This window comes from Micropterus salmoides, unplaced genomic scaffold, assembly GCF_014851395.1.
Source record: "Micropterus salmoides isolate LMB-PRFRI ecotype aquatic unplaced genomic scaffold, ASM1485139v1 Ms_hic_scaffold_7, whole genome shotgun sequence".
Taxonomy (NCBI): domain Eukaryota; kingdom Metazoa; phylum Chordata; class Actinopteri; order Centrarchiformes; family Centrarchidae; genus Micropterus; species Micropterus salmoides.
In genome coordinates this window covers 13092415-13331240 of record NW_024044459.1, presented here as the reverse complement: position 1 = coordinate 13331240, position 238826 = coordinate 13092415, and the positions used below count along the sequence as shown (strand labels likewise).

The 238826-nt window shown below is 40.1% G+C and overlaps 5 protein-coding genes and 1 long non-coding RNA gene across 6 annotated transcripts; 3 read left to right on the top strand and 3 right to left on the bottom strand.

Annotated features, from left to right (window-relative positions):
• Positions 1–49220: 49220 nt before the first annotated feature.
• On the bottom strand, positions 49221–50536 carry LOC119891096. Its single transcript, XR_005442395.1, has 2 exons — positions 50372–50536; positions 49221–49394 (listed from the first exon to the last, which is right to left on the bottom strand). It is a non-coding gene; the product is annotated as an uncharacterized LOC119891096 (long non-coding RNA).
• Positions 50537–72094: 21558 nt separating this feature from the next.
• On the top strand, positions 72095–140261 carry srrm4 (serine/arginine repetitive matrix 4). The gene is made up of 13 exons (XM_038703652.1): positions 72095–72913; positions 118555–118689; positions 126293–126376; positions 126520–126600; positions 126683–126709; positions 126993–127043; positions 129788–129871; positions 130753–130918; positions 133880–134202; positions 134410–134598; positions 135451–135552; positions 135669–135824; positions 136658–140261. The coding sequence occupies exons 1-13, from the start codon at positions 72711–72713 to the stop codon at positions 136920–136922; spliced, it is 1866 nt and encodes a 621-aa protein (XP_038559580.1). The 5' UTR covers positions 72095–72710; the 3' UTR covers positions 136923–140261.
• A 373-nt stretch (positions 140262–140634) lies between these two features.
• On the top strand, positions 140635–153786 carry hspb8 (heat shock protein b8). Its single transcript, XM_038703654.1, has 3 exons — positions 140635–141433; positions 144662–144725; positions 152360–153786. Exons 1-3 carry the CDS (start codon positions 141007–141009, stop codon positions 152532–152534), a joined length of 666 nt encoding a protein of 221 aa, XP_038559582.1. The 5' UTR covers positions 140635–141006; the 3' UTR covers positions 152535–153786.
• Positions 153787–154477: 691 nt separating this feature from the next.
• On the bottom strand, positions 154478–157052 carry si:dkey-1k23.3 (heat shock protein beta-1). The gene is made up of 3 exons (XM_038703655.1): positions 156662–157052; positions 156214–156277; positions 154478–155986 (listed from the first exon to the last, which is right to left on the bottom strand). The coding sequence occupies exons 1-3, from the start codon at positions 157026–157028 to the stop codon at positions 155833–155835; spliced, it is 585 nt and encodes a 194-aa protein (XP_038559583.1). The 5' UTR covers positions 157029–157052; the 3' UTR covers positions 154478–155832.
• Positions 157053–162144: 5092 nt separating this feature from the next.
• LOC119892438 (coiled-coil domain-containing protein 60-like) lies at positions 162145–196550 on the top strand. The gene is made up of 12 exons (XM_038704676.1): positions 162145–162499; positions 166394–166470; positions 176431–176601; positions 178266–178388; positions 183093–183197; positions 184819–184906; positions 187448–187649; positions 190153–190231; positions 192337–192477; positions 193158–193304; positions 193423–193612; positions 195337–196550. Exons 1-12 carry the CDS (start codon positions 162284–162286, stop codon positions 195448–195450), a joined length of 1653 nt encoding a protein of 550 aa, XP_038560604.1. The 5' UTR covers positions 162145–162283; the 3' UTR covers positions 195451–196550.
• Positions 196551–210629: 14079 nt separating this feature from the next.
• Positions 210630–212720, bottom strand: xbp1 (X-box binding protein 1). Its single transcript, XM_038703562.1, has 5 exons — positions 212353–212720; positions 211738–211834; positions 211269–211385; positions 211007–211173; positions 210630–210876 (listed from the first exon to the last, which is right to left on the bottom strand). The coding sequence occupies exons 1-5, from the start codon at positions 212586–212588 to the stop codon at positions 210699–210701; spliced, it is 795 nt and encodes a 264-aa protein (XP_038559490.1). The 5' UTR covers positions 212589–212720; the 3' UTR covers positions 210630–210698.
• Between the last annotated feature and the right edge of the window lie 26106 nt (positions 212721–238826).

Below are 238826 nucleotides of genomic sequence, written 5' to 3'. Positions count from 1 at the left end.
ATTTTTGTTTTATTTGACTGTGACATATTGTCTAATATTTTCTTTTTCAAGGATAAGAAAAAATGTCAGCCAAAGACAATAGCTTACTGGGCAAGAAGGACCCTTCCAATGTGATTTAAAGCCTGTGGGCATAACCTTCTGCCCTACTGAGTATGAGAGTGAAAAGCTAACCAAGCATGAAGAGGCTGTCTTGTCCACTCACATACTGACACATTGCTGATTCATAAACAGCCCTGTTTTTTCTTTTTATCTTCAAGTTGGAATGCTTGACACGCCAACAAGCCGTTGAAAGATAGAAAAAGCTTTTCACCACAAGGAGTAGAAGAAAGAAGAGAAATAAAGCAAAGTGTGAAAGTCAAATTTCTTTTGCTGCTGGTCATCTCCATTTCTTCTTCCCGGAGTGATCCAAAGGCAGAGATTCTCTTTTATGGTGTGGCTTTTTGTTCATTTCAGAGGAAAACACATTTATACAGAGAGAAACAGCAAATTGGATTCTGGAGGAGGTAAAGTTGAGGCACTGTGTCTGTCTATTTCTGATAGTGACATAAGAAACTATGCAAAATTAGAAATGTACAAGCAGTGGTAAAAAACCTAAAGTCCCAAAAGAGCAGCTTACTGACCAGATTGTGTGTTGACAATTTCTGACTTTTTAGCCATGCTAGCAGTCAGTGGGTTGGTCTACCATTTTGGTCCAGACTGAAATATGTCAACAACTACTGGATGGATAGCCATGACTTTTTGTACAGACATTTATGGTCCCCAGAAGATGAATCCTACTGACAATGGTGATCTAACACCATCACGTTAAAGATGGTGAACATGGTTAAAATTCTACCTGCTACTGTAATTAGTATGTTAGCATTGTCATTGTGAGCATGTTACCACGTTGGCGTTAGCTTAAATCTCCACTGTGCAGCCTGACTGAGCCATTGGCATGGCTGTAGACTCTTTCTGTCACTTTATCTTGACACTCCATTTGAGAGTATGTTCACGATCCACTTGGGTTTTTCAGGGGTCAAAACATTCTCATTTACATATCATTTTCCTTCCACTCACAAGATTTTTACACTTTCAAAGGATTACTCCAGCAGTGCTCCGATGTCACAGGAAAGGCCAGCGGATAAGACTGAACTGACTGCTGGCTTCTGACCGGAGATTAAAGTGAATGACATACCATGACAGTTTAAACAACAAGCCTTTCCCAACTGGCGTCAACATTGAAAATTACTTTTAGCTCTCTCTGTGAAGAAAGAAAAAATGAACAGAAGAGATTTCCTCTCAAATTCTTTGATTTGGACAATTCAGAAACTTCCTGTATGACATGCAATCACCATGGCCTAAACTTTTAAGACGCCAGTTATTGACGTGAAAAAATGGATCCAGAAATCTGTCAGTAATCTGCTCTAAATGTTTTTCTTAATCCTATCCAGCCAAATATGATTGAAGTTGCCAGTCACGAATGTCTCTTCATTGGCGGGACCAATTTTCGCTTTAAGAACTTAAAAAGATAAGCCTAAGTTTAGAGCATTAAGCTGGATTTTCTAAGTTGGACTTTGCATGGTGCTTTCCATATCGCTTCTGCAGCATTTGTACTGTCTACAATCACATAAATATAATCACCTCAAAATCATGTGTTGATGTGTTTGAAATCCTAGCATTACATCTTATTTCTGCAGCTCACATCTTTGGGAGTGTTTCCTCACGTCTAATTGCCGTATTGACAGATTTAAATAGAAACAGGAACAAGTGAATGGAAACATTTTTCGAGGAGAGAAGCGCCTTTCATTGCTCTGCGCTCCTTGTTTTTGGCTCTTCACATCATCACATCCTCTGGGGTTGAACCTTGAATTGACAAATTATTTGCTGTTGAATGTAAAGCTATAACATTGCGTCAGTGCAACAGATGCCAGACAGTCTGGGGGAATATTTGAATTGACGCAAGTGGAAACATGATCAAAGACAATCCATAACAACTGTCATGTCACATCTGTATTATTCATTGTTTCCTGATTTTTCTGGGTAAGCAGCATGTTAAGTGTTTATAAGGGGAAAAATCCCTAAAGCGCTATGCAAATCAGATTCAGAAGATACAAAACGGTATTAAACATGCACAAGTTACATTTCAAGCCAGTCTGTTTTAATTTAAATTAGCAGGAAGGCAAAGTGTCAGTTATTTTGTTTCATGACTTCAGGAGCCTCTAACAGCATGCTTTTCACCCTCTGCATAAAAAGATAGCAGCAAATAAAAGTTAAACAAATCCTTTTTGGGTAGTTTCTCCTCTCTGGCATGTTGAGCGTGTCAGTCGATCTATGTGATATATGTGAAATTGATTTTTGTGTGTGTGTGTGTGTGCATGACCTCAAGTGCCTACAGCTTTTGTCACACATCCCTCACTGTTAAGTGCCAATCAGCATTGAAAATTTAATTTTGTTCCATGTCCCCTCCTGTATGAGAGCAGTGGATCATTCTAATCAGGTTCTCTCACCACTCTAGCTTTTGCACAGTAATTAAATTCCCCCTTACTTCAAAAGATGACCCATCGGCCTGCTTCTGCTGTCAATCATCCAAACTGTTTTAGCCAGGGGATTTACAGTAGAATGGGATGGATGTGAGAAATATGAGGCATTTCAGGAAGAAGTCCAACTATTCATCAAGGTGGCCTCTTCAGCAGGTGATATTTGTCTTGGAATATAGGAAAGCTCTCTCTGGAAAAGCAAGTTTAGGCAATGATCATGAATTTGAAGAATATATTCCCCATCAAAATATCAGGAATATTTTCTTTCCAACTGTTAACATATGCAAACTGTAAAATGCAGTGATATAATGTGAGCACTGGAAATTCAGTGCGGTGTTGAGGTGATTAAAAAATGTTAATAATAATACACAACCATATACAGTATGTGGGCAATTGCAAAGTTGGTTACAAAATTTATAGTGAATTAGAGTTTAAGGTTTTCTAGTGATTATAAATTTACTACTTCCTGTGTCGGTGATTGATATTTTTGTCATTTTACTATTCTTGTTTTTGTAATCATTGATTTGTTCATATATTTGATTATCATTTTTACACCTGCAAATAACTTTTTTTTCACAACCAGGATTTGTAGCTTTATACCGTTTTTAAACAAAAAACTGCTGATAACAAATCATAAAATGGTGTTCATACTGATATCTGATGTTATTTTTTCATAGACAATTAATATTAATTATTTCAATACCTCTTGAAAAGACACTCATGTTCTTGGAGGAAAAAAAACTAAATGCCGATCAGTCAGAATTAGTTGACTGTGTTTTTACAAATGTCTCTGGGAGCGTATAACAATTTTAACAGTGCTGACTTGAAGTTGTGGCTGTGTTGCGGATGTAAAATATTTACTGTGGTTTAATGCATGGAGGGATTTATCTTGGATGTTTAGTTGAAGTTTACTTTAGTACTTCTTCCACCATACATGTTTTCTGTCTTTAAGCCCTGCTTCCATTGCTGTGTGCTACGTTATTTTCCACTAAAGTGTAGGTGTACTTTTATGGGAAGATATGTGTCTCCAGTGACACACAGTCTCCTTTGATTTATGTTCATATGAAGCTAATTTGCACTTAAATATGTTTTGCAGTAAAATTATCACACTATCTCGTTCTAAAGCAGGAATTACAGTTACATTACACCTATTTGAAAAAGATTATCGAGGTGATTGCTGGGTGGTTGGACTTAGAAAACAGGTTTACATCCTTTCTCATGCTCTGAGTCAGTGTGTCCTATTTAAAATATTTAACTCTGACCATAACCTTTCAGATTGTCAAACTTTTTTGTTGTGTAGGTATGAGGATTTGTTGTCTTCAAGCTAGCCATACTAGTCTTCAGCTATTTAGAGAACCTGATGACCTTTCTAAATTGTGAATGCGAATGACTGAAATTAAGTAAATGAGGTCATTTACACAATTATTCCCAGAGCGATGCCGATTTGCACACCTTATTGACATCTGATGCTTGATCTCCTCTCAGACAAAATGATGCTGCCAAGACCAGTCAGACAAATGTGTGAGCAACTCACCATCTCCAACATATTATTCTGGCAACCATGAAATGTTTGGTCAGACATCAATCTTTCTTTTTCCTTAACGCAGAAATAGAGGTCACGGCTTCTGACGTAATATGCAGCCTGTCTACGCTTCCAAGATGGAAGTCTAGCCCGATTTCAAGGTAGACTGCCTGGCTAAATTTAGGAGCTGTAATTCATTCATCACCCAGTTAGTGAATGCACCAGAGATGCCCATTCTTCTTCCTAGGTGTTAAATCTGTCCTTCAGGGTTTCTGCTCATGACTTTGAAACAGTCTGCTGAACAAGGGTTCCTCAACAAATCTGTCCGCCACCGTGTGCCTGTATTGTATCCCACAACAGTCTGTCATCACATTTGATCTGTCCTGATAAAAAGCCTGCAATAAGCAGGAAAAATAGACACTGTCTGCCTGTTAATGTTCTTTTATTACTCAGTATTAAAGTTGTTTTCCCTTTTATTTTGCAGGATTTTGCTACCAGCCAGCATTTTCCACAGTGTGTGCATGTATTATGATGCCAATTTGTAGACCAAACACTGCATTCAAAGTCAATGCTGGGTATTGATCTGAGACAGGGTGGGGGAGTGGGCTTATTGCAGTTGTAAATCAACAATGGGATTGAGAAAAAGCAAGGCTAAAGCTCCTCACAATGACCCTTCACTCAGTAAATCCCTGTCATGCAGGAAACATGTATGAGAGGCTCACAAATAAAAGCAGAGGAGACCATGCGTGCAGGAATCATTACAGGTCGACTATCTGTTATAAATTCTTTTTCTCCATCAGTCACTTTGTCCATTCATCAACGTCAACAGTTGATGATGAATGTAACTCTCAACTGGCCCACATTTTCAATTCAACGCCACTCTTCCAAGGGCTATTAAAGCTCAACATAAGCACACTCTCATCTGGTAGTGTGTCCAAGACATTTGGTCTCAACAATATAACCAATTCATTTTTCCTGCAGACTGTGTGGAGTTCACAGACTGTACAGTTTCACATTCAAGGCCAGGTTTTCAATGGCAAATTCACAAATGACAATGATTAAAGACCAATGTTGCAGTTTTGTCATGTGGGTGACTGCAGTCAGTTTGGGGAGCATTATATAAGACTGTGTCACTTAGTCATGGAGGTTGCGTGTGCTCAAAATTCTTTTGTGGGAAAAGGAGGAGGAAAAGACACAGTTTGTGTTGCTTTAGTTGACAGAGGCGTGCACACACAGACCTCTTCAAAATCACTAAGCACGGTTTATGCATATTTCGAATTTTGCCTCATTGACTTTGCTCTAAAATTTCATATTTAACACAAGTGGAAATGTCCTTGCAAAAGCAACTTTTAATGCAATTAAGACAGAGCCTGTTAGGTTAGTTATTGAGTCTCATCAAGTTTCCTCTGCAACTGAATGTAATTCAGGTTTTGCCAAAACCCTAATAAGCCCACAGAAGTTTTTTTTTTTTTGTTGCTTAAAACTGTTTGTAGGATTTCCTCTTAGTTTATTAAAATATCCTAAGCCATCACACAGCAGCATGAGTGATGTAAGCATCTCTAAAGTGAGAGAGTTGGCACAACGGGGTCATTATATTCGTTATTTCTAATAATTAATTATGCGTGACACAATAACAGTATGGGTTAGCACATTCCATTACTTTTCTAGACTCCAGACAGGTAAGCTGTCACACACAGATTCCAAGTAGGCTACAGTCTGATAATTTCTTCAGGTATGTGTAGACACACGAGGAATTTGACTTTACATTACTCTCAGTGCACATACACAAAACAAGCATAAACAAACAGCACAACAACAAACAGACACAAACTACAGTGCACAAAAAATTAAACATGTACTCACAACCATAAACAAAAACAACAATGAGTCATATATGAATCATTTGGGGTATTACTGTGTCGAGGACTGTTCCGGCGGCGCAGCAAAAGTTATTAAGGGGGGCGGCGCTTATCAACTGTCAGTTCAGTCTTGCCTACCATATTCAAGGGAAAGTAGCTAAACCTGCTCAAAAAGCCACGAGAGACACTAGGAAAGCCTTTTAAATGTCGCTCACTCAAATCTAGTGAGAAAGTTGCAGTTGGCAACACTGGGTGAGTTGTGGCACATGAAATGTTCCCATGCCTGTGCATTCTCCAAAGTATTAATGCTGCTGAATAGTATTCTTCTAAATGTATTATATCCCATTGATTCATATGGGCGATGCATTTTGTAATCCTCATTCTTCATCTTATAAGGCTCTGACTTTAGCATGGTGGAAGTTTCACTCTGTCTGTTCTCAAGTGCAGTTCCATCCATTTCTCCCTTTGAGCATTACTCTGTTGTTACTGCCTATTTCCAAAGAGCAGAATTTAAAGGATATATAAATACATACAGGAGTTGATTTTCCATTTATAAGTGCAGGGATTCCTGATTAAGATTTATGACGAGATATACAATCACAAGCTCTTAATTGCACCGAAAATGAAAGCAATATGGTTGGGTTGTGTTAGTGTAGCAGCTATCAATTATTGGGTTTTCCCCGAATAGCATTAATTGATGTGAAATTAGCATCCACGCCTTCAGCTCCGAGCCCATTATCCAGCGATTACGTTGTAGAAATAAAAAATGAGAGTCAATTCATTTGAGCGATTTCACACTCCAAAAAGCACACCCAGATTTAGCGGGGGAAATTATCAAGTATGCTGCTGAGAAATGATAAACTTCTCAAGCATCCTGTTAATTAGACGGTTTGAGAAGTTAGTCAGTGGGTGAAGCTCATGAAAACATTATGTGTGAGCTTTCGAGAAAGCAAGAAATGGGATAGTGAGGCTTAGGTTACTCCTTGTTGTGCATTTTTCATATGGCTTAATCACTACACCACTTAAATGAATTGAGTCAAATCAACAGTACAAAGCAAAAAAAACAAACACAAACAAGACACTCCTGTTGCATAAGAGTCAACCACCTCTTGGCAAGGAGAACACTGGTGGCACTTATTTCCCCCCTCCACTGGGCAGGATTGGGCTAACAAGAGGGTCAGTGGCAGTGATAGAGGAGACGGGCAGCAGTGGCCCCTGAGGGACGCATTACTCAGTGCTTTAATCGTCGCAATGATAATCATCTGTGGCAGGAACTGCAGGGAGGCAGTTAGGGCCTATTTGCAGCTCAGTCAAAAGCTCACATGCACAAATTAATAATCTTCTGTATTGTCTGAAATAGATGACATGGAGGAGGAGGTGAAGGGACATGGAGATCATAACCACCCTCTCCTCCTTGATGGTGACCACGTTGATGGGTGGGATGACTTGGATGGATTCATTAGACTTCACTAAAGTATAAATCAGTGTTTGACAGATGGGCCTGACTTTAAAAGGAGACTTTCTTCATCAACATTTCTCCCACTTTGAATTAATAGCAAATATATTTTTGTTGCATTTCTTAACAAAATCAAGAAACAAACAAAAGCACACTAAAATGTTAGTATGTCTTTAATCAAATCAAAATCAAGTCTGGTTTGCTTTACCCACAAGTACAATTAAAATATATATTGTTTGTTGAATATAAATTTATATAATTTAACCATTGCTGTTCTCAGGCTTTCATTAAATTTCAAACTCTTGACTTTATGAGGCAATAATCCATCAATAGGAATTTACTGGTGTCCACTTTTGGGAAATAGTCTCCTTGCTCTTTCCAAGCTATCAATTACTCTAATAGAGCTGTTCATAAAATTTACCACTGTTACTAATCACTACCACGCTGCTTATTAAAGCTACACAAAGCAACTTTGCAGAATGGGAGTTCTAAATGCGACACACACACCAGCGATCCACACAGCTTTCTCTTTTTTAACTTAAAACGTTTCAACATTACTCAGAATGCAAAGACAGATAAGCGGTATGAAAACCTTCCAGCTGTGTTTTCCTCTGCCGTTGTTACTGCGGCAGTCTGTGTGACGGCGGGAGCAGAGGGCTCTGTGAGCAGGCGGCCGGTTTGGTGATATGAAAAAAGGAAGCAGGTGCAACATTTCTACAATGGAAAACCAAACCAAGGCGAGTCAAGCCAAAGGGCCTCCGCTCAGACTAGTTTGGTTTGAGCGCGTGCCTGACCCCGCGAGCCGCTTGGCAAGCTTTATGACACGTTTTCATTGTGACGTCACAAGTAAAGGAAGTGAAGGGCTGGACTACAAACGAGCTGTTTTCAAACGGTTCAAAGCAGAGCTTTCTGTGGGAGATGGGAACTCCCTTTGGGCTGGACTTTGGGCTTTTTCACTTTGCAAACCTGTTACATGCACAAAAAAGAGATATAACTCAATAAAGGAGAGGGGAAAAGCCAAAAAGCATAATGCCACCTCTTTAACATTTGCTAATTGGCACTGTTGAGACTGATGGGAATGTCATAAAATTTGCAGGTATTTGGTCAGAATTGGACACATTGCATTTTTCAATGTATGATGGCGCTACATGAAATGTCAGGGGGTCACCAAAGTGATTAAAATTCAACCAGAAGGGGCCATGAATGTGTATACCAAATTTTATTGCAATCCATTCAATAGTTATTTTACTCAAATCCACATACGAGCCTCATGTTGGTGCTAGAGCAAAAGTCAGGGGAACATCAAAGTCACTAGGATTCATCTGGGATCCATGAATATCAAATTTCATGGATATCCATCAAGATATTTCACTAAAAGACAAAAAATTCAACCTTCGTTTAAGTTGAATTGATGAAAAGTTAGGTTATCACAATGGTTGTGGAGCAAAGTGGTGGAACGAACCATCCCTAGAGTCACGCAGCTAGCATAGCAAGGCTAAAAATTTCCACAAAGTAAACCGCAGCTTTTACCACAACACAATGCATTTGTGTCTTTGTTTCTTTGTTTCTTTGTTTCTTTCGTGATCAACTTATCTAGTTGGGATCCCACATATTTGGCAGGAGATATATATCTATACAAATTTGATTTGTTCTTTTAGATGAACACATACACACTGCTATTTATGTTTGGACAAAGCATATTTCCCACCATTATCAATATCCAAATCCTAAAAATACATGTGAGTAAGCTGTGCAAATGGTCTGAATAGGTTCTAGGCAGTTCTGTACTGCAGCCTTCGCCTGATATCAAATGATAAAACAAAACCTAAAATTGTTGCCTAGTTGAGCCTGTTTTCAGCAGGATAAAGCAGAGAAATTCAACTTTACTTAAACCTTTAACTGCATGAATGAATTACCAAATGCACCATTTTACAAATCTATTACAACAGAAATTACATGGTGACATGAAGAAGTGCTGAATGTTTTCTCCCATGGTCTAAATATTGCCTGTCTGATGCTTTTCCTGTGACATCTTAGCACCTAGCCATTAACTCTTACAGAAACTACTTTTTTATAAATGTTTTTATCCATTACATCTTCAGACGCTGTGGAATGCTGAAGGCTGAGCTCTTTGGCTTTGCATTTTCCTCATACCAGGATGTCTTCACACCAAACAATATTACACACACTTAAATGCCTGCCTTGGCTAGTCACACATTTAAGTGTATGTGCTTTATAAGATGTCTGAAAGCCTCTCAAGCAATTCACTGAGTAAGCAAGTGATGGTTTCTAAATTAAAGTGTATATAGATGCCATCAGCCATTCTGGACCACTGGTTAAGACATAGCATTCAGCTTTGGTTGCTGTCCAGGATCGTTATTGGTGTAAAGATTTGAGGTTTATTACAGTCTGTCAGCAGTGGAGTTTTTAAGTATTGCTTTGGCTCCGTAAACCAGGACATTGGATTTGAAATGAAAATATTACTGCAGGTTGAAGTTCTGACTCTATATTGGGTGAGCAGGACTTGTGGCCCTTTCGATACATAATCCCACAGTTTTAGGACACTGCAGCAGGAAAACAACCCCAGAAAAGGCAATCAAAGAGTTTCAGGGCCAAATAGCAAAATCTCTGTGGCCGGTCAAGTCAGTCACCTGACCTTAGTCCAACTGTAAAGGCAGTGGCAAGACTTTGGTCTCCTCATCCATCCTTGCTGACCACCACACCTTAATATCCTGCTTTGCTACGCACTGTATGGAACACACTACTTCCTGCATTAGTACAGAACGTGTCACGGGTTCGGGTTTGTGGGGTGTGTTTTGTGTTTGTTTTCTGTGGTCATTCCCTGCCCTTGTGTTTGCTCTTCTCTGTAGTGTGTGTGTTACTTTGGTCTTTTGCTTATTCGTCAGGTTACCTTGCTTTGAATTTGTCAGTGTTTCTGGTCTTGTTTTACTGTTTCTGTGTTGTTTGCTTTTGTTGGATTTTGTTAGCAAGTCACTTATGTCGTCTGTGTTATGGTTCATTTTGTGACATTGTTCCTTGTGTGTTTCAGTCAGCTTTACTTCCTGTTGTAGTTTGTAGTTATCTGCCCTAGTGTCTCCTGTCATGTTACTTCCTGTGCTTGTCCTTGATTGTCTGAGTAGTGTGTAATTAGTTTCCCGGTTTCTTGTGGACACATTTGGATTTATGAACATTCTTGTTGCACCTTGCACAAGAATTGACCTTTGGTTGGAATACCTTCAACTTACCTGCTTCATCTCCATGTCTGTATTTGGGTCCAAAACCTCTGTTGCCATCGTTCTGTTACGTTCAGCCAGGTCGCTGTTACAGCTGAACATAACAGAACGGCAATGAGCATATATCATGATGTGCAGAATTGTTGATAATTTGGCTAAGACTGCTACATCTTCAGTGTTGATTAACATGCATTGTCACTGTACATAAGAAATGAGTCTTCAACTTAAGGACATGCTAAGTTTTAAGCAAGTAATTTATTTACTCTTTGAGTAGCTTCAAGCTTTAGAATATATTTACCTCATGTGTTTTTGAAATTGAAACTGTTATGCACAAGCTGGCACCACTGATCCAGCCCCTGTGTTATTTGGGTTAGGGTTAGGTCATTTGCTTTGAGTTTAAAATTTCTTAATACCCAATGTGGTGCCGCTGGATGCCTTTTGAGTCTTGACAGCTGGCGACAGCGCATAAACTGAGGTTCACTTTACAATGACTGCAGTCCTGTTGCTTGTCCAGGGTTTGAGTTTCTATATGTGTGCGGAGGGTGAAGGAAAAATCCCCAAAACAAGCTGAAAGGGATTCTTGTGAATGTTTATTGTTTAATATTTTATTTTTCGCTTTATTGTTGTTTGTCAAACTTCACATGTGTTGTTTCTTGTGGTTCAGCGGACTATGAATGTTTATCAGTGCATATCTCAACTGAAATGAGACTACTAGATTCAATGAAGTTACCATTTGCATCCATTAGGTATTTACTGAAGTTACGAAGGTTTAGTAACATGTGCAATTACAGTTTACTACTGCTCTTGGGTGACCATGTATAAGAAGGGCTACAGTTCCTATACTGTTCCCCGAATATGAATGTAAACGCCGTCAAATCCCACACTTTTACTGCTAACTTCATTGTTCCTTCGAAGAAAACTGGCCATTAAACATACAACAGAAGACGTATGTAACTAACTAAAATATATCCAAATAAATATAAAAGAAAAAACAGCATTTCTCATAAACAAACAGAAGTTGTCATAGTTTTATTTCAGATCCACTACAGAGTGAAAACTTATAAACTGTCATTAAGCAGAATTTCATAAATATATCAGATACATAACAAATCTCTGGGTAAATATAAAAACCCAACCTGTCAGTTTATCAACTACCAATATACCATGAAGGCAAGAAATATCTCACACTTGCTTTGTTTTCCAATGCAAACACTTTATTGCATTTCTCAGCAGAAAGATCATTTTAACTAACACGTTCCATCTAATATCCTGAAATCGGAAAATGTTGACTGGATGCAATGACAAATATAACATGTCAAATGCACAGGGAACAGTTATAGTCTTGTGCCTCACCCAGACTAAATCTCATAATATTAAATCTGTCAGGCATAATTGGTTTCATACCAGATAAAAACATAAAACTGCAGGGAAGACACTGTTCCCAGCTCACCACCATCTGTGCTCTGCGATGGGACACTGCAGCAAGACTTAATGAATTATTAGGTGATTACACTGAATGTGTTTACAGTCGTAGCTCCATCTACCACCTTTAACTCTTGGTGTCTTCCCTCTTTCGGCTCCTATTCTGCACCTTAATTCACCTGTCACACCAGTTGCCTGCACATACAGATTATAAAAATGAACGGTCATACAGTAACTGAAGCGTTTTCTTCAGGATCTATCAACCATCTTTCCAAGTTACAGTTAAAACCTGGCAGAAGCCCCAAAGCACACTTCACACTCTGTTGGCTTTTAGAGACTAGCGCCCCTGCACCCTGCATGTGTGCTGATGATCCGAGCGTGAAGCCATGTTTCACCTCGGCCAATGAGATTGGAGGGAGGTATTGTTTTGAGGCATATTTGGCTGATTGCAGCAACATGTTTTTTTAAATGTTGCACACAGATTGTGTACTGATATCCTTTGGTCCAACTATAAGTTGACATTATGGGGTGATGTTAGTAGGGGAATTCTGCCTTGAGGTGATCATTATAACACACACACATCATTAGCCAAAAAATAAAAATCTATCCGTGACACCCACAAAATATGTTTTAATGTACAGTATAAAAATATGAGCTTCAAGAAATATGAATGCTGACATTTTGCCCACGAGACAGCGCTAGAAATCCAGGACTTTCAAATCAGTGCATAAACGGTGTTACACTCATGCTGTTTTATTGGAAAATCTAAATTGAACAAAATCATACAACAGGTTTGTAAAGAAAACTGACCTGAAATGTACACAGAGCATTTCTTTTGTAAAGCTTCATCTTTCAATTACTTTCATTGTTAGGTGGCAAATCCAAATGGCTTGTTTTTGTTTGATCAACAGTCCAAAATCCAAATATATTTAATTTACAATTGTTTAAAACTGATAAAACCACTAATAGGCATGCGACCTCTGACATACTATAGCAATTGTCGTTTTGGATAAAAGCGTCAGTTAAATAAGTAAATGTTTCATCTGTTTTTCTACTAGCTGACTACTTAGATCCAGTCACATTCATACAAGTGTGGGCACTCCACTCCTGCTCGTGCGATTCATGCTCTGGTATTGTGTTAGGGGGATTAGTTCTGCAGAGCTTTTGCTTAAGTGTATGTGACTAAACTAGCTAAATTTATAAAGTCAGAACAGTTTATCTCACTTTAGATTATCAGAGTCAGGAAGCAAGGCAAATTACTTCTTGTTTTCCCAATGCCCTTTTCCTTCATGTCACATTCCTGCTTCTCAACAATGATCACAGACAACATGTTTTTCTGTTGGAGTGGACTGAGTTGGAGGATTGTATCTTACACAAAAGCTTGCTAAGTCACAAACTACAGCATTCACAGAACAGTTGTTTAGGAGCTGGACATGTGTTTTCACTGTCGCGGAGAGAAATAACATGCTGCCTGAGGCTTCTTGATTTGTTTTAAGACTTGGTGGCTGAACACTAAATCAAAAAGCCAACGGTGACCATGTGCTGGTTCTATTTTCTGGAGGTGATAAAAGTGAAGAGATATTTTTGTAATTTTTTCACTTCTTCACCAGTTTGGCTTGTGTTGTGTTGCGATGATGCTGGCATCATGATAGAGCAGATGCCTCTGATTAGCTGCCATTACTCCTATGTGGTGTCACACAAACATTTTCCTGCTTCCTCCCCTGGGCGATCGCATGTCCAACGTTATCTTCTGCCAGTGATGATAATGTGCATGACGGTGTGCGCAGTGGAGTGATAAACAGGGAGATTAAAGACAAAATGGGACAAGCAGATTGAAGATGCATGACAGAGGAAGAAAGAAATATAGAAACAAAGAAGTCTGTGTGAGGAGAAAGTTAAGAGGTATCCATCCACAGCTCTCACGCTTCCTCTCTGTCCACTGGGACATAAATGCAGGTTGGATGGCAACGTCAGGCCAGTCGGGCAGACAGGATCCTTGCAAGACCAGTCCAGAAGATTAAAGCAGGACAGCTGGCTTTGATGCTGGCTCTGCTCCGTGGTGATTGGAGTGGAGCGGGGTGGAGAGCTGGATTGTTGTTCTGCCCGGTACTCAAGCTTCTTTTCCCTGGCTGCAGAAACAGCAGCTCTTCCAGGACTTGGACACAGAAGCAGCACTCATCTTACACTCATGTTCGTAGAAAGAGCCTGGTACCAGAGACAGGTGAAACAGAAGCAACTCTCAGATGGAGTCCCTCGGAAATAAAACAGAGACAGAGTCATTTTAAAGAGGTGGTATTTTTCTAATTTTCATGTTCAAAATCTTATTTAGCGGTTGTACCAGAACAGGTTTACATGGTTTAATTTTCAAAAAATACCATATTTTTTGTCATACTGCACATTGCCGCAAGCTCCTCTTTTCACCCTGTGTTGAACGCTTCATCTTAGCTATGGAGTGATACATCTTGTCTCTAAATGATCTTTGTTGGGAGTTGCACATGCGCAGTTCCTAGTTAAGAACTACTAGCCAATCAGAAGCAGAGACCGGCGGGCCAATGAGAAACTGGTAAACACGGCTTCGGTTTAGCTGTACATGTTGCCCACCAGCTTGGCAACATAGACTGGAGCAAGAGTTTCAGAGTGGTGAGTTATTTATCTGTAACAAAAGTATCTTTCATCTATAAAGTTTTAACTGAGCTCTGTCTCTACATCACAGTAACAACTTTATGTCCATTAAGTGTAGGGCTGCAGCTAACAATGATTTTAGTATTTGAAGCTTCAATAGATTATTTCAACAATTCATCGATGCGTCGTTTAAGAAGTACTTTTGCTTGGCGGTGGCGGCGCTTGAAATAATCCCATGCTTTGGACACTTTCTTCTTTGTCCCTCGCTATTTTCTCTCTTTTCCCCCACTTTGCAAACAGCTCCATTATAATCACGTCGTGTTGACAGCTTAAGCGCGATGTGCGACAGTAATAAATGTCCCTGCGAAACACTATGCTATATAGTTGTAAAATGTATAAGAATTTGTGTGGTGTATAACAGATGTTTTTCCAACAGGTATTTTTGACGGAGTAGCCGCTTGGCGAGCATTATATGAGGCGCATTTAGCTTTCATCACTGTGTCGTCACAGAAAGGAAAACGGCTGGACTACAAACAAGCCGTTTTCAGGCAGTTCAGAGCAGTGTTTTCTGTGGGAGATGGGAACTCCCTTTGGGCTGGACTTTGGGCTTTTTGACTTTGCAAACCTATTACATGCACAAAAAAGGTATATCACTCAATAAAGGAGAAGGAAAAAGCCAAAAAGCATAATACCACCTCTTTAAATAACAACACTCAAACGTAACATGTTGATGTTCAATTGTGTGATGAGTTGATGTGATGTCCTGTATCAACACTGAAGCCAGGGAAAGCAATTCATATTTTTGTAAAGCACTTTTTAAACGCAGAGGCAATAAAAAATTATTTACTTTCTTTCCTAAAACAACAGTTAAAAGCAATATGTAGTGTACCTGCAGGGCAGAGAAAATGCTGTACATCTGCATTAAGTGTTAGAAGTGTTTGAGACAAGTTAGAAAGGCATGACATTTTATTTTCTATATGATTACACTTTAATAACAATTTTCTGAGATGTCTCTGAGCATTGTATTTGAGTTTGAAAATTAGGAGAGAAAACGATCAAACTTTACTACAATATGCAAATAGGGGAGAGGTGAGGAATATTTCTCTGTGTTCGTTTACCGCAGTACATCACTTTGTTTACTCTGTTATTAAGTGCATCACGAGCCTCTCTAGATGACTGTATGTTTCTATGCATGTGCCAAAGATAAATACTACTTCTAAAATATCAGTGCCTGATAAATTCATACGCTGTCCCTGTAGGACTGCATGAGTCACCACAAGTTATCTACACTAGACACATTAATGAATGATGCTTTGAGGAGAAAATCACACTGAAATGTGTCATGATCTAGTCAAGCATTGGTGACAAAATCCGCTAACTTTCCCTGGTATCTGTATCTTAGTGAAGTCAGCAAAGGAAGATATAATGGTTACGAGATGGATTTCATGGTGTAGTATATGCTCAGTATTTTCCAGAGCTGACTGAATCACTATGGCATCATTGTAGTGCACTATCGCAGAATGAATCACTCTTTTGTTGTTAGCAGTGTTTATTTGTGTGCTCTGTCTCACCACTGTTGATGATCTTGAGGGGCAGTTACGTCTGAGAAAATTAAAGCCATCAACGCATATGTCATGCAGTGTGGCTGATTGCAGAATTCCCACATCAGGGAGCAAAGTCCATTATCATTAGTTATCCACAGATATGTGCCGCTGAGAGTCAAGCATGGTAGAGCAAGGGGACGACAAGAAGGAAGGAGACAGAGAGAGCAAAAGAGAGAAAGTAGGAGATAAGCTAAGACACAAAAGAATGAGAAAGGAGGGCTCAGTAGAGCCGGAGAGATGGAAAAAAAATGCACAGACACATACAAGGGGAAAGGGAGGGGCGAAGGGATGGAGAGGGGAGAAAGTGGGAACAAGAGAGAGCTACTGATTGTCGCCTCTGCACTTGCCATACTGAAAGAAAAAGCACCAGACAAAATCAAATGTCATCATTTGGGAAAAGACTGGCGGGTTCCCTGACTCATCTCGCGCAAGGGCCACTCTGGCTGTCATCTGCCATTACCTCCAGCATTCATCAGTATTCATCACCACTGCCCAGAGTGAAATTCATCTGAAACAAACACATGCAAAAGAAATTATTGTGGAATGTGCAAGCATCAATCACTTGTACACAGAGAAAATGGTGCCTTTTCAGATATTTAAGTGACAAACAAAGATGCTGGCGAGGTTTTCTGAGTGAGCTAAATTACAGTGAAAAGGAAGGAATAAAATTAAGAAATAAATAAAAAAGCTGAGTTTTCTGATGGTCAGTTACATATGATTTAGACTCGGATGTATCCTGATGTTCCTTTATTCAAACAAGAACAACCTTTGCAACAGTTTCAGCAGTGACAAGACTTCCACGACATACTGTATTATTTCTGTATCAGAAATCTCAGTGTATTATCACACTTATATGACGGCCCCTACCTCAGGGAAAAAAAGCAGGTGTGTTTAAATCACCAACCAATTGTGAAAGTTTTATCAGTTCAGTTCAACTCGGTTATTTCCATTTTTCCAGAATTAGGTGGTGACATTACATGAAGCAAAGTACTGTTGCTGAAGGTACCTGCAGTTCAATATTCCTTTTGATCATGACAAGACTCAGGCCCCGTCTACAGGATCACGGGTGACTTTTTCTACGCGGTTTGAGCGTTCGTCTACATGGAGATTTTAAGAAACGCCAGCTGCAGTGCTGTCGTGTAGACAGTCCGGTTTTTGCCTTGCGACGTTAGATTGTGCGTTGTTTTCTGCTGTGTTTGATGTTACATTGTGCGCCACTGCCTGCTTTGTTTACGGTTTTATTAGTCTCTGTTTGGCCAACGTGGCTTTACGGTTAGGGTCACATCGCCGTCTGGTGGTTTGGCATGCTCTTGGCAGCTCTTGATAGCGTGTTTTTGCGTTTTCAAGTAGACATAGATTTATTTTATTTTTTTAAACGAAGGAGGAAAAACTCCGGTTCTAAAAATACTCGTGTACGTGTGGACTAGGCCTCAGTAGAGTGCAGATCTCCACCAGGTGTGCCTGGGGGCATGTGGGGGGTGAACAGGTACCGCAGGGCAGGCTGTGTGTCCAGTGTGTATGCCTGAGAGCAGTGGAATGAAGGAGTGCAATGTTTAATTTTTTATTGGTAACACACCACTCAACTGTTCCCTGCTCCCTTACATTAAACGTGGCAGAGAAAAGAACAAAAACAGGGATTTGCTCGTCTCGTATTATGCCTAAATTTTGTGCATTATAACATATTGAGTATGGAATGAATCTGCAGAGGCTCCTGTTCAAGTTAAGACCAAACGTGTCTATGGATGTCAGTTTTTGAGCCACAACAAAATGTGGCCTGCAACAGACTAGGCAAGTCTTGTTTTTAACCTACCCAACTGCTAGAAATGCCTTTTTGCTATGTTGCAGCGCAAAGGGTAAAATGGCGAATATTACTGAAAAAATAAGAGTCTGAGGTTTATAGCTAGAGTGGGCAATTAACTTTGAAAGCATTTGTTGAAATTCGCTTTACATCATATGTAACAACAATCAATAAATGAAATGCTCTGACACAAAAAATTAGAAGAAATGCAATATCCGTCGCAGGATTTTAATAAGCATGGCCAATCATTTAATTCGCCTGTCTGCCTGCCTACCTGCCTACCTGAGTGCTCTCTTGCTAGTATTTCCAAAGTTACCTACTCTGGCTTTAGGATAGGCTCAGTCAGTAAAGTAGGTTTTACAAAAACGTTGACCACGTCCATGACCATTGCCCTAGAGCATACATTCATATATGTGTACGAAAAGTAATTTGCTGATGGGGGTGGTGAGATTAGCTGTAGACAGATAAACACGCGCACACATGACCAAACGCATGGTGTAGATAATGAAACAACACGCTTTTGAAGGTCATGAGCCTGATGCACTGGTTTTGTTAAATTTTTGTCAGTCAAAAACCACAATGACAGATCTCAAATGGATCTTTGACGTTTAGTTATTTAAAACTTTAATTACCTACAAAATTGAAAGCTGTAGGACCCAGGAAATTGAAGGGACTTGGATATGATAAGCAAAATTCAGTACTGGATTTGATAAAATGCTATTAAACCCCAACATCAATGACCTCTTTGCTTTTTCTAAATATTTATCATCAAATCTACAGTCCTATCCACTTATCTCCACATGAAAATCTCTTTTCCACTGTCAATTTTAAGGACCTCATGTTACTGAAAAGAAAATGGTTTCTCATTGTCAGAATTAATGCAAACGTCTCCTTCTATCTTTGTAGGAATTAAATAGTTTTCATACTGATAACTGACCTGGCCTCCTGATATTTAAGTGAGTTTTTGTTTCCGCTTGCACAGCTTATCTATGGGGAAGTTGAGGGTATAAGACGAATCAAACATCCCCCCGTCTGCTTCACTTGATTTCAGTTTGGTATCCATTGCAAACAGGAACTGGGCTCTGATAATGGCGTGTGCACTTTACTGATCTCTTTAACAGAGGTACTGTAGGTACTGCGCTCGTCATGAGCACTAACTCAGTCTCAATGACAGAGGAAGATTCAAGTTTTGACACACTCTGCACTATTTTAGGAAAACTCACCCCTCAGTGACCTTCACTTGACTTTGTCATGGCTCCTGCATCTGACACCTGAGTTTGAAACTGAGTGAGTGTGTTTTGATTTTTTTCTTCCCTTTGGGTGAGTGAGGCATGCTTGGTGTGTTTTTGTTTGGTCTGTTTTTTCTCTCCTCCCTTCACTCAGAGTCCTGGGCCTGCCTGGCTTCCTGGGTGGCGCCTGCTAGAAATCACACACCTGTTCCTGATCAGCCATCCCTAACACTTCTTAAGGAGTGACATCCATTCCCTGCTGGATTTTTAAGTTGGGTGCCATAGGTTAAGCCTTAACATCTAGCTCAGCGCCTATTTTTGTCAAGTAACCAGGGTTCGGGAGTAATGGATTACATGTAACGGCGTTACGTAATCAGGATACAAAAATAAAAGTAAGTTCTGTTACAGTACAGTAAATAAAGACATAATCGGATTACAGGTACATTTTGTAAAAACAGGGATTGCTCACAGGGATTACTTTAAGCAGAAAGTTTCCATGAAACAGAAAACTAAGTGCTATTTGCTTTTTGCTATTTACGTGTATGTTTCCTGTAAAAACACAAAGCTACGGAGGGATTTGTTTCAGATACTGATTGGTGTGTAGCCAGTTGTTGAATGTGGTTACGGCCACACCCCGTCATGCAGACTCGGCAGCCGGACCCAGGACCGCACACAGCCTCCAAGACCGACGGAGGCCAGTCTCACCACTGGAAATGAGGTTCAAAGGGGGTTTTCTTGCCGGTTTGTCTCTTATCACCTCGGGGCTGAGTCAACTAATGAGGCTGTGTTCGGTCCTGTTCATTTGGAGCCTGCTGAGCGCAGTTTCGTTGCTCACTCGCCCGGTGCTGCTCCCTGCAATCATTCCTCGCCAGGTCCCCCTGCCCCTGGCCTGAAAACCTCCAGTGCTTGAGTAAAGGTGTAAACCTAAACACACAATCCGGTGTTCCGAGCTCCCAGTACGGACAGAGTAAGCTAGTTTGACCTGTAGCTGCAGGCTAATTTGACAATGGCAGCTAGTTAGCAGCACTTAGCTGACTTGCTATAGCAACAAGTAAAGCTGTGCCCATCAGGAGAGTCAGCAAATCACAGGGTTGAGGTAGAGCCGGGAAACATCTGGAAAAATATTTTCCATCAATTATCAGTTTTTTAATTATTCAGTAAAATCAGTGAATAAAGTTGTGCTTTTGTTCAGTAATCAGTGATGCCCGTCCCAGAAACACTATTCATAAAAATTAAGAAAGCTTTTCATTGGACACTAAATTAATCCAGGATGATCATCAACATTTTAAAATCATTTTCCAGGAAATGGTGCACACTAAATTGTCATTAAGAATACCTACAAAACAATATATTGTTATTAATATACACACACACAGGTACATGCAACAACACATGGAGAGATGTCAGAGTGACGGGGCTGCCACTCAGGGGGCCTGGGAGGTGAACTGTCACCTCTCCAGCTACCGCTCCACAACTCTGGTCTGAGCTGGACTCGAATCGGCGGTTCCCAGCCTAATCCTTACGGACTGAGCTACTGCCGCCCCAAAATGGAGGGGGGAAGGGATATTTGTTGTCTGGATTTAACCCATCCTATTTAGGAGCAGTGGGCTGCCATCGTACGGTGCCCGGGGAGCAGTTTGGGGTTTAGGGCCTTGCTCAGGGGGCACCTTCGGCATAGGTCGTGCTCGACTCAATCAGACAACCTGATACTCCCTAGTCTTTATTTGCGTATTTGGTATTGAAGTAATCCAAAAGTAACTAAAAGTAATCAGGTTACATTCATTTTATTTTGTGGTACTTGGATTACATTACTGATTAAATTTTTAACAAGTAATTAGTAATTGTACCGGATTACACTTATAAAGTAACCCTCCCAACCCTGCAAGTAACCTGTTCGCCTTAGTTAATACCCGTCTCCAGATTGCCCGTTCAATCTGCTCAGCCTGCCTGGGGTTCCAACCCCCCAGAGCCGCTAGAAGATCCGACCCTTCCTGCCACTCTCCAGCCACCAGCCCCAGCCCTCACTCCCCTACTTGGAAGGAAACTCCCTGTGACCTCACCCTGCCTTAGTGTACCCACTCCGCCTTCATCAACAAACTGTTTAAACTACTGCTTTGTCTCCTGGTCTGCATCTGGGTTCTAGCATAATTCCTGACAGACTTCCTTTTGTGTGCTCCGGTCGTTGTTTACAGTCCAATTAGCAATCTCGGAACCCATCGGCCATCGTATGACAATGATTTGAATGCGGATATATTATATATTATTATATTATTAAAATGTTAACAAGTTCCTCTGTAGGGTTCCAAGATTTATAAAAAGCAAAATCAGCAGATGATAACTGATGGATTCCGAGATTGCAGATTCTGCATTCTTATGTAGATATCTGTTTTTAAAACAACATGCCCTTTATGTTAGGTAGAGGGAGGCTTTGCATTTTTTACTGGGCAGTTATAGATTTTGCCGGCTGAAATGAGAATTGTCACTGGCAGATTTTATCAGCTCGCATGAGTTAGAAAAAGCTGTCTCCAACAGACTTGAGAATGAGAACTCTGGAAAAGAGGCCTTGATAGCTACATACTTAATATCATGCCAAAAGAGTAAGGCTAAAGCAATATGCATGACATGTAAATATAGAAACCATTGTTCTTGTATTGAAAAAGGATTAAGGAAAAGTAAGCATAACTGGCTGCTTAGCTAACTATATTTGGATTTTTAATCAGTGAGGCCAGACTGTTTTTTTTTTTTTTTTTTTACATGTATTTAACTTTTGCTCCTGTGTTTTTGGTTTTGGAAAAACAGCAAAAACCAAGGTACCAACCTTTTCTACAGATTTAGGCTGCAGACGGTTGTTTTCTGATTTCCTGCAATGCATTGAACATCTAAATTATTTTGTAATCCACGGTGTTGAGCATCAACTATCTCCTTACTTTTGTGAGATCCACAATACAGCTGGAAGTGAAGGCTGTTCAATTCAATTTTCATTTCAGTTTTGTTTATATAATACCAATTCACAACAACAGTTATCTCATAGCGCTGTTGGCAGGTACAAGGAGTTATAGTCTTAATAAGGCCTCCTTGACATCAGGGTGCTTGGAAATATTGCTGGTCAACTTTCAGTTGATCTTTCAGTGACCTGTGTTTACAACAAGGGTGTCACAAAAAGGTCATTTCATACAGCCTGAGGACAAGCAGGAGCAGCAGGCTGACTTTCTGGCATGTAACATCCATTGAGGATATGCAGCACAAAGCTTGGTTTCATTTCATCATTGTGCAGTATTTTACAACTCTTTAAGATAACTCGTTACAGGACATGTGGAATATGTGCTTATAATATAATGTTATTATCCTAATTTGCAAGGGGAAAAAAAAATCCCATACGTTAGCAGTCTCCAAAAATATAGACATTTTAATGGACTGCATTTAATGAAACGTTTCTCACGGAACAAGATCATTGTTCCACATTCATGAAACAAATTTAATCTCAAAACTAAAATGTGTTTTTATGTAAAAAAAAACAAAAAATATCTAAAAATATATTGATTATGTACCTATACCATGTTTCTGTGACACAGGACATTACTGGAATATTAATGATACATTATCTATATTATATTTCATTTCTTAAGAATGTCTCAACCTTTTATGGAAAAGTAATTGTGATTTCACATGTCAAGACGCTCACCATTTGTTTTGCCCACCAGTGTCCATATAATGAATTTCCCCACCCACCTTAGCAACCTCAGACCAATCAAATCAGTTGAAACACATCAAGCACTGTTGTGGCAACAATTTGCAGTTATTAACAGTAAATGGTTATTCAAATTTAAAGAGCTATGACATGCCATATCTGTTCATGTTATTGGAGATGAGATCCTCAGTTGACTAGAAGTGTGGCATGTTTTTTGAAATGTAGACCTGTCTGTCCAGTGAGGGCGCATAAGTGATTGTGAATCACTTGTTTTGGTGCAAATGAAAGTGACAGCAGGTGCACTGGAGAGGCAACAATTTTGCATGCGGTGACCACAGACAATTGCTCTCTCCTTATCCTTCCTGACTGGTTGTTCTCTAGTTTTGTGTTTTACTAGTGTCCTTGTCACTACTAGCATGAGGCCGTACCTGCAGCCCATTCAGGTTGCACAGGTAGTCCAGCTCCTCCAGGATGGCACACCCATACCTGCTGTTGCAAAAGGTCTCAAGTCTCAAGTGCATGGAGGGGACACCAAGAGACGGGCCGGTCATAAGAGGGCATCAACCGAGCAGCAGGATTGATATTTACTCCTTTGTGCACTGCCAGAGCCCTACATCATCTAGTCTGATCTGTGCTCGCAGCCCAGCACTGTGCAGCTCGGCTGGCATTTGCCAGAGATCACCAGAATTGGCAGGTTTGCCATAAGCGTTCCGTTCTCTTCACAGATGAGAACCGGTTCACATTGAATACGTGACGTTCACGGCGTCTCCAGACTCTTTGTGAAAGAGTCTGGAGACGCCGTGATGAACGTTTTGCTGCCTGCAACATTTCTTTGATGCTCTGATCCAGATCTGGGAGGAGTTCTCCCTGGGAGGAGTTCTCCCAGGACACCAGCCACAGGCTCATCAGGAGCATGTCCAGACATTGTCAGGAGTGCATACAAGCACATGGGGGCCATACACACAACTGAGTCACATTGTGAGTTGCGGCAGATTGAATCGGCCTGTGATCTCCATTTTTTAACTTTGATTTTCGGTGTGATTTTGTATCCAGACCTCAGTTGGTTGGTGATTTTCCATCGACTGTTATGTCATTTTATTCTCAACGAATTACACTATGTGCAGTAAAGACTATTTTGTTCATCGAGATCTGATGTGTAATTAAACGTTTCCTTAATTTTTTTTTGAGCAGTGTGTGTCAGAGTAGTAATCAATGTCACAGGGTCACATGCTTGCTGCTGGACTCACTTGTGAAACTATGCCTCACAGTCTACACCCCCAGATCTGAGCAAGAACGTTTATCATAACCAGCAGAGATGTTGGTTGACATCAAAAACGATATGACCTGTAACACAGAGTGTCTGTATACTCTGCTGTATATACTGGTTGTGTTTTACATTTTTATCCTCTATGTCTCTCTCTCCCACCACAGATGAGAACTGTCAGAGTGCTTGAGGGTGAACCAGATCAAGACGTCTGTGCCAGAGGTGACAGAGCTGACTGACGCATGTCAAGTTCTTCTACACTGAAATATGAATGCCCACATTGATGTTGACTGTACATTTAGTACATTTATGCACTAACAGGCTACACAAAAATAAAAACACATGATGCTGCCGATTTTGTGTCAAACATACTGTAGTGGTTTTTCCACATCGAAACATCCTTTTTGCTCTGTTTCACCACACCTAGCATGAATACCCATAACATCTTATGAGCAGCTCAAAGCAAAGGATGGTAATGTAATTTTAAATTGGATGTATCACTAAGTCCTAAATCCTGATCTATGTAGTTTTCATGAAAAATCACTATAACATAAGCTTGATTAACATCATTTAGACTTTTTCTTCTGTATCAAAAGTAATCCATTTGATTGTGTGTAAATGTGTGTAATTCAATCGGCATGGTGGAGATTTGCTCCAATGTTACAACTTCAGATGAAAATAATCAGGGCTCAGGTGTAGCTTATGCAAATTATACTTCCTGTTTGTGTCACTCAAAGCATGAGGGAACTGTAGGGCGAACTTCATGAACTCATCATCATTACGTTCAAGAATGACTGGAAAATGGTTACTGGTGTCTAGGCTTATGGTTACTCTCTAACATAAAATGTGCAAGTGAAAGAAAATAATGATGACAGAAGGAAACATTTCAAAGGCTGGTTGGCAGTGGGTTGTTCCCAAGTTGGCATCAGCAGCTAGCTCAAGCAAAGGCCGCAAAGACAGCCAGGCTAAACTGTGTTTGTTAAAGACATTTAAGTTTTGTTGCTGGTGGTCGGTAAGCAAAGTAAGCAAACAGGTCTAGGTTCTCTCTGTCCAACCAGCTCAACAAAGTTGACACCCAATGCTGCTACACATGAGAACTTAATACACCAAGGTTAATTAATAAGTTACTCCCAGTACCAGCCAGCCAAAAAGAAAGATATAAAGTAATAATATGAGTCTTATACTCAGCTTTTTGTCTACCTGCTTGTGTTTTCTTCAGTTGCAGTGCGTTAAGCTCTCTCAGCCATGGTCCAGTTTTGCACATCAAATGATATGTATAGATCATGAGTGTTTCTGGGTGGAATTATTTTGTAATGGCCTCTCTTGTGACTGTTTCTGTTGCACCTTTGTGCAACTGTGGGTGATAATGAAATGAAGTGATGGGTTGAGTTGAGAACTGGGACAAAACCTTGGACCACAAAATCTTCCGAGCAACATATTTCAACCCCTCAGCCTCTCATACGCATAAAACCATGGAAGATGAGTTTGTATTTGTGTTTTTATATTGTGTGGATGTGTGTGTGGAATCATCTAGTGCACTCGCTCCTGGGGCCAGGGATGGTTAGGGTGGTGGGGCTCTGGACAGCCATTGATAAGGATGCCCAGTGACGGGAACCACATGCCACTTGTAGATAAAATAAAAGGACAAAGGAAAAAGGGAAAAAGAGAAGGATAAAAAACACTGATTTTGTAACCAGGGCGACTCCGTCTCAGCAAAATCAAGGTTACAGTGCGCGTGAGCAGACACATTTCCAGACACTGTAACAGGATTAGTTTCACAACAGAGTCTGATGCAGCTCTGTGTGTGTTGCAGTGTGTGACTGACTTACACAAACACAAACTTGATGCAGTGGTAGGCAGCTTTCTTCCCCTGACTTTACAAAAGACTTTATTGGGTTATTTAAGGATTTTTTTATTTGACTCTAAAGTGTGCTTTTACAAGTCATTTTCATAAAGTGTGGTGGTGGATTTTAGAGGAAAAAATACATTTGAATTAATGCTACATTACCATTCCCTGCAACGCGTCGATTTGACTGTTAGCACCTCTGGCTCTGCTGGGAACAATCCTGACCGGTGGCAAAGAGATAAATACATCTACAGCGTCTAAGCAGATTAGAACATTCTGTGAATTAATCATAACATACCTGGAAGAAAACTAGACTCATAAATGGCATTTAGGTAATTTCAAGTTCTTAAGAAAGTCTGCAATTTTTACACTGGCACTTTATTAGTGTGTGTGTGTAGGCAGGTGTTTGTGGTTGCTCATGTACAGTGACAGAATTATTAAGACAACCCTACTGATGACATTTTGACAGATTTCACTTCTAGAAAGCATTGTGTTAGGATGGATTTAGAGGAAAAGATGAATGTTTTGACATTCATGACATTTTTGAAAATAGACTTATTTTTTTAATACCAAGTTAGATGAGGAAATCAATAGCATTCCCATGATTAACATGTCTGTTAAGTTTTGAAGCTAGGGCCAGGAAATCAGCAAAGCTGAGCATAAGTGAAAGCAGCAGGAAACAGCCAGCCTGTAGCTTGTTGTCACTGCTCTCGACCACTGTTCACAAGGAAATAGTTGAAGCACGTAACCCTCTAAAACCACAACTTGCCGTTAATATATGTGTGTTTTTAGACGGATTAAACAAACTAGATACATGTTAATTAGTTTGTTTTAGAGGTATTGGTAGATGTACAGTATATATATGGACTTTTCCCTAAGGCTAACTGCCTCCCAGAGATGCTCACAAGTCTTTGAGCTAGAGTCCAAGTCAAGTCTCAAGTCACTGAGCTAGAGTCCAAGTCAAGTCTCAAGTCAATGAGCCAGAGTCCAAGTCAAGTCACTGAGCTAGAGTCCAAGTCAAGTCTCTAGTCACTGAGCAAGAGTCCAAGTCAAGTCTCAAGTCAATGAGCCAGAGTCCAAGTCAAGTCACTGAGCTAGAGTCCAAGTCAAGTCTCTAGTCACTGAGCTAGAGTCCAAGTCAAGTCTCTAGTCACTGAGCAAGAGTCCAAGTCAAGTCTCAAGTCACTGAGCCAGAGTCCAAGTCAAGTCTCAAGTCAATGAGCCAGAGTCCAAGTCAAGTCACTGAGCAAGAGTCCAAGTCAAGTCTCTAGTCACTGAGCTAGAGTCCAAGTCAAGTTTCTAGTCACTGAGCTTGAGTCCTAGTCAAGTCTCTAGTCACTGAGCAAGAGTCCAAGTCAAGTGTCTAGTCACTGAGCTAGAGTCCAAGTCAAGTCTCTAGTCACTGAGCAAGAGTCCAAGTCAAGTCTCAAGTCACTGAGCAAGAGTCCAAGTCAAGTCTCTAGTCACTGAGCAAGAGTCCAAGTCAAGTCACTGAGCAAGAGTCCAAGTCAAGTCACTGAGCTAGAGTCCAAGTCAAGTTTCTAGTCACTGAGCTTGAGTCCTAGTCAAGTCTCTAGTCACTGAGCTAGAGTCCAAGTCAAGTTTCTAGTCACTGAGCTTGAGTCCTAGTCAAGTCTCTAGTCACTGAGCTTGAGTCCCTAGTCAAGTCTCTAGTCACTGAGCAAGAGTCCAAGTCAAGTGTCTAGTCACTGAGCTAGAGTCCAAGTCAAGTCTCTAGTCACTGAGCTAGAGTCCAAGTCAAGTCTCTAGTCACTGAGCTAGAGTCCAAGTCAAGTCTCTAGTCACTGAGCAAGAGTCCAAGTCAAGTCACTGAGCTAGAGTCCAAGTCAAGTTTCTAGTCACTGAGCAAGAGTCCAAGTCAAGTCTCAAGTCACTGAGCAAGATTCCTTGTCAAGTCTCTAGTCATTGAGCAAGAGTCCAAGTCAAGTCACTGAGCTAGAGTCCAAGTCAAGTTTCTAGTCACTGAGCTTGAGTCCTAGTCAAGTCTCTAGTCACTGAGCAAGAGTCCAAGTCAAGTCTCTAGTCACTGAGCTAGAGTCCAAGTCAAGTCTCTAGTCACTGAGCAAGAGTCCAAGTCAAGTCTCAAGTCACTGAGCTAGAGTCCAAGTCAAGTCTCTAGTCACTGAGCTAGAGTCCAAGTCAAGTCTCTAGTCACTGAGCTTGAGTCCTAGTCAAGTCTCTAGTCACTGAGCTAGAGTCCAAGTCAAGTCTCTAGTCACTCGTGGTGCTTAGCTATAAGGAATTCTGTAACCGTAACCTGTTTTTCACTTACAGAGCACAACCACGTGATGGCAGCCAGCGGGACATAAATTATTACGTTAATCGACTACCACAAGTATGGCAAGTAAACAAACGCTGATTCATCTTTTCATAACGTACGACAGTCGGAGTTAACCTCCGGTAGGTCGTAGCTAAAGCAAGAAGCAAGCTAGCATTAGATGGCCAATGTTGAGCTTAACATGTTCACTAACCTCATGTTACTAACCTATTTTGCGTTCAGCGCTTCTTTGTTTGGGCCTTGTTGAATGAAGTTTTAAAGCCCAAGTGAATGATGAATGCACAGCAGCTGCCAGTGTTTGTTGTCCTCTCTCACGTGTGGCCGCACGCAGCTGATCGTAGTTGAGTTATGTAGGCAGGTTATAGGTAACGGAGTGAGGGGAACAACAGCAAGTGCATCAGATATTTCCTAAAAATAAACATTGTTCACAAGTCCCACACCTCGAGTCCGAATCGAGTCTGAAGTCTTTTGCGGACGAGTCTCAAGTCACTGTGCATGCAACTTAATGTCTAGCACACCAGCCTATCAAATACTGGTTGATAGAGGTAGGATTCAGGCAATGAACACACTCCAAAACACAGCACTTAATTCCTATATTAAATATTATCACTTTAAGTTGCTTCAGGGTCAGATTGAAAACTTTCCACACAGTTGGTCATCATCATGTGTGTGAATCTGCGTATTCCAGCACTTCATTGAAGTACGCTTATATTGAGGATAACATTCAAATCCAGGATGTCATTTAATGACTGCACCCAAAATGCAAATTTGCAGGTGCTGTGCTTATTATAAATGTGCATTTATGTACATGGGATACTCTGTTTACCAGCTGTCTATTTTCTTTTCACAGCTGGATTGCACTTTTGGAACATCTCTGTTCCTATTTAGCAGCATCACCTCCTTAACACAGTTATGTGTCTCTGTAATGTTGACAATGTGCTGGAGCAATACTGACTGATGGCAATGTCCCGCTCGACTTTTCACCTGTCGATGGCAGAATTTTGGACTTTTGATTAACAGTCTAATGTGAAGTATTTTGCGTTTTAAATACCACTGAAGATAGAAAGAGGGAGATTTAGGATTCAGAAAACTGGATTTTAAACCTCCTTTGAATTCAGCGAGGAGATACCAGAGGATGGCGTGGCGCCTCTATGATATTAAGTCTCTGAAACATATTTTGAAGTTAATAAGTTGTGATAGAGATCAAATGAAAAACCGCAAAGGTGTACAGGGAACCAGGGCAGGCATTGATTTTCTTTTTCTCCCCAGGTATTTCCAAGCAGCCAGCAGAGCTGACTGAGATTTGACTCCAGTGATACGGAGGTCCTGTATCTATGAGGTGGTAGGAAGCACAGTGCACCTTATCTTCTCCTGAAGAACTCCAAATAACTCGCTCCCACACAGGGATGCTTCTTCTGCTTGGAAAAAAAATGACCTGAATGATCTTTTTTCCCTGTTTGCAATATCTTACTAAGCACAACTAAATAATTCCTCTTAGTTCAATGTTTAGGCCCCCCTAAAGTAAAGTGGTACATAGAGCATGCACCACTTTTCTTGAGAGGGTCACAAAAAGTTACATGACCATAACTTAACCTTAAAAGGTCCAGTGTGTACCATTTCTGAGGATCTATCGACAGAAATGCAATATAAGATCCATAACTATGTTTTCAGTGGTGTATGAAGACCTGACATAATAAACCGTTATTATTACCGTTTTTATTACCTTAGAATGAGCTATTTATATCTACATAACTGCGGGAACCCCCTTCCATGGACGTCGCCACATTGCATTGTCATGTTTCTACAGTAGCTGAAAACAGACAAACAGCGCTACAGAGCACGTTTCGTCACTATGTTGTTCTTGTTCTACTTCTGGTAGAATTCAGGCAGTGTAGACACTCATCACTATGTTGAACTCGTATATTAGAAGAAGAAGAAGTAGTAATGGCATACTGCAGGAGTCTGCAAATAATATTCTGCAGTGAATGAAAAAGAAAAAGTAACTGCTGCTTAGATAATGAGTAATTCATGAGTTGTTACTAGTTATGTGCTGCTCAGTAATTGGTTCAGAGTCTATAGGAACTAGTCATGAAGAGAGTGATCAGATATCTGATGATTCATTGATACAGTATCAGTAGTAGTCTGTTCTCTAGTAACTCTCCACAATCATCTATACATTCCTTGATTCTGAGATACTCAGGAACTACTTATTAACAATTAATTCATTATCAAGATTAATTCCTCACTTGTTCCAGAGTAAGTACACACAATTTTGTGTACCATATTGTAAAGTGTAACCCAATATTTTTATTAATCAGAATAGAAACAGTTAACAGTATAAGTACGACCCAACCTGGTCTGACTGATTTTTCCATCCTAATTTAAATAGAACAAATTTTTCTATCCTTATGCTCGAACCTGGTGTTCGTTATAGACAATCCATGACTAGCACAGAAGTCTAACAACAAACACCCACTCGGGGTTCAGATCAGGGGGGCCGTTCTTCCCAATCACGCCTTTCCAGGTATCTCCATCATTGCCCACATGCACGTTGAAGTCTCCCAGCAGAACTATGGAGTCCCCTACTGGAGCCCCATTCAGAACTCCATTCAGGGTCTCCAAGAAGGCCGAATACTGTAAACTGCTATTTGGTGCATATGCACAAACAACAGTCAGAGTTTTCCCCCCCAGTACCCGAAGGCGTAGGGAGGCGACCCTCTCGTTCACCAGAGTAAACTCCAACGTAGCGGTGCTCAGCCAGGGACTTGTGAGTATCCCCACACCCGCCTTGCGCCTCACACCTTGAGCAACTCCAGAGAAGAATAGTGTCCATCCCCTATCAAGGAGTACGGCTCCAGAACCGAGACTGTGCGTGCAGGTCATCCCCACCAGATCTAATTGGTAGCGCTCCATCTCCCGCACAAGTTCTGGCTCCTTCCCCCACAGAGAGGTGACGTTCCACGTCCCCTGAGCCAGCCTCTGCCGCCCGGGTCTGGTCCGTCGAGGTCCCTGACCTTCACTGCCACCCATGTGGCAGCGCACCCGACCCCTGCGGATCTTCCGATGGATGGTTGGTCCAAAGGATGGAGAGGGGGGGTGCCACGATGCTTCATCGGGCTGTGCCCGGCCGGACTCCGTGGCAAACCCGGCCACCAGGCGCTCGCCAACAAGCCCTCCCTCTGGGCCTGGCTCCAGACGGGGGCAGGGTCTCTCCTCCTCTTCCTCGATTTGTCATCAAGGGTCTTTGTGAACCATTCTCAGTCTGGCCCCTCACCTGGAACCACTTTGCCTTGGGAGACCCTACCAGGAGCACTAAGCTCCCGACAACACAGCCTCCAGGTTCACCGGGGCATGCAAACCTCTCCACCACGATAAGGTGATGGTTCCCGGAGAGGTACATGTGCTTTGTAGATCTGGAGAAGGCGTATGAACGGGTCCCCCGGGAGATACTGTGGGAGGTGCTGCAGGAGTATGGGGTGAGGGGGGCCCTTCTCAGGGCTATCCAATCCCTATACATCCAAAGCGAGAGCTGTGTCCGAGTACTCGGCAGTAAGTCGGACTCTTTCCAGGTGAGGTTTGGCCTTCGCCAGGGCTGCGCTTTGTCACCTATCCTGTTTGTGATATTCATGGACAGGATATCGAGGCGTAGTCGTGGCGAGGAGGGGCTGCGGTTCGGGGTGCTGACGTTTTACTGATACTAGGGTATATAGCTTAGTCACTGGACTCAGTCGCTGTAACTTATGTGACCCACCTAATATACAATATTGCAACATAACGGAGCAGGACAACAACACAGTGGAAGACCCATTCACTACAGTAATGTTACTTACTGCGATCTAACTGTTATAAAGTGTAGCAACAATCTCATTTATAATATTCAGTCTAGCTCACCAACAGTTTCGTTATAATCCAATACATCTAGCTCTGCTCACATTGCTGAGTCTCCTGTAAAAGACAAATAGTAATTTTAGCTACTGATAAACAGGCAGGCGAGCTCACATTTGATCACAATCTATCACATTGGCTAAATGCAGTAAATGTAATATTATCATGTAACGATCATGAATTACTTCAACCTCAAGCTGTTGCAGTGGGACTTTACCTGAATTTCCAGCACGTTGTGTGAAGCGGTCTCCGGTAAGTCTGTCTATGTGTGTCGGATTCTGCTTGCTCATGACTTTGAGCACACGCATGTGCACAAACCTGGTTGCAATCAAAAACTACATATTGCCCCTTTAAGTTAAGTCTCAAAAACATCTAGGTTAGGTGTAGGGAAAGATTATGGTGTTGGTTAAAACTATAGTTAAGGTTAAGGAACTTTCGTCATTGTAATCACATGGTCACAAAAATAGCTATGTGATTATAGTTGGGGAACAATTATTGTCATCCAAACATCCATCTGTGATTGTTGGTAGGAAATGGGAAGCAAACATATGTCATGGTTAAGCACTTGCTCATTTGTGTTGTTTTGACAGAAAATGACAAACAACATATTTCAGTTCTTTAGTTTTGAGAACTTGTTGCTGAGAAGTGCATTGCAGAGACACCAGAGGACCAAACTAAAACCATTGACCATTTGACACAGTGTTATAAGAAGACAGTTGATCCAATTCAGATACACTTGTGAAAGAATGTAAATACATGTTAATTATGGCAGCAGGTTTTATCTCTACATACCCTGCTAATTTATAAGCTTTATTGGTCAAATAGTAAAACAAGAAAAAATGAACTGAGATGCACAACAACGTCTATACTTATTTGGACTGATACAGATGAAAGCTGTTCGCCATCTGGCTCTTCTTATGAAAAAATATACTGTCTTCGTGCTTTCACTGATTATGGTCCCACAAATCCTACTGATGACAGCTGATCCATACTCCTGTATGAGTGACTGTGTCACTGGAGGTGGGAGGGGGCCGGATCGATCAATTTCTGCCCGTGATTGATTTTAATGTTGGCTCCCCCTGTCAACTTTGCCCTTCACTACAACAAACCCTGTGAGTGTGAAGGGATCCAGCTCCTCATTATCCAGCAGAGTGATTCATTGTTATAGTCTCTGTCATGTGTGGTGTACTGACCGAAATCCTGGGAACAATTTAGAAAAGATAATGTCATGACATAATTCCACTTTGAACTGTAGCAGAACATCAACAACATCTTCAGCTCCAGAGAAAGAGAGAAAGAAGAGAAAACTATTGCTGCAACTTTTAGTACCGAGAAATTATTGTTTTGTGACACCAGGGAAGGTTTTTTTGTAGTTTGTTTGTTTTTGCAGTGGCCTCAACACGTGGCTGACATTAGTTGTTTTGAGAAAAATGTCCCGACAGTTGGTGGATGGATTGTCAAAAAATTTGGTACAGATGTTCATGTTCCTGTCAGGGTGTTCCTCAATCTCCTTAGTGATCCCTTAAAGCTAGGGTAGGCAACGCTGGCCGTGCTTACTACAGTCCTGTGACAGCCACATGTAAAGAGAATTTCAACAAATGCTTCTGAAAGGAATTGCCTACCACAGCTTTAACTTTTTCCAGTACCTTTGTTTATGGCCAATGGCCACCATGAGGTCAAAACTCTAGTCCAACACTTTAGTTGTATGACCATATACCTGCAAAACTTTCCACGAGTGCCAATTATTAGCATGCAACATGGTTAACATTATACCTGCTAAACATCAGCATGTTAGCATTTTTATTGTGAGCATGTTAGCATGCTGATATTAGCATTTAGCTCAAAGCACTGCTGCAGATTTTTGTCTTGTTTTAGGACAGCTAATATTCCTCTAAAAGGTAAACTCCACACTGAACAACTGGTGTACACTAAATGTCACACAGTGATGATGCTGTATATCACACTGCAAGAGCTATTTGTCATGAAGCTTTGTTCCCTCTGCCCTGTGATTTCCTACATTTCCTAGAATGGCTTTCAACAAGTATAGTGTACCATAACTTATTCATCTGTGAATTGTACTTTAAGTGAATGTGAAGAAAACAATACTAACATTTTAAGCGACAATACAGCAAGAGCAAGCGAGAGAGAGTTCTTCACCTTGAGAAAAATTGTACCCAATGCGAAAACAGCTAAACGGACAAAGAAATGAAGGCATAAATTACTGAGTTGTTTCCACTGTATATGAGATTGGTTTTAAATGTATATGAACCTACCAAATACCATATACTGTAAATCATTCCCTTTCACTACTGTACATATTGTATAATACCCACAATAATCACATTTGCACTACTGTACATACTGTATAGTTATTCATACCGTACTACCATAGTCATAACCTGTTCATAGCCTGTACTTACCTGTATCAATAAACATTCATGTGGACATATATTTATATCATTCATACCTTACACTTTGGATAATAATGTATCATATTCTCTTTACTGCTTAAGCACTTCTGGTTAGACGCTATCTGCATTTCATTGCTTTGTACCAGTGACATGAGCAACGACAATAAAGCTGAATGTAATCTAATCTAATCAAATGGTTAAGCAAAAACAGTGACAGAGACAGGACCTATTTCTGTTACAGCCAAACTTTGCGGTTTCAACCTATAAAACAGGTGTTGTTTAAATTAAAAACTTTATATAATGGAAGACATCATGCTTTATTTTCTTCTCTGCTTTTTCAGTCCCAGTATTACTACAATGTGAACAACCCAAAGAGTCTTGAGTCCATCTGAAAGTTCATACCCTTAAGAAATAGGATGGTTCTCACTGGTGCTGACTTTCCACCCCAGTGCCACTGAACAAAGCATACACACTGGTGAATGTTTGTTTTTCATTAGAAAGAGGCTGATTGTTGTTTGGACATTTGGCACATGATTATTTTTAAATTGTGTTGTGGAGCAATGAGGTTTTTTGACTTTAACATTCCTACTTGGCAATCTTAAAGTAAAATAAGTGTTAGATAGAAATAGAGGAGTATAGCTCTCTGGTTGATGTTAAAGTCTCATAACCTGATTCCAGAGTCTTCGGCAGTTTTGTAAGATTGAATTTATAACTAATTGGCCTGCGCTTCCATAGTTAAAGCTATTAGCTTAAAAAGTTAGCAGAGAGCTGAGCAAATTTATGAGGGTTAAAACTTGCTCAAGTAGTTGAAATTCTCCATCCTGCCATTTTAATTAAGGCAGAGATACATCTTATCACTGCTGTAGTTAATAGGAAAGAACATACTGTAGTTTTTACACTGCAGAATGAAAATAATGTGGTGTGTGTGTGTGTGATATGTTCTTGTGTGATTGAATTAAAAAATAGACAACTCATCCTTCCAGTCCACTTATCTTCTACTTTCCCCTCGAACCCACTGGCTGTTTGTGCCGAATGTTTCTGCAGTATCAGATGCAGAAGGTGAATATATTATATCAAAATGTTAAACATCCATTTTGAAAAATTGTGTATCTATAGAATAATTTTTTCCACTTTTATATGCAGTACACACGTTGCATTAGTATTGAAGTCGTAAAAAGTTGTAGCTGCAACTATTTCTTAATCCTGTTATCTCAAAATCACAAAGTAATTACCTCAAGAATACAAAAGAGTTATATAATAGTGTTATACTATCCCATTATCTCAACAAACCGAATGAGGTTATCTTAGATTTACATGATAATTAACCTGTTTTCATGAGAAAAAAACATGTACTCGAAATTTTACCCCGATAGTAAGTTTTGAACTCTCATGTTTACCCACCTGTCCAGTCTGTGATCACTTTCTCCCAAAGAGATGAGAGAAGTACATGATCTAACATGGGTGAGTCCGACTTTCTCTGAGAGAGAGAGCACCTCCTCTGTGTTGTTCAGAAGACGGTATTTCTCTTTCAAGTGTCTCTCTTGACAACTGTAAACTCACAACACTATAATTTTACTAAAGGTAGAAAAATAGGGGTTTTTTTGCACACACACACACACACACAGAAAAGAAAAAAACATTGCTGCAGAATTATATGCACAGTCTACCTATATAACCAACATACTGTATGCTTCTCTGGTTCTCATCATCACCACTGCTCAGTGGCATTATACCATTAAATGAAGGCTCAGTAAGGTTTCTTGATAACTAATAATTTCCTCTTCAGTGACACACATAACCCTTCAGGAAGGAAGATGAATCTTCCAACACAGATTTCAACAGGAAAGTAGCCCTACCCTCCCCCTCCTCCCAAAGTCACAGTTACAGGTGCATGCAGTAAATACTGCAGCTAATATACACGGGATATCTTACAGCTCCTCATATCAGCCAATCTTCTCATTTCGGAGAAATACTTTAGGACTGCCAAGAAATAATAGGGCTGGCCTCTGTGTTAATTGCATTTTGAGATCAGAATTATACAGCAGTTGGAGTCTGAATTAAGTTATTTCCAAGCAGCTACTGTGCGGATTCCTTGTGAATATTAAAAGGTATTTGTATAATGTGGGACAGAAATCTGATGCATACTGCTGGCAAAGGTAGCAGTGGGGGAGGTGGACTGTTGATATTGTGGATGCAAATATTTGCCTAATCTCTCTCTGACTTTAAAAAGGGGTGATGTTTGTGTTCATTTTTCAGTTGGCTGAAATGGTTCCTTAGAGGGGGTATTTTAGAAATATTTGATCACTCATCACCTACTTAATTCTCACTGGATAAAAGATAGATGATGCTAATTTCTGCCATGGCTATTATTGCCCATGCTAACTTTATTTATATATTAATTTTAAAAAAACGTAGTCTGGATGCAACACAACAAAGGCTTCTTCGCAGACACTGTATGTTTAGAAAACTAAAAGTAATAGCTTTCACAAACTGTTTAAGGGCTGAATCATCCCTGTGTTTTATCACTCAGCAACAGTCACAAAACAGATATTTGTTTATGTGAAAATGTAAAAAGAAAAGCCATGAAATGCAAATATGAAAGAAAACAACTGTGGAGTGGTGTTGAATTTAAAGCAGTCGGTAATGGCAGGTCACCAAGAGGGTATTATGGACTACAAAGGCTTTGGAGCGGGTGGGCACACAGGATGTTAAAATTAAGGAGAATTTGAACCAACAACAGCTCAGTTAATAAAATGTTCAATAATCACGCCCCAGACTCTCTGCTTCTTTTTAACACACTACAGAGAAGAGAACAAACTGGAAAATGCCTATTTTCCATTATCTGGGATTTGCACAGGGACAACAATGAACTGAGCCAACGCTACAGGCGCCAAGCCAAGGAATTGTCACGGTGACAGTTCAAGGTAAAACTAAACGAGAGGATTTCCAAAACATTTCTCAGAAGTTATGTGTAATGAGAGCAGCTTGGCAAGATGCAATACATTAAACGCTGATTTACACTATTGAATGTACCCAAGCTAAGTAATGCTCCAAACAGCATCAGTTTTAAAGCTATTGTGAGTTCTGCATGTATCTGTGATCCGGTATCTTTTGTCAGTTATAACCCACACGGGTGTTTTTAATTACTCTGGCTGATTAGACCTCTGCTCAGGTTGAAGTTGGGCAGGACTAGAGTATGATGTCATGTCATGTCAGACTTATTGTAATTACCAGTTTCTGACTTGTTAATACTGTTCACATCATTCATCATCCAAGACTTGGGGCTTATCAGTACAAAAATGTACTGTGCTACACTGCCTATTCACAGTATTTCTGACCCTGGCCTGACCAACTCTGCAGCCGGAAAACTGTCAGATGACCAAGGTGTAAACATGAGAACTTCTTATCTCATCTCTGCCAGTATTATGCTGCATTCAGGTCATGTGGGGTAACATATTTTGCACCAAGTTTAATTATTATTAATTACGTAGTTATGACTTGAATGTTGATGTGAATGGTATTTACTAGTAAGAAAGTGGTAATTATGGGAACTCCCACACACGCATTAGGTATAGCTATGTCCCAAATCCATACTATTGTAATTCTAGGGTGATGTTGAATATGGTGTGTGTTTATAGTGGGAAAAAAAGACAAAAGTACATCAAAAAAGTCCACTCCAAAAATTAATTCCATTTTTTAAAAATGTATTTATTATGTATGGTGGTGAGAAAGCTTCAGTAACAGGTATTAAATCTTTGGAAGAACATGCTTCCTTTTTGTTAAACTTAATTGGCAGTGTCATTCAAAATTTATGTATGTATGTATTAATAAGACTGACAAAAATATAACAAGCAAAGAAACAAGATGTTATATACAGGCTCACAACGTGGTCTGAGAAGAGGTCAAGAAAAATGAAAACACCTGTGTGGTTGGACAACAGGGGCTTTAAAATATACAGTTTTGTTGTTTCAAACATTTTGTAAGTGTTTGTGCCTTATTTGTTGAATAGTGGATTCCTGATCCATCATTGAATCATTGTGACTCAGGACTAAGCTGAGTTGTTGCACGTTTGTTTTATTTTGAAAACCATAAAAGTTAGCCACAGTAGTTTGTTTTATTTTTAACTGAATTTTTGGATTAAACTGTTAAATACATATCACTACACAGCTGTGTTTGTTTACATTTTGAGTAGATGGATTTCAGTTTTCCCCTCTAGCTTTAACATGATACTATGTGACAATTAAGCATGAGTTATGAGAATGTAAAATGTTTTTTTAGGATTACAAAGTCAAACATGTAATTAATTGAATTGAAGTGTGATTATATACATATTGATATTCCAAATATAAAACTAAACTCTGGCCAGTTCTTTCAGAGATAGTCTAATTTTCTACCGTTTGACATTCAAACTGTGTCCGTTAGTGGACTGTTATTTTGATCCTTGTGACTCCATATGCTAATACCAAACCCAAAAATAAACAAGATACAGTTCAAATTCCAGATTACAGACTTCATATGAAAGCCATTATATTCAGATTTTTCTTTTCAGGATATGAGCTTAACACAACTGGCTGTTTAAAACTAATTAATATCAAATACAAATCAAATATCAGTGCACATGTGAATGCACTCTGTGTCAGTATGTCCACTTTATAAATGTCAGACTGGCTGGGGGCACCAGCTGACTTGTGTTTGCTCTAAATTACTTCTTTAAAGATCAGATTCCTTGTTAGTGTCATCTTGAATGGATTTTGGAATAGATGGATGCTTGAATCATGATGGGCAGTGGCTGTTTAATTAAAGAGAACATAATCAAAACAGCAACAAAAAGAAGTCATTTATTGCACTATTACTGTGATGCTATTAATACAGATTTTGAGCCTAAACACGCAAATCTAACAATAGTTTCATGTGGTTGGATTTCTATGCTGCCATCAGTTTGTTTGTTAGAAGGACATCTAAAAAAAGAAAAGTGCCATGGAGTAATGAAGTGATTCTGTTTGTTGTGTATCTTGATCCAGTATTTTATCTTTAAATATGAGTACAGTTAACAGTTAACATTGTTTATATTTTAGGCCTTGTGTATATATTAGACTACATTTTATATTTTGCACTTTTTACATGTGCGCTAGCATTTGTATTGTAACTGCTGCATAACAGTTTCCCTCGGGATATATAATGTTCTATCTTATCTTATTTCCTGCATTCAGGATTTGTTTTTAATTTTGGAAAACCAAAAATTAGCTTTCCAATATCCAAAATATACACTGTTCAAAACAGTTAAGGGAACACTTAATCATCACAGTACAACAGTCCAGCTCCTCTAGGATGGCATATCCATGTGTGCCGTCACAAGAAGGTTTGCTGTGTCTCACAGCACAGTCTCACAAGCATAAAGGAGATACCAGGAGATGGGCCGTTACACAAGGAGAGCTGGACAGGGCCGTAAAAGGGCATCAACCCAGCAGCAGGACTGGTATCTTCTGCTTTGTGAGAGTAGGAACAGAAGGAACACTGCCAGAGCCCTACAGAATAACCACGAGCTGGCTACTGGTGTGCAAGTTTCTGACCAAACTGTCATGAAAGCCCAACGACCTCTAGTGGGATCTGTGCTAACAGCGCAGCACCATCCATATATACGCCCACACATGTGCACCCCTTTCCTTAAAGGTCCAGTGTGTAATATTTCTGAGGATCTATAGACAGAAATGCAATATAAGATCTATAACTGCGTTTTCAGTGGTGTGGAAAGACCTTACATAATAAACCATCATGTTTTTATTACCTAAGAATGAGTAATTTCAATCAACATAACCGCGGGTCCCCCCTTTCAAGGATATCGCAATGTGTGCCGCCATGTTTCTACAGTAGTCTAAAATGGACAAACAGTGCTACATAGCGCGTTTCGTCACTACGTTCTTGTCAGTGTTTGTATAAACTTTATCTAATGTGTGGTTTATAATGGACTGTGGTGCAGAAACAGTGACAGTGTTCCACTCTCTTGGCACACTTACATTTTCCATGTTGTCGCAATAAAATATGGTTTTACTGAATAATCAAGTAAATATACTTTCTTAATAAATATACCTCAAGAAACCTAATTTCTTGACTGGCCACTTTCTGCTGTCTCAGATGAGACACCTTATGTGCTGTGTCAGCCACCGTAGCTGTCCTACGCTCTTTGAAAGGTTAGGGGGCAGTGGTAGACTGGACAGATGGTTGCAATACACAACCCTCACCACTAGATGCCACTAAATCTTACACACTGAATCTTAGGGTTACAATTTTGAAATTAAAAACGCACTTTAAAAATATTTATTGAAAACTTCTCTCTTTTCATATTTTTATTTACAGCTTTAAAATCTTTAAATGTTAATATTTATATCATAATTCCAGATTTCCAGAGCTGGGCTATAGAGCTAGACCACTACGACACCTGGTCCAAACTGACCACTTGTCACTGCTTTTAATCCCTGTATATACCATACTTATTAAAACTGCTTACCATAACGAAGACTGTTAAGACTCGGCCTGATGAAGCATCTCAGCAGCTCCAGGATTGCTTCGACAATACCAACTGGGAATTATTTGAACATGGAGACCTGGAGGTTTTCACCAACACTGTACTGTGCTACATCAAGAACTGTACAGATATTGTTACAGTGGAGATACACATTCAGGTCTATCCCAATCAGAACCCCTGGATGACCACAGTGGTCCAGCATCTGCTAAAGGAAAAAAAGTTTTTACGCTTGCTTGAGGTGGTTTTTACCTTTGTCGAAAAACAGTTAATGCGCTAAATGGGAGATGGAAACACTTTTTCTGAATAAGTTCTGACGTAGCGAACTTTTAACTCACGACTGATCTGCTGTTTCTGCTGTCAGTGTCTTGCCCGGTTGTGCAGAGTTCTGCATGCCTGCCGAGAAAAGAGGTGGATGCAAATCTCAGCAGGTAACCTTCATCATCTGTTCTGCCGAATAATCCATTCACCTCTTAAACCCCTTTGCTCTGCACACTGATCAAACAGGGTTATCACCGCATATTTTTGCTGAATCTCAATGACTGCTAGGCTACTTTTACTGAGTGTAATAAAATCTTAACGACTCTAAACGTTAATAGAGTAGGCTATATACTTAGAATCATTTATCCCCATTGATGAACCCCACAAAGGATATTATAGCGTTTAAAAGCATTATTTAGAGATGCATGCAATTTTCGGGAGGCATGCAAAGCTTTCATAACACCAGATATTCTCATTACGTGCCGAGACATGGCTGGTTGCAACTTGCCTGCTTGAAACACATTTCTGAGAACCTCTCTCCATTTTTCTAAGATCAATGGCTCTCGGGTTCATGCGACTAGTTTTGTTTCTGGTTTGGAACCCATACATCTTGCTTATTACAGCCATGTATAACTTCAACTACTGACGTAATGACGCTTGCCGTAGCCTAGTTTATTCGCTCTAAACCAGCTGATGGAAAGGCACATATTTCGCAATTTCTTTTCTTTCTTTTTTTTTGTTGCGACATTTCAAAAGTATGCTTAAAATTCGCACGACAATTGGATGAAAACATGACATAACGACTGACAGTAGTAGCTAATAGAATTTGCTGGCCCAGCCTGGACTCCCAGTCTGGCACTCATATTGACTTTTTCAGACAACGGAATTCAGAGGCTGACCTGCCCCATCAACATCCCCGATCAAGCACTTGGCAGGTGGGCCATGTTCTGAGCATGTTCTAGGCTCCAACCATGTACCTTGTAAATGCAGACTGAAAACAAAACATTTATACAGATACAATATCAGCTGAAATGATCATATTAGTCTTAATTTTTTCCATCATACCTACAATGATACAACACGTGATAGGGACTGCATCAGTTTACACACCCTTCTTAGACTACTGTGAAGGAGGCATAAAATAATGTTAAACAACTGTTACTGTTCCCTGCCTCACATCATCACAGGGTGACACAATTACCAATAATTATTGGTTATGTATGAGCACACACACATTCATCCTGCTTTTGTTGTTAAGCTGCAGTAATGATCTCCAATAACATTGAATAATATTTATTTTATAGCCTTTTCTTTTGTATGCCAAGTAGAAAGGTGCAAGTCATGTATTGATGCACACAATGATACCTTTTAATGTAAACTTTTAATTGTATTTACTTTGTACTATAAGCTTAGTATTTTCTTTACAATACAGTTTAATTCTACGTTCCATTTACCTCAGAAGTCGGAGCTAAGAATGACATCATGTTCAATTTGGCTACGTCCCAATACAACAACAGATTTAAGTTGGAAAGATGGACGCCTCTTGCCATTGCTAACAATACCAGCTGATAACAATGCATTATGCTGTATTTTGCACATACAAACACCGTAGCAACATGTCAGCTGATATGGACAGTACTGTTTGTACGACTGATTTACTGAGACACAAATAAGACAGAAGTGTGATAAACAGTACTACAGCTTCACTACTGGTGGTGCTCAGAGCAGCCATCTTGGATTTTTAGGTCGGGGTTAGTGAGGCTCTCCCGACTTTCCAGGTCCAACCTAAGGGGGCGTTCCCACTGAAATGTCAAACGATATTTCTTTTTTTATCAATTTTATCCAAAAATGTATATATGACACCAGCAGTGTCCCACTTTATACTTATTCTCACAATTTTCACACCAGTCATACCACTACTAAATTGATTGCTTAGCTTCAGTGATATTTTACCTTTTACCTCTAAAAGAAATGCCGGCCCCATTCTGGCCCATTGGTGGCGATTTAAATCATCCAGAACTTCCACTGCCACACTCTCCCCTTTTAAAAAGGTAGATTTAAAAAGTGTGTGGCTCTTTTTGTTGCTCTTTTGTTGAGGCTGACAGCTGTGGTCAGCTTGTATTTATGGCTTCAATGGATCTCAGTGCTGAACTAGTTTTATGGTAAACATCAAAACTTCTCAGGACCACAGCAACATAATCCTCTTCTGAACTGGGGCATTATTATTTCATGAAACTTGTAATTAATACATATTTGTGGATAAATAATCAAAAGGTGTATGGCGACTGCAGATATGCTGCCTGCACCGTATGGTAATAATGATCATCGTTTGATGGTGGTTTGACTTTTTCACCTCATCCAGGCGGCTGTTTCATGACACTTCAAAGCCAACAGTAGCCACATTTTGTTTTTTACCCTGAAGGGATAGTTTGGCAGCTGTAGAGCAGTCGTCTACTAACTAAAAGGTTGCTGGTTCAATTCCCGGCTCCTAAGTCTGCCTGTTGTGAATGTGTGTGAATGATTAGTTCCTTTTTGATGAGCAGTTTCCACCTTGTGTCAGTGGTCGAATGTGACATCTATTATAAAGTGCTTTCAGAGATCGAAAGATGCTAAGGCCATATAAGTATTGTATGAATTCATTTCTCACAATTGTGTTTATTGTATGCAGGCTATTCAAAACACACTGCAGCACTAAAATCAGCTGGAGGGGATGCACTTGAGTGTAGTAGTTGTTATTTGTTAAATTGTTTTATCTATTTTCTAAAATAGATCTCCAGGGCTGCAGACCTGATTGGCAGGGTAATCAGCAAAATGCATATAAGCCAGAGCAGCAGTCAAGTCTTGGTTGCAGTCTTAGTTCTATCTCAAGGATTGATATGTTGTGTTTGGTTTCTTGTCTAAAGGTTAAGGCCTTTTTAATAATAGAAATCAAAAAGTCAACTACAGCAAAAGTCTATTACAGCAATGTGATCGTAGTGTTCCAGTACAGTCCTTCTCTTTAGCACCCCCTGTGGACATTTGTTTCTCAAAACTCTGGCAAAATGTACCTGAGGGTACGTGTGGCGCTGCAAAAATGTAGTAAGATGTATGTATATCCCATGAGACCAGGTTGATTAAATGATAATAAGGAAAAACAAGATGGACAAACATCCCAAAGAAGAATTAAACACTCAATAGAAAAGAGACAACCAAGGGAACAACAAATAAATCACAGTGATTGGGTTGGTAGATGTAGATGTAGTATCCAATATGTCGAAAGGTACTAGTGTTGGTTAAGAGTAAGGGTAAAAGTTCTTCTCTGTGGACAAGAAGTCACAAAGCTAAACTTAAAAGTGAAATCCAAAAGTTTAAAGAGCGGGAGATGTACATCGCAACTGGTTTAACATGCAGCTCTGTTGAAAATAAAAAGGTTAATAATCACTAAATAATCAATTAACAAGTTGAAAGGTTTCTCCAAAGAATAGTATGTAAGGAAAATTGCTGAATTTCCTTCATGATAACTATCAGAATGCTTTAAAGTGAATGTCTCATTAAACACTTGTTTGGGACCTACTCATCGTGTACAAGCTGCTTTGTAATTATTTCTTATGATATAACATTTTTTTTATAAATAATTATGGTCATATAAACAGTTTCCACTTTTTACTTAGTTATTAGCCATTTGAATCAGTCTTCCGTGTCTTTCATGCAAGCTCAGTAATATCCTTAGGTGTGTGCCAGAAAGTAAGGAGGACTGACTTATTAATTTCTGCCTGCTGTGTGAAGACAAATGGAGCCAGCATACAAAGTCATAAGCAAGATGTTTGATGAATAGCAAAGCATGAGTTCCTGTAAGAGTAAACATTTTTCATTTTCAAATTGAGTCAATTTGTGTACTTATGGCCTCAAAGACAAGACCACAGCATCCAGGCAAATTTTTATAATCAGGATCTTAACACAAGATGTGAAAAGAAAACCGTATACATGCCTTTCAAGGGAAAAATCTTTCGTCTTACAAATGTTTGCCTTTCGTCTCTGTGTGAAGCAGGAACAATTACTGGAAACATTTCAAAGCTATTTTGTGCACCACAGTTGGTGGTTCGCTTCAGGGAGGCATTATATACCTGTACCACATGAAATACAGAGACCATTAAGCTCTCCATCAAAGTAGCTGCACATTCTTTCACATCATTGGCTCAGGTATGTGGCCAAATGGAGGGAGAAAAAAACCCCACACAACCAGCACATCACCAGCCAGCTGCGTTCACAGCAGCAGTCAGTGTTTCTGGTATTGTTTGAAATCTGCAACATTGCCATGTTTCCATACAGAAGCACAGATCTGCTCTGACTCCAACATGAAATATTAGCCTGTTTATTAGAAATTGTAATTGAAAATAGGCTAATGTAGCAGCTGACCCAAAGACACAATGTGTAGGCCTACTCAATCTAGCGGAAGACAGTTCCCTACTTAATTGGATCATTTTTAAAAACATTTTAAGAAGCTTTTAAAGAAGTGTTTTCAGTCTAGAGTAGGGATGGTGATTTTAAGCAAAAATACCATATACTAAAAATCCAATAGTCACAGGGAGCTGTTCAACTATTCTTGAAAGACCCTCTCCCCAACTATGCACGCACACAAAGAGAGAGAGACATACAGCGAAAGTGCTTCACTCTCAAATGACTGAATAGTTGTTGAAGTTGGTAATATGCTAGCTTTAACTGTGTAACCTTTTCCAGATGTCCAAACCGTAGTTGGGAGTGCACTGGTTCCTTACACTCATTCAGCATGGCTCGTAGCTGGTACCTCCACACAGAGAGTAGTATAGTACATAGTTGGCAACCAGTGGTCTGATCAGTTCACACTGTAAACAGTAACTTTATTTCCTCTGCAGCAGCGAACACAATACATAACCTTAACACTGTTAGGCTGCCACCTGAGCATCTAGCTCATCTCACAACTGAACTGAACGTACCACACACACGGTTTACCAGGAACCAAAAACAAAGGAAAATATATATAAGTCAAAACGATAGTCACATAAACTATTACATTTTTATGATTTAATGACCGATTTAGTGACCAGAGTCGAACACTTTCTTTGCAGTATTTAATTTTCATATGCACTTCATTTGGTTGTTGCTAACAATAGAAACAACAAAATGGAGTGTTCATCCATGGATGATACAGCTTTGTTGGTTTTAAATGGGTTTGTTAATATTTACATTTAGGCTAACTTCCCTTTTTGGAAAAGGGGCATTTCACTGATTTTACACATGTAGATGGCTTTTCTCATTACAAGTTAATGGTACAGTATTATGGTTACTTTTGCTTGGGCTTGAGGGCTTAAATTATTTCATAGAAAGCCTGCATTACAAACTGGTAAATACCCACTTCTCTGAAGCCTCACATTCCCAGACATGGAAAAGATGCTATTGAGTTTCATCATTGGAAATTTAGCAACCAGTGAATTTTGTATTATAATTACAGTATATCACTGGAGTACACCTCTAACAAAGGGATCATCAATAGGCCATAATCATTTAAAACTGTGAATAAATGCAGATCAGATATTTTTAAAAACACAAGAGGAATTGAATAAATGAACATACTAAATACTAAAACTCAATAGTTTAATCAGTCAAGGATGATCAGGATTAAGAGTTAAACAAAACAGACTTAACCTGGATTCAGATTGTCACCTTTGTGAGACAGAAAGACCAACTTAAACAAAAGCTATACCAGTGAGAACAATGATGCAGCATGAATACTAGGTTCTTATTTTGTTGGAGTTAAATAAATAAAACACTTGTCAGTGTTGGAGTTGATTATTGCTCAGTTTGTTTTCCAAAACACTCTTTACACTTACTGGTAATCATTATGCCAGTGGGATCCTGGAGCAAGTGTAGTCCAAGCCTAATTAGCCAGGTCTTGAATCTCGCTGCTGTCGCCAGGTCTGGCAGGGGTCTAGTGGCAGTGTGGAGTTTCTGGTTGTCAGCCAGACAAACCACAGCTAAGTCAGAAGACACAGGTAATAGCATTAAAATGGAGTCATTCATTCGCACAAAGAAAGCAGATAGATCTGTCTTAGGATGTAAGGACAAAATGCATGAAATCTGTGTTTGCTCATCCTTTAAAGTAATCAATTTACTGCACTGTAGCACAAAATGGCTATATCCATGAAGGATTAACAGTGTTGTCGACAAACACCAAAGATCAACACAAAGCAGTATTACTAGTGTATTGCAAGTTTGTCCAGTATTTGCGTTATAGAGCTTTCTGTTGTATATTTGCTGTGATAAGCCAATTCATTTGTGTCTAATGAAAATGGGCTCAATTGTTGGGACCAATTATAACCCACTGAAAATCAAGGAGGGCGAAGCAGTTAAGAAGATGCCACAGACATCACACTATTGTTGTAGTTTGTACAAGTCGCAATAAATAGGATAGTTAGAGTTATAGATCACTTAATTCCTTTTCAATCACTTAATTCCCTTTCAATCACAGTAAATAACCATAGATTTTCTCCTTAGGATTGCAGAGTAGTAACTAGCACAATTTGAAACCGCAAACATAGCTTTCGTTGCATGTGCTTTTGCTTCACCCTCAGCCCATTCTCTGTCTAACACGTACTGAGTGCCTGTGACAGGAATATTTATATGCACACTGTTATTATCTATGAGAAGAATAGGCACCCTGCTGGCCCTCTGTGTCTGTATTTAGACCTCAAGTCGTGCAATTATCCATGTAGATTAGAATGAGCCAAGCCGGCAGGAGACCAGTCTTTTTTAAAATGCTTCTAAGGCACTGAGGGAGGTAGAAGTTATTTCTACAGATTGGAATAATTCAAAAGGTGTTGGTAGATAAATCTCTCCTCTTGGTTTACCAGTACTGGCTGATCAGTGTCATGGGCCTGATGGGCGAGGGTGCAAGGGTGAAGGCTCATATTTCATATGTAAATGAATGAAACCCATTACCGTGACTACATGTGAAATATCTTATTCATTTGGTAGCCTGAGAATTTGACTGAATTTACTTTTTGTTTCAATTTAAACATTCTGCCTAATATTGCAGTGTTTGAGTCCAGTCTGTCCAGGAGGGGGTCAAATGGGTCCAAAAGTGCCTTTCTATGGGGTCACTGCTCCATCCAAGGGGGACACTGAAGGGGACTGTGAAAGATGCACACCTGGTGTATGATATTATAATATACAATATATTTGATTACTCTAAAGAAAAAAGATAATTTTTAGAAAATAACAAACTGATAAAAATCAAAAATAGGGAAATAAAGTATACACCTTTGTTTCACCAGGGTTTAACTGTGCTACTGTTACACATTTAAGTCAACTTAAAATTACCTTATAATTCATCTGTATATAGAAACCAGACCTGAGTCCAAAATGAACTTGTTGGCTCATCTGCTAATGGCAGGTAACCTGATAAAATTTACCAGCCAAAAATATTTTTCCCTTAAACCTACATTCTGTGGAACGGCCAGCAGGGGGCGACTCTTCTGGTTGCAAAAAAAGTCCGGTTCCATTAGAAATAATGGTAAAACGACCCTACTTCTCAGGTGATTCATTACCTAACTAAACACTTTCCTAATGAGTTTATGGTCTCATTCACTAGCCATTGTGCCTACTTCAAGTTAAGTCTATCTTACCTAACCAGCTTTAAACGATTTTTTTCTCATTGGTAGTGCGGTGTAAATCAAATACTCAAACCTCAGTACAGTACTGGCCAAAATACTGCATGACATGTACAGTGTTTAGTTGATCTACAGCCTGACCGATAAATCACCATGCCAATTTTATCAGCCGATATGAGTTTATTGCACATAAATTTCTATCAGTATTTTTAACATCTGATAAATGGCAATTAAAAAAGGGAGAGCCAAATCCTTCACGTTTATGTTCATCGTGTTATGTCGTTGCATTGCTTGTTCACCAGAGGGCACTCTCCGACTCCACTGTTAGCAACACCTGTTGTTGGGACCACAAACAAACACAGCTGAACTTTTGTTCAAAGTACTATTTATAACAACAACAAAAAAGTTTATTTTTAAACTGCATTATGTCATGTTATCTTGATGACGTCTCATAACATGTTAGGCATAATCTTTATTAATGTTGGGTCTTTCTGCAAAGAAAATAATATCGCCGATATATTGAAATATTTTAAAATCCTCAAATATCAGAATCGGTATCGGTCCTAAAACTCTTCTGTCAGTCGGACTCTAATCCAAAACATCATGATGAAGGCATAATAAGATCACACTATTCTTACGGACAGAACAATAACAAACACAACATGTATTGAATTGAAAAAAAAAAAAAAAAAAGCATTTAAAAAAAAAATCCCATTTCCTTGAGATACCTTATTTGTACAAAAATTTAATTTTAAGTTCTTTATTGAATCTAATGACAAGTATTTTTACATGGTACTTTACACAGTGTAGCTATTTCTCCTTCATGCTGCCTTTCCTCATCTTCAAACCCATGTGTGCTCCTTAAAAATTGAACTTAGTGACGGTTGTATGCATGTATCACTTGTTAGAGATAACAAGTGTGAGTACTGTGTATAAAAGGAGAGTCTTTCATGAAAATATGCTTTGACAAGCCTTTCCTACTGTTACGTTCCTCCAGATGGAAAGTCCAGAGGGAGGAGGAGCAATAATGTGTATAATAAAACCAGGGCATAAGAGGACAGGGAACCAGGGTCACGTGCAAACCAAAAAATTTATTACAATATTGACAAAAGTGTAAACCAACACAAAACTACTCTCTCAAAAGAAGAAAGCAAGGTGAGGCGATAATCAACACAGGTTTAAAAACTAAAAAGGGGCTATGTTCAACACTGACTGAACAAGTATGCAACTAAAGTCCTCCCTCCACTGAGGAAGCTAACCCAGACACATAGTTCGGGACTCATTGAGCTCAGTGTCACACCCCAAGCTCACCAGCTAACGGTCTGCCATCCGGTCCACTATCCGTTGGGCTAGCTGGATGACGGCTACCTTCTCACTGGTTTGCAGCTCCTGGTCTGTTCTGCAGTGTGGTCTCAACAGCAAGAAAGAAGAGAGACTGCTGTGAAAAATCCAAGCCTTCTTAAAATCCAAGCCTTGAGTAATCAGGTACACCTGCTGCCACTCTCTTATGCAACAGAGGCAGAGGGGAAGGGCCACTACCTGAGAAAGTAGAGAGAGAGAGAGAAGAAACACACCCCAAAACAAACATACAACCCTAATGTCATAACACCCCCTACCTTAAGAGCAAAACCACAGGGTTTTGACTACACCAGGAACTACGGTCATTAAAACATATAACTGCCTTAAACATAGTTATATATAGTTTCGGGGTTTCGGCCACCAAAGTTGCTGCCTTTAAAGTCGTTCCAAGCCTGGCACGCTCCAGAAGCTAGACTAGGTAGAGAATTAATAGGCAGGATCTAGGGAAGTTGTGGTGTTGCATAGAGCTGGATGGTGAGTGACGTTTGTGTGTAGGTGTTGCTTGGCAGTTACGGCACCACGATTGCCCAAGAACATGGTGTGGAGTGTGTGTTACAATTGCATTTAGTTTAGCTTAGTGGCTAGAGTGAATACATTCTTGACCATAATGTGTTTTTACAGCACTGCAAGCTCAGCTACTCTGACAGTTAAAGCATATCATGTGCCACAGTCTGCCGTCTGTGAGGAATATGAGGAAATATGTTGTGTTTTTATTACTTTGCTTTAGAGAAATTGGCTTCTGTGTAATCCTGAATTACAGGAGACCTATATATGTGTATTTGTTGCAGCACCTTGGTATACATGATATTTAAGATTTTATTTTGTTGCTTTAATTTAAGCCTCATGAAATCAGTCAACACCAAGGCTATCCATCAGTGAAGAAAAATGCAACTCAAAACACTCCTTCATGCCCTCAGAGAACAGAGAGGCAATTTAAAGCTAATTATAATGAACAGCATGCAACAATGCCATTAGAGTGTTTTTTTTCTTTTTCAGAGAGCTAAATCATATCATTAATCCCATAGCAATGTCAATGTGAGGCTCAGCAGGTTCCCAGTGGCGTCTCTGAACCAATCACTACACAGTAGTTCAATGCAAGTGAATAGTACAACCAGAAAATATTAAATACATTGGGTCTCATGCAAACAGGGTTGATTCACACTATTGTTGGATATGTAAAATGTTCTTATGAAATCAACTCATTTGAAATTGCCGATAAACAAAATATTGATGAATGTTTTTAAAATCCATTTGCCTGTGTAAGCTATTGTCTTTATTAAAAGACCACAGTGAAGAAGCAAATAAAAATGGCTACATACTCTGTCTTAATATTGCTTTCATTTATCACAGCCCTGAAAGAGCGGCATGGGATATGGAGGGATCCATGTGGTATATAAACATTTACCGATGCTATTATGCCCTGGAAGAGCAGCCTGCACTCTTTCCTTCTTCCACTTTCCACGTTGCTTCTCCAAACGCACTTATACAACCTCACAATATTTCATTCAAGTACTTATGAGGTGCAGAAAACTCTTCTTCATCATTGCATATGTTTGTCTCCCCCAGCTGGTAAATGCCTCGAGTGAATGGAGCCTAATGATATCAGATGGGCTGATTCCATTACATGGTCATTTTTGAAGGCAGCAGTTTGTGTCAGTGTTGTATTGAATTGTTTTATAGCTGGGGTGTTTCTGTTATTTTGTCCATCTTGTGTTGACGTTATATGTGGAAAATAACAAAAGGACAGCTTGAAGGAATTCAAAAGTTTCTTACAGTAATTAAGTAAAGTGCCAAAGTATGCTGAGGCTAATGGCCAAATTAACACACACAATCACGCATTGTCCTGAGTTTTGATGGGAGCTAAACTCCCAACCATATTGTGAAAACTGAATTTCAGTACTGAGTTTTGCTGTAAAATATTAACTAGAAAGTACTCACACATATTATTTTAATAAAAAAAAGTATTTAGTATTTATCTGCTTCTGGATTGTGTTACCTCCTTGGAAGAGGTAATGACCTAAAAATGAAATTACATTGTGCGAATATGTGGGTGGCTATTAACATAATGTGTTGGAACTGATACAAGTATATACAAAATGACACAGAAGGGTGCTTGTGTGTGTGCAGAAAATGACATACCCATTTCCATTTTATAAAAGTGTGATTTTCATTTGCGAAGTGATAAGGAAATCTGAGGCCTATAAAAAAAAGATGGGCACTTTGCTGCTCCCTGAACTGATTTTATTAAATGAATACAACCAAACTTTGTGTAAGCAAAATCTGGAGAATATAAAATAGGTCTATAAATATGACTTTTTATCTATATGGTCAAGTTCCAAACAAATATTTCTACTTGAAGTGTACATTTTTAAAAACAGGATTGACAGACCCAAAATAGAGCAGTTTGTAAAACGTCTTAAAATCTAGCCTCACACTTTGAATAGATTTTAAGTAGATGTTTAATTTTCATGGTGTTTTTTTGTCATCAGGGATGTAAACACTGGGAGTAATATGTAACAAAGAGATACTGATGTATTGCTAATATGATGTACAGTCACAGGAAAAAGTATGTGAACCCTTTGGAATTACCTGGATTTCTGCTTTAATTAATGTGATCTGATCTTCATCAAAGTCACAACAACACAGTCTGTTTAAACTAGTACCACACAAACAGTTATACGTTTTCATGTTTTTATTGAACCCACTGTGCATTGTGCAGGGTGGGGAAAGTTTGGGAGTATAAGTTTCCTGTAATTGCAGATCAGACCAGTGCAACGGTCAGGGGGAATTTTTACAAAACTGCTTCAGTTCAGCAATATTCTTGGGATGTCTGATGCAAATCGCTCTCTTGAGGTCATGCCACAGCATCTCAATCGGGTTGAGATCGGGACGCTGACTGGACCACTCCTGAATTTGTACGTTCTTCTGCTGAAGTCATTCTGTTGTTGATTTACGTCTGTGGTTTAGGTCATTGTCCTCTTGCATCACCCATCTTCTATTGAGCTTCATTTGATGGACAGATGGCCTTACATTCTCCTGTAAAATTTCTTGATTAACTTTGGAATAAATTTTTCCGTCGATGATTGCAAACCTTCCAGGCCCTGAGGCATCAAAGCAGCCCCCAAACCTTTTGATGTTGGTGATCCCAACTGTGACAGGTGGGATGAGGTTTTGATGTTGGTGTGCTGTGCCCCCCCACACATTGGGTTGTGTGTTCCTTCCACACAACTCAACTTTGGTTTCATCTGCCCGCAGAATATTTTGCCAATAGTGCTGAGGAACATCCAGGTGCTCTTTTGCAAACTTCAGACGTGCAACAATGGGTTTTTTTGGACAGCTGTGGCTTCCTCCATGGTGTGCTCCCACGAACTCCATTCTTGTTCATTGTTTGACATAACGTAGAGTCATCAACAGAGATGTTCCAGAGATTTCTGTAAGTCTTCATCTGACACTCTTGGACTTCTTAACCATACTGAGCATTCTGCGCTGGGAGGCTTGCCCATTGTTTTGACTCAGATGAAGATCAGATCACATTTTATGACCAATTTATGCCAAAATCCAGGTAATTCTAAAGGGTTCACATACTTACAAGTTATTTATTGAATTTAATCTGTATTTAACCGGGTATAAACCAGTTGGGATAAAATCTTTTTCAATGTTGACATTGCTGAGACTGCAGCATGTTACAGAATAAGAGCTAATATCCATGCATCAACAATAGGCGTTCAATAAACGCAAAGTATATTATGCATTGTGAAAAGAACATTTTGTAATAAAAACAGTTAGCTTTTGTTTAAAACTGGTTAAAGAGGTGAGGGAGGCTAGATTGAATCTAGACTTCAAGTCATTCCATGACCAAGGGGTGTAATAAAATATATAAGTATATTATATATATATTATATAGTATATTATATAAGTGTATAATAAAACTGCACAAAGTTGGGTTAAAGCACAGCTTCACAATCTAGGCCTACCTTAAGTGTTTGTGACGAAACCATCTGAAGTATAGAATTAATAGAACTCTGCAATATGCGTAAGAAAACGGATTATCCGATTTGGCCATTTAATGGAAGTATAATTGTGGCAGCATAATGTTTGCTTTCTTCATCTCACAGTGTTTGTCATAAATCGCCACCAACCCCTCAGCTCCCGGTGTGTAGGTCGGTATGCATAAATAGCATCCAGATGTCTCCACAACACCCTCATCTGTAATAGTAAACTGGAACATGTTGTCATTAGAATTGTAAAGCATGGCTACGGTATTCATGCATTCATTCATGTATGCGTTCAGAAAACAATTTGCATCTTAAGTATGACTGTCATTACTTACTCACACTACCTCCTTCTGGCATTTTAAGGCCAATAAGTTGAAGGAAAGCTGCCACCACTCACAAAAATGCATCTAAATTTACTACATTTTCATATTGTTGTGAGGTTTTCAATCACAAATCTTGTTATCTCATCAGTGAACATAGCCTGTTATAAAAGAATGAAGCACTGTAGCAAGTCATTTATTTAAGTGTTATTCACTAAAAATCCTTAAGGTCTAACAAAGCTGTATTGGTATTATATGGTGGTGGTGTAGAGGTGTCCCTGCCTTAAAGACAAAAGTATTTAAAATTACATTTGACAGACTGAAGAGCCAGCTCCTTGATGCCATCATAAAAAGCATGAGGAGCTGTTTCAAGGACCTGGACAAGACTCTTTAGCCGGCTGTGACGTTGGTAGACCTGAGGGAGGAGGCAGACCTGGCCAGTTACCGAGCAGACCATCTCTGTGTCACCACAGACCAGCCTACTGGATAGGGTAGGTCAAGACAAAGCACCACGGGTGGCCAGGTGCAAAAGTAGTGATCAAAGTGCTGCCCTAGATCCATCAAAGCAAGGTATGGCCTTTTTAACAGACACTGAAAGGCTGCAAAGATTCCACAGCCAGGCATTTTCACCCTGATGCAGATGTATCATCAAAAGTGATAACTTTCACTTCGCAAAAAAATACACTTAGCTTTTATTAATTTCCTTCCAAGTATTCACTACACATATTATATAAGTCTGGACAGACATGTACAGTATGTAAACTTTACTGGTTGGTGGAGGCAACAGCAGTAATTCTAGTGTTATCTAGAGTATACGCTTGTGGAGAATTCGTCAAACCATAGCCTTCAATGCTAGGTAAAATCCACATTGATACACAAAGAAATAAATATGACCTCTTAAGTGATGCTCGAAGTGAGATAAAATAATTTTTCCACAATCAACATTCCTAAAATCCAATATTATTAAGCAGAAAACCAACTTAACTCTGCTGGAAAATACTAGTGCTCCCAAATCAGATTTGCCCCAAGATATGCTGTAGTGATGAACACACCGTTCTTTTTTTGAAGCAGTCCAGACATTAGTGAAACATCCATTTGAGCGGAGAGGAACAAAAAACCCCATTGCCCATGACACATTTCATTGAGAAACCACACATAAAAGTGATTTGCCTTCAAATGATTTTTTTTCAGATTTTTCTTACGGGGCCATCTTCTGTGAGTGTCCTCTCCCATAGAGTTCTTCTAGGCATAAGAGCTCCATTACAGTGATTTAGTCTGCACAGAACGAGCATGCACTTGAACGAGAGCACGCACAAACACACAGTTATACGCACTCATGCCTCAGGCCAAGGGACCCATCAATTAGAGTGGGTTCAGTCAAGTCATCATCATTTTCCTCTTTCCTTTTTTCTCCCTCAGTGCACAGTAGTGGCACAATATGGACTCTCAGCCCCTCTGAGCGCTTTAAATCTGGAGCACTTGTGTAAGAGTCTACTTTATAAGCACATAAGCAAAAATAAATCCCAGATTCTGTCGGCGTATTGGGAGTGGATCTTGTTTTATATCAAAGAGGGAAGGTGTGAAGTCAGAGGGGTATTTTGGGGAGCAAAGATTGGCAGAATGAAGCTGAGGCCATCAGATTGTGTTTGTCTGCTGGTTTCTGTTTTGCTTTGTAGCTCTGCTGTTCGCTGTCCTGGAGACGAAAGCTGTTGTGCTCGTCAGGGAGCTACATTTACCTTGTGCTGTCAGATGTCATCTCAGGAAGATGTTGGGCACAACACACACACACACTCTCACCCTCCCACAGCTGTTTTTGATTTCAAGTCCTATTCACAGTTTACAAGCTTATGCACCACTGTGATGTGTATGTAGAGATTATTACTGGGTGATCTTTTTTAAATGTAATGCAGTGTCCCTACTGCGTTGTTTTAATAAGTGGATTTGGCTTTAAAGCTGCACTAGGCATTTCTGGCTCTGTCAGTCGATTGGTCCACAACATTAGGCCAAATATTCCACACATTTGTTTGACCTCAAGGATACATAGGATAATAAAAGGAAACATAACTTCTGTTTGTTTACAAGAAACTCAACTGGGCACCTTTTAAGATGGTCCATAAGGTAGCCTAAACATTTATACCTGCTAAACATCCGCATGTGAGCATTGTCATTGTGAGCATGCATGCTGATGTAAGTATTTAGCTCAAAGCACCACTAATCAGCCTCACGGAGCTGCTGGTGTGGCTGTAGCCTCCTATTCTTCTTTAAATATAAAAATACATTTGACTTATCATCCTAAATAATAAAGTAGAGTGCACATTTAACATCTAGGGTAAGGTATTTTCACTAGTAGGAAAGACACAGTAAACAAAATGGTTAGAACAGCTTACCATGAAGACTGAAGGCAGAGGGAAACAGCTGGCCTGGCTCTGTTGAAAGTTAAAAAAAACAAACAGTACCATCACCTCTGAAGCTCACTAATTAACATCTTGTGTCTCGCCTGTTTAACTCGTACACAAACAGAGTTGTGGTTTTAAGGGGAGGATTTACTGGAAATAACTCTTCGGAGTGACATGAGATTGATATTCTCAATCAAAGCAAAGCGAATTTCGCAAAATGTTAAACTATTCCTTTAACTTTTAAACTTGCTAGTGCAGAAGTGAAAACTGCTTGTATTCATCTGCATGACTGTATTCCCATTCATGTGGTCTTTATGCAGCAATGATGATTGACAAGACTACTACATCAGGTTAGAACATACTAAAGAAAGTCAAATTAAATGGCTTTTATAGAGCTCCAAGCCAATACTTTCTCTGTCCTGCACTGAGAGATGCCCTGAAGAACCAGTTTTTAAGTGAATCCACTTACTCATCCAGCCCTGGGGTCAGAGCAGCGGCCATATTGATTTTGTGCTGTTTATAAAGACAGTAGCAGACAGGGCAGGCTCTGCATGCCAACAGGAGTGACTTGAAAAAGGCATAGCCTGGAGGTATTCTGTTTTCCCTGTCTATGCCTGCCTCTCTATTTACCTTGGATGCGTTTGACTCCCTGTGTTCTCACTACTATGTGACTCTTCCATGTGTCTGTGTCTCTCTCTCTCTTTATCTCCTGTTCACATACTCTATTCTACATGCATGAGTAATTCTAAATGAGATAAACAAGAATTATGACGATCTGACAAACACAGCTGTTATGAAACAGGTCCATATGAGAGACAGTGTTTGTCGTGGGAAATTCTCTGACGTCCAGCTATGGATTTCTCTGACAAGTTGATAAGTAATGCAATTAAATGAACTGCATGCTGCAGAACAGGGATTATTTATTCATGTCTAAAGCTTATTAAATTTTTTGTTACAAACGCTTCCTCTGAGTCCTTTTATGGCATGTGTGTTTCATTTTATCTCATTTATGTGAATTCCTGAGGGTTATAGGCAGCGTATGAATTATATAGACACTGATTTGAAAGAAGGCTAGGTTAGCACAAAAACAAATAAATAAAACAATTTAATCTATCTACTCTGGGTGTGTCTCTCCCAACCAGATGATTTGATACATATCTAGATACATAGTGCACAATCTGATACAAAAACAATACAGATATATTTGTAATTAGACAATACACTGCGATTAAAAGCTGATTCAGTACAATTTGATTCAGTCGTAATTAAGATTAGATTTTTACTTAAAGGGCCTGTAATTCATAATTTTTATTATACTTTTATTATGCCGCAAATGACACTGTAAAAACAATTTGACAGTGTTAAAGGGGTCACTCATAGTGATGAACCTACAGCGAATTAACATCTGAATCTGCAGCTCTTCAACTTACAACGATTTCTAGCAAATTTAAGCTCATTGTTTAGTCATCTGGCCCACAATTTTACTGTTCTGGTTCATTCTCACTGCTCTCATTTCATCATTTTCAGCCACAGCAAGTAGTTGTTTTCAGTGAAAATGCACTAAAAACCAAATACATCCTAATTTTTTTGTAACTGCTGGATGTATAAAAAAGCAGCCGTATCAACTTAAAGTGAATTGTCAATGTTGTGTTCACAGCTGACCACAAGTGGCCAAAAAAACTGTTATTGCAGTTTTTATATGAGAAAAAAAGTTTCAGAAATTTCCCTGAAAATTCGGCATTCTGCAACATACAATAATAGTGATACGTGTGATACTCTGGAGAACTGTGCGGAGTAATCATGGTTTTAAATAGATCTATAGTGCATTAAATTTTAATGTGTGTTGCAAAATGACGTGATGTGTGATGGTAAATAAACTAGCATGTGGCTTCAACAGGGAAAAGTTTGTGTTGCCATCAGCATGTTTTATCATATCATAGACGTTATGAAAACTGGTAATGCACTTCCCTGTAAATGTCAGGTAGCAGTGGACACCACATTTCTAGGCATGTTAAACACACACAGTAACACAAACCAGAACGTGGAGAGAGAGAGATCTTGGAAAAATCATTTTTAACTGTTGTATCAGTTATTTTCAGTATTATTGATAATACTTGTATCTGTTAATAATTACACCCCTTCTATCTAATGTTCAGGATCCAAATTGAACTTCTTGGCTCATCTGCAAATGGCAGGTAAACTGAAGGAATAAAAAATATGTTTTGAATATTCAACATAATGACCACATGCTTTTAGTATGAAAACTCATCTTTAGTATCACCTAAAGGGATCATTATAAATACTTAACATCGGATTTACAACTTGGAGAGGCCTTGCTGGTTATCATGTTAATGTAACAGACTATAGTTGGCTGATATTAACACTTGGTGGCAGCTGATGTGAAATACAGCCTACCTCAGAGTCACGATTAGAGAGATGATTCACTGACGTCATGATAGGTACAGTGGACAGTGAGGGTCACATTAGTCTCAGCGGGTACAAAACACAACGATGTAAACCTGGCCCTACACTGCGATTCAAAACTATTTACTGATGAATTGTTTCGCCAAACACAAAATCTATCCGCATGTGGCGCTTCGTGGGTGTTAATTTTGGACCCTGCTAGTAATCCTACTTGTTGCATTTGAACAAAAAAAACCTGTTACTTGATCGTGCATCTCATTAACTAAAGCAGCAAAAATAAAGCAGCAAAATTAAATGACAAAAAACATTAGTAGTATTTAGGTATCTTTAAAAGCATGCTAAAGCTATAGAGAATGTACTTCAACCATTCATGCAGACTTGGTTTTTGTCAACAAAAAAACAAAAACAACTTCTTTTATATTCAAAGTTCCACTTTCCTCCAAAACACAATGGAAATACTGACAGTGAGTGTGACAGAGCCTCGGCCTGTGTCACAGCAGGTCCTCTCGGGGCAGTGGAAAGTCTCGCTCTGCAAATGAACATCAGACATGTGGCAACACCTACCACCTTCTCTTAATTTCCAACTGTATTTGTAGATAAAGGACTCAGCCTGAGGTGCTGGAGGGCACCGCTGCATGTCAAAGAGAGCACCAATTGTATCAGCTGAATCTGAGTCAAGTGGGCTAGTTTTCAGAGCAATTGTCTGGCAATGCTGAGTAGCTTGTAAAGTTAAAGAAACCACAAAAATATTCCCCAGTCATACTTTATTATGCAACAAAGTATAACTCCATGTAATCAACAAGAACAATAATATAAGACTGCAGCAGTTTTGGGACAGTCAGTAAACTTGGTGAATTGGGGATTTAACTACTGAAAGTCATAACAGGTCGATTAAAAAGAAGCTGTTCGAACTTCCAAAATTAGATTTTTAAGACTCAGAGGGACAAAAATTTTTCTCCCTTTGTGCCAGAGGTCTGTAAATTCTGGATGAGCCTCGCAACATGACCGCTGTCCTCTCGGATGACAGCTCACGAGGTGACCCTTAGCTTGTCTTTAGGGGCTCTGTGTAATATTCCACGGCCCGTCGCGACAATCACCACGGATGAGCGTTATTCTGTATCATGGAGAAGCAGATCTGCTACACAGAGTCGTCCCCCAAACCCTGCGGTTTATTTACCCTGATGGAGACTCATGATTTAATTTGGCAAGATGGGAGTTGTCCTCTTACCCTTGCCCTGTGCAGCTGGGTTTCTCCTTCACACGGCTCTCCCTGACCGCCTCTTCACCTGTCTAGCTTGCTTAAACTATTCTGAGTCATAAAATAAAAATATTTTACTCTGCACAGTCTGTCAAGTATTGGTAGGAGCCAGGGACAGACTTGCAGATGTTTGTTACCCTTGTTTTGTTCTCTGTTCTTTTACCGTGACATTTGTCTAAAAGTTAAGTCTGGCTCTTTATGATCTTTTATGCTTATGGATGCATTTCTTAGTGTAAGTAATGTTAGGGAAATTATCACTTTATTAACAGCTTGACGTGAAGGCGAATGAAAATGCTGTAACTATAAATGTTGCAATTGTTTCAAATTAAAGGTTACTAGAAATGCCAGACAGAGGAAACTCATTAGAAGGTTTGAATTTCAGCCGTCTTATCTTGGGATGTGTCATCAGTAAAGTGAAAAATGCAGTCATGCAGTCATGTTTTCAATTTCAGAAGGCAGCAAAATTATTTCAGCAATAACCCGTGCACCTGTGTGCATCTAAAAGAATAAGGGCAAAGTAATAATTAATGTGGCAAGCACAAGACAAAATTTAGCTTTTTTTGCAGCATGCTGTGGAAAAAACATCTGGTCAGGTTTATTAGGACTGACTGCACTGTATACGCAATCATAATTGTATAACTTGGCTGAACACACTTTTTAGCAAGAGTTGAGAGTGTCGCTGTCTGGAGCTGGTGTGCTGGCTCTGGGACCGCAATGTTTACATTCTGGTATATGTGGCTGTTGCAGGACAGCAATAAGTACAGGTAATCATTTCATTTATTCAGAGCATCAGCATACAGCATCAGTTTCAAACCACCAACAGTAGCGGAAAACCTGTCAATGCCAAAACATTCTCATGGTTCCACTACTCTGCCTAGTGCAGCACATTTAAACAACAACAAATCTTCTGAAACTTTAATGTTAAAATGACTCAGCATACTTATAAATACGTGCTATAAGACTTTTAACTGGGGCAATGATCCAGGAAAAACCTGTGTTTGTCATTGATGTAAATAGGTTGACACAGGTTATCTAGCCTAGTTCCATGACCCTGTTCACAACCAGTGGTGCTACCATGTTCGGGCCCTCTGAAAATCAGCGTACCCTTCTGGACCTTCCTGTGCCACAACTGCTTTGTCTTGATCTGAAACTCATTACCTTGAGTACCAAGACAATAACCCAGGCTGTTATAGTAGCCCACATCTATCCCTGTAGCCACAAATTCTGTTCTACTAAAATGCAAACTATAAAAACATATTGTTGGAGGCTATTGTCATTTATAATTGATCCTCCAATTTACAGACTGAAAATAAGACTAAAATGAACAGTACATAAAAATGAAGAGATACAGCCTTTTATTAAATTATTCAGCACTACTCATTCATATCTTGCAGCACTGTATCAGTTTTCATTCAATTTCAGCAAAAATGTATCTGCCATTTTATTTTACTCAAGTACTTAAAGAAAAAGTAGTAATACCACACTGTAAAAATACTCTGTTACAAGTAAATTAATTGCTTTATTTAGGTATCATCAGAAAAAGTATTCAAAGCAGAAAAATGCTATTATCACTCATGCATTAATGTAAATGAAATTACATGAAAAATTCTTAAAGGTTCTGTCAATCGACTAACTGATTAATTGACCAATCGTTTCAGATGTGCTTGTATAAACTGCTGGCAAATTGAATTTATAACAAAAAATATTTTAGAAACTCTTCATATTAATTGTTTGTAGTAAAAAGTAAAAGAAAGATTTCAAAAATAAATTTATAAAAATACCCATATGACCATTCCCAAAATAATTCAGATGCGTGTTTGCTGGTCTTTGACCCCTGGCCCTATGGTTACAGTCTTCTTAAGTTTAGGCAACTAAAAGTACTTGATTAAGGTTAGGAAACATTGTGGTAATGGTAAAAAGAAACCATTGCTGACTGTTGATAGGACGTCAACCTCAGTCACTTTGTACAGCCACCCATTCACTTTGTTGTTCTCCCTAAGAGGTTTTGTGGCGCAATAAAAACGACACACTAACTTTACTTCTGAGAAAGGTCAATCATTATATTTGTTACATATGGCTCATGATTGCCTCATCAAGAACGCTTTATTAAATTTCATACACCTATGAGTGAGATGAAATTAAATTAAACTCTCAGGTTCATATTTTAGGTGTGGAGGCTTCAACTAAATATGTTTAAATGATTTCTGAATTATTGCTGCTGTAAACATGCTTGGTCAGGACCAAAACATCTTCTGACCACACCTGGAAGATGTTACCTTCACATACATGGTGTGTGAAGGCCAGTCCAAAGGCATGTGCTTGCTGTCATTGCCACTATGGAAATATTTATTTTAAAAGATCATGTAAATTTAATGGTCAATCTGTTTACCTGGACACCAAGCTTTGCTTAACAGACAATAAGATGTATTGATTACTGATAGTATTACTGATAGTGTTTGCAGATGTCAGTCATAGGAGGAGGGTGTAGGGTACTATAAGAGAAACAATGAGCTATCCTAAAGTGTTTTATTAAACTTTTTTGCAAAAAGCTGCTCTGATGTACACGTTGTAAATTGCCTTATTGCACAAGTACATGGTGCTTGTGGTAATTTTCAATTAAAGCGTTCAAAAACTATAACTACTTTGTTCAATACAAGTAAATCAGAATAATTGTGTCATCATAAACAAAGAGCAACCTTTCAACTTTTAACTCTCTGTGTAATTTCCGCCTATTTGTTATTTGCTCTTTGGTTAAAGTCCAGATTAAATTGAGCATTTTCCACATTTTTATTACTCTTAACATGCAATAAGATCCAAGTTTCTATGGTGACAACTAGCACTACCAGGTATAGAGTTAGGTTGGGTGTGAGGGATTGTCTTCATTTGATCTTTTCATGCTCCTAGAGGGAAGAAGACCAGTTATGATCTATGGCATGATGGGTAATCACACTGCCAGATTTACTGCTTTGCTGGTTTTATCGAATGTTTCTAAAGCTGAGACACTTTTCTACATGTATCCACCTCTGTGACAGGACTGATAAGGGGGTAAAACTGGAAGGGGAATCAATTTGATGTGCTGATAGATTCAGCAAAGCAACCTGTTCCACTACATTTCCATGAATTATTGTTAAGCTAAATCAAGTCATTGTGACAGTTTGGATGCTACAGTACACTCTTCAGTTTAACAAACATGCCACAACAGTATTAGCTCCCCGAGCTGCTGCAATCATTGTGCAGCTATGTCAGCATTTGTAACTCTCCTATTTTTTAATTTTACTTTTATCAGACATCCTCCTCATACCTTGTCCCCCCAGGTGCCATGTCACACAACAGAGTCCGACCAGGTCTATTTACTTTCCAAAACTGCAGTAGCCTGAAAATGAAATATCTTATCAGGTTTGAGCAGTCTGAGCCAAAGCACCTAGAATTTGGGGTTTACATGTTAATGAGGGGATTCTGAGTAAATGTTAAGTCAATCGAAGAGCTTGCGTCTTTGTTGGCAGCCGTCTTACAACCCAGTAATGGTGCATGCCTGGCTTTATTCTATAATGTGTTGGTTCTACTTCAATAAGTAATTTGTTGTTTATAATTAAAAGAGGAGCCTCAAAATTTTTAGTCCTGTCAAACATTTTAGTAACGGTCGGTGTCACCAGGAGGTGAGGGACCACCATTATGATTCATTATCTGAGTGTATAGGTCCATTGTCATTGATATAAGCCAGGGGTTCACCAGTTGTTTAAGGACTAACTACCAGCCATCAGTCACCAGGGCAACATGTCCAGGTGTGATCAAGCCCCATATAGCCAGCACTAGTCAAATATGATTGAGTTGCATTTCCAACAATGCTGTGAACATTAAAGGACAAGCAGTGGTGGAAAGTAACTACAGTAAGTACATTTACTCAAGTATTCTAATTAAATACAAATTTGAGGTACTTCCGTCAATTTACTTGAGTTATTCCATTTTCTTCTCCTTTATTCGTCTACACCACTATAATTTAGAAGCAAATATTGTATTTTTTGATCCTTTACATTAATTTGTTCCTTTACAGATTCAGATTAATAATACAGAGATTAATCAAAAAATTAATTATGATGTATTATTAGTGGTTAAGACTGTATTGGTCCCTGGGTGTAAATTCACAAGATAACCAACAGTATGCTGTATAACGTCCCACCTTTACCAGCTGCAACATTACAGTGATGATCACATTAGTGCATCAACAATCATAATACATTAATATAATTACATTATTCTAAAATGGACCCATAAATGGTACTTTTAATATATTTAGATGCTAGTACATTTGTACTTTCTACGTACGTACATTTCTTCAGAACTTTTACTGTATTGCTACTTTTACTTACTACAAAAGAGTATCTCCTTCCACCACTAAGCACAAGGTGTCTTATTTTGTGTGAAGTCGAACAACTATGGGACGCTGGCTGACGCTGAGATAAATGTGTCACAGATGAATCATTGATTTGAAACATTTTATAAACAACAGTAGACAAGAAATTGATTACAGCTGTAAAAACATGTTTTGAAAGACTACAGGAAGGAAAAAAAGGAAGAGCTGTTCCATTGTTAGGATCACTTGTGAGCAGTGGAGTATTGTGTTTACCTACCAATACACAGTCACTCTGAGTATACACTGACACGTACATGTTGTAGAAGTACATAGCTTATTTTTCTTGCTCAATACTTTGTGACATTGTAAACACTATACATCTGTGAGTGTCATATCACACAATTTTGCCATTCCCATATTAATGCACATTAGATGACCAGTGACCAAGAAGCAGAGGGAATATGTGAAAACGTATTGACGCGGGGCACGACATGCTTTGCACTAACAGATCTAAAGCTGACAGTAATCGCAGTTGTTGGAGCAGATGAATTCCTCTCTATGGATTTCTTTAAGTTGCAAATCTATTCAACAAAAAGGGGAAAAGGCAAATTGTTCAAGAATGTAATGTTCCTTTTTCTTTACCAACAAGAGTTCAAGTCAGTATTTTTCTTTTTGTGCTAGTTCTGCTACTGATATATAATTTGAAAGTTATTTTTGTTGTGGTGAAACTCACAAAAAGAACTGTGAAACTAAGCTTCACCCCTCCTTCAAAACCCTGAGCAGTATTTTCTTTTCATATCATTGTTCATTTCTTTTTCATTTCTACTTTCAGCATGCACACCTCCACATAACTTCAAGAGAAATCAACTGCTGGTAATATCTGAGTATAAACTGTCACCACAGCATTCAGGACTGCCAAGCTTACTTAATGAAAACTTTGGAAAAGATATGACAGTAATAATGTCTCTTGGCTCTACATTTTTTCTGAAGTGTTACTTTATGTTTACTTAGTTTAGGGTGTAGTTGTAAACTTCAGCTAACAAGCACTGAAAAACTAAAACAATTAAAAGTAAGAGAAATGTAATGTTTATTAGACTATTTCTGGTTTCTCAACATACGTGATTCATGTTGTCGTCAAAGAATGATTAACTGAATGTTTCTGTACCTCTTTGACTTATTTTCACTGGTTTGATCGCAGCGGCTGTGCACACCTGTCCAAGTGGGAGTGCTGCCTTAGGAAGTCCAACACAAACACATCTTAATTCAAGCTGTACTTTGCATCACTTTTTGTCTCATTATTCTCCGAGGAGAGACGGTATGGCAGATGTCAAAATGGGGAATATTAGATGAAGTTGATGTATATTGCACTCATTTGAAAATGCCCTTGCTTGCACAAAATAGACAAATGATGTCATAAAAATACCATCAGAGAAAAACACAAGTGCCTGGAGGAGCAAAGCAGCCTCCAGATCCGGAGGGGAGGAAGAGAAAGATTTATTAAATTAAAAATGAAGAACAGTAAAGAAATTGTGTATTCGGTGTATATTCAGTCAGTTTTGACAAGTACTAATTTTTGTGATGATCAAATTCCAACGACTGTATGAGCTTACCCAAACCATTATAGGACTGTTCAGTTGCCTTGTTAATAAGCTTAAAATTGTTGATGATGTGTAGAGAAATCAGAAATGAGTTCAGCTCTTCATGTTACATTGATGTGCTGCCTTTACCATAGAAACATTAATTGTACCAATTATGATGAATAATGTTGATTCTCTTCTGCATGTGATGCCATTTAACACTTCAAAACCAATTACTGTCAGTAGGTGCAATTCTCTCCATGAAAACACCAAGGCTAAAACATGAAATGATTGTCTCGCCACAGTTTAATGACTTTCCACAACAGCTCTGTGTCCTTCAGCTCAACTTTCCATATAAAACCACTGCTAGCAAAAGCACTTCATAAAACACTCAGCAGTAGGAAGTCCACCCCATTGCCCTCGGCACAGCCCTCCAACATAACCTCGACTTCATCTCGTGGCAGAAATGGCTGTTTGATATTCTCCGCCATAAATGAAACAGATTATGTGTTTTGCTGGACCGGCTTGTCTCTGGCCTCTGGTTTGATTCAAGAGTGCCTCTGCTCCATCTTTATGCAAAGCACTCTGATGAAGCAGCCACTTATCATTAGGTGGCTGCTATTGTTATACATCAAGGTTTCATGTTATCAGCTGATATATGCATTATTAATCCAGACGAGGTACCCGCGTCTTTATGCATACCTATTAGCAGCGAGGGTTATTAATTCCTGCCCACGCCTACAACGTCTCATCAGGGGAAAGAGAAGTGTACAGTGTGGGAAAACTTTTGTTTATGACAGCTTGTTCACACCCACAGCTAGGGAATATTGTGGTACGACGATCCTGGTTCATCCTGTATACAATATATTAATATATAGTGCATTGGTTCTAAAATATAGAAATGTCCAAGCCAAAGTCACCCAGAGAAGATGTATTTACCATAAGCATGTGTGAAGAAAGACAAATTAATGGACCCTAATAGTAGTAAGGGTTACCTTACCTTTAGGCAACTTTTAAGATGAAAGCTATATTTATATGTTGGTGTCACGCCTTATGACTCTGATGTCGTAAATGTATACACAGATTTCACCCGTTGTTTGTCGTTCACTTTGACAAATGTGTCCTACATTATCAGCTTGCTCATGCCTGATGCATTCATTATTAAAATTTCTGTGAGCCAACGTGATTAATCAACAAATCATTTCATTTAATAATAGCAATAATGGGTTTGTCTCCTGTTGTACTGTCTTGAATACAGAGGGGTTGCAGAGGAGATGCCTTTATACTGCTGTACATTACAAAATATGTCAAAAGATCACTGTGCCTTTCTCCACCCTGGTTGATGTTGTTGTTATGACCAGCAATCTCCACCAGCATCAGAAATAGAATCTGGTAAAACTACAAACCTTAACTGACCGACCAAAGTACGTGTGGTCTCCTCCTTGTTAATCTGTAGTCCTGATGCATGCTTATATTTTTGCGCTTGTGCACATCAGCCGAAGATATATGCTATGCTGGAACCTCTTATGTAAAAGTTTAAATCCACATTTAATGCCACGTCTTTTAAGCAGCAAGTGGTCTCAATTTATTTTAATATTCCATAAAAATGTACTAGCATCACAATGAAAATTAATTAATTAAAATAAACTTTTTTAACTTCTTTTTTTACTCTAGATTTTGAAACCAGTTAGTTTCCACACAAAATTTCAACTCATGTTTACGTTTATTGTGTCAGTGACCTCTAGTGGCCGTACAACGCAAACATATAAAACAAAACAGTATAAATTTGTTGCAAAACAAAAATTTAAATTGAATAATAACAACTAAAATATTAAATGCTCCTAAGCTTCATATCACCAGAGTTCAAGTTATCTTAAAGGTTCAGTGTGTAAGATTTAGTGGCATCTAGCAGTGAATTGCAGCCAACTGCCCCCTACCGTTTCAAAGAGCACAGGACAGTTACAGTGGCTGACACAGCACAAAAGGTGTTGTCAAGAGCAGCCAGTCAATGTAAGCCAAGAGTGTGAAACATTGTCACTGTTTCTGCACCACAGTCCATTATAAACCACATAAAAGATGAAGTTTATACAAACATTGAAAAGGGAAACGCATTAATTCTCTCTGTGATTATGTATCCTCACCAAAACTGAATAATAAAATAAATAAATAAACACTTGATGAAATAGATATCAGTCATGACAGCAACAGTTACTCACCTAATCACTTACACTTTGTGGTTTTGCCTACAAAATAAAAGCACGAGAAGCTTGTTTACTGTAATGTTGTATTTGGAGTTGAACTGAGCTTTTACTTTAAAAAGTTCTGAACATTAAAAGAGTGTCTAGCATGCTTGACACACCTCCTACACCTACAAATGTTTTGTCAATGTTTTCAGTTATCTAAAATGTTATTTTCACATCTAGTTTTAATTTAGACTTACTAAAAAAATGTTATTTTAGTTTAGAAAAATATAATCACCTTACTAACTGTACATGGGCCTACTTTTCTTTTGAATGTTTTACCTATTACATCAACTTCCAAGAAAGGAACAGACCACGTGACGCCCGGTCTTGGTTTATAACGAAAAACAAATTGAATGAAGTAAAGCAGAACCCTCTTCATTCTTCAAAATTGGATAACGATAAAATAAATTGACAAAAACCATAAAATAAATTGACAAAAACCAAAAACCAAATGTTTTTGATTGTTTTTTTTTAAATGGTTATTTAGTTTTGAAACAAATAACAGATTTACCGTTTTTTCGTTTTTGAATTACAAACGAATTATGGATTATCCAATGATACCCAGACCCTAAACGTAAGTCAGTGATTGTATGCATGTTGACCGGTGAACCCAACAGCTGGGCACATCGGCCGTGATGCTGCGGTCTTCACGTGTTTATGTCATGTGACGTAGGTCACATGATTTACGTAACGTAGGTCTAGTCGGGAAACAGAGTTGGAAATTATCGTTTTGGGAGGCATGGACAAACGCCATTGGTAGGGGCACTATTGTAGGATACGAGTCATATTTGGAGGTTGGTTAAAACGACCTATGTTGTCATTTAGGTTAGAGGACTTGTTGGGCCTGAAAGTCCTTGAATGCACCATCCAGTTTTAAGATAGTTTTAAGAAATATCCTGCTCACAACTTCTGCACACACAAGTGCCGCATGATCATAAAATAATAAAGATGGTTAATCGTTCATTGTGGTGGAGGTTAAATTTCATAGTATCCTGAAATTAATGGAAGGCAGTAGCTTTCTGGAACATTGGAAATCATTTACAAATGATTTGACAGTAATGCAAAGCGATTGAGTCTGAGCTAAGGGGTTAAAACAGGGAAACCAAAGATCTGCATAGTCTTGCAAGCAATTATCTTTCAAAGACAGCATAAAATCCAGACATAATTGTGAAATGTTTAGAACAGCAAATGTTGTGTAAAAAGTGACATGATCTGAATAGGAGGATCTTTTTTGTTTCAGTCAGTGATTTAGAGGTAAAACAGAAATCTAAAGTATTTATATTTTGAAAAGCCAGCATAAATTGCTTGGAAATATTTGAGTGTGCTCTATATTATGCCTCTACTTCTGCAGAAAGCATGTTACAGTAACAAAAGTGAACTCGTTCTACGTTAAGTCTATCAATTTATGAGCAAGGTTTGCCGTCTCATGTGACAGCGTGCAAGCAATTCCAAAAGTCTATAAATACTATTTATCCTTTTAAGCATTACACAGGATGTCTGTTGTAGCATAAACAGGGTGGCATCCCTGTAGTAAATAATCCCTCCCCAGATTCCCATGCAGAGTCACTACGCGTTACAGCAGAAGCAAGCAGCAGATGATATGCAGCATTAGAGCCAGAGCGTAGAATGGGAGAGGGAAAAGAGAGTGGGTGTGTTGGGGTGGAGACTGTTGAGCTGTTGCTCCGTGTTATGTGTCATGTAGAAGCAGACTGTAGAGGAGAGGAAAGGAGGAGGTATCCGACGGCAGGGAAAAGCTGAAACCCCCCGGGGGAGGTTTGTGTCAGCCACATGCTCCGGCTGGTCCTCACTGAGCCAGGCCTTTTGTTATGCTGATTTACTCAGCCTTTTGTCCAAGACACTGCATGTGTGTGTGAGGGGAGAGAACAAGAAAAAGAGAAAGACTAGCAGAGTTTACAACATATTGCAGACTACATGTAGAGTAGACATGTCAATAATCAACTATATTTGGGGAATAGACAATCGCAGCACCTTACAGTAGTGCCATCCTACACACTTACACAATCAATACATTAATATAAAAATGCTCAATTATTGATGAGGCTGGGTGAGAAAGTTAATGAAACTACGTGGTCATATTTGTTCATTTTTGTACTTTTGTTTTGTTGCATTATACAATATATTGCTCCTACAGTGATCATTCAATATTTGATAACTGAGCAGCTGCTAAGAGAACACGTCTTCACATACAGCTATATGGTGACGAAGACATCATTGGTCCTAGCAGAACATTGGCCTCGTTCACCATCAACAATAGTCATGGTGGTGGTAAGTTCAATATAACAGACGTAAAAAGGCAATACATTGCACAGCAGCATAACACATTACAGAAAGGTTCACTGGGAGATCTGGAAAAAGCTGGCGGTATCTGGTAGGTTTTCCTTCTGTCACTCACAAAATGAGGATGAGGAGTTTCTGAGTGTTTCTTTTGTCTACATTATTTTGTCTACAGATATACTCGGCGCACGGGTAAAGAAGATTGACAAACACCTAGAAAGCCTTGAAATCTCATTCAGGCAAACGTTTTTTGTAGGGCTGAAACAAATTATTTTCGTTATTGATTAATCGTTTGACCTTTAAAAGTCAGAAAATAGTCAAGAAAACACATCACGGCTTCCAAGAGTCGAACGTAGCATTTACAAATGTCTTGTTTTGTCCAGAACAGCCCAAAACTCCAAAGATAATCCATTTACATTTTATTTTTTTTAAAGAGAAAAGCAGGAAATCCTCACATTGAAGAAGTTTGTGCTTAAAAAGATTAGCAATTCCCATTAGCAATTGATTAGCAATATAGTTGCTGTAGCTCTAGTAAGGGAGGGAAGAAGAGGAACAAAATGAAAGAAAGACATAAGGAGGAAGACAAAAGGGAAAGAAAGAGAGAAACTGAAGCTGGCACACGTCAGGATGACAAGAGAACCTAATCAAGGGTATAGTAGAGCAAGTCAAGTGTAACACACAGACAGAGGGAGAGAGAGAGGGAGGATGACAGAAGGTGTCCCTCTCCCCAGCGTCCTGCCCCCAACTTTGACGTCACAGGCTGAGAGACACAAAACAAGCCACTCTCAGCTGAGCTCCGCACTCGATTTCCACTCACACACTCTCCAGCTCACATTCACGCCTGCCCCCAGACACGGCGCATCACTTGCCTTGACACCTGGTCAGCCCTGAGCCAGCGCGCATAGGTGTACAATCAAATCCACACTAAAACATTGCACTCCAGCAACAAGAAAACCACTTGATCTATCACTCCTCGGGACTGAAACATGCTCCGGCTCTTGTGAGTGATGCCTAATTCTGTGTGAAGCTGCCGACGGGAGCACACAGGGAAGGAAGGAGCGCTCCGACTCCCAACCCCGACCCAGACCCCATCCCAAAAAGCAGCAGATGTGACAGAGGAGGAGAGGCGGAGAGAGAAACACAATCTCCCCCACCCCTCCTTCCCTCATCTGAGAGAACAATACCCAGCCTCCAGTTGGAGAGGGTCAGCTTTTGTCCCTCTCCCCACGCTCCCCCTCAAGAGTGAGAAGCAGGCAGACGCGCTGACACATTGACCTGCTGCTGCGAGAGGAGAAGACGGTGCAATACAGTTGCTGCGCTTTACATGGTTTGATTCAGTACTTGGACAGCTCCTGAGCAACAACCAGTGCGAGTGCGATTTTCCATGAGCGTGTAGACTCTGTTGGTTTGGTTTGGAGACGAAGAACCACAGATGCAGCCCCCATGTTCGATCCAGCTCGGTCCCAGTGGCCCCTCTCCATCCCTGGGATCGCAGGGCAGCACTGCGGGCTTCTACCAGCTGGAAGAGAAGCAGCTCTTTGAGAAGTTTTGGAAAGGGACTTTCAAGGCTGTGGCCACCCCGAGACCGGAGAGCGTTATCGTGGCCAGCATCACCGCCCGCAGGAGGGTGATCAAGTGAGTTCTCTATTTTCTAATCAAAGAACAAACACATCTTGTGTCTTTTTCACTCTAATTTGAAATGTCTTTGCTATCCAGCTGCTTCACTGAGAGTAGTAAAAGATTACCCATTTTGGCACATGCTTGTTTACACAAAACATCAGCAGGTGTTTGTGGAGTGATAGCGAAGAAGGACGCTGATTTTTTGAGTGACTTGTGTAACTTCAGTCGGTTTCCTTTTGTGTGCAAAGACACTAGCATACAAGACATTCAATTCCCAAAGGTTCTAGCATCTCTTGTAAGATATTTCTTTGACATTCAGATTTGGTGTTTCTTCATGTCACACAAAGAACAAGTTAATCACCTAAAGTCAGTTTAGACCCAAAGAATAAATAACAGGTTAAAAGACTAGATGTCTAGTTGAAGAGGAAAATGTGATTGAAAAGTAATTATTTTAAATGTCCAGGTGGCATATAACCAGCATTTCAGTGATTATATTTTATCATGTTTTTAGAACCAGCTACTGTCGTTGAAACAACATCCTCAATATTAACCCATCCTAAAAACTTTAGCCCAGTTTTTGACCTACAAATCAGTGAACCAGGGCCCTTTAAGAGGTTAAAAACTCAAAATATGCCTTTGGTGTTGATTTATCACCAACACTTAAATGATCTCTCTTCGTTTTTGTATGCAGTCGGACACATGCGGCATACAGCCAAACGCAGCTGGCATGAACAGTGTGACGTTCAGTTAATTGTCGCCTTTAAAGGTCATGTGGCAGCATTGTCATGCCTCTAATGTCAGACTTGTCCCCTCTTTCCCCGGTGACATGGCTTTGTGTTGAAGGAGCAACATGTCACGTTTGTTCCCCCCTGTTTCATCCCTCAGACCAAAGGTTAGCTGTAGCCCTTACAGACTCAGAGGGAAGGATGAATATCTGTTGCCCTTTCTTCTCCTTATCCCTTCTTTTAATCCCATCTTGGCTCCTGTGTGCACGGCCAACTGTCATCTGCTGGCTCTGGCAACTTTATCCATTTGATCATGCACTGCTCTGCCTGCTCTGCCTATTTGTCAAATACTATACTATAGTGGCATTCACACTGCTTTGCCTATGAAAAAGGCTTACAGTATATGTAACAGAACACCTAGTAAATGTTCAAACAGATTTACACAACCATACATACAGAAATACACACTTGCGCATGCGTACTTACATATCAAATGATGCTTTTAGTGCCTTGAATGGTTTTGACACCCACAATCAACTTTCTCTTATGTGAAATTAGCTATGTTAATGAGGATTAGAATGGCCCATTTCATCCTACATCAGCACAGGCAGTGGAGAGACACACTGAACCAGATAATGTGTCTTTAATGGGTTCTATTACAGCAGGACCATAATGCTGCACATGGCCTGGTTATGAAGGATTTTATTAGCTTGTGGGATATGACAAAAAAAAAAAAAAAACACTTCAAACCACCTCAATTTTCCTGTCAGTCAACCATAGCCTGGTACAGTTGAGAGATTCAAATCTATTTGGAGAAAGTGACAAAAAATAGTAAAATAATAACATAAAGTAAAAATATTAGAAACAAACTAAATAATCCCACAAAAAATTAAATGTATTGTGGCTGGCTGCCATGAACTGAGCAGCCTTTTTCAAATAGCCGGAGACTCTGGAGTGGGGCCCAGCTGTCTCTTCAGCTTCAGCTTATTTTGGAAGGAACCTCTCAAGTGTCTTTGCCCCCTCCACGGGCTCCGACCGGGTGGCAGTGACGAGCATGGCAGGGGCAGGCGAGAGGCAACATCCCCAGAGAGCAGACATAATGTAGTTAATTTGCCCGGGTCTGTTTGGGAAAGATGACAGCAGCGTCTTCGTCACCCACTGTTCATCTATCGTCCCGCCTCCTTGTGTATTTGCAGGAGGGTAAAATGCAGAGGGACTTGTGGGGGATACAGATTGTAAATAATGAGTAAAACACAACCAACAATAACAACACCCAGAGAATATGGATGCAGGAGGCGGCTCAGTCGTCCTCTCTCCCTCATTGCTAGACTGTTGATTTTGCCCGAGCTGAGGGTGACTGGGGAATGCTTAGACCATCAGAATGCATTGCCTTAGGCTTCCTCCTCTGCCTCTTTCTCTCCAAGAGGAAACATCATTATTCACTATGGATAACCGAGGGGTGATGAACAACTGCAGTGAAAGTGAGGGGGCATTATGTACAACAAGCAGAGAGGGAAAGAAGAGAGGAGACAGAGAGGGAGCCACGGGGAGATGTTTCATGTTCAATCAGCACGGGTCTCTTTTCTGTTATCACCCTCCTCGCTTTTCCTTTCTGTTCTCCTCCTTCTCTCTCTTTTAACTCCCGAAACGAAAGTGCTGGAGGGGCTCGAGAGCCACAGAGGAGTAATTAGAGTTTGTTGTTCTCCTTCTGTCCTCCCGTCTCTGCCCTTCCTCTCTCCTCCTCTTCAGGCCAGTCACACAGTAGAGGGGAGGAGTTCACTTGCTCTGTGCTTCGGGGTGGGGCTTCACTCGAAACCATTATGACCCTGCAAGCTGTTTTGTTTATGGGGGGTTCCTCATTAAATATTCAGCCTGGCTAACTTTGGGTCGTGTAGTATGTGTGTGTGCGTGAGTGAGTGTATTGTGTGCATTCATGTGCATCTGTACTGAAAATGTTTTCCAGCAATCGCAAGGGTTTGAAGTGAGGTTGTGTGTGTGTGTGTTTTTGCACGCGGGCGTGTGTGTGTGTGTGTGGCTGCCATGTTAGTGGGGTCTTGTCCAACTCTGTGGCAGATGGCAGGCTCGAGAGAATGCAGTGCAAGGGAGGGGGGAAAGTGTGTGTATGTGTGTGATGTAGGGGGTTTTAGGCCTCTTACCTCAGCAGATGCTGGTTTAACGAGGAAGAGAGGAAAAGGGGTTTGGAGGGGCTTGTACACTGACAGCACCAGTGGGAATATGTAGCAGGGTGGACAAAATAAAGGGAACTTTTCAGAATAGAATGCAGAGAAATCTAACTACGACCTGAAAAATTACGACAAAGTTGAATCGGATCATTGTAAGAATACTTATTGCAGAAGTGTTGTACCGAATTAATGCTATCAAATATAATAATAAATAGATCAAAACAGGAAACAGTCATAGTTTTTAAAAAGGCAACTCAATAAAAGTAAGAGTTTTAAGATGTGACATGAGAGACGCTACAGAGATGTCCTGAGAAACCCAGGCAGGGAGTTCCCAAGCTCAAAGGCACAGACTATAAGTTGTCTCACACTGGACTAAAGAGAATTACAGTCGTCCAAGACCGAAATAAAGGCCTGGATTGCTTTCTCAAGTTCTGCAGCTGTTTGAAATGATTTAATTTTAGATATTGTCCTTAGCTGAAGGAAGCATAATTTTGCAACTTGGTTGTTAAATGATAGGTTTGAACCCCCTAGACTGCGAGCAGACTCGTTGTACCTTTGATGATAAACAACCAAGTTTGGATTGTAGAGGAGCTCACAGAGAAGTCTGACTTCGATTGATTTATCAGCATGCACATGAAAATCAATATAGCGTTTTCTCAGATATGTGACCCAGTGGCAACATGTAAATGGATAGTAAAAGTGGATCTAAAATTGAGGGGATACAAGGGGTGCAGGTGTGGATGACACCCCTATCACAAAGGTAGCGAACCCAATCAAGAGCTGTGTCCTTGATACCAACCCATTTTTACAAATGGTCGGTTCAAATTGATTGGTCAACAGTGTCAAACACACAAGTCAAATCAAGCGGGTTTAAAACAACACAGTAAGCAGAGTCAGCAGAGAGCAGCGAGCACTTTAATTAGAGGGATTTTAGTGCTTTGAAATGAACAAAAGCCAGATTGCAATTGTTCAAATATGCTTTTGTTCACAAAAAAAATTGATTACAAATGTTTTTTTCTAAACTCTGTGATGAAAAGTGAAGCTTTGGCATAAAAATGTTTTTAAAGGGTTGACTTTTTCAGCAAATTAGATGGGAAAGTGGCACTGGAAAGATAAGAGTTAATAATGGAAAGAATATTAGGTTCAATGGTGTGAATGAAACACATTTTAAAAACCAGGTGGGCTAGAAATCTAGAGTGCAAGAAGAGGATTTCATGGCAGCGAAAATGAGTGAACAAAGGAACCAGCTTAGGACAGGCGAGATATTTCACATGATGGGGGAGACATTTGTAGCTTTGTCTCCTCTGTTTTATTATTAAGTGACTGAAGTGATTGAAGAACTCTTCACATTTTGCTGTGGTGACTTTAGGGAACTGGGTAAGAGGAGGGCTGATGACTGAATCAGTGGTCTGAAGTAAAACCCTGGGACTGTGGCTTTGAGAGGCAATCGGGTGGGAAAAATATGTATTCCTTGCTTGTTTAGCACTATCTTGAAATATTTTCATATGACTTCCACGGGTAAATAAAGAGTCCTTAGGGTTTTTCTTCTCCAAATTGTTTCTGCCATTCTATCTGTTATAATAAATCTGGGAATACAACAACATTATTATAACAAAGTCTTACAGGGAAAGAAAAGACACAAGGTCAGAAGATCAGACATGGCGTTAACATGCCAGATTATCTTAACCACTTTGAGTGGGGGAAGTAGTTTGAGGTAAAACTCAACGTAAGTGTACATGAAATTACAGTATTGGAGTAAAAGGGAGTTATTTTGGACTTTAAGTAAAGTCAGTGTTAAGTGACCAACAGTTGGAGCTCTACTATGGCTTGGATCTGCATGAAACTCTCCCGGTTGAAACATTATGAACAATTGCGTTAGAAAAATCTGGTCTCTTTGATAAAAAGTCAAAGAACTTTTTCAGATAAGAATAAGATATTAACTACAATTCCCAAGGTGCATTACAGTAACAGATATCCAATTATCAAGCTCAAAAATCTGAAATGTTCACAGCTAGCAGCAGATGAAAGCTATATATTGTGCTGCTGTGGAAAATGACAATACAATCTGCAGCTGAAGTGAATTCACTTTTGGATTCTGGGTCAGTTTTGCATTACATTTGGCAGCCGTGTTTTGTTCTCATCTGCGACAGCAAAGCTTTTGAATTTGCTACCACTAAGGCTCATGGGTATTGTAGTGTTTACCATTTTGCAACAGGAAAGCTCTGTAAGTACACAACATTAGTAAGTATAACGAGTCATAGTTTTACTTGGAAGTCTTTCTACTATAAACTATGAATGGACAGTTTGGGTAATAATAATTTTACTGTTAACCCCCTTCCAAATAACACTAATGTGGGGGTATGTTTACAACCTGCATGATTGTCTGACCGCTTGCGTTCCTTGCCCCATCAGAAATCATTTCAGCAATTAGGGCTGCAACTTCAATGACAATTAATGTATCGATTAATTTCTCGATTAATTGTTTAGTTTGGTTTATCAGGTGTCAGAAGATGGTGAAAAATGTCGATCAGTCTTTCCCACAGTCCAAGTTTTGTCCACAACCCAAATAAATTCAGTTAACTGTCAAAGAGGAGAAAAGAATCCCAAAAAAATATTCACATTTAAGAAGATGGAAAAAGAGAATTAAGACTTCTTTTCTTAAAAAATTACTAACCACTTAATTGATTATGAAAATAGTTGTCAATTCATTCAATAGTTGACAACAATCTGTTAATCATTGGCAGCACGATCAGCAATTAAGCCAATTGTTTCGAGTTGTAATAAACAAGAAATATCCTTTTTGATGGAAACGATTCACTTGAATTTATAAAGTTGCCACGTCTGTGCCAAAGCACGCTGGAAATCGTCAAAACGAACAGAGAAATTCAGGCATTAAAATGTCCTGAGCCTAAATGAATACAGGATATAGAGTCTCAAAAACATCAAGGAGTAGCAGTAGGAGCTGCCCCAGGGATGAAGCATCTCTCTCTCTTTGACAGACATGATTTAGTGGTGCACGAGGGGTTTGGCTGCCATTAAATATCTCTCTCTCTCTCTCTCTCTCTGTGCTTCTGCTCTCTTCATTGCCGAGTATCTTTACCCGACTTGTCTCCCTCTCCTCACATCAGTGTCTCTCTCCTTCCCTCTCGCAGTATCTTTTCCGTGTGCGTTAACTCGCCCTCACTGTGTCTGTGTCATATTACTCAGCACACAGGATGCAGCTGCTGAGGCATGCTGACAAGAGAGTAGGGGATGATGCCGACTCCCCAGGCAGGAATTGGACTCATCACTGAAATGGATTCACATTTGATATTGATTCCCACATAGATGATCCGTTTGAATCAAACCAGCGCTAGTAACTTAACACTTGCGTCCTTCCAGTGTGTTATACAGCAGGATGCACTGTGTTTGTCACAGGAACAGGAGCTGATACAGAGGTGCTAATTGCTGGAATGGATTTTTATTTAGCATTGATCTTTGCACAGCTAAACCATTTGAATCTAACCAGTGTCACATGATTAACACCCAAGAACACTATCATAGCATGTACTGTAGTTATGCATTAGGAGGCATTTAAGGAAACCAAGATAACAATAAAGATCATAATATTTTAATTTATTTATATGGCACTAAAAACCAGAATTTACACAGTGAAAAAGTGCAAAGTCATAAATGAATACGTGAGAAAGGTTAGCCATAAAAACTCATACATTCAAATATAAACAATACAAACCAATATAGAGATATTTAAAGGAAAGTAATATGCTCTCGTTTCTTGTTTTTTGTTAGTCTAGTTGCTGCATTATGTGCAATATGTCCTCCTCTGCCAATATGCAATTCAAAATTAAGCTTTGAATCAAACAACACGCCCAGGTTTTTGACAGACGTTTCTTTTTGTTGTTGGGAAAAGAACAGGGTGATGCAGAAGCAAAGACTGCTAATTTGTTATTTGGGTGAAAACCTCTTAATAAAACATGAGTCTTTCAGTAACAAAGACAGAGTTGTTTATAGCTTGAAGATCAAGCATTTTTGAGATTGTCCAATGGGGTTTGAAAGTGTTTCATGAGTTTTAAGATGTGTGGAACGTCCCCAGTTTCCCCCAAACAAACACTGAATGACTCAGCAAAAATAATAAGAATTTAAAAGGATTTCAAATGTGTCGGTGTGAAACCAACTCTGAGAGGAATAATTCAAGAAAAAAACATTCTAATTAAATCCTATTTTCAGTCATACAGTTCAGAAAGTAGCATAAATGATTTAGGTCTGCTGCAACTAGAACTTTTGTTGGAAAAGAGCCTCAGTGGCTGTTGAGGGATCACTGCAGGATAGCTGCGGCCTGTTGATATATAAACTATGTAGGTTTTACAGTCAGTGAACTAATTCAGTAATATCCAAAATTTCTATCATTAAATAACATTAGCCACCTTAAGCTACCGGTCATAAAAGACCAAGTAAGCCTGTAGCAGGAAAACTACTGAGTGTATTGTATTGAGGGTTTTTATTACTTAAGAATTAAGTTTTCTTTTGTAATCTGTGTAATTTTTTTTCTTTCAAAACTTAACGTAGCTGCAGTTCTTTGATAAAGATGAAATGAGTCACAAGAGCTGCCCCGGCCTACAAATCATACTGACCAGGTGCAAGGGAACTTGCTTGTTTGGTACAGGCCCTAGCAAATATCACATCTTTATCATATCATCATTATATCGCACTTGCAATACTACTACTTTGAGCTGGTCTTTAGTGGAAATTAAGTGGCACTGTCATGTATTCCAAAGTAAAGGCAACCTGTGGTGGTCAGAGAAACCAGGTTGCTTCTACCATTCCACTGTCACCATCCATATTTGTCTTTACATGTAGCTATTATACTTGAGTTAAATCCAGTACTGCTGCAGTGTAGACTAGAGTCTGTTTGTCTTAATGTAGAACAAATGTGTATTATTAGAGGAGGATTCACTGAAAGGGTTTGTTCACTTTATCAACAGGCCCAAAACACTGACAGCCATAACGGCAGCACATAAAAGGTAAAATAAGAAAGACATTCACTGGCCTATAGCACAAAAATGACTGTAATATATCAGGGTGTGTGGGTAAATGTGTTATAGATAAATGCCAATGACTCAACAAGTACTTCAAAAGGTGATATTTCTGGCTTTTAAAGCTCACTTTGACATTTCCAAAATTTCACTTTCGTCTCTGCCTCACAAAGGCTCACCTTAGCGCACAAATTAGTTTAGCTTTAATAACACTCCAATTGATTCTGGGAAACAATATGCTGCACTTGAGTACTAACTTGTGATAGATGTTTGACATAGTCCAAGCATGATGAGTAGCAATGGCTCGAACCAACCAATCCATCCAACCTTTTTTTGTTGTCACATACATACTTCATGATTGAGTGTGTGCTTCTTTGGGGGTTATGAAATGAGAGGATGGATTTGCTCTGAATCCTTTGATGCATTATTATTACTGTATCCAGTGGTTTAGTATATCAAAACCCCTAAAGGCGTCAACATGCTAGCAATGAAGGGTAACATGCCTGAACAGAATCAACACATGGACTCCGACAAACCTATGTGCAACTGTTGCGGATTCGTATCGTTCATAGTTTTATTTTCCATGGCAAGCAGGCAACATGAAGACAATGTAAGCTAGAATAAAACATAAATAAAAATGACAAACTCAGAATACCAACAATGGCTGCTGTGAACAAGCGGCGAAGACAGCTTGTGTAAATGTGAGACTTTAGAAGCAATTTGAATCCATCATGAAGACATAGACAACCTTTAATTTGTCATTTTGAAGAATGGATTTTTAAATGTTAGCACTGAAACAAAAGCAGACTAAAAAGTAATTCAGAGTCATTTTCAGAGCACATTTTAGTATGCTGTATACTGTCAACCTGGACCCTATTTTCCTGTTTTTTTGTGTCTATGTGACTGAAGTGGGACAACATTTTTGAAATTGGTCCAGTACTGAGCGAGGGCACTGCAATCGGATGCAGCTAAACAGGGCTACAATGCAATCCTTTCTGACAATTGCACCCCGTCAAAGTACGTCCACTGAAGTGCTTGTTTTTGCCACTGACAGGCTCAGATAGTAATTACAAGTGTGTTGCAGAGACATACCTTTTAAAGAGTAAGATCCTTTTTGTTTAACCAAACAAAGCCACCAGACTCCCTTGATAAAAACAGTAATTTTGCCTTGCAGAACGCGGGAATTGCTGGTCTACCCCTGCCTCAGTCTGTTGGTTTGTAATGTGTTATTGCGTCTTTGGTGTTTTAAAGGGTTAAAAACACCAAAGTCACAAAATAACACAAACTAATTGATCGAGGCAGCAGTAGACCAGAAAGGTAAAATTGCTATTTTTGTAAAGGGTGTCTGGTGGCTTTGACAGGAGCGTTATAGAGACTTTTTCTGGTTAAACAAAATCTTACTCTTTAAAAAAAGTCAACATGTATAGTGATCCTTTCCACAATTATGTCAGACACTTGTAATTACAATCTGAGCCTGTCAGCAGCAAAACAAGTACTTTAGTGCAGCGGTCCTTTTCATGTTAAGGACACCTAAACAGACACAACTTAGACCCATGGACCCCCATTTGATAAGATTTTGCCTAAGGGTCCCAAATTTGATTGGATTTTTTATATTATATATATTTATAAGTGGATGACCGTCATAAATTCTGTCATTGTGTTACTTATGGATGGATTATGTCTAAAATGAACGATTTTTTTTGCTGGGGACTCCCTGGAACCAGGACCTCTGGGGGTCCACTTTTTTAGTGGACATACTTTGACACGGAACAATTGCCTCCAAGGATTACATTGTTCACTCAATACTGGACCAATTTAAAATAATTTTTTTCTAATTAGTCACAGAGATACACAAACACTTTGTTTATATAGTACTTTTCAAAACAATGTTAGATGTTGTAGATAAGATACACTGTAAAAGCAGGAAGAAAGAAAGGAAAAATAGGGTTCATTTTAAAAAAGTTACCCTTTGACCTTCATCACAATATCATAACCATAATAATAACAAACCTTGAGGAAGTGTGGACCTCACCTCTTATGTCTCTTCTTTTGGGGATATTTAGTTCTTACAGGAATAAATGCAACAGAATGTGCTTGCATGTGCAGATGCCTACCTATGCACACATGAAGGCAAACACACAGTCCATATGGAGAATGACGCACATTGCGCCATAGGGGGGTTCAACATAATAACTCCTTCAGAGCTGGAAAGCAGCAGCAGCATTTTTGAAGATGAAAGCAGAGAGCTGGGAGTTAACCCTTTCCTTCAAACATCAGCTCAGTGCTGCTGTGAAATTTCCCCTCGGGCATCACAGTTCTCAGCCTGTGGTCCACCTCTACGCCTCACGCTGCCTTCCTCCTGCAGCTGCTGGCTATTGTGAAGTCTCATATCCTGCATAGCAAATTTACATGTGTAACCTTTTTATGAAGTCCAGAAATAATTTTCTAGTTTGGGGGGAAAAACAATGCTTACACATTGAAAGGTCAAGTGTAATGACAATCTGATGGGGGCAGGCCGTTGTCTGACCATTTTGGTGATCTAGGCCATACATCAACTGGCATCAACCACACACCCCTGACCTTTTTATAGCCAAATGCCTGAATGATATGTTAATTTAATTCACGTTTACTCACACATTGTTTTACATTATACTGGTTCAAATCCATAATACAACATTTACCTGGAACAAAAGTATCCTGGTTATTTGTATCCCTGTATGATACATTATCAAGGTATCTGACCATCTGCATAGCCATATCTTTGACTCCTCTACATCCTACATATTCTTTCACTTCTGTACTAAGGTGCAGGTGTGACCGGCGTTACACCGGAGTGCATGCTTATTTCATTCATATATGTTAGACATTGCATAGCTCTGCATTAAAAATATAAAATAAAATGTAAAGAAATAGCCTGAGTTATTTCATTTTAATGATTTCCTACAGTATAATATTTTCTAATTGAGGTATTTTATACAGTTTAATTTGTATACTAAAATTGTCATCTGAGGATAATCTCAGATTAAAAAAAAGGCCAACAAATTTCTGTCTGTGATCATTTTCAACATTTCACTAAGCATCATATTTTCTTAGCTTATCATGTGCTCTGCCACTTTGACACCAAATGTAAAGCATAAATGCTGTGGAGTATAAGGTAGAATAATTCCCTCTAGTTCATACCACTGCTGTAATCGCAGGTTGCGTTTATTCACATGATTGCATTGTGTGTGAACCCTCGGCGGTGCTCCAGCAATAAAACCCACGTGTGGAAAGCGACGCGGGGATTAAATTGCGTTTGGTCTGAATGCCCAGTAAGACACCATAGAACAAGTAGGAAAGGGAAACACTACTCAGTGCTTCTAAATTTTACTAAGTAGTTTAGTCAGTCTCTTTTCCAAATCCAAGCATTGACAGTCACAACAAAATATAATTTATTAAAGCTTTGTGGAAAGATGTAGATGTTCAATCTGCATTGGTAAAACATAAGGAAAGAATGTAATCTGTCATTCTGTAAAGAGAAATTTTCTGCTCCAATAGCAGAGAAGGGTAAACTGATTTAGTTTGAGCCATAGTTTTTACGCCTGAATTGGTTTAATTCCATAATTATAACATGGGGAAAAGCATTAGACCTGTTTGAAAGTTACTGTCTTGTTCACTGGAATTTGAACTGATACAAATCTAGACTGAACTAGAGCACTATGGATCTGCTCTGCACCTGGTTGCACTTCAGTTATGGTAAAATTGAATGCCATGACTCTTTAAATGTCAGTGCATTAACATGCGCGTTGCTTGTTCACAAGATGTGTGTGTGCTTGTCATGTTGTCAGTTTTCTCAGTGCAGACTCTGCAGGAATAAATAGAACTGATGGAGACATAAAGGTGAGGAATCATTACCAATGCCTAAAGTATCTCTAAAATGTAAAGACAGAGACACAGAAATGTAAAGATTACTCCTGTAAAAGGTTAAATATTTCCTTAGCAGTTTGGTTGACACAGACTCTGAGGGTCTTTGTTTTTTTGTTCTTTATAGAAAATGTCAAGAAACACTAGCTTTAGTCTTTCAAACCTTATTAGGGGTTTCTTAGCTCAAAGAGCTTTGGCCCTGTACATAGACAAGCCATGTTCTGGCTACTCTGCTTTATTTGGGGGATGTGAGTAACACATAAAGACAGATGTTGTCTCAAATACTTCAATGGACTTTCAGTTTTCTTGTGGCTGCTGCTCAGCTTAACCTTGGTGAAAGGCTTTAAAAGGAGATATTGTGTACTTTTCTGACATTGAAGAACCAGTACACAACAAGGTTAACGCTGACTCAACTGAATAGAAATAAAAAGACAAAGAACACAAACTGTGGTTTCTTACATTTTGTCTCGTAAAGAAATGTGTATCTGCTTGTGTGAAAAAAACACATAGTGTGGATTGTTAGGAGTGTGTCCAGTAACAAGCAGCTTTATGTAATCGGCTTCTGTATTGTGTGAAAGAAACAGGGCGAAACAGAGAGGGAAAGGAAAATGAGAATAGAAAAGGAGAAATAGTTATTATTTTCAATGCGAGGTGGGATGGAAATCAATATCACAGCAGTGCAAAGCACGACTGTAATAACTGTCTGAAAGACAAGAGAGAAGGAAAAAATGAGGAAAGGAAAGAGGAAAAAAGGAAGGAAATAAAGATATGAGGGGAGACTCTGTGAGTGACATTTTGAAATTGTCCATTTCAGGACACTGGGGCAGCCGAGGTTATTACATTTTACTGAATATCATATTCTGGCCTATGAATAGAAATCCTTTCTTGAGTTTTGGCCAAAGGGAATTGAATTATATGTAGGCACATAATGTACAGCATTGAATAAACTCATAATAGACAATGAGAGAGAAGGTGAAACACTCCTTTGTCCTCTATTGGCTCTACTTGAAATGGACGGTAGTAAATCTTACAGACAGTCAGAGATGACCTATTCCTTTGAGCGATTCATTACCAATGAGTGTGGTGGCTGAGAACGAGGGGCCACTCGCTCATTACGACCTATTAGATCTTCACAAACCAGGCATGTCGCTGGACATGAAAAAGATATGAGCCAACTTTCAACTTTAACTACTAATCATCTGGCCCACACTGAATGGAAACAAAAACAGACTCAAATTGTAAGCAAGCCAAAGATGATAGATTTTACTTCCTTTAAAGGCCCAATATATAATTCCTATTCACATAGATACTATCACTGAATAGTTTGACTTAAAAGATCTGCCTGTTTCTCACTTGTATAACTGATGTAAATAAATCTTGACATTTAGTAACTAGCTGTAATTCAAATTATGAAAGTATGGGACAAGATGACCCGGAACTATTTATTATGATATTAAGGATATTTCAGTACTTCCCATCAGTATATAACAATAATGATGTATTTAGTTCATTTTGACCTGAAATTGCCCGAAATCCATTTTTTTACTTGCCTCTATACAAATTGTTTTATTTATTAGTGGTCATCAAATAACAAGACTAAAGTTAATTGTCCTGTTTAACTTTTATAAATAATAAAGTAAATGAATCAGAACAAGGACACTGTGCTGTGAGGGCTAAATCATGAACTTTATCTTTACCTGCTGCCATTTTCTTTTGAGTGGGGACGGATATCGTTAGGATCTTATCGATACTTCGACTCTTATTGATAAACAACGAATACATTCAGATTTTGAATTGAATATTTTAAATATAACTAAATGTTGTTTCCAAAGCAGCAACAGTAAAGTTTACGACAGCAAAGTCACTATCTAAACTCAATAATCTCTCACTGGGAGCAAATCTAAAATGTCAATAAAAAAATCATATTCCTGACATCAAAATACTGAGTGACGCCTGTGTTCTACATTCTTTCTTCAGTCAGTGTCAGTCCTTTCTCATGTCGTTCCCCTCCTCCTCCTCCTCCTCCTCCTCCTCCTCCTCCTCCTCCTCCCTATGCTGCTGATGTGATCCACTGCCTGCTTTATCAAATTTTAAGATACGTGGCAAACTAATTTAAACAGTCAGACCACAGAGAGATAGCTTCTGTTTTAAATTTTTGTAACAATTAGCTATTAGCAGAGCTAGCATGTTGTGTTTGTGAGTATGAGAGACCGTGGACAGAGCAGACTAAAATACAACTTTCTACATGCTTATGTATTTATACTGGTTGAAGAATTGATAAAGTACTGATAAAGTTTTCACTTGCAAAGGTTTCATTGCACTTAGTTAGAGTATCAAGCATAGTGGTCTACAATTCAGGTAGCAGGCTGCATAATAAAAATAAATTGTTTAATTCTTTTTTTACCGTCAACGTAGATTACTCATTGTTTGCAAATAATTTAAAAAATGACTTAATAATAAACTGCCATTTCAGAGTTGGATCTCTCGTTCTCATATTAATATAACAAGGGTTGCAGGTCAGCGACACCGGACCTTATGTTGTTAGTCAGCTGTTAGCCAAAAAGCTAAAGGAAGAATGGAGAATGATAGAGAGAGGCGTTCTTTCCACACCTGTAAGTCCTGCCATTAGGCCTAGCTGTGTCACACTCAGAGATGCAAAGAACATTGTCTTCCGTTGAAGACAGAGCAGCATTAAGCAACATTTTATGTTTTCTAAAAGCACTGAATAATTCTCTTATAAACGCATGTATAAAAAAGTAACGTTACGTTAGTTCTAAAGTCGAGACACTTGCTTGATTTTTAAAAAATCTCAGATACAGGCGTTAAAAAGTTATTTTTTCGTAAAAATCATACTCATTGATGCTGTTATGAATATGCGATTAGCTAAAATGTCGGGAGGGACCTGCTTTGTTTTTTATTAGTTTTATATAGCCCATATCCATCTCTATATGATACAGCATCCTCTGGTCGGAGAGGCTGCAGAGTTTTCAGTTCGGCTGGTTGTTGACTCCTCAGGTTATTTTTTAGTGGATTAATTTCTAAAATGCACTGCTGAACAGGTTTTCCGTCACTTTTAAGGATGGGGTGGGGTCGTTGAAACTAATTTTAACGTATCACATTACGTGACTATTTACTTTTAATACCCAGTAATGAGTAAGGTGATATTGTTACTTTTTAAATGAGTAATAAGTAAAAATGACAATTTCTGAGTAACTTGCCTAACATTGTTCCCCCTGGTTGCGCGCGTATCTCTGTGATGATGTTGCACAGAAACACGTCTGTATATAAGCTTTAGGGCAGGACTATCTTGTGAAATATGGTCACGTCCGGTGCCGGTTGTACCAAAGTTGAACTTGACAGGATTAACACCCGTCCCTGCGAGAGAGAAACCTGTTTTGTCATCTTTTATCGTGTTTGTCCCTTTAACATACAGTATGCACTGAAACTGTTTTTTTAACACCTTTTTACATAATTACACATATACACTCATGTGTGATGAAAGTTTGTGACAACCCCAACATAAATGATATAATGTGACAGATTTTGAATATATTGCGGCTGAAAAACTCTTAATCATAATAAGATCAGTGGTGCTTTGGGGGATAGACATAGTTATTGCCACATCCAACTGGAATGTGCCACGAGGAAGCACAATCATTCATAATGACAGTAGACTGAAATCCTTCTCAGTCTAAAATCGCACTGAGGCATATGCCTCATTAAATATGCATACACAGCCCACAGTTGGCATATTGAAAAATCTGAAAAATCCTACATAATAGACCGAAGCCTTTTTCCACTGGCAGCAAATCTAACTCCACAGTCAAAAAACTCCCAGGAGCATCTTATTTATTATAAATCCATGTGCGCGCGCGCACGCACGCACGCACGCACGCACGCACACATTCAGACAATGAGCTTCAGCTTCAGTTTTGTCTTACAGTGACTGTCAGCCTTGTTGATCTATTTTTTGTCTTTTTTGCCAAGTATGCTACTTTTTTGTAACTGGACTCCTGAAGCGGTCATAGTGTTCATTATTAAAATGCAAACTTATCAAAGTCAACTCCTCATCACTTAAATTAAATCATTTCAAGGCTGACTGGCTCCCACGTCTCAGCCTCCTCCTCCATTTTTCATTTTCGCTGCTTGCCCATCCTCATTTCAGGAAGACAGTCTGCTATTCATGTGAAATTGCCATTTGCATAACTGATGCAGGGCTAAGGGTGCAAACTGTGGTGGTGTTGATGTCACAAATGCAATTGGAGATGGGAGCGGAGGAATTAATTGGCCCGCTGCATTACTTCCTCTCCTCCGCCTCGCTCTCACCTCTGCCGTTGCTTCTTGACACCAAATGTCATGCAATGACAAGTGATTCCAAAAACTATGACACCTTTAAGGTTCATATTAGGTGAAAGACTGGTCTGCTTCGCATTTGGTACTCTGTTAGAAACTTTCTGGAGAAATTGTGTCAGAGAACTGTTGTTTGTTGAGAGTTTGAAATATTTGTTTTTAGCTGCCTTGGCTTTTTAATCAATGATAGGAAATACTTCAAACAGCCACAAAATGTCTACATTAAGAATTTATGCCACTAAACCTCTAAGTTAAGTAGTCCTAACACTTAAGCCTTATTATTCCTGTTTTCCAAAATTCAGCCATAAATAATGAATCCATTTTGCCTTGTGCTTTACCGTTCATAAAAATGTACCCACCAGCTGGAATTCATTTTTGCGGCATGCTTTTTTAAAGCAATAATATAATTTTTACTGCATTTTAACAGTAATATGACTATACTATATCTGAGGGTTGACAGGTTTGTTGATCAATACCAGTGTCTCCCAATTTTTGACATATCATATAACAACTAGTCATTAGTGCAGTTATAGCCGCTCTAGGGAAGATTTTAATGCAGCAAGGACACAGTGTCACAGACAGTAAAGCACCCTTAACAGTTTAGCACCTTCACAGAAACAAGATATAATACAAGGATCCAACACATTCTCATCTCAATGCATCTGTCGGTTCAGAAAATCTGTTATACATTGGCTCATTTTCCCACATTGGAGCTGGGAGTTCAGCTAAATGTAGGAGCCTTGAAGTTATCACGTTGCCTATTGTTCTTTGGATACACAGAGACAAAGAAGTTCGGAGAGGCATTAGGGCTGATTAGTGCTAACATGTTGCTAATGTGTCAGCTAGGGCTATACGATGTGCAAAAGAAAATAATATTACAACTATTTTGACAGACAGTGGGAATGGTAATTTTGCATTTCATTTTCACTGAAAAAAGATATGAAAATGATGATGTTATTTTTGCTGTAGATATTTGCATTTCTTAATGTCAAAATATCGAGAATAAAGTTGAAATGAAGAGAATAAAGTCAACTCCTTTTTTCCATCAAATCACGTTAGAGTGACTGTCCGCCATGCCAGCTGCCATGTAAGCTACATAGGCCTATGGGTGGGTGACATCCTTGGAATGTAAAGGTGAGTTTCTCTAGAGGAGCAACTGTATTCTTAACTGAAACAAAAGCTGCGTCTGTGATCTCGAAATTGTACTCGAACTTTATTCTCACCATATTGATTTTATTTTCGACATTTCAACTTTATTCTCGAAATGCTAAATAAATGAAAAATCTTCATGCTCATCCCTTAATGTGGCCCTAATACTCCGTCGTACCACAATGCATTTTACCATTATCAAAATATTGCAGTTCCTGTGATTTAGATATTGCACATGGACATGCCATGATTTCAATAATATTTAGATTAATTGTTCAGCCATCATGTTAGCCATTAGCTTCCCAGCTACAGTAGTTCCCCAACTTGGCCCGTGACCCAACGTCACAAAACCTTTAGCACTGGATGTCTCGTGAGGATGTGTCTGCTTCAATTCTATTCCTTTGTTTTATAGTATTTCTCAATAGTAGAGTTGGGCTTTAGCAGAGAATGTGACAAAGTAACACGGTTTATTGATGTTTAAGTTTAAATTTTAAACTTTAAATTTTAACTTTTACCTTTGCCAGAGGCATACACCCTAATGCCACATCAGATGTACATAGATCAGGAATGCCAAGCAACAAGCTGCTACTGAGCAGTGGAAGACGCTGCCATGTCAAGGTCAACATCAGGGTCAAAGAGTGACAGTGTAGCAGGTAGAGAGCTGTGCAGAGGGTACAGACTGTCGTTACAAAGGCTTATCTTCCCAGTGTGCTACTTCCAAGTGTGAGTGTTATTCCCAATGACATTCGGGTAGCCGGCCCATCCCACTGAGAACTGATTAGGACAAATGGAGCTGACAGGTTTGTCGCTATTCCCGGAGTGAGAGAGAAGTAGAGTAGAAATCGCCTGTTCTGTCAGGCCAAATCACATTGAGAGGAGATGGGAGATATGATCCTTTTAGCAAACTTGGATCACCTTAGAATTCCTTAGCCCTCGCCACCTTAGAAACAGCCCGACATGACAACACAGCAACAGCAAAACATAATTGTTTATCTTTGTCATCAATAAGTGGATGATCTCTCAAATTATAGTGAGTTCAGCAAAGCATAGGTCTACGGTGCAGTTTTATATTTGCAGACTACAGAAAATCATTAAAGAAAGTTATCATTTTCACGTGGCATCAGCATACAGCCCAAACACCACAAGATTGGTGTTTCTGTTGCTTTGGTTTCTGGAAATGGCTCATTTCTTTCCTTAATTAAGTTTAGCAACAGCCTGTCATTAGGCAAATGTTAAATGAGGTCAGTGTAAGCGATTCAGTAGCTGTCGGTGTAGAAATGACTTTGCAGATGCTGTTAAGCAACAGCATTGCTGATTCAGTGACCAGTTTGTCTTGCCAGAGATTGTTCGAGTAGTTTGGGGGTTTGCTGATGAACTAGCTGAGGTACCGGGGGTAGCCGGGCTGTGGTCGAATCGCTGACTTTCATCTTCGCCGTTTTAAGTCCTAAATCTGCCTATTTTGTTGTTCCGAGTCTCAGCGGGCGCCATCTTGATTATTGCGCAATACCTGGGAGCTGCTTGCCTCCTGTCGTCTTTTCTGCAGAGAGGAAACGTGTCGCTTTGGAACACACCATCTTTTTCGCCATTTTGTGGCCGCAGGGTGCCAAATAAAAGGTCTGCTCAAACCGGATTGATTGATGCCCCCCCCCCCCCCCCCCATCACTGTGGGATGTTCCTTTCTCAATCTACAGGCCTGTAAAGCATGGGTGTGCTTTGGGTGACAGGAATGTTGACGAAGATTCACAGTTTTTATCGATATTTCAATGTTTTATTATTTGGAACTTTGTTGTATGGACAGAAAAGGTGTTTTAAAGATATCTCCCAATAAAAGTCAACATTTTAATAGTAAATATTGCCAAAATATGGACATTGGCCTGGTATATTTTGAAAATATTGTATGATTTTAGTTTATTTTCATCAAATTTACAGTTACAATTGCATTCTATGTTTATTAGAAGATATTCAGTTGCATTATAAGCTACCTTATGATGGTTTTGATGGTTTATTGCTTTAAACCAGACGAGGATGAAAAAATATCATATTTTTTCTTTATTGGATCTCCATGTAGTCTGTAATGGTAAAATAAATATATGAATGTACAATGGATTTATATTCCTTAGCATCTGACCTTTCAAAGGAGACCAGAATTGTGCATCTAGGCCAAATGGTTGAGGAGTTATTCCTGATTCATTTTGGGTTTGTTATTTTAGGTGTTTTTCCTGGAAAAAGGTGCCTGTCCCTTAAAGAAAGACATGTTTATTAATTAATTGTCGGTTAGTTTTGATATGAGTACTTATTTTTAGGTAGTAAAAGTTAGTGTTAAGATAAATTGGACCTATGTTGACCATTAGTTTTGAGCCAAGCGAGTTTTAAGTTTGGCAATGTTGGTTGATCGGTCCACCATTTTGGTCCAGACTTTCTCAACAACTATTAAGTGAATTGCTTTGAAATTTTTTCCGAAAATTTTAGTTTCCAGACATGAATACTAATGACTTTGGTGATCTCCTTTTTTCTCTAGCGCCACCATGAGGTTCACATTTGTTACTCTCCTTGGTGATCCATTATCTTTTCCTCTAGGATATCATCAGGTCACAATTCATGTTGCCATGCTAGCATTAGCATTTAGCTCAAAGCACTGCACCTAAATACAGCCTCACAGAGCATGTAGACCGTTAGACCTGTTAAGACCTTATGTTAAGTCTGTTGTAACAAACCTGGAAATAAAAAATGGATTGTGATTTTAAAATGGAGAAGCAGATCAATTCGGTTGTGAAAGCAAGCTTCTTTCAACTTAGGTGTCTTACTAAACTTAAGTCCTTTTTATACATGCATTTATCACAACACGCCTTGATATCGTAATGCTCTGTGTGTAGGTGTTAGCCAGGCCTCCCTCTCTCAACTACAACTGGTTCAAAATGCTGCCGCTCGTCTCCTTACTGGAACTCGTAAGCGAGATCACATCACCCATGTCCTTGCCTCTCTTCACTGGCTCCCAGTTAATTTTGGGATTGATTTTAAGATTATATTGTTTGTTTTTAAAGCCCTTCATGGACTAGCTCCAGTCTATATCACTGATCTGTTATAGCCACATGCTCCTTCAAGGTCATTAAGGTCTGCGAACCAGTCTCTTCTCGTTGTCCCTAAAACACAACTCAAGAGCAGGGGGATCGAGCTTTCTAAGTCGCAGCCCAGAGACTGTGGAATGAATTGCCTCTTCATGTCAGACTGGTCCCAAGCCTTCCGGTTTTTAAATCGGGACTTAAAACACATTTCTATTCCTTGGCTTTTAATCTGGCATGAGAACTGTATGTTGTATTTGTCTGGTGTTGTATTTTGTCTATTTACACTGTCACTGTACAGCACTTTGGTCAACCTGGTTCTTTTAAATGTGCTTTAGAAATAAAGTTTGATTGATTGAAGACATAAATCATACTTTGTCATGTAATTCTATATACTATGTGTTACTGTTCTTGGATTTTAACATGTGGAGACCACGTTGGAAATCAGTGCCCTCAATTTACTGTAATATGTTGTTTTGTAAATTCATAAATAATCAATGAATCAATCAAGTTTGTGCCATCAGCAGGGCAAGTCCTCCACAATCCCAGTTTAATTAACTTTTCAGCCTTCAAAGTCAGCCTTATTCCTCATCATGGAGAGGTGATCTGTTATGTATTCAGTGCAAGTAATTAATTAGCTATAGGCAGCCTTCATGAAATGAATCACAAACCCATTCACTCAATGACAGATTTGCTCTGACAAGCAGAGTTCAAGTACAAGTCACCGGATGTGTTGCAGTGCTGCGAATATTTACAAATCAATATATATGAGAACTTGTTAGAGAGTGATGATTGTAGTGTTGTGAGTCATATACATATGGTAAATGGTTAATGGACTGTACTTGCATAGCGCCTTTTTAGTCTTCCGACCACTCAAAGCGCTTCACGCTGCATGTCACATTCACCAATTCACACACACTGATGGCAGTGGTTGCCATGCAAGGTGCCAACTGCACATCAGAAAGTAACTAATCATTCACACACATTCATAGACTGATGGCATGGCCCTGCAGCTATTGCTTCATATTTTTATTCAGATGAAAACCCTCACTTAAAAATTTTAATTTGTGTTTGACCATACCTTGACAGTAAAACATTTAAAACTAAGACATCTACCAGCCTCAGAACGACTGCTTCATCAAGATATGGACACTGCATGTGCCGTTCAATTTGTCCACTGATTAAATTTATCTGGCCGGGATCGGGGTGATCTGGGGATATTCTGCGTAATTATAAGAAATATAATTAATGTCTCTGGCACATGAGCTCATTTCAGTCGCTTCCTATCAATTTTTGACAGAAGCGAGGATGACTTTTTTTCAGTTTTGCATCGATGAAAGCATTGGTTATCGTACTCACCCTGATTCATTTGGAAAACATGAAAGCCTCTCCGATAGCCACATAATTAAATGGTTATTTTGGGGCATTCAATTTAAACTTGGGCTCAGCAGTGCCCTTGTAGGAGAAATAGAATTGCTTTGTCTCAGCACTCTCTTTGACTCTGAAGGCAGTTTAAGGAAATCTAGTTGCAATAAAACACCAGATCTGACTACAACAGGGGGCTCAGAATTAATGATTTGCCTTTGATCCGACCAGGGCGATGCACAAGTGCCTTTTGTCCTCCTCCAAATGAGTTCCTAGTTCTGTGGAAGACTGCTAAATTATTAAAGCTGTGCTAGAAGTTTGACTTTTATATTTTTCCTTTCTTGTATTGCACTGAGGGGAACCTTTTGGCAAAGAATCCAAAGGTTTAAAATAGAAAGAATCTGACCCATGTTTGCAATAATCATGATGCCTCATAAACTGCAGTTGCAAAACATCCGCCTAATCTAATCAACTTCCACATTAACCTACATTGTCTAAATGTGGATATTCTTTCAGAACTTCGTAGAATACAGCACAGTACATTATGTTGTGTGATGGACATCGCGCTGCCAGCTACAATTTGACTGCAGGACGCCCTCATCCTGTTTGATATATTCAGCCGAGGTAGTGGGTGCGGGTTGGCCTATCAAGTGATGATTTGCGTAAACAAATAGATCTTGACTGGTGGCGTAATCCTTCTCGTGATGGCCAAAGGGAAAACTTAATGCACTGAGATATCAACGTCAAAGTCAAAGAGCAGAATAGAGTCTATTTTTAAGCCACTTATCTGAGTCCTTGATTTTCTGCACATGCCTTGCCTTGTGTTTCAACCTGATGAAAAATGCTTTTGAAATGCAGGTTGTGCCTGTGAGTGTGTTTGTGTGTTGATTAGGAAAAACTCATTCTGCTTAATTACGATCCAGATGACGTGTTTTCTGATGTAGTAATAAGTCTGAATACTTTGGATGTAGAGACAGTGGAGAGGAAGCATTGGCTTGTTGACTGTCCTCTCCTCCTCTTCAAGAAAACCTCTCAGCGCTTTCAAGTGATTGACATATTTACTCCTTCTCCAGCAAAGTCCTCCACCATCCATCTCTCCATCTGTCGCTGCCCTTAACGACACCTCATCCTGTTGAGAATGGGCCGAGAGAGGCAGGAGATTAGGGGCTAATATGGTATTGGAAAGGAGGAATAATCTCACAGACACCCTATCTTTTCTCATAAACTCAGAGGCGAGAGGACAGTCCTCCAGCCTGACTGACAGCCGCCAAGGTTAGGGTATGTCAGACTGGAGGAGTCAAGTCTAAAAGCCAGTTAGCAACGTACCGTCTTAGCTCTCAGGTCATCACTGAGGATGACCGCCTGTGCTATCAGCTCTAATCCTGGCCTAAAGCCCCATTCCCCACAGGACTAGTATTGCTCGGGGACGTGAAATGGTTTTGCTAAAGCTTCAAAGATTTATGGTGATTTTCACTCTTTGCAAATCTACCTTGTCTATAATTTTTCAAAGTTAAAGTTTGAGGGCAAATTTTTGACTGTGTTTAGAAGAAAGGCAGAATCTATTTCAAATCAAATAAATAAATCAATAAACATTTTTTTAACCACATGAATGAACATTTTTCCCAAGTCAAAAATTGTTCATACTATACATCTGCAGAACAATACCTGACAACGTCAGGACATTTATTTTCCTACCATATCGGTTCATAGCAGCTAAAGAGCATATGAGTATGACATAGACAGGGACGCTATTGATGTGGTAGCAATATGGTGGGATGATAGGAAACCTTGATAGAGCAGCGCATTCCTCTCTCCGAAATAATTAAATCCAAAGTCACACTAAAATCAAAAATGACAATAAAAATAAACATTTGTGTGTTACAGAGGTCTAAATAAGTCACTTTCCACACCCAAATAGTGGATTATTTGTAAAATTCACATTCAAGGGAAAACTGTGTTCCCTCATTATCAACTGTCCTTCTAGCCTGTGCGCCTCCAAAAAGTAAAGCTAAACCAAAAACTCAGTAAATACTGTCACTAAAAAAAAACAACCTTGGTTCATAATACCATTCTGTGTAGGGTAGAAATCTCATTCTTGACCAGTTGCATTGCAGTATGTTAAGTTTTACTAAATCACTAAGTCACAACTTATATATTTAGATTTTTGTAGCCAGGGATGCAGAGGTTTACAGGGTTATTCATTAATTGCATGAAGTTCCCAACATACCGTACTGTAGTGACCCCTTGCGAATAAGGCTTAAGTCACTTTCCATCAGGCCTCTTCTGTTTTTCATAATCTGCTTCCGCTCAAAACACTGCAGGATCAGACTCACCTTCTTTTAAACTCTGTCTCTTCCAGTTCCCCTGAGCACTGAGAGTGGACTCCCCACTCCTGAGTCATTTTTACTTCGCCCGTCCCTCGCTATTATTTCCTCTGGAAAATGGGCTTATAGGATTTCTGTGACAAAAGGGAGAGATTTAAGTTTACATCTATACACACTTCTCAGGCACCGCTGCTCTTCTGTTCGCTCAGAGAATGGCTACGTTTGCCAGCAAAATGACAAAAAAAACAACATGCCGTCAAGACACTGACGATGTTTAAAGCAGCTGACAGGCTTTGCACCAGATGCCTCATACATGCCTTAAGGCATTATTGTTGAACATTTCTTATTTCCCAATACATCCTGTGCAGTGAATAATGATAAGAAATATGCAATTTATAATGTTACGCCTGTTTACCTATGTTATGAAGCAGTGATGCTTTTCATAGAACTCTAAAAATAGATCAAAATTCAACATGCTTGGTATGCCCACAAATCACATTGATGAAATCTCTTTTCCCCTTGAGAATTATTGCATTACAAATATAATAATAATAATAATAATAATAATAATAATAATAGGCAGTATATATAGTAGTACAAGTATAATAATAACTTCTGACTACTGTTGAAATAAATCACTTTCATGATGTGACAACGCCGTGGTTAAGGTTTGGTTAGGTTTATGCACAAAAACAACGTGTTTATCTAGGAAAAGATCAGAGTTTGGATTAAAATAAGTATTTACTTCAGATTAGGGATATATTGTGGTGTAGTTGCAGTCACTACCTTGTTAAGAGGACCTTTGTCATCTTGGTTCCAATAATAACGACTTGGTAAGGGTTTGGAAACAGTTGTGGTCATGGTTGAATGAAACCAACAGACCTTAAATGTTTTGTTTTACCGTTCATCCACCCAACCTCCTACCTCTACGGACTTTGTTGCTCTGTAATATCACAACCTTACACCTTCCTTTTTTCCCGACAGACAAGAGTTATAATTCCTCCTTGTCACTTAAACGTAAACATATGACATTTTGGGGATTGGGGGTTTTCTGAAATGACTGACAATGCTAGGAGGCAGACTTTGTTACTTTTGGACAGAGCCAGGTGAACTTTTTCCCTCCGTGTCCAGTTTTAATGCTAAACTAAGGTCACTCGCTGCTGGCTGTAGCTTAATATTTAACCGACAGAATGTACAGAGTGTCCCTGATCTTCTCGTCTAAAGCAAGCAAGTAAGTGAATTTCCTGAAAGGTAGGACTGTTGCTTTAAATCTCCTGCCAATGGAGAGGGGGAGATGATGCACTGGAGAAGACACATGCCTTTGGTGTGACACATCCACCAATGTGCCCCCTTCCCCCAGTTGCTCCAGAGGCACGTGACCTATGGCGTATATAGCAATTGTAAGTTGCTTTGGATGATTATTTCTCACCTATACTTGGCAAGCTGTGTAACTTTGAGGTTTCCAGTAGTGTTTGATTGCAGAAGGGGGGGACCATGCCTGTGGGTGGTGATGGGGCAATGGATAAGACTATGCCTTTGATATGAGAGACTCAGGTTCAATCCCCCACTGTGACCCATCCACCATTGTGTCCCTGAGCAAGACATTTTCATCACATTTTTTATATATCCTTTTTATTTAACTTACGTTTTTAACTTAAGTTTTACGTGGGTTAAGGATTTTAGTCATCCGACATGGATTTTAAGATAGATGACCGTAAAAACGCGATCAACGCTACTGACCGCAACAAAGCTCCGGTGACTATGCTAGCCGAGATAACTCTGCCCCATGAGGACTGCACACTCCTTAAGAAAGCGAACAAAAAGATTGCTGACCTTATGGAAGACATCCGACGACTTTCAGAGGAACTCAAAGAGAAAGATTCCCTGCTGACTGGCTTTATGGATGTGGCTTCAGTACAAGCCAAACAGATTGTTTCCCTTAGCGCAACCGCTAGCATCCAGGACACAGTGTTTTGGGACCCCTCTAGCCTTCCCAGGCTTTCCTCCTGCTCGACTCCAAAGCATCAGTCAACCTGGGCTGAAGTGGTGGTCCGTGGCTTTAAGAGAGGCTCGGATGGGGCTGCCTCTCCTCCACACACACATCGGCCTCTCCAACCGCTATGCAGCCTTGTCTAACGACACTCCGGTCCATCCACTGGATGCACCTGTGGCTTCGAGTCTCCCTGATACGGATCTCTTTCGGCGGACAGTGCCTGCCGACACTGTTGCATCTCCTCCACCGGCTACATCTCCTGCACTGGGCCGCCGGTCTGCCGCAGGGCCTGATCGGCGGCCGTCATCCCGGTCAAAAACCTCCACTTCCCGACGTAGGATTCTGAGGGAGGCTGTGCTCAGACAGAGAGCCCTTCTCTCAGGTCTGTTACTGCTACTCCAACACAACACTCGGCAGCTCACACACTCCATCCTCAGTCCGCACGCAGTGTTGAAGCAGATTCTGCTCAGTCCTGCTCTGGATCCCCACAACCGGCATCTCCTCGTCCCCTTTTCTCCCCAACCACACTAATAATTGGTGACTCCATAACCAGAAACATCCGTTTCTTTAACGCTACCACTCACTGCTTCCTCGGTGCCACCACGGCTGACATTTTTTAAAAAACTCCAGGACCTAATGCCGTCGCTCCCGTCCTCCATCACAAGAGTGACAGTCCATGTGGGAACAAATGACACAACTCTTCAGTAGTCTGAGCTGACAAAATCAGATTTTAACCGTCTTCTTAACTTTTTAAAGCAGTGTGGAAAGTCCGTTTTTATCTCAGTTCCCATTCACACTGTAGACTCCTTGGCCTCCATGACTGGCTCCAGTCCGCCTGCAGGGCTCATCGTGTGTGTTATGTGGATAATTTTAATATTTTCTGGCAAAGAATGTCTCTTTTTAAGACAGACGGACTTCACCCAAACAAACGGGGCTCAGAAATGTTAGCTGCTCACATACAGCATGTGGTGCGGTCCACACATGACTTACGTGAATGACTAATCATTCATGCAGCACACCTGGACACACCACCACTCACAGAACAGATCTCTGCCTCACTGCCACAAATAACTGTCTCCACCTGCTGGCATGTAAAGCCGTCTGCTCCCAGCACTGTTCCAAAGACTTCTATTCCTGTCATCATCACGCATAGACCAGTAAACCGAAATGTGCACATCCCACACAGAAATATTAGTAATCTCTTAAGGATTAGGACAACTGCACCTACTCCAGAACCTAGAACAAACTCATTTAAAATGGCTCTCTTCATTGTGAGATCACTCTGAAGTAAGACTTTTATCTTAAATTATTTTATCTTGTCTGCAAATCTAGATTTTATGTTTTAAACTGAATCCTGGTTGCAAATGAATGACTATAGCCAGCTAGCTTAACTGTGTCCGCCTCAATTTTGTCAATATTGTTGTGTTTGTTTTAGTCAACCGAGGGTCAGTGGTCGTGGTGGTGGGCTAGTGAGCGTGTATAGGAAAAATTTAAAAATGTCATCAAGTACGCTGTGATGAATTTAACTCCTTTGAAGTTCTCACTCTTAAACTTGGAGGGCTGCAACCTATCATATTTGTTATAATTTATCGCCCCCCAAGACCGCCTGGACGATTTTTATCAGAACTTCCTGAATTTTTATCTACTCTGGTTTTAAATTATGACAGAATTGTTCTTTGTGGCGATTTTAATATTCATGTTGATGACCCCACCAATGTTAATGCAACTAACTTTTTAAATATGGCCACTTCTTTTAACTTCAAACAACATGTCAAAGGGCAAACACATAACCATGGTCATACACTGGACTTGGTTTTTACCCTGGGTGTCAGCATTTCCTCTGTGGAATTAGTGGACATGACCATATCTGACCACAGATGTATTGTTTTTAGCTGCGATTCTCCTTTTCTCACGCCGCCTCACCAAGCTCCGTGTGTTCTCGCGGTCTTTAATGAACAAAGTGTTTCAAAGTTTTGCACATTCTTTCAGAGCCAAAGCTAACACCTGTCTGATCCCAACATCAACAATCTGGTCGATCACTTCAATCATATCTGCTTGTCGTCACTAAATATTACTGCTCCTCTAAAGGTTAGGCCTACGTCTAAAGCTAGTAAGCAACCCTGGATAAATGACAGCATTCGCAGCCTAAAAAGGGAATGCAGGAAAGCAGAGCGCAGATGGAAAAAATCCAGTCTCCAAGTCCATTACCTCAGTCTGAAGGATTTATTAATTAACTACAATAACATGGTTAAGGATGCGAGAATACACTATTTTTCTGAACTCATTACTACACATAAACACAATCCCAGGTTTCTGTTTAAGACTGTGGATCAGCTGGTAAACCCAACCCCTCCTTGTGCCTCAGCTGGAAGTAATCATGACTGTGAATTGTTTTTATCTTATTTTACCAATAAGGTGGTCAATCAGAGCCTCTATTACCCCCGCGGCCTCTTACTCAGAGGTCCCTCACCAGCAACAAGAGAGTTTTAACCAGTTTTATCCCATCGACTTGTCTGAGCTTTTAAAAACAGTATCACAAATGAGAGTGTCATCCAGCCCACTTGATGTAATACCTACAACATTTTTACTGAAAGTAATAGATTCTGTTGGGCCCCATTTGATCTGTGTTTTCAACAGCTCCCTATCTACTGGTTGTGTCCCTGATTATTTTAAAACAGCTTGCGTGAACCCACTTTTAAAGAAACCTGGTTTAGATCCCTCCCTCCCACAAAATTTTAGACCAATTTCAAAACTTCCTTTTATTGCAAAGATTCTAGAAAGAATTGTGTCCAAACAATTGCTCACTGTGCTGGAAAATAACAAAATATTTGAAAAGTTTCAGTCTGGTTTTAGGAAGTACCAGACTGAGACTGCCCTGCTTAAAGTCACCAATGACCTTTTAATGTCTGCTGATGAAGGCATGTGCTCAGTCCTGGTACTCCTGGACCTTAGCGCTGCTTTTGACACCATTGTTCACAACATCATGTTAGACAGACTGAGGCACTGGGTGGGGATCTCTGGTACTGCCCTAGAATGGTTTTCATCCTACCTGTCAAATAGGAAGTTTTGCATGTCTGTAAACAACTATGTCTCTTCGTTCTGTCCAGTTAAATATGGTGTGCCCAGGGGTCAGTCTTAGGACCCATTTTTTTCCTTGTATCTGCTTCCCCTTGGACATATTATCCATAAACATGTTATTTCTTTTCATATTTATGCTGATGACACACAAATATATTTGCCCGTCAGATCCACAGACCCTGGAATGCTGAGTTCACTTAACAACTGCCTTTGTGAAGTTAAAAAATGGATGTCAAATAATTTCCTCCAGCTGAACTCAGACAAAACAGAAATCCTGGTCATCGGGTCCCAGCAGATGGCAGTATATTGCCATCTGCTGGTTCCCTAGTAAATCACATTAAGCCTGTGCAAAGAACCTTGGTGTTTGGTTTGATAGTAATTTAAATTTCGAGCAGCACACCACAAAGCTTGTTCAATCATGTTTTTATCAACTTAGAAATATAGCTAAAATTCGATCTATGTTAACTTTTAAGGACACCGAGACCATTTTACACGCCTTCATCTCATCACGCCTGGATTATTGCAACAGCCTTTTACCTGTTTAACCCAAAAATCTATTGATCGACTCCAGACTGTCCAGAACTCAGCTGCCAGGCTTTTAACCAGAACAAAGAAATATGACCCATTACTCCTATTTTAGCTTCATTACACTGGCTCCCAGTATGTTTTAGAATTGACTTTAAAATTCTATTGATCACTTTTAAAGCTCTTCATGGCCTCTCGCCTTGTTATATTTCTGACCTTTTAGTCCCATATACACCAGCACGTACCTTGAGATCCTCGGGCAGAGGTGTGTGTCTGTTCCAGAGTCTCGACTGAAAACTAAAGGGGACAGAGCGTTTGCTGTCAGGGCCCCGAGGCTCTGGAACAGCCTGCCCGAGGAAATCAGGTCGGCTGAGTCAGTGAACTCTTCTTCTTCTTCCTCTTAAGTCCCTTCTTAAAACATACTTTTATAGGAGAGCCTTTCCCGATCTTATTTGACTTTATTTTATCCCTTTTATTTTATTGTATTTTACTAATTTTATATTTATCTGTATTTTAGTCTTTTCAATGTTTTCATGCTTTTATCTTGTATTGTTTTTTGTATTATTGTCTCTTGGGTATTATTGTCTTTACACTTGTTAAAGCACTTTGTAACTTGTTTTTGAAAAGTGCTCTACAAATAAGGATTATTATTATTATTATTATTTAACCCCTAGTTGCTCCAGAGGCGTGCGACCTCTGACATGTACAGCAATTGTAAGTCAAATTGTAAAAGCGTCAGCTAAATGAATAAATGTAATGTAATGTAAAACAAAGCAAAAATGTCCACTAACATCCAAAATGTTAATATACTTTCATCAAAAAGACCTCTGAACACAACCAAGTGTGTCTAGAAAAAGCTGTTGAATAGTGTTCAACAACAATAGATGTTTAATTTGTGAAAATACTGATTTCTGTATTTTTAAATTATAAAACCTTCCCAGTGGGTGAAATTAGTTGTATCACATGTAATAGGCAGACAGATTCATTCAGTTCATTTGGGTCTATACAAAGTACAAGTAATAAGTGACAATTCATGACCATATGTGCAAGCCACTTTACAGTTTATACCACTCATTACATTCACGTTAATACAGTACAGTTTGTGCAGCCTGACTACGCTGCATGGTGAATCTTTTAAACACCACATTTGACTTTGAGGAGGATTATCCTTTAATAAGGTTTAAGCCAAATATAAGTAGACTCTTTAATTAAGCCAATCATTTGGAGCCATGTGGCTGTGATGCTTTTCAATAAAATGTCATGACAGTTTTCCGTTCATCACATCAGCCTCCAACCTGGAATAAAAAGAAAATAAAGGCAGTCTTCTGGTGCAGTTAAGTGTACAATCACATGACTGGACAAAAATTACATCAAACATATTTAATCTTTTTATTTTCAGTGTAAAAAAAGCGCAGAAGAAAGAAATCAATTATATCATATCAATAATAGCTGTAAAGTAAATGATCTTAATTTGGTTGACAGCGTGTAAAATAAATTAAATATTGATAATAACAATAATAATAATGACAATAAAATGTATTACAGTATGTAAACTTAAGAGGAATACATTCTTAAAATCAATCAATCAATCAATCAATCATTAAAACAGACCAAATAAGCATTTGTGACTCATTATTTACTCTCATTGTTTCCTCTCGAGTAACAGAGGTTCATAGCTAAATAAATCCCCTTGGGACCTTGACGGCTTTTTCCTTTCCACACATTAAAGATAATGGAATAATTCACTTGCCCTTGAGCCCTCACCATGCATCCATACAGAACTTCTTATTGGGTTGCCAGCAAATTGAATGAACCTCCTTTCCATAAAAAGGTAATGGACTCCCTCAGATAGCCCTTCTAAATAACACGGACGGTAAGGAAGGTGAGATGAACCAATTTATTATCTGACATTGAAGAAGGTGCGTACAGAGGGGAAGGTCACGCTCTCATTGATCACCGGTTCCCCTGTAGGGAAATGATAATTATGTGTACCAACATGGACCGAGGTCACCTCCAGCCATCACCAGGAAGGGTTAGAAACCCTTCAGGGCAGTTTTTATGGTGATGTGAAAGTGTTTGTTTCTGTGAACGACTGTGAAGCGATGGTTTTCAAGACTGTGTTTTAGCTACTATCAGATAGGATTAAGAAAAACCCCAAATATTCAAAATACAGCTTGAAAAATTTACTTAAATGATTAATCAATTATCAACTTAGTAATCATTTCGGCTCCAATATATTTCAAGCAAGGCTTTCCATTTACTTCCCTAACCTACAGAAATTCAATATAATAAAATATAACTTTTATCATAGCCCATCTTGCAGACAGGTAGTTAAATAACTAAACCTAGTACAGGTAATGACAAAATAAAACTTCAACTTTTTAGAGAGTGCTTAAAAGGATTACCTGCACACTCTTGCGTACATATACATGTACGCGCTGTCATGCAGTTTGGGCAGCATGATAATACATGGTAATGAGAGTAGTGGACATGGTGGGGTGACAACAGACGACATTTTAAAATTTTCTGAAGACACACAGTACAAGTGGACATATATTACAGAGATAGAGACAATGTGATGGACAAAGAATGCAGTTAAGTGAACCGAGAAGAAAAACAGGGAGGAAAAGAAGAAAGAGAGATTACACTGACAATATGACACCCGTGGCCCATGCAACAGCCCACAGGGTGTAGCAACAGACGTGGGAGGAGGTTCCGACTTTGATGCACCATAGACAGCAGGTGGTACGGGACTGTGGAGCTCTACTCAGAAAACCAAGACTCTGCTCCTTGGACGAGACTCAAATAGACAGAGACAGAAGGTTAAAGCAGCACGGAAAGGAAGACGAAACTAGCCTGGAGGTCTGATATAAGCATATGAAGAGAGTGGGGAGTTAGTTGGCTGGAGATTGCATATGACAGCATCCACCGAGGTACATTTATAGCATCTGAATGGTGGTAGATTTGTTGGATCTGTGCGCATCCATCTGCCACACCTGGTAGCTGGCAAAGCCGGAAAGGTGATGAGAACATGAGGAAGGATCATGGGGATAGGTTACCTGTTCATGTCGCCACGCCAAAACCAGCATGATAAGACAGACTGTGTAGTGTGAAAACTGTAATGAGCACAGGTTAGGGGGGAAAGGACAGGTGTCAGGTAAATCAAGTTTGTGTGGAAACAAACAAAATAGAGTTGATGATGCTATTAATTTCTTTCTTTAATTTCTCAGTTATGCTGCTGTATATTATATAAGAAAAAAAAATCCTGATCAAGTTTCTTTCCATTTCTCTACTGTACTGTAGGCATGCAGCTCAATTTTAGGTCAAATTTAGAGTAATTTGAATTCCATGAATCCGTTCATCAACTTCACTGTTAGCCATCTTCTGGCCGAGCCGTCATTTGTTATAAACATCCCTATTTGTAATTTATACAGGATAGTGCAGACTGACACGAGAGAGGAGAGTGAAAAAAGGTTGCTATCCAGGAATCCAGATATATGATTTCAATCCGCCCGTCCTCCCTGCCAAATTGCACACTGCTCCTGTGAGGACACATCAATTGACAGGCAGGAGGGGAAAAAAGAGAATAAAACCTTGTGATTCTAAATTCTGGTCCACTTTCTATTCTACTGACATTGATTATCTAATGAGGGAACAGATACTGTCAAACATGGTCATAAGCGGGCCTTTGTGAATAATTCACACGGCTGTTTTGCATAGGAAAGGGCGTCATGGCTGAGGATGAAGTTTAAGAAAAAGAAAGAGAGATTGAGAGTCGGAAGTAATGGAACATGTTGGTCTATTCTGAACACGTTCATTAATTACCAGCGTATATCAAGATCTTGTCAGGAGTTCCCTCACATGGAGGTGTCGATTGGCCCATTGAGTTTCATTCTGCCTGTCATGGCCTGCTGCAAACCTGATATGTTTACTGACACAAATTAGTGTGGAACTCTTGCAGCTCATTAAGACGGTGGGTTGTGAAGGGAAATAGCAATGTGTAGGGTCCCAAACTGTTTGCCCATCATGGGCTGTGCATCCAGACTGTTATGTGGAGAAACCCTTAAGTTAATGCTGAGATTTATTCCCATAGAGCATCTACGAGGAAGTGCGATGGTGGATAATTGGAGGCAGAAGTGGGAAAAGGCAGCCTTAATGCACAGAGTTGGGGCTGCTGGTCTGTCAACGCAGATTCTAAATGAGCTTCAGTGTCATGGAAAATGTTATTTACAGTTTTCTTTGCGGTGGCTGGCAAATATTACCTGTTTAATTGGCTGATTAAGCATCAGCCAGATGGCATTTTTATTTTCTGTCTGTTCTCTCAATTAATTGGGAGAGGTGTGCTGCAAATGTTGCAAATGTTTGTTTAGTTTCTCACAAAAATACTGTTTCTTCACACAGGCCTGAAACTCACAGTAAAAGTGGAGCAACTGAAATGTGCAATCTTGAAGCCGTTTGTCAGCTGCTGTTCGAGTGAGCAAATTAGACTTCATTGGGAGAAATAAGTCCCCTTTCTGAGCAAAGACTTGCAGAACCATTTTCCCTCATCCAACTTTTCTTTCTTTTTTTTGAAAGACTCTTTGTCTTCTTCTTCGGCCAAACTCTGCTGGAACACCGTCTGCCAATCATCCACATTCTTTTTCCTCAGCAGCTTCCTCCTGGCTCGTTGTTCATCTATGTCATAGTTGTGCTAATTAAACACAGGGTGCACAATGATTATTGCTTGCTGCACTCCACATATATTAGCATCTGTAGAAGACTCTCCAGTAATCTCCTTCACACAGGAAGAGGTGCAGTGAGGAAGTACGCCTCACAAGCAGCTAATTAAACCCAACTATGCCTGCTTCCCTCCCTCCGTCTTTGCACAAAGAACCGTCTAATCACTTCTAACTCAATTTGGAAGCAAGTAATTGATGCACATATAAGGTTTATGGTGCGTGAAAAAGGAGAAACACTACCAGTTTAGATGTTAACAATCTGGGCTACGAGGACCACGAGTTATTCTTCTTCTAAATGCATCTGAAATAGCATCATTGATTTTGACCGCAAAGGGCATAACAGCTGATGATGATGATGATGATGTCAGCATGATGATGATGGCAGCACCACAGTGCTGGCATTCATATGAGGATTTGGGCTAATCAAGAATCAGGCGAGCTTTGATGTTGCTGTTTGCTGGGGGTGGTGGGGGTCTTTATGCCCATGTGAAAATCCCTTTTCCTGCTATTGGAACTGAACTACTGCTGATCACTCTGCTGGTTTTGGCTCCATGTTCCACACTGGAATAAATTATGCCTAACATTTTGCTTCTCAGGCCAAAGCGGCTTGTAACAGGAATGAAATGTAAAGCTGCAGCTACAGGGAATTGTGCCTCTAATTCACAGGGAAGTGCTGCTGCCCGAACTCTGACATGAGCTCACTCTGGCAAACTATTACCCTGCAGACAGCACTGACACATACATGTGACCATACGTGACATGTCACCATCCAGTAAGACATTTTCTACTCAAATCACACACTCTGTGCAGCAGCAGTAGCGTGTCGTATGAAGACGTTATTCAAATGTTGACATTCCTTCCTACAAGTTCTGCCCTCCTCTCACCCTGTAGTGGCTCCTATAATGAACCACAGTGCTAACAGCTCTTGTGAATCTGAGCGCTAGCACTGTGATTCATTTGATTTTAGCTCTACAGAGAGAAGGCAAATCGAAAGAGCTGCCAGTGGAATCCAACAGGTTTACCTAAGTCAAATGAAGCCTTTAGGCTATGATTCACTGGCTAAAGAAATTAATTTATTTTCCAAAAGGTTTTCCTCCAGTTGATGTTACAGTTCTCATTTGCATAACTCTGGAGAGGAACATATTCCTATGATGTTCTTTCTTTAGTACTACAGCTTTGGGGTCTGATTTTACAGATTCTCTTATATTGTTGTGGTAACATTTCTCTTACTACTATATGTCAATTATTATTTTTATTAAACCTGCATTTGTTTCTTTTATTTTTATTTTTTTCCTTCAAATTATGGATGGATTATTTTTTAGCTGCTTAGCTGAAAATCTTATTATAAAAATAAAATACAGCTAGAGCAGGCAGTATGGAGGTTTTAGCCTTTGTTTTCCTCAAAAAGAAATTACTAACTTTAGAAGCATCTGACAAAACAACTTCTTTGTACTGTTTTTTAATGTATTTCTCAGGAGTTACTTTTAAGAAAGAGATGAAGGCTACTCTCTAAGACTAAGTAGGCTACAAATCTAGCTTCAACATTCAGTTTGTGCATCTTGTGTATTATCATTACATTCGAATCACAGAGCTAAGCATCTAATTTGCCAAAAAAAGAAATACCCGGCGATCTCTGAAATACAGAAATACAGATGCTTAGCTCTGTGACTCGAATGTAATGGTAGTACACGAGAGGCACTGGGCTAACCTGGCCGTAAATGTACACCTTCACAGAATTGTGAATATACTGTCTCTTTATTTCTACTTTTCCTTTTTTATATTCCATTAGATTTTAACACAGAACACTTATTTTAAACCAGTAAGTCTCGCCAGTGCCCCGATGAGCAGCCATGTTAGGACTGACTGCTGAGGTCAGAGGTCAGGGTTTTCTTCCTGCTTCGATCCCTCTCCAACCTAACCGGCCAGAGAGATTCACTCAGACTCTGCTAACCAGTTCTATCTCACAAAAACAGTGAAGAGAGCAGAGGCAGTAAGCCCCTTTACACATTATAAAAGCAAAATATTCATCTGGACACTCTTGTAACTACACCATCAGTTCAGTTTCATGTAATAGTTGCTCTTAGGAAATTCATGTGAAGTCCTCTTTGTGTGGTTAGTGGTCGCGGATATGATTAGTGGTCATGGGGTTGCTCATGCGCGTTTGATCACAGCCTCACATTTACCCAGTTTTCCTGCTGGTTTGAAGCCGGCAGTAGTCATGATTGTCGCAAGCTTTAATGACCGCTTTAGGCATATAAATTCACATAGGTCCAGAACAGCCTCTCTCACACTGGCATTATAATTGTGCATACACAATATCTATTAAGATTTCTGACATATTCAGAGCCTTCTAGTCACCTCGAGTAACCTGTGCTTGAAGTTACAGTTCCTAGGTAAACACTTCCCTAGCCGGAGGTGGAGGTCTGAGCCAATCGACTCATTTGTTCTCTTTGAAAGTGATTGCTGCCGAGTGGAGGCTGTTTTAATTTGATTGATGTGTGTTTCACCAAGCGGTGGATTTGGTTGTAATTACTCTTTGTGCTCATCCTGATAAGGAAATTAATCAAGCCATTACATTGCTCCCATTTTATCATCAGGACACAATAATTGAATAAACCAACCTCACTGGTCTTCAAAGTCACTCTGGCTTGCAGCGTACCTGATGGAAGGGTAAAGGTCTCGCTATTGCTGATTGGCTGATAGTGAGGTGAGGTTGTTCAGTTTAGACAATGTAGTCATTCCGATTGAAGCAATCAGGACCAGTTGTTCTCCAAATTTAATCACAACGCCACATTATCAACCGTACATAGGATATACAATCAAGTAATCCACCTTGTTTTCAACAATAACATATACAAAATATATCTGAGGGGTCATGAGATGATTAAGAACAAGAAAAAATAATCTTTTCTACAAAATTTCTCTACACATAAGTTTGTATTTTTCCCTCTAATATTTTTTTCGTAAAATATTGAGTCATTTTACCTCTTTTGGCCTCGAGCAGTTTTAAAGGAGACCTTCTGAGACGTTTAGAGGTGAAATCTCTCTTTGGCAGAGCTGCTAACAACGTAAAGACAACTAACATGTGACAAGAGGCTCCCGACCCCTTTTTTTGTGAGGAGTGGGAAGCCAAAAATGTTGGTCACTGGTTATATCTTAGATAGTATTTTCTAAGCTTATCTGTTTTTCTGTAAAATCTTAATGAATTAGAAATAAATGCAGTGAAGTAAAAAATACAATATTTCCTCTCATACCATTGTTTGTTGATACAATTTGTGAAGTTCTTCATTAATAATTGTTGGGAGAATGAATTTATGGATACATCTTGAAACCTTGAAATTAAAACTGTCTCCCATCATTGCCTTGTTACAGCCTACTGTAATGTCAAAACTTAATGCTGAAGTTGGATTTTAGATTTGGAGCAAACTCGTGAAGACGGGAAATTGCCTGGAGCCATTGATACCTCCGAACTGGGGCTGAGCAGCCATTAAATCTTTGATGTTCACTTCTATCATTCTGCCTACCCATCATGCATTGTAAGGAAAAAGAGGCGGCCAATTTGGGGCTGATCTTAGCCGCCCAGAAGGATTTGCATCCATCCTTGCAATTTATTCTGGAAGGAGCAATATCACCAGAAATCTATTAACCAACTGCGTATGTTTGAGAGAAAAATCCCCTCTGCTGGGGAGGGAATACATGAGGTGGTTTTCTTAAGCGTAAAGAAAAAAACATCTATTTTACATGAAAAGACTTGTTCCAAGGGACATGGCAACCCCCAGAACGTTTTTCACAAGAGCAGCAATGCAAACTGGATTATTTTCACACAACACAAGTGTTCAGTAGACAGATATCTTGACTTGAAGTTCATTTAGATTTAAATACCTCCTACCTTTCTGAATGTCTTATTTTATGACACCTTTAGTGATCAAGTGGTTAGATCTTTTGCTTGATGTGCCTGATTGATTGGGACTGCTTGTTTGTGTTTGTGTGGGTCTTCAGCTGCATGATTGACTCAAAATCTCTAAACAGTTCATTACTAACACTTCTCCCAAAAGGATCCACTTTGCATTGAAAAGTTTGAACAGGTTTAGAGTTAGCCTTGTGAGGAATGTGTTTGATTCACTTCGTGTGGGTTTAATTGCACACTTGTGTCCTTTGGGTGATGATAAAGTTGTTTTTGACTCGAGTCTCAAACTTGGATAAACACTTGCAGTGTAAATTAAAGCCAAGTGCCTTGGGACCACCCTGTTTGGGTTTTAATTGCGGTATTAGATCATCTTGATTTCCCTGGTAATTATCTCAACTATCATCACTCCTATAATAACGATAATCAATTGTTCCTGGTGACTCTGACAGGGATAATGAAAAGTTTATTAGCTTCCCTGAACCTCACAAGTGGCTGGGGAACTCTTAAATCATCTGTGTATCTGGGGAGAAAAAAATAAAAAGGATCCCAGTTCTTTATTCTGAGAGGATGAAGGTCATGCAAGTCCTTCCTCAGTCTCCATTAGCAGTTCTGATAGCCTTGACGTGTTTACAAGCTTGTAACTTAGAATAGAGCTCCTTGAGTGCTAATTTGGACAATTTGGCAACCCCCCACTTTGAATAATCAGGATGTTTGGCTTGTTAGATTAAGGGCCACTCCACTGTACAGAGTAATGACACTCTGAGGAAATCTTTTTTCTGATATACTTTATGCTGATGTAAAGTTTCTCTGAGGAGTTCTGCAGTTAATATGTTTGGCTTGAAATTCTCCGTTCTCTTGTTAAGACTCCTCAAAGTGACGTATCATCTATCGACCGACAGATGTTGTTTTGCTGATTTTGCTTTAGGGTTAGCTGTATTGATCCTTCTATGTATATCGTCTAACTCGTTTGCCACAGTTTGTTTTTCACTTGCTCTGTTAGGCGTGAGTCTTCTCGGCACTCAGCAGGGCAGAGCACCTGTGAGGATGGCATGGCAACTGAAGTGGCAGAGTGTCAACCAAAATGGATTTTTGCAGGCTATATCAGGGTTTTCAAACGAAATCACTGAAAATAACACGCATCTTTCATTAATATTCACTGTCTTTGTATTTGAAAAGATTAATACCAATTAGAATAAGTGGAATTTTGTTCTTAACACAATGGAGAAGCTTCTAAAACGCCCTAAGGATCATGATTAGCCACAAAATCTATCCACTGAAACCAGTACCAATGAACAAAATCTGCCAACCAGCATTTCTATAGCTCACTAATTAACAGGTTATAGCTTGTTTGAGAATGTACAGAAAGTGTAAAAGCAACACTATGGATAATCCAGTGTACACTCGTGGTGCACACGTGTAATTAAACAAAATTAACTGAAGTAAATGAACCCTTGAAGTAAAGCTTTTGAAGGTACACCGATTTATACTAAGAGAGGAAAACACAACTTTCAGGAATAGACAAAATAGAAAATGTACAAACGCCCCTGGATTGTCTCTTAACTCTATCCTGTAGGATCTCATTCTTTTCACAGCGGGGTATCCCATAGACACAAGGATTAGAAAGAAAAGGTTGCATTCAAGTGCTGTGTGTTTTGTTGTGTCCCCACAGATCCTCTCTACTCATCCAGCTCAGCACACACTCCAATGCCCCAGAAGGCCTGCTGAAGCAAACTGTCAGTTTTCTTTACACGCTCTGAGTAAACATTTTGAAAGAGCAGAGTGCACAAGAAAACGTATCTGTTTCAAAATGTAATTGAGGCAGCTGAAAATCTGTGTTAATCACCAGCGTTATTTTGACATATTTTGTGCAATGTAAACACCAGAGCTGTGTAGCTCTGTTTTCCTGGTTAGTTTAATGGCTGCCTGCAAGCTTCTTGCACACCTGTGCGATGTCAGCTGATGTGAGTATGAGCCCTCCAACGGCGAGCCGGTGTTGTGTAAAGCAGCTGGGAGATTACAGTTGCAGCTCCTGGCGAGTATTTTAGCAGTTTATCTCAATTTTACAACGGAAATGAGGTGTGGACAATGAAACTGTACACAATCTATGATGATCCTCCGGTGGCTCTGGCAGTCGATGATGTTTTATAATTATCTCAGCACACAGCTGGAAGTCCAAAAGACAAACAGATAGTTAGAAAGAAAATGGAATGAAAAAGTTAGATATGTTTCCCTTTTCTTTTATGTTCTTTTTTTTTTTTGGACCAAATAGACCCGTTAATAATGTGACACATTTGCAAACCAGCCGTGTCTCCTAAGAATGATGTTTGCATACATCTCCCTTAAGCTAGCAACTAGCGTTTTTTTTCGTTCCTGATTATTCTGGCAATTACTTTCTCGACTCATGTCAGAAAACAGTGATGATGTCCAAGGTAACATTTTCAAATTGCATGTTTCGTCGGACCAACAGACAAACATAAAAAATATTCAGTTTACTCTTACATGTGAGAGAGAAGAGCGTCAAATCATCACAACTGAGATGATGAGACTAAAGCATGTTTGTCATTTTTTCTTGATAGATGACTTGAACAATTAATTGATTGTCAAAATAGCTTCATGTCATCTCCTCCCTCTCTCCCCTGACTTTCCTGTCTGTCTCTATCACTATCAAATAAAGCTGAAATGCCAATTAATAATGTAGGGGAAAACAGCAAGTTCATTTTGTCGATATACTAAATAGTTTGATCGACTAATTGTTGCAACTCAACTAATTTGTAGTCACATAATGCATTACATGTTTTTATCTGCAAACCAATGCAAAATGTTCAGTGAACTAATCTAAAAAATGCTTATTATTATTGTTGTTGTTGTTGTTGTTATTATTATTATATTGTTGTATTTCATGTGTTTTAATAAAGTATTCCCTTGTGGAATCTAAAGTATTAATAACAATGCAATGGTGTGGCTCACTGATGTGTTTTTGGCACAGAGGAATAAAATATATGATATAAAATACAAAGCCCATACTTGTCAGTAGAATCAATTTATTTTTAGTTTGGGTATTTTCATGGGTATTTGTTGACAATTAGAAAAATATTGAATTTCACCAGATTTATCCTTTAAATAGCCTAAAACCAAGTGTCGAAATCACATGTTTTTTTCCCCTAACCACCAACATTGACTTCCTCCCTATGATGTACATTATAGGATGGTCAAATGTTCTGATTTTAAAAAACATCACCAAAACTATCTATTATTGTCTGTCAATCAGTGTTTCCCAAAGGCCAAGATGATGTCCTTAATCCACAATCCAAAGTTATTCAATTTACTTTCATGGAGGAGTAAAGAAACCAGGAAATATAATTTGAGAAGTTGAAAGTGATTAATTTTAAATTTGCCAACCATTGCAGCTTTAGTTGGCAAATGAGTAGTATAGAAACATATTTTGTAGGAGATAGTGTTGTCACACACTACCACACCCTGCACTGTTCTCATCTCTCCATCCAAATTTGGAAACACACAGAGGTGAAAATCATATCATCACCCTCTTTTCAAAAAGCACTGTCGCGCTGTTTGCAGAGTGTTTTTGTGTACCATCTATCAGTATTTGTCACCCATCCACGTGACAGTGAACAGTAGCGGTGTATGACAGAGTTGAGTGAAGTGAGACACTCCCTCTGTGACCGAAAGAGCTAGTCACAGCGTGGCTTCCAGTGAATTACTCATCACCAAGGGAGCTGTGCTAAAGCATACATGCACAGTGTGATACATACAATGAGAGAAAGAGGTCAAAAAGTCAAGAAGTGGGATGCTAACTGTATGTGCGGTGTACACAGATAATGGTGTCAATGAGCGGCATTCCCATCATGCCATATTTCAGCAGGGATTGCCAAGGAGCTGATCCTTGCCCAGCCTATGACTCTATTTTACCTGTTTTATGGTAAACAAATCCAGTCAGGATTTTGGAGGATTAGTGTCCACGTAATTCTTTGTCATGAAGTACTCTCACTTAATCTGCTCAGTATTTGCATTCATTTAAAGTTTGGTTTTTTTTGTTGCCAGTTTGGGGCTTTGAATGTTCCCTTTAAATACTTTCACCCGCTGCCTGGTTATGAATTAAGACTGCAAAAGGATTGCCTATGCTTGAGAGAGAGTGTATTGATGTGTGTGTGTGTGTGTGTGTGTGTGTGTGCGTGTGTGTGTGTGTGTGTGCGTGTGTGTGTGTGTGCGTGTGTGTGTGCGCGTGCGTGCGTGCGTGCGTGTGTGCGTGCGTGTGTGTGTTTTAGCGAAGGAGCCAAGGGTCTGACAGATACAAACATCCAGGTGCCATAAATTGCAGGGCCGGATCAAGAAAACGTGCATTTGTGATGGCGAAATCGATTTCATTTAGAACTCATCAACCGCAGCTCTTAGAGTGACAGCAAATAACAAAGCAGCAGAGAGAGGGGGCCAGTAAAAGGAGCTTTGGGCCCCTTTCCACTCTGGCCTTATTCAAGGACACTGAGTGGAGCGTTCAACAGTGCAAATGTTTCAGCCTTGTGTTCTCCTTTGTCAAATAAATTGTTCAGATCTCGCAGGATGCAAAAGAAACAATGAAATTGACATAAATCTAAATGCTGAAAGCAAACAGTTGTGTAGCGGCAGAATGCAGAGCTTATTGTTAGTATACGCAGATAGAAGGTGTGCCAAAAGCACTATATGGACTTATTAGTGTTTGCTGGGATCAGTCTAAAAAAGTATTTTCCTTTTGAGATGGTCACAGTTAATCATAGACTCAGAGACATGGCAGACATGTTGGGAGCCAACCAATCAACCACGTCTTTTAAGATGTTCACAGGTGATCAGAAAAGAGGTGTCACTGTTCCACCTCACAGCACCAACAACATGATTTCTTCTTCACTTTTATTACCATGTTTACATTTGTGCAAGGAATAGTGTGCTGTACTCCTATGATTTAATGCCAGGTAGAGAAAGGCAAGAAAAGATAGATATTGTTGGGAATTCGTGCAGGAGGTGAACAGGCTTATGGCAAGTAGAGGCAGGCAAGAGTCCCAAGCAATAGAGTAATAGAGTCCCGGGCAATAAACCAAGTCCAAAAGAGCCAACAAGTAGGTAGCAGGGAAGCACAGGGAAACACTGGGAAGGGCTCGTCGAGTAGATGAACTTCCAACAAACTAGGAGAGCACATCGACTCAAATACACAAGTGAAGGGATGAAAACAAGACATTATTGTCATATTTAGGAAGTATAGAAACACAAGACACATTATTCCTCGTGCAGACTACACCACTTTCAGCGTCGGCCGATGGCCGTGCTGTTCACACTACACAACTTGCCGTCTTGTGACCGGAGTCTTGAAGTCGTTGTGGCGTTCACACTACGTGAATGATCGGTGACAGGGGGTCATACACTACACGAGCTGACAGCGGCTGTGTCACCCGACGCTCGTCTCCAAACCATGTTTTGTCAAGAAAACACACGTGAAATGTGAAACGAGAAGTGACGTGAGCTACACATGAAACAGCTGTTGTTTGTTATTATAAAGATCGCAATTATAAAGACAAAGAATCTGGGTGAAAGAATGGATTAGCATACGCAGGTAGCAGGGATTGTCTGAGCTACAGAGAGAGCTGGAGGTGAGCAAAAAGTGTTTTGCAGAGAAAAAGTAGCTGCCTGCTCTCATTGGCTGGATGTGGATGTCGAGTCGGCCGACTCCTCCAGATATTTGGCATACTCGATATCTGGCAGACGTCGGCGATGTGTCAGAAATGTGTCGGGAAGCTATTTTGACACGTCCTTGTGTAGTTCACACATAACGACTGCCGACTGCCAATCGACCGCTGATTTACCCCAAGTCACAGCCTGAAGGTTGCCGAGATTGCCTAGGCGAAAGGAAGGATGCTTTCAAAACAAAACAGAAAATAACACTGCCCAAAAGCAAAACCTTGACAGTTGTCACATATGACTGGATCATATACAGAATGGAATATGTGACTAGTAAATGATAACCCTGTAGAGTACATTTATATTGTGATGTAAGGTTTCACCAACGATGACAAAGTAAGATTCATGATCTATCAAGATGGCGTTTCAGTTTCAGAATTCATCTTAAACATTTGACCACTGTAAGAGTAATTGGGATTGAATGCTCAGTTTGTCACCTCAGACATTATAAATTACAAACAATGATCCAGAAAACAATATCATCTGACTTATATTTGTATCTCCAACAACACCAGGAGAACATTAGCTAAATCGCCAGGATATGTGTAGGTTCCTTTCCCATCAGCACCTCCTTGATCAGACTAATCATCCTTCCGGTGGCTGTCATTATCTCCCCTATCACCTTTCAAACACTCAGGTCATGTTGGAGCACACAGTTTGCCGTTTTACATGATTAGTTCCCTGCCAGGGGCACTCCCTCAGAGGAAAACGAAGGTGAGGAAGATAGAAAGCGAAGGCTCCTGCCTGCTCATGGGAAGAGGAGGAGGAGGAGGAGGCACCGTTGACGGCGTAATCTCTGGCTCTGATTATCTTCTCATTACAATCAGACGGGAGCCACTCGAAGAAGAGGAGAATGTGTAATTATGCTGAAATCTCCCATGACTAAAACAGAGGATAATAAGCAGGGCTAGAACTGTGGGCTCACATCTAATCATTCAGTTTATTTAGTCATCCGTTCAGCGTTTCCTACGAATGAAGCTTTTTGGCAGGTTCAGGTGGAAGTGGTTGAATTAGTAAGAACCTGACTTACAGCAGCATTATTTGGAAGCCAGAAATGCCTTCTGCACAAAATTTTGCCTCAATTTTGAAACTACAGAAAATATTTTTAAACAACAAGGCTGAGTATGTGACTTCTAGTTTTTATTGTTTTTGCTTGTATGCAAAACATGTTGACAACTAAAAATGTAGACTCCCCGGTTTATCAGAGATAGTAAAAAGAATTCAAGGAGAACTTCAACTATTCTCATGACCATGCTTCTCCCGTGGCTGCATCTGCCCAGTGCGAGATAGAAAACACCATTTCCCAAAATGTCAGGGCAACTGAAGCATGTAAATAACTACATTTCAATTGACACCTCGATTTGAATGGTAAATGGCTGACCTCCAATTTTCCCAGAGAATGGCTGGCAGGGAGAAATGGAGGGGAATGAAACACATATCCAGCAGACCAGAGGGAATAAGGCTAACCAAGCATGCTAAATCCTCCTCACTATTGTATGATGGAAGATTTAACTGTGTGGACAAGTAGAAAAATCACTTTGAAAAGTTCTCCTGAGAAGGCACAAGAGCAAAACCTAAATCCTTTTCTTCTTCTTCTTTTTTATTGTTTTGCTTCCCTCACAGCTCAGAGACAACAGCCTGCCAGCCGCCCAAGACTGATGAGAGGAAAGCGGCAGAGACCAGGGTGGACACCTCAGACAGAAATGGCTGCATCAAAGGAAAAGGACGCAAACGCCACAGTCATCGCAGGGCCAGAAGGTGAGCTGGTCTTTATGCTTTCACAAATGCCAAGCAGGAGCTCTTGAAAACCACCAGGAAGGTTTTGTGATCTCAAAGAAAGAGCGCTTGTAAAGAGATGAGACAGAAGATAAATCAATGTCCTTTAAAGTTGCAGTATTTTTTGTTTTATGGGGGTTCTTTTGTAGATTTAACTGCTGGTGATAAAGCATTTTTACAGTACACAAAAACTCCTTCAGGGCTTGACTCTCACTGAGAAAACAGCTAATCTCTATGTTCTGGTGCAGGGAATGTAAACAGTCTTATCAGGTCAGACCCAGTGGAGAAATACAAACATGTTGTCAGGAATTCCACACTGTGTCATTCAGATCCTCTTTTCTCTTTTCACCAGCACCTTGAACCAAAAGTCTCCTTCACACAACGAGAATAATTTTTCTGCCTTCATATTCTGAGGTGGGAAAAATCAATTTTTTTTAAGAAACCTCTTAATTACACACCTTCAAAACCTTTGCAGTTACGCAGCTGGGAAGCAGCCAATGATATGTAAAAAGACGACTGAAGCCGCATTTGGGGTGTTAGAGAGGATCAGCGAGCACAGAGAGCACGCATGCACACAGACTTCTGATAATCATTTTCCTGGTTTGTGCGTGTAAGAAAAGACATCTGATAGAAAAGGCGTGTTGAAAAAGATTTATGGTGATTTCAAGACCAACCATAATCCTATCTCGCCTCCTATCCTGCCCCCTTGTAGTACACTGTGGGAAACCCTGCCTTTCCTCCATTGCGGCCCTTTTGTGTGGATTAGACTGTGGTTTTCGTGTACTAATCTTGTACAGTGCACCTTTAACACAAACACAAACTGCCAGCATCCACATTGGTGTGAATATGTAGTGAGAAGATGTTGAAAAGTAAAATCCAGGAAGTCCAGTTTGAGGAAAACATTTGTTTTTTCATTTCACGAAATCTGATGATCTTCAAGAAAGAAAAATATATATATATTGTTATGTCCCAAGGTCTAGGGGTGTCCTGGAGGTAACAAATGTGTGGCCTCCCACTCTTCCCATTCCCAAACAAGGCCAGTACACAACAAATACAATTTAGCAGTTTTTATTATACCTCGGAGATGAGCAGTGCCCAAAACAACAACCAAAACACTAAGAAAAAACCTAAATCTTTCCTAAACCCAAAACCAAAAGGTAAAGAAAAGACAAAGCTCTAAAACTAGGCTTCTAAGTCCAAAAACAGGAGAAAACGGTGCAAACAAAAGAAAGGGCTTCTCACTCCTACTCACTGCTAGTAGCTGACACAATATAGCTACAACAAAAGGAAATTGCTTCCTAGAAACAAAAATGGCAAAGCCAACAAAACCAGGTTGTCATAAGACAATCAGAAGGACTACGTTACTACTTACAATCTAAGTTGAATATAGTCACAACCGTTCACTATGTACAATAAACACAGACATAGCACACAGTCCTCAGGCAGGTTGGGAATGGCAGAGAGAGGGGCAGAGTTCCTGTCCGTAGGGCTTAAGATGGCTGCTGTCATCCAGATGCCCAATCAGGAGGCTCCAATCAGCTCAACCAGACCAATCCAGTGTGTCCACCTGTTCTCCAGTACCTGCATACACTCACACACTCTAATGGAGGATAACAGCTGACAGTGCCAGGAGAGATAAACAACAAAATATGACCCCAGGGTCATAACAATATTAAGACACACACACACAAAGGGCCATTCATAAAAATGGGTTTTAAGCTGTGATTTAAAAGCAGATACAGTGTTAGCAGATCTGATGCTAAGTGGAAGGCCTTTCCAGAGCCAAGAAGCCGATACAGCAAAACCTTGATCACACTTTACCTGGACTTGGGAATAGATTAAAGTCTGAAATTGATGGACCTGAGGTGCCTATAAATACTTCTGCGCCAGACCATGCAAAGCCTTGTATGTGATTAATAGCACCTAAAAATGAATTCTAAAAGAGAGTGGCTTTAGTGTACACCCTGACAAATTCTCCGACTTTCTAGATACTAATCTTTTCTAATAATCACTGATCACAAAGAGCATGTCTCTAAAATACAGGTTTACTTGTGTCTATCAGATTGTAACCACGTATCTGAGGATAAGAAGAGTAATAATCACCACAAGAAAACACAAGGTTTCTCAACGTTGACCACAATGTCAGCTGTTAGGAGGAGAGACTGTGAAGACGGCGCAGCAGCTACATCCAGTCGTGATTGAGCTTCTGCAGCTACACAGATGAATCACAGCCACCAAGCTTCACTGGCTATGAGCAAATAAATAATGGATTAAAAGAGACCAAGAATAGAAGAAATGCATGCAAAAGATTGTGTTTGTGTTTATTCATTTCCGCTTAGTAAAAAGTGTCTAATGGTAGATTAATTTCCCAATTCTTTGTCTCAATTACAAAGCACTGCAAGTTGCTGGCTGAGAAAAGTCTCCTCTTCTTCTTCAAATTCTTATCTTTTTAATTGGCTGGCAGCAGCCCAATTTAGCAGAGCCACCGATGTTAATCATAACATGAAACCACAAGCCACTGACACTAGCTTCCTTCTGGACACAGTATGTTTGCTACAGTGAGCGAGTGAACCTGGTTCACTCAACAAAGAGCCACAGAAATAAACCATTTCTGTTCAATTCTGTTGATTCAGTGAACACATTTAATTACATGAAATCCCTGCTTGGACCCAACAAGAAACACAAGACATCCAGCTAATCACGAGTGTAGTAAACACAATACAGTGCCTGACACAAAGCGAGTGATGCATTTTTCATATTGCATCATATCTAGGATGCCGGTACATATATACGTTTATGGTATTCATGCATTATTGTGGCAATGAAAAACACAAAATAAGCTGCATTCAGCATTGAGCATATTCTCATCAGATGTCCTCAAAAACCTTTTTCATACACCATTGTTTCACACAATCACCAATCCCAATGTAGCTGGCAAGTGACTGCTCTCTCATTCCTCCCTTCATTCTCTCCACCTCATGAAAAGAAACTGTTTCTGGTGGCAAGAAAAAAATGCAAATGCTTGCCTTGTGCTCTCTTTTTACAAAGCCACAATGGTAGAGGTGTTAATGAGTGACAAAGCGTTCTCATTACCGGGGAGAGGGTACTTGGACTTGGTCTGTCTAATCAGCCCTAATGCATTTCAGTTCCTAATGCTTCCAAACTGCCGACTACACCAAGCAGGGCCATTTATTATGGCAAGACAGTCCTCTGCATCCAGTGAAACAGGCATATAGTCTCCAAAGCTCTGTGTTCGCATATATCAAGGAGGAGTGCAGTTTGTCACTGTCTGGATCAGTTTTGATCACGCTCACCTGGAAGCATGACCTGCGGTTTGTGTAACATACACTTTCTTGAATTTTGACAGAAATGGCGAATGAAAACCCCCCAGCAAGCATGAAAATACTTAACAATGTGCCTGACACAGCTACTATTTGTAGACATTTGAATGTATTCTGCCCAGAGCTAAGCTAAGCCTTTCTGTGCTATGGAAATATTATCTGGATATTGATAATGCTATTCTGAAATTGAGTCCATCTTTAATGCTTATTTTTATTCTCAGTAAAACCAAAAATACAAAACCTGTTATCCGTTGTAGTATATTCCAGTTTTATATATTTTTTGCTAACTATTTAATCTCAAAGGGGACTGCTGATTTACCCATTTAGTGTCTCCATCTCGAATTTTGCCCAGCAATTCACAAGTCTCTTTGTCAATGGCTATTCCCCCTGCTGGAGAAACAACTGAGCCAGTGAGAGCCTTTGTGCATTGGGAAGATCATCTAACTGTACCAGAGCCATAGTGAAAATATGGAGACAACTGTGGATAAAATCACATCAGCTATTAACCTGGAGCAAATCGATTGGGTCTGTAACTAACAGTTATTTATATAATCCATATTGGTTAATCTGTCTATTATTTTTACATTTTATATTAATCATATTTTATGATTAATCTTTTAGTCTGTAAGACAAAATAGTGAAAATCACCTGTCAGAAGTTCCCAGAGCCCATCATGATGTTTTCCTAATGCTTGATTTGTCCAACTAACAGCCCAAAACACATTAAATTTATAGTGATATAAAAGACAGAAAAGCAGCTGGTTATTAGAGTGGAGAAACTGGAGCTCGTGAATGCTTGGTGTTTTTTCTTAAATGATGAATCAATTGACAAAATAGTTGCAGATTAATTTTTTGTCATTCAAGTAATCAATTAATCAGCTCAAGACTGAATGACAAAACTTCACCTAAGTTGCAGTGTGTCTGCATGTACCCATGTATTCTTCTCTCTGTAAGTGAGAACAAGGGCATGTCGTGCAAATTTAGATCCAATCTGATTTAACCTACACAAGACACCCTTTTCAGTTTTCCCAATAAAGCTTATTTTCAACTGATTTATCAAAGCCAAGATGAGGCTGCTTGAGTGAGTCATAGGCATCTTCTTGCACATCTCTCCTTTACCCTGCATCACCCTACATGCTCACTCACTCCCTCCTCTTTGCTCCTTATGAATTTCAGTCAATATGTACTTGAAAGGCTCATTCAATGAGCCTGTGGCGCTTCAAAGGCCGTCATCTCCCCTTCCACATCAGTCATTTTCAGAGAGACCTCTGAACAGCTCAAGCTGGTCAACAGATGGAATCTGACAAGTTTGTTTTCTTTATAATGATAAATTCACACTTTAAGAGATGAATGGATGGAAGATAAGAACATCCCAGGCTAGCACGAGTATGTGTACCTGTGCACATGGAAATGTGTGCAGGCTTGACGATTCTCTCTGACCAATCAGTAGTCTGCAATGCTTTCCAGTCAGCGTTTGGTATTGCCTCAGTTCGCTTGGAACCTTGACAGAGGATATACCAAAAAACCTATCAAGTACCAAATTTGCTCAATGGAAAACCAAAAAAGGCGAGTAGAGTCAAGGTGAGCTGAGCTGGTACCAATGTTGTGGAAAAGGGACTATGGATCACAGTGATGAAAATATACACTTAGCATCAACCTGTGAAAACAATTACATAATGTCTTCAGCAGTCCTAGCAGACCTTTGTCAAGTCTGAGCAAACTTCTCAAGTGACATTACTTTAGTAATATTAGGTTGGGCTACAAATCTTTAACAGAAATCCTGCATTACAAACCAGAGGCGAACGGTTTGAAAGAAGTGGATATTTCCCAGGCAGGTAGGGTCTAAAAAAGAGATGATTGATGACAAATTCCATCAGGGGATGTGTACGACCCAGTGTTTTCTATACTTTATATTAGGGCCAAAAAGCCAGGAAAAGTTGGCCTCGACTGTCACGATTTTGATCCTTTTTAAAACATACTTCAAACTTCAGAAAGTCTCATAGACAGGTGCGCAGGCTTATTAATTCTGACTGATACAGAACCACAGAGTCCCGAACGCTGTCGATCAGCGATCCACTTTATTAACATTTTAGAGTACAAGTACACTGTGGTTGATTTTTTTGGTTCTTTATTATTAAAGACTCTTCTCTCCTATACTTTTCTTAACATACCTAGTTAGTCTAAGAAGATTAACAAGATGGTTCAGTATCAATAGCAAAAATTATATCAAACACGTATGAAGGCAATTAGCTGTTCACAGGCATGGTTGCTGAACTGAAGGTTTATTTTATTAGGTGAAAGTCTAAAGTTTGAGGCTTTCTGTATAGTGTGTTTATATTTAAAAAAAAAAAAAAACTGAAGGAAGGGGAAAATGATAAAGGGCAATCCAACATGCCTTGGTCAACATCCTGTAGTCAGCCAGAACACCGGTTCAAAGACGAAATACGAAGCAATCCCTGACATAACTGAACTGTACTGAACAGTTCCAAGCTGCATTCAAATTATAAATCAACAATTGAATGCTGAGCAGCTTTTCTGCAGAGGAAGATTAGGCTACAGTAATATTATTAGTATTAGGCCTATATTACTTGTAGAATTAGATTCCAGCGTTGGCTGCATAGGATTGTTTCGGTTTTATTTCTCTGATTCACTGCTTTTTCTTGCTAATGAGAGTTAGTGAGTTGCTAAGCAACTGACATATCCTAGTCATTATGCCTTTACTTAAAAAAAAAGACTAACCCATTTAATCCAATGAATCACTTTATTCAAAGTGAGGATTTTGTTCAAGGATTCTTTGTTTTGTTTTTCTTTAGGGTGATGGCGTCATAAAATATGACAACAAACGTTCGAAGCATCATTCAAAAACCTCAATAGAAGAAAAAAAAGACATTTATTACAGCCCTAGAAGTCAGCTGTGGGCACTGGTAGTGGATGGGATGTAGATCCATCTCCTTCTCTGAGTCATCAGTCTTGACTTCAGTGAAACTCACTGGCATGCGATCCGTTTTTTTGCTTTGTACCAGTCTGGATAGGATTTCATCATCCTGTTGTGATGGGATCATCTCATACGGGACATTTGGCTCACAGTTAATCTTGCTTATGTGTGTCAGGATCAATCAAGATGCGTTTATGTGCAGTTATGTGATGCCAATGATGAGTCATGTGGATTACTTTACCCCACCCATTCTGTTAGGGTTATTTGTCTGCAAAGATTTTAGAAAAAAAGACTTTCATGGAGGGAGTTTCACACTTGGCGTGAAACGCTCAGAGAAAACTGTAAGCAACACTTCTGTGATATCAGATAAGCAAAAGTAGGTGAAGAACGTATTCTTGTTAAATTCTTACACAGTGGAATCTTTTGTATTAATGTTTCTGCTTATGCACTTTCCTTCAGATAAGAGGCATCCTTGTAAAGCAGTAGCTCATGGTGTCCAATTTATTAAACCCAACAAACTTGTTAGATAAATCCTTTGTTGCAAATCTTATCTTTTATCGTTCAACTGGTAAAACGGCCTCAAAATCTCAAGACCTGAAAGTATAGTTATGTTGCTTTTTTAGGAAAATGTATTGAGTAAAGGGGCAGTTCACCCAAAAACACACTATGTCTTCAGTAGTCATTTTCCATTTAATTATAGTAATTTGTTGGTGTTTTGAGCCAATGAAACTCAACCCTATTGCCAGACAAGCATGTCAATATTGGATGATTTTGCAAAAGTGACTTTTATTTTGGTCTAATGCCAAAGTTCCTACTTTCTACAATATCTGCGTATGGTGACTACAACATGGTTAAGATCAGGGAAAGATTGTGCTTAAAGTTAATAAAAAGAGAACAGTTTTGATTGGATATGAACTCTGCTTTGTGAAAGTCAGACAGTCTACATACTGTAATTTGTAGGGATACTGGGTTGTTTGAATTCTGTTATTGGAGTGGAAGCAGAAATATCAGAGACTGATAGTCCAAAACTGGGCAAATTAAACTGGAACTAAACAAGAACTATTTGCATGGCTGGATATAGAGGTAAGGGAGAAAATTACTTTATGTAGTTTGGGTGAACTAACCCTTAACACGCAGACTCTGTATATAAATCAAATTCCAGTCCAGATATTGGGATTCAAAAGCTGTCATGGCCCAAATATGTGCTCCTCACTCTGCTGAATTCTTGCAGCTGAGATTTCACATTTCATTTCCCATCACCAGAATGAATAAAGAAGTAAGTGTCCTTTCTGCTCTGTCTCTGCTTGCAGCCCCTCCTTTGACGAGGAACTCTCCCCTCGGCCCAAGGGGAAGAAGAAGAAGAGAAAGTCTGAACGGAAGAGGAAAAGGAAAAGGTCAGTTCCCAAAATGAGATGACTGTGGAGTGAGGTCTGTTGTTGGATACCTTTTGTTGTGTTTCCTGACATAAATAAACTGAGAGGTGTACAGGAGAATGCTTGGTACTCTCCAGAGTTCATGCTTATTTGTTCCTCTTTAGGTCTCCTTCCTACAGCCTGTCGCCACCGAGGAAGAAGAAAAAGAAGAAGAAGAAGAGCTCCAAGAAAAGCAAGCGGCATAGGTAGTTCTTGCTTACTATGACAATGTAAAATGGCATGACATGTATTTTTAGGTGACTGAAATCATCCTTTTCCTTTTTCCAGGTATTCCTCCAAAAAGTCCAAACACAGGTATGTATATGATTATTGCAAGATTTTGTGCATTGTTTTTGCATGTCTCGTGTTTAACAAAAAACAGTTAAAATTATTTTAAGAGTGAACAGTTTTCACCTGGATACATTTTCTGTCATAAATGTGTAGGTAATTTTAACATCTGCTTTCCTTAAGATTGCTGGATTTCCGACTTAAAAGCCTATGTGCCCTATATGTATCAGTTAAAAAGCAGGCTGTCTGTGCAGGCTTTTGCAGTCTTAATACTCCTTGCTCATGATTGTATTCTCTTTGATCCCACCAGCTCTTCAAGTTTAAAACATAAGAGGAAGGATGAGCGCAAGCACAAGAAAAGGTCAGTCTGTGATTGTTGCATCAGAATCATGTACTCTCTGAATCCAACCCAACATTTTTGACCCCCCTCCAACCTCCTCTGCCTCCCCCATGGTAAGCCCATCCACCCTTTTCAGAACACTCATTGCTGAGGAAGAGAGAGAGAGGATCTTCCAAAATGCTCTCATGTAAGGGCACGACGGGTGAATACAGAGGCGCTTTTATTTTTCTGCTAAAAGCGTGAAAAAGCCCTTGTAAAGAGGAAAACAGATTGAAAGCTTGAGCCACAAAGAGAGAAAAAATGGGGTGAAAAAGGGAAAGAGAAACCAATTTCATGCTGTGATCTTGCAACATTTTATAATTCGACTTTGGATGAGCGGACCGCTGTTTGTAAGCACAGAGCCAAGTTCAGTTCCTGCTTACTTCAACAGAAATCACTACAACTCTCTCCTTTTTTGTTCTTTTCATGTCTTTACTGTTACTTATACTCAAGCCTTCTCTGACGTGTGCTCCAATTTTTCAAGTACAGTTAACATACACTGCAGCAGAAACTTCTATATCTCTTCCCAGAAGGCAGCAGGGTGAACAGGCTGTAGCTGGGTGGTTCTGTCCTTTAGTATCCTTTGGGCTCTGCGTAGGCACCTCACCGATATCACTGAGGCTCGGGAGGTACCAGTGATCTTCTGAGCAGTTTTAATCACCCGCTGCAGAGCCCTCTGGTCCTGGGCTGTGCACATCCCATGCCAGTTTGTGATGTTTCAGGATGCTTTCTATTGCACCTCTGTAAAAACTGACAAGAACTTGGCACAGGAATTTGGCCTTCTTAAGCTTCCTCAAGAAATATTGTATCTGAGCTTTCTTCCTCAGCGTGGAGATGTGAGACGACCATGTCAGGTTCTCTGTGATGCTGATTCCCAGGAACCTGAAACTGTTCACCTGCTCCACCTCAGCACCACTGCGGTTGACAGGAGAGTGTGTCTTAATCTCCTTCTTCCGGAAATCAACAATCAGCTCCTTAGTTTTGCTGACGTTGAGCAGTAGGTTGTTCTCTGAGTACCACTCTGCAAGATTAGCAATTTCCTCCCGATATAAAGTCTCATTGTTGTTTGAAATCCGACTGTTGATGGTGGTGTCGTCCGCAAACTTCACAGCATAGTTCGGGGATACAGTCGTGGGTGTAAAGCGTGAACAGGAGGGGGTTGAGCACACAGCCCTGGGGGGCTCCGGTGTTGAGCACTAGAGTGCAGGAGGTGAGTCCGCCAATCCGAACTGACTGGGGTCTGTTTCTGAGGAATTCCAATATCCAGTTGCCAAGTGTTTTATTTAAACCCAGAGTGCTGAGTTTGCTGATCAGTTTCATGGTGGAGATTGTGTTGAATGCTGAGCTGAAATCCACAAACAGCATTCTATTGTAGGTGTCGTTTTTATCAAGGTCCTCTTTTTTTTCTCATCCTCTGTGGATCCGTTGGTTCTGAAAGCAAACTGGTGAGGGTCCAGGCTGGCTGTTCTTTATGTACAGTATGTATGAAGAACCTGTTTCTCAAAGCACTTCATCAGAATGGGGGTTGGAGACACAGGGCGGTAGTCGTTCAGACTAGACACAGAAACGATGGTGGCTGTCTTAAAGCAGGTTGGAACCCTCTCCTGAGACAGTGATTTGTTGAAAATGTCAGTAATAGCATTAACTAGCTGATTGGCACAGGTTTTTAGTATACGGCCAGGGATGTAACTACGATGCTGGCTTCTTATCTTCTGATGGGCCAAGACCGTAAAGCACGTTTACCAGGATTTTGTTGCCACTGAGCACTACAGACAGACTGAGAAGCGGTTAACAGGCTGCAGGCAAATGACCATATATGGAAAGCCGGCTCAGTATGACATCATGCAGAGCAGGGAGTAGAAAAAACTGTTGAAAGGGGAGTGTTCAAAACAGGGGGACATCTGAGGTTATGGCTAACAAGGATTTCTTAAAAATATGTTAAACTATTTATTTGAAGCTTTGGCCTCCAACATTGTAACACTATAGATAAAACAGATAATACGGAAAAGCATAATAGGTCCCCTTCAATCTAGCCATAGTTTCTGAAGCAATAGATCCACTGTCAGGATTTCTTGTTGAGGGGGGGGTTCTTCTGTTTTGTTTTGCCTTAACCAGCAAGTAGCAACTGACATTTCCATCCCACCACATAATGTTCAGTTCAGAGAAAAACAACGGAGATTATTATAATTATTAGCCAAGCTCTCCAGTGTAAACAGCAGTTCAGCTTTGGCTCACCGTACAACTGAGGTTTTATTACAGACATTTTGGGTACACTCCCTTCACAGATAAAGTGGTTTAGATAATCTGGCTAAACTGGTGGCTTGTTTACAACCCGTCTGATCACTGTTGAACTTTGTAGTAGTGATGACGTTATTTTTCCTAATTTCAGAATATCATTTGGTGAATATAGGATAGTAAAAAAATGTCAAAAAAAATTTATAGCAATGACCAAAAAGATGAAGCCAGATCCTCCTTTATCACTAAACAGAAAGGGTAAAATCTACACAGTCACAGACCATTATCTACAGATGTGATGTTACAGAACCGATATAAGCAGCAAATCGTCACATTTGAAAAGCTGGAATTTGTGCTCGGTAAATGACAAATGATTAAGTGATTATAAAAATGGTCGTCACGTAATTTTATTCTGTTGATTAATCACAGTACTCTTAGCTCCTTATCCACTTGGGTCTTCTCTTCTCTGCTCTCCTCATCACCTCTTTCAGTTCCCGGACTCACTCAAGGCGGAGACGACGCTATCGGAGGTCAGAGTCGCACAGTTCTTCCTGCCAGGCTTCCACAGAGGACAGGTAGGAACTCATCCTTCACCCTCCTCGACCCCACTACTCCCCCAGTTTATCTTATCAGCCTGAGGTGTCTGCTGAGTTCCTGGTCACACAACAGCGATGACTGATAAGGCAGAGGTGACTTCCTGATCTCAGGCACAACCAGCCCTTATCACAACTTCACAGGAAATGGTCCCATATTCACTCAACAGATAGATGCACTCAGTTATAATGACATATTGCAAAATCTTGGATATCTGATAATATGAAGGTTGTCTTTTACAGGTTTTATGGAACAGGGTTGGTAGCATGATGATCTCTAACAGCTAGAGGAATAAGTGGATGCTTCCACTGGTGATAATTAATCCTTGAATAGTCATTTATCGCCAGCGAATGCGAAATATTGCATTCAGAGTCAAAATGGCATCCTAAAGAACAACTTAATTAGGGAACTTTGACACATGTGAATAAGTAAAATTCAATTGAGTTTGAACTCAAATTGAGGTTAAACTAAAATAATTAGACATACTATTTTTAAATCTGTCTGGAGCTCTTTATTACTAACTAATTTCTATGAGTTTTTTTGATGATATTAAGAAGAGGAAATCACAATAAAAATCAAGAAATATGGAGCTTTAAGCTACATTTTCCCAACGTTTTTATACAGCTGAACCTTAGTCTCTCATCAACTAATCTTCCCAGGTGGAATTATGACCAAGAAATTTCTTTACAGTTTTTCTATGATTACACAACAGATTACACTTTATTTTTCAAGATGGCCAAAACAACGGAAGGTGTAAAAAAAAACAAAAAAAGGTGCTGTCCCATTCTCCATAGTTTAGAATTTTCTGTAACTGAGAAGATGCATTTGTGTCATGAAAACTAAATCCAGCATTTTCCCACAGACACCATCTGCAGAAATCTGTGGTGCATCAGGCATTAGGAGACTTGGCAGCTGTGGTAGAGGAAACCAATGGAGTGCTTGACCACACGGACATGAAGTGGAGACCTGCAACCAAATCAGTGTGTAAAACGGCTCCAAAATATCGCTCCATCCTCTCAACCACCACCGTAAGTACAATTTAGGACTTTGACGGTGGTGCCACTGGTTCAGTCTGATTTCTCAGTTATGGCCATGTAAAGCAGCTCACTATTAAGATTTGAATTCCACACCCAGATGTTTCTTGCCTTTTATATTTAACCAAAATACAATATTTTTCTGACAATTGAGCCATCCTGTAAGTACTGAATTTTATGAAATTAAAAACTGTACATGGCCTTACTCTGAGCTTTTTTTACAAATTCTTTATTTTGGAGTAATTCTGTCAGTTCCTGTTTTTCTGTTTTTAAAACTAACGCTATCAAGAACTTTGTACTCCCCATAATAATAATGATGCCACTGGAAAAATGACACGTTCTCCAAAGTGTAGTGTCAAATTCAACACCAACAACAACCATTTAATTTTCAAGAGCTATTTCTCACAACACGTTTGTATTCCTTTATTGAAGGTATCACTCAAAACATTTTGTTCCGAGAGGATGTTAATGAATATTCAGTGTCAATGTTTTGAATTAATTATTTCAACAAACTCTGTACATCTCAAGGAAAAACACTTGGTTACAACTTTATGTGCTCACCTTAAAAATATTTTTAAAGTTTACTATATATGCAGCTGACTCCTACAGGATGTTAAAAAGCCTATATCTCCAGAGTTTCCTATTTTTATCTTTAGTGTACTCATAGTACACTGGTGTGAAACTTTTGACCGGAAGTGAAGCATTTTTTTGTTTAGAATGAACAGTAGTGACAGTGTTGTTACCACTCTGCTTTTATTTTGTTAAACAATGATCTGCAAGCAGCAGGCAGAAACTACTTGTTATTGCTTAAGGTCATCAAAGTGTGTCAGACTGTGCTGAGTTAGTACACATTGCTTTATGGTTAGGGATGGTTTGAGACTGGATATAAACCGCTAGTGTCTGCTATATAAATGTCACACTGCTTCCTGTACTGGCACCCAATCATGATCATTAGAGCTGAAGCAGGAGACTAACATAATGAATGATCACTTATAATGATTGTGGACTTGGGAATTATTAGCGATTTCTTGCCACTCTGTTTCATGTAATACTTCCAGCATACAGTTTCCCTATTTCTGTTTGCAGACCAGACTTTAAGTTGAAATGAAACTGTGATTGACAACTTCTTGACGGCAGACTTTGAATTTTAAAAGGTTGATTTTTTTTTTTCATTATTTAAAAGTGATGTTTTCCAAAGAGCCTCATAAATACAGCTATGGTATGTCCTTAAACTTATTGTCTCATGCTTATTGGAGCATGAAATATATTTAATTTCTCTCCAGCAATCATTAAAGTATGCTAATTGCACAGACGAATGTTTTTAATTACACACCACAGGGTTTTAATTGAAATCCAATAAATGAATCCATATATTGAATCACACCAGGCATTCAATCCCAAAGTCTTTCAGCAGGACTTCACAGTTGGTTACTGAGGGGTAGCCCTACTGTATCAGAATTATTCAAATTATTTCAAATTCTTGCTTTTTATTCTCCCCAATCAAAGCCCATAAATAAATGCGAATGAAATGCAGGATGATCTTAATGCTTAACATTTCTTTCCCAAAAAAAGCAATCCATAAAAGGAAAGGTAGGTATGACTGGATAATGAAAAACTCAAAAATATTAATAATCGACACGAATGTGGTTGATTATAAAATATGTCAACCCAATCTATAAATGTAATTGGTGAATTTCCTTTGTGTTGAACGCAAATAAAAAGTTGTGGCAACAAAAGGAAAAGAAAGCACACGAGAACCATTTGCAAAAACACCAAGGCAGATATGACATGTTTATTTTAAGACAGCCTTGTCAAAATATCTCGAGGTGACATTGAAGAATGCGTCTGTTTAAAACGTGTCTTTCTGTAAAGGAAATCTTTTACTCTTGAGTACGTACAGATTGTGTGCATAGATGCAAGTGGTAAATTCCCCTCAGGGTTGGTCTGTTGTGTCGACTTTAGACTAGATAATAGGAAACCTTCGGGAGGACAGACTGGATAAACCTGAGAGTTTCGTAATCAGTAAGTAAAGAGAGATCATAGTTTTATGAGATCAGTCAACTATGATCCTTGGAGAGTGAGTATCATTTTCCATCTGTGGACGTCTGCAGTAAAAGCAAACCTTTTGTGTGCTGTAGTGGTACTCATACAAGCACACTTCTTTCCCTAAAAACAATGCACCATTAAGGAAAGAAAAAGGAACATGCCAATATAAGTCTAACTGGCTCTGGGTTTGAAGAGAGGGTTATTGTCTTTTTCTTGTAATTTACGACTCTAATGATGCACTTATGTTGCCCGCTCTTCCCTTTTTCTTACACCTTACCTACTTAAGGAGGAAATCTTGATTGGTAAGTCGATGCTATCCGCAGATTTAGGGATTTACTTGTAGGTCGGTGCAGGCTAATTATTTACTTCTTACAGGAGAAAGAACTCAGTCATCTGTCCCATTCTGAGGGCTTTCTTAGTTAGACTGATGGGATCTCTCTTTGTCTGCAATCCTTTTCATTTATACATAATACCCATTTTGTGATGTTTGTTCACTGTTCTTTAAATGAGGCTTTTCAATGGGGCTATTGTTTACTCTTTTTCTCTTCACTCGAGTTAGAGCCAGTAGATTTTTCCACGCATAGTTTTTCTTTTCTTCTCTGCTCTTCTGTTGTTCCTTTCATATAATTTTAGTTTAGACTTACTTTATCTAAAAAATTTTCTTGTTGATTTCTTTGACTTTAGTTGAGTTCAGACTTTCTTTTGAGGTTAATCGCATGCTTCAAATTTGCATGATGTCTTTATCTTTCAAAGTTTTCTGTCCTGAGAAAAAAAGAAATCTCTTCTCTGTGTTTTCAAGGGAATATGTGCCTTTGTACTAGAGTATTCACAGTGCATCAAAGCAGATAGCAGGTTCCATTTATCTACACACACTTGGTTTTAAGCTGCAGCCTGTTTGTCTGTTTGCAGATTTTGTCGTCAAAACCTGGAAGCGAGCTTTTACACAGAAAAGGGTCTCAGCATTTATCGAGCCAGACCGAAGGTCCGCACGATTACGATTCTGGGAATGACACATCTTCACCGCCATCCAGCAAAACTGGTGTTTCTCAGGCGAGTGTCACTGCCAACAAGAGGAACCACTGTAAACGTCTGGCCTCGCCAGAGAAGGTGAAGTTCACTGAGAGAGACAATGTCTCTGATTCAGGAAACTCTGTGACCAGCTACGCTTCCTTTTGCAAGCCTTTTGGGGAGGACGGCTTGTCTGCAACCCTTTTCAGTGGAAACGGCAAGAGGTAATGTTGTGTATAATAAACAATCCATCCAAATGAATGATTCCCAGGAAAATTGCAAGCTGTTTATCTTCGGTTTCCATGCTCTATTTCCTGTTTTGAAATTCTCATCTTATGAATAAAGGAGAGCATTTCTTAAAAACAAGCCAAGATACAGTTTTAGCTTTATCAGTCAAAGCAGTAAAACGGCTTAATGTGTTTCCTTTGCAGAGAACAGATAACCCTGGGGTGTCGGGTGGAGGTTATGAGATCTCCAAAGACTTCAAGCTGTTCACAAAGGATGAGCAAGTCATCTCGAAGGCGACTGAAAACCCGGTCATCCAGCAGCAGGAGCAGATCCTCGGGGAGTTCCAGATACTCTGGACGCTACTCTCGAAGCCTGTCACTGTCGTCTTGCAGGTGGGTTAACTACTTTTATGTTGTGCATTTCCACATTCTCGCATGAATGTCACCACAATTTGACCTTACACCACATGCACCCTGTTCATGTTTGGTCAGGGGTCTTTGCTGCATCTCTTTCCCCATCTCCCATCCCCTTCAGGTGGAAAAGAGACGATATGATAGAGGCTGACAGAAACAAATTTTTAGTCATGTTAGCGGTGTGGTTCTAGCATTAGCTATGTCATTTGGTCAAAACACTAAAATATTAAAAGGATTGCCAGGACTCTATTGTACAGACATTCATGGTGCCCAGAGGATGAATCCTACTGACTTTTCCTAGCACCACTAGCAAGTTTTCATATCTACTAGATGAACTGGAACAAAATGTAATACAGACATTCATGTTTAATAATGTATCCTAAAGTCCCCTGTTGTGTGGCAGACAAAACATTCATGTGCTGCCACTCATCATTACATGCCTGCACTGCACTAGAAAGTCTGTAAAAGTAAAGAATAAAAAGAGCAGGCGTGCTAGGGTGTAAGTAATTGTAACAACCCATTTCCAGTCTAGATGGTGTCCCTTGTTATGTCCCCACCTCTCTACCACTATAGAAAAACACCACATGGGACATGTGGATCCGAAGAATGAAAATCATTCATTAACAAAAACACAAATGATGTCAGAAAAAGCAACAAAATGTCACATAAAATAAATCTTAATTAGTGGTGCTCAATTACATGATGTTGTCATGTATGTACACTGCTCAAAATGACTGAGCACTGATTCATATTTTATTTTGCAGAAATTTCAAGAATTTGCTAAACTACTACTGCTTCCCTGGGGATAACTGTAATTTCTCTCTTTGCCAGCTCATACTCGCGCTCACCGAGTTATTCAGCTGATCTGAGGCGGCGTGGCAGCGTGGCCAGCCTGAGCTCCAAAGGAAGCTACTCCAGATACAGTGCTGATAGGTGAACTTTATGAAGTGTTTCAACTCTTAATGACTCCTCATTAGTGGCGCACAAGGACAAATTTATATTTTCATTGTTGGTGATTACATTTCCACGTTGTTATGTCTGCTTCCCAGACTGCGAGACAGAAAGAGAACACCTAGCTCCCGAGAGACAGATGAGAAGCATGCACATAAGGTTAGTGGGAAGAAACGAAGACGCAAATCCTACTCTCCTATGAAGAAAAGGAGGAGAGACTCACCCAGCCATCTGGAAGCACGCCGAATCACAAGGTACAGCTTTCCCACCCTGGTTATTTATAGCTACAATATACATTTTATGCCTAAAGGCAGCAAAAAATGTACTGCTGGTCCCTCCCCCCTCAGTTGGACAAGTACCCAACCTGAAGTCTCCCTTGAGTTGCTGAGCGATGTATGGCATTTAGCCAAAGGATGAGATAACCGTCAGCTCTAAAGTCACCTCAGGTGCTAAAGAAGCAGATGGTGAACACAGGCAATCTGAAATGTAAAAAAAAAAAAGAACAAGCACAAATGCTTCACTTTTAACAGATCTTGTCTGCCACACAGTCAGCTCATTGTTTTGGTTTTACTGCCATCAACTTTTGCTCAGGACATCCCAGTAAAAGAGACTTTTTTTTAGTTCAGTGAAGCCTTTTTCTGGCTAAATAAAGTTATACAGCAGACAGACAAAGTTAGCAACTAGCTTGTGAACATAGTGAAACATTTAGCTGGTAAAGAGCCAGATATTTGTCTTAGGAGTTGGTGGAGACCAAATTAAGCTAAAAGGAGAGTGAATATTACACTCACATTCACCAGGTGTCCAGAAACATGATTTCAAATGTTGCTCTGTGTTGACTGGATGTTTTTAAACACACTTGTTTGGTAACATGTTAGCTGTAACATCTTTGTAATGCCAGTATTTTTTTCACAGATTTTGCCCCCCAGTTGGTCAATAATAAAATCTATTGGCTTTAAACCTGCATTAATTGGTTGCATTAGCATTCATTAGGAGTCGTCTTTCTCACCTCTAGGCTACACATAAGCAGCGTTAATTCTTTTACTGTTTGTCAGCTTCACACCACTTACCGTTTTTTGGCCCTCCACAGTGCCAGGAAGCGACCCATCCCTTACTTCCGACCCAGTCCTTCCTCCACCAGTCGGTCAACCAGCGTGTCATCCTGGAGCAGCCTTTTCACCCGCAGCCGCAGCCGCAGCCCCATGCACAGCATCAGCAGGAGCAGGAGCCGCAGCCACAGTTACTCCTCCTACAGGAGCTACAGCCGCAGTTCATCCTGGAACTCAATCTTTGGGACCCGTAGTCGCAGCCGGAGCCACGGTTCATTGAAGAAACGCAAAAAAAACAGGCGTTAGGTTTCTCAGAGACCAGCTGAGAGCGGGGACAGTGGATGTTGGAGCAATCAACTGTGTGCGTCTCTGTGCTCTGCCTTGACGCTTGAGTGGAAGTGTCCCCGCAGGGGTCCGACCACGTCTTTCATTGATGCTGTCTTGTTCACTCTGCCCGCAGAGACCACTAGAGACAGAATGTCTTTTTGTTTGTTTGTTTGTTTGTTTTGTTCTTGTACTGCATCCTCTTGCATCAGCACTCACAGTGGCCTGCGACTGTTCATCTCTTAGATATTTATAACTGCACATAAGACAGAAACAGTCTTCCTGTATTTGGTCTATTAACATCGCTGTTGTCCACTTCACATTACATTTTTGTTATATATGATTTTTCTTAAAATTGATAGTTCTAAAATGCATAATATGGCCTGAGTTTTTTGGGGGGGCAACATACAGAATGTGTTGGCTAATACAAGTGCAGACGAACCAGGTAAACAATTTTAAAGTTTCATAAGACACTGGTCATTTACTGTGCCATGTCAGGTCTGTATGTTTCAGATTTTGTGCCGAGAAGTGAAGTATTGATGTAACATTTGAGCCGGTTGATCCGAGGGTACAAAGTTACAAACGGTTTCCGAGGGATCGTTATCAGGAATAAGGCAAAAGTTTATGGCTCTGATCTTGGCACTTCACAAGGTAGAGAACAGACATGTTTCCTCTGAAAAATTAAATGGCAAGGGTGGCCTGGCGGCGAGCAAACTGCCTGTCAGCTCAAATGTCAAATTAATTTATCCTCTGATCAAGTGGAAAACAATTGAAATGTCAGTCCATGTAATACAACAAAGAGCGATGGAAATATTGCGCAGGGACAGGGAGGGGGATTTCTTTTGACAAAATCTTCAGTGGAGGTATTTTTCTTGACAGCATAAGGCAAATAAAACATGTAATTAATTTGTTTTGGGAAAAGGATACTTTAAATTGTCAATCCGGGGCTTCTGTACTTATATCAGTCTCTTTTTATTTGATATTTTGATTTTAAATGAGGACACAGAAAGATTGGTTGCAACACAAGAAGTCTGAACTTATGAATAGCCTTGATTCTCAATTTACTTGAATGATGTTTTCTTGCTACAACACATATATCAAATGTGTCAAATGTTTTTCTGGAGTTATATCACAGAGGGTCAAGTTTTTTATTGTGCAGCACATACATATTTATTACTTATTTAATATTTATTAGTTTGTTGTCCCTCTCAGTAGTGGTCAATCCTTCTATGCAACACTGTCAATTTATAGTAATTATGATACTGCTGTAATTTAGTTTTGGTTTGTTGTAAATTAGTCTTGGGTTTTGCTCCTTACTCACACATAAACTTCACAGTAGTAGCAGATGTTCAAAAGACAGATAAGCATAAACTGGAATGACAGAAAAGATCCTTCCTGTCTGACCTTTTTGTGAGTGAGTGTGACATTTTAGGAAATATGCATATTTGCTTACTTCAAGATGTAGATGTAGATGTAGAGAAGATTGATACCACTCTCATATGTGTCTCAAATGAAGCCAATGTGGAAATGCCAAAAACTGCACTTCCTCCAATGGCCACTTTAGGCTGGCTCACCACAGACCCCCATTATTACAGCAGAAATAAACATGTTTACAGCCTGGTACAAAAAGCACTTTTGGTCTCTATAGCTAACTTCCCGTGACAACTGTACAGGGGCTTTGAGTGACAGGTGGGTGCCGTCCTAGCCTGTTGCTTTGTGGCCAGTACTCTGAAAACACCATTAGGCAGAAACCCTCCACAGCTCCACCCTTTTATCCAAATATGGTCACTTATTGTTCCAAAAAACAAAGGCGGCGATGGCCAAAATCCCAAAAGAACAGTAGTGCACAAACTAATCGGTGACTTTACGGTGGCTTTGTCTACTTCTTTTATAGAGTCTATGGAAGCTACAGCCAGCACCTGGCTAACTTAGCTTAGCATAAAGACTGATAATGGGGGAACAGCTGACTTGGCTCTGTCAAATGGTTAACAAAATCTGTCTATCACCTCTTAAACTCACTAATTAAAATGCATCTTGTGTTTAATCCATACAGAAACAAGTTGTGTTTATACGAGAGGTTATGTGCTGGACTATTTCTTGGCCAGGTGCAATAAAATCCTGAAATCTCCACTCTTTGCCTGGAAACCTCGCAGTCACCCCTCATAAAACCATTTACACTTTGGTAAAAAAAACAAAAAAAACATGATAAATCATGTTAAATAGTGAGCTTTGGAACTGATGGTACATTTGGATGTAACCAGGCTAGCTGCGTCCCCCTGTCTCAGGTCATTATGCTAACCGGCTGCTGGTCCTTCATATGCATCGTACAGACATGAGGGTGGTATCGATCTTCTCATCTAACTCTCGGCAAGAAAGCAAATAAGCATATTTTCCAAAATGTCAAACTATTCCACTAAAGTTCATTTCAAGGCCACTTTGACTCCAGAGCTTGAATCTGCAAAAAAGTTTAAAACTGCCTTTCCATATTATTAAGAGAGAGATATTTCTCTATCATTTCAAATCCACCATCCTCTCTGTGTAACTGCTCCATGCCTGACAGACTTCTCTCTATGCACTCAATACTCTCTGCTTATTTCCCTGAATGTCAACTAAATTGGACAAAAGAGGGAAATATGACACTGGAAGAGGAAGGAACTTGGCAAAAAAGCCATTCATAAACTATGGACTGATGATGACTTGTGTCAACCAGTGCTGACTAGGTGCCAGTGGAAGATTTGTGCAGTCATGGCCAACGGCCCTCTCCCTGTCTCACAATGTAAAGTTTGCATCAGTTCTTGTGCAAAATAATTTTCAATATGTAATTACTGTGGTGTAAATATGCATCTGCATTGTATAGATTATATAAAAGCTGTCCTTATTTGATGTTCAGAATGTGATTTGGGCCTTGTTGGATGTTAAAATGTTGATGTGGATAATATGCATTGACCAGTGGAAAAGGAAAAGAAGACTATATGCCATCAATTAATGGACTTAGATATATTTATGCTAAAGATCTGATCATGTCTTTTGTTATTTTAAAAATCCCAATAACAAGGTCATATAGCAATAGTGATCCAGTGTTTCAATGTTAAATTACGCATACGCTCCCTGTTTTCCTTATGAACAAGCATATTGCAGAAACATATGTTTTTCATACTGTCACATTTTATCTTGTGTCAGTGTGAACTCCACATTGTACTAATGTGTCACCTGGAAATTGAATTGTCCCCGCACATAACCCCATGAAATCAACTTTTCCTTTCACTGCGTATTTAAAATAAGATGTATGAAATCATGTTCTGAATAAAAACACCACACCAATCTTGTTTTACGTTCTGACACCACAGCAAATGCAAGCTACATTCACAAAGTTGACTTCTTGTTTTATCGGTACTGTGACATCACCTGAGGCTCTGCGTTATTTTCTATTAAAAAGCCAGTGAGTCACCAAGAGGAGGGAGCACCAACTCTGTCTGAGTGACATGTGGACAAGAACTTAATTTGGAAAAAAAAAAGGAGGCTGGACTTTGGTCAGCTGTTGCGCCTGCACTGCAAAAAATATCCACATCAGTAAGTAATTTAACCTTAATTTAAGTCTTAACCTGTTTTTTAACCCTAACAGACATTCGCAACGGTTAATTTAGCACAGAGCAAGTCATTGTTTTAGCCAATTGTCTTTACTTTAAAGATTTGAAGATTCTGCATGACTTCTGAGTTGGATGTTTTTTGCAGTGCGGGGGCTCTCCAGATCCTCCCAGCACTTTCCTGACACTTGCTCTATGCCGACTCATCGTCTGCGAAATCGTTTCCAGTATAAAACTCCCAGCCAGGAGGAATTCATTTGAAGGTTTTAAGAAAGTCAGTGTACACTTAAGAGGTTGTTGTTGGGCCAACGGGTGACTGATGCGTAAGGGTGATGCGCATAATCCAAAATAGATAAAAGTTTCACCACCGGTACAGACAGAAGTAGTCCAGTTCTTCTTTTTGTATTCAAAGGAAAAAGTTTTGGCTGAAAGTTGTTTGGTGCATATAGCAGAACTTTAACTGGTTTTGAACTGAGTTGGACATGGCAGAGGGAGACTTCTACACTATGGGGAACCGGCAGAGGTTTCCCAGGGATCCGTTTGGAGAATCACCGTTCAGAGAGCAGTCTCCGTTCAGGGACCAGCTCGCATCGCGGTTTATGGAGGATGACTTTGGGATGCCACCTTTCCCCGATGATCTGGCAATGGACTGGCCGGGCTGGGCTCGGCCGGGCCGGCTTAGCACACGCCTCAGTTCCTCGCCCTTCAGCAGCACTTTACGCACAGGTTTCCCCCCGCGTCAGTCCACGGGAGGCCCCACGCTGTACACCAGCAGGTACGGCGAGCCCTCCTCCCGGAGCTCACCCATCACCACCGGGGGGGAGCCCTGGAAGGTTTGCGTGAACGTCCACAGCTTCAAACCAGAGGAATTAAACGTCAAAACGAGAGACGGATTTGTAGAAGTGTCAGGTGAGTTGGGATGCTGTTGCAGAGATCTGAACTAAATAAATCACTTTTTAGGACGATGCCAAACCTTTTCATTAATTTTATTGGAGATAAGGGCCTTTAAAGGAAGGAGCTTTGGGCAATTTTAAAGCTGTGATGGCTCATGATCAGTGACTGGAGGTTAAGTGAACCTACCCGTGACAACCATCAGTTCAGATTAATATGAGAAACAGTCAGTTTTATTTATAGACACAACTAATGATATCCAAAGTGCCTTTTAAAATGGGGATTTAATAGGCCAAAAAAATAATTAGAATGGAAATAATACATTGAATTTAAGGTATATTGCACAAAAAACATTTAAATAAAAGAAAATGGGATGAAAAATATCATCTGTTCATGGAAAACACTAATTTGCAGGGCTGTAACAGCCATGGAGGGTATGCCCTCAGTACTGTTTATGGGAATTTGAAGGTTTACCTTCTGTGATGTAACTTAATACCTATAAATAGGCCTTTTTAGACCTTCCAATAGATCTTTTATTTCACCAGGTAGTCGCATTTAGACAAAATATCTTAAACAGCTGAGACAATAATCATGTGAGACATAAAAGTTGTGATCAAAAAGCAGCAGTCCAGCCATTTGAAAAGCCAGAATTGCCATGATCTTAATGAAACAACAAAGTATAAACAACACCTTGCTGAGCATCTCTCGGGATCCTCACTCTAACCTGGCCAAGACATATCAGCTCTTTCACTTTGGCAGCCGATTGGAAGTGGTGCAATAAAAGCCTCTGCGGTGAAACGGGGTTTCAGCATTTGTGAGTCTTGATATGGAAGAATGGGACAGAGTTTGTGGGACTGGGACTTCCATGTTGGCAGGCAGATCCTCAAGCTTAGACACCTGTTTCAGATTCTTGGAGAATCACTCCCTCTGACACCCATGAGCTTGATTTAGATTTAAAGCAAGGCCCGTGACAACAGTCTCTGTTTACAATAAGACAAGCCACTCGCTGCCATTTAACGCAAGACAGAATGTTCTGGAAACAGGTGTCACACTTTTCTCCAGCAGTCCTCATGCTGGTTTTGTGTCTGCTGGTGTCACATTTTAGCTCAGTCACTGATCATGGGAGTAAGTTGTATAAATTGCTTCCTCATGTCAGTACAACAAAAGATAGATAAATTCCAGGGATACCCAGGACTGAATAAGCCACAGAGGACAGCAGGCCCCCCAACTCTGAGTTTTTTATAAACACATTGTTGGTATGCCAGTTGGGTCGTTCACTCAGCGCCATTTTGGGCCTGCCTGCCACAGTGACTCGACCCCGTTCTAAAAGTGTGACAGGGAGTGTGATACAAGAATGTCTGGGGTGTTCAGTACATGAACGAACAAATCTTTAACACTACATGAACAGAGTGTGCTCATCATCCAAATCAGTCACTTTGAGTTCACCTGAGTGCAACCATGAGCATGTTTCCTCCTGGTAAAATTCACTTAAAGTACATTTAAAATGTTACTGAAAGTTTGTAGGAAAAAAAATTTATTCAAGTCTCACTGAAGGCCTTGTGTGGTTGCTGCACTCTCAGTGCACTTTTATAAGCCTAGATTTGTACTGGACTGAGCTAAACAACAGGAACTGACTAAACTCACGTAGGATCAGTGACTGAAATGAAGTCACTGCTGTACTATACAGCACTTAGCTGAAACACGTATAGCACAGATAGAAACTGTTACATACAAAGTAATGAACAGATACGGCGTTTACAGGGCATCTAGCTGCAGTTAATTTGCCAGCCTCCATCCTGTCAAGGCAACACTGACCTATAATAACCAGACACAGAGCAACATTAGCATGACGTGTTTCTGCCCACCCCACAAATTGAAGTCTAATATTCGCCCAGATCTGTTTTTGGTCTCCACCAACCTCTGAAGGAAATAGATGTCTCTTTAGCTGCTAAATGCTTCACTATGTAGACCAGCTAGTCACAAGCGTTGTCTGCCATTTTAATGCGAGGCAGATAGCAAACAGTGGGTTTATCAGAGCTTCCTTTTTGCCTAAAAGACGTGCCTGGTACCACTGAAAAAAAGGTTGATGGGAGTGAATCAAAACATTTAGGGGGTGTCAAACAAAAAACAATTGACCTCAAAGATGTTAAAATGCTCTGTGGAGCTGAGGGGATCTTGGAGATAATAATCTGTGGGTTCGTCACAAAGAACAACTTTTAACATTTGATCCTTTTTGTTTATGTAAAAATATTGATCAGTGCAGCTTTAAACAAACTGCGTAGTTGACTGAACTGAACAGCAAATTGATTTGTAATTTCCACCTCTTGTCATGACTCGCTGTATAGAAAGAAGGAAACACTTGATACTAGTACAGGCAGAAAAACCTTTTAGTGCGTTATCCATTACAAAAAGATCAGTATCCAAACAACAGACAGTGTTACACACAGCATCTGGAATTTGGCATCTCTGTCGTAAGAGACTTGAAAACCAGGAGAGCCAGCGCCTTGTTGGACTGCTCTCGGACCAAACCTCCATTATTCATGAAATATCTCAGGGAGATGATCAGGGGACCGCTTTTAAGTCTTAAGTCATGACGAGGTTTAAATAACAATCTCCTGACTTCACCGGTGATCTTCGCACAGTTCTCTCTGGAGTTTTATTCCAACGTCAATCTCTGATGGAGTCCAGCACTTTTGGCAGGCAGAGACGTCACTTTGGGGGTATAAGGTAGCGCATAGTTGAGCCTGGAGTGCAGACGGGGGTTGAAGGGTGGGGCAGAGCAGCTGCTAGCAAGCCAGAGAGTTGAAACGACCATAAACACAGGAGAAAGTGGAGGGCTTTCCAGGCAGTTCTCCTCAACTTCAACATGTCTGAATCTCTTTCACCAGCAGAATAATTCTTGGAAGAAAGTAAAGAGAATGAAAAGGGTGTTTCATCATTTCAACCCACCCAGACGTCCCACAGCAAAAACACTGTTGGCATTAAGCAATGGAAAACTGTGTGTGCCAAATGAAACACATTTTGATCTCAGTGTCATCAACAGCATTGTGATTTACATCCATACTGAAGCTCATGGACACATTTAAAGGTTAAGAGTCATGATATGTGTATAAGACCAATGTTCTGTTGAAACGGGGACACATGATCCATGACCTCACTAAAAATGTTGAATTTAAAATCATATGTAAAAAGTTATTTTAGGCTACTCGACTGACTGACTTGTTTGCTGCTGGGTTTTTTAAACAGGAAAGCATGAAGAGAAGCAAGAAGAAGGAGGCATAGTGACAAAGAATTTCACAAAGAAGATACAGTGAGTATCATTTCAGTGAAGGCACTGCACACACCCTGCACATGTTTTTCCCCCACTGTGTTTCTGTACATTATGGACACAAATGGCTTCATTTGAGTGTTCATCATATTTATGAGCACATATTCCAGAATTAATAAATTTTGATTTTAAGTGAGTTATTTCCACTGACACATAAATATGACCAGTTGCGTTGTAAAATTAAACTGATAGTGTTACTGCCATCACATTTCGTTGGTTTAAAGGTTGCCTGTGGGGTTTAGTAAAGAATGTTTCTGTTTACATTCAGTGTTCCTCACCAAAATCCATTTTGTATGTCCTTTAGATCTATCAAACATGTCAAATTATCCTTCTTCAAAACATTTTAAAGCAGTTTTGTTTTTGTAAAAGTTAGAAACCCACATTGTTTGCATCCATGTTTGCATGCTATCGGTCTTCTTCCCTGCCTTGGTTGGTGCATTGCTGCGTTTGTTGGTGCGGCACCAACACATATTAATAGTGTAAAACCACTGGCTGGATTGCATATCGCTTCACCCGCTTCCAAGTGCGTGTGCACAAGACAAACAAATTGGGACACACACATAAAACATTGCTCCATATCACTACCAGTGGTTAGAAACACCACATCGTACCTTTTAAGCCAAATGATATATAAACACACACACAGACTAGTGCAGTGCCCCTTCACAGGGGCCAATGTGACGCCTCCCTGCACTTTTTAAATAGTGCAGTGCAGTGCTTGTTCAAAATGTGCGTCTCACATTGGTTTCACCTACAGCATTACTAACACTGAAACAACAGTGGCAGAGATACAGCTAGATATTCAACGCTTTCTTAGAACTTCATAAACTCTTACAACTCCTTGTCATAACATTTGTTTATAACGTATATCAAACCTGCATGATGACAATTACTCAGTTTCAAAAGTTCACTACCACATCGGAGCATATAAGCCCCGTCCCCACAAGCATACCCCACCTTAACTGTGGCAGAGCGGAGCGGCTCACACTGTACTGTAGTTTATTTAAAGTTTATTAATTCTGAACGTGTCGCATGTCTAAATTGCACCAAATGTGACCCTTGGGCCCCCAGCAACACACCCACCAGGTGTGAGGTTGATCGGATGAACGGTTCTGGACATAATGCCTGTGAAGATTCTCAGTCATCCAGGTTATAGTTATCCAACGAACCTAACCAACCTTATCCAACGAAGGTTAAAGTCAACCAAGATCTTCAACCAAGTCCAGTTGCCCAGTTGGATTCTGGACATAATCGAAAAACAAACACACACAGAGATCCCTGCCTTTATTAGAGAGATGAATTCTATACACAGTGGGTCATGAGATGGTTCTAAAGGGGATGCTACATGGATACTAGAGTAGGAAATAATACATTTTTAAAAACTGTTACACTCAGCTCGTGGCCTGAATGAGATAACAGCGGTTTTTGGGCCCAAACGCAGACATGAACACAGAACAGGTAGTGATTTTTATTATACAAACGGTGAGACTTACAGAAACCATGTCCAAAAGAAACAGGTTATTCACACGTCCAACAGAAAGTATAAATCAACAAAAAGGGAGGCACGGGAAACACTGGAGAAAAACTCAAAGACACTAGAACGCTGGGGAACACACTGGTATGACACTGACAAAACAATGAATTGGCAAAGAGAGAGCAGATCAAACCACTTTAATACACTAGGACGGGTGAACAAAATGACAACCAGGTGAAACCACTAAGACAACCAGGGAAATAAGACAGGTACAAATAATCAAGGAAGCTGGGAGGGAACACAGGAGGAAAACCTAAACAATCACTGACAAAGGACACAGCAGCAAAACACAATGACACCAGAGAGTAGTAACCTTCACAACTAAAACCATTAACATAACACACAAAACACCAACCCAGAACCATGACAAAAAATCTGTTACTCAAAATTATGTATATTTATCAGATTTTTTTCAGTGACATGCTGTACAGTTAAAACGTATAAAAAAATATTCAAAGAACCTGTGGAAGGAAAATTTAACCAGGGTCAAGGGAGACAAGTATATATATGTCTTTGTCTTAAGGGGTCAAGAGCAAAAACAACTGGGACCAGTGCTATACAGAGCCAAAGTACTGATGTTTTTTTCTTGATTTAAAAAATTTATGTACACTTTGGATCCTTGTTTATGTAGAATAGGTTATGTAACAATTGTTCTGAGTTCCGTGTACATTAACTTGCTTGCTGAATACTAACATGTACATACTTGACAATAAGTTCAAATAATACTGTCCGCTACGGTAACAGATAGCCATTCAGCTTAAAACACGGACAGAAAAGCTAACCTGGCTTTTATGCCAAATTCAAATAGAAAAGTACAAAGAGACAATCAGAGACACATTTCCTTTCAACATCCAGCATGTATCCTTGCTGTTTATCAGTACTTACTTGAGTCCTCACCTCTCACTTTAAACATTTTTGAACAGCCGCTCCAAATTAAAATAAACTCAGACTGGTCAAACAACTCTCCAATCAAAACAGTCTTTACTTACTTACTAACACTAGAATACTGAAGCAGGCAGTACATGGAGGTGTATTGGTGTGTAGAGCAAGACTGCACAGATATGTTACATATTATAAACTTAATCATTTGTTACCCATCCAAGCCAAACAGGCCGCTAGTTTCTACAACCTGCTCTGGCTCTCTGCCTTTGCTCATTTAATTGGGCAGTGGGAAACTTCAAACAGCAGTGCTAATCGCTGGTGCGAATCACCGTCTCGCTGGCACGTCACTCCAGTTCTGCTAATTTCCTGTTGGCTAATTAGTAAGCAGTTGTGCTAGCACCGCACTGTTCATATCACAGTCCTTTTAATTGGAAAGCCCCTTCGATCAGGCCAGTGCTTCTCAGCTAAGCAAAACCGGCTATGCAGCAATGACAGGCTAAATATATAGAGGGGGGTGCTACTGGTGGTGGTGGGGGTCATATATAAATAACTGACCGCGATACTCAAATCCTCTGGTTATATGAAAGTGAAAGATAGCACAGAGAAGTCACATTATATGGCTCAAAATGTACTTTTAATTGAAGCACTACATTTTCATTCTGTTTTTATGATAATAGCAACAAACCTTACTTGAATTCAGTGGTAGAAAGTAAGTGAGCACATTTACTCATGTACTGTACTTAATTACAATATCGAGGTACTCTTACTTTACATTAGCATTTCCATCTTCTTCTTTATACTTCTACTCCACTACAATTCAGAGGAAGATTTTTTTGCCCACACAACAGGGTCTAAGGACGGATTTTCCTGTTAAACTGTGTTAAAGTAAGAAATCTGTCAATTATTAAATGTTGTTAAATCAGTTCTTAGAGCAAAGGTAGCTTAAAAAACGCTAGGTCATGTAACTCCCATCTGTCTGTATGTGAAAGTCTACAGTGTGAGTGGTTTGTTGTTTAGTTATCTCTTGTTCTGCCTCTGTTTCTATCCTCATGAGACGTATGATACTACTGTACTGACTCCATGTGTGCACGGGTGTGTGGGAAGGAGCACATGGGTTATATAGTATGTTATACTACACACACCTGAGCATCTGTGAAGGAAAAGCATATTGGACAGTTTGTTGGCAGCTGTACAAAATCAATGTGTGAGATAAAATGTGCGCTTGCCAGAGGTAAATAAAGTCCCCGAGCTGGACAGATAAGGTTTCTGCTGGAGTTCCTCGTAATGGGCCAGCAGAGTGATTTGACTTTGTCAGAAAGGGCAACTTTGCTTCACGATGATTGGCTCCTTTAAGGGAGAGGGGGGGCATAGATACTGACACGTGTACTCCTGTGTGTGTGTGTGTGTGTGTGTGTGTGTGTGTGTGTGTGTGTGTGTGGCTAAAGCTGGGAATTGATTTAAATAATAAATAAATAATCAACTCTAATATTGAATTACACAAACTTACATTAATTTTCGTATATTGACTATTTTGAATAAAGTAAATGGTTATTAGGCATGCTAGTGTCATGGCTCTATGGATGGCAATGTCAGTCAGTTGGTCCACTTTTTTGTTCCACACTGAAATATCTCAACATTCCTGAGGAATGTTGTACCGACAATCATGGTACCTAGAGAATGAATTGTAATAACTTTGGTGATCCCTTAAGATTTCCTCTATTGCACCACCATCAGTTCAAAAACGTTTCCAGTGCTTTACTATACATCCAAATAAATGACATTCCCATCAGCCTCATCTGTACTATGTGTTTAGTGCTAATTAGTAAACATTAATATGCTAACATGCTAAATCAACGGTTCTCAAAGTGGAGCGGGCCCCATGGGGGCATAATACCACTGCGGAGGGTCATGGATGTTTAGCAGACCTGAAGTTGCATGAATGTGATCCATGTGGTGGCATAAACAAAAAAAAGGGCACTGATGCAAGCAAGGCTATTTTGCTAACCTGTATCTTTTGTTTTGTTTCAATCGCCCATGTTATTAATGATAAAAATGAAATCCGCTTTTGCTAGAGTCGGAGGGGTTGAACTTTTTTTGGCTTCTAAACAGTGGCGCCCTCAGAAAATTTTCCTAGGGGTGGCCAGATGGGGCAGGAATTCTATTATGCAGTATATAAACTAGTTGAATACTACATAAAAATATGAGTTAAGGAATCACAGACTGAATTACTTTGGTTTCTTATTTTACAGTTAAAATTGTCTAATGTCCATAGACTAAAACCAGTTCAGTTAATATTCCATAAAAACCCTATTTGATGTGAAATCTGTATGTTAGGCAATTAATTGTTCTTTAAATAGGCAAGTTGACCTTTCCTTAAAAAGACGAATACAGCTTTTATTTGTAGGAGAGTATTGATATTTTTCTTTTAATTTTTCTAACAATTCAAATTGAAATATACATATAGAGAGAGAGAGAGCATTGACACAAGTTACAGTACCACTGTCACAAACTTAGATTAAGAATGCAATATTTAAGCAGACACAACCAAGCTCAGAATAAATGAGCTTACAGGGCCATAAGCAAAGAGCAGTGAGCTCAACACCAGTGAAGTCAACGACGCCCACAGACAACATTTTAGGCATCTAGAGGCTTTCTATAGCCGCTCTCGACAGAGATCCTTAACCGATCCAGCACAACAATTTGCCCATGGGACCAGCAGCAGAGTCAGGATGATAAAAGATGCTTTCTCTCACCAGAGCTGAGGCCTCACGTGAGGAGAAAGGCGGTGTGGCAGTTTTTCCTCTGGGCAAACTTCTGGGTGACTGAAGTTTTTCAGACAGTACACCGACTTGTCGTGACCCCGCAGTGTTTGTTGTGCTGCTCAGTGGAGCGCCTGTTGGGCACAAGTAACGTTGAGCCCAGTTTCACAGCATCGTCCAGAAGACTCCCGCTGTTCTCTTGTTTTGCAATCTTCTCAGAAAGATGAAGATGAAAACAGGCACAGGACGGTCTCCCTCGAAGCATAACGTTAACAGCCGGTCACATCCAGCGCTGTCAGGGCACCAGTGTTCGTACGACGTTAGCTTGCTGTTAGCGATGGTGCTAACCTATTGCTATCTGCAGACTATTCGCTCTCACACACAGTACAATACACAAAACTGTGTAGCAGTGCGACAAACTTATTATAAACTAGCCAGGCTACTAACTGTCACACCGGTGTACTCCGCTCTGCTCTGCCTGTTAGTCACACCAGTCACAATTTTAGAAACGTGATTGCCATCTACATGGACGAATCGGAGGCCTCTCCTAAAATAAACATCATAGTCTGTCACACCTCAGGGTCAGAGGTTACCCTCTTAAAGTGACAGAGCCTAATATGAGAGCACTTATGCTGCTATTCACCTTTTAACTCAAACCAACGGTAACATAATATAAACAGTATATAGCATTTTATGCATATGCTCCTTGACTTTTTCTTAGGGTGGCCGTGGTCCACAGTTTTTTACATAACCCACTTAAATATGAGTGAGGTTGATACTGTTGTCCAGTGCATACAGTTTTGTATCTGCGATCTAAATGACATCCTGAAAGCTACCCCATACCCTCGTTTCGACTCCACACTAACCTGACCGCCCTTGGCCTTGGAACTACATGAACCCATTTTCATGGACCTACTTCCTGGCACTTATCTCTTTGGATGTATTGCATTGGTCTTGTTCTATCTAAATTGGACTTGGACTCCTACTGTTGGATTCTGTATTTCTATTATTGTTACAACCTTCTCTTTATTTTTTTTGTAATTGCCTTTTCCCCACCAACTGCGGTGGCTCCTGTGTCATCCATAGCCATTTGGTGTGGGGGTCGAGGTGGGGGGGCTCTATGATTTTTCTCTCCCAAGTTGTTCCTTGCACTACTGTCCTTTCCTCTGCGCCTTTGTCAACATACGTTAGGTGTGGAGTTTGTTGTTAAATTGGACCTGTAAAGCTCTGAGATGCTGTATGTGATATTCAGCTACACAAATAGGCCTGTCTACTCTGTCTGCTTCTGTGAGGACAAGTTCTCAGTCCCTTCTGAATTGTATTTCTCAGTGGAGTGGGAAGCCAGTGGAGGGTCCTCTCAAATTAAATAGAGGATAAACCCACAGTCTCCTCCTCTGAACAGGGAAGCCTGATGTTTATATTAACTCCCAAAGACACTTGGCTGCTCACACAGAAACCTACAATACCCATATTTGGCCACAGACAGAGTTTGCTTGGATCTCTTTGTGTTTGCCTTTACAGCCGGGTTTTGGAGTACTTTCATCCCAAACTGTATTGTTTTGAAATTAAACCTGAAATTTACTTTAACATTTGGATTATTTAAGATTATTAAATTGTTACAGAAGTATATACAGTTTTATTGAAGTAAACACAATGCAGCTCGGGCTGATTTTTATCAACACTTTGTATCTTCCTGCAAGTTATCCCTACTCTACTCTGGAAAATATAATATTTTTAGCACGAGAAGTGTCAAAACAGCAATGCAAAAAATTCCAGATACAAAATTAGCTGTTGCCAATGGGACTGATGAGAGCACCAGATTGGGAAAGCAAACACTGATGGAAATGTACAGATGTTGAACTCTCATTAACTGGAATCAGGTTTCGTTGTTGCACACCTCACACCTATATCCACTGTGTGTTTTCTCTCCCTCCTCTTTGTCGCAGAGCTGAAGAATTTTTAATGAAAACCCCTGATGGCTTTCAGCTCACCTCCTGGGTGTGAGATAGTTTTTGTGAGTCTAGAATCAGTGCTAGCCAGGGAGGACTGTTTAATAACTGAGCCAAGTCCTCTTTTTTTGCTCCACTAGACATACAGCGCTAAAATCATCTGACTTCAGGCTGTTTATGGGTATGGACAAAGTGTCAATAAAGAATCCGAGCGTTTAACAATGTTTGCACAACAGCTCTTATGGGGGAAAATGTCACAGAGTTTTGCATGACCTTCAAGCAGGAACTGAACTGTTTCTCTAGGCTCTCCTTATTTTGTTCCTCCCACTCGTGCTTTAAAACATGCTGAACGCACACAGCAGCTTACAGTTTTCCACCAAGTACTGTAAACTTCTGCTATTCCTAACATCTACACATCTATCTTTGCATTTTTAAAAAAAACACTCAAACCATGTTGTCTTTCACACTTGCTCTTCGCCTCTGTTTCATCAGGATACCGACAGACGTGGACCCTCTGACCGTTTTCGCCTCCTTGTCCCCTGAGGGTGTCCTCATCATAGAAGCTCGGCAGACGCCTCCATATTACCTCTTCAGCAACGAGGGCTCCCATGCTGGCGACACACTGGAAGTGGAGGCCCCAAAGCCCCAAGAGGCCCCTACGGTCTAAACCCCCACCTCCCAACTAACATAACAGATCATATTACACAATTGATTACAAGTTTGATATGAAATGCGTGGCCTTCAGCTTCATGTTTTTAGACACCTGGAATTAAAATGTCTAAGGAAATAGGTGTGTCGTTATTAAAGCTACACAAGGCTAAACTGTTATGTACACAAGGAGAATAGTGAAGAGCCTCCTCTCCCTACTGACGGAGATGCTATAGATTTTCCCCAATGCCCAAATGAAATTCTGGTATCACTTCTCTTTCATGTTAAATGTGAATCCAGAAACCAAAGTTGTTTATTTTCACTTTTGTCCCCACAGTGTCCTTTATTACAAAATGATTACAGACCAGCTGATTTGATAAACATAATCTGATGTTCCATTTATTAATTCCTGGTTGTTCCAGTTTGTGCGTCTCATGTATTACCACTACATTGTAGTGACTGATTTTATACCAGACGATATTTCTTGTGATTTAACAACTCTTACTGCTGTTCGGAAGGTATTCACAGAATCCTCAAAGACACTTTGGACCATTTAATGCTAGGGGACTGAAGATCAAAAATATTCACGCAGCTGCAGTTTATAGAGCCCTTGGTGTGTTTACTTGACTTGTTCAGCTTAAATATCATATAGGTGCATCCTGTGGTTAAGCAAGATCTGTTGGGCCACTGATACATTATAAGTCATAGCATTCTCAATAACCAGTTAGCTGATACGACAGAAGTATGTATGTGAACGTTGATCAAGAATCAAATTAATATTTGTATTTATATTAACAAGCAATTCATTTAGTGGAACAGTATTTCCATCAAACGTTATTGTATGATTTATTTGGATTTTTAAAAATGACAAATGTGCCTTTATCTACTTGTGTGCCTTGACTTCCTTCAGTTCCACAGTTGTTTATCTTTTGAGTTAATGAATGTCACTTAAACTGACAAGAAACGAAAGTAAGTACCGTTTGTGGCTTCATTAGAGGGTGAATTGTGTGCATTAATACTGTATTCTACCAAAGTGTATGTAAATATACTTTAATATGTGCCAATTCATTATAAATATAAATCTGAAGTGTTCCAGGTTTTGCAATATGGTTTGCATTTTTCTTTTCTATTTGAGCATTCAGGAAGGTGGCTGCATGATTGTCGGCGCGGACAGACTGACTTGTATGGCAAAGACGTTTGTTTCCTGCCTTCTTTTCTGTTGATGTCTTTGTATTGGCTGATGCAATAAAAGTGTCCAGCCAATCTCCCAATGTGTTTTAACATCTGTGTCTTTTATTGAGAACCGTGCCACTCACGGGTCTGGTTCCAGGGATCCAGGGAGCCTGTGGTGTTATTGTTGGATAACAGAAGGAATTGGGCAGCAGATTAGCAGAGGGCTTAGTGCTGGGTGAGATTGGCACTGCTGTGTGCTGCAGAATGGGCCGAACGCACGGAGGCAGTACTGCCAGAGCTTTTGTATGCAAGTGCAAAAATTGGGGCAGTTCTGTTGCACACTGTGTGATGCAAAATAATGTAATCTTCTCTGTGTATTGGAATGAAGAGGGATGATCAGTTTGAATTTAAAAAGTTTCGAAACTGGAGCCACACTTTGGAAACAACAAAAAGCCTCACAGTTTTTGGCTATGCAAAGGCGCCGCTTTTTGTGATTTGCCAGCTCACATACACTGATGTATTTATTGGTATTAAATAATATGTGTGGACTTGTGCTACCATGGCAACAGCATAATTGGAATCATGCCAGTTTCTCTTTGTGCAAGTTGCTCATGTAGAAGTGACTAATGCACAGCTGGGCAAACATATAGTATCTGATTAATGTTTAAACCTCTCAGCTAAAACAGTATGATAATTAATCTCTTTTTAAATTTTGCAACCACTTATTTCCTACAATTCATTGTAATAGTGAGCGGTAGTAAACACATGTAACACCAACACAGTATGTAACATTTTTACATGCTACTGCTTTATTGGAGCTCCAAAGACAGCATGGTTAGCTATTATATCTAGTGACTAAAATGCTTCTGTAGAACTGGTGCGAGGTAAGCTATGCAAGCTGTTTGAGTAGTTTGTCAATATGTGGTATGTGCAACTTCTAAGCGATATTTGTGTTTCTACTCGGTGTGTTCTTGTTTTATCTCGGGAGTTTCGATCTCCTGGCTCAGCACCTCGCTCGGTGGACTCATGCCCAGCTCTGGCTCCTCAGGCTGGGTGTTCTCCTCAGCAGCCGCCCCTGAGCCTGCCATTACCTGGATCTCTTCATCCACGACTGGTTCTTGGTGTTCTGGCTGTTTGGACACGTCTGTGTCTGGGCTTTCCTGGCTTTCCAGTGGATCGTGATGTTTAGAAGAATCTTCAAGACTCTCTGTGCCTTTGTCATCTGCAGGCACTGAAGGGTGGGACTCTCCAGCTGCCTTGTCATGGGTCTCCTCCTCCTGTTCCCTCCTCCCTTCATGCTGCTGAAGCCCGGCTATGACTCTGCCAGAGTGCGCCTGATCACCATGGACCTCTGGTGGAGACTCTTCCCCCTCAGTCTCTGCAGGTGGAAAATCTGGGGCCTCTGGTGCTCTGCAGCTATCTTGCTCTGTATCAGGGGCATCTTCTTTCTCCTGTTTTTCTCCAGCCAACTCCATCTCCACCTGCATTTGTGCATAAATATGTAGAAAATGTCAGCAGTTAAATGAAATGAGTGATTATGATTAAAGGTTAACTTGCTCCACTTCCATGCCCAACTTCAATACTGAATGTGTATGCCAGTCTTTTCTTACGTGGAGACTCAAGAGGGATTTTGAATTGGAATCAATCAGCAGATATTGCCCTGCATGTGTGTTGAAAATCAGCTTAAAGGGCTGGTTTGACATTTTGGGAAATGTGGGGGGGGGTTTTGTTGAGAGTTAGATGAAAATATCAATACCACTCTCGTGTCTGTGTGGTAAACATGCTATAAGGCTTCAGCCAGCAGCTGGTTAGCTTAGCTTGGCATAAAGAATGGAAAGAGGGGGAAAAAGCTAGTTTGGCTCTGTCCGAAGACAACAAAATTCACCTCTAAAGCTTACTATTTACACTAGTTACATCTGATGTGTTTAATCAAAACAAATACAAAACATGTAAAAACATTGTATTTGTTAAACTGTTGAGCTTTGGATGTAGGGGCTTGAGAGGCCGATTTCTGTAGCGTCGGATAGAGCCAGTTTCCAGTCTTAATGCTAAGCTAAGCTAACCAGCTACTGGCTGACTTACATTTACCGGACATATATGGTATTGATTGTCTCGGCAAAAAAGCAAGCAGTCAAACTATTCCTTTAAATGTAAACATACTTCCCAGCTGTGATCACCTTTATAGGAAGGATGAAGGCAGCAGGAACAGAGGTTTCGGGAACTGGAGCTTCCACAGTCAGAATACCATCCACAGAAAGTGTGGATACGATTTTGGTAGCATCAATCTCAGCTGGGAGCCTGAAAACAACAGGATCCTGTTTAAAATGTCTCTACATACAAAGTTCCAGTGTTTTCAAATATGGAAACTGACGTACATAACATCTTATTTTTCAGCTCAGCGAACATTTTAGAGATTGGATACTGTCAAAGACAGACCTTCATTGCTGCACTCTTGGCTGCTAATTGGTGTTTAGAATGGCTTAAACTGTGGATATTTCACTGTCATCAGTGTTTACTTTGCATACCTGTATTTCCTTGTAAAACATCTGGCAATAAATCCATGCTCGTCTGGCCTCTCCTCGTGTTTCCCTGGGGATGGATTACCGTTTATGTGGAAGAATGTGAGGACACACAGAGGAGTCAAGCAACACAGAGAAACCACTCAACACAGAAATTAATTTCTGCCACAGAGCTGTGATTTCCCTAAGCACATTATTTAAGCAGCTTTCTAATTTTGATACATTCAGCTTCCTTTCCATCCTTGTTTAGTTTTAAGGGGTTTATTCTGTGAACTGTGAGAGAAGTCTATTTAGATAACTCTGTTACTCTTCGAGATAATAATAATATTAGATAAGATTATTAATACTTCATTAAGAGTCAAAACTATCTAGTGTGCAAAAGTAATTAGCAATGTTAATAAAGTGAACTTTCAGAGCTGTTTAATTAATAGAACTATGACACAGTGTTTTGTACCTCGGATCTCCAGGAATCCGTCTCTGACACTGAGAGAAATCTCTGAAGGGGAGAAGTGAGCCACGTCCAGGCTGACCCTCCACTTGTGCTGCTCCTTACTAATCTTCTGGCCGGGATGATGCATCGACCCAGAGATGTAGGGCACAAACAGCGGAGCGGGTATGTACCCTGGCCAGGAGCAGGCTGCCAAACTACTCTGGAGCCGTTCCACATCCATCCACCGAGGGTCCCCTGGCTCCAGGAAAGGCGGCAGGCCAACATCCTGACTGAAAAGCCGGCTGGACTGCCACCATTTTTTCAGGGGGTACCAGGGGACACCCCTGCTGTACTCCCCACATGACAACTCTGTTTTGGCCTCTTCGCTCATGTTTTAAGGAATAAAATTACACAGAAACAAAACAGAAGAAAAAAGAGAGAAGATTAAAAATGGCAGCCCCTTTTTTGATGTCAATCAGCGAGTAACTTCTGGACTCTCAGTGTTGACTGACTGAATTTTCAGCAATTAAAATCTCGTTAATGAGAAAGGGAAAAGAAAGACTCGCCAAAGCTAGGATAGTGAGATGGAGAAATCTCTGAGGCGCTTTATATAGTGCTCCTGTCTGCTTTAGCACTTATTAAGCACTCCTGCCGATCTCATGAGAAGGGTGTGTGGGCATGTTGTGATGGGTGTGGAGGGGAGGCTGTTACCTCTTGCTGGCCTGAAGAAGGCAGCAGACTAATTAGTTGTATTTATAACTTTTAAGGGCGCGATGGCAAATAGCGAGCAGTTGGCTGAGGCTAGTTGGTGTTTGAACTGTTGCATCTGTTGCCTGAAGACCGTTCTTCTCACATCCCAGTGAACTCTATACTGTCAGTGGTGACTGGGCTCCTCAGTCTTGTCATGAGACAGTGATAGTCTATTCCCCCTGTGTTTCACCTTTCAAAGGACACAGTGGCAGCAGTTGGTCTCGAGCATGGAATTCCTCTATCAGAGTCACAAAAGGACACAAAATGGGTTTTCTTTGTGGAATCTGAAACTTTTCAGTGTCGTGTGTGTATTCAGTGTACAAAGCTCCCTTCCACTCCATTTTTCTTCAGCTCTGCAGTTTCAACAGGATTATTATTGTTCCCTCTTTTATCAAGTGTGACAGACTTGTCAGTGTTTCATTTTTAGAGCTGTGTGCCCTGAGATCTTGGCATACTATCCACTGGAGCACAAAACAGATTGAACAGATGTTTCTGACACTTTGTGTGATGCCTCACCCACAGATTCTGTCTGTAGGATATGTGAGAGGTTAAATTGGGATCCTCTGCTGCTGCTTGACTTGCCTGAAAAATTGGTTCCTCTGTTTCAACTATCCAATTCCATCCTGTTCACATTAAAGGCACATATGCCCACAGTACAAGATGTTCATGCTGTTCTTCAAAACCAGTTTGGAAGGCTGAGCCAGAAATAAAACTTGGCAAAACTGTAAGAACAATGACATTAAACAGATTTTTGGGGGTGAGATTACTGTACAATATTGACAAATGATTTTAGATAATGTCAGTCTCACCATTTGCACACTTAATGATTTTACAGTTTTTACAGATTTTTACTAAAGAATGGCCAGATATTTAAAAAAAGTTTAAATACATTTAAACTTCACCTCAAAATTGATCCCAACATTACGAACGTTGTAGTTTTTCCTGCTTCATATAGATGCTACTCCGCCATTCACCAAAATGTACACAAGTTGCTCCTAATACCACTCCGCTAGCCATAAAATGTGAAAATAAAAATGGGTTGGTCTGAAATGGTGGTGAAGAGAGTATGAAAATATAGTGTATTTGACTGAACGGAAATTATCATTGACTCTGCAAAATTAACTTTATTCATTTGGACAGATTGCAGTCTCACACTTACTGTAGAGTAGCAATTTTGACAAAACCAACTATCATTAAAGCTTTTGCTCACTTTAGCCAGTATCAATAAAATCACAATATTTTGGGTGTGACTGATGGTTTGAAAGCATCTATAATCTCAGTGATAAGTGATAAGGTAACCAAGTAGAGTGTTCATGTCACTCAACAGACTCTTACAGTAATTAGAGTGAGACTTGGGACTGTATGACATCTATGGAAGGTTTTATTGGACTTTAATATTTGTAACCCACAGAAAACAATCCACAAATGTGTACTATGATGCGCAAATATTTCACAATCTACAAATACGTATGTATTTTTACATTTGTGATGTGTAAAATCATATCCACAAAAATGTCAATTGGTGGGTCCTGTTACATTTGTAACTTTCTTTTTACACATTTGTGGAATTTTGTCCAATGTGTACTGCGGAGATCTGTAAAATATATATATATACCAATATCTTACTACCCAAAACATGTATTTTTACATTTGTGTTGTGTAAAATCATATCCACAAAAATACATAGCAATTTGTAAATATGTACTCTGTACACATATATTGTAATTTCACATACAAAGTGTTATTTACGCATTTGTGGATGTATTTTTACACACAAAACTGTTTTGTCACATTTGTGGATCATTTCCTGTTAATTTGTCACGTTACATTTGGGACTTCCTTTTTGCGCATTTGTGGAATTTTGTCCACTCTGTACCACAGAGATCTGTAAACAGAAATCTGTACATGTGAGAGCAGTTTATTAGCTACACCATCAGGTGCGACATTGCCGCTCATGAGTTGTAAGAGTATCCATTGCAGTACCCAGGGTCATCTGTAGGAGACAACAACTTCTGCTTCTTCTGGACCACTAGACTCTACTCAGTCTAAATTTTTCTGTACAAGTGTATATAGTTTACTATTGAATACTTTATCACTGTATTTGTGTTAGTACTGTTGTACCTACTGTTTGTAGGAGCTATTGTAAACCCTATGTATATGGTTACGATCCTCAAAAGTACAGTCATTGTCCATTTTCCATTGAGCGTTTCTTGTAAGGCTCATGAGTAGGGTTTACATGATACCTCAGTACTGGAGATCTATCTTGTGGTGCCGTTCTCAACCAACCCAAGACTGACATTACTGGGGGACCCTTTAGACAACATGAGGGGCAATGTTCACTCTATCAGACTAGCCCTATTGCAGCTAATAAATGAATAGTCATTTGCTGGACCACCAGGGGTCCTTAAGGGTAATAAATGGTAAATTTACTAAAAGAATAAATAGTTTTCACCATAATTCCATCCATAATTAACACAATGACAGAACGTATGACTATTTGGGTCATGGGTTTCATTCACTTTCTGTAATGAAACATCTAAAAGCTAAAATCCTACCTGATGAGCATGTCTGGGACAAAATCTCATCAAATGGAGATCTGTGGTCTAATTTGTGTCAGTTGTGTCATTTAGGTTGATGTGAAAAATTTGAATACCACTCAAGATTTGGGTAAACCACAAAAAGACTGAATGCAAGGCAAGAGAATAAATATACTACTGTGTACCTAATGCTTTGTCCTGTCAGTGAGTATATATCTTGCACAAAGTTTCATCTTTCTCCTTTTTTGCCCATATAGACTTGGTTTATTAACACTGTTTGTACTGATTGCATTTTAACTTTTTTGTGGGGAAGAAGAAATAGAAATAAAAAGTAATCTTTTTAATCATTTCATGTCAAAAGATGTTATAACTGAATAAATTGAAATGCAGTATTCCTGATTGGGCTTTATAGAATACAGAACTTCTCTGCTTTTCATATACTTTTACAAAGCTTTCTTTCACAGCTCTGATAGGAAGGTGTAACATATTACTACAAAAACAATTTTCAGGCTCATATTTATTTAAATATTAATGTAAAACAAATGCAGTGTTAAAGTATTCAATGGTAAACTATGTACACTTGTACAGAAAAAGTTAGACTGAGTGGTCCAGCAGAAGCAGAAGTTGTTGTCTCCTACAGATGACTACTGATAGTCTAACGTGAGCTGCAGGTGACTGCAGGGGCGGGGAATAATAACGGTGCTGTCAAGTCGGACACATTCTACCTGCGTGAGCTTAATTTGAGCTGAGATCAATGATTGATTTTAATGTCATGTGACATGGTGACGTTTTGCAGCGCGGGCAAAAGTTGGACACAATTTCTAAACAGCATGCCTTATTTTAAGTCCAGCATGCATCACGTTAAGTCAGCGCTGTGCAGCGCCGCATGAAGTCAAACGCACCTATTCTTACAACTCATGAGAGGCAATGTCGCTACCGCCACCTGCTGGTGTAGCTAATAAATTGCTCTCACATTTACAGATCTCTGTTTACAGGTCTCCGCAGTAGCCTACACGACAAAATTCCACAAATGTATAAAAAGGAAGTTACAAATGTAACATGACACACAAATTGACAGAAAGTAATCTGCAAATGTGCAAATACTGTTTTGTGTGTAGAAGTCACTGTGTAGAAGATATGATTTTACACATCACAAATGTAAAAATACATATTTGTAGATAGTGAAATATTTGTGCATCATAGTACACATTTGTGGATTGTTTTCTGTGGGTTACAAATATTAAAGTCCAATAAAATCTTCCATAGACATCCTGCAACACCTCAACACTCCAGCGAGATATGCAAGGATCCTGTTCGTGGACTTCAGCTCAGTTCACTGTGCCAGCCTCCACCTGTCAGTGGATCACAAACTTCTGACTGACAGGAGCCTATATTGTTTTCGTTTATAGTGTGTATATATGTGTTCTCTATGAAGCCTAGCTGTGTCTGATTTTGGTATTGTGTTATTGTTGTATTGTAAGTAAGCACATCGTGAGCAATGTACAATCCTGAGTCAAATTCCTCGTATGTGTATACATATACCTGGTAAATAAAGCTGATTCTGTTTCTGATTCTGACAATAATTAGAGGACATGCATCAGGTCACCAGATGCTCAATCTCCCACCTGTATGCGGACTCATCCCCACCAGAGATGAGGCCAATGAGGGTAATGTCATCCGCAAACTTCAGGAGGATGACTTGCCATGGCCATGTTTACTGCATCATCTACAGACTTGTTCATCACAAAACGTGATTAGGTGTGGTTAAAATATATTTAAATCACATACTGTAGTTAAATGTATTAAACTGAAAATTTTGCCAGTAGCCTATGTTTTTCCTTCAGTCTGCATTTTTCTAGGTTTTCCATTTTTTGAATTAGCTATTATGGCCAGTGTAGTTTGCGATATAAATAGGCATTGGTCTGTCATGAGGCTTAGGCCTACTACTATGCCATCACACCAGAGCCATCGCTCTAATCAGACTTTCATCCACCTGTTAGAATCTCTCATAATAAAGTGGTTAACATCACAATGTGCTTATAATTGCCTCTCCAGTAGCAACCACAAACTTTCATTTATTATAAACTAACCAAACAACTGCCTCAAATGTTAATAGCTCATGTTAACTGGGTCACCAAATTTCGGCTGATTTAGGGCTAATTCTTAAAGGCCTCACAAAAGTGTATCTAGCGTCCACACACTGCCTTGTGGGTAACCGTTACCATGGAAGCCGAGGTTGCAGGACAAAAACGCAAGAAGCAGAGGTGCGTTTAAACTTTAACTCCTTTTATTCACTCCAGTTATATGTCACTGCTTCTGTACAACTTTGGCCTAGTACTTCGTAACCTACAGGCTTATCATGATTAATCGAAATTCAACACTGGATTCGCGTCGTTTGGGCAAAGTGAAGCCTGTCTTGGTTTGTGACCAGAAATGGACCACACGTACGGACTCTCGGGAGAATCATGGCCGCCGAGAGCTGCAGCTGAGCCGGCTGGGCTGCCGGGAAGCGCCCCGGAGACCGAGGGAAACGCCAGTGATTCTGGAGGATGTGGGACAACAATACGTGGGAATGGTAGGCCTATATTTTACTTAACGTTATTGGCCTAGCTTACATAAACTGCACGACACGTCAGTCAAATTCATTGCCGTTTGTTTTGCTTGTCTTCGTATAAAGGAGGGCGAGAGACTTTAGAATATCTTCTCTCCGATGACTTTCTCTCCCCCCCTGTGAACACATCATCAACAAATCATTTGATGTCTTGAATCAGGATTCACTTCAAAGATCGCTGCCAGTTTATTCATCCCACTCAAATAAAAAACGGCTCATGTGAAGGAACCCAAACTCTCTCTCTCTTTCCCTCTTTTTCTGCTATCATTTTTTCCCCCGATTTCTGATTCATCCTAGCCCATCTGACAGCTGCTAAAGATCAGAAAGTCTTCATGGTCCCTCCTACTTTTCCTCCCTTGAGCTGCTAATACCCTTCTCAAGTGATATTTTCATATCTTTGTGTGTATGTGTGTGTGATCCCTTTCATTTCATGGCAGGGCTTCTCTCTCTCATTCATCAGTAACCCCAGCTACACAGAAGCAGTCCCATCCAAGATCAGTCACTTCATCTACTTTTAATGGACAATGATCCTCCTTCTCGCTTAAGCACATCAAGTGTGTTGCAAATAAAAATTTCTTGCCCAGATGCACATTTCAGACTTGCAGTCTAAGGGAGAAGCACCCATGACTCATTTTACTTTAACCATCCTCATCCAGTGCGATTTAAGTTAGAGAGGATCGTCAGAGACAGTTTTGAAAGCCCCAGTGGGCTCTGCAGAGTCAGTTTTCCTAATTGGCAACACAGATGCTGTGTCTGATCCTTCAAAGCCTGTTCCCACTAACAAATGCATTTGAAGTAAGACATTGCCATTTGTAAGATGATTACAGTCACCTAAGCTCAGGGGAGGTCTCAGCAGAGGCCAGTCACAGCGAATCACGAGGCTTCAAATAGCCCGCCATGCATCCACGGGATATTAGTAGCTAATGCATCAAGGGGGATGAAGTGTCAAATGGCTGGTTTGTCCCTGTGGACACTGCATTCATCATAGTTATTGTGAGGCTGGCTCAGTCACTGAGACAGGCTGGCTGGCCGGCGAACAGAGAGACGGGGTATTTATCAAAACTGACACATCAGAATGGAGTGGCTTATCTATGGAAATATATTTTTGGAAAGTCGTTGTACAAGTTGTAGCAGCCAGCATTGAATCAGAAATAATACGGAATGATGCTTGAACCTCGATCTAACAGCAAATGATGCTATCAGTTGAAGAAATTATAGAATAGAAATTCGCTGAATTGGTTTAGCCATGCCTGTTGCCTGTCTGTGACTACAGTGAACACGAATGGCCCCGTATACGCTGTAAATCACCAAGGAGGGAAAACAAGGCAATCTCATCTTCTGTGGTTTCCTGCTTTATGTTATTGCATTCACAATGCTTTTGATTCAGCTCTCTGTAGTGCTGTTAAGACAAATGCAATACTAACCGCGCTGTTTGGCGTGTGTATGTGTGTGTTACTCCTGGGTGCTGATGGAAATGCACAGGCTAAGGCCACTTCACAGATCATTGCTAAAAGAACGAGTATTTCCATTACACCTATGTATTGGGACATACATTTTGTGTGCGCGTTGATGTGTGCACACACAGTATTCATATGCTGAGGTCCCTATTCTGTGTCCAGTGAAGTAGCAGAAGGGCAACAACAGTGTCCCGGTTTGACTCGAAAGAGATTTGCAGCAAATGAGCTCATCCATCAGCAGAAGCATGTGGGGAAAAGGGGATGATGAGGGGAAAGAGGGTGAGGAGGAAGATGAAGAGAGACGGTGGGCTGGAGCAGGGTCCAAGCAGAGGCAGCTGCTCAGGGAGAGGCCTCACAGTGAAATATGACGGCCGTGGCATTTCCATGCTCTCCGGCACCTTCTCTTGTCCTTTGGGTGTTGCAGGTTGAAGACTTGAGCTCAGCTTGGTCCTCGTCTAGTTCATCTGTAGCTTTGCCATAAATCTGAAAAAAAGTCATGACATTTAGAGGAGTGGCATTTTTAACTGCATTAACCACCAACCATTCAGCATTTAGTCTCTGGAACTCCATTTTATTTAACCCCTTTACATGCGGTTTCCCACATTTCCCCACAGCTTTAATGTTGGAAAAATCATACTGTCTGACAGTATCATATATTCCACATGACTTTGTTCCAACTCTTCATTAAAGATAAATCATGTTTAAACTGAGTGAAATACACAATCCCAAGACTCCATGATTTTATGGATGCACCGTCATTAAATGGAAATATTCTAGATGTCTTGTGCATCATTTTAAACCCATTTGCTCCGAATTCAGCCATATTTTGTATATTTGGAAACTTTGGAATCTCCCCTAGACCTGAACAAAGTTAGACACAAGACTGATGGGAAACAATAAACTCTGCGTTAGAGTTTGAGTGGTGGCTTGATTAAAAGTTGTCTTAGCACTCTCTTGTGTAAACATTCCAATTTTTAAAGTCGAAAAAGCATTCTTTGTGATGGTGCAGTAAATGCTGCAAAAAGCATTTCATTTAACTTGCTTTGGAAGTATAATGTACTGTGAAGAGTGGCTTTGGGGAGTATAAGAATCCTTGTCAGTGGGGGTCCCGGGCATTGTTGATGACGCCAGCTGCAGACAGAAAGAAACTGTTCTCATGGAGTGAGGTTTTGGAGGTGAGTGTCTGAAAAGTTTGTGTTTGCGGTGGGAGGGGTGAGCTGCACTCTTTTTTCGTGCTTGCCTCAGAGTCCTGTAGGTGCACAGGTCCTGGAGGAATGGTAGATTGCAGCCAGTCACCTTCTCTACTTCTCTGCTAATTCAGCTTAGTTAGTTGATAATGTCTTCCTTGACCTTAGAAGTAATGCTCAGCTGAGTAACTCTTAATAGTACACTGCTTCGGTATGTGGAGACGCAAAACTGGAGAGACCTCCCGTGCCTGATTAGCATACTGATGTAAATTAGGTTCTGTTTTTAAGGTCCAAGCTACGAGGCTGCTGGAGCCCTGTTGCTTTCTTTCTTTCTTCACTTCTAAAATCGTTCATGCACAAAACGCTGTAATACCAAATAGCTTCAGGATTGGCAGGCGGGCAGCAAAGTCCACCCACTGCACATATGAAACTCAGTGACCTCAAGGTGACTCTGTGTCAATAAATGTTGCATTTTTGCAATTATTTCTAAAACAGCTTGGCTTAGAGTCAAATGTCTTTCATCATTTTAATCTCTTAAGACATCTGCATCTGGTCTTCTGCTTAGAAAATGTCAAATTTTGCATTTTTCTAAATCCACTTGGACCGCAATCATAGCCGCTATTTTTAAATTCTGTTGAGACTATGTTGGAAATAAGTGTTTTTCCTTTAACGTGTTGTACTTTGGATAAATGAATAAAATGACAAATCTGAAAAGAAAAGATTCTCATTAATATCCAGTCCAAGCTAATGTCCCTCTGCCTGCTCTCTGATGATCTATTCATAGGCGATTACAGCCACCAAAGATAGTCGACCAATCCATTAACAGCCAGCCTCCAAATTCCACAGGAGGAAGTAAGGTGTGACTGGTAATCATCAAGCCCACATTTATACTCCCCTCACACACAGTTATCTAATTTATACTGTAGAAAACACTAGTTTATCTTCTATAATGAATTTTTTACTCAATGCAGTTAATTATGCAGAGATTAATTGCCTGATTATCTGTCATTTCCATAAGCGATGTCATATTAGAAACTAAATTTTTACTCTGGCCTGCTGCCCAATCTGCCTCTGCAGAGGTCACATGGGGATGCAGCAGAGTCTTTCATGGGTGAAGAAGTGAACTGAGCTCCAGAGCAACTCAAAAGACAAAATGATAATAGCTGTGTGTCCTTTTGTTTTTATGTCTTTGTTCTGATGCACTTTCTTTTCAGAGTCTGCCAGTTTGTTGTACCCAGGCTGGAAAAAGAGCTGATATTGTTTCCCTGCAGAGGCATCTGGGACACGCCAGGTGAGAGTTACATCTGTGGGTGTTTAGCAAATATGGAGAAAATGAACCCCTTCTGTTGATATAAATATGTAGTGTTTACTTGATATTTCCCCTGAAACAGATGAGGACTGCAGTAACACCTATTTCACTAAGAGAGACCACGGCAATTGTGAGGTATAAAGGGTAGTTTATTTGGATGCTGAGAAGGTTTGGGAAGGGTTTGAGAGGGAAGGGATGAAGGGCTGGGGTCGGTTAAGGTTGTGATGGCAGGAGCGGCTAGGAACCCAAGGGTTGAGACTCATGGTGCTTTCTGACCAAACGCGAATTTAATCCTCGCAACACTTTCCTCGCGTGAGTACATTCGCTGCAAGTGTTCACACACAACGCGAGAAGGCGATTAGAACCCGCGACAATTCTCTCGAGTTGGAAATTTTCAACTCATGCGAAGGCCTTCGCGTTGCCAGCACCGCCCCCTTCGTGCCGCCCAACAGGAAATCGCGGCTCTAAGTGTCTTTGCAGTGACTTTGTATGTAAACTCACCGCCCCGAACGCTTGCTTTGCTTTTGGTCTGAAAGCACAGTCAGGGTGGGGGCACCAAGGTTATTATGGTTAACGAAGACGAACGAAATAACGAAAACTAGATGTGAAAAAACATTGTCGTTAACTAAAATAAAAATAAAAACCAAGCTTTACAAAAACAACGATAACTAACTGAAACTATATTGTAAGTTTGCAAAACTAACTAAAAGTAGCCTAACTAAAATGAAAGAGTAAAAGTTTTATTTCATAGGGCCAAAGCCTACATGATTGCTTTATCCATCAAGAGAGCCCGGGGTCAGGGCGGCGTCTGGCCGCAGCATAGCGGCTGGCGACCGCTGTTATGAGTAGAGCCCCAGGTAGGGATCAGCTGGTAGTTGGTGGGATTTGAACATGTTTTCTATTATCTTTTATACATAGCCTACATGTGTACAAAATAATATGAATGCAACAACTGTACAGTGCTTTGTTTAGTTTAGTTTGGGTTGCAGGTAGTGAGTCACTGTCTTGAGATGAACAAGGAAAACAGAACAAGGACAAGAAAACCATTCTTTTCCTTGTTCTGTTCTGTCAGCTAATGTGTGTTTATGGGCTCATTGATATCTCAGCCAATTTGTCTCTAGTGCTTTTAACATAGAATCTGTTTTTTCATTAATATAGGTTTACATTTTAATATAGCGTAACTGCTTTCCAGTCATACTTGCCTTCAGGGTGCTAGGGACCTGTTGTTTGTGGCTCCAAGGGGCCGCCACTATCTTCCAATTTCTTAGCTGTCCATCACCTACATTTATTGTATTTTACCTATTTAACAAAGAATGACAGAGCTAGAGACTGATTTAATGAATTTCTTGGGACCACTGGGTAGTAGGATTAGGGTAGTTTAGCTCTTATGGTTTTCTGTATGTAGGTGAGAAATTATACTGTAGATGTAGCTTGTGCTTCATATATTTGTAGTATTTATTTAGACAATGTGTTAGTACTTCAAAAAAAAAATGTGTGTGTGTGTGTGTGTGTGTGTGTGTGTGTGTGTGTGTGTGTGTGTATATATATATATATATATATATGCTTAGTGTTTGGGCCCCTACAAGCTTCAGATAGCTTAAAAAGGTGTCCCTTTTCACAAATCTGCATTATTTCTAATGATTGTACTTGTATGTTAATGTTTATTCGCAAAACATTAACTAACTAAACTGGACTGACTAAACTGAACTGACCTAGCGACAAAGACTAAAACTAACAATAAAACTAATAAAAACTAAACTAAACTAAGCATTTTCAAAAAATAAAACTAAACTAAACCAAACCCACGTAAACTAATTAAAACTAAACTGAAATTGAAAACAAAATGTCAAAACGAAATAAAAATAAACACTAATGAAAAATCCAAAACTATAATAACCTTGGGGGGCACATCGAAAATTGCCTGCTTTATCATTGCGTTACATTACATTTATTCCTTTAGCTGACGCTTTTATCCAAAGCGACTTATAATTGCTATATGTCAGAGGATTGAACCCAGGTCTCTCACACCAAAGGTAAGTGTCTTAACCGCTGTGCCATCATCATCCCCCTGTTGTTCCAGTGGTAGAAAAAGAACAATAACTTTGGTGGAATTATTAATTCTAGCACGCACGGCAGAAACCCAAGCAAAACAAAATACGAGCATGCAAACTCCAAACCCAGGACCTTCTTGCTGTGAGGCCACAGTGCAGGAGAGAAAGGGGTAGTGTGGCCTATATGTGCAGGTGACTGAATTAGAGAGGCATAGGCAGTTGGACTAATGAGAGAGAGAGAGTATGGAAAAGTCACATTTAACAATACATAGCTCATGAATAAAAAGGAAATCTACAACAGTATGCTGACTGCAGGAATGCTCGGCTGTTGGTGTTTCTTTGTCCTGCAGGCGGTGAAGTCCTGGCACTGAAAAAGCTGTGGCATTTGGTGTGTGTGTGTGTGTGTGTGTGTGCAACCCCCTAACCCCACCACAGGGTGTAGAGACAACATCCTCTGGGGGCAGCCAAGGGTGCTTCCAACCGGCTGACATTTCTGACAGCCTCTGATAGAGCCCAGAGTGTTGAATTATTCATACAGGTGTTATGGGGAAAGGTTGCCATTTTCACAGGAGAAACTCACCCCCAGATGAATTGTGGCTGTTTATCCCTGCAAGTGAATACAGTAGTAATGATTTGGGGCTGTGATGCCTTTTAAGCCAAATGGCAGCCCATTCTCTGTCAGCTCACATGTTGAAAGCTCATACATCTCACTGCTTCTCTGGCCAGAGCAAACCCCTTGAACTTAATCAGCCTGGTTTTGTTTTTCAGCTCGGGCAGGTAGGTGGAAACATTTGACAGGTAGTGGCATAGATATAAATATAAATAGATATAGATATAGATATAAAACACTAGACACACCAAGCAACAACCTCCACTACAACTGCAGTTCCTCAAATGGCCACTTGAAGCCAACTGCCCAACTTTACTGCAGAAAGAAACATGTTTACAGCCTGGTACAAAAACGGCTTTGTTCTCCATAGCTAATTTACCCCTCCCCATTTAGATAAGGCTTAAAGTTGTGCATTAAGGACGGACGTCTTTGAGTGACAGGGTAGTGCTTTCTCAGGTGGCTCACTGATGGTTCAGCAGCCAGGCTTCATTAGAGCCGCCTCAGCTCCACCTCTTTGCAGATTTCTGACAACATGTACGCTACATCCTCATTTTAGATATGAATCCACTTTACTGGAACAAAACGGTGTGTCAACAGAGAAGGAGTCAACAATTAGCCAAACTAAAAACACGTCTCAAACCAGATGATTCTATACAATATGGCTATGTATATACAGTATTTCACAAAGTAAAATACAAAGAAAGTCTTTTGTGACTTTTTAACTTATAGCATATTATTAACAGCAGCAAGGAAGATGTTTTTTTACAAAACATATCACATTTCTTAACGCCTCTGGCTGAAATAAAAATATAATAAAAAATAATAATAATAAAATGAAAGAAAAAGAAAACATGTAATAAGGTCATAAGGGACATATGATCCCGCATCTCGACTTGAACTGTACCCTGTCCTGCTGCACAGTCCTGCAAACACTTCAAGACAACTAAACAAAGTGGCGTTCTGGTAATTTTGTAATGTGGTGTGTCTTGGATTTGTAACTGTAAAATTGTTACTGTTTTGGAAATAGTAATACCTTATACTACTAATTACTGGAAAAAGTAATAATAATATCGCGGTACTGCCCAACACTGGATGTGGGGTGTCATGAGGACTTGTCATTCAGGCAGGAACCATATGGCACCCATCTTACCTGGGTCCATTATTTACAAAAGTGAAAGATAATTATGTTGTTTTACAATCCCTGTTTTTTTCTACCGCTACACCATTACTGTCATTTATGAAAGTCATGATTGTGCATTTATATTACAGACAATGATTTTTTTTTTTTTTTTTTTTTTTTTTGCTGATGTCTTCTGGCTGTCCCTAGTGACACTCAACTAAAAATTTCCTCTGTATCATCACAATTTTTTAAAATTATTTGATCAAAGCCATTCTGACATAAGTTGATCTAATTTTTTAGTAATTTGAAATAAGCTTTAAATTTTTTTCATTGTGTTCAATTTTTATGTATAAAAAAAAAATATATATATATATATAAGGGGAGCCTTAAGATAAGTTATGCAATTGTTTAAAGAGAAATAATTTTATAGGTTTTGGTAGTAAAATTTTAGATTAGTATGTTTTGGGTAAGATGCCCCCCTCCAGTGGGGTAAGACGCGCCCCGGTCACCTTGCCCCTTTATGTTGATCGTTTGTAAGTTGGATGTTATTTAGACACTGGACAGCCCCTTTAGCCAACCAGCAACTTCACTATCAGAAAGTCTGAGGTAAAAGTCTGAGGTTATAAGCTCACATATGCTCACATTGCTACCTAGCTAGCTAGCTGGCAAGGGAAGTTCCAGCAACCTCACTATTTTAAGGTCTGAGAAATAAATTATAGGAAAGCTAATAACATGAGGCAAGGCAAGTTTATTTCTACAAAATAGGTCTATATTTCCCTTGCTTTTAACCAGCTACTTGTAGTTTATTTTATCTGTAATTTGCACCTATTAAAGTGATTTTACACCATAGAGGGAGCATCTTAACCCAGTGGAAAATGCCTTTTCCCTAAAAAACACATTTGATTGAATACAAATTAATTTGTTAACTGTAGCTATTTATTTTACTTTATAATATGTTACCCTAAGCACGGCCCTCACCAAGATACAAAAAACCCCTATAAAATATTTTATGTGTCAGCAAATAGACATTGAGATTAGGGGGGCGCGTCTTACCCCAAACTACCCTACTGCATTAAGCAATATATTTTATGTAGAAATCCTTAATAAAATTAATTCAGTGTTGTCGTGTTGCTGTTAAGGATGCTGATATTTGGAGAGCAAGGCAGCTGATTGCTGATATATAATACTGATAATAAAACAAAGAAAAGTCATGTATAATTCCATTATTCCATGCACATTACAATCTAATACACACGGTTATTAGACAGTTCACTTGATTATCTTAGGTATCTTATCCAGTTGATTAAGGAAGAGTGGGGTATAGTTTGTCAGAAGCAACGTTATTCGACTGCCTTCTCTACAGTATAACATACGATATATTTAACGCTAGCCAGTAACAGATTTAGATTTGCTGACATTTAAGATGGGAGAAACGTGTGATGACACCGAGTCTCATCTCAGGGCGTCAAATACTTTGAAAAAAGCTGACAAAGTGTCAGTATTTAATGCACAAGGTCCTTCAGCATCCGTATGAGACGACCTGGTCTTTCAAGTAACTCCAATGTAACCCATCCACCGTCACGTAGTATTTATTTCAAAATTATCTTTTTCTAAACCAAAGGCATTTCATACGGACACTGAAAGGCAACTTGTACGCTCAAATACATTCTCAATGCATAATTACTACTTTCCCAAAACTCACAAGGGGGGGCGCTAACATCGTTCCCCAGTGCCACACTGACGAGGTGTGTCACGTGTTGATTTTTTGTTTATCGGCCTCATGAGCGCAGGCATCGTCTCAATGCCGGTTATCCAGTTCCGTATGTAATGGATAGACACCAGTGTAGTATCAGTCTTCACTTTTAAAAATGTTTATTTCCTAAAATGTCAAATTATTCCATCAAAGTACTTTTTAATGAAGAATTTGTCTCAAATTTGTCTCATTGGAGTGGTGTCAGTTTCACACTCAGACAGAACAGTCTCTCTCTAACATCCGACTGTATATATGATTTTTTTTTTTTTGTGTGTGTGTGTGTGTGTGAGATTTGGGTGAACTAACCCATGCAGCTATACAGTTCAGACTATGATGATACGCTGCAATGCTCACTTTGCTCTAATAAAATAATCAGCATTGTGTGCTGTTGGGTAAAACATCAGTTGTGTATTGTATTTATTGTTGATTGGCTGGCAGGTGTCTGTTAAAATCAAATATCTTAAGATCAGTTGACAAGGTATATTTAACTCTTGGAAGCCATAGTCATAATACTTCCGTAACCATGACGTTAAACTGACTGCAAACACAGTTTATTTGGATGATTCGAACACAGCTTTTCCCTTTTTCTGAGAGGCCATGGTACACATGCTGTAAGTGCAATAACACTTCAGGGCATCCTGAATTATAGAAAACAATGTCTCTGTAAGTGAAAAGAATTTAAACGGCGCCATGTGAAAAAGAATATTTGGAGCGCTTTGATTAAAGTCAGAAAAATAGAATGATAATATTGCACAATGTCAATGCATTTCAAATGGCCCTAATCCTCTCCCTGTAGGACAGGGATTTGTCACATAATTTAGGTAATCCCAAAAACACAGACACAGCTGTAATAATCGTCTCTTTTTCTTCCATTTAAAGATGAGGTGGAAAATGGGACACAAATTTAAAGATATTCGCTTGAATTTGATTGGTCCGTTCTCCACAGCGGTCAGAGTATTTATTCATGCGTACATAGCATGCAACATTTTTCATCTTGGCACTGGTGTTTATGTGGGTTTTACCAATCCTTATATACCTGGAGCATGCAGTCACTCACTTCTGTCACAATATGGAGGCAAACTGTGTTGGTCTGAATTATCTGGTGCGTGGCTACATGAGTCCAGTTGGGTTTCGTGTTTCTTGCTGTTTCCTTCCTGTTTGTCTCAGTAGACACTACAAAGCCTAATCAGAGTGTTTTGGCTCTTACCCTTGCCTGTGGTACTCATTTATGACTGCGCCAGCTTGTGTTGTCGTGGTCTGCCATTTGTCTCTGGTGATGTTGACATGAAACATCCCAAGCTGTCTTGTCAACACCACTGTAAGTCCCGTTTCTCATCATGCTGTAGCTGACAGACAATACTTACCCGAGTTACATTCTTCTGCTAGATTTATAATTAGGATTTAATTATGAATGTGCTTGAACTCGTTTATGACACGTTGCGGGGGCTTGTGTGTCATACCTCTACAAAACTCCATGCTAATGACTTTAATCATAATATGTGAATTAAAAAAAAACACATATAGGAATTTATTATGATGTGAGAGTAGAGCCAGTGAGTAGATTCAGAATAGAGCCACAACATCTTAGTTGGTCTAATCTCTGTAAAGATGCCTCACCTACCACAATCCCTATCTCTTTGTTGCCTGGCAACAAGCTGCCACCCAAGGGCTTCCATGATCTGATCTGTTAAAAACTGTCCCCCTCCACAACCCCCCTCCCCCGCTCTGCACAAATGTCCAAATTTCTTTACATTGAAATCAGTTTTTTAATCACCTATCAAGTCCAAGCATTGTTATCTTCTCTTCAAAGAAAAATCACATCACAAAGAAAAATAACTTGTTATTGACTGGAAGGACAGACGGCGGTGATGAGAAAAGGCACAACATTTCATTTCAGAGCTTCTTGTTTTCCAAACACAAAAGTTTCATTGTGTTTTCACGTATTGATGATACATTGCCTTTTCACAATGCCTTTTTATTTTCTTGTCACACCAAATACTGCAGCCTGTCATTGACTCGGCAGCTTTCTTCTGCCGGCCCCCCCCTTTTTCCTTCAGCATATTATTGTTCAGCTTTCATGTTACACTCAGGCACAGCCCAGTGCTGTTGTCACAAACATTTGTACATGTGGTGCATCAAACACAAGCAGAAATACTCCCACTTGCCTGCCAGTTAGAAGATATTAATCCATTAAAAAAACACTAGCTGAACTAAAGTGAAAGAGTCACTTTAGCACAAAGAGCTAACGAAATTAGTCACGTCTGATGCAAGGTCACTGAGCCACCTCCCACACTCTTGGCAGCCGGTAGCTACTCCAGGGAAAAACTTTTTGCACATTTGAAGCTACGAGTCATTAGTGATGCTGATAGAAACACACTTTAATTAAGACTGCTGCATTTTGGACTTAGATGTCACGTCTGAAGATTAATAAGTAATATCAGGGGTGTGGTGGTATGCAAATAGAACAGACATGCCTCCGAGCTAAACTGGTACACTCGTACCACCGAAGTGAGCCAAATTAGCATGCTGGAACACAAGTGCTCAGTGCCCCCCTCCTAGGCTGAAGTGCTTGGCTCCACTTGTGGGCAAAATATTACCAGCCAGCTGCTCACTAGATAACAAATAAAAACTGGAACAGCAGAGGGTTGCAACATATGCAAGCGTTTGTGGTGATGTCTGCTTTCACCCTTGCAAAAAAATCTAGTTTGCCTGGAAAGGAAAGGTCACAAGACTGTTGTAAGGTCACTGTGGCTCTGACCCTCACTCTTCCTCTTGTTGGTTTCTTGTCATGTTTATAATCAGGAAATGATAGCAGCTTCTTGTTACATAAGTAAGTCGCTCTTGACAACTGGGTTAGCCAAATGATGTCTGACAAACCTAATGAATGCATTTCCCTCCTCATAAAACATTTTCAAAACTGAGATTTTGAGCCTGTCGCATCCTGGAATCCCGGATTTATTGAGGTAACTGGATCCCATGTTCCAACATGTCACCCCATTCGCTCCAACGTAAGCTGCTCACTAGGCACATACTCTGAAAAAGATTTTCAGGCTTGCTTGGGCTTCCACATTTTTGGTCTTATGGAGCATGAGCTCTGGAGGCCCTCTGTGGCCAAGCCAGTTGAAGGCATACCTTAGAGACTTGTTGACTCATCTCTGCATTTTGCTGGCCCAATACTAAGTTTCTTGGCTAATTACTGCCACCAGATGTCGACCAGTGGAATAGCATAACACCATCGGCAGAAATGTGAATCGCACCTTACTTACAGCAAGTGTCCTCATGCGTGTGCTCGTAAAGCGTGATATACAAAACTAAACAGGGACCTATTCATCACAAAATGCTTCCGCTTGGTGCCTTTAAATGACTCATTGTTAGTTTACAGTTAGCTTGAATCGTTATTTTTTAAATTAATATACATAGAATTTCACTGGAAGTACATAAACAATAATATTGAATTATTACCCAACCCTAATATACATTATTCTCTAAACATTGCCTTTGTGATTTAACGTGACTGCTTATCTCAAGAGTCACAGTCATATTGAACCTCCTGATGACTACTGAGCTTCCTCCAGTAACAGCAACGACATCCATATAGGTTGAACCACAGCCTTCATTTCATTTTAAAGCAGATTCAGCCCTGTGATATTTCTTCTGAATCCCAGTTGATTCCAACAACAAAGGATCATACAGCCGGCGCTGCGTACACCACCTTGACTCTCTATTCCAGCTCACTATAACAAGCTTTGTAGCAGCCTGCACTTTGACCTGCTTTTTTTCTGCCTCTTTCGCTCACAAGAAGGCAAACTAATGATTAAGAAACACAGAAGAATGCTACCTCGGCTGGTCTTCTGGCAAAGTCACCTCGACAGTTGCTTTTGTGCGTGTGTCTTTTAATTTTCCACCACAGCATTAATGCAAAGGTAATTACGCGTGCAGTATGAGGAAAAACAAGCAAACTGTATTTGAGGAAAGGTTATGGTTGGAAGCTAAACCACTGTAATTAAGTCATTAATCTGCCCAGACATAACACGTTTCTCCCATAATGCTCTAGTTAGGTGTCATTTGTGCGTGCCTGCTGCTTTGGTGTGCTCTGATTTGGATGATTTACTGTGTGTGTGTGTGTGTGTGTGTGTGTGTGTGTGTGTGTGCATGCATGGGTTGGAGGGATTATTGTAATGACACACGAGCACTTTTGACGATAACTCATCGGCTTTCATGGTTTTTGTATGTCCCTGACAAACACAGGAGATTAATGTGCAGGCTTGACATTTGTGGTTTATGTGCTTTATGTTGTTTTTTTCTTTTCTGTAATTTGGGTGGATGGAAAGTAAACATCTATCATTATTAAAGCATGTTGGTGATGCCCTGTATTTATGACTCCCGCTTGTGTCTCTCTGCTTTGCAGGCGCTTGGCATCAGCAATTAAGCGGGGCCAGAGCTACTTCCACCTCCTGCGGAAAGAGGAACAGGAGGAGCAGGAGGAGGAGGAGAGGCAGCGGATGAGGAGCGAGGAGCAGCTGAGAACAGAGCCACGACCTCCCAGTTTCTCGTCTGACTCAGACAGCGATTCAGAAGCGTGAGGCAACAAATCACATCAGCTCATTTTCATTTCTTCTTGCGGCGTCTCTCTCTGGAGTAGTTTATTAGCTTGGATACAGGTTGTCTGCATTGTATAATGTATTCTGTATACGTTTAGTTTGTTTTAAACAAAAACAAGTATTTTAACTAAGGTTTTGACTTTTACACTTTAGACTACTTAAAGTCACTTAAAGCACTAATAACAATGTATCAAATGACTCCTAATGACACACTACAGAGCATTTTGGTTTTACAGCCCTGAACTAGATTGTTTTGGTTCATTCTCTCATCTCACTAACCTGTTTCCAGCAGCAGCAGCAAGCGTCTGTTTTTAGAATAGTAAAAATAGGGCTGATAAACCCAATGTACGCTACCTGCCCTTGCTTTCCAGCTCCATACGACAGACACAAAAAGTTAGCGACTAGCTGGTGAACGTTGTAGAACATTTGGCAGCTATAGCACAGAGCCAAATATTTCACTCAGGAGTTCACCAAAACCAAAGCTTGCTGTCTTCTCCTCCTTTCCTGCCGGCGAAGATATAGTTCGCACAACAAGGACGTTTATTTGGCAAATTTGAACTAGCCTAGTTAAGTTGGTGCTGCAGGTAGTAATGCCATAATAACAACACAGTCTCAATGATAATGCATCTGTTCATCCCTTATTCATTCATTCTCATCAAAGCTACCTGCAAAACTTTTTACAAACCAATCAATGTCAAGTATAGGGAAACACAGCCCATATAGATGATGATGACATGACGCAAGTCTGTCATGTAAAGTTCTTTAGCGCACTCAAATAATTGCAATGTGAAACCAAACCAAAACTAACCGAATGTATCAAAATATATCAAAACATTTGGTTCGGACCTTTGTGCGGACTTTCAGGTGTGAAAGGGCCCTAAATTACATTCTTCAGATGGCCAAATGAATGCTAATGTTGCTCTGGATCTGCTGGATGTGTGCATAAGCAACTGTTTACCAGCACATTTGACATATCAGCTTTAAAAGGTGATAATATGTCAATGTTTACAGATAGTTGTGCTTTGAAGTGGCCAAAAAAGTTAATTAATGCCGTACTTAGCAATACAAAATATTTAATGTAGTTTTGATCTGTCTGTTTGTATTGTAGCTCTACTACTGCTACTTCTGTCTACTCTGTACGGCACCTATTGCAGGTCTGTGCTGAAAGACTGATCCCACTTTCTAACCTTTTCTGTCTTTTAAAGGGTTGTTTGCTACGTTTTTTTTTTTTTCTTATCCAAACCGGGGGGTGTTAAGAAAGAGAGGGTTGTATGTTTTTTACAAACTTGTAAAACTTTGCTGTATTGCCTTTATTAACATATTAAAAATAATATATTTGAGAATTTCCTTTAACATTTATTCAAAGTATATTGAAGCCTATGTATAAATTTCACTGGAGATTTGAAGTGTCACATGATTAAGTTATATTTGTTTTGTGTTACACGGAATGAATCGTTGAAATTTCTTGTCAAACCTTCGTGCAAGCTAATATACATTAGTAGAGAGAGAGAGAGAGAGAGAGAGATCAGCAAAAGCTAATTGAGGTCATTCTTGGTCAATGTTACCACTCTGCCTTAAAATCATTGCTAATCACATCATATGTTAGAATAAGCTAACAGCATTGTATCCCTGCTGTGTTCAGGCTGCCACTGCTTGCAGGAACCAGCTGGTCAGCAAGGCCACGCCGGAAGAAGAGCCAGTCAGCACGGCCTTTCACCCCTGTCCATCACTCTTTGACCTCCCCTCTGCTGAGTCAAGCACCGAGGTAAGGTCACTTCATACTGTACAGCCTATTCATTCAACAATATTCAAGATGGTGGCCTTAAAACAAGCCGTGTATGTTCAAGTGGTTTATGGTACTCAAGGTTAGACAGCTTCTAACCTTGAGTATTGAGTTGTGTTTGGTTGATTGTACTTCCTGTAGTACCCCAGCTCGCTCTTGGTTGGTGCACAGTGCATTGTCGTAACCACGGCATATGTTTTCTTGCTAAAATGGCCAATCCATGTATTGTAATTTTTTGTTCGCCGATTCTCTCCCTCTTTCTGCCATAGCGTTTCTGTGTAAACAGATTGAGATGGAGCTGTGCAAAACCCACTCCGCACCCTCCACCCAAGCAGCTAGAAAGCAGTCGCATGCTTGTTTCTTCGCAGCTGCTTTGCTTTGTCCTTCAGCCTCTCACTTTCAGTATTTAACCTTCAGATTTACAATGCTCATACAGTTTTTTGCCATATGTCACTATATGCAGTTCGTACGTCTTAGTTGTTGTAGTGTAGACGTAGCTGCAAAGTGGAGCTGTACTCTTTGCTGTGTGCTGTTTCCTCTGCCAATAACGTCATGCAGGTAGGCAGGTAAGATGTTTCAAGGCTTTGTCCTTCAAAATGAATTGTTTGCGGAATCAGAGCATAAAATAAAGACACATCAGGGCTAAGAAAATCAGTTAATACCTATTATTATTATTATTATTATTATTATTATTATTATTTTAATCGGTTAAGGATAACAGTTGAATATTTGTTCCTCTTATCATGAACTATTTAATCCTTGTTAGGGCATGGGTTTTGATGTATCTCAAAAGAATCACAACAGTAAAGAAAAAAATGAGATGTATGAAAAGCATTTGAATTTAAGGAATCACTGCACTTATTCCACCCTCTTCTGTCAGTCAGCGTTTGTGCGTTTGATTCATGTCAAACAGATGTGCTGCTACACCTCAGCAAACATCAAACAAAGAAAAGCAAACAGGCAGATTGCTGAATATTTAATGCAAAACATCTGACAGTGAGAGATACTCCTGATGCTTTCATTTTGTATTTCTTTCATACGGCTGACTCCTTTGATGCTGTGTGAACCAGAGCTAACCTCTGTGAAAAAACGTGTCAGAAAAAGTTTTCTCTGACAAATCTGCCTTGTTAGAAACTCAGGTGTTCTGACAATGAACACACACACACAGAAGTCTGGTTCACAAAAGCAACATTTAGTGGTTCCTGCTCTGCAAGTGTCATGCTTTGATCTTGTATAGAGGATTTGTTGGCAATGCTGCCTGCAATCCACAAGCTCAAGCTTTTGAACAAAAGTGCAATACAGTATGTATCACACATTATGTCGTGTCTTGAAGTACAGCGTGGTTGAAAATGATTAAATGGCAAAGCAGGAACATTTTAGCTTTCAAACTAGGAGGCACCTGTTGTACCAGTAGCGGAGATATGTTTGCATTACTGTTACCCAAATTGGTAACAGTAATTTCATCACCCTCATATTTAGCAGTTATATAGTATAACAATTTGACTAAATCATCATGATACTAAATACTGTTTGAATTGCTGGAAGAAATACAAGTTGTGAGCAGCAAAGGTCTGGAACTAGACTAGTGTTTCTAAGTAGGATATAAAATTTAAAAAATGTAATACACACTATAATGTAAGATAGATTTAAAAGGTGTTTTTGTCAAGAACTAGCCTATAACTTCTCCTCTGAAGTACCCTTGACTGGTGTGTAAACAGTTAATGGATGTTTGAGAACACAATATAACATTCTTGTAAGCACACACACAATTCATAGTGTTAACAGCTTTAAACCCGCCTGATTTGTACATGTGTATCAATATTTAATAAATGCTGAGGGTCAATGAATTGAAGGAAATTTTTTGATACATGGGTTGAAAGTAGCCTAAACTACAGATTTGATTCAAATATTTTTTTACTCCGTTTTCCCATGATAACAGGATAATTACCTTGTGATCTTGAGATAACAAACCACAGTTAAATACAGGGGTTGGCAGGTGCATTTCTTTAGTATAATTTCCAAAAAACTTTCAGTGTTACTGGTTAGCTCAGTTGGTAGAGTGCAGACTTGATGTCCAAGGATTGTGGGTTTGACTCCCACTCTGAACAACTTTCATTTTCTTCTTTTGTGTGTGTTTTTTAATCATCCTCTTCAACAAAGTTGTTTTGAAGAGATTCAGGGGAATCCAATCACACATTTTCAGAACATGAAATAGTTGTCGGAAAATGTGTGATCAGGGAATGTGTAATGTTAAATGGATTCTGCTGAAATGAGAAGCATCAGAATTTGCTCAGCCTGGGTATGATGGGTGAATGGAAAGTCCAGCACATGCTTTATTGTGGACATGTGATACAGTCTCTTTGTTGAACTTTGTTGAAGAAAAATAGGTCTTCAGTGAGGATCAGACAAACAACCTTCCAATCATGAGTCCTGTGCTCTACTTACTGAGCTAACCAGTGACACTGAAAACCACACTAAAATTATTATTAAGAAACGTTCCTGCCGACCGCTGTGTGAAACTACTGTTGTGTTATCTCAAGATCACAAGAAAATTATCAGAGGAAAACGGAGTAAAAATAATATTTGAATCACAAGCAGCCGAAGGTGAGCAGCTGTTAAAATCACATATGGACCCGGCGCATGCAGGCCTTTTTTATACAGTTTATGGTGCAGGCACATAAAAGAAAAAAAGACATGCTCTTCTCTTTCTTTCGGTGTGTTGATTGCGTGTTTGGCTGCAAGCAAAACCATAGAAATAGTAATTTTTTGCCACGATGTAGTTACAAAAAGTATCAAATGAAGTACATCGTTTGAGTGGAGATGTTTCAATTCTCCTCTATACTGGGCTGCTGGGTATCGCTACTATCAACCTTTTTTGGTCGATAGTAGCGATACCCATCCCTAGTGCTGACTCACTTCTTCATCATCGTCAAAGAACTTGCTCATTTGTCCGCCTCCCTTAACTATGAATTTTAATGTGCTGTTCGGGGCTGCATCGCTGAAATTTCACTTCCTGCTGCCAGTAATGGAATATGAGTGAAGATTGGCCTGTAGATGTGTTCGGGGGGTGTATGTATAATGTCATATAATGTATTATGGTCTGTTATAAACCATTTATTAATAACTTCCATACTGATAATACATGCTGTAATAAGAGCGTGTGTGCTCAGGTGTTCTGTCAGGCCTGCTCTCTCATCTTTAGAGACACAGGACTCCCCCGTGTTTTACATCTGTCTGTGCTCTGTTCCACTGGGACAATTCTACAGCCCGTGTTTATGATGCATCACCTCCAACTCAACATACATTTCCTCTGACACATTATTGCCACTGCCAGAATACAGCCTTGTTTTCTGGCCAGACATCTGGAAAATAACAACCCTGTTCGAAGGCTGTTACCTGACATCTGACAGATCCTAATCTACCACAGTATCTGCCTGGCAGACAAATGGCCTGGTCAATAATGAAAAGAGCTTGGAGCGACCCGGGGCGGCAATATTTGTGCGCAGTGGGGAGCGAGGCAGAATTCATATTGTGTTTGATGTGTTAGAAGAGATCATAGGAATGGATGTGGTCATAAAGCCTCGAAGCGTGAAAGTGTTGGGTGACAGACGGCACCGCTTGACTACAGGTGACACAGTAACAAAGCTTTTAGAGAGGTGGCATGTTTTGCATTTGTTCCACCTGCAGCAGCTCTTGTACTGAAGAGATATGTGTCGATGTTTTCATCCACTCATTTACCTTCAACAGGAGGTTTGACTGGAAATGAACATTGTTCATTATGATTGGCTTTGCAGTGGCTATTTTTGGCCATTGGAGGGGGCCCTTCACCACTGCTAAATTTCATGCTGTTTACCTTTTTCATGTTCAAAATCAGGAACACCTTAAAAACCGTCCTGATGGCATTGATGCAAAGCACGTCAAAGGACTTTTCATACAATGTAAAATGTAACTTTATTTAAATCAGGTTGTTTCGTTCAAGATAACAAAAAAAAAACTAATTTGCAAACACACAACCACAGAAACTATAAGCTATAACTATAACAAGAAACTATAACCATAAGGCATCAGACAGGCAACCAATAACGAAGTTACAAAAATTTAATAAAAAGAAAAATACCTCTCACTATTTATAATATACAGTATGTTTTATGAAGTTTTTTTTAAAATAATAATCCAAATTCAGTGTAATTTCTCTAATAATTTCTTGGAAAATTTGAACTACTAGTTTTAGTTTCATTCACTACATGCTGACCTTTGGCCCCTTGAGTCAGACAGCTTAGTGACATGGGTCAACTAGGGTTAAAGTTCAGTAAAAGTTACTCTGAGGGTGCAACATTCATTACTGCATTCCTGGCCACAGACCTCTGTTGCATGTCGTATCCCACTATTCACTATTAACTATTCACGTCAAATGTTTCTTTATTTTCAAATAGTGCTGTTTATTCTGAAAAAGAAAATGTTTAATAAATACAAATTAGAAGCTAAGAAAGAAGCAGATTCATGGAAGTACTGCATTACAAAATTACATTTTGGCCTGGATCTAAGTAGAATATATGAGTAAAAATTAAGTTTTTTGCTTGCTGCATCTCATAGAGTTGGAATTATCGTAATAAAAGTATATTGATTGATTCTTTTGGACTAACACACTGCACAGATAGATGTTGAAGTCTCTGTGTGCTGTTGCAGGAAGGTTATCTACCGCCAGCTCTGCTGTCTGAATTGGCTGCTGGAGGCCTTGACTCTGGATCGCTCTGGCAGAGTTGGCCCCCTCACTGCCTGCTGGGACCCCAAGTAAGTTATTCTGGGGTTAGAGGTTCTTACCACGCACAACTAACCGTTGCTCAGTATAAGTGAATACATGAAGAATTGAACTTTTAAAGCTGCCAGAGGCAAGTTTTCTATCTAAAAATACACATAATCAGCTCACCTTCCTGTTTTAAACTCATAGACCAATTTGCGCCAACTGCTCAAATAAAATGTAACTTCTTTCTAATCGACACTGGTGGTAAACTGTTCCTGTCATGATTTCTTGGTACTGAAGGCCACAACGGTGCATCTGAAATTTCTTCCTCCTGAGTATGTTTTAGTATGCTGTGGGCATTTGCTAAAACTTGACCTAGGTAACTTATATGTTTATTAATGAATAATCCTTTTAATTATTTTAGACAGTGCTCACGTTTGATGGGATAGCGGTGCATTCACAGTGAGCGATGAGACACAAAAGCACATAGAGCGTTAGGATTATGAAAAGCACTGTCTTCATGCATAATACATTAACTGTCATTTACTGTTAAAGAATGATGAAGTCCACAGCCTGAAAAACAGCAGCGTGAGTGACATATCCATCAGTGATCGACTCATAAACGCCGCTGACCTCTGCACGCTGACCGATGAGTAATTTCTGTCAAATCCTCACTGTTTTTAGGCGAGCCACCTGAAGAGTCTTTGTATCTGTACTGTAGAGAGCCAGTGATAAAGGGTGGCGGTGATCAGGAGCTGCAGGCGCGAGCTGACAGTGCTGGATGAAATAAGTCCAATACTCCGGAGGGGGTCCAAGCTTAGCGAGGGGATGAGGAGATTGCATTCCTCCATCTTAACCCACCACCCCTCCAGGTTTCAGCTCCTTTGATATTGACCCACCACAGGGAGTCGAGAGTGAGCAAATAAGGAGAAAGTATAGAAGCAGTAGCTGTGTGGTGCTTAAACTCACATGTTTAATACATAGAATTCAGGCAGTTCTTTCTAAGGTTGCCTCTATACATTTCTTTTTATTATTATTTTTCTTGCCTTGATAATGATTTGTGATGATCTGTATGGTCTCTTTCCAAGTGTCAGAGGAGACCTGGACTGGGAGAATAGATGTATTCATAAAGTTTAAAGGCGACTTACAATTGTTCCTTGTAGAATGTAGCACAGGAGTATTATTGCACACCATTGTAAGCCTTGCATAATTGATAGAAGAATAAAAAAGAAAAGGGAAGAACGGAAGGAAGGAAAGGGAGGAAAAGAACTACAAAGATAATTCTTTTTTGTACCCAAACGTCATCATGTTACAGCCTCCAGGGCCTTCACTCAGCTTCAAATCCAATTTCCCAGAAAGTCTTAAGCTTTATGGGCCAAATGATCCAGCTGAGGTATTACTGTACGGAAAGACAAGGAGAGGATGAAATGAAACATTATCACAAGGTTACAACACTGCTGGGCCCTCCACCAAGCGGGCAGCTCTGATGCTGGGCATCAATCTAAAACACTGCACAGTTTTTACGATAAGATGAATTATGATTTTGATAATGGCAAGAGCGACTCTCAAGCTGTCTCTGCCTCGAAGGGAGGTTTCGACTATTGGTGAGTCACAGAAGGTCACCAGAGTGATGGATGTATCACAACAGCGGCTATTATTTTCCATTCGTAGAGACCCTGGCCGAGGCAGGACCACAGTGAAGACGCTGAAAAGAGAGAGAGCCATTGAGAAAAAATGGGAGCAGTTTGTCTCAACCAAGGTATCCCGCACTCTTACTCTTTTTATTTCATTTCACTTTATTATTTTATTAATTATTTATTTTTTAGATTTTGTTTATTTGCATGTACATTATATAGCCAAAAGTATGTGGACACCCCAGTCCCCAAACTTCTGTGTACTTTCGGTATGTGGCTGTTTTCTTTGCTATCAAAAGACCAAAACCCCACTAACAGCTTTTGTCTGTGCCATAGAGCTCTATCGTTGTCCAAAAACTATTAAAAATCATCAAATATCATTGAGCCACACTGTTGCAATGGGTGACATGTTCCTTCGTAACCATAAACACACACTGTAGTTTATTTTGACTCAGGCCCACGTACACCAGTCTGCTGTTGGAAAGATGCACTATAGCCCCAAATCTGCAGCTAAAAATAGTTCCAGACAAATATATTTGATAAAAAAATACAGTGGCCAAATGTTTTTGAAAAGTGTTTTTAAAAAAGTACATTGGAGAATAAACTGGGTAGGGAAGGGAAAATACTGAGAGAGGGAGTAATGCTGTTTTTTATGGTCTTTTAATGGGATTTGTTTAGAATAACGAAAACATGTCCCTTATGAAAAATCTTCATTCTCCACAACAAAAGTATGTCACCAACTCTGTGCAACCATTTGGGTGAGGCTCTGTTTCTACATAAAAAAGTGAGGTCCATAAAGAAAGGAGTTTCTCAGTTTGGTGTGGAAGAACTTCACTGGCCTGGAACGGTGATTGACCTCACTAATGCTTGAGAATGGGAGCAAATCCCTGCAGTCAGGTTCCAAAATATGAGAACAATCACATATGGTCATAATGTTCGCGTGTCTACATACTTTTGGCCGTGAAGTGTATTTATTTTCTCCATCTGTCCCCATGAGTTCTGGACAAACTCCGATTTCAGCAGAAGGTTGGAGTGTGCCCAGAACTTATCTTTCAAAGTCCTCTACCTGCCACGCTCTGCAGAAAGAAAGAAATCCTGCACTGTGACACCTACATTCACAGGTGCGCGCGCACACACACACACACAGAAAAGGAAAAGTCAGGTGCATTCACTCACTCATGCTCGAGCAGTACACTTAATAGACTCTAAACCTTAAATCTTGATGCACAGGCATACTTCCTTAAACAGTCAAACATGCATGCTTACACCCACAGACTAATTCAGTAAGCAAAAAGCATATTCACACACACGCACACACACTCTTACTCCGTAGGGGATGGCAGTATGTGGCAGTAGAGGACATTTGGAGAGCGGTTGCTGAAGTGTTGTGCTTCCTTCCACCCTGATAATTAGGCTGATGGGAACGTCACACACACTTAAGGCCCGGGTCTTTGCTGACAGACAGGCAGGAGAGAGGGAAGGGCATAGGGGAGAGAAGGGGGAGGGAGAGACGTGTCTGACTGCTTTCTGTTGCTCATATGTCGTCCTGAGTTGGGAGATTGGTCAACCTATGGGTGTGTGCTAAGCAGCTGCCTGTCAGCCTGTGTATGTGTGTGTGTGTGTGTGTGTGTTTGCATATTTCTGCTGATATAAATTAAAGATTTTGTTTTAGGCTTTAAAGAAAACAGATTCTCTTTTAAAAAAACAGATAGTGTTTTATGAACGTTTCACCTTTTCTGCTCTTTGTGTTGTTTGTTGGTCTGCTTTACTTTTTCTTATGACTAACTGGCAAAACACAGATGGCTAGACATCACACAGAGATATTTCTAGCATGATGGAAAAAATGGAGCTTGATGCAAAACCAAAACTTTCAAAAAGATACATCATCAGTATTTATTGCCAGGCTTTAGTCAGTCCCTCAGAACTAAGACCAATCTGTGCCGACATTCAACAGTTATACACAGAGAACGGAGATTTAGATTCTCTGTTGATAGTAGCCTCAATAAATGACAATGTAAGACTTCCATTAGGGATGTTATGTTCTGGGGAAAGGGTGTAGTAGCCCTTATTGTCACATGTCTTTAGACGACATATGTCTACCTTTAGACTGAAAGTAATTAAAACACCTGATCACTGAAAACTGTAACTCCAAGAATGCACTGAAGTTCAAGTTTATTTGACATTTGAAGTTTAAAAGATACAGTTAAAATAAATTAACCTTTATTCAAGGGGAGCAGTATAAAACTGACAAAATGTTTGACAAAACATAGAAGAATCAAGGCAAAAACACAAACAATCATGTGCACCACAAATTAATTACATAAAGCATAACCCAAAATCTAGCATGAGATTATTATTATTTTTCAAGGGTGGATTTTTCTTTTAAATAAATTAGGACCAAGTTTAAAGATTAGGATTAGATTATTAGGTTAGGATTAAAGAAGTAAATAACTCGGCATGAGTTACTCCACTCTAATCTTATGGTGTTGTTGTACTGACCTCTATGGGTTGTAAAGTCTGTTACACTTGTGACAACAACAAATATTGGTTAGTCGTCCCTGCGTGCGCTCATTCTTTGTCCAGGTGGTAAATCAAACACATGCTTTATGAGTGTGCTATTGCGAACCAAGCAACCTTTTATCCTCTTCCCTTTTTCCCTCCAACAGCCTCGGAGAGCTCATCCCAGGCGCCCTCTCAGCTCCTCTGCTCGCCTCCGCACCTGCAGAAAGTCTTCCTTCAGTGTGGCCTCCCTCTCGGCCCTCACCTCCACCACTGTGGGCAGCAGCGTGTCCTCTCTGGTGCCAGGCGCTGAGGAGGACACGGAGCTTTCAAGAGCAGCAGAGGAGAAAGACCGGCCTTCCTCAGAGTGTAAGTTGTCAAGTTTTTTTTTTTTTGATGCAGAGATATTGTGTGATAAAGAAATAATTGAATTGGTTGAGCGACCAAAACATTTCAAAATGACTGAGGAAGAGGTGAAGATTTTGACACTTAGCACTTTCACTGCTGACTGACCATGCAAGCTCATACAAACAGCACAGGCAAGCTCGTGAAATCACATATATATGTAAGACAAAAATCTAATTTTAGTTTGTCAATGTTAATGTGCACAGTCTGTGTGTAAATGGTACAGTGTAGTTTATTTATCATTATACAACACAAGATTGTATAACCGAATGAAAATTTGTAGACCCTTCATGCTACACACAGAGAACTAAACAGATAATGACTTAAAATATGGGAACAATATATAGTTATTTATGTAGATATATACATATATAATGGAGGTCTTTGAGTCACTTCTGGATGGCATACAGGGACGGCGTCCACATGCAGTCACATTCACTCATCTCCTTATTGTTGTAAGAATGCACAGCACGGAAAAGACCCTGTCCATTTCCCATCAACACTTTGCACTTTGCAGAGAATATGAGCAAATGGCACACAACAGACCCCCTACACCCAAAAACTAAATTTAAATCCAAACTGGACCTAGAAGAATACAAGAACCAGCCCAGCCCACTGTGAAGGTGAAAAACTGAGCTCCATGGTCATGGAAACATGACCTGCACTACTGATCACAGAGCCTTAAAAAGTCACGTTATTCCTGCTGACAGAGATAGAGACAGCTTTGCAGAAAAGAAACGTGGTGGCACCCGAATTCCTTGTCCAACCTCATGGACACACACACAGACACATTTACCCACCACCTGCTGAGTCTGAAATGGAAACCAAAATAAGAGTTGGGTCTGTACGATATACTACTCAGCTGGGTGATCAGAGCCTTTCTGCTTTCCTGTGCCCTGCGCTGCATTCCCAGACTGCATTGCTTCAGGCTTCAGAGCACAGTATAATTAGTCAACTGATCTCTTCCACCATCCTCGCCTCCTGTAGATTACAGGTTTCATATCATTACCTCCTGATGAAAGACTGTTCAGCTAGCTGTCGCTGCCTGAGTCATTGTCGGCGTTGTTGTTCCTTCTTTTTTCCTCTCTAGTACTCCTCTCTTTCTCACATTTTTTTCCCTCTCTCCAGCGCTCTCGCTCTAATCATAAAAGAAGTCAGAAAATCAAAGGATTAATTCAGCGTCATTGCTTTAAAGCAATTAACTTCTGTTCAGGCTAATCCCCAGAATTATGTCTCGAATCCAGAAATTGGCCAGTGGAGATGTGCAGCTCTGCCCACACTACATTGTTTTGTCTGGTAAAGGAAGTTGAAAGTGGAGTTCTTTACTTTGAGAGGAAAAAAAGTTGTTTTTCAAACTCTTTGATGAAAAAAGGAATTGTAAAACTCTGATTAAGAGGTTTATCTTTGCATTTCCTCCCCCAGTATTTTTTTTTTCCAGCAGTACAGATAACTAATCCGCCACATACATTTGGGATAATTAAAATAAGAACTCTATTTATTCAATCTAAAACCAGCCAATTTGCAAAAGTTATTGGCTATTACAGTTTTGGCTGCAGGTTTTAGAGCTCCTCCTCATGAGAAATGGTGCTATACATTTTCATCTCCGTGATTTGCCACACTGTGATTAATTTTGTCACAGCTCATAGAGAAGTTGAATCATTTAGGCTGGTATTTAACATTTTAATGAATGCTTTATACTCTAGGGAAGCCTCATGAAGACTTATTGTATCATCATCACAGTGTGTGACATCTATGTATAAACTAGCTGCTGCTTCAGTGGGATTACATATTAGGATGAACTTTTCTTTATCAATTTCACGGTGTAGTATGACATGTGAACACCAGGGGGAGCTATGAGATTATAGATGAAAAAACAACACAGACAATTAGGCATTTTGTCTTCATATTGTAACTTTGTGGAAATAAATGGATTCTAATAGTTGTACAAGCTCTAATCTAACAGCCATCCACAGCAAGCAAACAGGAAGGCACATCTCAAGTCATCAGGGAAGGAAGTAGGAGCATGCAAAACAGCTTTACCCATTTATGAATTGACCCTTGAAACAGCAGGTATACCAGGTGACCTGAGAGGTCAACGGTTATTGTTACACATTGACAGATATATTCATTTGTATATTGAGGCAGGTTGGAACATAGTAAGAGAACAACAGAGAAATGTCTGCATGGAGGAAAGTGCATTGTATAGGTGTTGAGCCTTTTTTAGACAATAATCCTGAATAATAGAAACCCTGACTTTACGTTACTTCTGCCCCAGATCCCTGCTCTCCTGCAACTCCATATCACATGTAGGGGGATGTAAAGTCGTGCAAACTCTTCCAATAAGGAAAAATTAGGAAGTTAGAGCTAGAGAGATTTAGAGATTCATGATAAAATGTACAGATGCATGAAACAAGGAGAGATAGAGCAAGCAAAAAAAGTCAAGTTAAAGCGTTGTGTTTGTCTCTAGGTCTTCGTGCACTGCCAGATGTCCACCAGAAAGTCAAGAAAGAGCGCCAAAGCCCACAAACCAGCATCTTAGCAAACAGGTAAGTTCTGCTTGCAATGATCTACATTTTAGCAGGCCTCCATCATGTGACTTTTATTTCAGCAACACTGTAAGATAAACATGGCGTAAAGATAACAACCCGGTATTGTTACCAGCCTACTGCCATAAATCCTTAAATTCTACCCCTGACTGCTGTTGTTCCTCAGGGCTGGGCTCCTATTATGATTTGGGCACTTGCAATAACTAACAGTAGCAAGGGCTTTATTTTCTAGATCAACAGCAGCTAATCGTAACAAGGACAAAAGTCCATCACGTCCGGGAGCAATATTCCTGTGACCCTAGAAAACAACAGCAGGGAAAAGAAAGCTACAGTGGTAGCTCAACTCTTCTCACTTGCTCTGTCTTGGCAGCCCTTCAGTTTGTGTTTCTGTTTTTTGTCCCGCTCATCTTCATTCCTCTTCTGGCCTGGTCACGGCTTTAAAGGCAGTGATCTGAAAGACTATGTCAGGAATCTGCTGTAATGCGTCTGTGGAATTGTGTTGTGAATGAGGAGACAAAGGGGCATGTTGTAAAATGTTATCAGGTACATTTCACCTGCGCTTTCTACTACCTGATATTTACCTTGGCTGTTAAAGGTTTGACAACATGATTGCCACCATTTAATGACAGATTACATGTACCAGATAACTATTCTCTCTCACATTTCTCTCCCGGCAGTGCTTTCAGTAATTGTGAGTTTGTCCCAACAAGGTTTGTCTTTCAATAGTTGATGTGCAAACTTTGAACACTCCATAATAAACACCACAACAAATACAAAACTTAGCCTTCACAGATTTATATTTTCTGCATAAAACATGTAAAAAAAAAAAAACCTAGATCATTAGAACATATGTCAATGTTATTTTTGCCTTTATGTGCTTTTAGGAAACGGGTCTCCAGAGTTTATTTATATATCTGAGATAAATATCTGTAGTATCCAGTCTCAGTTTTAATAGGCATGACCTATCCCTATTTTAACAGTCTCTTCTATAAACAAGTGTTACTTGTTGTAACCGTCCTCTTTCCACAACCGTAATTCATATGTCATGTTAAGACATTTTGTTAATTACAGGATGTGCACATTTTTTTCTGTATGCATACAGTTCAAACATACAGGGCAACCCATAATTATTTGAATGGATGCACATTTTTATGTTGTTTTGGCTCTGTACTGCACATTTAATTTTAAATGGAACAATAACTATTAGGTTAAAGTGCTGTAAGACTCACAGCCCTTTTTATATGTAGTCCTCCAGTTTTAGGGCAATGCAGCAAGACAGTAATCCTAAATATACATACAAAGCAACCAGCGAGTTTTGGGTCCAAACAGTGGAATGTGCTTGACTGGTAAAATCAGTCACCTGACCACAGTTCAGCTGAACATGTTACAGACCAGACTGAAGGCAAAAGGCTACCTAAATAAGCAAGAAGGAGGGAATGGCTTATGGACAGGTCATTCCTGCCGTCTTATCTTTGTAATATAACAAGGTCATTGTTGGACTCATTTTTTTATTCAGTCCTGGTCTCAACCATTTCGTTGGTTCCTCTAAAGTAATGTTTTGTTTTGTTTTTAAAATAAAGGTATATTTATGTGTTGATGTAAGACCATGTGCATGCATAGGTTCCTATGGACACCCTATGTGTTAAATAGATACATGTGGATAGGTACTGTGATACTGTGTGTTAGTCTGTAGTCTGGAAAATCTATAATAAAATCTAAATGGGGATAAAAGGAGGTGAAAGTTGGTGCAGAACAGGCCTGGCAGAGCATCAATTGCCTGCTGGGATCTGTGGGTCTTAGAATGAACACCATATTAAATATGATGACTTTATTTAAGTGGATTTTGATTTGTCCTATTAAAGTTGGTGCAATTTAATTTTGGGGCTATGTTTTATGTAAAAACAAACTGTAATTCAACCGCTGTTCATTTCCAATTAAGGCTAAGAGTTGCACTTTAGCCTCATACTCATTCGTTTCATTTTAAATTCAATGTGCTGGAATACAATATCAAAAAAGCTGACACAAAGACACTGTATAGCCGAATCATCACTATAAATCTATAAACACAACAATAAATATTGTTTGTCTTTGTATTCCCTATGCAGCTGTCCTGCCGAGCCCTCGTTAGCCATCAGCCATCTAATCAACATCAAGGCCACCATGCTACTGGAATTGAAAGCTGCCTTTGCCGAAAGGGTTGAGGAGATGGCTCAGAGCTACGTTGACATCCTGGAGCTCAAAGCCAGGTCTGGCAAAACATCCAATCCCAACAAATTCCCAACAGTCAATTCCTTCTTAATGGTTTTCCCAACTATCACTCGAGTATATATAGCTCTCAGCAATGGCTACGTCCCAGCTTGCTTTCAACTTGCTGTCATTCACCCTCTGATCAAAAAACCTAATTTAGATCGGTCCATTCCTGACAATTACAGACCAATCTCAGTCTCTCTTGAAAAACTAATTTTCTATGAACCCTTCTTGGAAAGAAATTTGCATACTGCTGCATTCATTCATTACCAGAGCAGATGGCGTTTAAATTCCTCAGTTTTTATATTCTACTGTAATTTATGACTAAATCAAATGTGATTAGGTGTTTATATATCATAAGACATAAGAATTGAATTGTGTGTTAAGTGATGTGATCTTATCATGTTTTATTATGTCATAGATTTTCATCCACTTATTCTCTGAGCCTTTGCTTTACTTTGACTCTGAGGGTTAACGTCCTTAACATCCCTCAGACTGGTTCTACAACTTATGTAACAACCGTGTGTGCGCTGTTATATCAGTCTGTGTGCTTAGTACATATTTACCTGTAAGTCAAACAGTTTGGTCACTACAGTATAAATCATTTGTTGAGTATAGGATGAGCTCTTACAGGTTCTTCCAGTTTCTTTTTTTCATTCAGTTTTCTTCTCCCACCCAGGGAGAGGTTAAGCAGCGGCCTCCAGAGGTATCGACCCCTGTGTCACGTGGTCGAACCCCATGGCCTTCCTCATCATGTGGCCTGCGTGTCCCAAGAGACGGAGGCTTCAAACAACAACAATAAAAACAAGCACAGCAACAATATGTGGTATGCAGCCTGTTGAAGACATTTTCAAGTGTGGAATGTGGAGACAACTAATAAACCCCATATTCTTATATGAAGCATGACAGTGGATCTGAAAGTTTGTTTTGTTATTTTCTTCCAGGCTGTCCACTCTGCTGAGTAGACTGCCCAAGGAGGTGTGCAGGGAGCGTGGGGTAAGCCGGGTGCTGGAGAAGCTGAGTGGTTTTGCACATCAGCAGACCCTCAGGGTTCGACCTCAGCTCTTCCTGAAGGTGCTGGGGGGTCTGGAGCCGTGGGAGCTCTGTCTGCCTGAGCTGTGTGTGGCCATCCAGGTACACAAAACACCACATTTCACAAAGAAAATAAAGTTTCTGGAAACTGGCAAACATTTCAATGACTATCAAGGAATTGCTGCAACAAATTATCATTTCTCTCCCACAGCTTACTCTGAGAGAATGAAATAAAATAATAAAATAAATGATAGTATTTAAAAATGAGATATGATGAAATAATAAAGTCAAATTCATGTCTGAATGTCTGAAATAACAATATAGTTTGGGGACAGAACACCTTGCACTTTGTCATGTGGTAAATGTGTAGTTTACTCCATTGCCAATAAATGCTAGGATCAGAACACAACACTGCATGGTACAAATGCAAACTATGTTTTCTGATTTGGTCATGAAGGCTGATTTCCAATATTATGGTAAGAAGTAGCATTTTAAGAGGTTTAAGAAGTTCAGAATTAAAATTTTCAGACCAGCTGAAATTGTCCCAATTACTTGTAACATTATGGATATTTACAACTGGAAATGGGCAAGAAATGTGAATGTGATGATGCTGTGTTGTGAGCTTGGTAACAGCGTAAATGTGAAAGGTTCAACAGTTGTTAAAAATGTATGATGCCAAATTCTTATTGCAGTTGGGTAGCAGATTTAACAATTGTAGTTTGTTCGCACATTAAATCATTTCTAAAGATGTATTTCCATAGGGCGGATGTCCATCAAGAGATTTGATTGTGGGATTTTGTTTAACTCCTCTGATCTTCCCTCAAAACCTTAAGCCTGAATGTAAAGTTTTGGTCACACCCACTAAACCATCAATTAGGGACGAACCTCCCTCCTACTAACAGATTCCAGACTCTCTGAACACGCCCCTACCGGTCAGAAATGAGGGCAATACATCCTTTCCAGACTCCAGAGCAGATAGCTGAGGTGTAATGACAGGAAGCCGACTGATAAATGACACCAGAGGACAGTAAAGTTAGCTCACTGAGTCAGATGGTCAGTGGGAAGGACAGTATGTTACGGTGTCCCTCTCTGAAGCCCAATACTGAATCTTACAGACCACAGATGACTTGTTTTGGTTTCCATTGCTGGCTCAGGAGGGTTGGGTTGGGGGATGTCTGGGATTGCTGGTGCACAAGTTTGTTTTGGGGAAAGGTGTCAGGGTTTGGGAAACCAAAGTATAGTTTGGTTTGGTCGCCAGGAGTTTTTTTTTTTACAAAGCCAACATAAAGATGCTTTTAATTTTATTCTACAAGACAGTTCAGTATCTCTTACTTCAATGGTTCTGTGATCATCAGTTTTTAGATTTCAGTTGTACATTTGTGTCTTATTTCCTACTTTTAACCATATACAGCAGGGGTCGGCAAATAAGTCTGGCATCAGGCCAATTTTTTTTCAGCTCATTAGATGGCAGGCCAGAACATAATAAATAATTAGCTCAGTCAGTAGTACACAGGACTCCCTTTTATAGGGTTGCGTGTTCAATTCCCACTTGCTTCTCCCTTTTCAACAAATTGATTATGAAGAGATCATTTACATGTTCACAATTAAGCATGTGTAGGAGTGTGCGCCTGCCTGCGATTGGTCCACATCATCCTATGTTTGCTATTTCAGCTGTTTGTTTGTTTTTTTGCCGCTATTAATGTAATCTGGCCATGGGCCAGATATTATTGCTGGCCAACCAATGGTATACAGTATCAACATACATTTCCATCTGTGTCTGTCTCTATTTAAACTATCCTGCCTCCATCTCTCTTCTTCTCTGACAGATTGCCACAGAGCATGTGGTCCAGATCCCCAGGGAGGAGTACGATGCCTGGCTGCATTCTAGGGTCATAGTGCCAATGCAAACACCAGGTGAACCATACTCATTAAGACCTTGAGGAAGGTTATAGGCATGGACAAATGGATAAGGAGAACACATGCACACCAGAGTTCAAGCTCAAGGCTGAAATAGCCTAAATTAATTTTAAGAATAATGGGGCAAAACATTATGAGTAAAAGTGATAAGTAGGGGTAGTTTGCATGTCAGCCTGTTCTCTTGACTGGAAAATAGAAGACATTTGTGCCATACTGAAAGCAGAAGGGAAAATGTCAACCTGACAACAATTAGTAACAAATAACACAAAAAGAAACTCAGCAACTACAAGCTGGAAGACATAATCGTTATTATTTCATAGTTAAATGAAATTTGCCAAAGAAAAGGAACAACTAGATGAAAGGTTTAACAGTTTTTACACTAATAGGCACATGGGCACACTTGTAAAGGTAGGAATAAACATTGAGATACAGGCACACACAACAAGGGGGAAGCGGGAGGTAAGTAAGTATGTCTCCAGTGATAAGTTAGCTTTTCTGTATGTGGCACTCTTCTTTATCTGTTCTATCCTGGCAGCCATTACTGCTCATGCTGGCTACCCATTTCTTCTTTTATTTATTCCAAATAAACCGCTATACTTGCCAAATGTAAAATTCATTGTAAATCCCACCCCTTGCTGTTTTGCAAGAACATTTTTCCTGGAAAGACCTATTTGACTCAGTGTTTACGCCACCAAATGTACTGCAAAAGCAGAAGTGGCTTGGTTGAATCACTATCACATACAGTATTACCAGTTTGTAGAGATCAGTGAAACAGACATGAAAATATAACAGGCCAGTATTTGAAAGTTTTTCTGCTAAAGTACAAGCCACAGATGACCGAAACAATCCAAGGGATAATGGATAAACAATCTAATACACTAGCACTCAGTCGAACTTTCACAGTGAACTTTGATCTCCTGATGGGGTTGCGAATAAAAGAGGTTGACCCTCAACTGTGCCTGTTAGATAAGATAAGATTTACTGACTTGCTTCGATCACCATTTTGGACAAGTTGAAAGTTAATATGAGTGAAAATCATATTTTGTGACTTTGAATGTTTGAACCTAATGTGGTTGAGATGCACTTATAGACAAATAAACAGATAAATATTATGCATGATTGATATGTGTTATTTTAAATGACTTCTAGTAACTTCCAGTCCTCCTTATCCATGTATGATAACATGTACTGTATTTTTTTCCATGTGAGATGGTGCAGGACAAACCTACTTCAGTCTGTGGGGGGTGTGGGGCAGCAGCATAGGGCGACAGGGGGAAAGTTCTTGCCTGGAAGAGCAGGGGTGGGATTGGGAAAGGGGAGCTTCAGGAGAGCTAGCACTCATTTCAGGAATGCCACACAGTCTGGGAGCTGAGCTCAACCCACCCCCACCCCTTGCTTAGTCCTGGGCAGGGGGATGGTGGGGTGTAGGGTGGCTGATGATAACATGAGGGGGAACTAGCATTCTTTCATTTGCACTTCTCACTCAGGTTTTAGAGCTCATGCATAAGGGCACCAAGTCTAGACTAAGTAAAGTAGAAGGCACCAAACAAATGATGATAAGAAATATAGCTGCAAGTCAGTGATTTTAAACTGGTATAAATAAGCACATAAATAAATATGAAATAGCGTTTGAAGCTGAAAAAGAGTCTTGTTGTAGTGAGCATGAGCAAGCTGGTTCAAATCAAAACCCTGGTTAAAATGAAAATGTTTCTATTCCAAAAGACCGATGAATAAAGCTGAGTCATGTCTACTCATGTCTGAGTCACATCTACAAGTTTGGAAGTTATTAGTTATTAAATGTTTACGGTTGCATATTATATTCTCACCATCTGGTTGTCTGTGATGTTTTTAGCCTCAGCATGGATACAAATACAGCTGATGGCTCAAACATTAAAGGGGAACCAATACACATGAAAATCAGTCCACTGAAGTCTGAGGGAAATTATCCTAAAGATGTCATAATGATGTAAACAGGATGTAACAGAAGTTTTGTGTTACAAACGGAATGTCAAGCCTGAAAGATTTGGATATTCATCAGCCACAGAGGGTCTCATGAAAGACGCTATTGAGTGGCATTATGGGAAGTGCAGATCCAGTGCTTTTGGGCTGTGACTCATACTTGGGGTTAAAGGTTAGTATATCTTGGCCTCTGATGCTTTGACCATTATTTCTTTTAATCTGTCTCTCACAAGCAGGGCTGGACTGGGACAAAAAATCGGCCATTGGCATTTTTTGGCCCAGACCGAACCTCCACAATTGGTCGAACACCTACAATCAGTACACCATGCTTGTGGTACTTAAATATGCATACTGTACTATTCCTCCAAACCGTCACAAAGCTGAGTAGTAAGTGGACCATTGTACTCACTCACTCTGGACTGACTCGCTGATGAAGTACACAGTTTCCATACTTAAGCATGGGGCAGCTGTGGCTCAGGAGGTAGAGCAGGAGATCGGTGGTTCGATTGTCCCCTGGCTCTTTCAGTCTGCATATCGAAGATACTGAACCCCAAAATACTTCTAAATTTGTACGAATGTTAGTTTCTGTTTCGGAAGAGCAGTGATCTGCCATCAGTGTATGAATGCCTGTGATTGGGTGAATGTGAAAGCTTCATCCCTGTCTCTCATCTCCACAGTTACCTCAACAACCTGGCTTGACTAGACAATGACATTGGGAGAGGGGGGAGAGATTGTTAAAATTAATTGGGTGGGGTATTTCCGTGATTATAAATTTAGATCCAGAATTGTTGAAATTCTGAGACAAAGATGTTAAATAAGGTGCAAAAAGCTGTACAATCATACTGTGACCAAATACTTGTTCATTCAATTAATGCATGGAGCTGTTCCATCACATTTAATTAAGATACTAATAAACAGATTTCAAGTAAACAAAGAGTGATTATGACTATTGCATAAAGTGTTTAATAATTAATAGATGACCTTTATGTTTTATATAAATGTTCAGATGGGAGTAATAGACCTGTGTATGTATTAGGGCAGTTAAATCGAGGCCGTGCTTGTTTGTTTGGGGAGTTTGAACAACAGTTGACCTCTCTGCATGTGCACTGGTGCTTACGCGCAGACCGTGTGAACATGCATGCTTTTACTGGACAGCAGAACCAAACAGTTTGAACATGTACTGTTTGTAGGCTACATGTAGGCCCACAGATAGTAATCCATAACATGTATCATAATAGTCACCACATGCGTGAATAAATATAGGACAACTTTGTTGGCTGTTGTTGGAAAACTATTTTCCCCTGTACTAAGTTAATAAATAAGTAGGCATACATTTTAACATAGTAGAGCTACACTTGTAACCTATTATACAGTCTTTTCACACATCTTTATCAAGGGAACTATAGCCAGATACTTTTTATAATATTATGAGACAACATGGACCAGACTGCTTATGCCTAGTTTACACTACACGGCCCGATTTGTAAGTCGCCAAGCTTGCCGGTGTGACACTAAAATGTGTGACCTATCAGACCCAGATGGGAAGTTAAGCGCCAGAGGCTTTGTTGACGATGTGAAGCGGTTGCAATTTGGTTGGGTTTAGGCACCAAAAGTAATTGGTTATGGTTAGGAAAACATCGTCGTTTGGGTGTAGTCACAGAATCTGATAGATCACAGATTATGGTGTTACACCGGCAGTCGGAGGGAGATCGGGGGCAAATCAGCGAGTGATCGTCGCTCGCCAGTCGGCACTCCAACATTATGTGTGAACTACTCCACGACGCATCATAGAGGCTCGCCGACGCATTGCCCACGCCAAACAGATATCTAGTATGCCAAATATCTGGAGCTGTCTGCGACTCCAGATCCAGGTGAATGGGAGTAGGAAGCTTCTTTTTCATTACCAAACATTTTTTGCTCACCTCTCTGTAGTTTTCCTTTTTTGTGTTTTATAATACATAAAAATCTAAACTATGGTTTCTTCTCATGTTTGTTTTGTTGACAAAACATGGTTTGGAGACTAGTCGCTGATGACAGAGTCATTGTCAGCTCGTGTAGTGTTTGACCCCATGTCACCAATCAGTCACGTAGTGTGAACATCACAATGACTTCAAGAAACAGCAAGTCATATAGTCTGAACAGCACAGCAGGTGCGTGTAGTCTGCACTATGCATTAGTCAGTGCTAACATTGCTACGCTATTTGGCATTGACTGACCAGCAGTAGCTGACGGTCTCACTTTATGACAGTGTTATGATTATGTTATCTTATTATAGAGTCCCTGTTTCCCTGCATTCTACTCCCTGCTTACCACTTCAACTACACTCTCCTCCTGCTCACTCTGTTCCTCGACTTTCCTGTCTCACTGCTCCTCTGTCTGATCCTCTTCCTGGCAGTGATCGTGGCCAGCCACCTCTCGTCCTTCCACCTGTTGCTGCATAACGCTTGCAGTTTGCTGTAGATTTTGGGTCTGAGCCAGAGCCAAAGTATCTGACACAAGACAAGTGAGGACAGAAGGAGATGGGTGGGGGCGGCCCAGTAAGACACGTAAATGCCCGGTATGCCAGATTACAGTCTACCACTGCTCACAAGCCCCCAACTTTACAGAAGTACAAAGCTGGAGTATCCCACAAGTCTTTAAATCACTCATCTGTTTGTACAAGCATACACAGATATCATGTGGTAAGGTCCAAACAGCTGCTATTCTGCTGGTGGCACAGTAGAGTGCAGCTGTGTCCATGGTGCAGTCCATCCCAGAAATACTGTATGTCTGAAGTTTAGTAGCTGTGGAGTCAAGAATCTGAAACCCATTCACTGAATGTGATTGTATTTGAATTTAGTATCTTAAGATGTATATGTTTTTAAAGTAGAAAGAGAAACTTCTATGACTTGGACCTTAAACATTTTTCTACTATCTGAAAGCAGTGCACAGTACAAGTAGTGAAAAACAATGAAGAGGGGAATTAAGGACCGAAAGCAACAGAAAAAACATTAAAGAGGAACTTAAAGTGAAATTTGTTTGGAGAAGAAATTAAAACAAAAATATAAAACATGAGATTAGAAATGAACAATTGCATTAAGAGCATTTTAGTTCATTTTGGTGAAAGCTTTTGTTAATACAAGCGCAACAAGCTTAAACTCTATGGTTTCCACCACTACAAGCAGTCAGGAGTAAGAACAGCTGCTGAAATCATTTCTACTATTTCTACATCAAATGTACTCGAAAAATATATTTAATTAAAAATGACAGAACACGCAGTTTTTTTCTACATCAGGATGCAGATGAGGATGAAGTCGTGTAGGTGTCCTGAACTAAAAACCTTGTGTTCTTTCCGTCACATCACATCAAACCCCCAACGGCCAAGCCGCCTACAGGAAAATTCAATATTTACTTTCCAGTTTACCAGCAGCAGGCTCTTCATGCTTGTGTAGTTATGAAAGTGAATTTGGCTGCGTAGAGAGGACAGAGAAATAGTGTTTGCTTAGTGGTGAAAGGTTGTGCAACCAAAAGCTCAAAATGATTACGTTAAAAAGCTGAGTTGTAGTGAAATCAACTTTAAACTAAGATATTAGGGGTTGTGAAATCCATGTCTTATGGCACTTTTGCAGAACTGCTCCTGCAATTGCACATTCAAATAACTACATATGATCCCTTGTTCTTTGTAATCCTTACTGGTGCTTGTTTGTGATGTTGATAAATAGAACATCAATCTTGTAGTTTAGTTAGACTCATAATGCGCTGATAGAAGTCTTCTATCAAATGTAAAAGCTGTAATGGCTACATGCTTTTTATCAGTTCCTTTATTGTGTCCTCTTGCTCATGCATGTTCCCTCGGTTAGCCCTTTGTCCTACTGATAAATTCCCCACAGCTGGCTCTTTGCACATGTAGACACTCTTTTATCACTTCTCAAACAGTTGACGATGCCTACGCTGTTCTCAAAGTCACGCACACGCTTGAATTTTCTGCCCAAATATTGTTTGAGGTCAGGACACAAACTAGTGATTCATTGGATTTTTTTGTCACTGTGACAAATGCCATTTAGCCCAAGTTCAAAGTAACTTGTCACACTGTCACAGCTTGGCTAAGGGCTGTCTTCACTACTGACCAAAATAGCCATGAAGCATTAGCTCAAAGTACACCCATATGACACCTTTACAGCTGAGACCACTGAGGGAAACCACCTGCTGTTGGTACAGTGGTGAAAGTGTGCTGTTCTACTGTTGCTGTCAGCTAGATTGTGACTTTTATTGATCACATTATCTTTTGTTGATATGAAGTAAATTTTGTAGTTTCCTGTATTTTGCTTCAATGTTCTTTTAGTGGCATAAATAAAATTGCCCTTTTATGAGTAAGGCAAATGTTTTTCAAAAGATGATACTGATGTGTTACACTTGTGACTCCAATTATTGTGGGTTTATTGAGGACTGATTTAGCCATAATCTAGCCATGTACAAATGCAGGATTATGTAAATTTGTACAGACATTCATGGTGATCCGCTGACATCTAATTAGCAAATGTTAGCAGTATGTTAACTCACCTAACTAAGATTGTAAACGTGGTAAACATACTTGCTAAACATCTGCTTATTAGCATTGTCATTGTGAGAATGTAAGCATGCCATTGTTAGCATTTATCTTAAAGCACTACTGTGCCTAAGTTCAGCCTCACAGAGCCGCTAGCATGGCTGAAGATTCTTTGTTTGTTTGAAAATGTACATTATTGTGCAAAGTTTTTAGGCAGGTGTGGAAAAATGCTGTAAAGTAAGAATGCTTTCAAAAACAGACATGTCAGTAGATTATATTTATCCATTAACAAAATGCAGAGTAAGTGAACAGAAGAAAATCAAATCAGTATTTGGTGTGAACACCCTTTGCATTCAAAACAGCATCAGTTCTTTTAGGCACACATTTTTTGAGGGAGCTCAGCAGGTAGGTTCGCCCAAACATCTTGGAGAACTACCCACATTTCTTCTGTGGATTTAGGCAGCCTCAGTTGCTTCTCTCTCTTCATGTAATCTGCGGGGGCCATATCGTCACTTCCAGGACTCCTTGTTCTTCTTTACACTGACATTACTTCTTAATGACTTTCGCTGTATGTTTGGGGTCATTGTCATGCTGCAGAATAAATTTAAGGCCAATCAGATGCCTGCAGACAATCATTTGTGTCTGCTGTCCAGCCCTATAGCAAACAAACTGCCTTCTGCCACAGCAAAATTTTTCACATTTTGACTCCTCAGTCCGGAGCACCTACTGCAATTTTTTCACAGTTTCTGTGTTTTCAAGCATAGTTGAGTCACTTGGCTTTGTTTCAATGTCAGAGTTATGGCTTTTTGGCTGCAAGTCTTCCACGAAGGCCACTAACATTTACTTTATTTGGTGGTCACACCAGTGGCGGTCTGTCCATCTGGAGTACCGAGACAATTCCCGGTAGGCCGGCCAGCCTCCGGGCCGTCGGGCCGCCTTCCTTAGCCTATACTTTTTTACTAATAATAAAAACATTGGCAGAAGGTTGAGTGACATTCATATTGATATTCAATATTGAATTAATATTTTGTGTGGGAGAATGTGTCTCCAGTGATTTGCTAGATATGACGCTCATCGACAAGGTTCCTACCACTTCACCTCTTACTAGACAATACTTTGAAACTCATCAACAGTTTGGTGTAAATGACGAGTAAAGCCACATTACATAACATAACATTTGTTGTGTTGCCATTCATTCACCTAATATGAAATAGTGGCGCTGCTGCTGTGTTTTGGTAGTTTTTCAAAAACTGTGCTTTTATTTGTTAATTTATATATTGTTTTATTTGTATCCAGGTTGAGATAGGTGCTGCTCTCTTAGGTTACGTTCTATGTTTGGAGAGGTGTCCAACCAGTTTTTTTATTATGTGTACTCCCATGACTTAAAGCCAACCAGCTGACCCTGAGCCAGCAATTAGGCAGTTCTCTGTCTCAGAGAGGATTGTGGATATTTTAGTCTTTTTAACTCGAGGCTTCATGTGATGTGAGGTAGTTCAATCATGACAAATTCAGGGTGTGTTCTGCAGCCTTTTTAAAGTAGTATTGCTATAGTGATCAATGGCTGTGATGCAGCTAGATGGTTTATTAGAGGCTGGTCCTCTTTGTATGTGCATACATTAGCAGGGCGGCCATGGTGGAGTATACGGTGAACCGTACTTGTGGGCTGGTCTGGATCAAAGATCACACCAACTATTGATTTGGTGTGACCACCCTTTGATTTAGATTTTTCTTCCATTCACTTACTTTATATTTTGTTAATGGATACATATTATAAGCTGTAGTATATCATTACATAACACAACAGGTTGTTTCTCTTTTAAGTTTCCAAAAAGCTGACATACAGTGCACCTTACAGTTTTCACCTGACAGCAAAACTATTCATCTATAACTCTTAACACCTGGTCACTGCGGGAGTGTTCAATATTACAACAGACACAGTCCAAGCTGTGACAGCTAAGGGATGTTTATTGTCTCAGATAGCTTTGAGCCAGCACTAATAGGCCATCCAAAAGTTCTGATATGTAGAGTAACTGCAGCTTTACTTTAAACGTTGTTTAAGAGACACTATCTTAAACCTTAAACTATCTAAAGTTAGGACCTGAGAATTTGAATTACATTGCAGATCGAGTAAAATGCAAAGCTGGGTCAAGGTTATGAGAGCAGATGTCATTTAAATTATATCATTAGATATTCAAGATATGCAGTTTAAATCCCTTTGATCCGCTCTGAATCTTTGTTACGTGGGTTTGCTGCCTTTGAGGGAGCTTCAAAGGGTGAATCAGCCTCGCTGTGTAGGAGGAATCCAAGTGATTAATGTTTTCTTCCAACAGGCAGGCTGCCTCTTGCAGACCTGCCACGAGTACAGGATGTGAAACCATGGCAATGGAGCCTTGTGTAATGTGTAACGCTAGTTCGTCCGTAGCTTTCATTAAACTATTAAATATCACTCCAGGAAGCCTCGGATAGCCGGCTGTCATTCATTGTGCAACATGTCTGTCTTTTCTTCCTCATTGTTGACCTCAGATTTTGTTCCAAAGAATATGTTGTTGATGTTAATTTTTAAAGCAAAAGATGGTTATGAGGTCTCTCTTTAAGGTGAGAGTTTATTTCTTACTTGATTTGGATAAGTGTGTACAGGTGCTTTCTATGTGCCATTCATCAATCAACATAATTTGGAGACATGTCTTATAATTTCAGCAATTATTCAATTGTAAGTTTATGAAGTTTACAGTGAATGTAATCATGAATAAATGTTAGCTTTGCAAATATTTCAACTCCCCTTCCAATCAAATTGACTTATCACTACTTAATTTAAATTTGTCCTTCACTGTGGGTAGGTGTGAAGAGTCTGACATTTGAAGGATGTTTTCACATTCATCTGCTGAAGAGGGAAAGTTTCTATGTGCTCACCTTAAATCTGAGTGTATGTGTATGTACGGGCAGGGGTTTGTGACATTTCAACTAGTTTGGAGCTAACTCTGGTCCAAAAGCCAGCGTTATGTGGAAACTGGAAGCCTCCAGCACACATACGAGAAGGGACTTTATCCGGGTCTTTAAATACAGTTCTACAGCGTGACTTGTAGAGCTGCATGTTCTTGACATTCAGGAACACATCTGACTCCCTTAAGTAGCCTCATTGTTCCCTCAGTGGGCTTTGGCTCAGTGCCGTGGATCAGACATGCATAAACACACTCAACTGACCGTTCCTTTGTTGCCAGTGGTAACTGAGGATAATGATCTCTCTCACAGATCGAGAGTAAGCCACATTGACTGAGCACAAGGGTGAAGTGTGCGTCTGCATGTGAGTGCATGCTGGTATGTGTGCGTCATTGATAACACATCTGCAGCTTCTTGTTTGCACACATTTAAGTTGTGATGCAGCTAAGAAATTGTTGACTTGATCCTGACAGGACAGGGCGTGGGATTGTTATGTTGGTATTCTATTGTTTGTGTATAATTATTTACTGTAAGTGGAATCATCATCTGAAATCTGGAAAAACAAGCCAGACATGAAGAAGTGGTAAGAAAACAAAAACACGCCTTGTGGAGCTAACAGGATTAACAGGCCTTTTTTCTGGTACATGAACAGGTGATTGAGTGCGGCAGTTGGCCTTTTAAACATGCTGGTAAATCGTGTTCCTCCATGTCCAGAGATGGACAGATGTTGTTTGTTGGCAATGACGGGGGATGATGACTCACTTTTCCCCAGCTGACTCATTCATAAAGGCCAAGGCTATGGCCCCCACCCTCAAAGCTGGTTTTCAACCACTGAGTAGCCTTTTAATAATGAAGGCTAAAGGGGGTTGTTGGTTTACATTCCTAATTTGGGTCAGAAGTCTGAAGTCGCTCAGCCCTTGAGGCTCGCCGACTGTAGAGTTTCGCTCACCCCAACCCAGCAACATCATTGCCTCTCACATGAAAACTGTCACAGGAGCCACGTTATGAACTTCTTTGTCTTGCAATCCTGATTTATCAGCTGGTACTTTTTTGTTTTTGGCTTGCTTATTTCTCAGAGTCCTTGCTGAAAAGCCAAGTTCAGCTCATTCAACAGTGTGTATGTTATTGTATCAGAGCAGATTTCGCCTGTTGCCAGGGCTGGACTGGGACAAAAGATCGGCCCTGGCATTTTTGGCTCAGGCGGCCCACCAAATAGAATAGAATAAATAGAATATAAAGATATAATAGAATGCAGTAATCAGTAGCTTATTATTTTTTTCAGCTTAAGTTACTTTTTTTGGACAACAGAATTTTCTTCTATATTTAGATTGCATTGCAGGCTTATTGTGCAATTAAACCTTTTTCATAGCATTTTTATCTGTTAATTAACATTTCTTGGTGCAAGCTTTGTGACCGAAAGAACGAGATCGCGGGTACAAGCGGCCGAAATGGGTTTCCTCAGGCGGGTGGCTGGTGTCTCCCTTAGAGATAGGGTGAGAAGCCTGACCATCCGTGAGGAGCTCAGAGTAGAGCCGCTGCTCCTTTGCGTTGAAAGGAGCCAGTTGAGGTGGTTTGGGCATCTGGTAAGGATGCCTCCTGGATGCCTCCCTAGGGAGGTGTTCCAGGCACGTCTAGCTGGGAGGAGGCCTCGGGGAAGACCCAGGACTAGGTGGAGAGATTATCTCCACACTGGCATGGGAACGCCTCGGGATCCCCCAGTCAGAGCTGGTTAATGTGGCTCGGGAAAGAGAAGTTTGGGGTTCCCTGCTGGAGCTGCTCCCCCCGCGACCCGATCCCGGATAAGCGGATGAAGATGGATGGATGGATGGATGGATGTTGCAAGCTATTTTTAAGAATATTTTTAACAAATGCTTTCAAAAAGTGGTGGCTACATGTCCCCAGGTCCCCAGTGTAAATGACCTTCCCTCCAGATTGAGCTACTCCATGCTTACCGCTTCACCTCCACTTTCGTGCTGCTTTCTCCCTCAGCCCTGTCACTTTGTCACCCGCTAACACACATCTCCTCCTCTGCCTGACCGTGGCTACAGCCCTCCTTTACTCCTTCAAGTGCCTGTGCCTGCTCTACATCGGGTACCGCAGCGGATGTTAAAAGTACCGCAGCCCCGGTAGCAAACATATCGCTTATTTTCGCGCACTGGGCATTTGCCCTGCATGCCAGATTACCAGTCCAGCCCTGCCTGTTGCTCTGTACATTTGGAGCACGCTGTTTACAGTTTAGTCTGAAAAGCTCAGGTACAGGCATTTACATTGAAGTGGCAGCTGCCAGTGTAGGTTTAGCAATCCTCTTTATAATACTGCTGAGTATAGTAACCCGAGGCCTGCAGTAAGGTTTATCCAAATCCGTGCATACGTGTGTCATATTAGCGAAGCAAATCTAGTTCTAATTTAAGCATGAACTTTGACATCCAGAACCAGGTTGGTTTCATCCTGGTTTAGAGGAACACACTGACCTGGACCAGGAGTCTTTATCAGGTCTTAGACAACAATAATCAATAAAAAATTCAATGTCAACTACAGGCCATTATTTGTTATGCAGGCTACAGGACACACTATGCATCCCAGCATGTAAGCAGGTAGGTAACTGATAGCATTTTGGAACCATACACTATACCAAACGAAACAGTTTGACACTTAAATCATACAAAACGGAAGTTAAGAAATAGAGTCACAGAAAGCTTATATTAGGTTGTAGATGGCAACAGGTGTTCTTTCACGAGATGAAAGCAGATTAGGTCATTCATGGCAGATCCAGGGCCAGTTTTCTGTAATACATTATTGACTTGGTTGGCAATATTATAATATAATGAGTTTTGAACCATTTAACTATTATCAGGGGAAGAAAACCCTGAAACTATGACATGTTGATTTTTTTGGATAATTATTAAGAATTAATATGAATATTAAAGTTCCCATGTTAAAATTGTCACAGCAACCAACAGCACCTTCAGACGTTCTGGCGTGTTTTAATATCTGATGCAGAAAACTTCTGAAGGTGCCAAATTTAGCAAACTGATCATCGCAGTCACCAATGGGTAAGAAAGAGAAAAAAAAATTGTAGCCGGCACATCCAGTGAGTAGAAACAGAAATGAGTCTGTTGTCCCTAAATAAACCAGAATCTACAGCCTGAAACCGAAAGATCTTGCTCCAGAAGATATTTTTCAGTTTCAGCTCAACAGCTGTAAGGCTGATTCAGTCTTTGCTGTGGGATACACCAAAGAGACAGGAAACGGTACTAACCACACTCTTTTAGGTGCAGCTGAGGTGAAGCTACGTCAAAGGCTGCTGCGGTTTCCGTCAACATACCACAAAAATACAAGATGCACGTCACATTACCATAAAATAGCTGCTGAGTTGCCGATTTCTGTTTTCCCCCTTCATCTTGTACTAGATAATTTGCTGTCATGTACTCCAGAGTAGCTGCTGTGAAACATAATGGAGGACATCACTGATACAAAGCTTTGTAATCAGTGAACAGGAGTTAAAAGCAAACAGAGACAGGCAGCCAGGCCCTGCAGAGTTAATATCAATTAACATCGGTGTTGCATCTGAAAACCTGATCTAATCAGACCTTACAACAACAGGGACTTTTGTTCAATGGGTGGGTCATACCAATCACAGCCTTAGGAACTTAAAGGGCTAACTGTCTCCTCTATCATACAGAATGAGACCTCATTGTGATTACAATAAAGGCCCCGGGCGGGAGGTGTGCTCCTTACTGTACAAGACAAAACACCAACAATACTTACACTGACCTATTTATGTCTGGAAGTAAAGCCTAGAAGTGTCTCAGGTTAGACTCCCAGGAAACTTCCAGTTACATTACAAGTGGTACAGTTACAAGCAGGCCTCCTTCTCAGAAAAGCAAGGTTGCGCTGGCACACGGGAGATAAGGAATATAAACACCGTGTTCGCATGTGTGAGATAATTTCACAAATGATAGGACAGTTGAATAGATGACTTGTTGATGCTTTATTCCAGTGGATCTACGGCCATCCCATGGAGTAGGATTGTGTTATGCAAGTTGATTGCTCATATTAGAGAGTTTAAGATAACACAGCATTTGTTAAATCACTTTGATAAACCCGTTACTACTCCTAATACCCTAACCTTTGACTCTTCATACTGAACTAAGAGCACAGCAAACATTTGATAATCTAATTAACCATCATTTGTATAATTAAAGCTCCTGATGTCTCTACCACATTTGCAGGTGAAACTGATTCCATTGGTGATGTGATTTAAATTTTAAGAATACAAGCTGCAAGTACATGATTCTTTGGAGGCGTTTCACTAAAAAGCCCTATCCAAAGTTTTTTTTTATATATGAAAATTTGTCTAGGCAGAAAGTACTTTTCAGAGTTGATTAATCTGTCACCTTTTTATAATGAATTTCTTAGTCCAGACATTTCCACTGTTTTTTGGCTGGTGACCCCCCTAAATGAAGCAACATCAACTTGTGAACCCTCATATCGCAAGTTAATGTCTCAAGTGTAGATTAAACAGTTAAACCTCCAAGTGATATTAATTTCTCATGTCAGACAAAATTGGTATATTTCCCCCCCCCCCCCCCTTCTTATGCATCAGATTTCTCTTTGACAGTTACAACACCCAGGTTGGGAACCATAGGTTTAGACTATAAAAATGTCCAATAGGGGAAAACGCCCATCTCAGTTTAGAGTGAGACATCTTTAAGTTGCTGGTTCTGTGCCACCACGAGTCCAAAATCCAGAGATATCTGGTTTACAATAAAATCCATTTATGAGAAGCTGAACTGGCCAATGTTTTGCTACTTTGCCTGATCAATGACTTTTTCAGCCAACTGACCGATCAACTACTTTCAGCGGCGTTCACAGATGAAAACGTACAATTACTTGCATTATCCTTTCATCAATACGTGTTGCTCTAATCTTTCCACGTCCTGTAAAGATCTGGGAAAACTGTCCTTGTAGAAGCAGTTGCAGTGAGTGAAACAAATAGACAAGATGCAATGCAAAAAATTTTTTTAATGCAGTAATTAGACTATACGGAGAGCAGACAACAAATTAGAAGAATGCATTTTTACATGTGGACATACGACGACTCCAGCAGAAAACACAAATAAATAATATTTAAATGATCGGTCCCCATCCCCCGGTTTAATTTACAGAAACACTGGATTCCACTCATTTCATCTTGAACAACAAGTGAAAGAAGTGTAATCAATCTTAAGCCCTATGCAGTAATTAAGTGATGCCAAAAACTCCATGAACTGCAGCTCAAGTCAATTCAGTATCCAGTGGTACAGACCTGCTGTAATAAAGAGATTGTGTGTTTAACTTTAGCCTATATACGAGCAGGTTGTGTTCTATATTACCATGAAGCATCATGTGCTTTTCTGTAGTTATTGAACACTACACATTAGCTCTTAGATGTATATATTATAACTTATTGGGCCAAGGGGTTGGATTCAGACACTGATAAGCTGGGGGAATAGTTCATTAGCGAACATGTCGTCCCAGGTGCTCTCGGAGCACAGGGAAGAGGACATGTCGCTGAAAGGGGAAGGGGACCGTTCGTATCCGGAGTCGCTGTAGGTGTCCGCCAGGCAGGCTTCCTTATCCATGCCGCTGAGGGCAGGGGATGAGGCTCCAGAGAAAAGGTCATCCACCTGACTGTGACAGCTGGGGATGACCACGTCCTCCGGCTCGTCTTTGACGCAGACCGTCTCCACCTCCACCTCGGTAACGGGAAGGTAGCCTCATCACTCTTCTCCTCTGTGTCGTTCTCCAAGTCACTGCACTGCCCGCTGCTCACCTCCACGGGCTTGGTGTAAATGTGGTCGAAGTGGATCAGTTCATTAAGGGCCTCCAGCTTAACTGATGGGGTCCCCAGAGTCGCAGGTGTGGTGGAAGGTACTGGGTTCCCCCCTCTGACCAGCTGCACCTGCGGCTCCTGGCACTCCTGTTCACAAGACTTGAGGAACAGCTCTGGGTCAAGGATGTCCAGAATGCCCAGTAGCAAATCAGACTAGTGAGGAGGCAGGGAGAAAACCAGAGATTAGCCTCGTAACCCATGACCTGACTTGTGTTATTCCAGAGATGATTGGCAACAGGATTTAAATCTCAAGACACGACTTTTATCTTTCTCAGAGACTTACCTCATTGTCTGTAGTGTCAGGACTGTCTGTATCCATTGAGAGGTCTTCAGATTTAGGGACTGCTGGGCCTGCACCTGCTGCGGAGGCACACGTAGCCTGAGTGCTGCGGACTCAGAAGACCCGATCCCCAAACCTGCTTCATTCCCGGTGGACAACAGACCCTGAACCTGTGACAAAAATAACGGGTTACACCACTGACAAGACTGGAGAATCACTACACACTGAACCCACTTCTCGTCTTCAGTCTGCATTACAGTCTCACCGTCTCTTTCGTGTCGAGGGTGTCCAACCCAAGTCTCTGTCTTAGTTCCTCATTTTCTGTCAGGAGGCCAACTGTCTTTTCCCGAAGCACCCTGTTTTCAATGTATAGTTTCTGATTCTGTGGGGAGGACAAACAGACAGATGTTTGAACTTGAAACCTGTTCATCGGGAAGTGATGCATGAACTGCCTCGGGTGAAAGAAACCAAAAACTGAATTGAAACCTCACCTAATAAAGGGTCTTAGCATGCTTCCATGCAAAACTAAAGTAGAGTATTTGTAATAATTACTGTAGGGTGAAACGGCTGAATAACGGATAAATCTGATATCTCAGGAGCAGAGATGTGTTTGAGTTGTAAGGTTACAACAAAACCGGTACATGGGGTACATGGGAAAAGGTGGGGTGGTGTTAGTGTTCTCTTGTTTAAGGACACCCCGCATTCCTAGCTACACCAGGTCTAAAAAGTTTTACCTCCAGCTCCAACTCTAGGACTTGCTGTTCCAGCTCCCCCATTTTGGCCTTTTTCCGGTCTCTGGCGGTTTGAGCTGCGACTCTATTCTTGAGTTTCCTGGAAGAAAAAAAAAAAAAACCCACACAGGAATTTAACACATTGTTTCCATGGTGCTGAGTAAGCGCACTGACAGGACTCTGGTTCACAGTACTGCGCAATCACCGGCCATGTTCCTGCCACGCAGGCACACCAGGATATCAGTGTCCTGCTCCATATCAGCAGAGCCGGGCGGGTCCACCGACTGTCCAATCACTCAGATAGCAGGTCAAGCAAGTTTGAATGTTTGAAAGTCCAAATGTGATACAACAACAACGTATATGTAATTAACTGCTTCACGTAGCAATTTGTGACAGTTTAGATAACCTAGTTATAATATGGGCTGATGCAGCATTGACCCCACTGTTCCGAGCTGTGATTTAAACGCATCAGTTTGCTATTGTTCGAAGGAGGATCAATATCTTTGGGCGTGTCGCAGTGGCAATATAATTTCATGAACAACTGCCGCGTTTATGCTTTAAAAAAAAAAACCAAACAGTTATACAACGGTAAATAAGGGAAATTTTTCTCAAACTAACCTGCGAAGAGCTTTCTCTTCCGGACTCAAGTGTGTGAGCCTCTGTCGTTTTCGTATGGGTGGCCCCGCGGAGGAGTTGGAGTCTGAATCCGACGACGCCTGGCTGGCCGATGACGGTAAAACGACAGAGATGGGCCGGCTGAAGCCTGCCTGTGAGCCGCTGGAGGAGCCGGTCTGTTTCCCGGTAATCAGGAGCACTTTGTGGGCTCCCCCGGTCCCTGCTGCTACCACCACCATGTTGGTATGTCCGACTGGCGCTGTAAGAAATCAGAAATAACGGGGTATCCTTATTGAAGTCTGTGGAAACCTTGAGGTTCCCCTGGTTTCCCGATCCCCGACAATCCTCAACTGTTGGACAAGATGGGTGTGCCGGCGATCTTTTTCTACTATCGTGGTGCTCGCTGATAGGATCCCAGCGGCTCTGACGCAATCCGTTTACGGTCTGTGATTGGTCGCTGTGCTGATGTAATTTGCATTTGAAGTTTCACTCTGCTTGCAAAGTAAAATAGCCAAAGTTCCTTGTAATTATGATGAAATGTCTTTGTACCATCTTATTCTGTTCTGTTCTGTTCTCTTCCATTATAATATATTACATTTTATTATATTGTATATCTATCAGCATGAGATTAAGTCTGATTTGACAAATTGATAGAGTAAACTGGCTTCTCTGTGTATACTCAGATCTCTATTTCCAGGAGTTGCATCAGATTTTGCCCACACACACTTGCTCAGTCCACAGTTCATCAATACACTATAGTACTTTCACTGTATCAATCGTGGAGCTGTGACATTGATTTGGAGATTCCTGGATCAATCGTTTCTATTCCATCTATGTAAGCTGTTTACAACCAGTGTGTCCAGGAAAGGCAAAGAGTACTAACACCCTACTTTATATTGGCCAAAGGTCACATTGAGGTTTTAGATTTCATATCAGCTAAAGTGAAGAACATATATGCCACTGCAGAATAATAGGTTGCACTTTGGGTTTAGAACAGGAGATGTTCTCGATTTTGTTTGTCATTTTTAAACCTCAATGGTTCCAATAAGGTGTTAGTTGGCCTCTTTGATATATGTCTTGCTCCCTGATCTTTGTCTTATCTTCATTCTTTTCTTTGAAAGAACAAACAAAACAAGCTTTACCACTCTGATGGATTTCCCTGAAATGCTCATTTCCTACTTCCTTTGAACGACCGATGAGTGTTTGTCAGTTTCTTTTCTGTCAAAAAGATTTTTTCTTCCACAGTTTTCACACATTTTAGAAATTAATTTTAAATTATTACTAGCATTATGTTCTTATCAGCATGCCGTGGTTTGCAGAATTCAAAAAAAACCTTTTAATTAAAGCAACAGGAGCCATGTTACTATGTCGTAGATGACAGTGTTTGCACTTGATAACAAATGACAACCCTTGAGAGCTCTTCAGTGTAAATGATTCATTTATGCACATAGGATGAATTTCAATTGACATTTTGATTAGTTACATTGTGACTAACAACAAGTTATGATCTCTAACAATAGTAAAAATTAAAATTAGCTAAATCTTGGATATGACAAAAATAAAGATGTTAATGCTGAAAATGTTGTTACATTTCACTTCAGAACAGTGAACTTCACATGTAAAGTAGGCCTAAATGGTTTGTAATGAAACTGTTTGTTTAACCCGTACAGTCAGTAGTTTAACCCATATAGAGTAATCCATAACAAAACAAAAGTAGTACAATACAACAAAAACAACCGGATGTGGGGACAATAACAAAAGATAGCTCAGCAACCACACTGTTGCTCAACTCTGAAGAAAACAAGAGGTGAAATCTTCAGTTCACCACATGTACTGAATGGAGAGCCTCATCGTGAAATATTTAAATCGATATGATAGAACGTAGTTTACAACCTTAATTATAAGACTGTGTCTACTACAAGAGTACAAAGAAATTTATGACATCACAGTGAAAAACGTCACAGGTTTGCATTTTGTCAACCAACAGTCTCCCGTTGTTTCAGGTAGAAGTGTCCACCCAAAGTAAACATGCCTCAGTCAGAGACACAAGTTCACAAGTACGCTCTCTTCCTGAAACCCCTATTTGTCCTCAAACGGGAATTCACATTTTTGCGGTATCTGGCCACCGATGTAGTTTACAGCTTGTAGCCCTTTGCCACGGGTCGTCTGTCACCTCCACAGGAGTAACTACAGCAGCTAAAGCAAACACTGGCCTGTTTGTGGAGCTTTACTGCCACTACAGAATCAACATCTGAGAAAGGAAGAGCGGTTTATGATGGTGTGGGTGTAGTATTGAAGAAAGAAAACTGGATTTGAATACAGGATGCCCTTTATTTCCAGCAATATAGCTGGAAAATCTCCTGTGGCCACATAAATGAAAGTTAACGCTATCAAGCTTTAAAACAGGGAAGCTGGTGACCCTGTTCACTTCCTAATGAACATTTCCTATTTTTAAGTTTCTTTATGTCACTCAAGAGCGCGAACAGGCACATAGTTAATATTATACACTACCCTCTTGCCATAAGTTGAAACAGTTATTTTTGACCTGGAAAGTCGGTTGGGGATCCCCCTCATGGGTCAGTGTCACATTTGTCAGTGAAGTGACCTCCTATATTTGTGTAGCTCTAGTTGTGTAAAACCCAGAGTGGGGTAGAGGTGTAATAACTCGAGAAAAGTCTTTCTGCCAAATAGCCAGAGGAATTTTTCATTTTATGTGTCATACTAAGTATACTATATTCTGTCCAGAGTGTATAGCCAGTGGTTATCTGTCATCAGTGAAACTGTTAGAAAATATGCAGGGAGGAAGTTAACAGTCAAATGACTGCATTTGTTCTGCAAATTTAAAATGCAAAGCATGTGTTCAGCCCACAGTGTTTCAAAACATTTAATAATAAAATATCCCAGTGGACTCATACCACTGTCTTAACCTGTATAACAGAGTTGTTGTAACTAATGCTCTGTAAGTACTTAATGAAAATCCTCTTAAAACATGATGTGATCACATGGGTGTAACAACACAAGTACTGCTCACTGAATACAATGCGAGACAAACACCATCAAGGCACTCTTAAACTTTAAAGGTCTTTGCTGCCTGACTGGTTCAAAAGATATGGGGTGCATTTGGAAAATACTTGAGCTACACCTTGAACAACACATGCAGTGAAAAGGTTTTGCTTTGAGGAGATCCTAGTGTTTCTTGAAACGTGTCATTCATTAAAAGCAGCTGCTTCAAATCAGAAACAACTTAAGCAAATGATTACACACACAGAAATACAGAGAAAATCCCTCTATATTCTTCTTTGTTATGTGCCTTAAAGACACAGCAGACAGCATAGCATAGTAGAAAAGCTGCGTTTAGACTTTAAGTCCCTGAATCTCTTTTCAAGCAACTAAAAGGTTCCTTCAGCCCATGTTGTATGCGTTTCTGTGGTCTAAAGACCTGCGAACACTTGGCAAATTAACCAGCTGACGTAGGCTGTAGGCCTGTACGCCGTACAAAGCAATGCACAGGCATCACAGGCTGTGTCCGCCTGAGCGTCGGAGGAACGGGATGTTTAACGAGCTTTATTACCTGCTGTTATCAGCTGTTCCGCTTGTTTTGGAGAGGAGGAGCCCAACTTCAGCTCTGTGTAAAAACTTCCTGACTGATGAAAGCTTAAAACAACAACTTTGAACCGAGTATTTAGCATAACACAATCAGCTGTTCTCTGTAAACACACCGCTGCACACTGGCTGCTATTTCCAGTAGCTTACATTTATTGCCAACGTACGATCTCAGGCGGACATCGGCGAGACCTGTGGGGCTATCTGACTGTTCATCTTTATATTTATTGGTTTGCAAACAACGGTGGAAAAGAGAGGAGCAGTCATAGAAAAACACCCGACATGCTGATTCAAAGCCAGTAGCCTCTACTCACCCATTCTGAAATCACTACAAGGCAAGCCCCATCCCCCCAAAGTACCGGTACTTGCGGAAAGGACTACCCCGTGAGCAGGGACCTTTTGTGGCGTAAAATAAAGACCCTAGAACCAAATTTAGTCCCTGGTCCCTTCGGTGGAAACACAAAGAGTTCCTCCAAAGGTTCCTAGTTCCAGGGTATAGTTCCTTTGGTCAAAACGTAGCTTAAAGAAAACAGGGGGAAACAGCTCACCTGGCTTATTCCATCTGTAACAAGAACCTCTAAAGATTGCTAATTAACTTGTTATTGTTTGTTTGTTTAAGCCAAGAAACAGTCCAGCACTTTACACCCCGTAAAATGGCAAATTGTTGTTGGGATATTTGACTACTGTACTGCTTAAAATCCAGAGCCATTCTTACTGTTTCCCCTTTGTTTCCAGTCTTTATGCTAAGCTAAGCTAACCTGCTGCTGGCTGTCGCTTCCAATTCAACAGATAGGTATGTGAGGTCTAAATTCTCATCCATCAGAAAACGAATAAGTGTACTTTCTGTATATATATAATTCCTGTATAATTCAATCTTTATTGGATAGATGTAGCAATGGTTGAGCTGAGTTAACAGGAGTGTGTATTTGCTATATTTTAAATACTACTAGTTTAATACTTTAGGAGTACTATATTTAATATTTTGTAACATGGGACAAGCTGACTAACATTATTTGCAGTGCCGGCATTATATCATTGGTTATGTATCCTGGATTCAGATAATCTTCCTTGAAGGTTATGAGAGGAACTGTGTGCACACCACCCTGTAGTACTTAGACACACACACACACACCCCAACACACACACGCAAATACAGATACACTCACAAATGTAGAAGTGGGGATCCTCCCTGGAGCTCAAAGTTGGAACCTGTGATTAAGGTGGGTGGATCCTCGAAAAGTTCAAAATGGACCAATCCCAAAAGCTTCAAAAGAACACCTCAGGGCGTCGCGTTTATTTCTTCCAGATGGCGACATAGCTGTGATGTAAGACACAACTAGGCCTTCAGATTAAAACTGCACCCTGTGGTATTCAAACTGCTGTGCTGTCTGAGTACACTGTGGTATGTCTTTTGTCTTTCAACTTTTATGTTTGTCTGGATGCTCTTTTCTCCTCCAAGTCTCCATTAGAAAAGAAATCTTAATGGGATAAGCCTGGTTTCATTTAATATTGAATTAATACATGTCGCTTTTAAACTATTCCAGTCATTTCCTTCCTGTCATGAAATAACACATATTTGTTTGATCATTTCTATATTGCTTATGTTGTAACAACTGAACAGAATATGGTATAGGGTGAGCCACCAGACAGACCTCTTCAGTGGCATAGAAACCTTGGGATCAATTAGGAAACCTAAAAGAATTTTATTATTTTGAATCGTTGGATATTTTATCTAAATTGTCTCTGGATAGAGTCTTGACAGTCTGTAAATTTTGGCTTGAAACCGTCAAATTAAAGACGTTTACATATTGATATAATCTATTGACTACTGGCAGCTTCAGTTGGTGTCAGTAACATCAACTGCATTTACGACACTGTACTCAACAACATTGTTCTCTCTTAATTATACCCTTGAGTAAAACATTATTATTAGATTGCAGCATGCCTCAGCTCCAGCACTCATCTTGTAATTAAGAACAAAATGTTGTGTGTGTTTAATTAGAGGCTTCTGTCAACCTGCCATGGCGTGTTTTTCTTTTCTATTTTTCTAGGAAAAGCCTGGTTTCTGCAGCGAAGACATGTCATGCAGGGTAAACATTGTGCTCACCGGGGTGGGCACTGGTGTAAACGGTGGTGTTATAGTAAAGTAAAGCTGGGCTGGACAATGGGGGTGAGTGGGGTCACACCCTGGGACCGCAGCCAGCTGCAGGGGGCGTCTGGTCGATGTGTTTGCCTATACCTCTCTACCCACGATCCACTAGGGTATTTGTTTGGCCTGGAGCCTTCCCACACCCTCCATCTCTATCTCTGTCTCTTTTTTTGTTGTTGTTGTTGATGTTGTCATTTTTCCATTGCCAGTTGATGTATATAATGATGTCCAATTTTTCTTGTGTTCAAATATATGCATCTTTTTCTCTGGTTGTTTACATGTCAAGTTCACCATTGTCACTGTGTCATTTCCACGTCCTCATTTCCACGTTGCATCTCAATGTAGGTGTGAAAGCCTTTGCAGCCCTGCAGAAGCGGCACTGTTGTCTTGCTGCACTGTCATTCCATCTTAACACTGAAGCACAATGCTGCAGGAACTCATTCAGCTCTTTGATATCTGCACACCAGTTACTCTACAACCAGTTGGCTCTTTATCTGAGTGTGTGTGAGTGTGTGTGGATGCGTGTGCAAGTCAGTGTACAGATAAGGTATCCACCACTTTGCATGTACATTCTCTGTGTAAGCGGTCAGCAAAACATGCGAAAGAGACACCAACGGTTTTTACTAGCACATAAATCCCTCTATTCTTGGATCAAAGAAACATTTTTACATTTTTAATGAATCCATCCATCATACAGTTTCTGCACCAAATTACATTTCTGCCTTTAATTGAGAGACATCGTGAAAAAACAATCAAGCAAACAAAACCATGAAGCCAAATACATCTTTCATTTGACATTGACCTAAATTCAACCAGTGGAACAGTGCTTGTTGTCCATCCTCTCCATAATTGTCTTAGGGTCTCTGCATTCACTTTGTTTGCCCAGATAGGCTGTGCTTTGTTAGTACAGAGAGCTGACATAGTGCTCTTTTTGTTTGATGGGCCACATTTACTCTGCTCTGCCTGTACTGGCAACAACAACAGCACTAACTGTAATGTTTTGATACAGAAAAGCAAGACTGTGCAGGAGCCTCTTCTATAACCTGTTGTGCTAGGGTGTTAGTATATGTAGTTAGTGGGTTGATAGAAATGGCCTAAATAAGACAGAACATGTGTATGTAGAATCTAGAGCTGACCCCAAATAGTCGAAGATTCGATGCTTCCATGGGCGAAGCCTGATTCGACTGTCAATCTCACAGTCGAAGCTTCGCAGCTAAACAAGGATCATGCCACTTTGGCGATATTGGGGTGCTCAACGTCTGATTTTACATAGAACTACCAGTTATCAGTTAACATATTCGACTGACTGAGCTATGCATTCGTTTAAGTACATTACCTATAAACTAAATTTTAAAAAAATCCCAAATCCCCCTCATGCTGTTAGTTCATGAATTTGTATCAGTGGCACCGAAGAGGCATAATGAAGTGCGAAAAGATGAGCAATTATCACATGTGTGCATTCAACAATAACATGCATGATTTGGTCTTTACTTGGACAGATCTGATTGGTTCTACTGTGATGCAACATTGATCTGATGCAACACACAGAAAAGGAGGAGGACGTCCGGCCCAAAATGATGAAACCCACGTTAATCTTCTGTCATAACCTGCATCTTCCTTCATGAGTGTCACTTCCTGTCAAACTCAGATAGTCAAGAGTATTATTGCAAGTTAATATTAAGTTTTACAAGAGTATTGTAAAACTTAATATTAACATTTACCTGACTTCTCCCACACAGACCTCTGCCTGGGTGAAGATTGGCATGTACTGCCAATGCAGAGGTTATGTGTCCTACTGCCCTCTGGTGTTTGTAACAGCAAATTACACCCTTTTAGACTTCAGCTGTTTTTCAGTGTATTGAAAAATGTTTTCACTGAGAGCGGGTATGTCTCTCTGCTGTAATATGGTTTCTTTGTTCATAAAGCAACCTCTTTTATCATGCTGAAATAATAGCTTAGTTTAAAATATTGACTGTGTTTCTATTCATATATGAACAAGTCCTACTACAAAAAGTAGTAAATTGCATCATTTTTTTTAACATTGAAATTGGTGAAATAAATTTTTTTATGACCAATAGCTCATTTCTGCCTCTCTGTGGTGAACTGAAGAATACATTCTCCAGCATCCAGCAAATGAATCCAGTGTATCTAATCTGTTATCCCGCACCCTGGTATATTGTTACAGTTGGACATAGAAGGATAATGTTAATTTACTAATAATTCACATGATCTAATATTTCTTTATGCAGCTAAACTGTGAAAGTCAAATTCTATAAGAAATGTGAGGCATAGCCTATAAAAGTGTAAAACTCCGGATGACTGAGTTGAACATCCATTCTCCATTTATATTTGCTCTCAGGCATAGGTGTCATCACTTTTTGAAATGGCTGATTTTGTCCCCATCACTTTTTGAAAGCATGTGTTAAAAATGTTCTGAAAAATAGCTTGCACCAAAAAATTTTAAATAACAAATGAAAATACTTTGAGAAAGGTTTACGTGCACAACAAGAAAAAATGCAATATAATTTAAATATCCATCCCTACATCCATCGTCAACTGCTTATCCTGCGTACAGGTTCACAGGGTAATTTAAATATAGAAGAAACAAATGTGCGTTGTCCAAAAAAAGTAACAAAACAAGCAGCTGATTACTGCATTATATTCTGTTATATGTTTATATTTATGAATTATCACCTGCCAGCTGAATTTTTTTGTGTACACAAAACATCTCAGGCAGTAATTTCACCAAAATTTTTGACTTGTCAAAGCAAAGGGCATAACTGACAAGGCTGCCTTTAAACACACGCTCAGTAGCTAAGACATTATACACACACCAGACTGACGTCAGACAACTGACATTGAAACTTCCAGCTTCAGCAGTACTACAGAAATATATTTCTGACTGTGTTCTTTAAACAGCCTACAGCAGCAGTTAAGACAAGGTGGCTTCAGCAAACAATATGAAAACTGATACAAGGAGTTGACTTCAGTTATGTTTGGGTATTACTGAAATGTTAACCAAATAAAAGTCTCTGTTGGTTATTGCAAACGCTCCAATATTTCCTAGAATTTTCTGTTGCTTTTCATTTGTTATTATTAATAAAACACAAAATGATTGATTGACAATAACCTGGCCATACAAGCAAACAACCTCATATCAATCATATTCTCATTCAAATGTTGCTAAATCCTGATTGGTGCATGGAAATAAACACTTTTTTCCCCCATCTGAGCCCTGCCCACTTAAAACCAGAACCAGAACCTCTCAAGTCTTTCAACTGTAATAACTCAAACTGTATTGATTTTGGCAAAAATAAATAAATGTGTTGATGTAGGAGCCCATCACTCATAGTAAAAAAGAAACTGCTTACCAAAACAATCTTCATTGGTGTAGCTTTTGGTAATTTGACTATAAAGGTATATTTTGACAAAATAATCTCACCACAAGGAGTTTGCCCCCAACTGAGCAATCTCCATTGCAGAGGAAGATCATATATAAAAACTGAGTAGACCTTGGGGTGGATTATTTTTGCTTTTTCTAAGATCAAGGACGAACTTTCAGTCCTGACTGTTTAATAACACGCAGTACCTCAGAGTTTTGCCCACATCTGACTTAAAAATCTTGTGAACTTCTAATTATTTAAACACAGTAAAGTAATAATTCAATGAGCTGGTTCTTCACACAAAGATCTGATTCTAAAGGGGAAATTGAATTTGTGTCTACCGGCTACTAGTTTGAACTGCATCCCTTTGATGTCTCCTTTAGGACGCTGTCGTGTGTGTGTGTGTGTGTGAGCCTTTGAGCATGTGTGTGTGCACCCATTACCACAAAATCAGCAGAAAACAAAATAAGTCTCGCAGACATCAAAGAGACCCAGGAGGGAAGATGATCTGTTTTTAGTCATGGTGAGCCACATTTCTCTCCCCAACCAGTTCTCCAGAGTCATCCCTCACTCCAACCCCCCTGTCCTCACATTTCTACTGCCACCCAACCACTGGGTGGCACATGTGGCAAAGTTGTTGTGTACTTTGTCAGCAAGTCCTCTCACGCAAACCAAACATCCCTTCAGCAGCATGTGTGATGTGCAAACCAGCTTTCCATTTTGGGGATTTAGATGTTTGGGATTTGGAGCTCTGACGCATTGTTTTTCTCCTCAGAGCTTCGATCTGTGTCTGCAGTCTGAAGCAATGTGGGGGCAATCGAATGGGAGGGAGGAATATGTTGAATCATCAGAGAGCGTGATGGGGAGTTAGCGAGGGAGAAGGGTGAGGAGAGGTGGAGACAAGGCCATAGAGGAGATGAATTAAAATGAGGAAGAGTGAGTGAAATTGTTAGGAACATTGAAAAGTTAGATGGATTAGTGAGTGGAAAAGAGGGGGGGAAATGAGGTATCTGCAATGTGGCAGAATATGATAAAACTGGGCTTTATTGCCTATAACTCTAAAAATCTAGGACAATACATTTCTTCTTATTTATCTTGAGAAACAACTTTTTGTCTGGCACTGTGAAACTCAGTCCAGCTTTATACAGTAGTGGGTTGTTTTTAAGTAATTTAGAAAATACTTGTATTTAGTTATGAAAGGAGGAATATATGGCATAACCATAGGCACCTTTTGATTTGGACACATGGGGGCAGCACAAGAAGCAGTATACACAACACTAACATAATATAATCTTAAAAGGTTGTTACTGATTAACATGTTAGTTAACATTAGCATTCATTTTAAGTTAAAATATCTGTTTCTTTGGCTGCTAAATGCGCCACAATATGTTCGCCAGCTAAATGCTATGTCTGTCTGCTGTTTGGTGCTGGGCAGGCAGTGTACAGCTGGTTTAACAGAGGTTGATGAGTGTGGAGATTTTGGGCTGAAAATCAAATAAATAATGAGAATATACAGTGGGGGAAATAAGTATTTGACCCCTTGCTGATTTTGCAGGTTTGCCCACTTACAAAGAATGCAACGATCTATAATTTTAATCATATGTACATTCTAACAGTGAAAGACAGAATCCCAAAGAAAATTCCAGAAAATCACATCATATGAATTTATAAAAATTGATAACCATCTGACTAGGAAAAACAAGTATTTGACCCCCTGGACAAACAGCATGTTAATATTTTGTAGAAAAGCCATTATTGGCCAGCACAGATGTCAAACGGTTTTTATAGTTGGTGACAAGGTTTGTGCACATTTCGGCAGGGATGTTGGCCCACTCCTCCCTGCAGACAGCCTCCAAATCATTCAGGTTCCGAGGTTGTCGCCGGCAACTCGAATTTTAAGCTCCCTCCAAAGATTTTCAATTGGATTCAGGTCTGGAGACTGGCTAGGCCACTCCAGAACCTTGATGTGCTTCTTCTTCAGCCACTCTTTTGTTGCTTTGGCGGTGTGCTTAGGGTCGTTGTCGTGCTGAAACACCCATCCTCGACCCATCTTCAGCTCTCTCACTGAGGGAAGGAGATGTTGGTCCAGAATTCCACGATACATGGCCCCGTCCATCCTCCCCTCAATACGATGGAGTTGTCCTGTCCCCTTGGCTGAAAAGCACCCCCAAAGCATGAGGTTGCCACCACCATGCTTGACGGTGGGGATGGTGTTCTTTGGGTTGTACTCGGTGTTCTTTGCCCTCCAAACACGACGAGTTGAGTTGAGGCCAAAAAGTTCTATTTTGGTCTCATCTGACCACATCACCTTCTTCCAGGCCTCTTCTGAGTCGTCCAGGTGGTGAATGGCGAACTTCATGCGGGCCTGTACATGTTTCTTCTTGAGCAGGGGGACCTTGCGTGCGCTGCAGGATTTCAATCCATGACGGCGTAGTGTGTTACCAACCGTTTCTTTTGTAACTGTGGTCCCAGCTGCCTTCAGTTGATTCATCAGTTCCCCCCTTGTGGTTTTGGGATGATTCCTCACCGTTCGCATGATCAGGGACACCCCACGAGGCGAGATCTTGTGTGGAGGCCCAGACCGAGGGAGGTTGGCGGTGGTGTGGTGCTTCTTCCATTTCCTGATAACTGCACCGACAGTTGATCTTTTCTCTCCAAGTTGCTTTCCGATTCTCTTGTAGCCCATCCCAGCCTTGTGCAGATCAACAATCTTGTCCCTGATGTCCGTAGAAAGCTCTTTGGTCTTGCCCATGGTGGTGATGTTGGATGCTGGTTGTTTGGGTGTTGACAGGTGTCTTTTATACAGGTAACGAGGTGAGGCAGGTGCATTTGATGTAGATAATTGGTTGGGATTGGGGCTGTGTCTTAAAGAAAGACTAACTGGCTTGTAGGAGCCAGAATACTTGCTGTTGGTAGGGGGTCATATACTTGTTTTTCCTCATCAGATGGTTATCAATTTTTATAAATTCATATGATGTGATTTTCTGGAATTTTCTTTGGGATTCTGTCTTTCACTGTTAGAATGTACATATGATTAAAATTATAGATCGTTGCATTCTTTGTAAGTGGGCAAACCTGCAAAATCAGCAAGGGGTCAAATACTTATTTCCCCCACTGTAGATGCTAAAAATCTCAGTAGCGCTGAAGGGAACTATGGAGCCAGGTAATAATTGCCTGGGTTGCTGATATAACAAAGTACAGTTATAGAACTTCAGTAGAAAAGTTATACTTTCCTCTTCGTTAAAGAAATAGTTTGACATTTTGGAACATATACTCGTTTGTTTCTAGCTGAACAGTAGATGAGTAGATTCACTCCACTCTGCCAGTTAGCTTAGCTTAGCATAAAGACTGAATACAGGAAAATAAACTCACTGGCCATTTATTAGGTACACCTTGCTAGTACCATGTTGAACCCCTTTTGCTTTCAGAACTGCCTTAATTCTTCGTGGCATACTTTCAACAAGGTGTTGGAAACATTACTCAGAGACTTTGGTCCATGTTGACATGATAGCATCACGCAGTTGCTGCAGATTTGTCTGCTGCACATCCATTATGCGAATCTCCTGTTGCATCACATCCCAAAGGTGCTCTATTGGATTGAGATCTGGTGACTGTGGCTCATCAGACCAGGCAACATTTTTACAGTCTTCTATTGTCCATACCTTGGTTGGAACAAGTTGTTATTTGAGTTACTGTTGCCTTTCTGTCATCTCGAACCAGTCTGCCCATTCTCCTCTGACCTCTGACATCAACAAGGCATTTTCGTCTACACAACTACCGCTCACTGGATATTATCTCTTTTTCGGACCATTCTCTGTAAACCCTAGGGATGGTTGTGCGTGAAAATCACAGTAGATCAGCAGTTTCTGAAATACTCAGACCAGCCTGTTTGGCACCAACAACCATGCCACGGTCAAAGTCACTTAAATCCACTTTCTTCCCCATTATGATGCTCGGTTTGAACTTCAGCAAGTTGTCTTGACCACTTCTACATGCCTATATGCATTGAGTTGCTAGCATGTGATTGGCCGATTAGCTTTTTGTTATTGTTTGTTAAACAATTGAACAGGTGTACCTAATAAAGTGGCCTGTGAGTGTAGGTAGCCTGGTTACATCCAAAGCCTGCCTACTGGTACCTACTGCTGGTAAAGCTCATTAATTGACACTTTATATACAGTTGCAAATCAGGTTTATTGTCAAAATGTACAGACTTTCAGCTATTTGCAATGAACAAATCCAACAAAAGCAATTGAAATAGCTCAATACAACAAATGTTTTAAGTGGTTTCCACAATTTATAATGACTTCAACAGTCTCAGAATTATTCAACCCCTTCATTACAAGCATCTGTAGTACTTAGTAGAGCATCCTTTTGCTGCGTTTCTGAGTAATCTTAGCCCATTCCTCATGAGCAATGCCCTCCAGTTCAGAAATATTCTTGAGTGTGTTGCAACTGCCTTCTTCAAATCCCACCAGAGATTTTCTATTGGGTTCAAGTCAGGTGACTGTGATGGCCAGTGGACAATCTTACTGGAGTTCTTCTGCAACCAAGTCTTGGTAGAATTTGAGGTTTTCTTCGGATCATTGTCCTGCTGGAAGGTCCAATGACGCCATATTTCTAACATGCAGTCAGACATGACAAACCCCTAGTCAGTTCAGGTATTTCATTTGTTCCAGCTCAAGGACACCTGGTGCAACTAATAAAACCCTTCATTAGTTGCATCAGGTATGCCTGAGACAACACCTGTTTTGCATTTTTGTGCTGTTGTGAAGGATTCTATTCAGAGGGTTGAATAATTTTGAGACTGGAGAAGTCATTATAAATTGCATTTGAAGTTGAATTTGGGGAAAACACAGGAATTTGTTGTGTTGAGCTAATTTAAATGTTTTTGTTGGATTTGTTCATTGCAAAGAGCTGAAGATTTTGACAATAAACCTGATTTGCAGTGGGGGTTGAATAATTTTGATTGTAACGGTAGCTACATAGAGTGTTTTGAACAAATAGACATACACTGAACAAAATTATAAACGCAACACTTTTGTTTTTGCCCTCATTGAGCTGAACTCAAAGATCTAAGACTTTCTCTATGTACACAAAAGGCCTATTCCTCTGAAACATTGTTCAGAAATCTGTCAAAATCTGTGTTAGTGAGCACTCCTCCTTTGCTGAGATAATCCATCCGCCTCACAGGGGTGGCATATCAAGATGCTGATCAGACAGCATGGGTATTTTACAGATGGGCCTTAGGCTGGTCACAATAAAAGGCCACTCGAAAATTTCACTGTATTGGAGGGTACGGAGTCCGGAAACCAGTCAGTATCTGGTGTTGCTGTCAGCCATCTGTCCCGTACAGATTCATCGCTGAAGAGAACACCTCTCAAAATCGAATGTGAGCTTTTCCCCACTCAAGTCGGTTACGACGATGAATTGCAGTCAGGTCGAGACCCCAATGAGAATTATGAGCATGCAGATGAGCTTCACTGAGACGGTTCCTGACAGTTTGTGCAGAAATTCTTTGGTCAAACGAAGCGATTGTTGCAGCAGCTGTCCGGGTGGCTGGATGCCAATTGCACGCTCCCTCAAAACTTGCGACATCTGTGGCCTTCTACAGTCGAGTGGCCTTTTATTGTGGCCAGCCTAAGGCACACCTGTGTAATACCCATGCTGTCTGATCAGCATCTTGATATGCCACAGCTGTGAGGTGGATGGATTATCTCGACAAAGGAGAAGTGCTCACTAACACAGTTTTTGACAGATTTGTGAACAATATATAAGAGAAATAGGTTTTTGTGAACATAGAGAAAGTCTTAGACCTTGAGGTCAGCTCATGATGAATGAGGACAAAAACAGAAATGTTGCGTTTATAATTTTGTTCAGTATAAGAGCGGTATCAGATGTCTTCTTACTCTTGGCAAGAAATTTCCCAAAATGTCAAATGTGTATCAACATCCTACCAGTGACCGTAGAAAGAATAAAATATTTAACAGTGGAGATTGGTGGAACAAGTTACCACCCAAACAGGCTCACTGTTGTGCACACACACACACACACACACACACACACACACACACACACACACTGTCCTGAGGGGTTGTCATCGCTCTCCTATTTCCAGTCTTGTTTCCTCATCCACTTTCCCGCCATGTCGCCACAAGGCAAAACCTACTCACTCTTTCATACTTTGATCATTGATGAGGGCATCAGCCACTAACCTTTTTTCTTCTTCTCTCTGTTTTTGATATATTGTGTTTCCAGTTTTCCAGAGTGACCTAAATAATGTTTCAAAGCTTTCTGTAGTTTTTTGGTGTAAGAGATTAGTTTTTTCACTAATGGTTTGTGTGTGTGTGTGTGTGTGTGTGTGTGTGTGTGTGTGTGTTTGTGTGTGCGTGTGCGTGTGAGCACAGATTCCATCTATTCACCCATCCAGTCTTTTGAGAACATGTTCACGCCTGTGTGAGTGTATCAACATCATATCTCCCCTATCCTCTTCACTTCTCAGAACAGATTATGAGCACTGGGGCTGACTGAAATGACTTTGAATTCCCCAAAGCCCCTAACCCCTGGGAACATACCTGTTCTTGCAAGCCTCAAACGTACAGGTGCCTCATTTCAAAAGACTCCAGCCTCCTCCTCTCTCTCTCACTAACCCCCCCCCCCCCCCCCCCCCCTTACGGCTGCAACTTTACTCCTCGACTGAACTAGAGGCCTCTTGAAATACCTCCCCCTGGTCGATCCTGCACTTCAAAGTCGACTTTCACCCTCGAGCCATATCCGAGAGGGCGGTCTGACCAGGAAAGGGCCCAGCCCCTGAATAGTTAGGACTTCAAAGACTGTAACATTTAATGTTGAGCTGTTTGAAAATTGGAAAATACTTACTTAAAAAGTAGGTGATCGTTACTATATTGTTTGTCCACTGTAAAGTTGATTCTCAAAACTTTGGTCAGATAAAAATACTTTTATAAAGTACTGCTTAATAACTTTATGTACAGAGAAGAAAAAGACACATGTTCTGTATGTTATGTTTAGATAGTTTGGCCTGATTTTCATCTATAGTGGTGAAATTGGAGGAGTACGCTGTTTTCATGATAGTGATACAAATGTTGGCAAACTGTTGTTATGGCTCCTGCTACTTACTAGCCCCCTTACTAGCTTTTTTCCAGGGCTTTTAACTGCATCTTGCGTTTTTCATCAGCATAGCAATATTAGAAGAAGATATACTTTATCTCTTATATATTTTCTTTATCTACAATATATTAGTATAGCCTGGTTCTGCTTTTTAACAGAAAAAATATATATTTTTCTCATTATTATATCTAGAGTATGTTACAAATTATATTTATTATGTCTCCTTCTGATTATTTTTATTTAAACAAGACTATTCAACTTTCACTGTACAACGGCCACTGTGGCCATATATACTAATAATGTTTCATGCTAGGTAACAGTACTAGAAATAGTTATATTATCAGTGATAATAGCTTATATTAGCCACCATAAGCTACAAGTAATACCAGATTGAGTATGGCAGAATGTATTCAAATTTGAACAAGAAAGTTAAAGTCTCGCTTTTAGTGGGGGTGTTTTCAACATCCTGTCCTCACCAGAAAAATTACCAAATAGGTCCTTTATTAAGCACTTTATTTAAAATTATTACTATATTAAGTCATAGACTGATTTACCTTTATTGTGGCAGCGACCTCTGTAAGTGACTTACATAACCTAAGGTCCTGGTACGGGAAACGCTCATTTGTGTCGTTTTGGGAGGCATGGATAAATAAGCTATTTTGTGGTTTAGGATGAAGGACTTGTATTTTAATTATACTTTAAAGACATTATCATGAGGCAAACTGATATTGACCTTGAATGTTGTGTAACACAAGCAGAGAAAAGCCATAACGTCAGCAAACCGTTCCAAAAATGTAAGTTACATAGCAATATCTATTGGAAGTTTGCTATCATTAGATACTGGTCATATCAGACCAAGTAAAGCTGTAGCAGCAAAGATGTTGGGTGTATTGAATTGAGCAAGATTGCATTTTGAATTTATTAAAGGATAGCCTCTTGAGTATCATCTCATTTTCAAGAGGGTCCTATAATTTTATTGATTATGAATTCAACTTTTCATTTCTAAAAGGAAGACTGTGTTATTTCTTCTTTAAAAGTTACATAGTCTCAATTTAAACCTGTGTTAGTTGATTTATTGGCCACTTTGGGTCAATGGAAACAAGTTGTGAACAAACATTGACGTATACCTTTAAGTTGATTACTTACACTTCCAGGAGTGACGGAGCAACATTGTCATTCATTTGGAGTTATTTCTCTGGGCACCCAGCCCGTTCTGATTCTCAGGTCGTCAAATACCAACATTTTTCCATGCCCCTCAGGCCGTGTCTCATTCACACGTACAATGTAGCCATTAGCCTTTGTTCAAACAAACACAGGACTTTCACCCAGGAGATTGGGATTTGTATCCCGCGTGAAACCAAAAGTCAACAGTTTACTTATTTAAAGTTTCATAACGTTACATAAAGTTACATACGTGACTTACACGTGACATCACTTATGTTACATAAAGTCCTTATTTAACCCAAACTATGATGTTTTCATAAACCTTACAAAATAGTTTGGGGTCTAAACCTAACCAAACTGGACGTTTTCCAATGTTAACCATGTGTTAAAAAGGGCTCTTATTCAGATGCTAAAGGGTAGGCTCGATTGTGTGTCTGTATGAGATGCCAATGGGCAACTCTCTTTTAGTTCTTTTTTTGTTCTCCACCATTTACTGAGGAAAATCTCTGTTTCTTCAGCTGCTAAATAATCTATTAATGTACAATGTGCCACTCCATTCTACCTGTACAGTGGGTTTTTAGAACATTTTCACTGCTGTGTCCCACAAACAATGCTATGAGAGCAGTAAGACCAAGACAATAAAGCTGAGGGCCAGACAGCTAAACAATGAGCTGAAACTTGCTATAAAGCACCAAAAATCCGAGGGGAGCAGCAGATCCAGGACATAAATAACGACTGACCCCTTTCACATTGTCACATTGTTTCACTCTGTCATTTCATACATTGTTATGTATCGCTAATATTGATTGTGGTTGCTTTAAATTCACATTCATGAAAGCTCATTTGTTTAGGGAAGGTACTCCATAAATAACATTTTTATTATTATTATCAAAGGGCTCTCCACCATGTCTCCCTCGGTTCTGGTATTTTTTCCTGCCTGTCTTCTCAACTTATAATTTGTTGCAGAACATTTCATGAGAGTTTCCCAGTGGAGTTTGTGCAGTGACATCATTGCAAACATGCAACGTGCCCTGAGCCGGCTGGAGTCAATATTCATCCCTGTACTGTGTCATAAAGGGGAAAGCATCTCCCATATTCTGGGGGCTATGGGGCCCCTAATTGCTTTATGTAATAATATGCTGCAGTGATGCGCTCTTCTGAGCTCTTCTGGGAGCCATGAATGTAAACGCTCCCCCTCCTCATCATCTCCTTTCTTCATTAAAACATAACGTCAGCACCATGCCAACAAAGGGACAATTCACAGAGGCTGGGAGCCTGGTTGGTATGCACAATGCTGCACTGAAGGACTGATCAAACGCATTCAAATGCACCCTTTGGGTATTATTAGTAACCCGTGATCTAGCGTTTATTTCATATTTATATATCTATCCGGGCAAGTCAATTAAGGACACATTCTTATTCACAATAAAAGGCTGGAAGGGGAGGGGGGAAGAGTTTTCAGAACAACGGCACCATTTAAGCAAAATGTGCATTTTTGATCTGCAGGTAAAAATTAAGCATGCACCAACTTAAATAACAGTTGCAATTTTGAAGTACCATAAAACTTCAATTAATAGTCTGGGCTTTAATTTGTTCAATCGCTGAACTCACCCTACCCATATTTGGGACAGGCCTTTAATTCCTTTTGCACAAAATTCTTGCTCAGCAAAGATGAGATTTAGACCACTATCAAATTGTTTATTTCAACGAGTATGAATATTACTTGTATAAAATACTGACCTTTTTTCATCTCACGTGTTTACCATACCAGTAAGTCTGAATTGTTTTTCCGTAAAAAAAAACTGAACGATTACTGTGGAGAATCTAACTGATCTTACGATGTGTAGCATGTCCATTTTGACAAAAGTTTAAATATTTTATTTGTTGTGCAATCTGAGTAGCTTAGAACTATTACTCAAGTGGTCGACCCGGTGGGCAAAACGTGTGGCCACACCAGGCCAGTAAAAGAATACCATGTTGTCTTTGTGTCCGCTCCGGTAAAGGTCTCTGTGATGATCAATGATGCCACACAATATCTGTGCTCTATACTAAGCTCGTGCCTGGATAGCCTGTGTCCTCTATCCACCAAGCCTGCTCGCCCAAACCAGCCCCACCCGTGGCTAACTGATACCATCCGTGGGCTCCGTACTGATCTCAGAGCGGCTGAAAGAAAATGGCGAAAAACCAAAGACCCCGCCGACCTTAAGGTCTACCAATTGCTCCTATCCTCCTTCTCAACATGCATAAGTGCTGCCAAAACTGCGTTCTATAATGACAGAATAAGCAGTGCCACTGACTCAAGGAAATTATTTTCCACTTTTAAAGCGCTACTAAATCCTCCTCCACCTCCACCACCCAGAAACTTGTCTGCTGATACCTTTGCTGCCTTCTTCACAGGCAAAGTGGAGGCTCTAACTAGCCAATTCTCTGAAACACTCAAACTCAACCATTGTAGCAGTCCTACTACATCTTTTCCTCTGCCCTCCCAGGTCAGTGGTTGTTCACTCTCCTCGTTTACTCCTCTCACAGAGAGCAAAGTATCTGAACTCTTGACCCGTAGCCGTCCAACTACATGCCCACTGGACCCGATTCCTATGAATCTCCTCCAAGCCATATCTCCTACTGTGGTCCCCACAATCACTCATGTGATAAATACTTCTCTGGCTTCAGGAACCTTCCCGACCACTTTCAAAAGGGCTCGGGTTACACCCTTGCTCAAAAAGCCCTCACTTGACCCAACTCAAGTTGAGAACTATCGACCAGTGTCTCTTCTACCTTTTTTATCCAAAACTATTGAACGGGCAGTATTCAAACAGGTCTCAGAATTCCTCTCACGAATGACCTCCTAGATCCACATCAGTCTGGTTTTAAGAGTGCCCACTCTACTGAAACGGCTCTTCTGTCTGTAACAGAAGCCCTAAGGTCAGCTAAAGCTGCAGCCCAATCCTCGGTTCTTATCCTGCTTGACCTATCAGCTGTCTTTGACACAGTCAACCACAGGATCCTGCTATCCACTCTCTCAGCAATGGGCATCTCGAGTAAAGCACGCCTGTGGTTCGAATCCTACGTCTCGGGGCATTCCTACAATGTTTTGTGGCAAGGACAATTATCCCATTCCCACTGCCTCTCCACAGGGGTGCCCCAAGGCTCAGTGCTTGGGCCCCTTCTCTTCTCAATTTACACCACCTCACTGGGGCCGATCATTCGCTCGCACGGCTTCTCTTACCACTGCTACGCAGTCGACACACACTCTACCTATCCTTCCCGCCAGGCGATCCCACTGTCTCGACGCGGATCACGGACTGTCTATCGGACATATCTGCATGGATGAAGGCTTGCCACCTTCAACTAAACCTCTCTAAGGCTGAACTCTTGGTCATTCCAGCCAAGCAATCTATCCACCATAACATCAAACTACAAATTGACTCCGCAACCATCACTCCAGCCAAGGTGGTGAGAAACTTGGGTGTCATGATGGATGACCAGTTGTCCTTTTCAGACCATGTTGCTGCTGTCTCTCATTCATGCCGCTTTGCTCTACACAACATAAGGAAAATCAGGCCCTACCTCACTCAGTACACCACCCAGCTTCTGGTACAGGCCATGGTTATCTCTCGCATCACTATTTCAATGCCCTCCTAGCAGGTCTTCCAGCTTGTGCGGTGAAACCCGTACAAATGGTTCAGAACACAGCAGCGCGTCTGGTTTTTGATCAGCCAAAAAGAACTCATGTCACTCCATTACTCAGTGACCTTCACTGGCTCCCTGTGGCCTCCAGAATCAAATTCAAGTCACTAATGCTTGCATACAGAGTGACTACTGGGTCTGCACCCATCTACCTAAACTCCATAATACAAACTTACGTTCCTTCTCAGCCGCTAAGCTCCTTCAACGAACGCCGCCTAGCTCTGCCATCCCTTCACACAAAGCAATCCCAGACTACCACACGCCATCAGAGCAGGGGCGTCCCTCTCTAACTTCAAGAAGCTCTTGAAAACTCATCACTTCCTCTTATAACACCTCTAACTCCTAACCTCTAACATGCACTTCCTGTGCTCTTCTTCTTCTATCCCCTACAATGATCTTGTATTGATTGCACTTTTTGTTAACTCTTACTTCCTTCCCTAGGTATCTACCCCATTGATGTGATATGTAGTGTGAGCTCTTGCTAGTATTTATTGCTGCTCTTACTAGTATGTTTTGTCAGTTGTCAGTTGTCAGTTGATCTGTAGTTGATGCTCTGATGATGCTTGTATGTTGTTCCTCAAATGTAAGTCGCTTTGGATAAAAGCGTCTACCAAATGTGCAAATGTAAATGTAAATGTAAAAGGGACAGGTGTCTAATTAGGCCTAGGCTTTCCATTGAAGTTTTAATCTAGCATAGTGTTAAACAGTTCAGGCAGACAATGAAGTCAAGCTCAGCTCTCAGTCATAGTGCATCAGCTGATTGGAGCCCATGTTATGTCAAGCCCACATCAGCTGACATCTCACCTGATTTCCCTTGTAGCATTCATTGGCAAAGCCACACAATGTGCCTTATTTAAGCCGCTCTAGCCTGCCTACCCTTTCTGCTTTCTCTGCAAGCTGCTTGTAACCCACGATGACCCCAGCTCCTCCTTTAAGGATATTCCTTACAAATCAATGTATTTCTGTATTTATTGATGCTGCATTATTCTGTACCATGGGGGGTCTTTACTGCTGCTCTCTGCCTCTGGCTTTCCATGTACAGTATGTCACAAAAGTGAGTACACCCCTCACATTTTAAAAAAATATTTGATTATATCTTTTCATGTGACAACACGGAAGAAATGACACTTTACTACAACGTAAAGTAGCATGCGTACAATTTAAATTTGTTGTCCTCTCAAAATAACACATCACACAGCCATTAATGTCTAAACCGCTGGCAACAAGTGAGTACACCCCTAAGTGAACATGTCCAAATTGGGCCCAAAGTGTCAATGTTTTTTGTGGCCACCATTATTTTCCAGCACTGCCTTAACCCTCTTGGGCATGGAGTTCACCAGAGCTTCACAGGTTGCCACTGGAGTCCTCTTCCACTCCTCCCTGACAACATCACAGAGCTGGTAGATGTCAGAGTCTTTGCGCTCCTCCACCTTCTGTTTGAGGATGCCCCACAGATGCTCAATAGGGTTTAGGTCTGGAGACATGTTTAGCCAGTCCATCACTTTTACCCTCCGCTTCTTTAGCAAGGCAGTGGTCGTCTTGGAGATGTGTTTGGGGTTGTTACCATGTTGGAATAATGCCCTGCAGCCCAGTCTCCAAAGGGAGGCTCCAGACCATGACACTCCTACCACCATGCTTGACTGTAAGCAAGACACACTTGTCTTTGTGCTCCTCACCTGGTTGCCACCACACACGCTTGACACCATCTGAACCAAATAAGTTTATCTTGGTCTCATCAGACCACAGGACATGGTTTCAGTAATCCATGTCCTTAGTCTGCTTAAGATAAGATAAGATTTTACTTTATTGTCCCCGAAGGGAAATTTGTTTTGGCCTTACAAGACAACACAAAATACAGAAATAAAACTTCTCACATATATTCACATATTCTCATGCAACACAACACATACTGTCATATACATTAGACAGTTACGTATATAGTAGCACATTGACTCCTTCTTCCAATGCCAGTTTTGATTGAACAACCCTGTCGGCTGAATTCCCCGCAATGTAGCACAACCCTGCAAATAGTCTGCTTGTCTTCAGCAAACTGTTTGCGGGCTTTCTTGTGCATCATCTTTAGAAGAGCCTTCCCTCTGGGACGACAGCCTTGCAGACCAATTTGATGCAATGTGCGGCGTATGGTCTGAGCACTGACAGGCTGACCCCCCACCCCTTCAAACTCTGCAGCAATGCTGGCAGCACTCATATGTCTATTTCCCAAAGACAACCTCTGGATATGGCACTGACCACATGCACTCAACTTCTTTGGTCGACCATGGCGAGGCCTGTTCTGAGTGCAACCTGTCCTGTTGAACTGGTGTATGGTCTTGGCCAAAGTGCTGCAGCTCAGTTTCAGGGTCTTGGAAATCTTCTTATAGCCTAGGCCATCTTTATGTAGAGCAACCATTCTTTTTTTTTCAGATCCTCAGAGTTGCCATGAGGTGTCATGTTGAACTTCCAGTGACCAACTTAGAGGTGTACTCACTTTTTGTCATGGAGCAACGGCAAACATAACTACTGCAAGCAAATAAAGTATTTGATGAAGTTGTCCTGACTAAATTTTCTTTCCCACTGAAAAACCCATTCCTCATAAATTACATTATTAGCTTGATACTGCCTATTGTATCCATTAATGTAATTGTTTGTTAGAAAAAAATTTCAGAAAATAGTGTCCATAATTTCCTCAAGGGTAATGTCTTCAAATTGCGCGAGAAAGAACAGAGGAGAGGAGCACTGCTGCTTTTTAATATCACACGAAACGTCTTAAATTAGCCAATGAATCCTCCTTCTACAAGTGCAACTAGGAAAAGAAAACTCACAGACGTGAGACTACTAGGAGAGATTGGCACAGTAATGCACAGAGCCGAGCCAGCCATCATCTCTCAAAGTCATCCTCCTCTTCTACACTCTCTCAGCCTAAACAAGTGAACAGCTGATTCTTCTCAGGGTGGCCTGAGTTTAGACACCGGTGTAGAGAGAGGCTGGAGCGTCAGGAGAGGATCCACAGCTGTCGAATGTCGAATGAGAACCAAATATGTGGGAGGGGGGGCACAATTTGTTAGGAAGGAAGTGAGAAAATAAAGCATATTCTTGAAATCATTTCAGTATGTCTTTTTAAATAGCTTTAAGGGCCAAATAGTCACCAAACATACTCATTTTAAATAATGTGGAAAGCAAACCATGTAAACATCTAATTCAAGCAAATTGAAGGAAACTACAAAAGTGGAGCTGCAGCTTTAAAAATCTGTCATGGATTGGAAACAACCAGCAGAGGGCAGACTTGCAATAAAAGAGGATCAAGACCTCCTGTGACTAATTGGATCACTGAAACTTGTTGCCCTAATGCATTTTGTGGTCCATTAGTAAGCTGATAACGTAAATGTAATTTACTTTCATCATTAAGGGCACGTGCATTGTGCCTTTATTCATAATGTATGTGTATTTCGTGGATGTGTGTGTGTGTGTGTGTGTGTGTGTGTGTGTGTGTGTGTGTGTGCGAGAGAAACAGAAAGTGTTCAGTATCATAAGACAGATATGGGACATGTGGTGTGGATCAGGATTCATAAAACAGAGTGACGTCCAGTGTGATCTGTAAATTATTGTCATGCTGAAAGCGTTGAAGAACTTCTTAAGTTTCAGCTTTGAATGTGTTTTGTTTTTTGAGTCCGAACACATGTTGACCATCACGCTTTCTTCCAGAGGCGGCTGCATTCTTGACCTAAAACGTCCTCACAGTTGGTTTTCATAATCACACTGCCACACAGCTGACAGCAAGATGAGAGCTTGTTTTCTGGGCTTTTTTGGACATCTATCACTGTTGCAAGAGCTCACCCTTCATTTCAGGGCTTAAAAACACCAGAGTGTTTTCTTTGCAAGAGGCCAGTTTGGTGGGATCATTGGAAACAGACATTTCCAAAGTGGTATTATTCAATTTCATGCATTATTCTTTTGCAATATTTTTTAAAGCGTGCACTTTCACATCAATCCGAGAGATTAGACATTACGTTGTCCACTTTAAGTCTGGTTGCCTAATCTAAAAGACAGAACAATGCATGTACAGTATCATCACCACTTGCATGGTACTGAGAGCTGTTTTCATGAATTGTTCAGCTGGACAATGATTCACATCATTTTCTTTTGTAAAGTGAAAAGACGTGTGATGAGTGTTTATTTATTCTTCCAGTGTCCTTTCAAGGCACAGTGTGCTTATTTGGAGGCGCATAATGAACAGTCTGACACACTGAAAGAAAAGGCGCCAGGCAGAAGATGTTCTCCAGGAACTGGTCAGCATGGATGTTTCACAACACTTTTTTATTCTGAACACAGAATGATTGAGAGATGATTGTCTTCTTCTGTGGTAAATAACAGCAACGGTTTGTTTAAAATAGAAACAGACGACACGCCTGCATATTTGAAAGAGTACATCTTGAAACCTGTGTTTATCAATAAATGCATAATGAAGCTTAAACTCACTGATGATTATTACCTTTCCATCCAGTCGCTAATTTGACTGACTGGCAGATAGAAATTATGTCCAATTACATTTAAACATTTTGAGGTGTGTAAAAACGCCTCAAGTGATTTATGATTAGCTTGTCAGACCTGTCTAGATGACGAAAACTACTTTGAAGATCAGAGGCGACAGTTCATTGGAGATCCATCTGTCTTTTAGACTGGTGCACAATTATATGTGCAGGTGAACTTCATGTGCAATATGACTCAATAGTGTCTTGGAAGGGAAATTAAGAAGACCAAAAAAAGTTTTGAAAGACATTTAAAGCAGTTTTCCTCAATAGATAGATAGATAGATAGATAGACAGATAGATAGAAACTGGTGAATGGTGTTAAAGTGATTCCAAAATAGGATTGATACATAATCAGTATGTCAATGTATAATGCAGGGCCACTGTTAGGAATATGCTATTGTATTCATTGGAAAAGTTTTATCAGAATTCCTCATTTCTAATATTGCAAACAAAAAAAACACATTATATATATATCTCACTGAAAATAAGATGTTCCAAACTTAAGCACACTGTTAGCTACATCTGTCCTGTAGGTGAGCAAATCTGAATCAGATTGAAAAATTAGCCCGGTTAAATCACGAAGCGTCCTGAAGAGGGTAGTGTTTGTTTTAAGGTGGTACGACAGCCAAAAAAACGTGTCAAAGTCGGGGGGAAAGACGTCACTGAGCAGCCCGTGCTTGCAACAATGGATGAAAAACGTGGCATTGGCTTGATGATCAACCCAGCAAGATTGCATCAACTCACACTCTAACCTGCGTAACTTGTAAGATTTTGCAAACAATAAACTCGGCTGCTGCTGCTCGCTGAGCAGCGATGTCCACGGTGCCTCCTTAACTG

What these genes read in the sequence shown, in the direction of transcription:
- hspb8 (XM_038703654.1), top strand. Translation starts at nt 141,007, where the DNA reads ATGGCAGAGGGAGACTTCTACACTATGGGGAACCGGCAGAGGTTTCCC. An exon ending in CGGATTTGTAGAAGTGTCAG is followed by an intron (nt 141,434 to 144,661) that starts GTGAGTTGGGAT and finishes TTTTTTAAACAG; the next exon opens with GAAAGCATGAAGAGAAGCAA. An exon ending in AATTTCACAAAGAAGATACA is followed by an intron (nt 144,726 to 152,359) that starts GTGAGTATCATT and finishes CTGTTTCATCAG; the next exon opens with GATACCGACAGACGTGGACC.
- srrm4 (XM_038703652.1), top strand. Translation starts at nt 72,711, where the DNA reads ATGCAGCCCCCATGTTCGATCCAGCTCGGTCCCAGTGGCCCCTCTCCA. An exon ending in TCCAAAAAGTCCAAACACAG is followed by an intron (nt 126,710 to 126,992) that starts GTATGTATATGA and finishes TGATCCCACCAG; the next exon opens with CTCTTCAAGTTTAAAACATA. An exon ending in TTCAGTGGAAACGGCAAGAG is followed by an intron (nt 134,203 to 134,409) that starts GTAATGTTGTGT and finishes TTTCCTTTGCAG; the next exon opens with AGAACAGATAACCCTGGGGT.
- LOC119892438 (XM_038704676.1), top strand. Translation starts at nt 162,284, where the DNA reads ATGATTAATCGAAATTCAACACTGGATTCGCGTCGTTTGGGCAAAGTG. An exon ending in GACAACAATACGTGGGAATG is followed by an intron (nt 162,500 to 166,393) that starts GTAGGCCTATAT and finishes CTTTCTTTTCAG; the next exon opens with AGTCTGCCAGTTTGTTGTAC. An exon ending in CTGCTGAGTCAAGCACCGAG is followed by an intron (nt 178,389 to 183,092) that starts GTAAGGTCACTT and finishes GTGCTGTTGCAG; the next exon opens with GAAGGTTATCTACCGCCAGC.
- si:dkey-1k23.3 (XM_038703655.1), bottom strand. Translation starts at nt 157,028, where the DNA reads ATGAGCGAAGAGGCCAAAACAGAGTTGTCATGTGGGGAGTACAGCAGG. An exon ending in CGGATTCCTGGAGATCCGAG is followed by an intron (nt 156,278 to 156,661) that starts GTACAAAACACT and finishes ATCCATCCCCAG; the next exon opens with GGAAACACGAGGAGAGGCCA. An exon ending in TGTTTTACAAGGAAATACAG is followed by an intron (nt 155,987 to 156,213) that starts GTATGCAAAGTA and finishes TGTTGTTTTCAG; the next exon opens with GCTCCCAGCTGAGATTGATG.
- xbp1 (XM_038703562.1), bottom strand. Translation starts at nt 212,588, where the DNA reads ATGGTGGTGGTAGCAGCAGGGACCGGGGGAGCCCACAAAGTGCTCCTG. An exon ending in TCCTAGAGTTGGAGCTGGAG is followed by an intron (nt 211,386 to 211,737) that starts GTAAAACTTTTT and finishes TCCTCCCCACAG; the next exon opens with AATCAGAAACTATACATTGA. An exon ending in CCCTCGACACGAAAGAGACG is followed by an intron (nt 211,174 to 211,268) that starts GTGAGACTGTAA and finishes TTTTTGTCACAG; the next exon opens with GTTCAGGGTCTGTTGTCCAC.